General features: G+C 41.6%; 2 protein-coding genes, 1 long non-coding RNA gene and 2 pseudogenes across 3 annotated transcripts; 2 read left to right on the top strand and 3 right to left on the bottom strand.

The window, feature by feature from the left end:
• The first annotated feature begins 17145 nt into the window (after positions 1-17145).
• On the top strand, positions 17146-17764 carry LOC125396495 (prefoldin subunit 2 pseudogene; annotated as a pseudogene).
• A 4795-nt stretch (positions 17765-22559) lies between these two features.
• Positions 22560-24931, bottom strand: LOC148120721 (uncharacterized). The gene is made up of 2 exons (XR_015739159.1): positions 24185-24931; positions 22560-23194 (listed from the first exon to the last, which is right to left on the bottom strand). It is a non-coding gene; the product is annotated as an uncharacterized LOC148120721 (long non-coding RNA).
• Positions 24932-29007: 4076 nt separating this feature from the next.
• Ptprj (protein tyrosine phosphatase receptor type J) lies at positions 29008-194002 on the top strand. Its single transcript, XM_087910890.1, has 24 exons — positions 29008-29103; positions 29677-30363; positions 149650-149674; positions 154150-154413; positions 155796-156032; positions 156998-157213; positions 160887-161153; positions 162268-162522; positions 165573-165839; positions 166751-167020; positions 168049-168339; positions 170718-170849; positions 172474-172684; positions 172794-172918; positions 173920-174007; positions 175843-175884; positions 176796-176883; positions 177956-178046; positions 181034-181107; positions 181196-181330; positions 183420-183539; positions 186861-187021; positions 187656-187791; positions 190342-194002. Exons 1-24 carry the CDS (start codon positions 29008-29010, stop codon positions 190498-190500), a joined length of 4437 nt encoding a protein of 1478 aa, XP_087767016.1. The 3' UTR covers positions 190501-194002.
• A 33342-nt stretch (positions 194003-227344) lies between these two features.
• LOC148120722 (uncharacterized) lies at positions 227345-273914 on the bottom strand. Its single transcript, XM_087911395.1, has 17 exons — positions 272756-273914; positions 266393-266486; positions 265126-265181; positions 263298-263361; positions 262414-262585; positions 260723-260771; positions 260255-260327; positions 256709-256898; positions 254493-254673; positions 247534-247583; positions 246783-246900; positions 243681-243793; positions 241768-241894; positions 233734-233948; positions 231873-232014; positions 230173-230218; positions 227345-227670 (listed from the first exon to the last, which is right to left on the bottom strand). Exons 2-17 carry the CDS (start codon positions 266475-266477, stop codon positions 227642-227644), a joined length of 1710 nt encoding a protein of 569 aa, XP_087767521.1. The 5' UTR covers positions 266478-266486; positions 272756-273914; the 3' UTR covers positions 227345-227641.
• LOC148120723 (endothelial differentiation-related factor 1 pseudogene) lies at positions 239145-240068 on the bottom strand (annotated as a pseudogene).
• Positions 273915-288358: the final 14444 nt, after the last annotated feature.

Here is a 288358-nt window from a genome sequence, read left to right on the forward strand (position 1 = left end):
GTGGCGCACGCCTTTAATCCCAGCATTGGAAGGCTAAGGCAGGTGGATCTCTGTGAGTTCGAGAAACTCTCTCTCATACCACGTTGTAGTTCACATTTTCTTGCTGGGAATCGATGATCTTAAAAAAGGACGAGGAAACCTGTGAGGAACCGTTCTTTTTCTCATTTATTGTTGCAGAAATGATTTCACTGGCCTGGGTAAAGTCAGGTACCAGAGTTCTGCTTCCAGTTGCCAGCGGACTTTCCAAGTCTTGGAGGAAAACCCTGGGTGTGGCAGAAGGAGGGAGAGTGAGTCAAGCCTTGGCTGACTTCCTGCTGAGTCACAGCTACTGGGCTGAGGAGGGAGGCCAGTGGGGCCCAGTCCACATCTTCTCATAGTAGCAAGTTCTTCTCTTTGCAGGAGACGCATGTTGACAGGCTTTAACTGCACACCAACAGTGAATGAGCTAGCCTGACTTTTCTAACAGTTCTGTTGTGAAATTGAGGTTGGGCTCCACTTCTTAATGTGTCTTCACAGTCAGCAAGAGGGCACAATCATGGAAGTTGTTTTTCTGCCCAACCTAGAACTTCATTCTCCAATATGTCCTTGATGGACATATCCTGTCCCTTGTCAGTCAGCCCTTACCCCTTTGAGGATGAACTGTTCATAAACAGTCATGTGCTTATCCCGCAAGGACAAAAATGGGAGCTGCGGATAGCACCCTGGTCTCTTGACGCTCAGTGCAGACACACTCATAAACACAGCAAGCAGGGAAAGACCAAAGCATGCCAGACCTATAAAGTCTTCAAAATGCAGGTTCATAAGTAATAACCATAGCTAACACATATTGTGTGTTTCAACGGTGCCAGGCAATATTCTAAATGCTTAAAATGTATTGACATATTTGGTTTTGTTTTCACAGCCCTCTACCATGTTAGAAGGGCTGAACTTCCCATGTGGCAGATAAGGAAATGGAATTTACACTTGTCACAAGAAGAGCATGACTTTTTTTCTTTGTTCTGTCTTTCTTCTAAGCATACTTTCCCTAACACGCCCGACTTTCCCAACTCTCTTGGCTTCCTTACTCCTTCTCTAAAACCTCCCTGCCACCTGACTGTTAGCCACATGTTTGACCTTCATAGTGGGTTAAATGGCATGGCATCTCCCACCCACCCCTTCCCTCTTCTACTCTCCAGGCAGCTCTTGAGATTTGTAGCTTGACTGCCCTAAGGGTTTTTCTTTTCAACTTTAATAAAATTGTCCTTGAGCTTCCATTTGAGTCCATTCTTAAATTCTTTTATTAATAAGACTAAGAACCATAAAGGGACACATAATTTCCCCTTATCGTCTGATAACCATGAAGGGATATACCAAATTCCAGTAGTTTGTTAGTAATGGGAGGTACCACTGATTCTGTATTGATTTGCACATTCACATAAAAGTATGAAAAAAAACTGTTGTAAGTTTGATGAAATGTCTTAGAAATTAAAGGGTGCTCCCAACAGATATGTTTCCCTAGTGGACTTTTTTTTGTTATTTTTGAAATTGTGTTTTAATGACACAGTTTCTCCCTGCCCTTTCTTCTTTCCAAACTCTCTCACATATTCCTCTCTACTCTGGCTCAAACGCATGTCTTCTCTTTCATCAGTTGTTACCATATGCATGGATGTGTTTGCATATACACACGTAGTCCCAAATATAACCTGTGGAGTCAATATATGTTGCTTGTATGTATGTTTTCAGGGCTGACTGTGTGGTATTGGACAATCACTTGGGGTGCTCTTTCCTGGGGAGGCTCATCTCTCCTCTCAGCCTTCCTCAGTCGCCTATAGTTAGTTCTTTGTGTGGGGTTGAGGCTTTAGGGCTTTTCTCTGTGCTGTTTGTTATGTTTGCTGGTGCCCTTGTCCAGATCACATTTGGGCAGTCATGTTGGTAGGACTTTACGGGTATAGATTCTGATGAATCTACTTTTTAAACTCACATATGGCTTAAACCAAACTTGTTTGAGTATTCTAAGTCTTACATTTGTCTTTGTGTCGGTTCAGGTGTAGCTAGTGGCTGTAACAGAGAAGCCTGAAAACCTCGCCTTCTTGCTTGTATGAATTTCAAGTCAGGTTCCTTGTTGACAATAAGAGCTCTTTATAAAGATTCAGGCTCAGAGATCCTGAGGGTTTCAATAGGCCACTTTGGAAGTTGGCATAAGAATAGATGGTTCTAGGTTCTCTGGGTTTATGGATTGTAGGCTGGTTTTTCTTTGCTTTATACGAATACATATTGTTTTTTTCTTTCTGGGTCTGCGTTATCTCACTCAATATGATGTTTTCTAGATCCATCCATTTGCCTGCACAAACAAAGAGGACCTTAAGAGAGACATACATGGCTCTAAATAGGAAGGAGAAAAAGACAAAATCTCCTGAGTAAATTGGGAGCATGGGGATCATGGGAGAAGGTAGAAGGGGAGAGGGAAGGAAGAGAGGGGAGCAGAGAAAAATGTATTGTACAATAAAAACAATAAAAAAAATCAAAGAATAGAAAAACTTTACAAAAAAAATAGATGGTTCTGTGTCATACCTAGAAAAGGGGTGACCAGGACTGTCTTATATTCTCTGTGGAGTACAAGGTCACATCTAACTGCTAGGGAGCCTGGGAATATAGTCTAGCACAGTCATCAGTGAGAAAAGGATGGGTTTGGTAATGACTTCTATTCCAGCTTTTGTAGGAGAGGGGTTTGTTTTTGTTTCTAGTTTGTTTATTTATTTATTTAGTGTGTGTGTGTGTGTGTACACATTGTGTGTGTGTATACATTGTGTGTGCACCATTGCATGTATGTATAGGTCAGAGAACAACTTGTGGAAGTCAGTTCTCTCCTTACACCATTTGAATTCTAGGAATTGAACTCAGGTAGGTCACCAGGTTTAGCAGCAATCACCTTTATGGGTTGAACCATCTTACTTGCCCCATAAATGAAAATTAAGCACTGTAATGGGCACAGAGGATAAGTTAATTCATGCCACCCTCAAACACCATAGTGGATACTGTTCTCATTTTTAAGATAAAGAAATTGAGGTATAAGGAGATGAAAAGCTTGGCTCATAACTTCACAATCATAAAGCCAGTGTTAAGCTCTTGTTCACAGACACTTCCCATGACATGTGTTTGCATGTGTTACAAGAAGGTAAAGAAAGAGAAGCCATTGTGCCTTGTGTTTTTGGATGCTTCCTATGAGGGTGTCATTTGTCCTTTCTTCTCCTGTCCCTCCTCCTTCTCTCCCCTTCTTTGAGATAGGGTTTCACAATGTAGCCCTGGCTAGTCCAGACTGAAACTTGCTATGTAGACTAAGCTGGTCTTCCAGTTTGTAGTGATCCTCCTGCCACTGCTGGGATTGCAGGTGTGTATAGACGGAGACTGCCCATTGGTTTCCCTGTCGCCCAGACCCAAGTAATAGCACAGAAACTATATTAATGACAACACTGTTTGGTCAATAGCTTATGCATATTCCTAGCTAATCTAGCTACATCTTAAATTAACCCATTTCTATTAATCTGTGAATCACCATGAGGCTGTGGCCTACGGGTAAGGTTCTGACTAGCCGCTGGCATCTTTCTCCTTTGGCAGCTACATGGTGGCATCTCTCTGACTCTGCCTGTATTCTCTCTATGGCTCTGTTTAGATTTCCTGCCTGGCTTTACTCTACTAAGTAAGCCATTGGCCAAAACAACTTCTTTTAAAACCAATGGTAATAAAATATATTTATATTATCAGATGGGAATACCACATCAGGTGTGGGCCACCATACTTAGCTTTCATATCTTTTTGTCCAAGGCCAGTGATTTCACCAATTAACCAAGGAAAGGATCAGGCTGCAGCATTTGCCTTATAAGTGGCATTTTTTTTGCCTGTGTCTGGCTATGATGTATCTTCTGGGTACTTGACAATTGGTTAACAGTCATTTTGAAAACAGAGTCACAGCTGAGATGTAGAGATAGGCACTAATCCGATGTTTAAAAGTAAAACAACCAGCACAATGTGGAGATACTGACTGGACCCTTGTCTGAAAGACCAGCAGGAAGATATATTTTGGGAATGTTTACATATTTATATAATAGGCATAGGCAATGAACTTGATTATATTAAAGAACTATTGCAAATTCTGCAGGATATGGTAACAGTGCTGTGCTAAGTAGAAAAACGTATTTTCTTTTCTTGAGATAAGGTCTTGCAGCCAAGGCTGGCCTTGAACTTGCTGTGTAGCTGAGAATGACCTTGAATTCAGGATCCTACTGTTCCCCCCCCCACTTCCTGAATTCCAGGCTTATGCCACCTCACTTCACTAAAAACTGTGCATTTAAGGGTAAATGTTATGATGTTCACACTTGAATATAAAATCATCAGCAACAATAGCAACAGAAAAACAGATGAAGCAAACATGGTAACATGCTAGGAACTGTTAAAGGTAAGGTGTACACAGATGCTTATTATATTTTCCTGTGAAATGTTTCTTCTGAAGTAAACAGTGGGATATTTGGATATTTGTATTAAATATCACTATCTAATGTTTTTCTTGTCTTGGTTTGTTGATCAGTCAATTTATTACTGCCACCACTTGACTCAAAAAGTACAGGAAAATAGGACTTTGATAGTTTTTTTTATTTTTTATTGACTATAGATTTTTTATGCAATATATTCTGATTATGGATTCTCCTCCCCTTACTTTTTCCCATTCCTCCACACCTCCCCTCTCATTTTGATCCACATACTCTATTTTTTCTTTTTTATCCTTTTATTGAAAATAAATTTTCTCAGCTGGTCAGTGGTGGCACACGACTTTAATCCCAGTACTCGGTAAGTTGATTTCTGTGAATTCGAGTCCTGGTCTGCAGAGTGAGTTCCAGGACAGGCTCCAAAGCTACAGAGAAACCCTGTCTCGAAGCCCCCCCCCCCCAAATATTTTCTCACATAACATATTCCATTATGGTTTTCCTTCTCTCTACCCTTTCTAGTTCCTCCCACCTTCCCTGTCATTCTGATCCCCCTTCCTTCTTTCTGTCTCTCATTAGAAAACAAACAGGTTACTAAGGGATAATAGTGAAATATATTATAATGTAAAAACTAACACATTGGCACAGGACAAAGCAAACAGACAGAAAGCAAAGGCACAGGAATCAGATACGGATGCGGAGACTACCTGTTTGCAGTTTTAGGAACCCCATAAAGAGCTAAACTAGAAGTTACCATATATCCACAAATGCGAATGTAGGTTAAAAAGATAGTAAAAAGTAAGTATACATAAATAAAATAAAAAAAATAAGTACATGTTTAAAAAGGAAAAGCCCTGAGATGACATTGTAAGACAAGGAACTTCCACAGATGCTGTTGAGTGTGTTTCCTGTTGGCATTCACTGCCAGGCATGCAGCCTAGCCTTAAGAGTGGTGTGTTCCCCAGTGAGACTCAGAGAAAACTAAATTTTGATTTACAAGTGGTTATCATTTGGAGATTGCTTCTGGGTTACGGACGGGAGCATGTGTCCACTTCTTTCAGCTTTAGGACCCCAACTGGTGCAGATATGTGCAGGTCCTGTGAGTGTTGCCTCAGTCTCTGTGAGTTCATCTGAGCGTTGCTCTGGTTGATTCAGAGGGCCTTGTTCTCCTGGTGTCCTCCATCCCCTCTGGCTCTTACACTCTTTCTGATTCCTCTTCTGCAGGGTTCCCTGAGCCCTGACGGAAGGGATTTGATGGAGACATCCCATTTAGGGCTGAGTATTCCGTGGTCCCTCATTCTCCGGTAATATCTGGCTGTTGGTCTCTGTATTTTTTTTCTTTGCTGCAGGAAGTAGCTTCTGCAATAAGGGCTGAGCAAGGCACTGATCTGAGTATAGCAGAGGTCATTAGGAGTCATTTTATGGGTACATGTTTTTTTTTGTTTTTGTTTTTGTTGTTGTTGTTTTAGAATAGTAACACTTGGGTTTTCCTTGGATTCCTGGGCTATCTAATCTCAGGTTCTTCTTCACCCAAGTGTGTGGGGTGGGTTCCATCTCCTGGAACAGGCCTTAACTTGGTGGCTCCCGTAGGCCTTGTGCCACCACTGCACCAGCATGCCTTGCAGGCAGGGCATCATTGTAGATTAGAGCACTTATGGGTAGACTGGTGTTTATGTTTCTCCTTTGGTAGGGCACAGAGTGCCTTCCTGCACCAAAGACACTAGAACATAGAAGTTGGGAATAGATCTACCTCAAGACCCAGCTGTACTATGCTTGGGAATATACCCAAAGGATACTTCATCCTACAATTCTTGCTCAACCATGTTCATTGCTGCTCTATTCATAATAACCAGAAACTGGAAAAAACCTAGAAGTTCCTCAACAGATGTCGTGATAAATAAAATGTGGTGCATTTACACAAGAGAGTATTACTCAGCTGTCAAAAAAATAAAATTATGAAATTCACAGGAAAATGAATGGAACTAGAAAAAATCATTCTTGAGTGGGTAACCCAGACTCATAAGACAAATATGGAATGGTGTGGGAGATCCATAAAATCTGTGTGTTACTTTTCTTGGTTAATGAATAAAGAAACTGCCTTGGCCTTTTGTTAGGGCAGAACTTAGGTAGACAGGGAGATGGAACTGAATTCTGGGAGGAAGAAAGCAGAGTCAGAGAGACACCATGGAGCCCCCAGAGACAGACGCCGGGAATTTTACCCCGTAAGCCACAGCCATGTGGCGATACACAGATGAATAGAAATGGGTTAAATTATTATAAGAGTTAGCCAATAAGAAGCTAGAGCTAATGGGCAGTGTTTTAATTAATACAGTGTTTTAATTTAATTAAAGCAGTGTTTTAATTAATACAATTTCTGTGTGGTTATTTCGGTTCTGGGTGGTCGGGACAAACAAGCGGCCCCCGACCCTCCTCCTACAATGGAATGTGTTTGTTTATGTGTGGATATTAGTTGTTAAGTCAATGATAACCAAGCTACAGTCTGTGTAATCACAGAGGTTAAGTATAGAGTAAGGGACTAAGTAGGGACAAATAGATCTCCCTAGTGGTATGGAAACCTAATACAGTAGAAACTTGTTAATACATTCATACATACATACATACATACATACATACATACATATCTGACTGTCCTAGAACTTGCTCTGCAGATCAGTATAGTCTCAAACTCAGAGATCCACCTGCCTCTGTCTCTTGAGTGCTCAGATTAAAGGTATGCATCACCATGCCAACATTTTTTACTTTGTGGGTTTTTGTTTTGTTTTGTTTTGTTTTTGTTTTCCAAGATAAGTTTTCTTTGTAGCATTGGAATCTGTCCTGAAACTAGTTCTTGTAGACCAGGCTGGTCTAACTCACAGAGATCTTCCAGCCTCTGCTTCCCGAGTGCTGGGATTAAAGGTGTGCGCCACCACCACCCAGTTTGTATTGGGGATTGAGACCTTTGATGTAGAGAGATATTAATGAACAGTGTTATTGATTCCTAATTTGTTGCTGTTGTTGTTGTTGGTGGTGGTGGTAGTGGTGGAGTGTGTGTGTATGTTGGTTTTAGGGTGGAATGTCTTATTGTCTCCATCTATTATAATTGAAAGCTTTGCTGGGTATAGTAGTCTGGGCTGGCATCTGTGGTCTCTCAGAGTCTGTAGAACATCTCTCCGGGCCCTACTGGCTTTTAGAGTCTCCATTCAGAAGTCATTCTATCAGTCCGCCTTTATATGTTATTTGGCTTTTTCCCCCTTGAAGCTTTTAACATTCTTTTTCTTATGTTTAGTGTTTTGATTGTTTAAGAATTTCTTTTCAGGTCCAGCCTATTTTGTGTTCTGTAAGCTTCTTGTACCTTGTTAGGCAGCATTTTTTTTTTAATTTAGGGAAATTTTCTTCTATGATTTTGTTGAAAATACTTTTTGTGCATTCCACTTGGGTTTTTTTTCTTTCTTCTATTTTTTTTTTATTATTCCTAGATTTGGCCTTTTCATAGTGTTCTATACCATAGATGTTCTGTACCTGGAATTTTTTAGATTTAATGTTTTCTCTGACTGAGGTATCCATTTTTTCTTTAATATCTGAGATTCTCTCTTCCATTTCTTATATCCTGTTGGTGAGGCCTACCTTGAGGTTACCATTTGACTTCCTCAATTTTTTGTTTATAGATTTCTCTTAGTTGGGTTTTCCTTATTGCCTCTTTGTCTGGTTTCACATATTGAACTGTTTTATTCATTTCCTTCCACTTTTTCGTCCCAGCAGCAGTTTGTGTTTTTACAGATTTTCTTAGGAGGTTTATTCATTTTTCTCTTTAAGGACCTCTATGTATCATGAAGGGTACTTTAAAGCCTTCTTCTTGTGCTTCAGTTACATTGGAATACTCAGGGCCTGCAGTGGTAGGGTTGCTGGACTCTAGAGGAGACAGTGTCTTGACTGTTATTGTGTGTTTATACTAGTGTCTAGGCATCTGGGTTTGGGAAGATTGTAATTCTAGGTGCTGATGTCTTGTCTTATCTTTGTTAGGTGGGTGTTTTATTCTTTGTTTTCCTCTCTGGTTCTTAGAGAGTGTGGTGACTGTGTGTTGCCTGGTAGAACATCCTTCTGACATCCTGAAAGGTGTGGCCACTGGGAGTTTCAGCTGACACTTAGGGATAGAGATGGGGGTACTAGGAAGAGTCTGAGGGGGGTCCTTGAAGGGAGGAAAGCAGAGCTGCCATTTTGACTGAGGTCAGGTGACCTTACTGCCATCTTAACTGAGGTCAGGTGACTTTGCTGCCATCTTGACTGAGAACCTGGTCAGGAGACCAAGTTCTGCCCTCTTTACTGAGGTATTCCCTGCCTGGTTCTCCAGTGTTAGTTCTGTTACATGGGTGACTTTACTGCCATCTTAACTGAGAGCCAGGTCAGATGGCCAAGTCCCACCATCTTTACTGAAGTATACCCTGCTTGGTCCCCTGATTTACTTATGTTTTTGTCTCTAAATTCCTCTTGTTGACTCTGTTGCATGTGTGTTTTCTGCAGTGGCGTGCCTTAGGTAGGGCCCACCAAGAGCATCCACTTCACCCAATTCCTGTTCACTCTATGTGTGTGTGTGTGTGTGTGTGTGTGTGTGTGTGTGTGTGTGTATGTGTTCATACATGTAACTTAAATGCACCCATGTTTACTGTTAAATGTTATAATTGTCTGTTATTGTATCTCATTTCAAATAATAAGCCCCATGTTTTAAATTGGTATGTACTTTTAAGTCTCTTACAAAAATGCTTTATATTTAATCCAGCTCTGCTTTACCTGTTAAGTTGAATGCCAAGCTTGGACCCAGTTCTCCAGACAGATTCTATACTATAGCTGTACCTGATAAACAGCCCTCAATTGCTCAGAGATCTGGGGAATATGGCATTTAAATATTTATATTTAATTTAAATATTTATATTTTATAATTTATATTTACTCCAACTCTGCTTTACCTGTTAAGTTGAGAGCCAGTACAGTCAAGCTCAGACCCAGCCCTCCAGGCAGATTCTATACTGTAACTATACCTGATAAAGAGCCCTCAACTGCTTAGAAATCTGGGGAATATGGCATTTAAATTTAAATTTTAATTATTAAAAGGCTTTTCATAACAAAAAGAGACAGGTTGGCTCCTAGCATCAGCACTCTACTTTCTCCAAAGAAGACAGAAGACAAATGGGCATAGAACAACGTCCATCCACAATTCACTTCAACTGCCAAGTGCTGAACACTTGGCAAAACTGCCTTTCATCTAAACTGAAGATCTCCAGATGTGGACAGAATCACTGGAATCGACAGCCTGCTGCTCAGGTCAAGGTAGGCTTGTCTTCCTACAGATTTCTTAGCCCACAGTATCTTCTAGAGCCTTCTAGGCCCTGCGCTAAACAGCAAAAGGCAAATATGACCTTCAGTGAACATGGAGGACCCTAGGTGCCAACCAACTAAGTTCTCTGTCGTTTTTTAATCAGTAACTCAAGTAAAATTTTATCCTCAAAGATCTCTGATGCAGTTTGACAGTTGAGAGGTTTTGTCAGTTTAAAAGGACAACCTCACCAAACAAATTTCAGTAAATTACAAATACAAGTTATTAAGGTGTGAGAACAAGTGCACGCTACAGTCTTAAAGATACTTTTCATTATGCAAAAATATCTGTCATTCTGACATAAATATGCTACTGTTCATACAATGTATATGTCTAAATCTCCTGTTTTCACAAACCCAAAGAAGGGACCTGTGTGGTGGGTGAGAGACTCTGATGGGGCAGCCAGTCTCATGAGGAGAGGCAGACAGACAAGCATGGCGCAAGTCTCTGAAGGCGGTTGGTCCCAGGCAGGGAGCCATGTGGTGGGAGAGAGACAGAGACATGGGTGGGTTATGGAAGGGAAGGGGAGAGGGGTAAGGGAAAAAGGGAGAAGAACAGAGAGAAACAGAAAGAGAGAGAGAGAGAGAGAGAGAGAGAGAGAGAGAGAGAGAGAGAGAGAGAGAGAGAAGGAAGGGAAGGGGAGAAGTGGGGAGAGGCATAAGCTGCTTCTTCAAGAGGGAGATGGAAAAGGAAGGGACTCAGGCTGGAAGCTGAAGATCAACTTGCCTCTGCAGACAAGGGAGGGAGTGGGCATGGCTTGTCTCTTAAAGGGACAGGATAGATCAATATAATGGTGACACAGAGGAAGGAAAGGTCATAGCAGATGGTCTGCTACAGAGTTGGGGATGAGACTGAGGGATTGGACTTAGAGGAGAGGAGGAAGAAATGAAAATCTGCAGTTAGCTTGCCTGCTTCTCTGGCCTGAGTGCTAGATCCATACCCTTTCTGTCTCATGTCAGAAAACAAGGAGGCATCTAAGGAACAATGATAATAAAATAAAGCAAAGTCAAATCAAATCAAATCAAATATAACAAATATAACAAAAACAAGCAAATCAGAATAGGACAAAACAACCAAATAAGAAAAAGAGTCAAATAAAATGCACAAGAAACACATATAAATGTAGAAACACATGCATTTGCACACACAGAAATCTCATAAAAATCACAGAACCGGAAGCTGGGTGGTGGTGGTGCATTCCTTTAATCTCAACACTCAGGAGGCAGGGGCACACAGATCTCTGTGTGTCAAGGTCAACTTGGTCTACAAAGTGAGTTCCAGGACAACAAGTGCTACACAGAAAAACACTGTCTTGGAAAATCAACAAAACAAAACACCCCTTCCCCACAAAACTGGAAGCTATAATAACTAGACAAAGAATCTGTAAGGTTAAAGAACAAAATTCCCTTAAAATTATGAGACAAAAATCCTCCAAAGATGCCACTGAGTTTGTGTTGTGTTGGCCATCCACTGTCGGGCATGGACCTACTCTCATGGCTGGTTTGTTTCCCCAGTAAGACTGCCCTGGAGAAAATTTCATTTTCAAGTGGCTATCAATTGGAGGCTGCTCCAGGGTTAGGGATGGATGTCTGATACCTAGCACAGTGCTTTTAAATTAAAATTGTTTTTCTAATAAATTGAATTCCCAGCAATGTAGTGGCACTGGTAGGTCATCCTGGCTTTGCTTCACTTTGTCCTCAACTTGCTCTGTCTTACTCTGTCCCAGGCCACATTCTTGTCAGGCTTGTGGACCACCATGTAAGCCGGAGCCCAGCAGCTTCATGTCTCCCCCACCTGTGATTTGCTGCCACTGCCCTGCTGAAGCATTGGCTGCTGCAAGACACCAGCATTCAGAAATCATTTGGTTTGTTGATCGCTAACAGATTGGACTCTTGCTCCAACTGTAGAAGGAGCTGCGGGCCGCTTCCCACCGCCCGCCCTGCTAACTTTACCCAAAATAATTACACGGAAACTGTATTCTTTTAAACACTGCTTGGCCCATTATCTGTAGCCTCTTATTAGCTAACTCTTACATATTGATCTAACCCATTTCTAATAATATGTGTAGCACCACGAGGTGGTGGCTTACCAGGAGGATTCTAACCTGCAGCTGTCTCGGAGAGGCGAGTCATAGAGACAACCTGCCTCTGCTTTCTTTCTCCCACAATTCTATTCTGTCTACTCCACCCACCTAAGGGCTGGCCTATCAAAAAGGCCAAGGCAGTCTCTTTATTAACCAATAAAAGTAATATGACCCTTCTCCATCATTTCCCCTTTTTCTGTTTAAACAAAAAAGAAAGGCTTTCATTTTAACATAGTAAAATTGTATATAACATAACAGTTATCAAGCAAGAATTACAGTTATAATACTTATATCTACTTTATCTTTTATCATAACTAAAGAAAACTATAACTAATCGCTCTTCAACTCCATCAAAGACTCCAGAAGGATATAATATTACCTAAGCAAACAAGAAATAAGCAACTTCCAAACTCTAGAAATGACAGAGACATCTCGCTGCCTGTACAGTCATCCAAAGTTTCTCTGTATCGTTGGGACATCCATCTTCAGCCTTCAGGCCCATAGTTTCCAGCAGACTTTTCCATGAAATAGGAAACTTCAAAGACAGTTCAGTCACTATCTGCTGTGTCCTGCAGAATGTCTTGCAGACTCTTTCATGAATCAGGAACCCCGAAAGACCATCTCACCTTTAGGCAAGTTCAGCAGTCCTCTCTCTGCGGGTTCTTTGTGTCCAATTTATGCATCAGTCCAGGCAAGAGCAGTTTCTTGCCCAAATGGCTATCAAACTCCATAAGGGGCCTCTCCGATGCCCATCTTCCTCTTGAAGTAGATTGGTGCTGCCAGGAGCAGACGTGTCTCATTGTCATGAAGAGCCCTAAGTTATTAAAACATTAAATGCCATATTTTGAAGTCTTTGAAAGATATGAATACCTATCTAACTGAAATATATCTCTATATATCTAGAAAATCTAACTAACATGACTATAAGATTGACTATTATTGATAATTATCCATTAACAACCTATATTTCCTAATTATACATTACATTTTTAAATGAACTACACAATCACAATACCTTAATCAAGATCAGAAATACATATACATATAACAAAATTGACCTTAAATTCCATACCAATGCAAATTATTCATATCTATATCATATCCCCCTTTAAATGTAAAAGAAAATTTATAAACAATATTTGGAAATATGGGCGTTCTTTTTCTTTCTTGATGAGAAATGCCTGAGCTTGGGAGATAGTCCAGTTCAAACAGTTCTTTCCATTTGAGAATGAGGAATTGAGTTTGACTTCCAGGTTCTTTGTAAAAAGCTGGGTGTGATGCTTTATTGGTCATCTTAGTACCGGGGAAGTAGAGACAAAAAGATCCCTGACTTAGCCTAGCTTAAATGGAGAGCCCCCCAGGACCCAGGAAAGATGCTGGCTTAAAAAACAAAGCAGGTGGCTTCTGAGCTATGACACCCAAGGCTGACCTCTGGCACACACACATACACACACAGAGGCACATAAACATGCACTACACACATGCTTAAAGATACATACACATGCATATACAGATTTACACCCCCGAATGCACACATATACACATATACTCTCATACATACTGATATACAACACTCACACACATGCATATACAGACTCACATATCCCTCAAACACATAGACTCACACATGTACAGACACATGCACATAAACCCAAGTGCACGCACCTGAACACATACACATACTTTAACATTTTATTCTCTTTACTTACTATGATTCTCTTTACTTACAATGCCATAATTTTCTTATTTCTATATTGGATGTCCCTTAGGTTATTCCTAATTCATTATTATGCCAAACATCCTCATACATATATCTGCTTGTTCGCTTATCATTCATTCAACAGGTTTGTTTTGTTCTTTTTTTAAGTTGGGTCCCCCTTATCAGGTTCTTTTCTAGGAGCTAGAGAAACAGCAGTGGAGCCTGGTAGTAGAAGTATCATTATCACCAGCATCACCATCACCACCATTATTATTGTTTTTTCTTCTTTTTAAGGATGAGTATCACTGGGTAGTGATGGCACACACCTTTAATCCCAGCACTCAGGAGGCAGAAGCAGGGGATCTCTGTGAGTTTGAGGCCAGCCTGGTCTACAAAGTGAGTTCCAGGACAGTCAAGGCTACACAGAGAAACCCTGTCTCAAAAAACAAAAACAAACCCCAAAAACTAAAGATAACAACAACAACAAGATGGGTGTCATGCCTGCCATATTGCCAAGGCTAGTCTTTAACTTGAGATTCAGGTGATCCTTCTACTGCAGCCTTCCAAGTAGGTGTGGGTATCATGCCTGGATTTCCTCAGTGGCCCTTTCCTTTCCTTTCCTTTCCTTTCCTTTCCTTTCCTTTCCTTTCCTTTCCTTTCCTTTCCTTTCCTTTCCTTTCCTTCCCTTCCCTTCCCTTCCCTTCCCTTCCCTTCCCTTCCCTTCCCTTCCCTTCCCTTCCCTTCCCTTCCCTTCCTTCCCTTCCCTTCCCTTCCCTTCCCCTTTCCCCTTCCTTCCTTCCTTCCTTCCTTCCTTCCTTCCTTCCTTCCTTCCTTCCTTCCCTCCTTCCTTCCTTCTTTCCTCCTTTCCTTCCCTTCCCTTCCCTTCCCTTCCCTTCCCTTCCCTTCCCTTCCCTTCCCTTCCCTTCCCTTCCCTTCCTTTCCTTCCCTTCCCTTCCCTTCCCCTTTCCCCTTCCTTCCTTCCTTCCTTCCTTCCTTCCTTCCTTCCTTCCTTCCCTCCTTCCTTCCTTCTTTCCTCCTTTCCTTCCCTTCCCTTCCCTTCCCTTCCCTTCCCTTCCCTTCCCTTCCCTTCCCTTCCCTCCCCTCCCCTCCCCTCCCCTCCCCTCCCCTTCCCCTCCCCTCCCCTCCCCTCCCCTCCCTCCCTCCCTCCCTCCCTCCCTCCTTCCCCTCCCTCCCTTCCCTCCCCTCCCCTCCCCTCCCCTCCTCTCCTCTCCTCTCCTTTCCTTTCCTTTTCCAAGACAGGGTTTCTCTGTGCAGCCTTGGCTGTCCTGGGTCTCACTCTGTAGACCAGACTGGCCTTGAACTCACGGAGATCTGCCTGCCTCTGCCTCCCAAGTGCAGGGACTAAAGGCATGTACCAGCACTCCCAGCTTCATTGGCTTTTAATGTATATGAGTGACTGCCTCCAGAGGAAAGAGATGGGTTTCTATTCCCACCTGCAGAGTGTGAGTTTCCTATGGTCGCTGTGCAAACCATTGTCATTGAAGCCAGATCTAGGGGCCTCTGCAGCATGTTTTGCTGTGTATTGGGTATCCAGTCCCTACTCACTGTCTCCCCACCTGAGTTCTTCTCTTGGTCACACCCCTGCCTTTTGGTATCAGCTGTGCTGCCAGGCTCTGGCTCACTGATCCTGGCTTCCCCTTTGGCACTGATCAGCCTTTAATTTTGACATTCCCCGCAGATATTCTCTCCCTGGCTCTGGCCCCATGCAGTGCTCCTTACAGGGTCAGCACCACACACTGGCCTTCAGAACAAGAAGCTCGTAGGCTTCTGGGGCTCTGAGGCTGAAGGAAGGTTTTATCATTCCTTTGCCTCTCTCTTCCTCATTAATACCTCCAAGAACTAATGGGATTTTGTCAGCGGCTGTTCATTCATTCCTAGCTGCTCAGACCTGAAATAATCACACAGAGACTATATTATTTGCAATACTGTTTGGCCAATAGCCTAAGGATATTTCTAATTAGTTCTTATATCCTAAACTAACCCATCTCCATTAATCTGTGCATCACCATCAACCTACTGGCAAAGGTTTGGTGAGCTCCAGTGGAGGCATCTTTCTCCTGCGGCAGCTACACGGCTTCTCCCCAACTCCGCCTACTCTCTCTCTCTACATCTCTTTTTGGATTTTGCACCTGACTTTACTCTGTTAAGCCATTGACTGAAAGCAGCTTTATTCATTAACCAATAAAAGCAACACATATACAGAAGGACTTCCCACACCATTCCCCCTTTTCTGTTTAAAGAAAAAGAAAGGGTTTAACTTTAACATAGTAAAATTACATATAACAAAACAGATATCAAGCAAGAATTATAGTTACAATATTAAATCTATTTTATCTTTTATAATAACTAAGTAAAACTATAATTATAACTATCTATTCTTCAACTCCATCAAAGATCCCAGAAGGATATAATATTACCTAAGTTAACAGCACTGTAAGCAACTTCCAAAACTCTAGAATTGACAGAGACATCTTGCTGCCCAGACAGTCACCCAAAGTTCTTCTGTAACATTGGGGCATCCAATCTTCAGCCCACAGGTCCATAGACTCCAGTAGACTTTTCCAGGAAGCAGGAAATTTGAAGATCTGTTCTGCCTTGTAATGGCAAAGTCCATCAGTTGCTTTCTTCTGTGTCCTGCAGAATGTCTGGCAGACTCTTTCATGAAGCAGGAGCCCCAAAGGACCATCTCACCTTTAGGCAAGTTCAGCAGTCATTTTTCTGTGAGTCCTGCATGTTCAGTTCATACAGCATATAAAGCAGTCTAGGCAAGAGCAATTTTTTGCCTAAATGGCTAACCAACTCCATAAGGAGCCTCTTCAATGTCCATATTCCTCTTGAAGTAGATTGGTGCTGCCAGGAAAAGATGAGTCTCATTGTCATGAAAAATCCTAAGTTATTAAAACATTTTAAATGCCATATTCTGTAGGTTTTTGAAAGTTTTGGAGATTATCTATTATATATATATATATATATATTCTGACTACAAGGTTGACTATTATAGATGACTATCTAATAACCTGCATTTTTAAATTACACATTACATTTTTGAATGAGCTGTACAAACACAATACTTTAATCAAGAGCAGAAATATACATATAACAAAATTGACCTTAAATTTGTATCAACAAACCAAGATCCATACCAATGCAAAGTATTCATTTCTATAGCATATCCCCCTTTAAATGCAAAAAAAATTATAAACAATATTTGGGAATTTGGGCATAGTTCTCTGAACTACTTCCTGCTGTTTATTGGGCTGGTGTAGGAAGCCCCTTTGTATATGTGTTGCTTTTATTGGTTAATTAATAAAAAAATCTACATTGGTCTATGATAGGGCATAGTAGAGCTAGGTGGAAAAAACTAAACTGAATGCTGGGAGAAAGAAGGTGGAGTAAAGAGACACCATGTAGCCACCATTGGGAACAGACATGTCAGAACCTTGCTGGTAAGCCACAGCCACATGGTGGTACACAGATTAATATAAATGGGTTAAATTAAGATATAAGAGTTAGCCAAATGCAGGTGGTGAAGATGGCAGACAGCGGCAGTCGTGTGAGCAAGAGCAGCGGGAACAGCATGGGGAAGGGAGCAATGTCGGCAGAACAGGCAATTACTGGCTTTAATCGCCTTTGGCAGGAGCAGAGAGGCTTGGCATCCAAAGCAGCTGAGCTGGAGATGGAACTGAATGAGCACAGCCTAGTGATTGATACCCTGAAGGAAGTGGACGAAACCTGCAAGTGCTACCGAATGGTTGGAGGTGTGCTGGTGGAGTGGACAGTCAAAGAAGTGCTGCCTGCCTTGGAGGGTAACAAAGAGCAGATTCAGAAGATCATTGAGACACTGTCACAGCAGCTTCAGACAAAGGGGAAAGAACTCAGTGAATTTCTGGAAAAGTACAACATTCGTCTTATGGGGGAAGACGAGAAGCCAGCAGCCAGGGAGAACTCAGAAGGGACTGGGGTGAAGTCCAGCTCAGCAGGAGTGCTGGTCTCTTAGGAACTAAGTCCTCTGCATTTTTCACCCTGATACCCACTTCTAATTTCTTTTTATTGTTGTTGTTGTTGTTGTTATTATTATTATTTTCTCTGCTATTGTAATATTTTTTGTTAATTAAATGTTTTAGTCAGAAAAAAAAGAGTTAGCCAAATAAGAAGCTAGAGCTAATGGGCCAAGCAGTGATTTAATTAATACAGTTTCTGTGTGGGTATTTGGGGTCTGAGCTGCTAAGTAGTCAGGAAATGAACTAGCAGCCTTCCAACTACATTGGGTTAAGTAATTTTGGGGTTCACAGAGACCTTTTAGAGGGTCTTGGTTCATCAAACCACATTAGTCTGGAAGGAATCCACAGGTTCTCATCCTCTGTGGAAACAAAAGAAGAACCTCTTTTCTAAAGCAACCTATCTTTAGACCCAAATTTTGAAGTCAAGATACCTTTGAAATATATATATTGATTTTGCTTAGCAGCCTGTACAATGAAATGTCTCTCTGTACTTAGCTCAATCACAGTCAAAAAATTCAAAGAAAATACAATAATACCCAGACCCTCTGTGTATTTTCCATCTTTATGTGTTACTTTTCTTACCCTATTACTCCTTTAACCTATGACTGTCAGTACTCTGTCTTCCTAAAGACTTTGTTTCATTTTTCTAAACCATTTACTTCTTTTTATAACTCTCTATACTCTTTTTCTTCTCTCTTCCAAGCCTTCATACATTTTTAAACACACTGTGTCTAGTTTCATTTAGAGGTCTTTTATGTCTGAATCTGTCCTGTTGTGTATTGGTAATCCTTTTCTGACCGACCAGGACTGCCTCTTAAAATGTTAAGCAGCATTGTTAGGACTAATGCTTCTTTGCCTTTTGGTTCCTCCTAGTCCAACATGGCAGAGGTCTGGTCACTGCCTCTGAGACTGCCAGGTAGAAGCCACGCTCACCATCTCAACTCTAGTAAGCAGTTGGCCCATGCTGCCACCAAGCAGCATGCTGTCCGCAAACCCTATTCAAATGCTTGTCCTCCTGAAAGAGCCAGAGTTCATGCTGGTAGCACAAACCAGAAAGCTTCCATTTCATAAAGAAGCCACACGGTTTTTACTACACCTCTCTCAAAGGAGCTGCTGCATCCCTGCTTGCTGTGGGTCCATCAGGAAAAAAAATGTGGCTACCAAGAAACTGCATTAAATTGTTTTGTGTCTAGAATTTTTATCAAGATCTCTCGGTTTTACATGGATATTTGACCACGTTGACACTAATCTGTTGTCAGAGGCTGTTCATTCATTCCTGGCTGCTCAGACCCAAAATAATCACACAGAAATTATATTATTTGCAATACTGCTTGGCCAATAGCTAAGCGTCTTTCTAGCTAGATCTTTATCTTAAACTAACTCATCTCCATTAATCTGTGCATCACCACAAGGTCATGGCCTACTGGTGGAGATGTCTGTCTCCTGTGGCGGTTACATGGCTTCTCCCCAACTCTGCCTACTCTCTCTCTACATCCCTGTTTAGATTTCCTGCCTGGCTTTACTCTGTTAAGCCATTGGCTGAAAGCAGATTTATTCATTAACCAATAAAAGCAACATATATATAAAAGGACTTCCTACACCAACGGGGGGGGGGGTCTCCCTTGATCTACACACAGGAAGCTAGCCACGGCTGTCAGTAAACCTCAGCCCTTGGCCTAAGCCTTTTTCCAAACAGCGATGATTCTGGTTTCTGAGAATTCTTATATGTTTAGCAGCCATGTATTTGGATGGTGGAAATAGAGGGATCACAGAATCCTGTTCTGAGAGTCTGGGTACTAGAGGAGAACTTTGTTTCTGCATGTATGACAATAGTAGAGTAATGTTTGGGACATGTGTCCAGTTCAGTGTCACTTCTGGCTGTGCATCTGTTTCTAATAGAAATGATCTTTGGTGGCCATTTTTACATAGCATAACTCAGTCACATTGGTTAGACTAGAGACTGATAGGGCTAATCCCATTCCTTGAGTGAGATTTGAGATGGATTAGGAGATGCTGTAAGAACCAGAAACAGATTCAGGAAGCTAACTGGGAGATCATGTCTCGGAAATGAACACAAAGTAACAACAATAAACAGGTAGAGACAAATGGGTAGAATATAGAGTGATACAGAGAAGGAAGGCCTGCAAGCAGATATGCAGAGCCACAGTGGGACTGAACACTTGGTGGTTGGCCACAGGGAGGCCCTTTTGCCTCTATGCCTTGCTGTTCTAATAAGCAAGTCTCCCCACTTTTTGCTTGAACCTTTTTTGTGGCTTTCAAACAAGTATAGATTTTATTTTTGTTTTGTGTTTTTGTTTGTTTGTTTTGTTTTGTTTGTTTTTCAAGACAGGGTTTCTCTGTGTAATAGCCCTGGCTGTCCTGGAGCTTGTTCTCTAGACCAGGCTAGCCTCAAACTTACAGATGCCTTTGCCTCCTGAGTGCTGGGATCATGATGGCCCTTCTGGATATAGGTTTTGGGATAAGGAGTTAATGAGATCAGGTGAGCCTGGTACACAGTGGTCACCCTTTTCCTGTCTTTTGATTATAGTTTCATCCAGGCAGATGGACAGTCACTAAGTTGTTCTTTTTAGTTGAAATTCAGCCTTTCAAATTATTTTTGCTTAAGCCTGTTTTGGGAGTGCACACCTAGACTCCTAGCACCTGGAGGTGACAGGGGAGAATAAAGAGTTCAAGGTCATTCTCAGCTACAGAGTTTGAGGCTAGTCTGCAGGACAGTAGGGCTCATCTCCAAAAAGCACAAGAAGGGGTCAGCAAGGTGGATATCAGTGGATAAAGGAGCTTACCACCCAGACTGTTGGCCTGAGTTCATTCCCACTTACATGGTAGAAAGAGAGAACTGCCTCCCACAAGTTGTCCTATCTGTACATGTGCTGAGGCACAGCTGCCTCCTGCCTCCCATATATACCGAATACATAAATAAATGTGAAAAGCACAACTTCACAAACAGTGGCGTGGAATAGGTCAGTCAGCAAAGTGTTCACTATGCAAGCATGAAAATTTGAATTTGTGTAAAAAGTATGATATGATGGCACACATTTGTAATCCAAATCTGAGGTAGAGACCTGAAGATTCCTGGGGCTCACTGGCCAGCCAGTCTAGCCTACGTGGTGAGTCCTAGGCCACTAAGAGACTCTGTCTCAAAAAATCAGATCAATGACTCCTGAGAAAAAATGACATCTGAGATTGCCCTTTTGCCTCTACTGGAATACGCATTCATGTGCACATGCACCTGAACATGTATATACACCCATACACACACGAACATAAAACCTTCCAAGCTGGGCATTCAAGAGGATTGCCATGAGTTTGAAGCTGTCCTAGTGTATAGAATGAGTTCTAGGTCAGCCTGAGCTACAGAGAACCTGTCTCAAAACAAAACAACCACCCAAACAACTCCTGAAACCTCCAGAGAGAAATAACTCAGTATTTCCCAGAATGTGAGTGGGGGAGGTAACTGTACCAGTGCCACCTGTGTGGTGTGCTCCTCAGTGCGGGGCTCTGAGCTCACTGTCCACGGGGCATGTTAACTGAAGGGTCACAAGACCTAGGAGACACAGCCTAGGCATGGTGATGCCCTGCCACCAGTGGTAGCTCACAACTGTCTGTATACCTTTACACCAATGCACATAAACTCTAGTTAAAACATATATATCAAACCAACTATGTAGCTTGTTAAAGTGGATTTTGATAGATTTCTAGGACTTGTCCAAGCGTTGATCAGAGGCTCTATTCCTGCTCTCAGGACATCTCCACCTCTGCTTTCTGGGGGAAAGAACCAGTACTTTCAGGACTGGTTCTTGTGAGTGAAATAGATGTCACTCCAGGAGATAGCACTTGATTGCTGACTCGGTTTGTTTGAGTTTAGTCTGCTTTCTGTGGTCATGACAGTGAAATAATCAGCTTACAGGGAGGTCAGGCACATTTTGGCTTTCAGTTGCAGAGGTTCTAGTCTATAGTCACTTGGCCTTTTTGTTTTGGGCTTGTGGCAGGGCCAAGTAACATGATATGACTGAGTATGAGGTGAAGGAAACGTATTCATCTCATGGCATCAAAAATTTCAGTGTTCCCTTTGATGGCATGTCCCAGTGTCCTTACTCTAGTCACTAGGCTCCATCTTGTAAAGGTCTACATCTCTCAAGAACAACACAGGCTGGTGTGCAGTCATTTAGCCTTTGAAGAACATATAAGAGCCAAACCATAAGACCCTCTAAGCCTCTCTGTCCCTTTGCTGGAGCAATTGGCAATGTTCCAGATAATGACCGCCTGAGCAGGCGGGGCCTGAGCCGAGGGAGGATGACATGAAGAGTGACCCTCAGTCGACCCAAGGTGAACATGTCATCAAGATAAGACATTATGCTTATTGTCTTGAGATTTGGGAGGTTGTTTGTTGCTACAGTATAACTTAGCCCATCTTTACTGATTCTCCCCTGATCCCCCTCAAGACAGGATCTTATTGTGTATCCCTGGCTGGCTTGGAACTCACTTTGTAGACATGGCCGGCTTACAATTCTGAGAGATTCACTTGTCTCTGCCTCCTGAGTGCTGGGAGTTTGGGTGTGTACCATTTGTGATCAATATATAGCATTTGAACTAGGTCCATCTGGTCCAAAAGACACATTCTTCTTACCGTATTATCTGCTCCAGATCTTCCAAAAAAGAGATTTTAAGGTTTATGGTACTTACTTTATTCCAGGAAACATTATAAGTGCTTTAGCTATTTTAATGCAATTCTGAAGAAGAGGGATTATCAACACCAGCATCCTCACTGATAGATAAAGATATTGGAGCAAAGAATGTGCCAAGAATTACATGACTGAGTGTAACATGAGGGGGCCTGTTTGTTTGTGTTTCTGTCCTGCCCGGCCCCCCAGCTGTTTAGTCCCAGAGAAAAATCACACTGAGATCTCTATAAGTTATAATGCTGATTGGCCCATTAGGTCAGGCTTCTTACTGGCTAACTCTCACATCTCGATTAACCCATTTTTCTGATCTATGTTAGCCATGTGGCTCAGTACCTTTTTCAGTGGGGCAGCTCACATCCTGCTGCTTTGGTGATCTGGGCAGGAGTGGGAGGAATCAACTTTCTCCTCTCCAGAATTCTCCTGCTGTCCTTGCATCATTTCCACTTCCTGTCTGGTTTTCCTGCCTACACCTCCTGCCTGGCCAATCAGCGTTTTATTTAAAACATGATTGACAGAATACAGACAATTTTCCCGCACCACTTCCCCCTCTTTTTTTAAAAAAACAAAGGAAAATATCCATAGTCCATTTTTTGGGAATGTGGGCATAGTATTCCAGGCTACTTCCTGCTGGTTGGGGGCGCTGATAATCTTATGGGGGCCTAAAGAAAATTTAGAGTTATGATCAAGTCCTGACTGAAGTATCCTGTGAGTCTTGATCATCTCAGGCAGCAGTCTTGAATCTGTTCTGGATGTAGAACTCAGACATCTGGGCCATCTGTTCCTACTGGAGATTGCTCAGGTGGTCTCCCTTGGTCAAAGATGATTTTTCTTAACTCTGAATAAATCCAGAGCCTCTCGTTTTCTGTGGAAACAAAAGCAAAATCTCTTCTCCAAAGTAACATACCTTTTGACTTCAATTTTGAAGCCAAGGTATTTTCAAAATACCTATCTCGGATTAATTCTGCAGCATTTATAAGCAAATAAATTTTAGCAGCTGTTGTTCCTTCCTCAGCATTTAAACAATTCAAAGAGAGCATAATAGCATACAGTATTTTAACCTCTATTTCTTTTATTTTTACTTTTAACTTTTGGCTTTTTGAGACAGGTTCTCTACATATCTTTGTCCTGGAACTCCCTCTGTAGACCAAGTTATCCTTGAACTCCCAGAGATCCGTCTGTCTCTGCCTCCCCAGTGCTGGGATTAAAGGTGTGTACCACCACACCCAACTATTCTCTTTCTTTCTTTTTTATTTTAAGGCTTTAAACCTTTTTCCTTTCAAGCCTGCATATATTTTTAACACACTGTAAACCACTTAAAGGCTTTCTTACTCTTTGAATCTCTCTTTACTGTATATCTCTCTCTTTCTGACCATGTGGGTCTTTAATTTGCTAAGGAATATGGAGAAAACAAGTCAAAAGCTCTTAAGGCTTTACAAGGTACTTGCCAGGAAGCAAGCTGTAACATTGTTTCCATAGTCTGGACTGCCTGCTTGAAAGAGTCAGAGTTTTCCCTGGCAGGAAGGCCCAGAAAGCCAACATTTTAAAACAGCGCAGCTTTTTTCCTGCTACGGCTGAAAACCAAAATGCTTTACTCTAGTCTTTCCCAAGCTTTCTAAGGCTTTCTGTGGATGCAGTTATCCACGTGGGCGCCATTCTGTAACATGAGGGGGCCTGTTTGTTTGTGTTTCTGTCCTGCCCGGCCCCCCAGCTGTTTAGTCCCAGAGAAAAATCACACTGAGATCTCTCTAAGTTATAGTGCTGATTGGCCCATTAGGTCAGGCTACTTATTAGCTAACTCTCACATCTCGATTAACCCATTTTTCTGATCTATGTTAGCCATGTGGCTCAGTACCTTTTTCAGTGGGGCAGCTCATATCCTGCTACTTCGGTGGTCTGGGCAGGAGTGGGAGGAATCAACTTCCTCCTCTCCAGAATTCTCCTGCTGTCCTTGCATCATTTCCACTTCCTGTCTGGTTTTCCTGCCTACACCTCCTGCCTGGCCAATCAGCGTTTTATTTAAAAAATGATTGACAGAATACAGACAATTCTCCCGCACCAGACATGGCAGAATTTGAAATAAACAGCTGACTCTTTGCAAGAATTAATGCCTGTATCTACTGTATTTGGTTCCTAAAGGCAAAGTCTATATATCTATCTGTCAGTTTGTCTGTCTTTCTGTCTAATTATATAATTTATATGTATAATTGAGCTGTATTATACCTATCATCTCTCTATCTATTGTCTATCTATCTTTATTTTTTTTAGTTTGTAGGGTACTTCTCTATCAGTAATTATTGCAGATTATTTTTTATCCTGATTTTTGAGATCTAGATATCCTGCATATCTAGCACAATGTGATTATATTTTATTTTCAACTTGGAAAAAAGGGGAGTGGGAGACTTCTGGACCTGAACCCACTCACCTTTTCTAGTCTTTACATCTCTTAGGTCTTCCTTTGTTTGAGGGAATATTCCTCAAGTAAGTTCCTGCGCATTCCTCTGTCTGCCTGCTACTTCTGAGCATGTGTAGTCAGTTCTCAAGTTATCTTAGTGTGCTATTGCTGTGAAGAGGCACCATGACCACAGCAACTCTTATAAAGGAAAGCATTTAAAGTTTCAGGTTTAGTCTGTTGTTGTCAATGGCAGGAAGCATGGCAGCACACAGGCAAACATGGTAGCTGAGAGTTCTACATCCCGATCTGAAGGTAGCAGGAAGAAAAAGACATCATGGGCTTGGTGTGGGTTTTTGAAACCTCAAAGCCCCCCTCCCCACCCCCAGTGACACACTTCCTCCAACAAAGACACACCTTCTAATTATTTTAAAAAGTGAGATCCCTTGGTTGACGTGGGATCCCTCTCTGTATACTGTGAATATGTTTTATTACTATTGGTTAATAAAGAAGCTTCTTTGGCCCATGGTAGGGGAGAATATAGATAGGTGGGAAATTCAAACAGATACAAGGAGAAAGAAGGCGGAGTCGAGGGAGATGCCAGGAGCCACCAGAAAAGCAAGATGTGAGGTAACAAGCAATGAATCTCATGGTAAAATATAGTAGAAATAAGTTAATTTAAGTTGTAAGGGCTAGTTAATAATAAGCCTGAGCTAATAAGCCAAATAGTATGTAATATTAAGCATCTAATGGTTATTCTAAAAGTGACTGTGGGACCAGGCAAGACAAGAAACCTCCAGTAACACCTGGTATTCAAATCTATAGGGCCATTCTTACTCAAACCACCACACAAACCTTGGACAAAAAAGGTACTTGTCCTTTAGGCTCTGAGTTTTCTTGTTACTTCCTCTTTCTAGGAATACCAAAACCATGAACCTTGAGTCTCTCCTGCCAAAACATGAAGGTCCTGGGCTCAGTAGGAGCTTAAGGTGGGTCCTGCTAGCTTTGGAGGTGGACTGGGGGCAGAGAAGCAAGTGGGCTAATCATGGTGGGTATCTGTCATGGAAGTGCTAGGACCCTTGAAAGCAACAGCTGTCTCTCCAACACCCTTAGGGGGTTGCACTGAAAAGTATATCTCTTTGGAAGTCAAACTTTGTTTTTTATACCACACACACGCACACACACACGCACGCACGCACGCACGCACACACACACACACACACACGGAGGGGGAAGGTTGTGCTTGAGTAAAGAATTAGGAAAATGCTTAATGACGCAAACGCTTGAAGTCAGAGGTCATCAGGGCACTCTCAGGTTATAAGCCTGGGCAGGTGATTCAGGCTTTATTGAGGGAGGAACTGAGGTCTGATGGACAAACTGGCATTCTAACCACAGTCCAGTTGTTAGTCCATAGAAACATCCTGCTACTATTATGAAGATAAAGTGCTGCTTTTCCCCACCCCCTTTTTTTCCTCTTTTACAAAGATTTTTTTTTTTAAGTCTCCTTTCCCATTCAAGTTAGTGAGGCAGGAAGGTCTCAGGGCAGCCATGCCTGCAGCATTAGCTAATCAGAGTCTCAAGAAACATTCCATTCCGCTTAGGAGGGCCTTGGAGAATGGTTTGCTCATGGTGGCTTTTAAAGTACACAGAGGGTTGCCAGTCTGGATGGACTCCCTATGGGGCTGGTGAGCTGGTTTGAGGCTGGTGCCCAGCAGGCCTGCCTCCTGCTGGGAGGTAGACTTGCAGTAAAGACTTCTCTTCCTCTGCCCAGTTCTTGGTGTGTGTGTGTGTGTGTGTGTGTGTGTGTGTGTGTGTGTGTGTGTGTGTGTGTGTATGTGTGTGTGTGTGAAGTGGAGAGTCATGGATTCTGTCTCTTATTCTAAAATTGGTGGGAAAGCGAGGTTTGAGAATGTAATAAACAGTTACAGACAATGCATGAGCACTTGACGTCAACTCTTAGCTGCAAATATCAAGAGGTAAAGTACTATGGCAGAGTGCCAAGAAATGGTTTTAGTTCCTGGTTTTATCATATGCAGCTGCGTGGTAACCGAACTTCTATCTAGTTATCTATTATCAATCTATATATCTCTTTGTATATAATTATCAGAGACATGACATAGGTAACTTAATAGAATTGTCTAAGCATGTTTGACAGCAAGAATTGCCCAAATAGCTGGCTGAGAATATGGACTCCTGGTATCATCCTTTACAGTTTAAGGAAAGACCCAGGCACACCCACCCTGGGGCCCCACCATGACTCCTATCAGGCAACTTGGGGATGTAGCCCTTTTTTTTTTTTTTTTTTTTTTGGCATTTTTGTGTGCCTGTCCCTATATTCAATAGAAGTTTAACTTTTGTGTGGAGAATTGATAAAAAAAAAGGTCAAATATTATTATATTGTATATTCTTGAGGCAAATGTATATTGAGCTTTGTATAGTAGATTTATTCCTGAAAAGCTATTTTACAAATATAATCTTTGTGTGTGTGTGGTAAAGGTATATAATTCGTGTCTTATTTTGCTATTCAAAGGCACATACCTATTTTAAGTAAGTAAATATAACTGGAATGACTGCTATATGCAATGAATATAGTGATGGATAAGACACAGGTTCTGTCTTTGAGTGGCTTACTTAGACTCCGTGAGGAAGGCAATCAAATAAACGAGGGGATCTAGCTCAGTCTGTAGGGTGCTTGCCTAGCATGCATGAAGCTGTGGGCTCAATCCTCAGCACTGCATAGATGGTGTGTGGTGGTGCATGTCTATAATCCTAGCTAGCACTCAAGAGGTAGAGGGAGGAAAATCAGAAGTTCAAGGCCATCCTCAGGTATATATGGAGTTTAGGGACAGTTTGGGCTACAGGAGACCTTTTTACAAAACTAAACAACTCCACAAGCACAAAACTTTAGTTAAATAGAGTTAAGCATAGAAAGCTATGGTTCACTGAAGAAAAGTACAGACCACATAAACTGGAATATTCCAGCTGCTTAATAGACCAGTCATGTGAAATCCTTTTGTGGAGGGAATGATTTTGTTTCCTAGTTTGTCTTTGCAGAGAATCCATGTTCCCACCAGGTAACTACACATTTGCACAAAGATTCAGCACCTGCTGAGGGCAGAGCACTGAACAAGATGGTGTGGAGTAGATAGAGGAGATGAGATCCTGCCTACACAGAATTTACAACTATCACTGTTCAGGGTTCATTTCTCAGAGCATCAGTTCATTGCGATTCATTTATTATGCATAGATTAACTTCTCTGAAAAGGTTGTTCACTCTCAAGAGGTGACTACCTGTAAAGTGGGGGCATACATTTTACCCAGGAGGAAATCACAGTGCATGCGGGAGTTCACTCAGCTCTTTGAAGATTCAAGATGTGACTCAGTGGCAACTGAGATGGGTGTACAGAGACTGGGAGGATCAGGGATAGCACACAGACCTAGTATCACTAGAATTTCCTTTGCTCTGTGCACCATGGACATGAAGGCTTTTCTGTTTGTTTTTGAGACAGGCTCTCTCTATAATGTCGCCCTGGCTGTCCCAAAACTCATTGTGTAGACCAGGCCGACCTCAAATTTAGTTCCACCTGCCTCTGTCTCCTGAGTGTTGGAATTAAAAGTGTGAGTCCATCTGACACTAGTGCCTTTATTTATTTATGTATTTTGGTTTTTTGAGACAGGGTTTCTCTGTAACTTTCGAGTCTGTCCTGGAACTAGCTCTCAACTGGCCTCAAACTCACAGAGATCTGTCTGCCTCTGCCTCCCGAGTGCTGGGATTAAAGATGTGGGCCACCATTGCCAGGCTTAGCACCAGTGCTTTTAAAAGACACTTGTTTCTGCCCCAAGAAGGGTGAGACAGGGAGGAACATAATTCCTCCTGAGAGTGATAATCAGGTAAAATTTAATCAGATGCAACGCACAAAAGGACAGGTGCCGTCCACTTTCCTCTTTCACCTGTCTCTCTGTGTGGAGCTGTTTCCACTTTGCAGTTGGGACCCAAGGAATGCCGGGAGATAGACTGGACACCTGGTGGTCTACACTCCAGTTCTCCGACTAGACTCATTTTATTATCTCTGTCACTCAAGTTTCTCCAAATAGAATGCTCAGCCTCCTATTGCTGTTTCTTAGAAGGCCATGGTTGAAGCATCTGCACTCGCTCCCCCACCAAGTTGCTCCCACTTCCTGCCACACTGCTCCCCTCTATCTGCCTGGTGAAACCCAACACCCTTCAAAGCCCAGCTCAAGTGTCACCTCTTGTCTTGGTTGGAATCAACTGTTCGCTTGATAGCATGCCTTGGTTTGCTATTGCCTCATTACTTCTTGGTGCAGTCGATTGGGCTCTTCAGTTTCCTCTTGTGAACCTGGGCACAGTAGCAATATTCGTGGTACTCTGTAACTCCTTTCAGATCAGGTTTTGTGATGACAGCTGCTAGATGGGTTCATTTTGTATCCCACCCTCTTTGGGACTTTACCCATGATCTCATTAAATCGCTAACCAAGTCTCTGTAGACAGGTACCAGAAGTATCTTCATTGTATACAGGAGCAAAGGGTGGTCCAGAGAGGTGAAGCATCTCTCTCCAGGTCACACAACTAAGATTACAAAGCTAGTAGATATAGCACAGCTGGGCTTGCCATATGCCACAGCTGGGGCTTTAATCACTGTACCAGCTTCTGTGTCGGCCCAGTGTCTGGGGAGAGAACAGAATGCATGGTGTGCTTCCAATAGTTTCAGGGTTCACCCAGTACTTCTCCCAAAACCCAGCCACGGGCCAGGCTTCACCGGATTGCAGTCTAAAAGCAAGCATGGCTGTCACCTGGGCAAGAGGCACACTTAACCTGGGCCAAGGAGCGAGTCCTAGCCTGGGAACTCCGTAGTTACCCATAAGCTTTGGCTAGTGGCTCTGGAACTGTGGAGCAGCGTCCCGGGTCCCGAGTCCCAGGAATGTGGGAGGGCTAGGCGGGCAGGGAGGGGGCGCTTCCTCTGGCCGCTGGAGGGGAGACGCTAGAGCGTGTACCGGGCCCGCCACCGCCCACTCCCCGCCCGCCGCCAGCTCGCTGGGGGCGGGGGCCACGGCGAGAGGGCGGCGAGGGGCCGTGGAGCACGGCAGCCGTCCGGCTCGCCCAAGCTGGAGGAAGCGATGAATATTCAGAGGGGGAGGGGAGGAGAGGGGGCCGAGCGCTCGGCGCGGCTCCCTGCAGCCCAAGCCGCGTGACGCGCGGAGGAGGCAGAGGGAGCAGCCGGGGCCGCGGGAGCCGCGAGTCGGGCGCCACGCGCGGGGGGTGGGCATCGTTTGCTCCGCCCCGCGAAGCCCCGGAGTGTCTAGGGCCGCGGCTGCTCCGCGCCAGGCGCGCTAGGCTACGCCGTGTGGCCGCCGCCGCCGCCGCCGCTGCCATGTCCCCGGGGAAGCCCGGGGCGGGCGGAGCGGGGACTAGGCGGACTGGCTGGCGGAGAAGGAGGCGGAGGCGGCGGCTGGAGGCGGAGACGAGGACGCCCGGCTTCGGGCACACGGCGGGGCGCGTCCAGGGCACGTTCCAGGGTGCGCAGGGCATGAAGCCCGCGGCGCTGGAGACGCGGCCACCCCCGCGCTCACCCGGGCTCCGCTGGGCGCTGCTGCCGCTGCTGCTATTGCTACGCCTGGGCCAGGTAAGCCTTCGGGTGGGCCTGGGCGTGTAGTGGGAGGACGCGGGCCGGACTGGCATCTCCTGCACCTGCCCATGTGTCACCCGCTCGAGGATTAACCGGTAGGGTGTTGTGGATCGCGGTGCTGGGAGTCCTCCTCCTGGAGGGGGCTGGTGGGGTTCTTGGCCGGCCTCCCGCTCCCGCCACCGAGCCCCTTCCCCTGCTGCCGGGTGCCAGGGGGAGGGCGGGATCCTGGGCCCCCCGGGTGTCCCCGCGGTGCCCGGTGGACTCTCTGTGGAAGCCCCTGCGTGGGCTGCAGGCGGCAGTGGCCCGGCCTTTGCTAGAGCTGGTCACATCTGGCCAGCGCGGGGCCCAGCTCGCGCGCCCGAGGCGGCCGGAGGGGGCGTGTTTGCGGAGGGCTGTGGACGCGGAGCAGGGCCGGCCTGGCCGAACCGAGGCCGACCTCCGACCTGCCTTGGAGGGGCCAGAGGGCTTGGGCGGAAGGGCAGTGGCGGTGGCCCGGTGCTCGGGGACAGGGCCTGGCGCAGGGCAGCCTGGCGGTGGGCGAAGCGCGGGACCTCAGGGTGGAGGGCGCTGTTTGTGGTGCAAGTTCCTAGCCCTGCCAGGGTGGCCGCTCAAAGGCGTTTCTTGACGCTGCCGGCCTTGTTCTCATCATCACGCCGGAGATGGTACTGGCTTTTCTAGTTGTGTAACTTGCTTTGTGGGGGCTAGCTAACCCCCTACACTCTGAACTATTTTTTTTTTCCTCGTTTCACTCTTTCGATAATGTTGCGCCTGGAATATGGGATCTCTTCTTTCTGTGGTAATTCCATGGCGGGGTGGGGGGGGGTAGTGGTGCGGGGATGTGATGCAGGGTAGTTGGGGGATATTCCCATTTAGCAGATAGGGAACTGAGGAAGAGAAGTGAAAGAGTGGAATCACCCAGCGGGTGCTTCGGGAGCTGAGCAAGCGAGTTCTGCCTCACAGCCTTCTGGGAACTGGCTGTGGTCTTGAACTCTGCAGTGGAAAGTGACCTGAAGGATGCTCTTGTCTTGCGTTTTGCTAATGAAAATCTCACTAACTTTATAGATACCAGCTGCAACCAGACAGTGAAACACAAATTAAGTATTGACTGGGGATGGAACCAGGCTTCAAGGGAAAACTTTGCATGAACACATGCAGGATTGTCTGAGAGGAAACATACGCAGCAGAACAGGCAGGCAGAAGAACGGAGCCTGACTCTGGGGGCTGCCCTCACTCTCAGCAAGTCACTAATAGTTTCTAGCAGGATTTGCACAGGTCCCAAGGAGGTCTGGAAGGTGGCATGACCCCTAGCAAATAATTCTTTCCTGGAGTGGGTGTGAGATGAGTGCCAGTGTCTAATGAAGCATCAAAGTTGAATTTGCTCCCCTTTCCCCTTCCTTTCATCTTCAGTGAAAAGCCTCTGTAGAATGGAAATGGGGAGGGGGTCACGCCATTGCTTGGTAGAATTGTTTGTAGGGCTTCAATTGGATAGTGGCTGAAAGATTTTTGCAAACATCAGAAATTTACTTTTCAGATAATATTTTACCAGATGGAATTAGCATTAGGAACAGTGTGTATGGGCTGTCTTCATCCTGTCCCTGTAAGAAGTTCATGTGCAACAGCCTTTGAGATTAAAGAAAAAGAACTGATTTATACTTGAAGTGCTCCCCAGCCCTCCTTTCCCAGGAATTCAGGATGTAGAACAGGGTGACTTGAGCCTCATTGAGATTTGTTTGCCCCTGCCTCTTAGGGATCCCTGTCCTGATATTCTCTTATACTAAAGTTGATGCTATAGAAACATTTGATCTACACTTCCCTTTAAATTTGGTATATATGTTACTTTTGTTTCAACTATAGAAATTATAAGCTGTGCTTTGAATTAGCAAAAAGTATCTTGGGGAAATTTATTTCTTGCTCAGTCCTTCCTTGTGTTTCATTAGCATGTTGCTACTCTCTCCTTGCCTTGTATTTGGTTATTTCCTTCCTCTGTAGTTTGTTCTGTAGAAACTCAAGAGTACTGTCTTCATATTCTCGCTTTTGGATTTATTGCAAAATAGGAAATGTAAAAGGTTTTATGAAGAAGTACTCCGAAAGCTCACACTCAGCAGTCTCATTTTGATAGGGAATTGGTACCCTCCTTCTCTTGTGGTGTTGGGGTTGTGCTTGTATGTGCTCTGCCACTGAGTTGCATTTTCAGTTCCAAGTCAATGCCCTTTAGAACTGACGCAAAGACAGTGTCCTGGGCTGGGACGATGGGTCCTTGAGTCAGAGCTCTTGCTGCACAAGTGTGAGGACTTGAGTTCAAATTCTTGGCACTCTGAAATGTGGCTTGTGGTCATGTGTGCCAGGGACCCTCATACTGTGGGAAGTGGACACAAGTAGATTCAGTGGGGCTTGCTGGCTACCACCCTGTCTGATGGAGTGATTGATAGGTCAGAAGGCTCAGTGTGAGTACAGTGTATGCATCCATACGTGTGTGTATTACTCTGATAGACATATTCACAGTTATCCTCAGTCCCCATTTCTTTTAAAAAGATAAGCTTTTTTGAGACACATCATTTTCAGTATACCTATTGAAAAATATATATATGTACCCAGCCCCTCTCTGGTAGAACTCATTATACCGACTAGGTTGTCCTTGAACTCATAGAAATCCACCTGCCTCTGCCTCTCTAGTTTTGAGATTAAAGTTGTGCATCACCATGCTTGGTGTTACCTCCAGGCTTTGAAAGCAGCTCAAACTCCTCCACAGGTTGAGTGACAACCTGTGCCTAGTATTTTTGGCTGTGTTTTCATTGTGGGTGCAGTGCTGTATTGCTGTGTATGCCCCAGACTGCTTACAGATTGAGTTTAAAAGTCCTTTAGACCAGGCTTTCAACCATCTCCAGCTCCAGGGGCTCTGTCTGACTTTCCCTTTTGATATCCACGGGCACCCACACATACTGGCAGACAGTCCGATAGTTAGACACACATACACATCAATAAAATAAAAATAATAAATCTTTTAAAAGTCAGTCAGATTTGAGATATTTTTGAAATCATTTGTGTAGGAAATAAGAGGGAATATATTTGAAGACCTCTCTAATAGTTGATTGTTTTTATTCTTATTAAAGTGGAGGAAAAAAGAGAGATTGCAGAAAAGACGCAGCTTTTTTTTTGGAGACTAATGAGGACAGTGCGTGGAAACGGGAGAACGGAGATGCCAGAAGGCTCAGTACTTAGTAGGTCCAGAAAAGCCATTTTTGAAACCGGCGTTTCACTCCTCTCTCCAAAACAGGAAGAGCAGTCCAAGACTCTAGGGCGAGGACGTCCGTGGTGGTGCTATGTTAACCATCCCTTTCTGAGTGCATTTTTACACACAGTTTTGGTTTATGTATATGTTAGGCAATGTGGGAAAGTGAGCTCTCCTTTCCCTCTTGAGACATATAGTTCTGTTTCATAGAGCCCTGTTCGACAGCAGTCTACTTCAAAATAGTAGTACAGTATTAGTAGCAGCAGTAGTAATAATAATAATAATAATGGAAACAAAACAAAAACAACTGGTAGCCACTTGGTTGGTCTTCCAGGGTTCCCTTTTGTTTTGTCTTGTTTTCTTGCTTCCTGATGGATGATAAGTTTATATCTTTATGTATTGTGGCTAATCCACCAGCCTGGTTTCTTTCCTGCTTTAACCAGAGCACACACACTAAATATTTTGGCTCCTCTTAAAACTGTTTTTGAACTTCTCACAGGAGTGATTTTATTTTCCTCTTGCTTCAGAACAACAAAGGGAAACCCAAAGTCTGTTTTGTTTGCAGACAGTTTAAGGAAACTGAGCAAATTGGTTTATGGTTAGTCTGTGACTTTGGGCTCAATTCAAGTTCAGTCCCAGGACAAAGATGACCAGGAATAACCATACTTTCCTGAGCAGAGAGAATCCTGGCTCCAGAGTGAGCAATTTTGGTCAGCAAAGAGGTTATTTAGCTCCTAAAAGTAATGCTTGAGGCTGAGGCCGAGTTTCTGGATGGCTCTAACCTGACTTTTGCCAATGCATCATAAGTAATTGCTTCTTAGCTCATTCACTTCTTGGCCAGGGGAATTATTTTGAGTGCCGGATAAGATGCAATTTTCTGTGTATTTCCCTTCTAACATCATGCCCCCGATAATATTATAATTAATAGTTAGCATTAGGTGTGGCAGGTGCTGCGTTTGGGCATTTTTAATGCGTTATCTCATTTGACATTTCAGAAGTTCTGGTGGTGGCTGTTGCTCGTGTTCTTATTTTATTGTGAGAAAGCTGAAGCTCCCAGCTTCCAGAGTCCTAAGTAGAGCCAGGTCTGCATTGTCCCAGTTTACTGTCCTGTGCTGTGGAAAGCATGTGCCTTCAAGGTTTCCAGTACGGAACTGAGCACCTATGCCAGACTCCTGAGGCAAGAGACAGGCTTGTGGGCCCTCAGTCTTGATAGGGCTGAGAGTTATTTTGTATTCTTTGTGTTCCAAATCATGTCGAATTAACACCTTCAGGTCCTCTTGACTACTTGGGTTTCTTTGGAGTCTGAGTATGTATGCAAAGGCACCCCTGCCTTGGTGTGAACAAACTGAAATGGGTGAGCCTGGGTATGGGCTTCACTCTGCCACTCCGGAACTCTAGGCAAGCCAGTCACCAGTACAACTCTTCATTTCCTTATCTGGGAAGTGGAACTAATACTTCCTGCCTAGCTGGGTGGTGGAGGAGTCAAGTAAGATAGAAGGAAAGACTGTCAAGTAAAACCTAAAGCTGACCGTTTGCCGGCAGTGGCTGCTGCTGTTGTATGGGGGTGGTGGTGGTGCAGTATGGGAAGGGAAGAAAGGGGGCTTCAAGTCATTAGTTTCTAGAACAAATATTTGTCAAATGTTTCTGAAGAAGTTTTTTGTTTTTAATATGTTAGCAATTATTTTAGTTAGTGAAACAGTATTTGTAACTGTATCAAGCCCATGTTTCTAGTCAGACTAGGCTGCATATGGAGCTTAAATATAACAGTGAACCTGAGGAAGCAGTCTGAATAAATGATCATGTAAGTCTGAGGTGGTTTTTGTGAAATTACACAGGTGACAAATGCTTAATTTGGGGGCCAGTCCCTGAGTAAAGCATTCCTGGGGAAGAAGAGCCTGCTGTCTTATGAACTGTGAAGGTGGGAAATGGTTTCGCTTGCCATCAGGTATCTAGCCACAGTGGTGGTGCTGGCCCTGTGTTGTCCCGGTTTTCCTTCGGAGAAAGAACTGGCGCTGGATGGACCAGAGAGGGAATGGTGAGAAGGGGCAGAGAGTCACTGGGTGGAGGCCCCTGGAAGCGTCAGAAATCTCTGACCAGCAAAGTCTACAGTGGGTTTATCACCATGTAGTAGGGCTGGCTTTCCGGTGACTTTTCTAGTGACCCCTCAGAGGACAGGAGCTGTAGGAAACTTGTTATTACTTCCTTATTAGTGACAGCTGTAGCCATCCTATTGTCTCAGACTTTCCATGGCATGGAAATGCTGGGGTTGGTGGTATTGGTGGCAGGAGGGCATGCAGCCCCCACAGAAGATCTAATTTTAGACATGCAAATAATTTTCAGTTCCACTTTTCCTTCTTCCTCTTAGAGGGAAGCTGTCCTGCTGCCATTTCTGAGGCTTGGGCAGACAATGCCGTTATTATGTCACAAACTAGCTGCTTCTCCAGGGCAGGAGTGGGGTGCTTGTTTTTCTGGGTAGATGTGCCAGGGGCCAGCCCAGTATAATTTCATGCCTTCTAAGTAGCTGAGTAAATATTAAAAGTTAGCACTGCGTGGGCTTTAGAGCAATATTCTTTGTCATTTTTGGTGACAGGTAATAAGGCTCTTAGTAGAAGGGAAGAATCTCTTTCCTAAAGGAATGAGTACATGGGGGAATTTTTCGTCAAAATTTGAGAAGTTTTGTCGACCCTTTAGTAGGTTTTTGAAACCAGATCTCACGGTGCATCCTAGTGTGCGCAGTGTGAGGAGCCTTCCACCGCCCCTCTTGGTGCAGGCCTTTAGCGGAGGTTTATAGGTGCACACCACCATGCCCAGACTCTTTTCTTTTTCTGTTTTTCAGACAGGGTCTTACAATGTAGCCTTTATTAGCCTGGAATTTACTGTGTAACCAGGCTGGTCTTGAACTCATAAAGATATGTACACTTCTGCCTCCGTCGTGCTGGGAATTAAGGGTGCACCAGCCATCCTCGCACACCCAGCCATCCTCGCACACCCAGCCATCCTTGCACACCCAGCCATCCTCGCACACCCAGCCATCCTCGCACACCCAGCCATCCTCGCACACCCAGCCATCCTCGCACACCCAGCTTCAAGTGAACTCTTCAGAGTGGATTTTCCCCCTTTTTGTGGTGCTGGGGTGGAACCCAGGGCCTCTGGTGTATCGAGCAAGCACTCTCCTCTGAGCTACATCTCTAACCCTTGGACTCTTAAAAATCACCTCTGAAGCCCAGGTCAAAGAGCCTCCAGTGTAAGCCTGCGTATAGTGTCTGTGGTTTCTAAGGTTTCAGTTACCTGTGCTCAACTGAGGCTAGAAATAGTAAATAGAATATTTTAAGAGAACAACCACATTCACATAATTCTTGTTAGGATGTATTGTTATAACTTTCTATTTTTTATTAGTTGCTAATATCTTACTGCATCTATCTATAAATCAGATTTGATCATAGGTATGTCAGATAGGAAAGAACATTATATATAATACATGTGGAGGTCAGTGCTGTTCGTGGTTTGAGGCTTCTACTGGGAGTCTCGGAATGTCTCCTCCATGGTAACCTGGGACCACTATAAGCTTAGAAAACTATCAGTCCTTTTCAAAAATGAAGTTTTCTTTTTGAGGTGCAGTCTCACTGTGTAGCTCTGTCTGGCCTTGAATTCACAGATGTGTCCCTGCCTTAACTTCTGGAGCGCTGGGTTTAAAGGTGTGCACTACATGCCCGACCAGAGATGGATATTCTTGTAGGGAAAAAGTGGTTTCTTGTGACGAACAAAGTGTGGAGAGGCAGATTGATCAGAAGTTCTTCATCCTCAGCCAGATAGTGAGTTTGGGACTGGCTGAACTACATGCCCTGTCTCATGCTGACTTCTAGAAATTGCTTCATGGGCTGGAGATGCAGCTTAGTGCTAGGGCCTTTGCCTACCACAGCAGGTCCTGGGTTTGAGCCCCAGCATCTCCCTAAAACCACTACATTTTTTTAAAAATATTTATTTATTTATTTATTATGCATACAATATTCTGTCTGTGTGTATGCCTGCAGGCCAGAAGAGGGCACCAGACCTCATTACAGATGGTTGTGAGCCACCATGTGGTTGCCGGGAATTGAACTCAGGACCTTTGGAAGAGCAGGCAATGCTCTTAACCACTGAGCCATCTCTCCAGCCCCAAACCACTACATTTTTATTTAAGTGTGTACATGTGTTAGAGAGAGAGGGCATGAACGCGAGATGTGTATGTGTGTGTGGGTTTACCATGGAGCATATGTGACAGTTAGAATTGTTTCTTTCTCATATGAGTACTGGGGCTCAAACTCAGATCATCAGGCTTGGCGGCAAGTGCCTTTACCTACTGATCTGTCTTGCTGACCCATTAAAAACTACTTATAGGACATATTATGTTTATGTCATGCTCTGTACTTAACCTTTTACATTTATTCGGTTATTTTGACGATTCTGCTGTTTTTGTACCTGTATAAGCCCACTTTTCTGACTCACTGCCTGGTGTGCAGACCACGTGCCCCTGTTGTCACGGTCTGACTCCCCCTCACGGGCAGTTCTTCCTGGAATGCCCCTGATGTTTATCTCTTGTATCCTTCACAGCAAAACAAAACAAATTAGAAATTTTGGAAGCATGAGGTGGTTGTTAGGAATATTGCAGAGGTGGTAAATAGTTTGAAGTGTTGTCTGCTGGTACAGTTCTGGTACTAGGATTGCTGAGTTGGAAGAAGTGGACGTTCTTTTAAACTTAGAGCTGTTGAATGGATTTCTAAACTTTTGCCCAGTTGGACCCACACATGCAGGTTTGAAGAGGCTTGTTTCTCCATACCCTTGTCTTGGGTTGAGGAATGTTAAACTTCTAAGTATGCATAAGTCTGAGAAGTGAAAAATTTTATCATGAAAATAATTTGTAAGCCGGGTGGTGGTGGCGCACGCCTTTAATCCCAGCACTCAGGAGGCAGAGGCAGGTGGATCTCTGTGAGTTCGAGGCCAGCCTGGGCTACAGAGCGAGTTTCAGGACAGGCTCCAAAGCTGCAGCAGTGGTCACAGCAGTGCTACTCACTCGGGACTGTTGTGTAAGTGAGATCACAGTCTGCCTTGAAAATGGACAGAATTAGAAGAACAACATTTTACAAAATACTGAGGTGCTTACTCAAAACATAGATTCTAAAGTTAAAGGAAACATCATAATGATGGAACAAAATTATGCTGTAGAATCTTTTAATTTAGATTTAAGAGATTAAATTCAGCTAGGTGGTGGTGGCTCATGCTTTTAATCCCGGCATTGGGGAGGCAGAGGCAGGTGGATCTTTGTGAGTTTGAGGCCAGCCTGGTCTACAGAGTGAGTTCCAGAACAGCCAGGGCTACAAAACCAAACCAAAACATCAATAAAAAGAGATTAAATCTACCATAGATTGTGTGTGTTCTGTGCATATTCATATTCCCCATGAATGGATTAAAGTGTGAAGTGTGGAGTACTGAAGGTTGAGAGCGCCATTTAAATTATATTTCCCTTTTGATAAGTGTGTATATTTGAATTAATATGGGGTAAGTGACCTTGAGATATAATTAAGGAATGACCAATATGATCCTGGCTCAAAAGGGAACAGAGGGATATTGTGTCCATTAAAAAAACTAGGATTCCCTTTGCCTTGGTTTAAGCATTTCTCTTTACCTTGTGACTGGGCCAGTTCTAGCTGTGCCCACCTCCTGTCACTGGCTACGTTTTCTGTGGAGTCAAGAGGAGTTATTTTAAGCTACCAGTGAAAAGTGTAAAGGCATAATCCTTGGCTTTAACTGCTGGGAGATGGGTGGCCGTGACCGTCTACTCCAACTATACCACCTGTTTCCACAGAGGCCGCCAGGGTACAGTGCATTTCCTGTAGCCCGCTGGGGAGCCATCACTGTGTCATGGGGTCTTCTGAGCAGACTGCTGGCAGTTCTGTGTGCAGATTACTTGGGATATTGAGGGAGCTGCTGCCAAGAACTCAGTTCACAGCCTTTGGGGTCAGCTTCACTCTTCCTTCTAGCTGTGTGACATTGGGCTGTCTCCTCTAATGTTCAGCACCTCATCCATCCTTGGATATTCATTGCTGTTGGATTATTTTATTTTGCGGAGACATTATCATCACTTACTATTTAAAATTAAAAAAGAAAATTATAGTTTATAGGTGGTTTTATATACACCTGAACTCATTAAACCTAATAGCATTTCCTAGGTCACTGTGAAGAGACACCATGAGGACGACAACTCTTATAAAGGAAGACATTTAATTGGGGCTGACTTATAGTTCGGAGGTTCAGTCCATTATCATCATGGTGAGAAGCATGGCAGTATGCAGTCTGACATTGTGCTGGAGAGGAACTGAGGTGGCCACACTTGGCCTAGCTTGAGAGTCTGAGACCTCAAAGCCCGCCTCCACAGTGACACACTTCCTCTAAGTCACACATACTCCAACAGGGCCACACCTCCTAATAATGCCACTTCCTATGGGCCAAACACATGAGTCTGTGAAACACATGAGTCTGTGAGTCATTCCTGTTCAGACCACAACCACTCAGCATCTCTTTGAGTTTGCTACTGTTATTCTAGGTGTGTGTGTGGTTTGAAGCTAATTCCTTCCAGAACATGTATAGTGAAGTTTCAAAAACCATAGGCAGGCTGAGCATTTGGAGACAGCGGTAGGCTGAGTTTAGGACCAGCCTGGTCTACATAGTGAATTAACCAGGGCTTGCTTAGATCCGGACTTAACAAGACATAAGGACACAAAGGGTAAGGCCTGGTGATGTACTTCAGTAGTAGAACTTGCCCCACACGTGCCAGGCCCTGGCGTGGAAAAAAAGCATAGTGGCTGACACCTGTGCTCATCGCGCCTGGAAACTGAATCAGGAGTCAGCCTGGGCTACAGAGTGAGATACAGGCCTAATGCTCCTAGCCCCTAAAAAGAAAGAAGAAAACCAAAGGCAGTGTATTTAAAACTGAATATAAAAACGAATTTAATGAGTTTTAACCTTGAGTTTACTGGTAAGCACTGCATTGTGAAGCTGCTGCTGCAGGTGGTTGAAAGCATGCACACACATGCGCATATGTATGTGTACGTTGCTTGTAAAAAAATTTTGTTTAGCCATCAGTTCAGTTGTTTCCCAGAAAATTTCCAGATCTCCAAACCCAGCTGTTAGTGTGTGAACTGTGGGAGGTGCTCTGTGAGGGAAGGAGGTAGAGTGTGTTCCCAGTGAGGAACCTGTGTAAGGTTCTCATTTACTCGTATCATTGTTTCATGTGACGCTGGGGCAGGAAGGACTAAGTTCTAGAGAGGGGCTGAGGTAGGCTCAGGGTTGGGAGTCCCAGTAAAGCCTGTGTTTAGTGCTGCCAGAGAATATTGGAGGAAGACACCGTGGGTCAGTGTTGGCATTTTGGCAACTGTGTTTGGTAGAGAACTACAGTTCCTACTTGCTTCTTTGGTTTAAATTTTGTTTATCCCCTTTTTTTGATACCAAGGATCAAATCCAGGGCCTCACACATGCTGGGCTAGTGCTGGAACTGAGCAGCATCTTGAGAGCCTGTGACCAGCACTGTGTGGCTGAGGGTCTAGGAAGCTCCCACCATCCACTGGGTCTGCTTCCCTCAGCCACAGCCATCTAAATGTCTGGTGGCTGTTTAACCCCACTTCCCAAGTTGGTTCCAGTCACATGCTAGTTCATTTACTTGTAGATATTAAATTTTGTTATTTTTAATTTAATTTTTATCTTATATGTATGGATATTTTGTTTGCATGTATGTCTGAGCATCAAATGCATGCCTGCAGAGGCCAGCAGTGGGTGTTGGGTCTCCTGGAACTGGAGTTGTGGATGGTTTTATGAGCCACCATGTGGGTGCTGGGAATCAAACACAGGTTCTTTGAAAGAGCAGCCAGTGCTCTTGACTGCTGAGCCATCTCTTCAGCTCCTATGTTTTTATTTTTTTTAAAAAACCAGAATATAATTGGTACCATTGATATATTTGAGCAAAGTTTGCTTTTGTGGTTTTCTTCCTTATCCCAGTTCAGTTTTTTAAAATTTCACTTTTAATTTTTTGGTAAGGCAGTGGTGGTGCACACCTTTAATCACATCACTTGAGAGGCAGAGGCAGGCAGATCTCTGAGAACGAGTTCCAGGACAGCCAGGACCACACAGAGAAACTCTGTCTTGAAAGACATACATACACAGAATTGTTTTATTTGTTTTTTAATATGATAAGTAGAAAAAAAACAAAATCCGCTGCAGCTTTTGCTCTCCTCGTGTTAATCACAGCCCAGCTTTGCAGGGTGAGCTTTGTGTTTCCAGTGCACACCCTGCTTTACTCAGATGGAGTAACCTCCTAACCATAATGTGCTGTGACTTACGTTTTCCACCTTTTTTTAATTTTTAAAGCAATTAGAGCAGATGCCTCCTTAGGGGTACCCCATGAAGCCACAAGACAAACACAAGGCTTTTTCCGGAAGAGTCACTGCTACTGAGTGGAAAGCATTTTGGAAATCTTGTGAAAAAAAACATGACTATGTTATAGGGTAGATTCTAAATGTATGTGTGTGTGTGTGTGTGTGTGTGTGTGTGTGTGTGTGTAGCTGGAAGAGAAGCAAAGAAATGCTTCCTCTGCTGACCCTCAGGGACAAGTTCACAGCTGTTCTTTAGGGTGCTTTGTGCCGGCTTATGCAGTGTTGACTCTCCTTGCCAGGGAGTAGTCTTCTTGTGGATAACTTAGTGATTACATCTCGTTTATCTACTTAGTCCCTGTGATCGAGCATTCAGTTTGTTTCTGAGTACTTTTTGCCACGCAGAACATTACTCAGATAAACAGACCTCTGATACATAGTCACCACATACTATATTTGATAAGAAGTATTGTCAGCATTTTGTACATGTTGACTCATTTAATCCTTTATGTGGGCACAGAGTGGAAGCTGAGGCTCATATCTCCACTGTGACTTCTTTTAGGGCACAGAGGTGAGCTGGGCAGGGGCGTCTACATAGACTAGGGTCTGCCTGAGTCTCCTAGGAGGACAGCTGGGTTTAATGGTCATGCCACAGGTAGATGGTGAGCTCATGTTCAGTGCTCTAAGCACATGAAAGGAGAGACACGCTTCCCCAAACCACAGAAGACAAGGGTATCTTTGCTGTGGATTTTAGATCTTGGAGCTAGAAGCAGGTAAAGGCTGTCTCACTTTTGGGGACCTTGGTTCTGATCAAATGAATGGCATAGTGGCGTTGTGTATGATTCTCAGCCTTCCTGTTGTGAATGAACTTGAATTTTATAGAGCTTGAATGTCGACACAGACGACATGACTTCAGGATGTCCCAGAGGTACATGGGAGGAGCTTCAGTGCTGAGAGCAGCATGGATCCAGGCACACGTTTTTCTTGTAGCTATGTGACCTTGCCATTTGCTCAAATACTGTAACTCCCAGAACATGTGACTTCATTTGGAAAAGGTAGGAAGTAGCAGGCCACAGAGATATTAGGGTCAAACGAGAGGGTCATGCATGGTGCCTTCCTCTGAAGGCGAGGTCTTATATACGTACCTCTCCTTAGTCCTCTGTTGCACAACACCTAGGACTGTTGCACGACACAGAAGACTTGCTGAGGGCTGTCCTGCTCCCGAGGTGTGTTCAGCAACTTCTACCAGCCTTAGCACTTACTAGCTAGAGAGACTACCAGATCCTGCTGTGTGGGGAGCAGGTATTGGAGGTGGCCAGCGACAGGGCTGGGGAGCATGAGGTGACATGAGGGTGTGGGAGAGACTCAGCCTTCAACTTCTCCAGGAAGAGGCCCATGGGATGTTAGCTTAGGATTTTTTTTTTTTTTTTTGATTTTGGTTTTCTTTGGAGCAGGCTTTGTCCTTGCTCAGCCCTGTGGTTTAGGTGAGTGACAGTGGCTTCTTTTCCTTTAGCTCAGAGCTCCTTAACCTTAGCACTATTCCCACTTTGGGTTAGACAGTTTGTTTCAGAAGACTATCTCATGCAGCTAGGATAGGAGGTGGCATTTCAGGTTTCTGCCTTCTGGATGCTGGTAGTGTCCCTTCCTTAGTTGTGACAACTAACAGTGAATGTTTATAGAGATTATGGACAATGTCTGCTGAGGAGGGAGGGACCATCCTGGTGGAGAACTGTGTTCTGAAGTCCTGGTAAGATGGTCCTACTGGGGCATGTCTGTTTCTCCATTGCTGGAAGATCAACTTGCTTTCCCTCCAGTAGGACAACAGCCTAACTAGTAAGAGCTTATTCATGGGGCTTCCCCTCTGCACCACGCTCCTTCAAGGGAGTGTCTTGTAGTGAGTCCAGCGTGGGAGTCTTGGCACTTGGTGTTGGATGCTTCTACTCCATTTTCCCGTGTCTTCCCAGCCTCAATTTCCTCCTCTGCTAAGTGGGGATGACTGATACTTTCTCTACCTTGCTTGGGGTGGGTCAGGAAGCCTGTGTCAATATGATAGGATGTATTTGAGCTCTGCTGTGGGCAGCTGGGGGTGAAGGGGAGGCCCATAGTTACCAGGAGCTGTGAGGTCAGCAGTGCCAAGTTCCACACAGGAGATAGACGCTGTTAAAGGGAGATTCCATTACAAAGAACTTCATTGCCAAGTGTTCTCCACATCAGCTCCCTGTTCAGCTTTTAGAGTGTTTAGGGGCCTCAAAGCATAAAATAGGAGAGAATGCTTTCAAAGCCTGTGACACTGGAGGATGGCAGGAATGTGGCAGGAGGAGAACCCACTTAAAATGTGCTGCCTGCCAGCAAAGCTGGGTTGGCTTTCTGAGAACTCAGTGTTCACAGGATTTATCCAAGAGACTTCCTAGCTTAACACTGGACGGATTTGATCAGGGCACCACCCAGATTCCAGAAGACCGATCTGTGGTATCCACCTAACTGCCATGGGCTATGCTGGCTTCTTGTTTCTCTTTACTGTTATTGTGTCCATTTTAGAGATGAGGTGCCCAGAGGCGAAGGAGGTAGCCCAGAGCCAGCTTTAAGGCTCTTGTGTAATCTCTTCTTCTGTTACTTACTCATCAGTAGCAATTTAGCTTTCAAAGCCTAAATTTTCTCACGGGCCAAATGGGACTAAAAAACATCTCAGAGGATTGTGATCTACATTCCATGAGAAAACGTGTGAACCCCTAGCACACAGGAAAGTGTCCCATTAATGTCAGCTGTTCCCATTGTTGTTGTAAATACCAGCGATGGCAGAGGCACCTGCTTTGATGCAGGTTTCCAGGAACACAGTAAGGCTTTGCCTTGCCCTAATTCTATGTTCTATCTCAGGTCAGGTCATTAAATGTTGGAGGTGAAGCTGCCAAGGGGTGGGGTGGGGGTGGGTAAAGTGGAAAGGACAAAGAGCCCAAGATTCAGGAAATCAGGCAAAGCATGCCCTCCGGGATAGAACATGTGATCTCATGGTCTGATCAGCCTCACACGGGCTGAGCTCATTGCCAAGCAAGTGGGTAGTTAATGATTCCTAGTCAAAGAATGTCCGAGTTGGAAAAAAATCTTGGGAACATGAAGCTAGGGAAAACAGATGGTTCCTAGTTTGTGTCCATCTTGAAATGGTTGATAGTGATAGCTTGGCCCCTGAATAGAAGGGATTTTTAAACTCTCTGGGCTTTCCTGCTTCAGAACAAGAAAATGCTAGTATTGATTAGTCATGTCTGTTATGGCCACAGGGAAGGAACAGGGTGGCACTCCTGTTTGTTGAATTTGGTTATAGTTGATGTCCAAGACTTGCCCTCTAAATAGTCATCCACCAAATCACAAAATTGTAACTATCCTATTTTTTAAGGAATTGTCTGGGAATGTCCAGTTTATGTTGGGCACAGTGGCTTGTGCCTGTAATTCTAGGACTTGCAAAGTTGAGGCAGGAGAATTTTGAGTTTGAGGCTAATCTGGGCAATTAATAAAGCTGAGAAAATGTAGCGGGATAATGAGATAGAGGGGACTGAGTGGCAAAGAGCCAGGAGCTCTAAAGAAGAACACTGCAGCAAGTCACAGGTCCTGAGGGAGACAGGCCACTTCAGCCACAACTGAGCAGGCGATGGAAGTCCAAGGGAAGGAAGGACTGAGGCCTAGTTAGTACCTGATAAATGTGTGATGTTTAGTTCTGAGTCTCTCAAGTTGACCTTTGCTATGCTCCTATCTGAATCTTGTTTCTGAAAGAGATTTGGCCTCCATGACTCTCAGTCTCGATTACTTACTAATATCACATAAAGATTTTGAGAAACCCAGATATCCAGATTCAGTTGGGTTTTATATAGGGCATCAAAATGGAACCTTCTAGAACCCACATGGAGTCATAGTTAAGAAGAACCCACCAAAAGGGGCTCTGAAGTCTTGTCCACTCAGTAGTATAATTATAACATCTTAGGAATCCCCCCCCCCCCCCCCCAGTGTGGAACAGGGAATCTAGCTTAGTGGCCCAGTGCTTGAGGTCTTGGGCTCAATCTCCAGAACCTCAAATAAAGAAGTAAATAAATAAATAAAGAATGCATTTCCTTTAGGGAGAATGAGTTCCTCATTGCTAAAGACTGTGAAAGAAAGGTCACTTTCTCGAGGCTGAAATTCAAAAAACCAATCTCTCTCTCTCTCTCTCTCTCTCTCTCTCTCTCTCTCCCTCCCCCTCCCTCCCTCCCTCCCTCCCTCTCTCTCTCTCTCTTTCTCTCTCTCTCTCTCCCCCCCACCCCTTGCTGTTTGTTGTGTGTGCTATGGTGGCACCTGTGTGGAAGTCAGAGGATAACTTGTTGGAGTCTGTACTCTGCTACTGTGGATCTTGGGGATCAAACTCAGATTGTCAGGCTTGGCTGAAAGAGCCACTTCACTGGCTCACACCTGGCTTTCTTAAGAACGTGTATTCTGGGAATTAAATTTAGGCCTTCCTGCTCGCATACCATATCTCCCAGTCCCTGCCCATGATTCTAACAGCTGTAGTATACTGCAGAGTAGATGTGCTTGAATTTGCTTAACTTTCCCCTGTTGACAGTTAAGCAGCAGCCAAAATTTCACCATTTTTAGTAGTGCAGGGATGTAGAGCTTCAGGCCTTCTGGCCTTTCTTGTGAAGTAGAGATTACTCGGAATTAGTTTCCAGATATCTTCCTAAGATTTGACTCTACTCGCCAAACAGATTCCCAAGAGAGACACTTTGTTTACGTGACCGTCAGAGTACATGGGACTGCCTGTATCTGTGACGCCTACACTGGCACTGACTTTCAAATTTAACAATTTGAAAAAAAATTTAAATTTAATATTCACATATTCAGACATGCCAGCTGTGTGGTGACTGTTTCACATTATTTTCTGACCATGCATGACTCATATAGAACCAGTTTTTCTATTTTGTGTGATCTTTTTCTGGGGGAGGAGTAGATGAAGGATTCTGTTTTAATTTTCTAGCATGCATTTGTTGCATATGCATGTTTCTGCATACATGTATATTTGCCTGTATAGAGACACTTATTTTTTGAGACAGGGTCTTTTACTAAACTTGGAACTTGTTAGTTTTGCTAGATTAGCTATAAAACCCCTGGGTCAAATCTCTTCACCTCACAGCATTGGGATTACAGATGCATATTGCTACTCATGGGTTCTGGGATTTGAACTTTAACCTTTTCTTTCTTCTTGTTTTAAATGCTCATGGAAAATGTCTGTTTAAAAAAAAACAAAAGAATATGCTCTGCATTTGTCTGGGGCACCTAGAAAAGTTCTCAGTGAAATCAGAGTCAGATGGATCGAGGGCTTTTGTTTCCTGGCTGCAGAGTTCATCAGGTGTGCCCAGCTCATTTTCAGAATTTGGATGAGGGGCCCTGTTATGCAGCATCTAGCTTTCAAATGATGTGATTGGCCAGTGTCTGTTTTGGCCTCCCTGGCTGAATCTCCAGAGGACAGCCTCTACTCCCAGAGTGGAAGAGAATACTGAGGTCAGATTCCATCTTTGCCCTTCCTGTCTTCTGCACCTTCTTCCAGTACCAGCTTTAACTTTCCCACCTGTGAGGACATTGCGTTATCAAGGATTTAGCACGGAAAGTCCTGTGCACAGCTGTTGTTATTGACTTAACCTATGGCATGAGGAGTGGAAAAAGGGCTAGTTTGTATTCCTTTTCAGTAGCAGGTTCCAGTTTAGCTGGAGAGATAAACTGAGCTGGTACCAGACACCTTCAGCTCGGAGCTGGTGTGATCTCCAAGGGCACTGAGTCAAGAGTGGGTAAGTCAGTAGCGGTCATGGCTACCATTGCTGTTGCTCTGGGTGAATACTAGGAGCGCAGAGCTCATTTGGGGAACAGTACTTGGCAACGCTGGACTCAGGTATCAGGTACCTGTGTGATTTAGATTGCCTCACAGAGGCATCATGGGAGTGTTCTTTTTTATTATGTTGTACATAGTAGTCATTTGTTTTATTTTTAATGGCCATTGAAAATCTAGTTTCATCCATTTCTAATTCATGAACAATAAAAGTCAGCCTTTTGAAGTGTACAGTTGCATTTATTTTTTTATCATATTTAGGACTGTATAACCATCATCACTGCCAAATTGTGAAGTTTTCTCATTACCCTCAAGGAAATCCCTTCAGAGTCACTCCTGATTTCTTTCTCCTCTTCCCAGCTACTCATTTAGGTTTTCATTCTTCTGAGTGTGCCTAATCTGTATTTGTGTAAACAGAATTGATCCTTTTTAGAATTGGTGGATACTTGTTTTTGGCTATTTGGCTCTTAAAACTGAAACCATTGCGAACTCTTTTGCAAGTTTTTATTTCTTTTAAAAATCTTTTTGTGTACATTGTATGCTATGTGGTGTGTGTATATATGTGTGCATATGAACACATGAGTGTATGTTATAGCACATGTGTAGAGTCAGAGAACTTGTGGCGTTAGTCCTATCCTCTTGCACATTGTTTATATGTTTTTGAAGCTAGCTGGCCTGAGCGTGTCTGGCCATTCTCTGGTCTCTGCTTCCCATCTTGCTATAGGAACACTGGGATTATAGATCCATAAGACTGTGTCTGGCTTTATCTGGGTCCTGGGGATCTGAACTCAGTTCTTAATGCTTACATAGCAGGTGCTTTACTGGCTGAACCATCTCCCCAGCCCTAGATATAGATTTTCAGTATAGGAAGATTTAGGTTTGGAAAGTCAGAGAAAGCACCTGGGGCCTTTGTGCCCTGCCTACTTTTAAACGGCCTCCTGAGGCAGAGTCTGATCTTAACTTCTTTGCAGATGGGACCACTAAGCCTGTAGGAGGTTGCCTAACCTGCACAGTTAGAAAACAGCTGAAGCAGACCCTGCTTAACTAGTGGACTTTCCGTAGCTGCCCAACCCCAGGGGCCCAGAGAAGCCTGATGCCGAGCCAGCAAGTGGGCCAGGCATGCATGTGTTGTTAGGACTGGTTGTTGAGTAAGGAGAGGGAGGATTCCCCAGCATGACTTCCTGTGTAGTTGTGGCTGGACAAAGTACCCAACTTTAGAACCACGATAGAGGTTGTATTCTTAGGATAACCTTTGCAAATTGGATAATCCATCCTTTGAACATCACTTTTCCTCATCTGGAACCTGTGGTTTTTATCCTGGCTTCCTGTCAGCCCTGAGGCTGGCATGAATGAAGGAGTGGGAGAGGGAGGGAAGAAGGAGAGAGAGAGAGAGACAGAGGGTGGTGGTTGTGGTGGTGAAAGGCAGGTGGAAGAAAGGGCTGGGGAGGGAGGTGGAATAGGAACTTACAGGAACCTGCCAAGCTCAGTGGTGGTCCAGGGGGCAGGAGGGCAGCTAGGGAGGAATTGTAGCGGGTGTGGGCAGGTGGCCTGTTGGTTTGCGAAGCCATCCGGTGCCCACTTGGGGGTTCTGCAGTCTGCCAAGGCTCTTGCTAGTGAGCCTTTGTCTCTGAGAAGAGCACAGCCTTCAGTGCTGTCCACCTCCCCCATGGTGGCCTGACCTATCTGGGCTGCCTCTCTGTTCAGTGACTGACTTTGGCCTTTATCACTGACTTGCAGCTTCCCTGGATTTGCAAAAAACTTGTCAGAAAATAGAGACAGAAGTCTCTCCTTGGGGGGGTGTGTGTCGTGATGACTGGCTTTGTTCTGACTTCACTATTTTGCAGGTTGTTATGAATCAGTCACTTTTGTTGTTTTTTAAAGTATGATGAACACATTTGTCTTAATATGAAAAGCGAGAAAAATGTGATGCAAATTAGATGCTTTTTAAAACACAAAGGCGGAATTCTGGCCCTGCACCTGAATCAGAGTGCAATTGCTCTTTTGTGTTTTCCGAATTCCGCTCAGGGCCCCCACACCAGACAGAGGGGCCTTGATGATTTATCTTACAAATGTTGACCTTAGGACCTAGAGAGGCAAGTGACTTGCCTAAGGCCACAGGACTTCTCCAAGTGTGCTTTTTAGTCCTCCGCTTTCAGCCACTCATTCCTTCTTTTCTGTTCTCTCAGGTACTAAAGTTCTTATAGTATATGTACAGCTTGCTCAGGGAATATACTTACCTCTGACATGTTTTCGAGAGATGCTGAATTGAGCTCTGGAGTTGAATTCTGTTGTGTGCCATTCCTTTGGGGAGAAGATTGAAGGAGTCTGTTGAATTCTAAAGAGGGTACCATTCCCTTTCCAGCTTCAGACTGGCCATGCCAGTCTATGCTTTCAGCATAGAAATCAACTCAATCAGTGGATGAACTTTTGCTGGCAAAATGGGGAAGTTGAGTTTAGGAGGTAGATTAGGGAAGAAAAATAGTTCCTTCTATATTAAAATTTGCTGACATAATATTGAAAGTCATTGTCCTATTCATCCTTGGCCGAGATAGGTCACACCATGGGTGGTATCAGAGGTGCAGTGTTTCCCCCCTGTGAGGATAAATTGGGATGAGCTAGGATTGGTTTGCCAGTTAGAAAAGAAGCTGAGGTGGGAGTGTAGATTAGGGGTACAGAGCTTGCCTAACAGGCACGAAAACCTGACTTTCGTCCCCAGCACTTCAAAAACAAGACCAAAGCAAACAAACAAATGTTTCATGTAATGGAGTCAGCAGCACCCATAAAACAGGGGACTGATGCCCAGTTCTCACACCTCCCTTGAAGGACTGTTGAAAGACACAAGGATATGCTTATGAGAAATTTAAAGATGTTCACTAAAACATAAAGAAAATGATGAGACAGCGAACTTGACAATGTGTTTGGAATGCATATGTGATTATTGCTCTGGTGTGCACGCATTCTCCAGTATAGTGATTGGAGCAAGTGAGGCAGACCTGGTTGAGCCTGAACTTTACCACACAAACACTTATGGCAACTCCCAAGACCAGTGGTTCTCAACCTTTGGGTTGAGACCCCTTTGGAGGGGGGGGGGTCAAATGACCCTTTCACTGGGTCTCCTAAGACCCTTGGGAAACAGATATTTATATTACAATTCATAACAGTAGCAAAATTATAGCTTTAAGTAGCAACAAAAATGGTTGGGGCAGAGTCACCATAACATGAGGAACTGTATTAAAGGTTTTAGTAGGAGGGTTGAGAGCCACTGCACTCTATCTTCCCAAGGCTAGGCTTCTCATCTGTCAAATGAACATGGTGCCTTCTCCCTTTGATACATCTAGCCTTTCAGAGGAAGGGTTTTGTGACTACTCTGGGATCTAGTCACTGCACTGTAGCTCTGATCAGACCAGACTAAGTCCTGTCTGCTGCTCTAAACCTAGGAAGGCTCCCTTCTGGTTGTCACACACAAATTCCCATAAACATGCCACGAGGCTCACTACATTAGATTTTTCTTATCTTTCTTTTGCATTTACATTGCCCTATGCTTACTGTGTGTGTGTGTGTGTGTGTATGCACATATACTTTCTTAAAAAAATTTTTATGTGCATTGGTGCTTTGCCTGTATGTATGTCTGTGTGAGGGTTTCAGATCTTGAAGTTAGAGACAGTTGTGAGCTGCCATGTAGGTGCTGGAAATTGAACTCAGGTCCTCTGGAAGAGCAGTCAGTGCTCGTAACTGCTGGGCCATCTCTCCAGCCCCTGAACATGTGCTTTTTTTTTTTTTTTTAATACTAATTTAATCCTTGCTCCAAACTGATGAGGAATCCACACTTTAAAATTTCCCTTTGTGAATTGAGGAATCTGGCATGCTAAGCAAATTGCCAAAGGCCAAATAGTGACAGGGCTGGATTCTAACCCTTGGGGACCCAGGGTGGACAATATCAGAGCTGGGTTCTGACTCACAGGGTGGCCAGTGATTCTTTTCTTCATGTTCCTTTTCCTTTTGTTCCCCCTGTCCTCTAGGAAAGCAGAAAATATAGATTAAAAAATGTTAAATCTTAATTTTTTTCAGTGCTAGAGATTAAATATGGGATCTTGTACGTACACATGCTCTACTGCTAAGCCATGTCTCTAGTTTGCTTTTAAAATTAAGACTAAAGAGATGGTTCGCCAGTTAGAGAGCACTTGGCTGCTCTTGCAGAAGACCTGTGTTTAGTTCTCAGCACCCACATGGTGGCGCATAACCATCTGTAACTCTAGTTTCAGGGGATCCGAGTTTTGATCCCTGTGGGTACCAGGCATGTGTATGGTAAACATGAATACATGAACAAAAAGCACTCATGTACATAAAAAATAACACCCCTAAAAATTAAGACTTCATTAAAATGCTTTTAACTTTAAAATTTGAAATAATTTCTCAAATTTGCAAAAATAGCAGTTCCTAAATGACTTTTGTGTAACTTCCCCAAATTACACAATATGCAAAATAATCAAAACCAGGGTAGTATTGATGAAGTATAATAAACCCATCTATAGGACATATCCACTTTTCCAGTTGTCTTATCAATGGCCTTGTCTGAGATGTAGTGCAGGAGCTTACATCATGGTCATGCCCTTCAGTCTTCTGTCTGCACTGGATATGTCTGTTCAAGAAGGAGGAACACCAGCCATGGAAGTCCAACCTGCTGTGGGATTGGGGCACAGTGTCTGCTTGGGAATACAAATCTCCTATTTTTAAAATACTATTGACTCAACCCAGCAAAAACATTTGTGGGTGTGAGGAAATAGCTTAGTGGTTATGTACTTGCTTTGCAAGCATGAAGACTGGAAAACCCATGTAAATGCTTGGTGAGTGGAGGCCTGCCTATAATTCTAGCCTCAGAAGGCAGAAATAAGGGGATCTCCAGAACAGACTGAACATATCAGTGTGCTCTGGGTTTGATTAAGAGACCCTTTCTCAGTAAATAAGTTGGAAGAACAATTGAGGAGGATTCCTGATTTCAATCTCAGACCTCTCCATGTATTCACAGATGTGCACCCACAAGCACCTATAACCACACAGTGTGTGCAAATGTGTGAGCATGAACACATACATGAAAAAATGGAAAATGAAAAAAAAAACTTGTAGACTCTACTCAGCCTTTATTGGAGAAGTTGTCTTCTGGCCCCAACAATTTTACTGGATCAGTTGGAGTCAGTTGTCGGGGTCTGGTGCCAGTCCAGACCCTAAATTATTTCTCTGGACCAGAGGGGAGATGTGGGATTAAAGACACAACTCACATGGCTTTATCAGGAGGGAGATTTTCAGTGATCCCTCAAGAAATCCTAAATTCACATCCTGAAAATTCCTCTGTGTTTATTCTCCAAATAGCCTTATATTCCAAAGCATAAACTGAGGGGGAAATTCATTTGCATTCTGTTCCCTAGGTAACCAGGTGAATGGCTGTGGTTATGCTCACACATCTACCTATGCCAGCTCTGTCATGTAGGCTGAATTAGCATCTCTTTTTCAGGCACCCTCCGAGTTACAAAGAGGGGGAGCAGAACAGCATTAGCATGTCCTGACCCTTTGTTCGGGAGGTGACCACCTCCTGTGTGGCAGGTGCAAACTATGGCCTTGAAGTCTGGAAATATGGGCCAACAGTCAGCCTTTGTTGTTGTTGTTGTTGTTGTTCTGTTTGGTTTCTCTTTGTAACCCTGGCTGTCCTGGAACTGCCTCTGCTGACTAGACTGGCCTCGAACTCAGAGATCTGCCTGCCTCTGCCTCCCAAGTGCTGGGTTTAAAAGTGTGTGCACTCCCACCCCCTGCTTGAGTCAGTACTTATTTTTGTCTTTGGTTGGGCCCAGCTATGAAGTTCCCATGAAGAGCCTAGGATGGATGTCTGTTAATCTAACTGGTGCCCAGGTACCCTGCCAATTACTTCTTCATTTTCCTTCTGAGAAACATTCAAGGCAATTCGAAAGCTGTGTTGGGCTGTTTCATTTTACAGATGTGGAAACCAAGACTCGGGGAAGTCTAGTGATGACTGGGCTCACACTAGGATGGAGGGCCTCACGTTTGAACTTGAGTCTGAGACCCTGACAAGCCCCTCATTATTCTTTTTCCTATATGGGAAGGTGATAACTGATTTTAGGTTTTTTCTTAAATTTATTGTTTTGTGTGTGTGTGTGTGTTTGTGTGTGTGTTTGCTTTGCTCTCCTTTTTTCATCTTTATGTGAGTTCTGGGGATTGAATTCAGGTCATCAGATTTGCATTGTTAGGTAACAAGTGCCTTTATCTGCTGAGCCATTTTGCTGGGGTCCTTGATTTTAGTTAAGCACTGAAGGCAGTCTTGGTGGTACATGGCTATAACCTCAGCACTTGGGAGTCTGAGGCCAACCTGAACTGTATAGAGAGATGCTGTATTTCCAAAATAAAACAAAAACCCAGAAAAAGAAAGTGCAATTAGGAAGGTTTTAGGGCAGCTCAGCTGAAGTGACAGAGAACATTTGTCCCCTTCCATACGTGATTTGGGTGGCTCTGTGTGTGTTTCCCATGACTTCAGGAGGGGATCTTTAAGTATGGGCTTCTGTGGTTGCTGAGGTGCTAACTCCTGCCCTTTTTTTTTTTTCCTCTTTTCTCTTCTGTGAATACTTTCAAGAAGCACCTTCGCAGAACACTTTGTTTGTATCCATACTCACTAAATGGTGCTAATTGAATTAAGTCACAACTCCAAGGTCATGGTTTAGAGCTGGCATGTGGGAAGCTGTTTGCCCAGATGCTGAGCACTATGCCTACTGATCCAACAGGATTTCCGTGACTATGCCCTATGCTGTCCTCATCTAATACCAGGGAGTTGAAGCTGCAGGACAGTGCCCCTCCACGGTCAGCTCTCATAATCCAGAGGGCTTGTATGTGAAGGTCTGCAAGTGGTCACCTACTCATCTGCTCACAGCAGGGGTAGACTTTGAGGAAGGATGTTGTAGGCTGCAAAGACAGCACACTTAGATAACTTGTCTAAGTAGTGAGAGATAGGAGTTACTGTGGAGGAGTTCTTGGGAGGTGAGCCTGGAACCTTCCCTGGGGCCTGCAATGGAAGGTCAAGCTCCATATGAGTTCATCACATCTGCCTACAGGCTGCCTTCATTTCCTTCAAAACCATGGGCTGGACACGTAGAACTAGTGGTAGTAGTACCATGGATCTGGTTGCTATGTAGGATTGATTCTCCTTAGATAAGACTGCAAACCTAAGCCCTGTAGCATCCAGGGGTTAGAGGTAAAGGCTGAATTCTGATAAGAACTTGGGTAGTGCAGGAGCAAGGGCGGTTACTAAGTGTACCGCAGTGAGTGGGCCTGAGAACTCACAGGGCAACTAGGGAGGTGAGGCTCTGCCCCTCTCCCCAGTGTTTGGTAAGTACTTGTCAATCATTTCCTTCCTGGTAAAGGTCCATAGTGGGCCGAGGAGTAGCTCTGTACTTAGTGTGTATGCAGGTGCCATGCTCATCATTTGTGTGGCCTGAGTAGTGGCTGCAGTGGTGATGGGCAGCAGAGAGTATGGGCAGCTGTGTGGGTAAATAAGCTGTAACATAGGGAGAGAACCAGTTGCCAGGCACCTCTGGGCTTAGTAAACTAAACAGAACCATGTGACAGATCCCGTGGGCAGGAACTCTAAGACCGTGCACCCAGTACCTCCTGCCCTACCCACTTCAAAGAAAGTACCTTCCAACCAGGGGTGATCGGGCTCCCAGTATCTGAGATCTTGGCTTGTGAGTTGGGATGTTTCTTTTTTTTTTCCTTTTTTTTTTAGATCATAAACTGATTGGCCCATTAGCTCAGGCTACTTATTAGCTCTTTTATTTTTATTTTTTTTTAATTAAAAATTTCTACCTCCTCCCCTCCTCCCACTTCCCTCCCCTCCCCTCCTCCCACTCACCCTCCCTCTCTTTCTCCAGGCCAAAGAGCAGTCAGGGTTCCCTACCCTATGGGAAGTCCAAGGTCATCCCCGCTCCCCCCAGGTCCAGGAAGGTGAGCATCCAAACAGACAAGGCTCCCACAAAGCCCATCCATGCAGTAGAATCAAAGCCCAGCGCCATTGTCCTTGGCTTCTCAGTCAGCCTCCACTGTCAGCCACATTCAGAGAGTCCGGTTTGATCACGTGCTCCATGAGTCCCATTCCAACTGACCTTGGTGATCTCTCATTAGGTCTGTCCCACCATCTCAGTGGGTGGATGCACCCCTCGCGGTCCTGACTTCCTTGCTCATGTTCTCCTTCCTTCTGCTCCTTGTTAGGACCTTGGGAGCTCAGTCCAGTGCTCCAGTGTGGGTCTCTGTCTCTATCTCCATCCATCACCAGATGAAGCTTCCGTCTGGATGAAACTCCTCAGCACTGGAACAGGGATACCTTTCACAGCTGGGCAGATCACATCCTGCCTCTTCGGTGGTCTGCGCAGGGTTGGGATGTCTCTTCATATTCAAGTGACCTGGATCATGGGGCTGGGAGTTGACTTTGCTGTATTGGGCTAAGCCAGCAATGTTAAAGGGCAGCCTATTGTCCAGCTGTCCAGATGGACACTTAGGTTGGAAGGATTCCTTTCATTTGTGTCTCAGAGTTCATGGGGGCGGTTGTGGTGGTGGAGCGGCTGATGTAGGGAGGGGATTCTCTTTGTTCTTGTGCTGCTGTGTGATGGTTGTTGTCTTTGGGTAGGGGTTCCCTTCCCTCCTTAGGACTATTTAGAGTCCCCTGCAGTTGAAGAACTATTTGGATCTATCTCATTCTTTGAGGGAAAAGGAGTATTGTGGTCAGGGAAGATTGGAGAATCTTTGTCAAACAAAGTCGGAAATGTTTTCCTTGTGGGGCCTGTAAGACTCATTATGCTAATGACTTGGAGTTAAAAAACATGTCTCTATGCTTTTATCTTATTGTATTGTTCATGTTTCCAGGAACTGGAAATATATACTTCTCATTATACCAGTGCACCTGAAATAAAGTTAAATAAAGTTTAAAAAAAAGAATTTATAGTCCTCAAATATTTATTGAACATCCACTATGTGCTAATGACTGCTTTAGAGGCCTGGCTACTACAGTGATTAGTTGAGACCAATATCCTTGTCCTGGAGGAACTTACATTCACTCTAGTAGGAGGGGCAACCTACCATGTGTTCAGGAGTCCCCAGGTCTCTTGCTTGAGCCTCATATAACTTGGTGAAATACACGCACCATTTTAAAATCTTTTTAATTAAATGTTTGTGTGTGGGTATGTGCGCATGAGTCAAGGTGCCAGTGGAGGCCAGATGAGGGCATCAGATTCCCTGGAGCTGGAGTTACAGGTGGTTGTGAGCTGCCATGTGAGTGCTGGGAACTGAGATTGGATCCCTGCAAGACCACTATGCACTCTTAACTGTCAAAGCATCTTCCTAGCCGCACAGACACCGTTATAAAGCTTTGACAACAGACCCTGAGGAGTCTGGGCTTGTCTGTTTTGGCTGACTTATTCTTTTTGCCTTATGCAAAAATTGTTAGATTTGGTGATGAGACAACACTTTGGGGAGGCTGTAGGGTCTGGTGTAGGGATGTCACAGGCCATAATGCTATTAACCCACTGTGTCCCTTTATGAGGTCTGATGGAGAAGTTTCCCCAGACCCTGAATCAAGTGGAGAAAGCCATGTTTCTCCAGAACTACCAGGTTGTTTTCATGTTCCAGGAAGTAGTATCTTGTGATTGATCATGTTTCTCACTGACTGTGTTTATTAAGGACCTCAGAACTAGATTTGTTGCCCATCTTGACACTTCTGCAGGAAGAGAGCATATGGCACTCATGTCTAGGTGCTAATCCTCCCTCTGGCCTTATTATTTTCCCTGTCCCCATCTTCTTCTGGCTTAATTCCTTTGACTGTTTATTTGATTGTGTGTGTGTGTGTGTGTGTGTGAGAGAGAGAGAGAGAGAGAGAGAGAGAGAGAGAGAGAGAGAGAGTAGTTTGCACTACACACTGTAAATACTTGATAGAAAAGAGCTGAATCTATCTAAAGTTTAATGTAATGATAAGTTGATTAGAGTATAGGGAACTGGGTTCCAACAGAGCTAGCTGTCCAGGCTCTGTCCATTTCCCAGTCAGAAACTCCAGGTTCCTTTGTAGTGGGAGCTAGTCTGTTTGGCCTTTGCAGTTCTTTTTGTGGGTTCCAAAGGAAGCTGGTCTGGCTGTAGTGGAGGTCTTTAGTAGTTTAAATTGACCTGAATGTCACATGCATGCCTGGAAGGTGGCTCTGGGATGTAGCTTCTTTCTCAGTAAGGGCTGTTCAGCCTCAGCCAGGAAAGACACTGTGCTGGTTAATGTGTCAAAGTTGACACAGGCTATGGTCATCTGGGAAGAGAGAACTGTAAGATTCCCCCTTCATGCGAACTACAAGCTGTTAGATGAAGTAAGCCCTTTTCTTTCCAGGTTGCTTTTAGTCATGGCCTATCATAGCAATAGAAAGCAAACAGGGAAGACATGGTGACTTCTAACGATTGCTTGCAGGGCATCAGCCTCTATGTGGGGACCAGTACCATATGGCACTTCAGCTCTGTCCGTTCATAGTCCTCAGCAGCGCTGGTAGAGGGGTGGGGAACGAAGGTATTGATGAAGAAGCAGGCCTGGTATAGTGCCTCAGCACCTGGCAGTTGCTAAGCCAGGCAGCCCCAGTGAACCTTTAGAGAGGGGGGGGAAGAGGGAGAGAGGAGGAGAGAGAGAGAGAGAGAGAGAGAGAGAGAGAGAGAGAGAGAGAGAGAGAGAGAGAACATATAAGAAGCATGGGAAGAATTTATGACTTGGGAGTTAGATGAACTGCTGTCCCAAGTGCTGTCCACTTCTATGTGTGGGTCAGTGATGTCCCTCTCTAAAATAAAATGTGTGCTTGAATTCCTGCCCTGTCATTGTCCAAGCACTGCTGGGAGGAGTCCTGTTTACACACACTAAAGAAGGTAAAGCAGCTAGGTCTAGGTCAGAGACATTAGGTAGCAGAGCCATGGTTTTCCCAGGCAGCTGACCCTACTGTGTTGTTATATGGCCACATAGGAAACAACATGAGTCTGTTTTTTATGGTTATGTGTGTATAGTGGTCTAGTAGGGGCTCAGAGACTATAATGAGTCAGGAAGGGTTTGAGCACCTGGAACTTGGTTGGCCAAGAGCCTTGAGGTGCTGGATAGATCTCTGTGCTTTGCCACTGTAACACGGCAATATGATACGGTGTGCCTTGTGAGGGGAGTGGAATTGAGGATGCAGAGATACTTATGTGTTTCTCTGAAATACCTGTGATTTAGAGTTATAACCTAAAAATACACATAGTAACTGTTAAATTGGTTAGAATGGCCACATCATCTCCAATATACAGCATTAGCTTATCTCTGGGGGCAAGAACCTGAGTTTCTAGGTCCATTAAACAAACCACATGATCCTCAAAGTTCTTGTCTGTGAGAGAAATGCAGCCTTTTGGCCCTTAACTGGGTGCGTCTGCTTTGGCTGTGTGCACTAGAAAAGAGCACCTTATACAGCTGCCCAAGGCCCACCATCTACTTGTCGGCTATCTGTCCTGTGTAGGGACGGACAAGGGGCAGCTTAGTGTGTTGCAATTGATACACAGCTCTGGAAGGTGACACTAGGTTGTCAGGAAGCCAGAAGCCAGAACCACTGGATGTGGACTTTGGATATTGTTTTGAGATTGAGTCTCCTTCTGTAGACCAGGCTAGTCTAGAGTTTGTGGCAGTCCTGTCGCTACTTCCTGAGTGCTTTGATTACAGATGTCAGCCATCATTGCCTTCCACGCTGTGCAATTTTAAGAGTGTTTTCTATACTCTAAAGTGATTTAGAGCTGCATCCTGCTCCCTCCCCATACTGACAGGAACAAAACCAAAATGCATACAAATAGATAGATCTGCCATATTGGAGCAGAGAGATGAAAGTATGCAAGCATGAATGTGATTATAAAAATACTTTATATGTATTTATGTATTTATGTGGGTTTTGCCGAAGAGAGGGAAGAATAAAACTAGACATTAAAGCACCTGTAATTCTAAGTAGTCATATCAGTTAATGTGAAAATCCTTCCAGTCTTTTTTTTTTTTTTAATAAAAACAACACAAAACAAGTAACAACCCCAAATCAGGGGCTTGGTGTTCAGCCCAGGCTGGTTTCAAAGTTGTGATCCTTCTGCTTCAGGCTACTGAGGTGTAGGATTACAAGCTCCACTCAGTGCTGTAAGGAAGATAGTTGATTAGTGTGTTATGGAAGCTATTCTGCATTTTCCCCTTTTCAGCCAGTTTACCGAGAGTTTATTTAGTAGAGTCCTGCCTGACTCAGTGCTGAGCACAAGTCACACATCCAGGGTGCTGCCCTGTGGTGCGACCATCAGCCTGGGGGACCGTGAGAGGTAGGAAGCGCTGCTGAGGCTCTTTGATACAGTTGGGGGGGAAAATCTTAAAAATAAAGATACTAGGGCTGCTGAGATGGCTTAGTGGGTAAGGGTGCTTTCTGCCTAGTTAGTGACCTGAGCTCAGTCTCCTGAAAACAAACAACAAACATGGTGGAGGGAGAGAAGTGACTCCCGTAGTTGTCGTCTGACTGTCACGTGTGGGTAGCAGCAGCTAAGCAGAAATAACCATGTTGCCCTTGTAGGTTAGAAAGAGTGCAGGAGAAACAGGTTTAGTGAGAACAGGGCCCTGAGGCAGTGCCAGCCAGTGAGGGGCGGGTAATCCATGGGCATCTGAATGGTGGCTCCCTTTACTCTTGATGAGGTTTGGGTTTGAGTGTCAGCCTCTATTTTTAACTGTTTTTTTCCATTCCCTGGTACAGACTGACTAGTCTTTATTCATACAATTCGCAGGTGTCCTCTGAGCATGGAGCAGGGACTTTTCTTCTTCCCCCATCCCCCATGCCCTGGATGACTTACCATCCATGGGGCCAGGGGAGTCAGGTTACCTGGGAGGTGGAAGTGAGAAGGGGAGATGGGAGTGGGAAGGAGAGAGGAGAGAAGGCCCTGGGAGACTAGGTGTTACCCTGGTCCTGCATTGGGACAAGCTTTGGGTGGGAACACAGGGATGGTTGAGGAGAGCGAGGAGGGCCCTTCGCTTGTGTGATGGCATCAGAGGAACTGTCCTGCCTGCTTGTTCTCCCTCTTTCTGGGTATATGGCCATTCCTTTCGCTTCTTAATCTGTCTAGAACCTACCTGCTACCCTGTAACCCTAATTCCTTCCCTAAGCTGGAGAAGTCTGTTACAGAGTGACAAACCTCAGGAAGGGATTGTTTAGTAAACTCTTGCCCAATTCTAAAATAGAGTGACCAGGATTAAAGAATGAAACAAGGTTGCGATGGACATTTTGCCAGGGTGCGAACACTGTGTTTTATCTCTTCCCAAAGGTACATTTATTTACACCCCTCTCCCCCAGTATTGAATGTTATTAGAGTCATTCCCCTCTTACTCTTTTTTAGAGACAAGAGTCCTACTATGTAACCCTGGTTGACCTGAAACTAGATATGTACGCCAGGCTGGCCTTGAACTCACAGAGCTCTGCTGGCAGTAAAGGTGTGCACCACAGTGTCTGGCTCTTGCTTGTTTCTTAACAATTTGAGAAAAGTTAGCCTATGTACTGAGTTTCAGGTCAGCCAGGGCTACATAGAGAGAATCTGTCATAAAAAACAAAACAATACCAAACAAACAAACAAACAAAAAAATCAAGAAAGGAGGATTGAAAGTTTGAGGCCAGTTTAGGCAACATATCTGGGGGAAGAAAATAAAACAAAAATTAACTCAGTGTGTAAGCAAGCTCACACTGTACGCAGTTGGGAACTTGACATGGCTGTGCAGAGTCAGCGGCCTCTGTGTGAGTACACAGCAGTAGTACGGGGAGTGGGTGATGTGTGCAGCTAGGGACAGAAAAGGAACCGTAAATTTTGCAGGAAAGGTTTGTTTTGGTACTCTGTTACATTTGCTTTGCCTTACATACTGTTTAAAAGAGGGATTTTTTTTCTGTTAAAGGAAAAGGAACTGTGTATTTGAGATAAGGAATAAAATAAAGTGAAGTAAATAATTGAGTTTTGTGGCTATCAAAGGCACATTATTTCTGAGATCACCGTGTTTCTGCACTGCTCCAATATTTATATAGACATTAGAGAATACAGAGTCCGGACATGTCCCGAGATCTTGGTTGAATTTTCATTTATAACAGTGTTCTTTTTCCTTTGTTTCACTGAGCTGAGTTTAGTAATATTTCAGAAGGGTTCAGCCAGTAGCTCTCCAAAGACAATAAATACTGCTTTGTGGGAAGGTCTCCACCCAGTGCCTTACTTGGTGACCATTAAATGGCAGCCAAAAGGCAACACCCATTATGCAAATGTTGGGGTAGACAGATTTGAGTCAGTTCCTTAGCTTTTGGCGTGACACACCGTAGACTGGTGGTGGTGATGGATGGCGCTGACCTGGCAAGTGCAGATGTTTTGTTTCTTGCTCTTGTGAGGACTTCACTTGTCTTTCCATTACCTTGTTGGCATGCTCCATTCTCTTATAAAGTCATTTGGGGTTCCCAGGGTGGTGGGAATCCACAAAGCTCACATCTAGGTATTTGAGTTTTCAGTGCTTTGGGAGTCTTGTATACCTGCTTCCACAAAGCTCATATCTAGGTATTTGAGTTTTCAGTGCTTTGGGAGTCTTGTATACCTGCTTCCACAAAGCTCACATCTAGATGTGTTGTAACTGAACTTGGTGCTGTTGGCTGCAGAGCAAGTGCCCATGTTGCAGCTGATCATGTTTCAGTGCTGGATATGGGAGCAGCTGAGCAGGCACTGGTTTCACAATCTGAAAACTGCCCTGCAGATTTTCCCCACAATTGCCAGCTTCCAGCTTGGTGCTTACAGAAGCACCACTGAGCTATATCTTAGCTCCAGAGTCTTCTTGGTGTGGAGGTGTTTGAGCTCAGCGGTGTGGGGACAGTGAATCAAACAATGACAAACCAAGGGACTTGGCTAAGTCACCTGGTTTTATTTTGAATCACACATACCAGAGATGGGTGCAGAATGGCAGAATGATTCCCAATGGGCAGACTGTCTTCTGGTAACTTTTTTTTTTTTTTAAGTATGAGTAGGCATCTATTGTTCTGCGATGGGAGCTGAGGCTGGCCACAGCACAGAAGTGTTAATAAATGGTAAGGCTTTGTGCCTAGTCCCTTTCCAGAAACGTTCATGGGGGCCATTGGATGTAGAAATGAAGCTGACAGTGGGCACATCTGAAGAATGGATAAGGCTATATAAGGACTAGATGATAATATTTAGGCCACTGTTTGGATGAATGTGCACAGCTTACTCCACACCCCAGGCAGCTATCACTTGCTAAAGGAAGCCACAAAGGCCCTTTCCTGTGAGTCCGGCACGTTCAGCCTTCCTTTGAAATTCCAGTGTCCATTTGGTTTGGTTTTCAGTTTTACAATTCTTTGCTGAGTTTTCAAGTGAAATTCTTGAATAAATTTCACTTATCAAACAGTCTGAATCTATTTCTATTTCTGCCTGAAGGTAGCAAGTGTTGCCTTCCGTGAGATGACTTGAGAGCCCTGGCCACAGAGCCAGGCAGGCTGCTGAGCTCAGACACTTGCTCCCCTGTCCCTGTTGACATTGGCTGAGTTATCTAACCTTCCTGTGCCTCAGTTTCCTACTCTGTAAAATGGGGAGAGCAGAATGTCTGCCGTCAGGTTGTTGTGATGCGAGCGAAGAGGAGTTCAGGGCACATGGTAGGTTTTCTCCATGCACCGTAGGACAGTGAGAATAGCGCTGGTCCGCGAGTCTGCAGCCTGGCTTTGTCTGTCTTAGGTGTGTCTGTGGCCAGGCCTAAAATTCTGATTTCACTCCTGTAACATGGAATTTGACTTGAATGGTACTTTTCTTAGACTCCATAGTAATGGTAAATAAAGAGCCACGTGAGAGAAACTTCTAGACTTCTGTGCCTGCTATAATTAGAAGGTTTATTTTACTTAATGGATTTTGGCTAGAGAGGTAAAAAGTTCTTTCTCTTGTGTGTGTGTCTGTTTGTCTGTCTGTCTTCCTGTGTGCTATAGTAAAACAGAGTGTGGAGTGGAAGTGGCTTAGTAAGATGACCCAAGGACCCTGTGTGGAGATGATCCAGGAGGGTGTGGGTGCATCAAGGGGAGGCTGGTAGGTATGAGTTGGTAGGTGTTTCTTGGGGAGAGGAATAAGACCTAAGATCACATGATTTGGCTTACAGCTAAATATGGTATGGAAGAGAGTGGTGGCTGCTGCTAGCAGTTTGTGTGAAAGGTTAGGAGGTGATTTTCTCACTATAGAGACACAAATATCTCATATTAAGGTGTCAGGTTTTTCATTTGTATAAGGGGACCAGAGTTTCAGGGGAGAGATCAGAGTGGCGGGGAAGCACACAAAAACACAAAGAAAACTGAGAACGAAACTCAGCTTGCAGGCATTCTCCCCATTTGAACAGAACAGTCAGGTGGACGCATGGCCAGCAGTTCCTCTTGCTCCCCCCTTGCCCTTTCTTCCCTTTCCAGTCTTATAATCACTAGGACTACCCTCAAACCAGCTGCCCATTCACTCACTGACATTACTACACAGAAATGAGGAGTTGACTTGCCAAGTGGAAAACCACCCACAGGCTAAATTTGTGCCTTTGAGTCAGATTATTTCCTGGACTTTAGAACTTTGGACTCATTAAAGTGGAATTTGGCTTAGCTGGTTCAGTGGGCGAAGGCATTTGCCACCAAGCCTGAGTACTTAGGTTCGATCCCCAGGACCTACATGGTAGAAGGAGAGAACTGATTCCTGAAAGTTGTCCTCTGACCTCCCCATGCTGTGGTGCATGCACCCTTTGTCCACTGCAAAATAAATAAGTACAATAAAGTGGAATATGATATTCCTTACAGTGTTTTCAGTTGTGATGATCCTGTACATTTTTTGGTTACAACAAAAATTTTGGTCATTTGTACCCTTCTGGGTCACATCATATGTCCCAAAGGCTCCCCACCACCCTGACCCAGTGTGTATGTTTACATGTGTAAGTGCAGGTACATGTATACCACAGTGCCTTTGTGCAGCTCAGAGGACAACCTCAGGTGTCCGTCCTTGCCTTCCTCCTTGCTTGGCACAGCTTGCTGGCCTGAGAGTTTGGGGAGTGATATTTCTCTGCTTCTCTGTCTTTCCCACAGGAGTACAAGGATTATAGACATCCCTTGTGCACCCCCCTTTTTATGTGGGATTTGAGCTCAGATTGTCAGGTGTATGTGGCAAGCACTTTATACTCTAAGTCACCCCCCTGCCTGCCCCAAAGCCCTCTTTCAAACACAGGCCAACGGGTTCATTCAGCAGGCCTCCAACCCTAGCCTGCCCGTGATCCCATTCTTCCCACACCCTCATTACTGGCTTTCTGTGTCTAGGGTTTGCTGTTTTGTTCTCCAGTGAGGCTGTTTGCTCACTGCAGACAGGAGCCACAGTTACATTTTTTTATACCCTGTTCAACTTTTTCTTTAACTGGGCATCAGAGCGGTGAAGTCCGTTCTTGAATGTGTCACAAATGGCTGGTGCTAATAGGAGTAAGCATACTGTCCTTATTCCTTGTTGTGGAACGCTGTGCCTGCTGCCTGGAATCCTAGCCGTAAAGGATTGAACATTTGGTGACACAATGTGTGTGGAGGCTTCACGCATGAGCTGTGCTGTCATCTCCTGTATTCCATGTGGCATCTAAGCCTGGGCTACCTGCAGTTTTCTCAAGTCTGGCAGAACTTTCTCATTCAGCTGTTTTTTTGAGCCCTGCTAGGAAGGTCTGACACACAGTAGATAGCAGGAAGAGCCTGGTGTGCAGAGTCCTGCGATATGAAAAGGGTGAACAAGGATGTATTAGGTCTCTCCAAGGCTTGCTGCCCAGTCTCTCCTGGAGGGGCCTTCTGATTGCCCTTAGCAGTGCCATCTGGCAGGGCCTGAAGCTACGCAGAGGAAGTGGTGGGTGATAGGATCTGAAGGAGGCGTGGACACCCAGAACTGCGAGGATCAGAACTTTAGTGGGCTGATAATCTAAGCTAAATGTGGCAGGAGTTTGCAAATCTTTTAGAGTGTGGAAAGATGCCAAGTGACTAGTGGATATTGGTTCTCAATCTTGAATGTTCCAAAGAGATAGTGTAGTGCGGAATGGAGGGAACATCTGCCAGTTAACTTCTTTGTTGTTATAAAGAAGTTTAGCCCCAGAAAATCCAAGTTCTCAGTGTGATGTCTCTTGTTTCAAAACTGCTGATCAATTCAACCACATGCCTGCTGGCCTCTGAGCTGGGGATGGGACTTGTAAAGACTAGAAGTCATCTGCGAACGAACATGCGTGTGAGAAAGCCTTCTAAGTTCTACATCCTCCCCTGTGTTTCTAGTGTTACCTCCTCGTTCTTGTTGCAAGTTTGAATTTCCCTGCCTTAGAGTCTTAGGACTTCTTTGTTTTGTAGGACGCATATAATATGAGCGATACTTTGGCTTCACTGTGTGGCCTTGAGCTCCCACTCCAGTGTTTTCCCTAAAGTCTTTCCAGACATCCAAGGCTTCAGCTGCCGTAGACCAGTGGGTGTTCTGAGACATGTCCCATCTTCCTGGAACACACCCACCTCATTTTATGGAAATTCTCCCCTCAGCTCTGCCTTCAGAAGGCTCAACACAAAGGTACATTTTCTGAGAACCCAGCTGCCCTCTTCACTCAGTCTTGATTTTCCAAGGCACTTGCCTGCGTCTATAGCATAATACTTACATCATGGCTCTTCAGAGGCCCGAGGTCTTCCTAGCTGATATGGTGATCATGGAAGCTCACATCTCACTCATTACATGGCCCCTCAGAATTTGTTAATTGGCAATGAAATTTTTTTCATTATTTTATTTTTTTTTTAGTTAGATGCTTGATGTTGGGTAATAGAGGACTGACTCTCAAGAGGAAGCTGTGGAAGGTCTACGGAGGAGCATGAGCAAGGGGTGGTGTGAGGAGAAAGGTAGAGGGAATCTAACTTTGCTTCAGCCTATGGCAACAGTCAGCACTGCCCATCTCTCTACTGCGTGGCTCTTGTCACATCTCTGTTCTTAAGGGTCTGACAGCTGGGATTTTAGTTCTGTACTTGTCACCTATAGGGAACTGGAGGCAGGGACAGAACCAAGCAAACCGGTCTACCCTTGACTCAGCTGGAATGGGTTCCACAGATGTGTTAGGTTTCCTTCTAATTTCCACCAGTGTGTACACTCACCATGGTGGTGTCTGTATGCTTTCTAAGGTGGTGAGAGGGTAGGGCTAGCCTAGGCTTGAGCACCCCCAGAGGCAAAGAGAAGCAGCAGCATGTTGAAGCATGATTAATAAAAAGTCAGGGTCAGAAATTGGGGTTCATCCTGAAGATCCGAAAAGCAAAACAGCTGGCCAGTGGCTCTTACCTCAACCTCAGACCGAAATGGCGGTCCTGCCTCCAGGAATCTCAGAAGGAGACTGTGTCTGAGAGCTGTCTTCCCCCAGTTTATATTCCTCTCTAGGACTGGGATTAAGGGCATGTATCACTGTGATTAAAGGCATACACCACCCGATTTCTATGGCAACTCGTGTGCCTACTGGGATTACAGGTGTGTGTCATTATGGCTGCTGGGATTAAAGGTGTGTGTTACCATAACCTGGTCAGTAAGGCTGACCAGTGCGACTGTTCTACTCTCAGATCTTCAGGCAGTCTTTATTTATTAAAATACAGTTGAAATGCCACTACAGCATGTTATCACAAGGCCCCTGGTTGAGAACCTAGAAAATTAGATTCTAGCACTAGATCTATCTCTTCTAGCTGATGACTTTTAGTGAGACTCTCAGCTTAGGATTTATTTCCTCAACTGGCCTAGGTGATTGCTTGGATCCTTTTGGGCTCTGACGACACATGCATGACTCAGGATTAGGTTGTCATCACTGTAGGCTTGTAAACCCATGTTTGCAAACTCCGTTTCCTAGTATATAAAACATGTACCCACCCAAAAGTTAGCGTGAGATTTCAGGAACATGGTCAAATGTTGTAACATGAGGGGCTGGCTTGTTGGGGTTTCTATCCTGCCCAGTACCCCACGGCCGGCAAGTCCCAAAGAAAATCACACAAAGTCTACATTAGGTTATAAACTGATTGACCCATTAGCTCAGGCTTCTTGTTAACTCTTGTAGTTTATATTAACCCATTATTCTGATCTATGTTAGCCATATGGCTTGGTACCTTATCCAGCTGTCAGCTCACATGTTGCTTCTTCGGTGGTCTGGGCAGGAATGGAGGAATGGACTTCCTCCTTCCTAGCCTTCTCCTGTTCTCATCGCCCCGCCTATACTTCCTGTCTGGTTGACCCGCCTATACTTCCTGCCTGGCCAATCAGCGTTTTATTAAAATACATGACTGACAGAATACAGATAATTCTCCCACACCAAATGTAGGTGAGTTTCAGAATCCCTTTGAAATAGAAAGAGTTGAGAGAGGGTAAGATTTTTCATGGGCAAAAGTGTTCCCATGAAAGAACAGGCCATGAGGCAGCATGCACAGTGTAATCCTGATGCTGTTTCTATCAGGATTCCTGTTTCCTCAAGAACAAAACAGACCAGGTCAAGTTGTTGAGAATTTGGGACATAGGCTAAGTGTCCGCTGTAAGGCATAAGGAAGGTATTTCTTTTATGACCCTTCCAGGGGTCTTTGACTCTGGGGCTTTAGTGGATCTATTTTGGTAAGTGAATAAATGTCGGTGGTACTGGGTACTATTTTTATCTTCTTAGATCTGTTTGAAAGCCTGGCCCAGTTTCTTAAACTTTTTTTTAACTGTGTGTGTGTATATATCCCAGTTTTCCATGGAAAGGAAAAAACCATCATGTATTTTTTCACATCAGTCTCCAAAGTCAGTGTCTTGTAGGCTGCTGTCTTACTGATGATGACCTTTGACAAGCTGACTTCCCAAACTTTGTTTCTCCATCTGTAAAAATGGGGTGGGTGAGACCTATGCCCTGAGATTGTGGGAACTGACAAGTTTGCAGCTTTACTCACAAGACTTGTTGTGAGACAGGGTCTCACTGTCGCCTTGGCTGGCCTTGAACTCACAGATAACTAAAGCTCTCACCGTTTAGCTCTGCAGCTGGAAGGAAAAGGGTGCCCAGTGTCAGTAGACCTTCATAGCTGCCTGGGCTTCCCTGGGAGACACAGAGGAAACCTTCCTTTACTGAGTTATATGTGGTTTATTCATCCATTTTGTACTTCTGATAGTGGCGTGGATCCTGAGTCATGTCTTTCTTACAGTGCAGAAGCAGAACTGAAGTGTGGGTTCTGTCTCCTTAATGCACTGTCCTCTCTCAGGGTCCAGGCTGAGTCTGTGTACCTAGTGTGCCATTATCTAATTCATGAAAAGCTGGAAATCTGAACTGTTTTTTAGACCAGGAGGCTTCATATATCCCAGGCTCAGGTGAATTTGCTCTATAGCTCAGGTTGACCTTGAATTTCTGGTTCTTCTGCCTTTACCTCCCAGGTGCTCGAATTGTAGACTGTGCTGGGGGTTGACCCCAAAACTTCATGTATGCTAGGTAAACCCTCAGCAATTGTGTTACATCCCAAGCCTGAGATCTAGACTTTGAATGTAAAATATCTTAATTGTTTAAAGAGGCTTAGGTTTATTTTGTTTTAAACTATGGTGTGAGGGAACCGAACTCATTGTAAACCTGACTTAGCTCTGGGGTCCCTAATTCCTGGCCTGTGTTTAGTTTCATAGTGGAGAGGGAAGTTAAGCTATAAACAAGGACTCCAATGAGTGGAATTGAACTTAGAGCACAGTTTTTAATTATGAGTGATACTGATTTCATATCTCTCTCTGCGTTCATATGCTGATTCTGTGGCACAGGTACCATGGCTTTGAATGCTGATGGTGGGCCAGGCCCTCTGCTGGGAGCTGTACATGGTGTGTGGCTTGTGGTGGACACCACCTGCCTGTCAGCCTCTGAGTGTCTTCATTCATGGCTTAAGATGTGGGCTCATCTTCCTGGGCCAGGCGTGTTAATTGTGTATCATGATTTCACTGACTATTGGTCTAGTTACTTCCAGAGCAATAAAGAATTATTAATACATAAAGGGAAATATTAAATGATAAAACTAATGCACATATATACAATTTAAGGGGCTGGGGATGTAACTCAGTGACATAGCATTTGGTTATCAGCACAAGCACCTAGTTTGATTCTCATCAGCACATAATACATACACAAAATCAGAATAGACAGATGGAAGACAAAAGGGGATTACTTAGTCTCGTTCCCCTCTCTTCTTCCCAGTACTTTTAACAAAAACCTTATTCATATTATTACTTTTTTTTAATGTGGATAAAATGATTTGATACAAAGTCTCCCAACCCTGTGCACACACAAATCGTGTTTGTGGGACTTTCCTTTATTCGGGATTTCTGTAGTGATCCCTTTGTGATTGATGTGAAAGCATGGGAGTCAGATCTGTGAGGTTTGGGGAACTGACGGCTCCAGTGGGGAACACCTTAGCAAAGGAGAAAAGCTGGAGAGATGAGCGCTGCATTTCCAGCTTGAAGCTCTGCTTTGCTCTTTTCTCCTCCATGTGGTAGGTTGAAAATGCTTCCTGTAACCCCCTCCCCAACTCTCCTTCAATTTCATGAAAGTCCCTGTTGGGTTACTCATAGTAAGACTGGGGGTGGGGGACATTCTTCTCTTAACAAGGAAAGGGCACAGGGTCTCTTGGTTGCACCTTGTTTGGGGCCAGTGATAGAGGTGAGAATATAGGAAGTCCTGAACACTTAAAATGTAAAGCAGATTAATTTGCAGGAATGTTGGATTTTTATCTGGACAGATGTTTTGCTCTTTATAGAGTTGTTTGGAAGGAAGAGAAGGTGGGGGCAGGGTTTTGCTCATGGTTTAATCTTGCTTTGGCCTTAGGTGGGATTAGCTTTTTACCAATAAGCTTGGTTAATAGTAATTTAACAGACTTAAGTGATGGAAACTGACTTCCTTCTACTATCATGGAAGCAGCAGTTCAGGACTCTTGACAACCAAGGCTGTCATCTTCCACCTTGACACAGCTTTGTCACTTCTCAGTCTGGGCTGGCATCTGAGCTCCAGCTGTCATGTCTGAGTGTTGGCAGGAGGTCAGGCAGTTCCCCCTTACCAACCTTCCTGGAAGTCCCATGAAACATTTCTGCTGCGTCTTACTGGTCCTCCCAGAGTCAGTACACTCAGTTAGCAGCAAGGGAGGGTAGGAATACAGCCTTAGTCTACGGTGGGATGTCCAACATGAAAATCAAACCACCTTTCAACAAAGAGGAAGAAAAGAGATTTTGTAGGCAGCAAACTGTGTTTGCAAAATACAGCAGCAGGCATCAGAACTTGGATGCTGAAGTCCTTCCTCCTCTTCTGCCTGTTTCTAGCCCAAACCACCTAATTGTTCTGTAAAGTGATCATGACCTATCAGTTGCTTATTGTATTGACTTTGTGTATGGAAGTGGGGGGAGGGATGAAAGGCACCTAGAGAAGAGGAACCAAAGATAAACTAATGTTGGAGGAGGGCACCACTCATTGGTTGCCAGCCTCCCAGCCACAAAATAATCACACAGAAACTATATTATTTGCAGTACTGTTTGACCAATAGCTTAAGTGTATTTCTGGCTAATTCATATCCTAAACTAACCCATTTCTGTTAATCTGTGTTTCGCCTCATGGTTTACCGGCTTAAGTTTCAGCATGTCTGACTCTGGCGACTCCATGGCATCTCCCCAACTCTGTCTCCTTTCTCCCAGCAGAAGAACCTCCCACATCAAATTAACACAGAGTGAATTGTATGGAGTTGCAGATGAGCCAGGGACCTGGATGCCAAAAGACTTGGGTCAAGCTGGGGTCTTCACTGGAACCTGGTGAACTTTTGTCAATAAGACAGGGTATCAAACCACCTCTTAGGCCTGCTGTGTGACTTCACCAACTCAGTGTTGTGGAAGGCCCTGATAGGACATGTTGTCCAGATCATCGGTACTCTACTATATCCAAGTGCTTCCAGCAGATCTGTAAAACTCCCTGTGACATGGGATCTCCACCTGTGGGGTTGGGGCCGCATGATCTTTGGTGAAATGGAAGTTTTCTCGGTCCCCAGGTTCAGAATCCTGAACTCTTCTGTTTTTTAAAAATAAAATATTTATTTTTATTATTTTTAAAATTATGTCCATGTGTGTATCTGTGTGGGTGTCTTCACATGAGTGCAGTATTCACAGAGGCCAAGAAGAGACCTCCCCTGGAGCTGGAGTTGCAGGTGGTTGTGAACTGTCCAGTGTGGGTATTGAGGATTGAGCTTGGGTCCTCTGCAAGAGCAGCACTGGCTCTCCAGTTCTGCTTCTCACCAACTTTACAGACAACTTTGGTTTGAAAACATCAGTAAATGAAACATAGGTAGGAGAAGGAGCTGAGAGAAGCCGAGAAGCCTCACTTAAGTGTGATTACTGAGAGCTACAGGCGGTTGCTAAGCTGGACACCAACATTTAGACTTATCATTTCAGAAAAGAGAGCTCCTGGCTCAACAGGTGGAAGGAGGGAACCGATGTCTAAAACTCCTCCTCTGACCTTCACACATGCACATACATATAAATATACACACACATTGTTATCGTCAAATGACCATAAGTGTGGGACTCTCCATTTTGTTCCATTATCTGTCAGTGCCATACTGTCTTGATTATAGTAGCTTTATAATAAATCATAAAATCAGAAAAAGTACTTAATCCTTTCTCTTAGGCCTCAGATCCCGTATTATTTCTTTGATCCTCTCTTTGTTTACCCTGGCCTCAAAAAATTAATGAACTAACTGATTTATTCAACATATATGATTTATTTCACACTAACTTTATTCTGTGTACTGCATTGTGCTATGGATATTGAAAACTCAAACTGACCAGCTCCTGCCTCTCATCCTTGGTGGGGAGATAGATAAGGTATTAATAAAAGTGTAATGGTGGATAGACTTTGCAGCTGTGAAGAAAACTAACATAGGATAAAGGGATCTAGTATGAAGAGGGTGAGTAGGTCCATTTTTATATGCTGTTGGCCAAAGAGTTGTTTCTCAGGAGGTGGTGACATCAGTGGCTGCAGCGGCAGCAGAGAAGGTCTGAGGCAAGACCAGTTGGCTTGTCCATGGAATAGTAAACAGCAGATTGTAGGGATGTTGAATGGGTTGAAAGAGGACTTTTGAATTCTGGATGCCTATTGGCTATCTTCATGGAATTCTTATGCAATCTGGTGTGGCATGAGCCTGGCATTCAGGCAGGACATTGAGGTTGGAATTATAAACTTGGAGAGCGTTAACTGTGTGGAACCATGGAATGGGATGAGATTACCATATCAGAGAGGTGGTACTGGCCACCTGGTGTCCAGGCTGCCAGCATTATCTATGTCACTGACCTTGGACCTGAATCTCGGCAGAGTGACCAGTGATTAGTAGTTGAGTCCTTCCAGCATAGTTGTGGATTGGTGTGTAAATACCTTAGAAGGATGTGACAAGGAGCCGCAGCATGGCAGATAACCACAGATGTGTGAGCCTGTGCTGGAGATCTGGACCCATTGCTGTGGCCTTCAAGGACTTGAGGTTTTGAAGGAGGGAAAGGAGGGATGGTTTGGATCAGCAGTAGGGAAGGGCGGGGCAATACTATTCTACATTTCTGCAGACCAGACAGTGGTATTTGACTGTGGTAGCAGCTTAGTGTGATGCAGATGCTCTGCCTGCTAGCTGGCTTCTCTTCAAAGCACACTGGGGAACAACTTGTGAGTGCTTCAACTTTGAACCCCAGGGTGTTGATACAGCCATTTTTCCCTGGTGGAAAGCAACCTTCAAACTTGGCCTGAATAGAAATCTCCCCTTTCATGTCTGTCTCATCTTGGTGTGAATGTCCAGAAGAACTTGGCTGCATAGGCAGAGGCTGGGGCAGAAAAAGAACAAATGATGATTCATTCAGTGCTCCCCATTCAGTGCTGGGCTGTTTCCCCTCTTGGCCTGTAAGAAAGCAGGGTACTTAGGCCTTGATTTCACATCACCTTGATTCTGTTTTCCCTAAGTTTCTCTTAAAGATGAAATGACGCAGTGATAAAACCTAGTGGTAGGTGTTAGTGGGCTGTCACTACAGTTGCATTACTACTTTTGTTCCTTAGATCCCTTGCTGAGCCCCCCCCCTTTTTTTTTCCTGGAGCTCCATTGTAGACCAGGATGGCCTTGGATTTATGGAGATCCTTCTGCCTCTGCCTCCTGTTGGGGTTAAAGGGATTATCTTATTTTTATTTAAATAACATATATTAGAATAGTACCTGGCGTGTGATTATGTATACTACTGTGCAAACCAGGCACACATCACCATAGTGGCTCTAGGCAGTAGAAACTGCGAGTTTGCGCAGTTTACAGATGAAGAAACAGGGGCAGAGAGATTAAACACAGATCACCCAATTAGCAAGAGACAGAATGAGAGTTTGAACTGGGCTTTGGATCTATGCTCTTCAGCTTTATATTCTAATGCCTGCGAGTTTCTTTACTAATGAATAGTGATATGGGCCTGGGGATGTAGCAGTTGGTAGGGTGTTTGCCTCACATGCACAGAACCCTTGGATTCAATGCCTAGTAATACTTGAAGTGGCCACGGTGGTGGTGTAAGCCTGTGATCCCAGCACTTGGTAGGTAGAGGCAGGAGGATCAGAAGTTCAAGGTCACCCTGGCTAGAAAGCCTAAACTTTAAGCTAGAACTTGTCAACTGAGAACCTGTCTTTAAAAAGAATGACCGGGACCATAATAATAGTTGTTCTTTATATACTGTGCATTGTGTTGGATATTTCAGACCTATAGGGCATTAGATGTGTTTATATAGAAGACCATCAAGACTCAGAGCCCTTAAGTACTTTGTTTTGAGTCTAAAGCTAGTGGGTGGATGTGGGATTCAAACCTTACCTGCCTACCTTCTGAGCCCTGCAGAGCTGTTACACTTTCTTCCCAGACCACCTCATGTCCCACAGCTCCGAGTAGAGCCATAGGGGAGTAGTGACCACATTTCTCAGGCCTGACATGAGTCATCCAAGCAGCCCTCATTCTGTTTTGTGCCTGAGATTTCCCTAGAGCATTATAGATGTCCTCTTTCTGCACAGGGGTCGGGCAGATGGACAGACCAAGTGCCAGCGTTCAGTTTCTGGCTGGCATCAGGGCAGGGCAGGTTTCCTGTGAAGTGCCTGGGTGGTGTAAGCCCTCAGCAAGGGTGGGGGCCATCTGTGCGCTCTTGTAAAGGAAATCGTGGGTTTCTTTTCCTTTTCTCTTTTTTTCTTTCTTCACCCCCCCCCCCTTTTTGTTTATGGGAAAAGGAACCTTGCGTCTCAATTGAGTCTTTGTGGCATTGTATTACAGAGAGTCACAGAAAATGTTCTATGTAAATGACTATGTGCCCTGATTATAGAGCCTCAATAGGCACCATTGTGTCATATTGCTATTATTGTCGATTGCAGGATACTAAATGATATTCTCATCAGGCTGAAAACCTTCAGTGTTAGCAGTGAAACTCGGGGTTAATTATACTGCTCTGAATTAGAACATAGAATTAAGTTTCAGAGAGAAGGCTATTGCTCTTGCCCCTCTGTTGCTTCAGGGTTGTCACTAGGGAGTTTGATCAGAATATTTTTTAACCCATCTTCTAAATTTGTACTGTTGGCATTTTGCTCTCTTATGAGTTGCTACCCTTTTTAGTGCTGGGAAACACAGGACCAATTTATAGGACAGTTGGAGACTTGGTCTGTTTAATAGTGCATTCTTCTCAGTCGATAGCAGCATAAAAAATGGCACTGAGATTGAAGTCTGAGGGGAGTTCTTGGTTCTCTGGAGGGGCCTCTTTAATTTAGCTCTGTGTCTCCTGCCTTTGAATTATTGGCTCCTCTGATCCCGATTCACCTCTTTGAAGAAGTGACACACTGACCTACATCATGGCTGGAACAGATAGAAGAGCCTATCTCAGCTCTGCCTGGCTCAGCATTCCTAGCACACACCACCTTCCAGGGAGCTAAAGTAGGACCCAGACTGATGCTCTCGGGTTTTGTCTACTGACTTCTTTGCTTTGCTTTAATCGCAGAGTTTTGCTCTTTGAGGCAATCCTGGTGGTAAATGTAATACATCCCTTTCTCTCCTTTCTTTTGTTTATAAATTTCATATTACCAGTGTCATATCTGTGCAATATACTTCTCTCCTTTAATATCACCTGAATTTTAAATATAATTATCATCATGAAACCCTGCCCTGTGAAATAGTTCTCTTGCATGGAAGCTTTGCAGTTCACGTGTGTCACTGCTTAGCCATTCACCTGTGGGATTCCCCCTTTTGTTACTGCAAATTCCAATGCATCAGCAGTTGTAGCGGTCAGAGGACAGCCTTGAGTGTTGGGCCTCCCCTTCTACCTGGTTTGAGACAGTGCCAGGTGTGGTGGCCTGGGAGTTTCTGGAGATCTTCTTGCCTCAGCCTCCCTTTTTGTGGAGGAGGTGCTGGGATGATAGATACAAGATACCTGTCAGCTTTATGTGAGTTCTCCTCATGTTTGCATAGCAAATCATTCACCTGTTTAGAGACCTCCCTCCAGCCTGGAACTGAGGATTTAACCCCAAATCTGCTTGCCTTCAAATCCAGTGCTATCTCTTGTGGTATTTTATCTCCTGTCAGAGTTCCAGAATCTTCCTAGCAAAACCGGGTCATATTGCTCTTGATGAGTGAGCGCGTCTTACTTGGGAGGTTTGGGGCGGGTCGCCGCCGAAGTTCTCTTCTGTTTTCCACGGCCAGTTGTTCTCAAGGACAGGGCTAGATGAGGCTGTTCCTCACCTTACATGAGGACAGGAAGTCTTACATAGGATGCTTCAAGCATCCCATGTTAAAGGACTATCATAGTGTTTGGAAAAAATTACATCTAAGAGGAAATACAGACTGGGTGGTGGTGGCACATGCCTTTAATCCCAGTATTCTGGAGGCAGATGTCTGTGAGTTCAAGGCCAGACTAGTCTGCTGAACGAGTTCCAGGACAGACTCTAAAACTACATAAAGAAACCCTGTCTTGAAAAACAAAAACAAAACAAAACAAAACAACAACAACAACAACAAACCAACCAAACAAAAAGAACAAAATATGGTTGGAAGGCTGTCTCAAATTTGATGTTTATAATGTAACCTGTAGCATTACCGTCAAGAAGCATCAGTTACCAGTTATGGTCAATCAAATGACATATTTTCTATATTTATAGTATGTAAAATAGCCCTTCCTTCTCCCTCTCTCCCTCCTTCCCTCCTCTTCTTTTTTCTAGGGATGGAACTCAGGGACTCAAACATGCTAGGCAGACACTATCACCAAGTTACCTCCAGCTCATAGACTTCTACCATATAGTCTTGGCGGCCACAATAGTCTTTCTAAACTGTATTAGCTTAGAAATAGGTCAGCTGGGAAAAGCTCTGGAGTCCAGTGATTTCTAAAGCTCCTGACAGCACAGAGAGATGGTCCAGTTAGGAAGACTTGAGTTTGTTGAAGCCAGTGGGTGATGCAGAACACAGGCAGATGCCCAGTGGCCTAAGCAGCATGTGGAACGCAAGTCCTCACATGTTTCTTGAATGGCTGCATCCCTGCTGTTCCTGCACACTTCTCCTCTTCCTGGTCTCTGGGGATCTCTGCAGGCTGCTCTCTGTATCTGGCATGTGGAACCCTTTTCTGTTTGGCATGCCATGCCATTTTGACTTCATCTCTACAATGGAGGCTGCTGTGCCCCTAGGAAGTTTGTAGTGAACTCTGTTCATCATGCCCAAGATGGCACCCTCCTAGTGGCAGGAGAGCTCAACAGCAGTGTAGAGAGTGGAGATGCCAGTTTCTATGCAGTCAACTTTCCCCTCTATTTAGTTCTCTAGGAAGGACAGCCTTTTCATTTATTAAGTGACTCATAATAACCTTGAGTTTTGAGTACTTTCTTATACTAACTGCTTTTTCCCAATTCTTTACATCTACCAGGGAGTTAGGCAGATCAGATCCGTCCTGGGCCTGTCACTCGACTGTGCTGTGTTTTGTGTCTCTGTCTCCCAGCTAGATTACTTACCTCTTGAAGGCAGGCATCTTAACTTCTTCTCTTCTGTCTCTACCCCAGTGCCTTGTATATAGTAAGAGCTCAGTGAAAGATTGTGTGAAATAGTGAGTGTTTCTTTCAGGTTTGTGCCGTAACCACCACTTACTGAATGACTTAGTTTATCATTAATCCTCACGGTATGCCTAGATGCACACTGCTATTCCTAGTTATATCACAAAGATGAAAAGCTTGGGGTGCTCATCTGTTCCTGTGTACAGGCTCACGCGCATGCACACTCACTCTGGAGAGGTTTGGTTTGGATTTATATGAAGGCCAAGTAGGAAGTGTTTAGTGAATCAGTAATGATCTATCACTTTGAATATGTCAGGATGTTTTGAAGCTGTCAGGATTTGATGTCCTTATTGGACTGAGTTTCCTGTTTGTGAGAGATGGATGGGGCATTGTGACGATGGGGAATTATGTTATAAGGGCTTCTTCAGTGTCTTCTTGGTCATGTGAGTTTTATGTGCCCAGTAGGACATGACTGAGACTGAATAGAAGAAAACATCTCTCTTATGTTTTTCTCATGAATAGGACACTCTGTATTCTGAATCGTTGCTTACCAGGGCTGGCACATGATGTATTTTCGTAACATTGAACCAGTAGGCTTTCTCATTTTGGGGTGATCAAAGTAAAGATTTGTGTGTCATGGAAAGCACCATTCCCTTGTCTCAAGCATGAGAATGTTTGTTTTGAATTACAAGAGTAGTTTTTTTTTTCTGTTTTGTTTTTTTCTTTTTTTAATTGAAGAACAGGAGGATCTCAGCATGTAACCCTAGCTGGCTGGCTTAGAGCTCACTATGTAGACTAGGTTGGTCTAGAATTCATGGAGATCTGCTTGCTCCTGCAGGATTAAAAGTGTGTGTTACAATGCCTAGATAAGAGTGACCTTAACAAACTTAAGTAGAAATAAATATGTAAAGCCAGTGGTATGTCCTGGAGAGATCTGAGATATTCCATGCTGGGGATAGCGGCTGAGAACAATGGGGTTTAGAGAAATTTGAAAGGATAAATCTGTAACCCTGTGGTGTGTGTGTGTGTGTGTGTGTGTGTGTGTGTGTGTGTGTTATTGTGATGATGAGGCAGAAGAGAAGGGAGAGAAGGAAAAGGAGAGAGGTAGGGAGAGGTGAGGAGAGGGCTGGGTATGTTCAGAATAGAACAGAGCTTCCTAAAATGTAAGACTCATGCATAATACTTGCGTTGAGCCATGGAATCAGGTTCACCTTTGATCTGTTACTCTGTATGAAAAATCTTCTAAAAGAATATATGTGGTTGAGGGGCTTTCTTAGGAGAAAGAGCACACTCCTACAAAATAGGTCAGACCTGGAACCTGGTCCATACACAGACAGTGGTCTTCACAGCTTTTGATTATCTTCCTTTTAGGTAGGACTTTCTCTTTTGGCCCCCTATTTAGCAATGAGGTTACATTTAGTTAGCTTCCCCCACCCCCAGAGGCCACACCTCAGGCCGGAAAGACCCAGGAAGAGGCCTGTGGAGACTAGTGCCTCTTGGCTTTGAGGGTGGAGGGAGTTGGGAATCAACTTTAGTGCAGTCAAAAGCAGTAGCTTTTGTTTTTAGAAAATAAATTCAATGTTCAGTTAAGTAGAACAAGTACCACCTGTATGAGATGGTGGGTGTTCCCAGCAGAACAGGGAAGGAAATAGTTGAGGTTCTATTTTACCCTTTCTTGAGTTGTTCAACCCATTTATACCCCAGCAATAGGGATAGTTCAAGACTGGCGAGATCTGATGAGACAGGTCCTTGGGGACAAGGTGGGAATTCTTGGAGGGGTTCAGTTACAGTGGGCTAATGGCTTCTACTCATTAAGTACTGGCATCATACCCAATCCTGTGTCCTCCTGTGGGTGGAGGATAAGGACCTGGGGGCCTCGGAGTGTGAGCAACTCTGCCAATATCTTTCCATTTTTGAGTGGCTCTGAAGTCCATGCTGACTGGCTGGATAGTGGCAGCAAACCTTGATGTCTTGAGAAGGATCATTGTTCTCTGAAGAGAGGTGCAAACCCTCACCAGTGTTTTGACACTGGGAAATTCCAGTCCTAGGTGGTTAGTTTGCTCCGAGGATTTCTGTAGCACTAGATGGGTTTCTTCTTCCAAAGGAACTGGGCTTGAGGGAAGCCTGTCATAGGGTTGTAGAGTTTTGCCTCAGCCCTCAAAATCTTTCCTGAAATAGTGAGCTGTCCTTTGGCCTTCCACTTGTGTTTATTTCAAGATTTACCCCTCCCCTCCTCCATTCCATGGGTTCAAACTAGTTCTTTGCCCAGCTGGATGTAGGGTTGACTGCCTCAGTGGGTCCCACCTGGAAGGTGGGAGGTGTGTCCTCGAGTGAGGGCCACTGTACAGTTGGGCACATTCACAGCTGCTCTAAGATCAGATTTATTGGGTGGCAAAGGCCCAAGGAGGAATTGCAGTGTCTGGATCCAGGCTGCAACTGTGGGGTTGTAACCCATCTCCAATGCTGCTTGACTTGCTATGAAGGTGGACAGAAGACTAATTCAGCTAGATTTGAGGTTTCAAAAGAAGCCAGTGAGGAAACGGAGATGGTGCAAGATCATGAACTGGCGCCCCTTCTGCAACTCTGTCAAAACCGGGGTGTGGATACCAGGCCAAGTCATCATGACGTTAGTGAACAAACTCTGAGGTCGTGGAGTGGAAATGGTACACAGCCATGGTGAAACAGAAGTCTTCACAGCTGATGACGGTCTGTGTACAGCTCCCTTTGCCTTGCAGGGTCAGCCCGGACTGTGACCACATGTCTGGTACAGATGAGAGGCTTTGGGAGCTGTGCTCTTGCAGGCTTTGAACTTGCTTCTTTACTGAAGTGCCTTCTCTGCCCAGAAGGTGGCCCTGCACTGTGAACCGGTGCAGTGACCAGTGTATCTTCTGAGATGTAAGGTTTTCTAGCTTCTACTGCATGGAGCCTGGTAGCAAGCTTCTTTTTACTGCCTTCTGTCCAAGTAGAAACCTGGTGCTGCCTGCTCAAAATGGTCGCAGCTCGTAGAGATTTTTCTTAGGAGGTTTGAGTTTGTTCCCCTTTCCTTTGCTCTCCTCTTCTCTGCCTGATGGTGAAGGTGAGGATGTGCTGGAGCATCTGAGTTGGGTGACTCTGCTCTTTGAGTGTGGAACCCACTTCTTGGACTCTTGCTGTGCCCCTTTATCCTCATCAGCTCCTTTCTGCCGACCACAGCCCTGCTCTGCTCAGGAAGCACTGTGTGGAGGCCCAGGGCTGGCACGGCCCATCCAGTAGCTCATTTAATCCTCATGCTAAGAGAATTGAGTCAAGTCTCTGTTTTACAGTTGAGGAAGTGGATAATAGAGCTCTTTGTTCTAAGGGCCACTTGCATTCATACATTCCACAGGGAATTATTGAGTGTCTACTGTGTGTTGAACTCTGGCTTCAGTTTGGCCTTGGTGGACGAGAGTGACAGGCCCCCTGGTTTCAAAGAGCTGAGAATTTAGGGCTGAGGGCTGCCTTTGTGAGTCCTCAAGCACACTTTAAAAAAACTTGTACCTGGCCTGGTGGTGAAGCTTGTAGTCCCAGCTGCTCAGGATGCTGAGGCAGGAGGCTAGAAGACAAAGCAAGTTTAAGATTACCTAGACATTTTATCATGATCCTACCTCAAAAGAGAAAGCAAAGAAGGGACTGGGGTAATAATGGGACAGTTGTTCAGTTGGTGAAGTGCTTGCTTCCAAATATAAAGATTGGAAATTGCAATCAGGATCCTCAAGACAGACATGATGTTTCTATAACTCTAGTGCTGAGGGGTAGAGACAGGCAGATTCCTAGAGCTTGCTGGCCAACCAGTCTAGCCATTAGTGAGCTCCAGGTTTTGTGAGAGACCCTGTCTCAAACATTAAGGGGAAGATAGACTGGAGAAATGGTTTAGTGATTAAGATAACTTTCTACTCTTTTTTTTTTTAAAATTGATTTTTATTGAGCTTTACATTTTTCTCTGCTCCCCTCCCTGCCTCTCCACTACCCCCTTCAAACCTCCCCCAAGGTCCCCATGCTCCCAATTTACTCAGGGGATCTTGTCTTTTTCTACTTCCCATGTAGATTAGATCTATGTAAGTTTCTCTTAGTGTCCTCATTGTTGTCTAAGTTCTCTGTGATTGTGATTGTGGTTTGTAGGCTGGTATTCTTTGCTTTATGTTTAAAAACATGTGATAATTGTCTTTCTGTGTCTGGGCTACCTCACTCAAAATAATGTTTTCTATCTCTATCCATTTTCCTGCAAAATTCAAGATGTCGTTTTTTTTTTCTGCTGTGTAGTACTCCATTGTGTAAATGTACCACATTTTCCTTATCCATTCTTCGGTCGAGGGGCATTTAGGTTGTTTCCAGGTTCTGACTATGACAAACAAAGCTGCTATGAACATAGCTGAGCACATGTCCTTGTGACAAGATTGAGCATCCTTTGGGTATATACCCAAAAGTGGTATTACTGGGTCTGTAGGAAGGCTGTTTCCTAATTTTCTGAGAAATCGCCACACTAACATCCAAAGGGGTTGAATCAGCTTGCATTCCCACCAGCAATGAAGAAGTGTTCCCTTTTCCCCACAACCTCTTTAGCATAAGTTGTCATGAGTGTTTTTGATCTTGGTCATTCTTACAGGTGTGAGATGGAATCTCAGAGTTGTTTTGATTTGTATTTCTCTGATGACTAAGGATGTTGAACATTTCCTTAAGTGTCTTTCAGCTATTTTAGTTTTCTTTGTTGAGAGTTCTCTGTTTAGGTCTGTACTCTATTTTTCTATTGGATTATGTACTCTTTTGGTTACCAATTTCTTGAGTTCTTTGTATGTTTTGGAGATCAGACCTCTGTCTGATGTGGGGTTAGTGAAGATCTTTTCCCATTCTGTCGTTTTGTCTTGTTGATCACGTTCTTTGCTTTACAGAAACTTTTCAGTTTCAGGAGGTCCCATTTATTCATTGTTTCTCTCAGTGTCTGTGCTGCTGGGGTTATATTTAGGAAGTGGTCTCCTGTGCCAATGCGTTCAAGTGTATTTCCTACTTTCTCTTCTATGAGGTTCAGTGTGGTTGACTTTAATGTTGAGGTCTTTGATCCATTTGGACTTGAGTTTTGTGTATGGTGATAGATATGGGTCTATAGTCATTCTTTTACATGTTGATATCCAGTTTAACCACTTGTTAAACATGCTTTCTTTTTTCCATTTGATATTTTTTTTTTGCTTCTTTATCAAAAATTAGGTGTTCGAAGATGTGTGGATTGATATCTGGGTCTTCTATTCGGTTCCGTTGGTCCTCCTGTCCTTATGCCAATACCAGGCTGTTTTGAGTACTGTAGCTCTGTAGTAGAGTTTGAAGTCAGAGATTGAGATCTCAGAAGTTCTTTTATTGTACAGGATTGTTTTGGCTATCCTGGGATTTTTGCTTTCCCATATAAAGTTGGGTATTTTTCTTTTGAGGTCTATGAAGAATTTTGCTGGGATTCTGATGGGCATTGCATTCAATCTGTATATTGCTTTTGGTCACTTTCTACTCTTACAGAGGGCAGAGATCAGTTCTCAGAATATACATAGCAGCTGACAGTTACCTGTCCCTCCAGTTCTAGAGGTGCTGACACCCTCTTCTGCCCCCCATAGGCACTGTACACATATGGTGGTCATGTATACTGGCAGTCAGAATACACACATTGAAAAAAAATCTTATTAAAAAGTAGGGATTGACTGAGGAAGATACCTAATGTAGAGCTCTGGCATGCAGGACATGATCACAGCACACACACACACACACACACACACACACACACACACACCAGAAAGGAAGAAGAAAGGAAGAAAGAAGAAAGAGAGGAGGAAAGAAATTGTAGCTGTGGTAGTTTACGGTATCCCTTAGTAGTAGAGTGTTTGCCTAGCATGTGTGACACACTAGGCTTAATTTGCACCACCACAAACACAACTGTTCAACTTTGCTAACAAGCCAAATGGAAGCCCTATGTCTGAAGAGTCTGGGTTGTCTGTGGTTGGGAGTGGGGGTGGGAATCTCTGTCTGATGAAATGCGTTCAGCCATCTTTCATGCACATCCCAGTTGTGGCTGCTGTAAAATTTTATTAAACTTACAGGGAAAAGAAATACCTGGAACAGAAAATGAAAAGCAAAATCCCAAATAATCAATAAACAAGAGCCAGGTGAGACAGTACATAGATAGTAGTCTGATGCATGTCAAAACAACAAATGATGACCCTCCCTGAAAAAAACAAGTTAGAGACCCTGTCTCAAGGCAAAAAAGAAAAAAAAAAAAGAAAAAAAAAGGCAGAGGGAGACAGAGGATGCCTGATGTCTTGCTCTGGCTTCCTTATCCTTATGCACCCACATGAGCACAAATGTCTGCACATTCACACAGTTGATATTTTTGGTCTCTAAACAAAGTAAAAACAAACAAAAAAAATCATTGTCATCATCATCAACAACAGCAACAATCCCCGACAGCTCAATAAAGTCAGTCATTGCCTGGGCAATGTTAAAGGCTCTCCTCCCCAAAAGCATTCATTGCTTGTAGTAAACTTTCATTGATGAAAGTTTTCTTGACTTTCAGAGTCAAAAGTTTTATTTCAGAGTCCTTCATTTCGACAGGGCTCAAACGGTACTGGTAATGTGTAGCACTGGATAATGCTTTGTTGGGTGGTGGGATGCTCCTGAGAGCGTCCTAAGCCTCTGCCTAATGGATGTCAGGGCACCTCTTTTCTACCCTGCCCAATTACAATTAGCTGAGTGTTTGCAGACATTGCCAGATATTCGCAGTAGGCAAAATCTCACTCAGTTGAGTACCACTGAGTCATTGCAACCATACCAATCCCTACACTGGGATATATAGTGTAGTACATTTGATATGGAGACTGACTTAAGAAACTTGAGAGACCCTATTGCTTTAAGGCTCTATGAAGGCAGCTTGACTTAGACTTTTTGTGAGGTTGACCTTTTATAATAAAAATTAAATTGTAGCAGAACCTGCCTTTGGAGGCCTTATCTATGAGGTTCCCTACAAATATTTCCTTTCTGGAAGAAAAAAAAATCATAGCTTTAGATTTATTGAAGCTTTGTGAATAAAAGTGCTTTTTTGTTAAAGGGCCAACTAAAAACTAGAATGTCTTCCTTTGAGTCCCCTGACACTCAGGAACTGCGCAGCGAGCTGAGCATCCCTGTGCTTTCTGTAGTGAGTGCCCTGGCAAGCTTGCTTTTCTGCTTTCGTAGGCTCTGTAGTCAGGTGGCCTGAGTGTACATGCTTTTGTGGCATGTGCATAGACATATGTGTGAACTGGTTTTTGTACAGAACTGTTAAAGCCTGCTGTGTTTTATCAACTGTGGTTGCTTTCTAAATAGTCTGTTTTTATTGTTTTGGTGTGGTATGTGTGTATATGTGTGTGTGGCAAACAGGTTGATGTTGGGTGTCGTCTTGTGCTGCCCTCCACATTATTTGTCAAGACAGGTTTCTTTCAATGAATCTGCTGGATTAGGTGGCCAGCAAGCCCCAGGGATCCTCCTGTCTCTGCTATTTTTGTGTCGGATTACAGTCATATGGTGGTGTGCTGAGTTTAGGTCCTCATGCTGAGGCTGCAAGCACTTTGTAGACAGCTATCTTCCCAAGATTTCCTGTGCCCAGATGACCTTCAAACCATTCTCTAACAGACCTGCCTTTACCCATCGGTCTCTTTACAAAGTGCTGACATTTCCACTGTGCTCCACTGTGCCGAGTGACGTCATTTCTAAGAGCGGTTTTAGGCTCACAGCAGAATTAAGTAGAAGAAATTTCACATCTCCTCCTTGAACCTACACATTTACAGTTCCTCCGCATGGCTCCCCAGCTTACATTATGGCTCACGTCAGCAGTGTGCTTCCTGCGGCTTTGGACAGGGGCATGGTGGCCTGAGATGGTGAATTCTTTATCCTGAGTGACGTCAGGGCCCATGTTGGCTCTCATATCCATTTGTCAGAACGCCTCAGTGCTTGCTCTGTACCAGGCTGTATTTGAGCCTGTGAGCATTTATTTGGAAAGTTAATTAAACATCAGCGGATGTGATGGGATAAGATGATGGCATGTGCTGAGAAAATGTAATTTATGAAAGCTTCAGATGCAGCACTAAAAACGGAGAACTTACTGACTTTTGATGACAAGCTCATTTTTTGAATTTAGTGAAGCAGCACTCTCTCTGGTTAGGTCTGAACCAGGCTCTGCTGTGCTTCCTGCTGCAGTAAGCAGTCTTTTTAGAAGGCATCTTCTTGCTCTGACTTTTGGTATAGCTTGTGGGTATAGTCCTCCAGTGAGTCTTGGTAAGTCTAACACAGGGTTTTGCCAGTGGCTGTTCCTGTATTCCTGTGTTCTCATCAGTATACCACAACTGTCTAGGGAAATGGCCAGCTGACTGATGACATTTTTGATTCTGTGGTACTTGTTATCTTTATTCCCAGGGTTTAATAGGAATAGGTGCCATCCAGGGCTACATTTAGAAAGGCTGTTAACTGGGAAAAGTTAACTACTCAGCACAAAGTCACCTCAGGTAGGTGGTGGAACTGGGGTTCAGCCTTCACTTACCCCCAAGACCCTCATTACCCCCTAGGTCATTGTTGAAGATAAAGAACTTAGAAAACAAAGGAAGATGTTAGTGGAGAAATGAAAAGCCCCTAATCTACAATCTGCAGACGAACACTGTCCACATTTTTTGTTCTCTTTCTTAGAGCTTAACCCCTCAGCACATTACAGAAATGATCATATACTGTTTCTGAATTGATCGTATGGCACAAATCTTTTTCACTGGTACCCTATTATGAATTCCTTCTCCTATTATATCTCTTTTCTTATAAGCTGTTTTTAGTGGCTAACAGTCTAGAACATATGGTGAAATTTTTTGTTTACCTATCTCACTACTCTGCATTTTGTGATTTTCCTAAAAGGTTATGTGTGTGCATATGTGTGGGCATGTATGCACATATGTATGTACTGTGGTTGAGCATCAAGGCTCTGTAATGGGATGTTGTGATCCAAGCTAGAGCTGGAAGATTCTTACATTTGGTTTCTAGGTCAAGCTACTTGAGATTTTTTTTTTTTGATTTAGAGAAAGTTACTTAATTATATTCTTTCCACTCTCACAGCAGAAAGAAGTACAGAAAACTACTTTTTTCCTGATGGCTATGTTAACCTGTAAAAGTGGAAAATTGTGCTCCTTGTTTTCCTAGTGGCTTTCAGGGTATTGTTCCTGTTTGTGTGAGGCAGCCCCTGAGCGCAGCGCTTAGGGGACCCTTCTGCTCCTCATAGCAGCCCCGTGAGGACCACGTATAATCATTCTCATCTTACAGAGGAGAAGTTATTCCATAATAGGACTGGGATTCAAGGCCCAGCGCATGCCCATGGCGCTCTGTAAGTTTGTGCATGTTCTGCTCCGTTTATGGAGCAGTTCTATGTAGAGTTCTAACTGCAGGTGATTTTATACCTCATGGGGCATTTCATGCCGGGCGACCTCCTGAGGGTGCTATTGGACTGTGGTCAGTGATGCTGCTAAGAGTCCTACAGTGCATAGGACTTCTACAGTTGCGGGGTGAGAGACTCTATGGGAAGCAGGAGGCAGCCATATGGGAGTGGGAACAAGTATGCATGGGAGTGTGACCTCTTTTTAGTTTTATCATCTGGGACCAAGTAGCTAAAGTTTTTGAGGTTAGAGATTAGGAAATGCTTCTCTGGCATCATGAACATGCATTCTGGAGTTAGAATCCCCAGGTATGCATCCTTCCGTCCGCTCAGACTCTAGCATCATTTTCTTTTCTTCTAAGTAGAGAGATGATAGTCACACCATAAATACCATGGTGAGTGTGAGTAGGACATTGAGACTCAGGAGTCAGAGCCTTGAGGATGAACATGAGCACAATGGTGGACGACTTCAGTGACCATGCAGGTGGCAGGCTTTCTGTTTTGTTCCTTGAACATCAGTTGCTCTAACAAGCTGCACTTGAGAAATGACATTTTAGTGAGTCATCTCTGCCACACCTTATCTCAGGTGAAGAATGAGACTTGGAGATGCCAGGACCTGCCTGACTTTTGTCCCCCGAGTGTTTGCCCTCTCTGTGGGCTTGTGGCGTACACTGGACCTCCTGATGTTGCCTTGATGATGCCCTTTTATGAAGACTGTTGTGTGAGCGCTGAGTCAGACTGATTTTGATTCTGTGTTTTCATAGAGTCTGTTTCACACCAAAACAAGTTAATAACTCTGAATGTGAATGTCTTTACTGGTAAAATCAGATCACTTCTCATGTCTCATAAGGTGTTTGGGAGGATGAAATGAAGGGAGTAGGTCTATCTACTATCTGTCCATACCCCACTATGGACCTGGTACATGTAGGGACTCAACATACACCCTACTGAGGTGTGTTTTGAAGTAGTATGGATTATGTTTCTTCCTGGGTGATTGCCTGTGAGCAGGGAACAGTAATTTTGCATGTCTTTAAAGCTCCCAATCTCCTGCTGAGTTTCATGTTAACATACACTACTCTCCTGCTTGCTTTCTTATCCTCTATTCTTTTCCCTTCTACCTCTGCCAGTGTGATAATCACATCCTCCATAAAATATTTCGGATATGAATTCTGGTCTGGGGAGTCTCAAGGGCCGATGTTACGACTGACATGTGAAGAAGAACATCCCCCAAATTCAAAGTCTTCAGAAGGACCCATAGACACTCTACTTCAAGGAGGCCAGCTTCCCAGGCAGGCTGATACACAGTGCCTCTCTGCCATTCTACATGTAGATGGGGTCAGGAAAGCCAGGGGTGGTGAGTTCTGAGGGTATCATTCCACATTCAGGCTTCAGGGTCAGGTCTAGGAAACACCATCTTATCTCTGGCCCCTGCCATTGATTTGGGGATTTTTCAGGACTCTGCTTGGCTCAGCCCTGCTAATGCTGGAACTATCCAGCAGTGTTGAAAGTGTGCCAGGGCACTCTGATTCCATTCCAGGCTTTTCAAGGCTGTTTTTCCAGCTTGGTTACTCGCTGGCACACATAAGTCAATATACAAGGTGTTCTTGGAGACGCCAAAGTCTAATGGTGACTTTTGCTTCCTGGGATGTGTTCTGGGGAGGAAGTGGGTTTTCAGGTTGTGGTGGGAATAGGATGTGGTCTGTGTGATTGGTACTGCACACAGAGGATAAGGTTAACCAGGACTGGGGAGCTCCCCCACTTTGTACTTTTGGGCTGACATGCCTCAAAGGGAGCTTTGTGTGTTGGGGAGGTGCCCTCGATTCTGTGAGTATTTTTAACACTTGACTAGCAGGCAGAAGCACAAATATTCACTTTATTGTATATAATTAATTTATTTCTGCCTCAAATTTTGTAAGATGCAAGTTCAAATCATGACTTTGATGTTTCTTTGCTAGCTGTGTGAGCTCTTACCAATATACTGAGCATTGCTCTTTGAACTTCATGTTAAAAAAAACAGGGCAAAACTCATAGTTACAAGGTTTTAGTGAATTATTGCCTGTAAAGCAGTCAGTGTACAGGTCTTGCCACAGAGCAGTTTGGTAGTGGTAGCTTTTCTCCTAATAATTAGAGAGGCAGTGGGTATGGTGGTGACGGTGATAGCGCTGTTGATGACAGTTATCCAGCATGTTAGCTGTTCTTCGGAGTACTTTGTATCAATTAGCAATTTAATCCTCACAGTAACCCAAGGAAGTAAATGATGTCAGCACCCGGCTGATGAATAGAAACAGAACATGGCCTTTAAAATCAGTGTATCTGTGGCTGGCCCAGTTGCATGCCATCCCCTCATGGGGTTACCAACCATGAAGTATTTAACCATCAAATGAGACTCACAATACAGATCCTCCTTTACCATTAGCCTTCATTGTCCAGTGCTGTTTAATCGTAGGTGCTTAGACCTCATTTGCTGATTGGCTGACTAGGGAGATGATTATGAGGTTCCAGAGAGCTATACAAGTCAAGGAAGGTGTTATTTTCAGTGCTCTTGAGGGGTTTATTGCTGGAGTTTAAACAGTATCTCCCTCCTATTTCTCAACCACCTGACAGGCACAGTGTAAAAGAACGGAGAGACCAAAACACCATCTTTATTGCTGGTAGAGGCTCGAGTGGAGGATGTGGCTTAAATGTGGGCAGCATAGGCTTCATGGTATGAATCTGAGCCTCAGTACATTCACACACCAGTCATGGGCAGCCTGGGTGCCCAGGGACTTCCCTGTATGAGTGCTGGGACTGATGGTGGCAGTGACAGTCACAAGTAGACATTTACAAAGGAGATAACTCACTTTTGCTTTCTGAAAGAATGGAGCAGGGTGGGGCAGAGAGACACGTGAAAGCTGGGAAGTTTGTGGGAAAGTCATTCTATTTGGAAACCAGAAGATGCTAAATGTGTAAAGGGAGGTTCCTATTGGCCCCCTTGAGAACAGAAACAATCTGTATCTTTGGGTCCAGCTTGCTTTCCCTACCAGTTCTTGGCCATTCTGTTCTTCTAGTTGCTCATAATCAAAGCTTTGGATCTTCCTTGAGGTCTGTCATCTGAACCCTGTATCCAGCTCACCTGCCTGACTGTGGGCTTGACCTACAAAGCAAATACAGAATCTGACCACTTCTTATACCATTTGGCTACTGCTTACATCCAAATAACTCTAGAGGTGCCCCACTGCTCTCCTGCCATAGACCCTTTGTGTCTGTGTTTGTGATGCAACCAGAATGGCCCTTTTAAAGAACTGAAGCTGGATCACTCATATTCTTCCCTGATCTCTCCAGTGGAGAAAGACCGCATGAAGCCTGCTGCAGCCTGTCCCTGTCACCCTTGCTTCCTCCATTCTTCTCTTCTCTGAATGGTAGCCAGTGGCCCCAGTACTTCCTAGACTATGTGTCTTCTCAGTACCTCGGGACTGCTCAGAACATCCTCCCAAAGTACAGTTAATACTTAACTTGCAACAGTTTAATTTAGTTTTTTTTTCAGGAGGAGGGGCTTTAAGACAGGGTTTCTTGTAGCCCAAGCTGGCCTCGACCTTGCTGTGTCCTTGAACTTCTGATCCAGTTTCTAACTCCCCAGTGCTAGGATTACAAGCATGTGCTATTACATCTGGTTTCAATTTAGAATTAAGAAAAGTGATTTGTGTGAGCATTTTCATGAGCCATGATGCATGTGTAGAGTACAGCTTGTGACTGTTGATTTTGTCCTACTGTGTGGATCTTGGAACTGAGGCCATTAGGTTTGGTTGTGAGTGCTTAACCCACTGAGCCATCTCACCAGCTCCCAATTTAGAATGTTTTATGGTGTTGTTGCAGTGATACACATTCAGAGGAAACTGCACTTGTGGTTTGTGATTTGTGGCTCTTTCCCAGCTTAGCAGTATACAGTTGGAGACTTTTTTTGCTGGATAGGGTAGTGTCCCATAGTTCTCAGCAGTCCGAGAGCTAGTGAAGCCTTGTCTTAGGTGTTACCCACTGTGGTGGGACAGTTGTTTTAGTGCATTTCAACTTTAGATTGCAATGGGTTTGTTTGGACATAACCCATTGTAAGTGAAGGGGCAGCCATTTCCTGGCTGCCTTCCTCACTTTCTTATAGCTCCCTTGCATTCCTGATCTCTCCTTATCCTTGATCTGTTTTTCACCCAAAGCTCTGATCACCTCTGTTGTACAGTGCTGCCCCTTCCTAGGTGAGGAGACAGGTGTCTGCACAGGAGGTTAAGAGCAAGGCCCTGTGCTGGATATTGGAGATTGTGCTCTGTCTACATGGGCTGGAGCAAGAGTTCCCAGTGCCCTGTCTTCACAGGGTCTGCTTTTGGCGGTGTGTGTGTGTGTGTGTGTGTGTGTGTGTGTGTGTGTGTGTGTGTGATAAGGAGGCATCCAGTGGCATGGCTTTTCCTGTGCAATAGGTAGTTCCTGTTGATTACTTCCCTTTCAGAGGTCAGGCTGAGAAAGGACCAGTCATTAGTGTAAGGTTGCATTACTACACTACTGCATGTCTGCTGTGACTGCTCCTAGCCTAGAGTCTATGCTCCTATAAACTCTTAACCCTGCTCCTTCTGCCCCCTTGGCTCAAACCCTATTCTTATAAGGATAAGAATGTAGTTTGATTGGGGCTTTTTAAGGGACTTTGAGCATAGTTTATGAGGTATTTTGGAGATTGAGGGTCCTGAAAAAAGCCTGCTCTATGGTAGAATGTTTGAAGTATTGTATATAAGAATGATTGCCTCCTAAACAGCATGCTTTTTTTTTAAAAGCGGGGTGGGGGGGAAAGTTCATGTAACCCAGGCCAGCTTCACTGTTTACCTCAGAATGACCTTGAACTTCTAACCCTCCTGCCTCCACCTCTTAAGTGTTGGGAGTATAGACATTCACTACAATTTTCAGTTTTGTGGTGCTGAGGATTGGACCAGGACTTTGTGTCTGCCAGGGAAGCCCTTTGCCAGCTGAGCCGCAGCTCCCAGCACTCTATCGCTTTCAAGCATGAGGATATGCCAGGCCTGTGAAGTAGATTAAAAAAATATTTATTTATGTTTATATGTGTGTACCTGTGAGTTTGTGTCTGACGAGGCCACAGGAGGGCTTTGGATTCCCTACACAGTTGCGAAGCTCCTGATGCGGGTGCTGGGAACTGAACCCAAGAACCTGGGTCCTCGGGAAGAGCAGTTAGTGTGTTTAATTCCTCAGACATCTTTCCAGCTCCTATGAAATACATTTTTAAAAATGACTTATTTACTATTATTTTCTTTGTATGAGATTTTACCTGCGTGTGTATGCCTGGTACCTGTGGAGACCAGAAGAAGGTATCAGATCCCCTGGAACTGGGCTCTGCAGTTACTGAGAATTGCATTTAATGAAGCATTCGAGTGCAGTTTGGAATCATTGTGGAGAAGCCCCCTTTGAAGCCTGAAAGCAAGCTGTACTAGAACCCTTCCTTCTAAACCAAGACAGAGGTGCTGTCTCTCCACACCTTAGAGGAGCAAAAGCTATTTTTTTTTAAATTAATGTAATCCAAGCTCATGTTGCTACACAAGCAACAAAGTCAGTCAGGACATTTGAAGAGCCAACATTTGTTTTACCCACCCACAGACTTGGAAAGATGCAGAACTGGAGAAGTTGGAAGCCAGTGAGGTAATGCCAGCTTCCTTCCACTACAGTGACTCCTGTTAATTTTAGTAAGTCCGGAAGACACTCCTAGACTGATGGGTGTTTTAGTAGAACTAACACTTCAACAATTTCTTATAGAAAAAAAGGATTAAAAAAAAAAAAAGAGGCAGAGTCCCACTGCTCATTAGCAAGGGAAAACTGCTCCTGTCTCTCCCTCATTCCCTCTCTTTCAGGATGATATGCTGATGGGTTTTTGAAGTCTAGGTGCTCATGGCCCGGCTTAGAGCCTCCTGTCATCTCTGTGGCGGACGTCACTGGAACTCCAGTACCCGTCACTCTTGTCTCCCAGTCTCCTACTTCACTCAAACCTTTCTCTTAGTTTTCATTTGCACCAGGAGTGGCATGTGACCCTGTCCTGGCAAATGAATGAAGTTATGAGGACCATGTACAGGGGATGGCTCAGACGTGACAGCAGTGTGCAGTCTGGGTTTCGATGAGCTACTCCTGTTACCCGTACACTACTGTCCTTTCAGAGAGGGAGAAGTACCGAGAGGAACAGTGTAGCTGTGACAGGGTCTCACTTTGTAACCCTGACTGGTCTAGAACTCACAGAGATTGATCTGCCTCTGCCTCTACGCCTGACTTTGTTATAAGTACTTTTTGTTAATTTGTTGAATTGTTAGTTAACCTGGAAGATAGGTACAGTGACTGTCTCCAGTGGACAGACGAGAAAGCTAAGGCAGATGCAGTAGGCCAGTGCAGGGCAGTCTGGAGTCAGATGCATATGTACATATCATCACACTTCTCGCCAGGGTGCAAACCCAATCCTGAAGGGTGTGAGCAGGAAGAAGCCTTGAATGGCTACAGGGGTCCTGTATTATGAAATGCTGTTTGAGAAAACCAGTTTCTTTTCTTGTTACAAAGGGCCAAGATGTTCTGCACTGTGGACCTTTGGATATGCTCTTTTAGCCTTCCTTTATTTTGGTCTTTTCTTTTATAAAATGAAATTAATGGCACCAGCATATAAGTTTCTTAAAAACTGAATCACATGGAGTGCTGTTGTTATTATAGAATTCTCATCAATAATCCAGTGGCAGGCATTTCAGAATCTATTGATCTCCAGCTATATGTCAATCAATGTCAGCGAACTTGGAGACGGAAATAGCCTAATAAGGTCAGGCAAAGTGCTGCAGCGTGTGAAGAAAGAAGATAAACATGACTGATGACTGATTGGTCCGCAGGCAGCTTTGTTTCTGAAGCACTTTCTTAACATTTGCCTGCGTCATGTCCTCCTTGCCAGTAGGTCTGAAGTGGAGCCCGCGACACAGGTTTGTTTTTGTCAGCAACTGCTGACTGCAGGGGCACTGGGATTGGCCTGTGTGTGGGAACAAATGAGAATCTGCAGTTAAGAGAACTAACACCATTTTACAAAGTGCAGCTCAGGAGGGCGGGGTCCCGACCGTCCTGTGCACCCTCTGAAACAGCGGCTGGTGCACAGTGGGTGTTCAGAACATACTTGCTGAATGAAGGAAACTTGGCTTCTCTTGCTCACTTCCCACTGAAGTTCTGTTTCCACATACCCAGTGGCAGTGTCCAGGAAGGTGCCTTTTGCCAGCCACCTCCCTTCTGCTTCTGACGGAAGGACATTGTATGCTTTTAGCTACTTTTGCTCTGACAGATACACTTGGCTTCCCAACACAAAGCCAGAAGAGAAGTGAAGATGCTTAGCATCATTCAAAATGCTTGCCATTCCTCTCGATTTGCGAAATCATGAGCCAATTATTTCGAGTTCACATAAAGGTCAGACCTTGGTCTGCAGGAAGGAGGTTCCCCTGCCTCATGTGAGGGAAGCTTTTCCCTTCTGTTTATTTTACCCAGAGGCTTCTATTTCTGAAGCGAGAATCTGGTATTTGTTGGAGAAACTTCTCAGCTCCTGTGGATGTTTTTAAAGATAGGTTCATGCTTTGGCTTTAGTTTTCATCCTTAGTGATGCATACATACATACACACACACATACGTACATACACACACATGTACGCACATGCATGCATATACACTCATACATACACACAACTACATATACATACACATGTTTACACACATACATACACACATACACACACATATACACATACCCATTCATACATACATACACACATATATACACATACCCATTCACACATATATACACACATACATACATATACATGCACACATCCACACACATCCACACATACATACTTGCATACATACATCTGTACACACACACACACACACACACACACAGCCTGCTGCTTGTGTGTTGAATTTTCTATTCTGTGAAAGGCTAGCTCTTAAGTGGGTACTTGGCGCTCAGTTTCAGTTTGGAAGGCGTCTTTCAAACCATCTTCTTAGACTGGAAAGTTGGCTGGGCTCTTAAGAGTACATGGTGGCTTACATGTACTTACAACCTGAGGGCACCAGGTGTGCATATGGTACATTTATATATATGCAAACAAAACATTCATAAAATAAGTCATTAGACTTATTAGTAGATAAAACAGAATAAAACTATCTCAGGCCTCCCCTTTAAGTCACTTCCAGCTTGTGTGACCTGTTTTTTGCTCAAATGTTGAACTAGTATTCTCAAAGGACAGTGCTCTTCTTCCTTCCTCTCCATTCTTTGTTTCAGCCACTGTGGGGCACATTTGTCCTTTTCCTCTTGTATATAACTCTTTTTGGAGATTAAGGGAGGCAGTGAAAGCCGTGACTCCCACCTTGGTCCCTATTCCTCCCCGGGGAACCTGAGGTTTTTTTCTTATTAGTGTTGGCTCCCTCTCATTGTAGACGGTGAACAGGGACGGAACTTCTTGCAATCATAGGCCTGTTCCCTTACTCCCCAAGGTACATTGGTTATTTAGTCCTCCATGAACCCTGAGCCCTCAAAATGGCCTCTCAGGACTCCATGTTCTACTCTTTCTTCTTGTCTGCCTGATATCTGGGTCCTATCAGCTTGCCCTTCTGATACAGGTTTGTATCAGAAAACATCTAAAAGTCTGTCTGTCTGTCTCTGTCTCTCTTGTAATTATTTGTCATTTATTATACTTTAGAACCTTTTATAAGTGTCTTCTGAGTTGCTAGGATGTACCTGTAGACCTCATTACATGCTGTTATGACAAGGGTGTTTACCTGCACATGGCTCTGCACCTCGCCAACACTGGGATGACATAAGCGTGTGGCTGTACCTGACTTTGGTTTCAGCTGGGCAATCTGAATGCAGGTACCCTTGAATGCTTGTGTACTGAGTCCTCTCTCCAACCTCTGATGACACTTTTGATCCATGCTTTTGCTAAATGGGATTTACCTGGGCAATTGACCTCTAGAATCCTGTATTCTGTACCGTACTGATCTGATCATTCCTGCCATATATATGTTTCTAGAAAAACAAAACTAGAAAACAATATGCATTGCAGAGAAAAGAAGGAAGTGAGAATGCCTGCTTCTCTAATGCTGAGAGGGCCTCATTACTAACAAGGGAGGTCCCTGCCATCTCTTCAATTCTATGCACAGGGTCTCTCCATTGCCCTGGAGCTGATGGGGTGGGGTCTCAGGAGCTAGGTCTGTGAGAGGAGAATAGGTGCAAGGGATGGGTCTGGATTTGAACTCAGAGTTCACTGTACTGTAACCTCCTCTTGAGGAGCTAGATGTAGGCTAGTTTCATGGGGATTCTCCATCCTGTTGTTGACAGGTGGTCTTCTGAATAGTTGTAAACACCTTGCAGGGTCACAGTGAAATGTGACTAAATACATCACAATTAAATGACTTTCATTGGGCATCTGCCAGAGCCACAATGAAAAGGGGAATTTACACAAAAAAAGAAGAATGCAGATCTTCAGTTTTAGTTTGGGCTGTCTGAAACTTGTAGTGGGGCTATAGAAGAGAGGGAAGTAGAGGGACTCTCTTTTTGCTGTCCCCTCTGTCCTCTCAGAGACCTTAGATTACCAGAGTAGAAGTCTCCTGGAAAGGAGACCCTTCCTTTGATGATACCCCTAGAGCAATTAACAGAACCTCCAGCTTGGAAGCTGTCTCCCTGGCCTGCAGGAGATACCATTCTGCAAACATGGTGGGAAGGAAAGAAAGACAGTGCTGTGGTTTTGCCAATGGTGGCGCTGGCCATAACCAGCGAGTGCCTGAAGTGTGTGCTCTGCAGCTCCCTAGGCTGTGCCTGTCAGACATGGTTGCTCTCTCTCTAGCCCATTGTCCAGGAAGAAAGTTTCAGCTTAGATCCGGTGACCCTTCAGTGTCTGAATTTATGTGGAGATGAAAAGGGAAGGGTTTCTTCTAAGGGGAGAGTCCTCTTTGTTCTAGATCTGACTGGCCAAGCCAGAGCAAAGGGAAACCACAAGGAAAAACCAAACCCAAGAAGCAGTAAGAACAGAGCTTCCCAGGCATGTATTGATGGTTTTCTTAGGGAAGAGTCCTTTTATTCACTTTTAAAGACCAGTCCAAAAAGTATAATTCTTCTAGTTTCCATCTAGGTAAGCAGGAAAGTGAGAGAAGTAGGAGAGGCGTGTGAAGTGAGAACATGTAGCCAGGTACAGATAGGGCAGGAAGAACTGAAAAGGAGAAGCAAGCCTTCAGGTGCCTCTGCAACCCAGGGACCTCTGCACATACTGAGTTTCTAAGGATGCTTAAGGTCATGATGTGGGAGTCCCCTTTGTATGCTGTCAATACCATTGGTTAATAAAGAATCTGCTTTGGGCCTATTGCAGGGCAGAATAGGGCAAGGTGGAAACTCGGCGCTGATAGAGGAGGAGAGAGTAGGTGGAGTCAAAGAAATGCCATGTAGTCACTGGAGGAGGAAGACTTCTGCTCACCAGTACCAGTAAACTGTGAGCCTCATGGTAAAACATAAAATAATAGAAATGGGTTAATTTAAAATGTAAGAGCTAGCTAGAAATATGCTTAAGCTATTGTTTAAACAGTATTGCAATTAGTATAGTTTCTGTGTGATTCTTTTGGGTTTGGGCAGCCAGGAACAAACAAGTGGTCTCTACCTACAAGGTCTGAAACGCTACTGGCCTGGAAAACATTAGTCCAGCTCAGTGTGAGCAGTCTGCTAAGAACTGACTGGCAGAATACCCAGTGTCAGAAGACAAGCCAGCACCATGCACCCAGCTCTCTATCACTTACTCCTCATTTGGAGAGGAGGCATGGCTAAAGTAGCCTTGTTGTCAGTGACTGTGTTGATTGGCTCACTGTTAGTTGAACAGATGGTCTTTAGGCATCAGGAACTTTTTAAATATAGGCAATACAGGCTAACCACTGCTCAGGTTCTGCAAACAGGTGAGACATAGATGGGAGGGCTGGAAAAATGGTTTATTGGTTAAGAGTAATGATGGATTAATAAAGATTAATTTGGTTCCTATCAGTTACCTGCAGTAACTCCAAGTTCTAATTCTCCAGTAACTCTGGGAAATCTGACATTCTTTTATACATTCTTTGGGTACCCACACACATGTGTAAACACACACACACATATACATAAAAATTAAAAAAATCTTAAAAAGACTTGAATGGACCTTGTTCAGATGAAATTTGAACTTCAGTAGGATGAGAATCCATGTCGTCTGTATTTGTATTAGAATTTCTCACATAGAGGAAATTGCCTTGCATTGGATCCAGTGTGTCCCTTCTTGAGAAATATTAAGTCGCCTTTCCCTCTAATCCTCGTTTGACTCACGTGTGAAATGAAGGACAAGAAAACTCTTTCCTCCCAACTTTTTTCTGAAAATTCTGCCTTGCAAAGTCTGGTGGTTTTTGACAGCCGCTATTCTTTTTTTTTTTTTAAGTATTTACTCATTTATTATGCATACAATATCTGCCTACGTGTATGCCTGCAGGCCAGAGGGCACCAGATCTCATTACAGATGGTTGTGAGCCACCATATGGTTGCTGGGAATGGTCTTAACCACTGAGCCATCTCTCCAGCCCCCGACAGCCGCTATTCTTATGTAGGCTCCTTTACACTCCAGATCAGCCCATGGAGCGGGGAGACTCTCAGATCAGCTTTGAAGAGAAAATGATCTTTGAACTCAGTTCTGGGATCAGCCTTTCTGGTACAAAGGAGGTGACTGTTGAGACTAAGATGTGCATCTATTTTCACCTTTTGGCAATTCTAGTCGATTGTGATAGCGAGTGTGCTGATCGGAAATTTATGTTATTTGAGCGGAATGCTTGTCTGATGATGATGGAAGTGCACCTAGACAGTATAGTACTTACTTTGACTGGAGCTAAGTTGATGTTCAAGGACATAGATGGTAGAAGTGTATCTGAAGTAGATGATTTTGCATCTCAGTTTTTACGTATTTTCAGATCAAAGTGAAGTGGCAGGATGAGGTTCAGGTAAAATCACAAGAGAAGAAATAATTTGTTGAATCATCTCAGAGTATACAAACAATTTTTGTCTACCACATTGGGGAGCGCACACCTCTTAGCTAGCTTTCCGTCCACTAAGTCATTTTTAGGGGGTTCCAAAAGTGCTGTATATTATATTTGATTGAGCATCAGATAAATATTTACAGTTGGCATAGAATGGAAAATCCATATTCTTATACATTGGATCCCTATTTTCATGGTAAGGAATGATACTAGGGGAGCCTAGCTTATCGATTGAGCCATGAATTTGGGCAGTGAACTCAGGCTCTCTCCAGATTGTGGGTGGAGCAGCTCTGTGGTTTGTTTTTCTCTCATAGCTCTCCTCTCTTTTGGTAGGTATACTTTAACTCACTCCACTGATATGTTTGAATGATGGATTCGCCATTATGGGCATTTTGATTTTGCTATGGCAGATGATCTGATTTTAAGCAGAATTCTACTGCTAAGAGTTTCTGTTCTGTGCATTATTCTTTGTGGAAAATGTCTTAATTGGGATTATTGAGTATATGTCTTATTATTTACCCTCTGGCAATTTATCAGCAGCAGTGAGTATCATTTATTGTTATTGTTGGGAAAGGCAGAACTTCCTTATTTTCTTTAATTAGAAGTGACTTTGACATTTTCAAATGTAGAAGGAAATCTGGTAGTTTGATGTTATATGATAGGGCCTCGCTGGTTGGAATGTCATGTGGCTGCTCTCACTGCAATTGCTGTAGACGTATATCAGTGATTTCTGAGTGCTAGAGAGGTCTGATTTTCCTGGGATTGTGTAATTATTGACTCACTAGAACTGCACTGCACTGCACACAAGTTAAAAGAAGGGATAAATATCATCTCTCTCATCTGCCTTTCATTGTAGGGAACCTTTTACAAGGTCCAGAACAGACTTAATGGCTCATAATAATAATCAATAATAACAACCATCATCACTTAATTGCTTTATTGTTAGGAACAACAAACAACTAGATCCTTGACACATTACTTAGTTTTTCAGTCATCCCAATGAAGAGTCCTGTGTCCTATAGATTGGTATTCCCCAGAATCATGCACCATAGTAACCACCAAGGTGCTGTCTGCCAGGTGCCTTGTCACAGTGACAAGCAGCTGACTCAGAGAACACAACTCCATAGATTTGCTGGAGAGGAGACAGAGTGGGGAGTTTAAATGCAGAATTGTTTCATTCAAAAGCCACTGTTTTTTTTAATTCATTCACTATTTTTTTATTGGTGTGTATGTGTGTGTGTGTACATGCATATGTACATGTTGGATGCAAGTGGAGGAGTGCCTTTCTCAGTTGATTCTCTACATCATCAACATTATTATTGCTATTGTTATTGTTACTGTGAGACAGGAGCTCACCAATTTGGTTAGACTAAGTGGCTGCCAGCTCCAGTTGCCGCTGGTCTCTGCCTCCTCCATGCTAGCTGAGGTGTGCTATTGTGCTTGGTTTTTCTGTGAGTGCTGGAGATGTGAAATCAGGTTCCCATGTATGCATGGCAAATACTTACCCACCAAGCTTTCCTCCCCTCCTGTGGTTGGTTTCTTGACTTTTTCTGATCTGCGTTGCAGAAAGTGTTGATTATGTCGCTACTGATGCTTGAGATGATTTGAGGCGCTAAGTTGATGAATATCTACTTTATTATATACTTGGGGTGTAGAGATTTGTTTTATGGTTATTCTAAATCCCATTAAATTGGTAATGAAAATCAAACCATCACACCTCCCCAGCAATGCCAACCATTCTCCATGCGTCTTGATCATTTCTGCCCTATTTTGGCCCTAATTCCAGTACTCTGGAGGCTGAAGAGGCAACCCAGCTTCATGAGGGGGATCCCACCTGAGGTCATTCTCTTCTTGGCATCTTTGGAAATGGTGCTTCTATGATGGACACCTTCTTAAGCAAGCCTTGCAGGGCAATCCACCTACCCACTCATTATTCAATCTTGGTTTTCTTATCTGTAAGATGAAGAGATGATGTGTATAAAGAACATACATTTACATGTATGTAAAGTACATAACTGTAGTGAGGAGCTGCGGGCAGGCCTGCTTTTCATCCCACCCGGCTCCTGCATGGCTAGCTTAGTCCCAAAAATAACAACACATAAGTTGTATTCATTTAAATACTGCCTGGCCCATTATCTCTAGAGAATTAGTTACTGGCTAACTCTCACATCTTGATTAACCCATTTCTAATAATCTGTATCACACCACGAGGTGTGGCTTACCGGGAAAGATTCAGCATGTCTGACCTGGTGGCTGGCTCCATGGCGTCTGCCTCACTTCCCTTCTTCCCAGCATTCTATTCTGTTTACTCCGCCTACCTAATTTTCTGTCCTATCAAAGGGCCAAGGCAGTCTCTTTATTGATCAATGAAAATAACACAATAGACAGATAACCCTCCTCCATCATTTCCCCTTTTTCTGTTTAAACAAAAAAGAAAGGCTTTCATTTTAACATAGTAAAATTACACATAACAAAACAGTTATCAAGCAAGAATTACAGTCACAATATTTATAACTATATCTTTATCATAATAATGGAAAACTATAACTATGACTATCCATTCTTCAACTCCAAAGACTCCAGAAGGATATATTACCTAAGTAAACAAGAAGTAAGCAACTTCCAAAACTCTAGAAATGACAGAGACATCTCGCTGCCTGGACAGTCACCCAAAGTTCCTCTGTATCGTTGGGGCATCCATTTTCGGCCTTCAGGCCCATAATATCCAGAGACATTTCCATGAAGCAGGAAATTTCAAAGACAGTTCAGTCACTATCTGTTGTGTCCTGCAGAATGTCTCGCAGACTCTTTCATGAATCAAGAACCTCGAAAGATCATCTCACCTTTAGGCAAGTTCAGCAGTCCTCTCTCTGGGGGTTCTCTGTGTCCAGTTTATACAACAGTCCAGGCAAGAGCAGTTTCTTGCCCAAATGGCTAACCAACCCCATAAGGAGCCTCTTCGATGCCCATCTTCCTCTTAAAGTAGATTGGTGCTGCCAGGAGCAGACATGTCTCATTGTCATGAAAAGTCCTAAGTTATTAAAACATTAAATGCCATGTTCTGTAGTCTTTGAAAGATATGAAGAATGCATATCTGAAATATATCTATGCACATCTAGATAATCAAACTAACATTACTACAAGCTTGACTATTATCAATGATTATCCATTAACAACCTATATTTTTAATTATACATTGCATTTTTAAATGAACTATACAATCACAATACATCAATCAAGATCAGAAATATATATACATATAACAAAATTGACCTTAAAATCCATACCAATGAAATTATTCATATCTATATCATATCCCCCTTTAAATGTAAAAGAACATTTATGAACAATATTTGGGAATATGGACGTAGTTATTTCTCTCCAAACTTCTTCCTGCTGTATAGGGGCGCTGTTAATCAGGTCTTTCATGGTATAACCTGTCTGCCAGGTTCATCTCAGTCGGCAGTTGAGTGAAGAAATTTTTTGAGGGTGTTCACAGAAACCTTTCAGGAGGGCGTGGTCTATCATACCATATTGGGATAGAAGCAATCCACAGGGTCTCATCCTCTGTGAAAACAAAAGAAGAACCTCCTTTCCAAAGTATCAAATCCTTAGATCCAAATTCAGAAGTCAAGGTATTTTCAACATATCTATCTTGGATTAGTTCAGCAGCATTTATAAACAAATATCTTTTAGCAGCTGTTGCTCCTTCCTCAGCATTCAAACAATTCAAAGAGAGCATAATAACATACAGTATCAAGATTCTCTGTGTATTTTTCATCTTTATGCAGCTTTATTTTTAACCTCTATTTCTTTTATTTTTACTTTTACTTTTTGACACAGGTTCTCTGTATATCTTTGTCCTGGAATAACTCTGTAGACCAGGCTGTCCTTGAACTCACAGAGATCCACTTGTCTCTGCCTCCCAAGTGTTGGGCTCAAAGGTGTATGCTACCACACCTTGAACTCACAGAGATCTGTCTGTCTCTGCCTCCCAGGCACTGAATTAAAGGTGTGTACTACCACACCTTGAGGTCACAGAGGTCAGTCTACCTCTGCCTCCCTTGTGTTGGGATTAAAGGTGTATATCACCACACCCAACTACTCTCTTTCTTCCTTTTTTTACCCTAAGAACTTTAACCTTTAGCCTACATATATTTTTAACTCATAGTAAACCATTTAGAGGTTTTCCTTCCTCTTTGACTCTTTTTTTTTACTGTATATCTCTTTTTCTGACCACATAAGTCTAAAACCGTGGCTTTGATGGCTAGACCCAGTCCATTTCTTAGCTTTCCAGACACATGGTAGAGGTACCAGCCAGAGCTGTGTTCACTGCCACAACTCTATGGCGTTTCAAGGTCCTTGTCAGCAAGCAAGCTGCAGCATTCTGCTCACAGACCACTCTCAGTCAGACTGCCAGCCTGAAAGAGTCAGAGTTTGCCCTGGCAGGACGGCCCAGAAAGCTGGCATTTTAAAGCAGCACAGCTTTTTTCCTGCTATGGCTGAAAACCGAAAAGCGTGCATTCAGCTTTTCATCAACGTTTAAGTGTTTCGTGGCAGGACCTCTTAAAAGAGCCACAAAGTTTTGCAGCTAAAGCTGAGTCAGGAAGCCTCTCTTAGATGAAAGCCTTGCTTGCCTCTAGCAAGCAGAGCAGACCCGAGAAATTGCTGCCACCAAGAAAACATGCTTTACTCCATTCTTTCCCAAACTTTCTCAGGCTTTCTGTGGATGCAGTTATCCACGTGGGCGCCATCTGTAGTGAGGAGCTGTGGGCAGGCCTGCTTTTCATCCCACCCGGCTCCTGCATGGCTAGCTTAGTCCCAAAAATAACAACACATAAGTTGTATTCATTTAAATACTGCCTGGCCCATTATCTCTAGAGAATTAGTTACTGGCTAACTCTCACATCTTGATTAACCCATTTCTAATAATCTGTATCACACCACGAGGTGTGGCTTACCGGGAAAGATTCAGCATGTCTGACCTGGTGGCTGGCTCCATGGCGTCTGCCTCACTTCCCTTCTTCCCAGCATTCTATTCTGTTTACTCCGCCTACCTAATTTTCTGTCCTATCAAAGGGCCAAGGCAGTCTCTTTATTGATCAATGAAAATAACACAATAGACAGATAACCCTCCTCCATCACATAACAATGCTTACTTTTTGCCTTTGTGAGAATGAGTCATATTCTTTGGTCATGGAGGTAATGGCAGCTCTTGCTGCCTTCTCCTTTTCTAGGGTCTCATTTTATAGCTTTGGTGGCCTTGAACTTTCTATGTGGAACAGGCTTGTCCTTGAACTCACAGAGATCTATCTGCCTCTGCCTCTCAAATGCTGACATTAAAGATGTGTACCTGGTATCCATGTCTTCTTAATTTTGAGTGAATCACTGTAACCTAAACATGTCCAGAATTTTTTGCCTCATAGTGAAAAGATCCTTTCCCAATTTCCCCTTCATATAAGAATTTCCTTCCAAATTGGGGCAGGGGAAGGGATGGTCCATTTTTTTTTTTTTTTTTTACTTTTTAGTTTTTTTTTTTGTTTTTTCCTCCCTTACATGATGGAAAAAATAATTTTTTAAAATAAATTATGTCCAGGGACTAGAGAGAGGGCTCAGTGGGTAAAGTGCTTGCTGTGCAAGCGTCAGGACCTCGTTCAGATCCCAGCATCACTGTCGGGGGTGGGGGCAGGCAGCCAAGTGAGGCAGTGTGTGCCTGAAATCCCAGCTCTTCAAGGTGGAGACAGAAGGATCCAAGGACTGTATGACTAGCCAGCTGAGTTCCAGGTTCAATGAGAAACTCTGTCCTAAAAAATAGTGTGGAAGGTAATAAGAGGAAGACACAGATGTTAAGCCCTGGCCTCCGTATGCACCCTTGATGTCTGAACACAGGAATACATAGATGTTAACCTTTGGCCTCCATATGCACCCTTGATGCCTGAACACAGGAATACACACATAACATACACACACAGATTAGGTGGAGATCAATAGAAGATACCCAACACTGACTCCAGGCTTCCATGTTCATGTGCACATGTCTCACAGACATGGGCATATGTGTAAACCTCTCACTCATACAAGTTAAAAAGATAACATTATGTTCATGTGATTTATAAAAGCCAACCTATATAATTGTACATGTCTAAAAGTTTTTTCTTGCATTTATTGTTGTCTCATTTATTTTTGCAAATAGATATATTTTCAAATTTTTAGTTTTTGAGACAGAATCTTATGTAGGTTAGACTGACCTCAAATTTATGGTTAACTAAGTATGATCTTGAGCTCCTGGTTCTCCTGCATCTGCTAAGGTGCTGGGCTTGCCTTTGTTTCTCACCATACCCCGTTCATGCTCTGAAAAATTTCAGGATGTTAGTGTTACATATTTTGGGTTTTTGAAGTTTATTTTATTTATGTTCTGTGTCCTATGCCTTATTTGTAGGCTTGTTTTGATCTCAGTGACCCTCTTGTTCCCACCTCTCTGATGCTGAGTTTACAGGCACATGTTATAACCTGGGTAGAATATTTAAGATAGCTTAAGGAGTTTTCATATATTTCATGTGACAAAATTATACTTATGATATTAAATTCTATTGAAATCCATTAGATAATTTTTTTCTAAGAATTAAAAAACTTTATAAAAACGTGTAAGGTACTTTATGACCTTAAATATCTTCATTGTTCTGTGTTCTAAGTTTTTTCTCCCTCCAGAAATAATGATTTCAGCTGTCTTCTCTATTAGCACGTTGGAACATTGGATTAATTTGTGCATGGATATATTTATATCCTTTTACTTAATAAGAATAAGAAATTTCGTGCCTCAAATTCTAATTACCCAGCATAAGACCTAAGTTAATATACACTTTAGATTCTAGGCAATACATGATGTAAACTGGTATCATTTTGGTAGGATGAATGCCTACCCATTCCCCATTCTGCGATCCTGGCATTGTATGCAGACTTTGTGAGTCTTAGTCTAAAATTAATTCAACCTTATTTTTCTTGTAATTAAGAGGGGAGATGGTAAAGTTGGTGTGAAAAAATTCGATTATTGCATCATAGAGTTTTGGGTGAATCCATGGGGTTCAGTGTCAGCGTGACTGTCATGGAGACCGTGAAGCTTAGCCCTGAGACCACTCTCTGTTGTTTCATGCCTTTTGACTTTCATGTTTGTTGTTCTCTAACGTGCAGTGTGTCATTGTTTTTAAGGTTCTTGGGAGTTATTTCAGTACTTGCTGAAATAGTTGAAGAGGATATGGAGTGTCACCAGCTAAGGGGGAGGAGTCAGAGTAGGTGCTGCATGTTCAGAAGTTCAGTGGCGGTGCGGTGAGGGAGGAGTGATGGCTGCCAGTCCCTTGGTTAAGTTGAGGTTTCCTCTGCAAATAGAGGCGTAAATTCCCAGCTGCCCTGACTTAAATAATCACACAGGAACTAAATTAATTACAATACTGTTTGGCTGATGTCTCAGGCATATTTCTAGCTAGCTCTTACACCTTAAATTAACCCATTTTTATTATTTTATACTTGACCACGAGGCTCATGGTTTGTTACCTCTTGCCTCTTGGGCAGCTAGCTACATGGTGTTTGCCTCCTCCTGCCTCCTTCGATAGCTCCATGGCGTCTCTCTAACTCCATCTACTCTCTCTCTCTCTTCCAATCTGGTTATGTTCTGCCCTGCCATAGGCCAAAGAAGCTTCTTTATTAACCAATGGTAATAAAACACATTTACAGCATACAGAGGGGAATCCCACATCATAGAGGAGCCAGTGAGTATTCCATATGGGGTATTAGCTTCAGAAGAACACAGAAAATAACTGAGAACTTAAATTTCCAACATTTTGTTGGTCGGTGTTGTACAACAAGCAGTGATATTTGTTGTGATTTTCTATTTTTTAACAACTCCCTTTCCTTTTTTTCTCTTTTTCATCCACCTCCTTTATTTTTTTTTTTTCTTGACAGTAACAGGACGGTACCCCTGGTTGTCCTGGACCTATATAGCCTTGAATTCTCCTGTCTCTGCCTCCAGAATGCTGAGATTAGAGGTGTTTGCTGCCATGCTCAGCTTCTCTTCTAGTTGTCTGCCTGGCCTGGAACTCATTGTATAACGCAAGCTACCCTTTACGCTTTGGCAATCCTTCAATGTGTGACTACTCACCCCTCTCCAAGATGGACTTTTCTTTGTGTATCAGCCTTGACTTTCCTGGAATTCACTTTGTAGACCAGGCTGGCCTCGAACTCACTGAGACCCACTTTCCTCTGCCTCCCGAGTTCTGGGATTAAAGGCATGTGCCACTACGTCTGTTCATACTGTAGCTTCTTGATGTTTCCCCACAGTTTTGATGTAGGGTTGTGTTCTTTACCTGCTCTGAAACCGTTGGTGGCGTTTTGTATCTTGTGCCTTGATCCCCCTTTCTGCCTTCACACCCCTCAACAGTCGTGTTGAGCTAACCAGCTCCTAGTTTTCCCTCTGAGAAAACGTGGAATGCTCTCCCTTCCAAGCTGTAGCTTCTAAAAGTCTGGTTATCCAGTCTACATTTTGAAGTCTGCATTTTGAAGGACCTCTTGTCCATGAAACCTTCTAAGGTCTGTCCCCTGCCCACATCCAGGTATATTTTTATTGACTCTGCCCTGTGGGAAGAGCATAGAGACTTGATGTGGTTCAGATTCTGCCATCTGCTTATTAGCTAAGGAATGATATGGGTTTGTGTATCATGTTCTCAGAGCCTCATGAAATGAGACAGTAGATTACTAACTTACGCAGAGATGCTAGAGATGGTGTCGATGTCATACCTGCACAGGGGATTATTGCTCACACCTGTAGAGGACTTGACTGTAGTGGATTCTTGCTCAGTGTTGACATCTGACATCTGACCTCTTCTCTCCCCCTAATGGGGATTTCACTTTTGCTGTTATGTTACGGTTTGTCCTTTCTCTGTTTCTCTAGAAAGCATAGTGCTTTGAGCACAAATAAAGTTTTGCTGATAGTGAATCAAGCTGGCCTGGAGTTAACCATGATAAAGGGTAAAATGGGTCTTCTTCCCCCTTTCATGCTTGTGTATCGTCATCTTCCTCATCTTTTAACTTCCATTTTAACTTTTAGCATTGACAAAGCAGCAGACTCACTTCAAAGAGTTGATTTCAAAGTCTCTTTGGCACAGAAATGCTGGCCACTGAAGCCTGTAGGAGTTGGCATCAATGGAGGACCCTGTGGTGGTTGCGTTTAAGAGTTTTCCTTGGAGTTCTCTTTTTAAAGTCCTAAAGGAAGGAGGGGAGGATTACAGAAACATCTGCCTCTTTATAAAACTTAAATATAAACTATTGAAATGCCAGAAAAAATTATTTTTTTTAAAAGAAAGTGATTTTATAAATGGAAGAAAAAACCATTTCTTTTTTCTTTAAAAAAAATTGCTTGCTCTTCCATGTTCTAATTATAGCACTTAGTATGGAATCACAGCTGTAACTTGAGTGCAGCATTTTTCAAAATGAGTCAAGTGGAGTTAGGTAGCAGAAAACAGGACGGGTGAGCCCTGTGCCCAGATCTCATTTGAGCTGTGGTATGGACTGAAGGAGAGATTGGGAGATGAAACACCCATGATCCTCATGGGTCCTTGGTTGATCTTGTATGTTGATCTTTGAGGCTGGGGAGTGATTCTTTCTGAACGAGCCATAGATCCCTCCCAGTTTTTACGGTTATCCCGAAACATATTTCTTAGAGACCTATTGTGACCTGTTTGTTGCTCCTCATGTTATAGAGCATGCCACATAGTTGTCATCTTGCCAGCTGTCCAGGCACATATCCCCTGGCCCACTCCATGCCTGTGTACAGACCTCTTCATTTGCTTCCAAACACAGACTGCTGGTAGCCTATGGATTCTTATTCAGCATTCAGGTTACAGGGTTAAACCCTTATGGAGGCATTCCCTCAGTTAATTGCTTTGTAAATAGCAATGAACTATTTATAATCCGGTAAGCAAGCATTATAACTAATCTATTCTTATGTAGCTTTTGAAGTTAGCTCCATTTGGGAAATAACCAGGCTAGCTGAAAGATAAAACAATTATATTTTTATTTGTTATAAGGGGAAAACTCAAGAAACAGGAATGAGAAATCCAAGCTCAGCTGTGCTATGTGGAAACCACACAGAGAGAGCGCCTGGGCCACACACCGCTTTTTTTTTTTCCTTCCGGGTCCCAGAAAGCCACACCCTAACTTGGTCCCACCTCTTAAAGATAATTGGTTGACAAAGATTCCCCACCATGTAGTTATCTGTTTTTCGCTGTATAGCAGATTTTAAGTTCCTTGGTAGCTGAGTGGCCTAGAGTGCTATAGGAATCGAGATTGTGTTGGGGTTGGGGGGAGCAGGGAATACTTTTAAGGATGAGTTCTGGGTCAAGTTTGCAATGACACATACAGTAGAATTGAAGATCATAGGCTTCGGTGGTTCTTGTGTCCTGGAGCACCAGAGACAGGAAGAAAAAGGCAGGATTCTAGTGGATGTTTTAGTGGGAGGAGCAGGATGGATTTAACAGGGAGTGAAGGAGTTTAGGAACAAGGGACAAAGGTGTAGATTAGGGAGCAGCATACGTTCCACCTCTTACAGTAATTATTATATTTATTTGTATGTGTGTGTGCTTGTGTGTGCCCTTATGTGTGGAAGTCAGAGGTCAACCTGAGGGAGATTTTGAAGAGGAAGCCTCTTGTGTAGGTGAGAACATGAAGGCTTGAGACTATATTTTCTTAAAGAAATTACATTTAGAGTGTGTATGTCTGTGTCTGTGTGTGTGTGTGTGTCTTTCCGTGTGTGTTAGGAGGTCAGAGGACATTTCGTAGGAATCAGTTCTCTGCTACCACGTGGATCCTGGGTATTAAATCCAAGCCCTCAGGTTCGGTGGCAAGCTCCTTCACCTAAACCATGTCACTAGCGCTTCTTTTCCATTTTCGTGAAGCCCTCAACTGAAAGTGGTTTCTGCATTTTTTAAATGGTTGAAATAAGACCCAAAGACTGTATATTGTGGCATATCAAATTATATGAAATTCAAACATCACTGTCCATAAGGTTTTATTGGAACACAGCCATAGTTACTCATTTGATTTGTCTGTGGCCTGTGGCCTGCAGAGGTTGAAGTATTGACTGGCTCTTTGTCCAACCAGTTGTTGACTCCTGGTCTTGACATTTATGGTGAGCGAGAGTATGGACAGGCAGGGAGTAACAGGCAGAGCCAAAGGACGTTTTAGAAGAAATGCATGATGTGAGTTTTTTCTTCTCTTGTCTTGATGTTGGTATTCTAGTGGCTCAATGCTAGAGTGTGGCATGTGATCTCTCAGAGAAACCCCATTACCTGTCTGGTTCAGAGTCAGATGCCCATCTCATGACAAAGATGCAGAACCGCTAGCTGACTGCCGGCAAAGAGTGAAACTCAGAGGCAATGTCCATCCGAGGGAGGTTGGGGTGGGTAGCTGTCTTCTGTCTAGGAGTCTGGAAGAGACTTCCACCCAGCTGTGCCTTCTCAAGGGTGTGTTTGTCATGACCTAAGAAGTTGGAGCTCGCTGTTTCTGGCTGGAGTTAATTCTTCCCTGCCTTTGGGAATGACTTAGCCCTGAGTGGGGAGAAGGCTCCCTCACCTCCCGCATGCCTGCCTCTTTGGGTCACTATCTCTGAATTCCTTCTGAAAAGATACAAAGATGAAGCAAGGGTGTAATGGGAGTCCATGGGGACAGTGAAGCATCAGGAGGCCTGTCTCCAGTCAGGGCAAGACATGACTGTCACAAAGTGTGAGTGTCCTGAGCAAGCATCTCCGGTGCCATGGGTCTGAGGGAAGTGTCCTGCCAGTGCACAGCTTCAGCTCCTACAGTCTTTAGAGAAGATGGAACCGTGAGAAGAACTCTCAGAGAGGCAGCTCTTGTGTGGGGAGAGGCTAGAGGCTTGAGATGGGTACACTTGCTGATACTAACACCTGTTTGGATTTGCCTTCAGCCTTTTGTTATTATTTATTTTCTTAACAAATTACATTGCACCTGTGAGTGTGTGTGTGTGTGTGTGTGTGTGTGTGTGTGTGTGTGTGTGCGTGTGCATGTGTGTGTATTTTGCTGGGAATCAAATTGAGGACCTTACTCATACTAGGCAAGCATTCTACCGTTGTGGCATGTGATCAGCGGAGCCCTGCTCTGGTTTTCTGTGCATCCATAAACATGTGTGAGTGTTGGTGAGGAAACAGGAGGGCACTAGGTTAGGTGAGCACAGGTTGGGTCTGGCTTTGACTGAGCCAAAGGCAATGCTAAAAGCCAGCCAAGCTAAGAAATGATGCTCTTGATCTCAGCTCCATGGTTCCTTTTTTTGGTAAAGCTGCTCTGTAGGCAACTTAATCTCTCCCACTGTTGAGGCCTGGTGATCTTTAGCACTCACCACTGTGTTACCTGCCTGAGGTGTTAAGCAAGTGACATTTATTTTTGTATGTCTGCTTTATTATGTGGAAGACATGCAGCAGCTGTTGGATGAATGAATGAATGTGGGGATGAATGCGAACCCAGATTGCCAGTGATTCTCAGACTATATTCTGCAAGAGGAGCTTGTTAAAGATTCACTCCTCTGACTCCGAGATGGGACCCTTGCATCTGACTGTCCATGCCCAGGTGTGTTTCTGGATGCAGTGGTCTGGAAACCATACTTACAGCAACTCTGGCACAGGTACCAAGCCTTCTGGAATAAAGACAGAAACAGAACATTAAAAAATAGCTCTCCATTCATCTTCCCATGCTCAGTGGCCAAGGGCTCCCTCCTGCTACTGTCAGGTCCGGATGTGGGCCAGTTTTCAGCTCAGGGAAAATGAACGGTGTCTTCTCCAAGGTGTCCAGAACACTCTGAGTCAGTGGAATGCACCAACCAGTCAGGCAGAGGGGAACTTCCACTTCTTTTTAACCTTGGTGGGAACTGAGTTGGCACAGTGAATGGGGAGGAGAGGAAGTGCCATGTGGGGCTTGGAGTTGGCCAAGGTTTGTGCTTTGGGTGACTGCTCAGGTCGTTGCTATATATGCACCCATCCTCTCTAAATAGTTACTTTTCCTAATGGCTTATACGTTGTTGGTAATCACAGATACGTGGCTGCCGTTCAGGAGGCTCCTGGATGGCAGGGTGGGGTGGGCTGCTGTCAGGGCTTCCAGGAAAAGATGCGCATTGGCTTCTGTCACACCACCCACTCACTGGGAGATTTGGAAGGTGTGGCTTCTGGGCCCTGGGCTCACTTTTCCATCTGTAAAATAGGTGGTACAAAGAGGCAGAGCAATAAAGTTCGTTCTTCTGAAGGAGATTTTTTTGTTTGTTTGTTTTTGTTCTTGTTTTTTTTTTTTTTTTTTTTTTCGAGACAGGTTTCTCTGTAGCTTTGGAGTCTGTCCTGAAACTAGCTCTTGTAGACCAGGCTGGTCTCGAACTCACAGAGATCCGCCTGCCTCTGCCTCCTGAGTGCTGGGTTAAAGGCGTGTGCCACCACTGCCTGGCCTAGGCCCGGGTCCTGACTGAGCCCAGGGCTGTGTCATTGGTCAGATGCTGTTGATGAACTCTTTCAGGGCACACTTGGTTCAGATATGGGAGTTGTCTCCCCAGAACAGCAACACTAGAAACTGAGTTCTTGGTATTTTAACTCCTTACGACTTTGACCTTCCAGCCCCGCTGGGGGGGGGTGTCTCCTTAAATAATTACAGAGCTCAGAGTGCCAAACTGCAGCAACTGCCACGTGCCAGTCCCAGCCCTCTCTTTGCTCCTTTATGGGCTTGACCTGATGTGTAAGGAAGGGTGTGTGAGAAGCAAGGGTTTTGGAAGAACAAACTACCTTTGTTTTCAGCATTTCCTCCTCCTTCCTTCTCTTCCTTGTCCTCTTGTGTACTGCTGAGGATTGAAACTGAACCCAGACCAGATATACTTAGCAAGAGCTCTGTCTTGAGCTACCATACATTTCTTTTGTTCTTTTAGAGTCTTAATCTGTAGCGGAGGCTGGCCTTGAACCCGTGATCCTCCTGCCTCAGCCTCCCAGTTGCTGGGATTCCAGGCTAACCTATTAAGAAATGAACTTAAGAAAGTTCATTCAGGTTTAGTTTCCTCTGTAAAGCAGGAAAACAATAACCACCATTGTTTTGTATCTACCACGAGTGCATGTGAGCCTGCTGTGCAGTGCATGTCTGGGTGAAAGGAGAGGGTGCGCTTGGCCCAGAGGAGACTCTGAGGTTTTACCCCTCCAGAGAAACTGGGCCCGAGTGCAGGCTCAGCAGTGAGCTGCACCCCTTCTAGAGGCAGGTCATCCTGATCTACCCCATGTCCAGAGTATTTTGGTATTACAAAGACAAACCCAATTTTATTGTAAAACTGTTGAATTAGCAAAGCTCAGGCTGAGCTGGTTTCCCAGGAAATACCCCGCTCTCCTGTGTGCAAATGTGTAGTAACAGTGCTTCTTTTTTTTTTTTTTTCACTCAGCACCTGATGTGGAAGAGCACATTTACTCATTGGTTTGTGTGCAGTTAGCCTCTGTATGACAATGCTTTGCTCTGGTCACTGTTGCATTCCTAGCACCTGGCATGTAGTGGCATCTTGGTGGGATGAATTAATGAATGGGAAACTTGGGAATGGGAATGGGTTCCTGAGACCCTTTTGGGAGCCTGCAAGAGCCTAAGTATTTCAGAATGATACTAATCTGCTTTTTGCTTCTTCTCCTTCTCTCTGTGTAAATCTCAGTGAACTGGTATTTTTCAAGTAACCAATGCTTGATGACAACGCTGTGTAGGGTAAAGAACCATTTCAAAGTGCAACTGGTTCACTATAAAAATAAGCAATTTAAATTTATTAATGTCACCAAACTCAAAGTGCAGTAGATACAGCGAATGGTGAATTTACCTATGCAAAACCCATAGACACAGTTTGGTTTTCACAACACAGCTAATGGTTTACTTGTTGAGTTACAGTGTAGCATCAAGAAAAACAACCTGTATTTACCAAATAGCCCACAGAGGCCCTCCTCTTCACCAACTGTGTGTGTGAACCCAGGGTTGGCTCATATTTTTACCCCCCAACTGGGTTGTAACAGTGAATGAAGAGGCAGATATGAAAACCTGGCTATTCCTTGAGTATAAACAAGATACAAAAGAGATTTGCAAAAATCTAATGTTGCCATTATGTGCTTTTTTGGTATTGAAAAATATAACGTTTAGTAAGACAATTATTTATGCTAACATGGTAAGTTTATTTACAAGCAAAAGCTTTTGGAGACCTAACCATTTTCCTAAACATCATGAGGTTCCCAGGCTAAAGTGTTTAAGATATACTAGTGGGGACAAGAACAAGGATTGTGGAGGGAACTGCACTGATACTGTAGATGGTAGACGATTCTTTTCTATGTGGGTACTGATTTTGTTTTCTCTTATTCCCGGCATCCCTATGTTGGGAGATATCTGATCTCTCTGCCTTTCTAGTCTTGTAGGTTTGGGCAAGTGCTGTCTCCATGTTTGCTGAAAGTCAGGGCAACAGCCTGGGGCAGGGGCAGTGATGGTTTCTGCCATCTCTAATGTCTTCACATTGGAGCGTTGGAACCTTCACCTCCTACCTCTGCTTGCCCCTCTGACAGGGATCTGGGATGACCGAGACAGAGCAGGGTTCAGGGAAAGGGAAGTGTGGAAGCTAAATGAGGATTGCCTGGAATGGCAGCTTCTTGGAGACCTTGGCATTTGGCTAATGGGTAAACTGAGGTTCTGTCTTTGAGACCTAAGGCAGTGACTGGTGAAAGTTCGTATGTTCATTCTGGGCCAAGGCATTTTTAACTTGTATAGCATAGGGTGGCAGCAATGACTTTACACTTAGGTCTTTGGCTTTGGGCCGCTTGCTTCCCCTGACTGACTAGTTGGTCTGCAAGATGACACTGTGTGTTTATTTTAGTTTGTCCTTTGTAACTTCCTCTGCTCTTTGCAGAGCAATGGAGCTTTAAAAAGACTGTATGTGTGTTTCTTCACACTGAGCCATGGCATATGCTGAAATCTGTTTTATTTCTAACCTGGAACCATTTCAGTATTATTGTGTTCCTGGCAATTTTGCAAACCTTTGATAGAAAATGGTGAGGAGTTGGGTTGGGAGAATTAAATGGGCCAATTCCTGCAGTGCACTGAGCACCATTATTAATTATCATTACTATTATTAATTAATACTATGATTTTTGTATTATTCTGATGATTAATGCTGTTCCTATAAAACAATACTGATAGGTGATTGTACAACTCATTTTACATAAGTTCATCCTCCAGCTAAAATGGAATGTGCTCTTCCTGTGTACATTTGTGAGTATTACAATGTGTTGTAGCCACTGTCATGCTGCTGTGAAGAGACATTATGACCAAGGCAGCTCTTATGAAGGAAAGCACTTAAAGGGCTTGCTTATAGTTACAGAGACTTAGTGAGTTATCATCATGGCAGGGAGCATGGCAGCAGACATGACACTGGAGCAGTAGCTGAGGCTACATACTGGCGTCTGCAGACAGACAGAGAGAGAGATGCACACACCCGTACACAGAGGGAAAGGGAGAGACAGAGGTGGACTGGGACTGGCTTGGGCTTTGGAAACCTCAAAGTTCACCCCCCAGTGACACTACCTCTCACAAGGCCACACTGCTTAATCCTTTTAATTCTTTTAAATAGTGCCACTCCCTGGTAACTAAACATTCAACTATATGAGAATATAGGGGCCATTCTTTTCAAACCACTCACCATGGTTAGAAACCCATGTGACAAGAGCTCCCAAACACTGATCTGAGACTGCTGCATAGCTTGTGAAAAGTTTTCAATATTCAGGAGGTGGAGGCAGGTGAATTTTTTGCCAGTGAGACCCTGTCATGGAGCGGGACATGGACAGACACAGACAGACAGAGACACACTGACTGTAATTCTCAGGAAGGTAAATGCTGTGGTTCAAAGGACTGTCTTTTAGTCAGAATATGGCCTTCTGCTAGTAGAATGTGGACATTCCAGTGGATGGTCCCATTCTCCTGGGTTATTTGGACAACACAAATTGGATTTTGGGGGTTATTAAAAGCCCCCAGAGGATATAAAGTTGGGAGGGGTGGACCTGAGGAGGGGGAGTTACAGGGAGAAGTGGGGAATCAATATGATCAAAATACCTTTTATGAAATTGGCAAAGAATTAGTAAAACATATTAAGAAAGAATGTGGCCTTTCTGTATTTGTAAGGGGCAGGTGTTTACTTTTTATTGCATAAGAATATTAATAGCTTCTCTTTGTGACCCCTGTGTCAGCCCTTACCATTTTGGTTTGTGTAATGTCTGAAATAACCTTTGTCTGGGAAATCCAGAACCCTGGCCTAAAACTATAAAATGTCAGAACTAGCTGGGCCCCAAGGAATTAGGAAGCTGAGAACACACAGAAGATGTGCGACTTGTATAAGCTTGCCTACTATATCCACAGCAAGTCATGCTCAGATCCCAGGTAGGACACTTATAAGCACTGGTTTTGAGTCAGCCATACCTGTGTTCAGATTAGTGTTTATTAGGTGAAACTGCTGTACTTATCTGAGAGGTTTCACACTGTGATTTAATGAGATTATTTGGATCAGGAAAAATTTTGGCTCCAGAGCAAAGGAGACTCTCTTTTTCTTCCTCCTCCTTCTCATTAATATATAAGTCAGTGAGGGATTTCAGCAGAAGCGCATTCTTTAGCAAAGTTTCTACATCTATTACTTAATGTTCTGAATAACCTCCACTGTTGCCCGTGCGGTTTCTCAGCTCTCAGCTGATGATCTTGCACTTTTTCTGTTCAGTGGTTTCAGAGATCTAAATTGCCTTTTCCAGCTGTTCCAATCTCTATTCCCAGGCACATGTCTTAGAAGGGGAGGATAAAAAACTGCTTGGGGCTGAAGAGAGAGCTCAGTGGTTAAGAGCACATGAGCACATATTACTCTTCCAGAGGATCTGAGTTCAGTGCATAGCATCTGCATTGGATGCTTCATAACCACATTTAAATCTAGCTCTAGGGGATCCAATACCCTCTTCAGCTTTCCATGGACATCTGTACACACATCTGTCTGTCTGCCTGCCTGCCCCTCTGCCTTGCAAATAAAAATATATGTTAACGGCAAAGGCCTTGCCCATAGTCAGTCTCTGCCCTTTCTTAAGAAGACCTTTTTCTCTTTCAGGACCCAAAATTATTAACAATGATAGCATCCAGTTATAGCATTTTCTTCCTCATCTGAGACTTGAGCAGAAGCCTTTTAATAGAATTTAGATAGTTGTGGCTATGGTGCACAAATTACCATGACATACTGTCAGCTTTTGAGACATCCCATCTCCCTCTTGAAACTGTGTATAACCAACATGAATGATTTTTGTGGGCTGTGCTGTGGTCCTTAACTACATTGTGCAGTAAGTCTCTCCTGGAGACTTAAATCTGCTCACAGATGATGCATGATGATTTGGCACATGGCCCCAGATCTGTCTGACTTGATACCATAGAATTATCTTGAGACCCAGGCATGGTGATGTGTGAAAATGCCCACATTTGTTTTTGCAAACCAGTGTGTGGTCATCACCACTGGGATGCCCAACTATGATCAGATCCCAAGGCCTGTCTCTACATGCTATTGCCATTAAAGTATGTTTTTGTGTGTTCTTCAGGATGGATGAATTAGGCACTCAGTATGGGCCTGTGTGTATGCCAGCATGTTTCTTTTCTCCTGCTTAAGGTGAAGGGAGGAAATAGCATGTGGGTTCTGTGCTAAGGCATGTTGGGCTTGGCTCCTGGGAATATTAGCAAACAGTTTCCATCCAGGCTTATCTAACCCTGAGGGAAACAGATGTTGCACTGCCTTGAGTCAAGTTGGGTGGCATGCTTTGCTTTAGTCTTTTGGGAAGAATTCATCATCTTTCATTTATTCAGGTAACTTATTTTTTGTGTTACCCCATCCTTGGTCAGGGGATTGTGTGGCAGGGAAGGATGTCTACTATCTTTTATTTTTAAGATAGTATGTTGCAGGAGGAATGGCGGGCTGCGTTCCCGCCATCCGGCTAGCTTTACTCGAAATAATTACACGGAAACTGTATTCATTTAAACACTGCCTGGCCCATTAATTATAACCTCTTATTGGCTAGCTCTTACGTATTGATTCAACCCATTTCTGTTAATGCGTATTGCCACTTGACTGTGGCTTACTGGGACGAGTCTAACCAGCGTCCATCTCAGAGAGCAGAGCTATGGCGTCTGCCTGCCTCTGCTTTCTTTCTCCCACAATTCTGTTCTGTCTTCCCCGCTTACCTATGTTCTTGTAGCATGAGGGCCGGGCTTGTTGGGGTTTCTGTCCTGCCCGGTACCCCACAGCCGACAAGTCCCAGAGACTCAACCACACAGAGATCTCTATAAGTTATAAAGCTGATTGGCCCATTAGGTCAGGCTTCTTATTAGTCCTTGTAACTTATATTAATCCATTATCATTATCTATGTTAGCCATATGGCTTGGTACCTTTTCCAGCTGTCAGCTCACATGTTGCTTCTTCAGTGATCTGGGCAGGAATGGAAGAGGGAGCTTCCTCCTTCCTAGCCTTCTCCTGTTCTCATCGCCCCGCCTCTACTTCCTGTCTGGTTGACCCGCCTATACTTCCTGCCTGGCCAATCAGCGTTTTATTAAAATACATGATTGACAGAATACAGATAATTCTCCTGTACCATGTTCTGACCTATCAGGCCAAGCAGTTTCTTTATTAATTAACCAATGAAAGCAACAGAAATACAGAAGACCCACCTACATCAATAGTATCTCTCTATTGTAGCCCTGGCTTCCTTTTAACTCTCCATGCAGACCAAGTTGGCCTCAAACTTATAGAGGCTTGCCTCTGCCTCCTGAGTGCTGGAATTAAAGATGTGCTCCACAAAGCCTGCCATATCTACTATCTTGAAGAACACTGGAATATTTTATTTAAACTATTTATATCCAAATGTGAGTTACATGGAATTAAATAAAATATCATTTTTTTTGGTTTTAATTGTAAAAGGAAGCCATGCCCTGTGTCAACAACACCTGTAACCACTTAGAGATACCATTGGAAATGATTTGGCAACATCTTTTTATTTTTTATTTTTTATTGTTTTTGAGAGTTTCTCTGTAGCCCAGACTTACCTCAAGCTCATGGTAATCCATCTGTTTTTAGCTTCCCAAATTCTGTGACTACCGGTGTCATCACTGCTGTGGAATGTCCTCTGAACCTAACAACTATTACCATTTTCATCAGAAGAAGTCATGACTACTCTAGTTGACATTCCTTCATAGGAGGCATTCTAGCCCCTCCTCCTGCACCTTTCTGTTAGCTGTATTTTGCATGTAGGACTAGAGCAGTGGCTCTCAACCTCCCTAATGCTATGACCCTTTAATACAGTTCCTTATGTTGCAGTGACCTCCCAAGCCATAAATTATTTTTGTGTTGCTTCATGACTGTAATTTGCTACTTTTGTGAATCATAATGTAAATATCTGATATGCATCCCCTGTGAAAGGGTCATTTGACCCCTTAAAGGTGTCAATGTAGTGAGGGCTCGGGCAGGCCTGCTTTTCGCCTCACCCGGCTCCTGCATGGCTAGCTTAGTCCCAGAAATAATAACACATAAGTTGTATTCATTTAAATACTGCCTGGCCCATTATCTCTAGAGAATTAGTTACTGGCTAACTCTCACATCTTGATTAACCCATTTCTAATAATCTGTATCACACCACGAGGTGTGGCTTACCGGGAAAGATTCAGCATGTCTGACCTGGTGGCTGGCTCCATGGCGTCTGCCTCATTGCCCTCTTCCCAGCATTCTGTTCTGTTTACTCCGCCTACCTAATTTTCTGTCCTATCAAAGGGCCAAGGCAGTCTCTTTATTGACCAATGAAAATAACACAATAGACAGATAACCCTCCTCCATCATGTCAAGACCCACGGGTTGAAAATTGTTGGGCAAGACTGTGTGAGTGTATAGAATGTGGAAGGTTAACTGAAGTAGAGCCATCCATGCAAGCATGAGGAAGTCTTCCTTTATTCTGGGGTGAGAGACTTTTTGGTAGTGTCTCTATATTAGACTTACTCTAACCCCAGGAAACTACACATTGGACTTTGGTGAAATTGTACTTTGGTTTGTCATTGAAATCATATCTAGAGTAGGAACCCCCCAGGAAAAGTGTGTGTTAATTTAGTATATTCTTGTATGTGGGCACATGGACATGTACATGCTATTACATGCTTGTTTGAGGTTAGAGGACACTTCTACTTGAGGATTGATCTCAGGTCTTCTGATTTGGGAGCAGACAGCTTTAGCAACTGACTGTCTTACTGGCCTCAACTCAGCTAAACTGTGTTAATAATTTAGTTAATGCCATGTTAGCTGTGTGTGAACTTTTAAATGGAGATGATGCATGCCATTGTAAGGATCATGGGATGTAGAGAGTGTTGTATGCTGCTCCCCTCACCGCCGCTGCTATTCACAGGCCATGGGAGGATTTTTATGGCAGATGTTGGGTGAGTGAGCTCGAAGGCAGATGGCCCTGCCCAGGGTCTTCAGCTAGCTAGTGAGTAACAATGCCTTCTTGCTTTCCTCACCCATACTCTGGATAGCTGTAGCGTTCCCCAGAAAAATGTGAGGGTTTAGTGAACAGTCTACCCCAGACTCTGTAGAACACGGTTACCTTAACACATTAGCTGTTATCACTCAAGAGAAATGTGAGAAAACACATTTTTCAACAAAGCAGCCATCCTATCCTGACTCTGTACCCCATCAAGGGCACAATTTAATTTCCAGTGAGCTGCGAGGTTCCCCATGGCTTGGGAGCAGCTGCTCTCCTTCTCCCCCCAGGACAGATGTAGCATTTATCTGCTTCAGGCTCACCCTCACAGACCTTGTGTCTTCTTTCTTCCTGGTGTACTCTTTTTTCTCCTTCAACCACTTATGACCTCAGCTTCAGAGGGATGAAAGGGTGGTCTCTTTTTCCCAGACTCTTGGTTCACAAGGGCCTTTCTTCAAGCTCCCAGGACCTAACAAGAACTGGCTGGTTGTTCATTTCTGCCTTGTCTCCTGGTGTTGTGCTCCTGGCCAGAGCTGAGGCCAGTGGTTCTCCTCGTTTGTGCACAGGTTGGCCTGTGTGTCCACTGTGCTTCCAGAGACGTGAGTGCACTGGACTATTCTGAGAGCCTGTGGGTTCCAAGTGGTACAAATACGACTTCCCTTGTCTTGAGGTTTCCTCCTGGAACTGTCACCTGTCAGTCACCTGATCTAGTTTGCCTGGGCATGTGGCCAGTGATCTCCATGTATGAATCATTCAGGCCAAGTCCTGATTCTGCTCTTGTGGCTTCCAGCAATTTAGGAAAACTGCAGGGTCTGTCCTATTCCAGCAGGCAAACATCTGGTGGTGGTGGGGCTTCTGCAGCCTGGGATTCTACAACACTGAGTTCCAGAGAGTGCTGAGAGGGCACTGGCTTGTCTGAGTGGGGGCCTTAGGGGAGGGTCATGGCTCAAGGAGGAGGGTTGTATCAGGAATGTTGACACCTCAGAGCTGCAGGCAGGGTCATGACCTTGGTCTGTTTTTTTGTGTGTGTGTGTGTGTGTGTGTGTACCTCATACTCCCCATTGGTAAAATGGAGCCAGAAGCATCCCCTATTCCCTAGAAAGGCTACTGTGATTTCTTACGAGGTTGACACAAGGCTCCTGGCATACAAGACGAGCTTTCAGATTGCTATTCTCTTAGCAATGCCACTGTCATTAAGGTGTAAATTTGCATGTTTTGATCATCCTAGTGAGGAGTTAACTGTGCAAATGTGCTCATACAGTAAAATTCTTTACACACTTGTGGGTAGTAGTGGTGTTGGGAAAAGCCACACACCCATTTGTTCTCATGTGGCCTTCTTCATAAAGACAAGTCTGGACCGGTCCCCTTTAAGGGAAAACAGAGTTGTTTGTGTCACAACTTTCCCTTTGGGCTCCAACTGTGACCTTTTTGTGCCTTCAAGTGATTGAAAAATTCCTCAAGGTCATTTGCTTTCTCACGATTTGGGTCAGACAGGGCTGAGTGAACCAGGGCGAGTGAGGTCTTCTGATCTGAATTCTTAGCAGTTAGATCCTTTTCTTCAGCCAGAGAACAGACAGCCTAAAACTTGTTTTCATGGGCAGCTTTGCTGAGCGCTGGACTGCAGCCTGGAGCATTGTTCTGCGGGCAGCATTAAACCTCCCAGTCATCCTGTAGGTTGTAGTTTCTGAGTACATACGTTGATATTTCTGGGTGGATCCTGATCAGAAATCAGGTGCTATTGTGGATCAACGAGTTGGTTGTCAGACTTCAGTGTATGTGCAGCTGAAGCGAGCTTGTTATTTGTCAAACTGATGAAGGCAGTTCCAGACAACTGTCTTTATGTGGACTTCTGCAGAGTACATGGTCATATCTGAAGATTGTTTGAGGTGTGCAGAGCAGCATATAACATCTGTTAGGGTGTGTAAACAGTTTTGAGAAAGTAAGAGACAGGAATGAGAAAACAGCAATGGTACAAGGTAGCGCGGGTTTGCAGGCAAATAGAAACATCCTTCCTCTGACGGCGTTTAGATCTGCTGTGGTAGTGCGGTGGTGGCCTTTCATCCCAGCCACCTGATACACCATGTCACTTTATGACCTAGCCTAGCCACCAGCCAACCAGCCACCTCTCCCCGATTTTTCTGATTCTTTTTGCCTCTTTCCGTCTCTCTGTCTCATCACAGTCCTCTAGTGTCTAGGTTCTGGGCACTTTCCAGCTCCCATTCCACACATAAGCTTGTGGGCCTTTTATAAATTTATCCTTTATCCTTCTCGTTAAGGATATGGTGCTGACCATTTGAAGAGAGTCTTGGATTTGCTTAGCTTTGACAAGCCAACCATTTTTGAGTGGCAAATGATGGAAGGTATCTCTCATGATTAATGATAACTCACTTTTCTGTAGCTACATTGCAGGCTGGAAACTGGTTTTCTAGAAACTGAGGACTAGTATATTTTTGGAGAAAGCAACTGGTTTAGGCTGTTCGTGGATGCCCCTGGGACAATTGATAAGGATCTGCGTTAACTGACAGAACATGTTACCATGAACATAGGCATCCAGTCCCTAGCCCACAGGTATTTATTTGGCACTGTATTTGCTTTCTTATGTGACAATGCCTGTCAAAAGCAATGGAAGGAAGGAAGGAAGGGTCTCTGTGGTCTCATAGTGTAGAGGTTTACAGTTTCTCACAAGCATAGTGGCAGAAGCAACTGAGAACATTGTATTCTCAGATAGGAAAAAGAGAGATGGAAGATGCTACTCAGCTTGCTGTCTCCTTTTTATCCAGCCTGGGACCCAAGTCCATAGAATGGTACAGCCTACATTCTGAGTAGGTCTTAGGTAACAAGCCAGCCTAGAAAGCACTCACAGACATGCCCAAAGGCTTGTCTCCTAGGTTGTTCTAGGTCCTGTCAGGTCATAACCATGACAGGTGCATACTGTATGCTAGGCACGCTCAAGGGAGCGGAGGTTCAATAAGATATATTCCTTGCCTTACTGTATACCTGGGGAAACAAGGTCAATACTAAACAGATATTTATAGGTAGACAGAGAGAGCACTAACCAAGAGGGAGGAGGTTCTGGCAGGGCTGCTCTGGGCAAGACACCTGACTTCCCTAGCTGCTCCTCCGTAGAAGCAGAGCGGTACTTGGTTTTTGCTTTTCTTCCTGAGAAATGATCTGACAAACTGACATTCTGTCAAGTGTCAGCTGTGTGGTGATGACAAGAGCGGATTGTGTTCATGGTTCACAAATTTATGTTGTGTAATATTTGATAATTAGAAAAAAGTGTTAACAATACAGTAACAAAGTAAGTAGATGCCCTAGTGATTTCAGATCACCACTGTGCTGGGGTTCATCATGTCTGCACATTAAGTTGTTTTTAGCATATCTGTACGTATCTCTAGGCAGCATGTTAATTAACTTTGCTTATTAAAGCAGAATTTCACATAGTTTTCTGTGGTGTGCTTTCAACACCCAGTCTCAGTTTTCTGATATTCAGTTTGTGTAGTAGCAGTGTATTCATCTCCAATGGTGTAAACCATCAATTGGTATGAGAATTCTTGCACTTTAGCAAATTTTCTGAGAAATGTGGGATTTTTCTCATTTTTTTTGCCTGTTGGATAAAGAGATATATATTACTCTACAAGTCTCTTTACACACAGATTCCATTGTGTGTATGTATGTGGGGTGTGGAGCATCTAAAATCTCAATAACTTCAAACAGTGTGTGCATATTCTGACTATAAATCCCGTGCTCTACTTAGCACTGTAAATGTGCTCATTCTGCCTACTGCAAGCTTGGATGCATTGGTCCACATGTCTCCATGCCTCACACTACCTCCTCTAGAAGCTGCTGTTCTACTCTGTGAATTTTACTTGTTTTTTATTATACTTTGTGTGTGATGTGCATGTGCGTGTGTGAATGTTCGTAAGTGTGTGGGCACATGTACATGTGTGGCTGGAGGCCAGAAGTTGACTTTGAGTTTCTTTCTTCACTGATCTCCTTCTGGTATACTGAGGCAGGATTTTTCGCCTGACCCAAAAGATGCCCCTGAAACATCTCCTTGCCTTTTGACTTGTTTTTAGATTCCATATGCAGCCAAACAGTCACTGCACAGTGATAGCTGTGGTCCTGGAACACAGTACAGGTAGTCTTACATTGGCTAAGTGACCTTTTCTGAATCTTGTGTTTGCTGTGTTCCTTGTATTGAGAGGCCACATTAAGTGTGACCTATTCCATCTACATTTGTATAAGGACACTTTTTGGTGTTTGTACAACAGTGAAATTGCATAACAGCATTGCCCTCAGAATGTATCCTCATTTTTAAGAATCAGATGACACAGAGTGGGATTAATATTTGTTTTTCTGCCAGACTTGTTTCATTTAACATACTGTCTTCAAGTTCCATCTGTGTTGTTACAAGTAACCAGCTCTCCTTCTTAAAGGCTCACTAATCTTAATCTCTTTCTTGCCATTTATTCTCTGTTTCTTTATTCATTTATTCACTGACCAGTGCTTGGATTATTTCCTCCTATCTTGGTTGTTGTGAACAGTGCTGCAGTGTGAGTTTGCCATTACTGAATAAGGAGGTTACGTTATCGTCTGAGTTCAAGAGTCTTCTCACATGAATGCGCTGAGTAGGACCTTTTCTGTACCTTCCAGATAATCTTAAAGGTTTTTCTTTTTTCCCCCAATGCTGTGATTAGTAGTATATATTTTGTTTTTAAACCAATGTGTTCCTGAGGTTCTGTGAGTCTGTTGCCCTTGTACATTGCTAGATTTCTCTTTATTAATGTAATTCTGGAAGTTTCACATCTGTGATAATGAAAATGATGGATTCATAACTTTCCTTTAATCTCTTGTACTTTCTTTGGTATGGAGGTTATATTATATATACTCTAAAGAATGGGGAAAATTCATATCTAAATATGCAAGCAGAGTGGGTTGTAGATTAGAGTATGCATGAATAGAGAATTTTTTCAAGGAAATATTTTGTGATTGTTTCAGGAACTCTATTAAATCTTTGATTTGATTCTTTATATATTTTTATTATGTAAAACTTTTAATGTTGGCAGCCTTCTGTGCTTTCCTTTTCCCTGCCAGCACCACTTCTCTTTATGCCCTCTTCAGGAGTAGAACCTTTGCTAGTCAATAGACCTTGTGAAATTGTTAAGTTTTCATCATTTACAGTTGCACATTTATGTGAAGGAGAATTTTATTGATCTTGTGTAACCAAATGAGATACAGAAACAGGCGGAATGTATTGTCCCATATTTAGTGTTTTCTAGTGAGGATGCTCTGAAACAAAATACTACAGATTTGTAGTTTTATGGGCTAAGTTGGTAGTTCTTTTGGAAAAAGTATTTGCTTTGCAAACCTGAGAACTGGGTGTCTTTGACACCCAGTTAAAAATCCAGGTATGGTGGCATACACTTGTGATCCCATCACTAGGGAGGCAGAGCCTGGGGCTCCATCGTAGTTAGTTTTGCCTACCTGGTGAGAGACCCATTCTTAGAAAACAAGGTGTGCTGAATGTGGGAGAGCATGATTTTTAACCACAGTGCTTGGGAGGCAGAGGCAGATGGAGCTCTGTGAGTTTGAGGCCAGCCTGATCTCTGTAGCAATTTCCAGACAAACCAGGACTACACAGTGAGATACTGTCTCAAAACAAAACCAAGAGAAAAACAAACAATCCCAAGGTGGATGTTGACTGAGGAATATCACCTGTTACAAAATAAACAAGGAGTTCAAATTAAGATTTACTAATTTTGGTACCCAGTCCTCTAATCTTGTTTGGGTTTTAGTATACACTTTCTCAAGAGGATTTTGCCATTCTGAAGTGGAAACGGGAAGCCACTGGTTGCCCTGGCTGTCTGTGGTAGAGTGCTCTTTGTTTATGTGCAGGCCTTAGACAGATACATGACTGTGGTTGGAGAAAGCCCAGCAGTAACTGTTGTCCTTGCCCTTGTCCATGCCGAGCAGGTGGGCCCTTGGCTCCTGCGTCAGATAGATAGATGCCTGCAGTAGAAGAGCTGTTAATAGCGTTCTCTGTCTTAATCCTTTTAATCCCATTTATATTTCAGAGTCTGCAGGTCCGCAGGATGTCAGAAGCCACACTGTGAACAGGGAAATTTTTCTTTGAACAGCAGGAACCGAGTTAAAAAAAATCTCTAATATTTAGTTTTATTTAGTTTGTTAAAACTTGTAAGAGTAGGAAATTTCTTCAGATTTCTGAGTGTAACTATTCTTGCTGGGGTTTCTTACTGTTTCGAACAAACATCAACAATCAATAGCAAGCTTAGTCATAGTGAGATATCTGTGGTATCTGTGGCTTCCTGAGTGGGGAAATAACTGGGCTCAGCAGTACCCTGTCCCTTGTCGACCCCGGGGGGAATTCAGACCTTGAGCTGTTCCTGATGAAACATTAGCTTTTTGTTGAACTTGTCAGCTGAATCTTTTTATTAATGGGACCTGACTATTTCTTTGTAGATTTAATATAAAAAATTTTGTGGAATTCTGGTATAAATTCAGGAAGGTTTAGACCCTGGCTGTCTTGAGATCTGTCAAATCTGGGACAGGGTAGGTGTTTCCCTCCCTCCCTGCATTTACTACAGTGCATGTGTGTGTTGGGAAGCGCATGTGGCCAGTAAGGAGCCTTTTTTTTTTTTTTTTCTTTTTTCCCCCCTGTGGAAGTTCTTTGTCATCCAACTGGTCCCAAATGCTAGATTTTGGATTAGACTTTGTGTCAACTTTAGGGTAGTGAGAAGATGGATGCCCAGGGACATGTTGTCTTCAACTTCCTGGCCTTCCTCTTCCAAGATTTGGCCTTTATTGGGCAGAGATGGGTCTTGTCTGGAGGGCAACCCTGACTGCCATTTGAATCCTTGCGAGCCCTGGGGTGTGAGGTTGACAGGGAGGAGTGGGCAAGCCGTTGTGGGAGAGAAGGCTGGGAGCTCCTGGAGGAGCATTTAGGAGGAATCAGTTGTGCCTTTAAAAAATCTTACCCATTTTGGACTTGTCTGTGGATGCAATTAACAAGATCACAGGACCGTTTCTGATTCCTGATTCTGTGCAGTGTCTATTCAGAAAAAATAGAAAACAGTCAACTGGGACAGGGGATTATTTGAGCACACACAGAGTCCTGTTGTCTCAGCAGCATGCTCCCAGACAATCTGCCTTTTAGTGAAGTTTAAACCCATGAAAGGAGATAAAAAGTGTTTTATTAGATGGTGAAGAAAGATGGACTGGACTTGGGAATTTTAGCTTTTTTCTTTGTTAATACAGATGTTGGAAGAGGGGGACTCTCTGTAATACAATTTATTTGTACAATGTAGTAATTATTGCTAATAGTTAATAATTACCTTCGGCAATTATTACTAGTAGTTAATAATTATCTTTGGTTAGGTAAAATGTGTGTGTGTGCGCGCATGAGAGAGAGAGAGAGAGAGAGAGAGAGAGAGAGAGAGAGAATACACATGCAAATGATTGTGAGCTTTTGCTGGGCTGCCTTTTGTTCAAGGCTAAATATTGCTGCTTTTGAAGAAAGGGTAAGCCTTCCTGGAGCCTGCTAGCATGTATGAAGAGTCTGCTTAGGTTCTAGCTTGACATGGATGTGGGCATTCAGGCCGGAGTGTTCCTCTGAATATGCACAGACTTTTCAGGAGCACTGGGGACTCACCTGGTGTTATGTAGCCCATGAGAGTCAGGGCAAAGATACCCAACAGTGACTTCCATGACCGTTCCTTTTTCCTGTAAAATCCTGACTCATTCAATTTGGCATAATTCATTGAAGTTTATAAAATAGGTAGGTATACATCCATTATGCCTTGTTAAGTGTTGATTTTGTTTCCTGAAAGCACACAAAGCAAACCAGAAGGTCCATGAACGTGGCCAGTGATGTGCTGTGTGGACAGGTAGTCCAGTCACAGACAGGAAGAGGATTTACTGCATGCTGAGTGGTAGAGAATGGGTCTTTTTGACCTTGTGATGGTAATGTTTCAAGTTCTTGTCAGGGAAGAAAAATCAGTCTTGGTCCCAATTCCATGCAGGTCTATGGGATTATATCTTAAACTGTGTTGGCTTACTGGGTTTGTTGAAGGGGAAACTCGGGGAGGTGCTCAGGAGTAGACTGGATAACTGATGGAAGCACACCCTTCGGCCTTCCTCCTTCACGACTGGCCTGGTTGGGGCTGGGGAGATGGCTCAGAAGTTATGAGCACTTGCCACTCTTGAGGAGAACGTGGATTCAATCTCCAGAATTCACACAGCGGCTCACAATTGTCTGTAACTCCAGCTATAGGGATCTGATGCCTTCTTTTGGAACTAGTCATTTACATACACATAGGCAAACACTCATACACATAAAACCAAAACCAAGACTAGCCTGATTGAGGGTCTTTGGGAGTCTATTGGGCAAACTCAGCCTGCATTCCAGAGAACTAGGTTCTTCTTTTGTTTTCAAACCATTAAAAAGTGTTTTCAGTTTATTCTATTTGAGTTATCCTCAAGTCATAGCAAGTTCTAGCTCAGCCTTTTGGGTTGGTCAGATCATCCTGGGGGTGTCTGAGTTGTAACTGTTTCAGGTCCCAGGGGCTTTCCTCAGTGCATCACTCTTTCTCAGGCTGCATTTGCCACAGATGGTTTTGTTACTTTCCACAGTCAGAGTCTCACTAAGTGAGCTAGACTGATTGGCCAGTGAGACCAGGTGTCTGTCTGTCTATCTCCTCAGGACTAGAGCGGCTGAGATTGCCCATGGTGCTGCAGTGAACAGTTTTTACGTGGGTTCTGAGGATCTGAACTCAGGTCCTCTCATACTTTCATGGTGTTAGAAACAAACAGCCGGGCGGTAGTGGTGCACGCCTTTAATCCCAGCACTTGGGAGGCAGAAGCAGGTGGGTCTCTGAGTTTAGGCCAGCCTGGTCTACAGAGCCAGTTCCAGGACAAGCTCCAAAGCTACACAGAGAAACCCTGTCTCGAAAAACAGAAACATAAAACAAAACAAAACAACTTCAATGTCACACAAAGGATTACATAAGCAAAGAAAAAAAAAATCCCGGCACTGCACTACAACCCAAACTTAAGGTGCTCATCAGGACGGAAATGCAGCTGGTTTTTACTTTAACACAGGTGGTGATTCTGTCCTTTCCTTATTGACTGGTGTCTAACCTCACAGTCTTTTTTGATTGGCTAGTTTTAAAAGAATCCTGCAAAGGAAATGAAGGAAAGGGTGGTTGGCTGCTTTAGGCCTTCAGATTACCGGGTGTGTGTGTGTGTGTGTGTGTGTGTGTGTGTGTGTGTGTGTGTGTGTGTGAGTAGCTGTAGGGGATACCTTGTGTAAGCAAAAGGTTTCATTACCAGGTAGGGTAGATTAAAAGATTTACATAAAAGTTTTACAAGGTTGGGAGAGATTTATAGAATATTGCCCTTGGCAGGCTAGCTGCCTTTGATAGGAAGGAAAAAATAAACATTTCACACAATGGCAATCACTTGTAGCCTCACCCTCTCCCACGTGCCCCCCCCACTTCCTGTACTTCCTGTACTCCTTGCTGCCTACCCATCCCTCCCTTCCTCCCTCCCTCCCTCCCTCCCTCTCTTCCTCCCTCCCTCCTCCTCCTCCACCCCCCCTCCTCCTCCCTCCCTCCCTCCTTTCCCCTCTGCCTCACCCTCTCCCAAGCACCCCTCCCCCACTTCCCGTACTTCCTTGCTGCCCCCACCCTCTCCCAAGCACACACCTCCCACTTTCTGCACTTTCTTGTGTCCCCCCCCCCCATCATTTTTCTTGACTTAATTGCTCTCTTCTTTCCTGTTGCCAAGGTCCCATCCAATTCTGGTGCCAGAACCCTTTCTCCACTTTATTTTTTACCCCACCTTCCTCCTTACTGTCCATTCACCAGTCTGCCAGCCAGTGCAGGTTCTGTGCTAGATGTGAATAACTGCATCTCCACCAAGAAGATTCCAACCAGAAGGTCAGTGGCAGTACTTGGTGGTGAGGGCTAAGTGCCAGGGGCTGGTGTATGCAGGAAAGGTTCTCTTGTATGGAACAGTGAGCCAGGCTTGAGGAGAGGAGAGAGCAGAATCTCCCACTCTCTAGGCAGCAGGGCTAGTTGGAGCCAGAGTTGGGCCTGACATCTGTATTACTGAGGAATTTGAGGAACGTGCATAGTGGAAGGGGGCATGTGATGTGTGAGCTCTTCATTTTATGACTCACTTTCCTCTAAAGAGACACTGATTCCATCTGTTGATAGGGAAAAGCATGCTGAAAAGTTCAGAGGACCAAGTAGAGACAGTGGAAGAGTGTAAAACACTGGATTCCACCTGAGGCAAGGAAAGAGATACCAAAATAACCATGCATTTCTCTGTTTCTTTCACTGGTCTTTAAGCAGTTTGGGACTAGGAAACCTTTACTGTGTCCTTTGTGTCAAGGACCTTGCAGGTGATGAACAAATATGTTTTAGACTCAGGTGTTAGACCTGCCTGGGCCTCTGTTTCCTCAACCTATAAACACGGGCAGGCTGGGCTAGGCTTGATTCTTCAGTATGGCTGATCACATTCATCACTGAGGTTGCCTTTAAGGCCCTGAAGTTTACACATGCCTAGTTCAGCTTTACATCATGGAAGGCCAGATCATCTTTGTCCTAGGGCTTGGAGAGTCAGAGCAGAATGAGTATGTCTCAGGAGAGACAGTGAGTGAGGCACTGGGAGTTTGTTCTAGAACCAGGAGTATGCTGTGTGTTGTTCAGGATGCTGTGGGGCTGTTGTGAGTTAGCAGCTATATAGATTCCCCCCACCCCCTTGATTATCAGCATTGATCTCTACTGACACTAGAGGCTCATTTCAAGTTATTTTATCTCCTAAATGCCCTGTATTTATTAAGAAAGATGTTGGTTTCTATCTCTTATCAGACACTTGGAACCTAGACCAGTCTTGAGAGATTCTGAGTGCTTTTTAAAAACTGAACTGATTGAAATGTAGCCCAGAGTAAAGGGACAGGGACAATGGTAATAGCATTCATTGTTTCTTGATTGTGCCTTGTGCTCCATGGCATCCCATGGAACTCTTTCAAGTGTTTGAGGAGGCTTTGTGTAGACATGATCCCTGATTTCACCTGAGAAGGTTGAGCTCAGTGTAGGTAATAATTGTTAGAACCAGGATGTGGAGCTCGAACCTGGCTACAGGGCCCATATTCTGCACTGCCACAAGATTTTCCTTGTGGTTCTGTCTGGAGCAAACATGGAATTTAGGGCAGGGCCAACTCCACTGTAGACACTGCTTGTTTTTGTATGACCCATGAGCTAAGTAAGAATAGCTTCTATGTTTTTAAGTAATTGAGAGAAAAAGCAAAGAAAAAAATTCATAATATAAAAGTATATGAAACCCATGTAGTTGTAAATAAAACTTTATTAGAATACTGTCATGGTGTCTGACTTCACACTATACCTAGACAAGACTTGTGTATCCTGCAGAACATAAAATAGTTAATGCCTGGCCTTTCATAGAAGCTGAGCCTCTGATTCATGGTATTCATGAGACTTAATGACATGTTAAGAGTAATCAGTCACCTCCTTGTGCTCTACCAGCTTCCCAGTTGTCTATTCTTTGAAGATTTAGGTCTCATTCTTGTTTGGTTGTTTGAATGTCATAGTATCCTCTCCGAGTCACGTGTGTCACATGATGTGACTTGCTAAGGTGTCTTTTTACCAAAAGCTCAGTCTCTTGGAGAGCTGATGGGTTTTCTCTTGAAACCTTATGCTGGGCAATGGTTGTACTTATACTTAGGCTGTTGTTACATGCTCATTGGAGGATATGTGGCATTCCTGTGTTGTCCAGATGTTTGGATGATACAGGTTTTCACTGAAATGAAAGGCTGTAGGCAGTAAAATTGAGAAGTGACCTTTTACCACACCTGGCATTTATGAGACTGTTCTGTCACACGGTTAAGAGGGGGACTCAAGATAGCTGGTTCTTAGTCAGAACTGACAAATAACATCTAGATATGAAGAGTGGGGCTGATGGTTGTTGAGAGAGGGTGACCCTTTGTCCGGGCCGTCTGGCTAGCTTACACCTGAAATAATCACACAGAAACTGTATTCATTTAAACACTGCCTGGCCCATTAGTTCTAACATCTTATTGGCTAATTCTTACATCTCAATTTAGCCCATTTCTCTTAATCTGTGTATCACCACGAGGTTGTGGCCAGCCTGGGAAAGATTCAGCATGTCTGACCTAGTGTCTCCAGAAAACTATAACTATAACTACTACAACTATAACTATAACTATAGCTATCTATGTATTCTTCAACTCCATCAAAAGACTCCAGAAGGATATATTACCTAAGTAAACAAGAAATAAACAACTTCCAAAACTCTAGAAATGACAGAGACATATCGCTGCCTGTACAGTCACCCAAAGTTCTTCTGTAGGGTTGGGGCATCCATCTTTGGCCTACAGGCCCATAGTATCCAGCAGACATTTCCATGAAGCACAAAATTTTAAAGACAGTTTAGTCACTTTCTTCTGTGTTCTGCAGAATGTCTCGCAGGACATTTTTCTTTCATGAAACAGGATCATCTCATCTTTAGGCAAGTTCAGCAGTCCTCTCTCTGCGGTTTCTTCATTCCAGTTTATGAATCAGTCCAGGCAAGAGCAGATTCTTGCCCAAATGGCTAACCAACTCCATAAGGAGCCTCTTCGATGCCCATCTTCCTCTTGAAGTAGATGGTGCTACCAGGAGCAGACGTGTCTCATTGTCATGAAAAGCCCTAAGTTATTAAAACATTTAAAATGCTATATTCTATAGTCTTTGAAAGATATGAATAACACCTATCCATTTGAAATGCACATCTAGAAAATCTAACTAACATGACTACAAACTTGACTATTATAGGTGATTATCTATTAACCTATATTTCTTAATTATACATTACATTTTAAATGAACTACACAATCACAATACCTTAATCAAGAGCAGAAATACACATATAACAAGACTGACCTTAAATTTATATCAATAAAGCAAAATCCATACCAATGCAAATTATTCATATCTATATCAGATGGTGGCTTTGCAAAAAGGTGGGCTGAGGCAGGGTAGCCTGGTTGGGGACTCAGTGTCATTGTGGCTGTGATGGGCAATAGGAGAACTTCGATAACTAGTTTGTCTGAAGATTTTTAGCTCAAGTTCTTTCAGGAAATGAACTCAAGACTCTAATTTTCTGTCTTTGCTGTTCAGTCTTTTGCAGTGACAAAATCACCACATAGGTCTTACTTTTTCTTTGTCGTTCTCACACAAGGTCTCCATGTGTAGCCAAGTCTAGCCTTGATCTCAAGATCCCCCTGCCTCAGGCTCCTGATTGCTGCTATTATAGGTTTGTGCCACCATTCCTGGCCAACATTTTCTTAGTCTTATAAGATGTCCCTTCCCTTGTCTACTTCATCCTTTCTGAGGCCCTGTTGGTGGCAGTAATTATAACAGTTAATATTTATAGTATATTCCATGGATATGAATGCTTCATGTAGATCATATCACTTAGTAATTACCCTGTGAGGTAAATAATGTTCATACCATTAAAAATGTTTTAGATTTCTTTGTTTGTTCCAGGCTTAACAACAAAATTAGAAGTTACAGAGCTATCTCACATCTCCCTAGCTGGTTTCTTAAAGTAGTGAAAATTAGCAAGTGTAAACAAATGGAGTTTGAAATACTCCTTTTTCAGACTTACTAATACTTTTCCTTGCCCTTGCTATAGCTAGATACCATTATTGGTAATTGTTGACTTGAGGTGTGTCTTCTTAATTCCTGTACAGTGCCTGGGTGACACCCTCTTACAGGGCCCAAGGAGTTTGCTGTCATTCAGAGAGTCCTGCCATGTTGGCACAGCTGCTTAATATTTGTCAAGCCTGCTGAATAATAAGTCTTTTTTTATTTTGAGACTATGTAGCCCAAATTGCCCTCAAACTCATGACCCTCCAACCTCAGCCTCCCAAACACTGGGATCACAGGTGTGTATTATTGAGCCAAGCACCAACTTTGGAGAGTAGGTGATAATTTGTAAGTAATTTTAGTATTTCCTCCTGCTGCAACAGAATACCAGAGACTGGGAAATAAAAAAAACAAAAGATTTTATTTTTGGTTCATGTTCTGTCTATTTAGAATTGGGTGTCTGTATGTGGTGAGGGAGCCATGTTGCCTCAAGTGATGGCAGGAATTGAAGGACAAAGAGATGTGTTGGGTTCATGTTGGGGAACCCTGCTTCATGACAGCATCAGCTTTTGCGGTAACAATCAATCCAATCCTGGCTTCAGCAGTCGTCTTCTCAGGAGAGCTGGGGCTTCTGCTTGACTTCAGCTCCTGACACTGGCTCATCTCCGCCTTGAGTCTGAACAGCAGTTTTGGTGGAGATGCACCACACTCAAATCACACGAGATAGAAAAGATTGTGGGCCTCTGCTGACTCAAGTGTTGGTGCCAGTGTTCAGACACAGGCTGGATGCCAAGGTTCTATTGATCTCCATGGGGGACACCCATGGGGAGATTGTTAGTATATGACAACTGCTAATCCGTGCACCTGCAGTGACTTCAGAATAGTTCTGGGAAAGCAAATAGGCTTGTTGACTCTGCTGCCCACACTGTGTCCTCTGTGACAGGATCAGCCCTGGAGGATTTTGGACAGAGTGGACTGTGAGAGACTGTCCCCTGAGCACTTGGTTGTGGCCAGTCAGAGGCAGAGTTCATAAACTTGGAACCTAGACCTGGATATTCTTTCCTCATTTGGGAAAAAGGGGTAGGGAGATGGAGAAGGGGACTCAGGAAGTCATAGCACGAAGCTGACAGGGCTGTGGCAGCCGGCCCTGAGTACCTCAGGCCCTAGTGAACAGTATCTCTTGGCTTCTTTTATCCGGATTTTAGGGCAGATGGGTAGTTCTAGAGGGGATTGTTTGGACTCAGGGAGTGGGTTTAGTATTCCAGCTTGAGGGTTTGGAGTCCAGTCTTCATCTGGAAACAGCAGCTCTTCACTCAATATTTTGCTCCCTTGCTGGTGGTGGGGGTGTTTGTGAGTGGAGTTGTAGCACAGGTAGGGAACAGTGTATATTCTCAGCGTGGGCATTACTGACAAGTGACATTGCCCAGAAAGCTCTTCCTCAGAGAAGAATTTGGAAAGTAAACAGTTCATTGGTGGTCATAACCCTTGTACTCTGGTTGCAAAGCACATGACTGTCAAAGGCTACACACACTCAGATGTCTTCACGCAGTTAGAAACATAAATAAATGAAATAGGTGAAAGCATGAAAAGTCATAGAGCCTCTCCCAGTCCTTTGTATGCTCACACTTAATAGAGAAACCAGCTGTGTGGGTGCCATGTTGCTTGGCAACTGCCTCTCGTCCTCAGCATTGGGATGACAGCACTGCCAGTGGCCATTTTTGCTTAACCCTCACCCCCACAGAGAGGGTCACCCAGATCTGTATGTGGCCAGATGAGAAAGCATTTTTATTTTTAGATGCTGAACACCATAATTAAAAAAAGAACAATGCCAATTCTCCCTGTTCTTAAAGATTTTAAGAAATATCCTAGAAAACTGGGCATGCTAGTTCATGCTGATAACCCATCACACATTTGGGGTCATCTTGGGCTACAAATGGTTCACGGTTTGTCATACAAACAAATGAACAAAACATTGTCGGCCAAATAAAAGATACTACTAGATTCAACAATGAAGCCTTGATTTAGCACCCCGATTTATCATATGATAAATGGATAAAGGGACAAAGAGCTGGGATCTTAACCTCTCTGCAGATGGAAACTGAGCCCTTCCAAGTGGTTTGGGGATCTGTGCTCAGTGTCAAAGCCTGTATTGCCTGCATTACTCTCTATGGTACAGTTGATGAGCCGGTCAGGGCCTGGAGATTAAAAGAACACACAAGAGACACGGGTCATTCATGAGAAAAGAATGCCTAATGTCGTTTATTATAAATTTAGAAAAAAAAACGTATATACCTTGCTGCTGTACAATAGACTTCCCCCCAGGCAGGTGGGAAATTGCCAAGTTCAAGATGGAGTAAACAATGGCCCTATAGCTAACCACCAGGGGGGCAGAGGGAGCACAGGAACAAACAGGATGTTTAGCTGGAAAATGCAACAAAACATCTGGCCAGAAACTGTTCTCAAGATGAACCCCGGGAAGAGGGGTAGACCCCTGCGCCCTTTTTATATAAATTATACGACTAGGCCTGCCTTGGGTGGCATTGGATGTCAGGCAACACCCCTTACCTGTCATGGGAAAGCGTCCAGGTCAAAACACATTTCCTATCTTAGGTGGGGCAGCCCCCTAAAACCCTTTTCCGTCATTGGCTCACTAGTCACCTGTCACCAAGTTCAGCCAGATTTGCTCTGAAAGATCCTCAGGGGCAATAACTAAGAGAACTTGTCGAATGGCAATATCAACCTGAGCTTGTCTCTGACTCTGGCACCATGAAAACATGAAGATGATGCTCCATCACATATAAGCACTCCTAAGGAGGCTGTGCCTGCTCGATCCTTAATGAGTCTGCCCATAAATTAGAGCCCTTTAAGTAAGCTGATGGGAGGAACCCTGGTATAGTTAACTAGAATAATCTCAAGAGCCAATTTGTAAATTGTGCACTCCAGGGTTCATAAATAACAGCATCAAACATTTTCACTGTATCTATTAAGTTTTAACCAAGCAGTGGTCTTTAACCAAAACCAATTGCAAATTTAACTGCAATATTCATTTTGAGTGGCCAAGGCATTTACAACCTGTCCTATAAGGTATTGTGCTAGTAGAAGCAACTGGCTGACTAATGGTAAATCCAGCAGGCAAAGTCGCTGTGGCAGCCACAACAATGGCCGCCATAATGGCTGTTGTAATGCCAAAATCTCTTTTTGTTCGATGCAGGATGATTGGTAGAGGAACAATCCTTGACACTCAGACCACCACAGCCAGCTCCTCAGAACCCCAGCAACTCTTTAGTTGACAAATCTGCTCAGAACATTTTAAAACTCCAGAAATATTAGCAGGATGATAAAGTACAATTTTTTGCTTTATGGGATTTAAGAGTCCAGAGGGAGGTGGTAATGCACTCAGTCCAAAGTATGGAAAGACTCCAATCGTAACTTAAGGGCCCAGATCAGTAGCGACTGACTAGAGCTGGGCAAATTCTGCTAACAGAAGTATCTACAACTGAGGAATTTTCAAAATTTCTGTGATAATATTTTGACTGGTATCCAAAGGCACAATGGGTTTACCTGTGCTGAAATTGGTAGAAGGGAAATAAGGCCACACAGGGCTATCCAATCCCATTGGCATCAGAGACAGAGGATTGTTTACCGGGGTCCATCTGATCTCTTGGCTCTGTCCCATCCTCAGGCTTCTGGACAGGAAAATCCATAGCACGCACCAGGCATCCTGTGGGAAAATACAAACCACCCCTCTCCCCCACACCAGTACTGAATCTGGACCACACTAAGTACCACCTGCTAGATCCTTCCATTTAACATGAGGCATCCCCGAAGAAATTGGCCGCTGGTCAGCAGCGGTACGAGATTGAACATTAACAGTCAAAAAGTTTAAAATGTATAAAATAAAAGATAAATGGTCTTTGGTGGTGGAACCATATTCCCCCTTTTTTGTTTTATGCAAATAGGCTTTGAGCATACGATGTGCATGTTCCATTATAGCTTTTTATTGAGGATTATAAGGTATTTCTATTTTATGAGAAATAGAGAACTCAGAGCAAAATTTAGCAAAGCCAATGCTGGTGTAGGCTGGTCTGTTGTCAGTTTTCACAGTTTTTGGAACTCCCATGTAGGCGAAAGCCTGGACATAGAGACTTTTAACATCCCATGATTTTTCTCCTGTATGGGCTGAGACAAAAATAAGATGAGAATATGTATCCATGGTTCCGTGACCATATTGCATATGCCCAAAAGAAGGAACATGGGTAACATCCATTTGCCATAAGGAGCAAGCCCACAAGGATTAACTCCCAAATAGGGAACAGTTAAAAGTTCTGTACACAGAGAGCATTTTTTTAAACAGTATCAGTGGCCTGCTCTCTAGATATCTTAAAATGAAATCTTAAAGACCCAGCATTGAAATAAAAACAATTATGAGCCTTTTCTGCAGCTTCATAAGATTCTTGACTAACTGCACAAATTTGGCGAGTAAGCTGATCAGCCAATGCATTCTGCTCGCTCAAGAGACCAGGAAGGTTAGTATGAGCCTGCAAATGCCCTACGTAAATGGGAACAGATCGGATCCAAAAGCAATGTTTGAATAGCCAATAACTGCATCTGAACTTGAGATACAGAGGTAATATAAGCTGCAGTTTCTAAAGGTGCAAGAATTTTGCTTACATATTGACTGTCAGTAAAAAAAGATTAAATGGAATATCAGGATATTTCTCTAGGACCATTTGTACAGCAATCAATTCAGTCACCTGAGCAGAGTTAGCATCAACAGGCTGAATATCAAAATCAGGAGAGGAGGCCACCATAGCTCTCCCAGTGGAAGACCCATCAGTAAACACATTCCGAGCCTCTGTCAGAGGTTGTAAAGAAATAACTTTAGGGAAGTATACCGGATGATTTTTGAAAAAGGTGACCAACTTATCAGAAGGATAATGATTATCATACCTGCAGGGATTAGTACATAAGAACAAGACTCATTCTTCAGCAAAATTTTGCAGCCAAGTTATTTCTGCCTGGGTATATGGTATAATAGTCTTATCAGGTAACATTCCAAAGGTTTGCAAACTAGGTTGATATCCTTTCTGAATAACATGCATAGCAGATAGAAAGGAGATAACAATTTTTGCAGATGACACATGTTTATGTACCTGTAGGATGGGTCCTTGCTGCCAAAAATCTACTGTAGGACTATGCTGACAGGGAAGAATTATCAACAGCAGCGGCTGACTATAGTCAATATAACGAATATGAGCAGAGGCAAGCTTTTCTTCAATTAAAACCCTGCCTTGCCTGAGGTGTCAATTTACTGAAGGAGGTTGGATCTGAATTCCCCTGCAGGATGTCAAAAAGTGGTTTTAAGACTCCCATAGGAATTCCCAGACTGGGCCGGATCCAATTGAGGTCTCCAAGCAATTTTTGAAAATCATTCAAAGTGTGTAGTTTATCTAAGTGAAGAGTAACTTTCTGTGGTTTTACTCCTGTCTGCAACAGCTGATGCCCCAAGTATTGATACGGAAATTGTTGTTGTACCTTTTCGGAGGCAATCATCAACCCCGCATGTGCTAGGCATTCTTGCAAGTCAGCAAAAGCCTCAAGGACTATATCTGGGTCTTGTCCAGCTAATAGGATATCATCCATATAATGAACGATAAACAGTTGAGAACACTTATGCCTTATCGGGGCAATAACCTGGGTCACAAATATTTGGCAGATGATAGGACTATTGGCCATACCCTGGGATAATGTTACTTGTTGGTAGTGTCTACATAGTTCCTTGAAATTTATAGATGGTACACCGAAAGCAAATTTATCAGAATCTTTTAGATGCAATGGAATGGTGAAAAAACAATCCTTCAGGTCAATAACTAAAAGATGGTTTCCTACAGGAATACCCACAGGCTGAGGCAACCCAGAATGAGTTGCCCCCATTATTTCCATACAATCATTTACTGCTATAAGATCTTGCAGCAGCCTCCATTTACCAGACTTTTTCTTAATAACAAAGATAGGAATATTCCAGGGAGAAGTGGAAGGTAGTATGCATCCTGCCTCTAGCTGTTCCTGGGAACAGACCAGGGAATGAGCAGCCTGTAATTTTTCTTTACTTAGGGACCATTGCTCTAACCATACAGGTTTTTCAGTTTTTCATTTTATGGGAATGCTTTCTGGCTGCTCTGCAATGGCCCCTAAGAAAAGTTTCCCAACCCTGCATGCTGTCCAGGTGTCTGTTGTATAATTTTCTTGTCTTGTAACATTTGTGGGTCTCCCTGCAGATCTTTGCCCAACCCCCACCCAGGAACAAAGTCCTGGTCTGTTAACATGCACTGCACAGGTTCCGTGGTCAGGATTGCTCCCATAGTTTGCAAAACATCTCTTCCACACAAATTGAGAGGAAGGTGCTTCAGGACAAATGGTTAAAAAATGCCCTTATGGCCTTCTTCATCCTCTCAATCTAAATATTGGGTACTGCACTCTGGAGAACTGGCCGTTCCTATACCCTGTAACGTAGAGGCCAGGCTTCAGGCCAGTGTTTTTTAGCAATCCCAGAAGAATCAGCCCCTGTATCTGGAAGGCCTTGTAACCTTTTCCCTTTAATTGTTAATGTAAGTGTAGGGCGGTTCTCTAAACTAGAAACCCAAAATGCTCCAGGGAATCTTGTGGAGCCAAACCCCTTGTCCCCTCTTTCTTGTTTAGTAGGGCAAAAGCACGGGTTAAGCTATTCTAGCTCCTTGAGGGTGGGCAAACACCTGGATCCTTCCTAGGCTGACTGACCTTCCCTTTACCTGCTGGGCAATTCCTTTAGAAATGTCCAGTTGAAAACAAGTCCTTGATCTAGCTTCACCTTGACTCCCCCTCTTTTAATACTTTTTTAAAACATGCTCTCAGTCAGGAATATTAAAGTCCCCTGCTTGTAGAAACAGGGACTATACTCTCTCAAAAAAATTAGGCAATAAACTAACTTACACAAAAGAAAACTGTCCTAATGAACTCTTGTGCTGTCTTAGTTTTAATACCGGTGCCTTGCTTGCCTTGCCTTTCTAAAAGAACTATCAATTGGCCCGTCAATACTGCATTACTAGCACCCATTTTCAGTTCACCCTCACCATCAATTTCTTACCTGCTGGCCAGCATTCCAAGGGCCATCTCTCAGGGGTATTCTACTTCTTGGTCTCTGATGGATCTCCAACTGTAATGCCTGTGTTACTCTCTACGGTACAGTTTACGCTACTGTACTGTGTGCTGCTGTACCATTCGTGAGCTGGGCAATGACCTGGAGATAAAGAACACACAAGGGACAGGGATCATTCGTGAGGAGAGAATGCTGAATGCCATTTATTCAAGTTTAGGAAAACCCTTATATTCCTAACTGCTGCACAATGGAATTACCCCCAGGCAGGTGGGAAATTACTAAGCCTAAAACAATGGCCCTATTGTAATGGATTAATTAAAAATGCTGCAGGATCCTCTAGTGGTTACAGCATTCCATGAGACCATGAAGCAGGTCCCCAAGCAGCCAGTCCTAGCAGCACATGAGACCACGCCACAGGTCTCTCCAAGGTGGCTGGTTCCCAGTGGTGGGTGAGAGACAGATGGATAGGCACGCCATGCAGAGTGAGGTTGGATATTTATTTAGTGGATTATGGAGGGGGAAAGAAGAAGGAGAGAAGAGGAGAGAGAGAGAGAGAGAGAGAGAGAGAGAGAGAGAGAGAGAGACTGAAGCTGCCTCTTCGAAAAGGAAAAGGAAGAGACTCAGGCTATAAGGAGGAAGGAAGATCTGCCTGCCTCAGTGGATGAGGGAGGGAGTGGGCGTGGCTTGTCTCTTTAAAGAGATAGGACAGACCATTACACCTATAGCTAACCACCAGGGGGTCAGAGGGAGCACAGGAACAAACAGGATGTTTAGCCAGAAATTGCCAATAGATGTCTGGCCAGAAACTGTCCTCAAGATGAACATTGAGAGGAGAGGCGGGGTAGACCTGTAGGCCCTACAAATGCCATGCGGTATGGTGGGGCTGCTAAAGTATATGGGCTCTACTCTCTACTTTCATAAAGTTCACAGAGAGGTAAGCCACCAGGTTTCAGCTTATGTTCCCTGTAGTCCATTTAAAGGTTCTATAAATGTGTGTATTTCATTAAAAGAGAATTCCTCAGACCACGCTCTCCAAATTTGAGAGTGTTTGAGATTGTAATGAAAACATTTGCTCAAGTTTCTATTGCATTAAATTTTAAATTAAAGCTGTCTCATCTTGTGAAACAAGCGGCACTCTTCCCTTGGCTATCCTGGACGGGCCATCCTCCTGCCTCTGCATCCTGGGTGTTGATATGTGGAATGTGAATACAGTAGAGATCATCAGTGGCTTCACCTGGTTGCACATACTTACTCTAAAAGTACAAAAGTCACTTGAGGTTGCTGTTTTCATCTAGTATGCATAGATACTTATATGACCTTACATATAGATATGAAATGTAGAATTATGTTCTTACATGTTATTCGTAAGTTTCTTTCTTGGGGGTAAAATCTTCAGCTCTGCTAAGAATACTTATAGAAACTTCTGGCCCAGGATTTCCAAAGCCACAGCCAGCTCTGCCTCCCTGCGGTAGATCTTCTGACTGCCTTCCTCTGCCCATGGCGGAGGTCATCATGCCTTCAGCTGCCTCCAGAGCAGAGCTAAGGCTGCTGGACTTTTCAACTGGGTGGTGCCCATCCCATCCACTGAACCCCTGAAGGTTTACCTTGAATCTTCAGGGTGTGGATCTATGGGTGTTGCTGACAGGCTCAAATTAAGAGTCATTTATTTGCGATGAGGTGGAGTAAGCCAGCCTGTGCTCATCTTGCTGTGATTGATCATTAGCCACGTTGTCGGCTGTCTGCTCAGGTCCTGTCTTAGGCTCCAAGATGGAATTTAATGCCAGGTATTGAGACAGGTCCTCCAAGTAATACCTCCCTCTGGGGCATTTTCAGCCATGGTGCTTTTTGTCTGTGTTTGACAGGAGGTCCTGCCAGTGTACCCTTTTCATAAGTCAATGATTTGCCTTTCTGTGGCCTGTATTTCAGGGAGCTGCTGGGTAATATTCACAAGGAGATAAACTATATCTAGGAAGAATGGTGGCCATTCAGAATTGGACTTAGTTTGCTCCAAACCCTATAAAATGCTGTTTGATTTTAAACATTTCTTGAAGTGTTCACATATTGGTTAATTATGCCAGTAAGTAAAAGTAACTATTGTAGTATGGTGTGTGGGCTTGGCTTTAGAAGGATAAGGAGTCTGTTGTTACCATTGTGTAATTAGTTCAGTCCTCATTACTCACCCTGGAATGCTTACTGTGTAGACTAGAAAACCTGCAGCTTTGTCACTTGCTAAAATTCAGGCTGTTCTGTGTTTCTGCTTCTTTTGCAAAAGCTGCTTCATTCAGTCAGTTCCAACAAGCTGAAACAGCCTGTCTATCCCTCAGGCAGGCCAGGCTTAGCAAGGCCTGGCATTGGTGACCGTGGGTTCTCGGAATCTATTGAGACCTACCAGTAGACGAGGCAGGCTGCTCAGTGCTTTCTGGACTTAAGGCCACGGGTTTCAGGGTCAGGCAGACCTTAAATCTTAAACTGTAAGTTGTATAGTTATCGGAACTGGAGCTTAATTTTTCCCAGGTGTGGTGTCAACATCTATAAGATGGGGGTACACATAGCTTATGGTTTCTGGAAGTTTTAAATTAGATGATCAGTGTAACACCTGCAGCTCGGTGAGAGGCTAGGAGAGTCATCAAGATTACAGCAGTGCAGTCTCAGGTCACATTTTCACAAGTTATGTCCATCTCCTGACTCCTTCTTTTGCCATCCACATTCCCTCGGTCCTTGAGCAAGGTTTACCTGCTCGCCTAGACCCCTTACCTTGTCCTCTTGCTCTGCATTCTCTTTGGGGGTTTTTCCCAAAGAGATCTTAGTGGGTCTGGACCACCATAAGAGCGCCCTCTGTCTTTTTTGACCTGCACCATGCCAAGGCTTGAGGCAGTGTGTTGAGTGGAATGGACTAAAAGGTTCTTAGGGATCATTGGGGTTTGGTGAGGAGGAAGGGTGTTAGGACTGGAATCAAGGAACTTTACCGTATTTGAATCTTGAGAGAACACAGATAAGGGATGTATATTGAAGATGCCCTTCCATTATTTTATAATAGGTGAAATGAATGACTTTGTGAGGCCCTCAAGCCTCACCTGACCTTTTTAGAAGACAGGGTCTCACTATGTAGACCAGGCTGGCCTTGAACACACAGACATCATCTCCCTCAGTCTTCCCAACTGCTGTGATGCGTCAGTCCCCCTCTCCATTCCCTGCTTGAACTGAACTTCTTGACCACTCTTGGCTCTCACCCACCAGATTGACAGGCCTGCGCTGCCTTCTCCATGCCCACCTGCCTAAACCCCAAGAGGAGCTGACCTCTGTGTTCTATGCCAGGGGTGCCCTTGACCTCCACCTCCCTGTTTGGATAGCCCAGTGGGCACTTCAGCCAGAGACGGAAGAGGCAGCCCCCTAAGCTTTTCTCCTCTTTGGAGTTGTGCTGCTGCAGGATGCCTGTTGCTTTCCTGTTGCTTTCCCACAGCAACATCCACAGCCTTTTAAGACCCCCTTGCTTGCCCTGGCTGAGCATGTCGCCTGTCTCTTCTGGACTTTTGGCAGATACTGCACATTTTAAGAAGAGAGACCTTGAAGGTCTCTTTATTTTCACACTGATGAAGGTCCTGACACACAGGTTAAGAAAGGAAGGTGTCAGCAAGGTAAATAAGTGAGAGAATCGGGTCAGGTTTCATTCACCTTCAGTGTTCACAAAAGGCCCCACCTTAGGCATTGGTCTGTTTTATGTTCCAAATAGAGGATTCTGCACAGAGTCACAGCCATAATCTTACAGAACAGAAACAAAAAGAGCACAGCAGATAATCACCCGTTCTGGTTCTTGTTAGTTTTATGTGTATGGATGATGTTTTGGGATCTTTAGAGAAAGGTTTGAGCCTTGCAGACCTATGATGCAGCTGTCTCTGCTCTGCAGGACCTCAGGTTGTGAGAACAGAATACATCACAGAAGTGGGGAGGTGAGAATCATGGGTGTGGAGACAGCCTTAGGTGATCCAGGAAGAAGGGTGTAATTGTGTGTGTGCATGTGTGTACCTGCACATGTGCATGAGCGCGTGCACACACACACACACACACACACACACACACACACACACACACACACATGCATTCAGGGCTTTCAAAGTTTATAGCCTGAGAGATAGGGCAACTGGGCAGTCATATGAGAGAGAGGGGAAAAGAGTCTGTTTTAGTGTGTGGTGCTTTCATGCAAATTTGGGAAGAATTTGCAAGTTTTAGGTTCATGCTCCAAGCGCAGTCTCTGCGAACTATTTGTAGAGCAGGAAGAATTCAGTTCCTTCCTTTCCTCTTTCTTCTCCTCATTCTTTTCTTTTTTTCTCCAGGAAGCTCCCTCTCTCTTCTCCCTTGAGTAAGGTGGGGAGCGGCCAAGACTATACAGTCCTGCTGCATACTATCTATAAAAAATGAGAAAAACTTCCACACTAAGAGGGACTATTTGGAAGTGCACTTCAGCTGTGTGTAGTGCACTCACCCTCTTGTGCAGCTCTTATCTCTTGTCGGTTCTCCACACTTGGAATTCCCACAAAGAAACCCCCAGGTTGAGCTTCCCTTTCCAGCTCCTGTGACCCCTTGCCTGTGTTCCGCTTCTGTGGATATTTTATATAAGTGAACTCGTACACTATGTGGGCTTGTGTGTCTGGCCTCTGTCATCATTTTAAGATCCAGCCATGTATCAGGAGTCAGTACCCATTCCTCTTTGTGGACCAGTGATTCTTCTGTTGTATGGCTGTGCTGTGGCCAGTGGTTCCACTTGCACTTTTGGTTGTGTAGATAGTACTTCTGCAACACCTTCATCTGCTCTCTGGTGACCCTTAAGCCCTAAGTCCTAGGTTGAACTCCCTGGGAAAGGAAGGGCTGGGGGAGGGGGAAGCTCCCAGTAGAAGGGAGCATGCCCGTGAAGTTTGCCCCTTATCTGTTCACACCTCAGGGCCTGCTTTCTGCCCAGAGGGAAGCAGCATGTCTTTCAGGCTCTCTTTTGTCTCCCTGAGCTGGGACAGGGCTAGTATCTGTAATCTTGGCTTGTGTAACCTGAACCACAGAATCCTTATATGTGGGTGGAGATTCTTATTTTTGTTGCCACCACAGCTACTTGGGCAGGCTGAGGACTCCGAAGGGGCCTGAGGAATGCTTACTTTTCCCTGTGGGGTGGAAACTGATGTGGGGCTGACTGAGGGAGAAGAGCCTCGGCTCCTCCACTAGGAACAGCAGGAGCTGTGGGCCTCACCATGTCCAGACACTTTTTTCTACAGGTAACTTTGGTCTGCTGTTTTTGAGCCTGGGAATGTCAGTCTTCTATTATCTCAGCACCAGGCATAACCCGGCTTTTACTTCCTTCTGGAAGGATGACCTTTCTGTTGCTGGCATTTTAAAAGTATGTGTGAAGTGCCCACCTGGCCAGGTGTCTTGCAGATGATATTTACAAGTGTCTTCTTATCTCGTGTGTGGAAGAAGCTGGGGTGTGACTGGCCTGAACTGGGGTCCTGGCTGTGCACAGCATTGACCTGAACTGATCCTAGGAGAAGAGTAATGGGCCTTTCAGGATTTTTACTGTACAGTTGAAGGTTGAGGCAAATGTCAGTTTACCTCACTCTGTTGTGTGAAGAAGTGTGACTTTGCTATAGCAGACAGTGCAAAAGCAGGTAGCTGAGTGGTAAGTATTGGTGTAGTGGCACAGGGAGAGCAGAAACCCGGCCCAGCCTACCTCAGCACCAGGCACAGAGCATGCTCACTCTGCTTGTCTGTCTGTCTCTCCCTCCTTCCTTCCTTTCTTTCTTTTTATTATTATTTTTATTAAGATTAGAAAGGAACATGCTGATGTAATATCATTAATATAATTAATTTTTAAACCTTCACTGATTCCTAGTGTATTTCTCCTCACTTTAGGTGGCAGAGTTGGTGGTTATACACAGGTCCTCTGTAATTGAGCACCAGACTTCAAATCCAGGCCCTGACACTCACCTTTTTACTAATGAGTTGTTTGGAGCATTGAGTAATGTTGGAGAGCCGTTTAGAACATATCCAGTAGTCAGCACTTTGTGACTTGAACACACAGGGACTCAGCTGTCATTCCTTTTTCTTCAACATGTGATTTTACCTGTGCCAGTGACTTAAGGTACATAAGACCCAGACCTAGAAATTCCACACCCTGCTTTTGCATACATCCTTGTTTGACATCCCCTATCACATTGCTCCCAGGTCAGGTCTACCATTTGTCTGTCCCCGTAAGGCGCAGCTGCCTCTGTCCTTTTCTCTGGGATAACAAGGCTGTTGGCTGTAGCCCTGAAATTTCAGAGGAGGGCTTTGTAGGTGCTTCATGTTGGCATGTTGTGATAGTGCTCTCTGTATCAAGTTACTTTTAGACTTATCTTATTTCCCTTGCTTTCCAGCAAACAGTTGAAGGGCAGGATACAGGTCTTGGATGATTTCAGGTGGTCCTAAGATGAATGAATTCCAGGAGGGGCAAAAGCGTATAGATACCAAGGAGAAATGCACCATGGGCAGGTGCCAGGACTTGACCTTCCTAATGCGTGGAGGTTTTGTAGTTAAAGATTGTTTTTAAGTACTGGGCAAAATATGCTTGCTTTACTGTGCTAGCCATGAACTCCTCTATTTTCCTTCCTCTCCTGGAATCCATCACAGATACGTTGATTGACATATTGCGTGACTTGAGGGGCAGGAACTTGAAAGACAAGGCAGCGGGAAGTTTTGGGGGACCTTGGGAATGCCTTTCCTCCTCCTCAGCTTGCATGTTCTTTCCTGTGTTCAGCACCTGCAATATGAACTGTGTTCCTGCTCATGTGGAGGAGACAGTGGCGATGGAGGATGAGGGTGCTGAGTTTTCCTGTGGTTACTGAAGAGACTTCTGAATGGGTGACATCTTAGGCAGACCCTAGGAAAGAAGAAAGAAAGTTTTGTTGGCAGTGTGCTTTTGCAAGAGGGAATAAATATGTAAAGGTTCTAAGGAGGAAATTAGTTTCAAGAATGTGAATGTCACCAAGAGTAGAGAGCTTGCTGGGTAGTTAAGGCAGACTTTAATTCTAAGGATGGTGGTAAGTTGCAGGACATTTCTCTTCTTTTATTATTTTCTTTTTCACAATCACCATTCTTTGGAAATTTCAATTTCCAAAAGCATGTATTTAAGAAACAATGAAACATACAACTGCAAATTACATTATATGTTGGGGAAATGATTTATGACATGGATGATAATGAATATCACTAAAGGGACTTTCTCTACCCCAAATGGAAGATTGACGTCAACTAAATCGTATTTCACTCTTTCTCAAAGCGGCATACCAGATGATTTAAAAAAAAAAAAAAAAAGATTGTCCTCAACTGACAGACTGAAGAAGGTGAAGGATCGAAGTCCACTGACTTTCCACTTCCAGCTTTACCCAGTCCTCTGGCCCTGGACTTGGTTGTGGGAAGAGCCTTTGGGCCCCATTTCCATTTGTTCTGGCTCAGACAAACTTGGCTTGTCTTTTGTGTCTGCCTCAGTTCATCTCACAGAGGCAGGAGGGAGCACTGGCTTTTGGAGCCCTGAGAAACACTGGGTTTATGAAGTCAGCAGCCTCATGGCCTCCATAAAACCCGGTTAATCCTGCGTCATTGGCTTGAGCTCTCCCTGTCTTTAAAGTCCCAGACACTCTGACCAGCCACCATCCTTCCACATATTCAAAGCCCACTCCCATTAACAGGTCCCCAGCTGCTCTGTTTCTGATTTGCATTTCCATGGCTGAGTGAATCTGCTGACTTCCTTTTTCTCTTCCATTACAGGTCCTGTGCACAGGTGCAGGTGCGGGTGAGTACCTCACTCCTTCCCATTCTTGTGCTGTTTGCTATTGTCCCCTAGTGGTCATAATGCTACATTAGTGGCAAATGTGGGGGACGAATCACAGAAAACTGTGTTAAAATCCACTTACTTTCTGTTTTTGCTTAGAAGCCACGTGAAAGTAGAAGCAGCAAGTGAAAAGAGTTCCTTAAACCACAGCTATAAAAGCTCTGTGTTTTCTAAGCTATGTTCCAACTCCTTGGGAGACTTTGTTCGGCCGGAGGTCTCTTGAGCTGGAGAGTTTGAGAGAAGCCTGGAGGACACAGTGAAACCACGTTCATAAAAAATTGGGCTTTCTATGATTTTCTTTTGCCAGTCTATCCCCATGGATGAGAGAAATGAATTAAAATTGCAGTAGTTATTTTTCTATTGCATGTGCTGTTATTCTGCAAGCACTTCTTTTGTGTTACTGTTTTACTACCTTTAATATATGGTGTTGTGGAATTTTAAAATCTCTTCAGAAGCAGAGACAGCCTCCTCTGGTTTTGAGTATCAGCCTGGGGATGGGGCTGTAGCCCACGGCTGGGTACTTTTTCAGCATGTATGGAGTTCAGGGCTCCATCCTTAGAACAGTTAAGTAGAACAGAATCCCTTCCCCGAGTCCCAGTGTGGTGTGGAGGACCAAGCTCCAGCCATGGCTAGGTGCTTTCTTTGCTTGCTCTATAGGAAGACAAGATAAATATGATGCTTTTCTGATGATCTAGTAATGATGGTTTTTATAGCTAAATGCATCCATCTGAAAGCGGTTCTGGGATCAAATCATTACTGTTGGGGTTGGAAAGATGGTTAAGAAACTGTCTGCTCTTCCAGAGGACCTGGGTTCAATTCCCAGCACCCACATGAACCTCATAACTGCCTGTAATTTCAGTTTCAAGGAATCTGACAACTTCACACAGACATATATGTAGGCAAAACAAGAATGCACATGAAATTAAAGTAAATAAATTATTTTAAAAAAGACCTTACTGTTTCTGTAGAAGGATAATAGTAGTTAGTATTATAAAAATACATATTCTTTTGGAAAAAATTGGTAGCTTTTGTTTGTCTCTAAAATTCAGGAACATTCTTTCACCTTTTACTGGGAAAAAATAATCCTAGATCCTAGGGTTCATTGAGATAAAATGATCAGATTGCTCTCAGCGCTACGCAGAGTGAACCTTCTACTAAGGCGAATCTTCGCTAACAGTAGGAATTATGCAGAGGTTTTACAAATAATGGGGAACCCACACAGGAGGCATCTTTTCCGTGAATCAGTCTATAGATAAGCTAGTAGGGAGCTGGAGCCACTGGTCTGTAGAATCTGACCCTCCAATGCAGCCCAGCTTAGAGGGTGGAGTGCAGGGAGCAATCCCCAGAGCTATTCCAAGCCAGATGTCTTTCCCTGGGTCCACCGAAGGGCTCTGTGTTAGTCTGCTAGGGCTGCCATCATGATCACTGTACATATTTTATTTTCTTATAATTGAGGAGTTTCTCTTTGCACACAGGCAGCTGCTTTCTCCTGTGTCATCATGGGACTCCTCCAGTCCCTGTGCCTGTATACTAATGTGCTCTTCTTAAAAGTTTAGCAAGCTTTCTTGTCGGACTGTCTTTGGATCACCAGCCTGCAAATAATGACCTGAAGACTTATTATTAATTATGAAAGCTTGGCCTTAGCTTAGACTTTTTCCCAACCAGCTCTTATAACTTAATTAACCTTTTTCTTTCTTTCTTTCTTTCTTTCTTTCTTTCTTTCTTTCTTTCTTTCTTTCTTTCTCTCTCTCTCTCTCTCTCTCTCTCTCTCTCTCTCTCTCTCTCTTTCTCTCTTTCTTTCTTTAAATCTATGTTCTGCCACATGGCTTGGTTACCTCTTGTTAGTGTTGCACATTTGACTGAGTCTGCTGCTGGCGAAGTCTCCCATCTGACATCTGAGGAGAAGTCTCCTCCTCGTCCTCGTCCTCGCTCTCTCCCTCCCTCCTTCCCTCCCTGGAAGTCCTGCTTATTTTCTCCGGCCTAGCTACTGACCATTCAGCTTTTTATTAAACCTACCAGAAGGCGCCTTAGGCAGAGACACATCTTCACAGTGCATACAAATATTTTGTAACATATGAGGGCATCCGTTTTATTGCAAGAGGCCACACCCTTATGACCTGTCTTGAACTTAACCCCTTGATACACACTGTCTTGCAAGCACACACATATTTGGAGGCACTGATGTTTAATATTTTAATGTATGGTTTTTGGGGATGATACAGTTTAGCCCATAACATACAAGATTTAGGCTCAGCCTCCAGAATTGATTTCTGGATTAAGGTTGTAGACCCGACCCATCTGTAGAGTCGCTGTGACAGGCAGCAGGGTGAGTAATTGAGAAGATGTTTTCACCACATTCAGAAGATATAGTTGGGATTTATAGTGTTGTGAAAAGACATCATGACCACAGCAATTCTTACAAAGGAAACATTTAAGTGAGGGGCTGCCTTACAGTTCAAAGGTTCCGTCCATTACCATCATTACAGGGAGCATGGTAGCGTGCAGGAAGACATGGTGCTGGCTACATTTTGACTAGAAGGCAGTAGTAGAAAGCTGACTGACTGTCACACTGAGTTGAACTTGAGAAAAAGACCTCAAGGTCCACCCCCACAGCGACACACTTCCTCCTACAAGACCGCACCTGCTCCAACAAGGCTGCACCTCCTAATAGTGCTGCTTCCTTTGGGGGACATTTTCTTTCAAACCACCACAGAGGATGTAATGGTTGTGTAACCCCAGCTTGACTACGCACACTCCTGAAGTAAGGATGAAGGACTGAGTTCCAATTATAGTGTGTACCAAGGAGACCTAAGAGACACATCCAGGTATTTTCTCCATTGACTGCAAATACACAGTTTTCTACACTAGAGATTGAGCACTGTCTGGGATAGACCTATGCTAGGCTACAAAATATATCTTACAAGTTTAAGAATTCTGAGAGCTCTGCAAGTATTTTTCAAAATCAAGGAAAACTAGAAATAAGTTAATAAGGACTTTGGGAACTTTATAGATGTTTGGAAATTAGCAACACACGTTCAGATAAGCAACAGTGCAAGAAAAAAGGAATTAAAACATTTGAGAAAAAATGGAAAGACTATATTTCAAAACACACAGGATATGACAAAAACATGTCCTAAGAGGGAGGTTTATATTAATGAATGGTTTTGTTAATTCCTCCATAAAAGATTAGAAACCCAATTCAGCAACACATTGAAGACTGTTCATTGTGATCAAGTGAGATTCATCCCAGGGATTTAAGAATGGTTCAGCATATGCAAGCAGTGTACCTGATATGTTGGATTAATAGAATAGACAAAAGCCACAGTATTATTTCAATAAATGGAGAGGAAACATTTAGCAAAATTTGAAAAAGCTGTACTTTCTACCCCATGACTATTGAAATGTAGACATCTATTTCCCCATGTTGCTCAGATTCTCTGTATGAAGGAAAACAATTCGGTTCTTAGCATGTCTTTTTGCTACTGAAAATGGCGCTGTAGCTGTGCTCTTGCAGGTGAGCTGAGAAAGTGGGCTGATAGCGTGTCCGGGAATTGCTGCCGAGTGCTGCCGATTTACTTCCTCCTCTGCTGTAGTTGTTGCCACTTGGTTCTCATCCCCATTATCATTGATTGCAGTGGCAGCACCCAGTGCTAATGTGAACTTTGTAGAGAAAACTCATGCCTGAAGGGGCCTCAGAAGATTATCCCTCCAGTGTTTCATTTCTCTTTCTCTTCCTGTCCTTTCTATAAACTGGATAACTTTGCACCTGCCCCGAGGTGAGGCACACCATCCCACTCATGCTGAGGTGTTACCTGTGGTTTCCCCAACACCTTAAGATTGAGGCTTTACCTTGTGTTTTGCTGTTCCTGGGCACTGTTCTTCAATCTTGGACTTAACCAGGGTGCATGCACTTGATAGTGTTACTGTGAGTAACCATGTGGCTTCCATTGGTTTGGGATTTGCAAACCTGGCATTGGACCGAGGATGGAACTGATAGCCTGAGAGTTGAGATGACTTTGAATAGAATTATATGACCAGGGGCTTTAATGTCTTGTCTGTTTTGTCATGGTGGCTTACTAACCCTTCAGAGTTAAGATGGAGTAGTTTTAAGAGGATCACTCCAAGTCACTCAGTTAGTTGGTAGAATAGGCAGTTTCCCAGACTCATTTTGCATCTTAGATCTCTCTGTCTCAGCTAATGTCAAAATTTAAATCTATGTTAAACTCATAGCCAACGTGGCTAGTTTCTATTTGTTTTGTCTTCAGTTTAGGGACATATTCTCGTGCATGAGCACATGTGTACTTAGATGTATTTTATTTCAAAGAGGCAATGAAGAGAAATAAAATTGAATTCTGAAAGGTAGACATACAAGGTAGGCTTTATTCTTATATTTATTACATGTAATTAATCTCTCTCTCTCTTCTATATTTAATTAGCTCCGAGCCCTGTGTTTGGCATTGAAGCTGTTTCCAGTCCAACCAGCGTGGAATTAACATGGAAGCACAACGATTCAGCGGTTTCAGAGTACACTTACAGAATAGAGAATAAGATGGAAAAGAATCTGACGTTTACTACTGATAAAAACCCAACGTCATATAACATCACAGGCTTAAGTCCAGCTACTTCCTATACATTCTCCATCACTCCAGTAGCAGCCAATCAGACCTTTGGAGACCCCACGGACAAAAATGTCACAACAGGTAAGGGACAAGGAACATAGCTGGTGGCTATACTAGCAGTAACATGGGAAGGGGAGGAAAATGTCTTTATTCACGTTAGAGTCCTCAGGAAAGGGTTCTGTGGACGAGATCACATCAGACCCTGTGTGTGACAAACATTATTTTGTCCTCATAAATCCTGAGACTGAAGGTGAGAACTGTGGTGTGGAGGAGTCAAGTTTCTTCTAAGGTTCCTTAATACAGGATAGTAAGCAACTGAATTGGAACCCGGAGAGCCTGATTCTAGCTGTCAGAGTACCATGGGATCCAGACAGCCACCAACATAATTAAATTGTCTAGTTTATTGGTGTTTAATTCTTTAATAATAAAAGACAGAGAATGGAGGTTGTAGCTCAGTGGTATTAGTGTTTGGATCCTTGGCACCCACGTGGTACGTGCTGGGTGGGCACGGAGGCCACCATGTCATCCCCTACAACACCAAGCAGCCCACAGTGACCTGATTTAGAAATCTTTGCATCTGAGATATCTAATGTGAGAGGTCAGATAAAAAACTGATCAGTCACCTCATGCCACAGCTGGAAGCTGCCTTAGCAGTGCTTGGGCCGGATCTTCGCAGTCAGCCCCCTGAGACCTCAGGCAGGGCACTTCTCTTTAACACCATCACTTTTGCCTTATCTGCTTCTCTGCATTCTGGTCTCTCCACCAAGCACAGCAGCAGTGTGTGCTCTTGAGCACGGCGTCCTGCCCCTCTTCTGTCGCTAAGTAAAGGGAGCAGTGCCGGGTGTCAGGGGACGCTTCTAGTTCTGGTGCTCATGAGGCAGTGGTGAGAAGGCTGTTGCACATTTAAGCCCAACTTGGGCTACATGGTGAAACCAACTAATCAAGGAATAAAATAGTCGCAAAAACTGAAGGGGGTGTGTGTCCCTTATGGTGAAATGGTTTAATTCATGTTCCCATTCAGTAAATAAGGTGATGGGAGGGACTGGGCAAGTCTTTTAGAAAATTTCCTTGGCTTTGAATGTCTCCTGGGTTAGAATATCTGGGCATTATAAAATCATATTGTTTGCATTATTTTGAGCTGAGACATCTAGATTTTGAAACAGTTATTTTATATGCTTTATTTTTAGTGTCTAAAATAAATACAGTTAAATGCCACTGTGTGGGAGAGTATTTTAAAGAATTTCAAGTTCCTATTGGAGTTAATCTTGAGCAGTAACACAGAACATAAGCAGTTTTGATTTTAAGGTTTATTCCTTCTCATCTTTTCAGATAGTGTTTGTCCCCTGCCCCTGTGATGTCGTGGGAACGTTTAGACTATGGGTCACTTTGAAGTGTCACCGACGTAAGGAAAGATGATTGCAGATACCGCTTCCACTAATACCAACTTTGTGTTTTTGAAACAGAACCTTTGCCGGTGACTGATCTCCGAGTTGCCTTCATGGGTGTGACACAGGCCCTTCTCACCTGGAGCAACACAAGTGGCTCTGCCTCCTACCGGATGCTTCTTAAAAGCTTTGGAAACTCCCCAGAGTTGACTCCATATCCATCCATCAATATTTCAATATATGGGCTGGGGGCCCATAGTTTCTGTCCTTTCCCAGAATCAAAGGAGACACAGAATGACTTACAGGTTACAGAAGGTGTGTTACAAAATTGTGCATCAGGTTCTGATTTTATCATTGACTGGATTTTAAAGCATATTGTTCATGTTTTTGTGTAGGGTCTTAGAATCACTGGAGGGCTGTAGTCTGAGCTCATACATTTATGAAGAAGGAAGAGGGCTCATGTTTTACATGTGAACATGGGGCTCAGTATGGTGGTGGGGCTGGAAACTTTTGGATTTTGGAATTCAGGAAAGTAGGTAGTTCTTTTCAATTTTTCTTCAGGTGAACAGATGCCAAGTGCTAACCTAAGGATGGTCAAAGCAGTTTCTTCACCGAGAAGAGGGAGCTTTAGGAGGCAAACAGTAGATGTTCTTTGTAGTTTCTTTGGAGGAGTTATTTGTAGAGTTTGTAATATTCCTAGTGGATTCCTCAGTAACTGTGAAATGAGGAGGGACGGAGACTCAATCTCCATTTTGCATCAAGGAAACAGAGATACAAATTGGGGATTAGGGTCAGAAACCAGATGTTAAATGCTAGGAATGAAAGATAATTTATGGCCCTGACAGGTTGTCAAGCCTTCAGAAGATGCACCCCTCTCATCTCTCCTCCTGCTTTGGTCTATGTGCCAGGTTGCTTTTCAGGGTCATGAGCTTTTCCCGTTTCATCCTCTGCTGTCCTCGCCACCCTCTCGGGTGTGGTCCTGGCGTGGCCTGTGGTAGCAAAGGCAGAGTTATGGAGTGGTCTGTGAAAACCATGTCCCAAAGAGAGGAGAATGGACCAGCTTACCAGAGTTCAAAGAAAGATACAAAATATCCATGGTGTTTCTGGGGTAATGGTTCTTTTCAGGGAATTGGATCTTTCTCAGGAGGAGGCAGAGAGCAGATATTTATGGAATACCAACTGTGGGCTTGTTAGATGTGTCATCCTAAGGAATGGGGTGGTGAAAGGTGGGGGGTGTATTCTCTTCTTGTTAATGTCTTTGCCTTCTGTGTTTGAAACAGATACCAATGGTAGCGAGAGAAGCCCAGTGGCCAACCTATCCCAACTCCACAGGAGCTTTCTCGACTCCGTAGACCCACCTTCTGTTCAGGGTCCCTCCCTCCTAGAGGTCTTGCTCACTGGGCTAAGGCCGGACACTGACTACAGTGCCGTCGTTTATTCTCAAGCAGCAGATGGCACAGAAGGACAGCCTGGGAATGAAGAAGTGTTTACAACAAGTAGGTTGGATTTTGCAAAATGGCTTCAGCCTGAGCCTCTCACAAAAAGTTTTATCTTGTGCAGTTCCCTCTCTCTGGATTATTTCTCTTAGCAGTTAGTTCTGTTATTAGCAGGATCTTTCTGAGAGAGATTTTTGGATAGGTCCCATGCACTGAGTTTCTACTTACCTCTGTGGCCATGACGTATCTGTTGTGAAACTTAGTAAAGCATTGAGCAGGGGTGTAGATGCGGGATGCCGCCTCACCTCTGTATCTGTGGATTAGCCAGAGAACTTCTGTTTGGGCCTGCCTTTGGGATTCATATTGAACTTCCTGTCGAGACACCTGCTGGCCTTCACATCGCTATCATTAGCTGTGATTCATAGGCACTCCCGCTCCTGAGTTCAGTATTTGGAAGCTTTTGCAATTGGTACTGATGATGGAATAAGGAGATGTATGGTTCCTGGTCTTGGAGGTTTTTCATATAGATGGGGGTTTAAGATAAACATGCATGGAAACACCTGCCTGTGGACCCTTTGAGCTCAGGAACAAGCCGCAGCTCTCAGGGACTTGGTGTGCACTGACTTGCGGTGTCTTAGCAGAATATATTTTGAAAGGTCAGCAGACTTAAGTGGGTGAGGATAAAGGCTGGAAGAGCAAGGAAAGAAGGCAAGCTGGCATCCAGGAAGTGCGGGGCCACCCTAGATGAATTCTAAGTCCCCAGTTAAATGTTGTGTATCTGTTTGATAAGTGGCTGTGCTGGGTGAGGAAGATATTGACCACCAAGAATGTTGGGTGCTGCTTTGAAAGGGAGTGGGGCTGCTGCACAGGTGGTGCATGGCTACTGCCCATTCTGCTGTCCTCTAAATGCTGAGGACATTGGGAGACAAGAACACGGTTTTAACATTCAGTCCTGAGGGAGGGTCTCTTACAGGGAGGATGGTAGGTCTTGGATAAATGGAGGCGGGGTAGATGGGGAGCTGGGGAGCTGGGGAGTTTGGGAGAAGGACTCTTCAGTTGAAATGTCCTGATCAGAAATACAGATGACAGACCCGGGACATGAAGGCAGAAGGCAGGGGAATAGTGGGAGTGGTGATGGCAAGGCTACTCACCCAATGGGGTCTGTTAGATTTATGACTCTGTTTTAAAAACTGTTAAAATATTTATAAAGGATAGCCCTGGATCACAAGCCCCCTCTCCTGTGGGGGCAACTGGGTAAGATAGTGTCCAGAAGAATGGCTGTATGAACAGCAGCAGATAGCGTAGAGCAGCAAGAAGCACTAGATAGGATCCAGCCAGGAGGGCCAACCTGGAGCCCAGCTGTTGGCAAATGAGGACTAGAGCCTGGGATGAGGGGATGCAGGGAAAGGAGGAGACATCTTGAAGATCCTGGTCATTCTTGAAGGTTTAGTGTAGCTCTTAGGAAGATACTACATGTATATCTTGAGAATTCTCTCCTTTTTAGTGAGTAGAGAGGGGAGAAAGAAGCAGCATACTTTGGAATATTTGCAAGCAATGCCTGGTGAGATTGTGTGATGTGTCCAGGGTTAGAAAATGTAGAGGAGACGTTGGTTAGAAGCTGTGCCTATAAGGAATGCAGCTTCCCCTGGCATCCATGCTGAAGCAGGAGCAACTTGTGTCTTTTTTTCTTCCTCTTCTGGAAGTGATAACATTTTGGTGGGGAAGAAAGAGGCTGCCCTGGATCAGCTGCTTAACTTCGGTCCGCAGTGGTCTAGTGACAGTGACTCATTGAGACTCAGTATGAGGAAGACTGGCTAAAGAGACTGGGTTGCCCAGAGATGCTTTTACTGGTGATAGGCTGTCCTACACATGAGAAGCTTGGTCCATATCTAGTCCTTGTGTCCTTTACTAGGCCTCCTGAGCTGGGTTCCTCCAGAGGAAGGGACGTCTGTCCAACTTGCTGAGAGGCGTCATGTAGTCAGGTTCCGAATGTCTGCTTTTAAAAGTACTTTGAGAAAAACTGAAATTACTGTGTTTGTATTGTAGATTGTTGGTTTGGATGCATACATATCCTGGGTTATAGTGAACTGTCCCACAATTTGATAAATATGGAAGCTATGTGGTCTTTATACGGTGTTTGAGTTTTGTACATGTATGTCAGTTTGTTCTGGTTGATGTGACAAATTACCACAGACTGGACAGCTTATATGACAGACGTTTACATTTTACAGTTCTGGGGGATTGAAGTGTGAAGTCAACTGCTAGAGATAATTGGTCTTCAGCTGTGGGCCTCCTTCCAAGCTTCCGACCTTTTCCCTAATGTCACAGTACAGACGAGCTGCTTTTAGACCTCTTAATGATGGCACTGGCCCTATTCATGATGTTCTACCCACCCTTCTCAAAGCCCACCTTGGAATGGCATCAACCCAGCAGTTAGAATTTTTAACAGGTGATAGGGGTGGGGATATATACTAATCTCTAACACATGTGTACATTCACATGTGTGCACACACATCATCTGATATTGTTCACGTGACTGGTTAAGTGGGTCAGGATTAAGGAAACTATCAGAGTATATTTAGGACTCAAACAAGCGGCTGATGGAAAACTACCGTCAGAGCTGGAGTGAGGGAGCAGATAGTTTTTCTGGAGCCTGGTGAAAGAAGGAACTGTGGGATGTAAGACCGATTATTCTCGTCAGCCAACTCTCAGGATCCTGCCTATCTCATTCATTAGTGGAGAGTGTTCATAGGCCATGTGGTAGGTCTCCAGTGATGCCATATGTAGGGTGTAGTCTCCTGAGGCACAGGACAGGCAGAAGAAAGGCAGGATGGGCTGGGAGAGTGGATAACTGGATGTAACAAGTCTTTTTCTGTCTTGCGAGCCAACTCCCAAATAATGACACAGAGACTCATTAATTATGAAAGCTTGACCTTAGCTTAGGCTTGTTTCTAACTAGCTCTTATAACAGCCCATTTTTATTACTTTACATGCTGCCACATGTCTCATGGCTTTTACCTCTCTTGAATGTCCTGCTTCCTTTCCATCTCCTCTGCCATCTCCCCCACACCTAGATTTATCTCTTCTTTTTTCTCTGCCCCAAAGTTCCACCTAACCTCTTCCTGCCTAGCTTTTGGCCAGTCAGCTCCTTATTAAACCAAGCAGAAGACACTTTGGCAAAGTCACATCTTTACAGTGTACAAAGAGATTATTTCACAGTAACTGGATGACATCTGGTTCTCACGTTGTCTTTTTGTAAGGTTAGGGTGGGTAACTGTCACAGAGGAGAAAGCAGCTCAGTGGCTTTTCTAAAGTCTACTGACTGGTAGAGCCCAGATAGCCTTTGAATCTAGTGTGCTCCCTGTAATTTATGATGAATAGTGTCTGTTCTTGGGTGAATGTGTACTTCAGGAATTTTCTGGCTCATCCTCCCCCATCTCCCAGGCAGCACATGTGAAAGTTCATACTATTGTTTGATCTGGAATCTTAGTATCTTTCAAGGTCTGCTCACAAACTGAATCCAGAGCATCTGTGAGGTGGCCAGGCTGTGTATTCTTCACTGATACCCAACTTTGGTGAGACCCACATACATTTCTGGTCATGGTGAGGTGATGATGAGGGTGACCAATCCCTAAATGTGTTCTGCAGGACCCGTGACAGGTCCCGATTGATACTCTCTTCTCATTCTGACTTGGCCATTCTGATTATTTTTACTCCTCTTGTGTCTTCAAAGATTCCAGCCAGGTTTTTGACATCAGAGCTGTGAACATCAGTGCCACAAATATGACCCTGACCTGGAAGATCAAGTATAATGATGGGTTATCTTTTCCTTACACCTACAAGATACATGTGGCTGGGGAGACTAATTCTCTCAATCAAACTGTCAACAAGACTGAGGCCGTCATCCATGGACTCAGCTCGAGCACCTTATACAACATCACAGTACGTCCTTTCCTGGGTCACATCGAGGGCACACCAGGCTTCCTCCAAGTATATACTTGTAAGTTCACTCCTTGGTATCTGGTCTGGTTTGCTTTTCTGTTGTGGTAGTGGTAAACTCTGTGACCAGAGAAACTTGGGGGGAAGAAACAGTTCACTTCAGGTTACATGGCTAGGTAGCAAGCAATCCATTCCTTAGGGAAGTCAAGGCAGAGCTGAAGCACAAGCCATGGAGGAATGTGGCTGCTTTCAGACTGCTCAGCTGGTTTTCTTCAACAACCCACGCCCATCTTCCCAAATACAGCACACCTACAGTGTGCTGGGCCTGCCCACATCAATCATCAATCAAGACCATTTTTTGCAGATGTGGCCATAGGCCAGTCTGGGCAATTATACAACTGAGGTTTCATTTTCTCAGGTGACTCTAGGTTCTGTCAAGTTAACATTAAAAACTAGCTAGCACTCTATAGCTTACCTACCTGTGGTTTGTTGTGTGCCTGGTCTCAGTACAAGGCGAGGAATGCTGAGCACTGCCTATGGCGCCACAGGGCCTCATTTGCCCTTCAGGGTGTGAGATGTAATAACAGTGATCATTGATTGGCCCTAATCATTTGCTCAGTGATGCTTTTGCACTGTGTCACTGAGAGCTTGGACATCCTTGTGGTATGGTTGGTGTTAGTCTTACTTTATGGAAGTGGAAGCCATGATCGAGATAATGTGTTCTGGCATCTCAGCAGGGACCTGACAGAGGTGAGATTAGACCTTTTGGAGTAACATGTTCAAGATAAAGTAGCCAGCCATGGCCAGCACTCATCCTCAGAGCTTGGGAATCCTTACCTCCTGTCACTGTCTGTGGGTGACTGACATGGTATCTACATTCTGTGTGGCCAAGTGATCTTTCTTTAGCCAGAAGCACCAGTTTTTGAAGGGACTTTATACTGCAGTTGGTGCTCCAGGAAAAGCGAAAGGGAGAACAGGTCAGTTTCTTATGAGGGTTGGCTGCTCTGTCCTCTGGAGACAGACTTTATACTTTTGTTTTTGTAGTCCAAGCTGGTCTTGAACTCGAGATCTTCCTGTCTTATGGTCTCAAGTGCTGGTATTGTGGGCAGTGCCACTTCTGTACCATGCCTGGAGATGGAGGTTCTTCATCTAACCTTCCTCACTGTCTTCCATAGCCCCTGGTCCGGTTTCTGACTTCCAAGTGACAAATGTCAGCATAAGGGAAATTGGTTTGACTTGGAGAAGCAAAGACTCACAGTCATTTAGGATCCTTACCATGCAGGAGGGAGGTGAGAAGATTGAAAATTATACAACTGGAAATAGCTTTACCATCGAAAAATTAAAGCCTGGAACCAATTATCATTTTGAAATATTTCCACGAGGACCAGATGGGACTGAAGGGCCATCCAGAACAGTTGGTGTCAGAACTGGTAAGCATCCTGATATTGATGTTTCTTACAGGAAGCCAGCATAATTTATAGATGTCTTGTTTTCAAAATATATTTTTCTTTTTATGTAAATGAATTTTAAAACATTTCATGACTGTGGTGATAGCAGCAATACAAAAATAAAGTGACGAAGAATCATATGTAAACCTATCAGTTAGGTGCCACACTGTATTGTGAAGGTCAGAGGGTAACTTCCAGGAGTTGGTTTTCTTCTACTCTGGGTTCTGGGACTTGAACTCAGGTTGTCAGACTTGTGTGGCAAGTGCTTTTACTCACTGAGCCATCTGACCAGCATCTCACCCCTTTTTGAGATAGGGTCTTATGTGGTTTTCTGACTTACTATGCGACTGAGATTGGTCTTGAACTCCACCTCACAAATGCTGAGATTAGAGTCACATGCTACCATAGCCAGCTCCCTGACACTATTTTAAGATGTACACAAACATACATATTTATCCTTTATAAACCTTGCTGTCTTGGCTCATGTGTGGTTTTATAATCTGCTTTCTCCTCACTTAATCTGTGAATTATGACTATTTTCCCTGTTATTGTTATTTATTGAAACAAGGTTTCACTGTGTAGCTCTGGCTGGGCTGGACCTCCTTGTCTCTGTAGACCAGGCTGACTTTGCATTTACAGAGATCAGCCTGCTTCTCAAGTGTTAGATTAAAGGCATGTGCCAATATGTCTGGCAATGTTTATTTTATGGCGTAATTTAAAATCAGCCTTGTATTTGTGTGTGGTTAGTGGTAGGTTCCTTGGAATAGGTGGCAAGAGTCCCAGACACTTAGAGTAACTGTCCGTTATTGAACCGCTGTCGTCCTTACTCGGGGTGTAGTTGAACAGCGTTAAAGGCAATCTAGAAAAAGGGAAACAAATGTTTCCTGATCTAGTTTTCTACTTTTCGGTATCTCTCAGGAAGAATTGAAAGCAGGATCTCAGATAGCTGTTTGTTTATCATTGTTCACTCACAGAAACCCAGAGATAGAAACCACCCAGTACCCACTGGCACACAGATAGACAAAATACGACTTTGTTTTTACATAATAGAATATCATTCTGCCTTTGGGAGTGAATCTTCATGTATGCTGCAACATAGATGTATCTTGTAAATATTAGTGTAACATGAGGTCCTGCTTGTTGGGGTTTTCTGTCCTGCCCAGTTCCCCACAGCCGACAAGCCCCAAAGAAAATCACACAGAGATCTCTATAAGTTAGGCTTCTTATTAGTTCTTGTAACTTATATTAACCCATTATTCTGATCTATGTTTGCCATATGGCTCAGTACCTTTTCCAGCTGGCAGATCACATCCTGCTTCTTCATTGATCTGTCTGGACTGGGAGGAATCAGCTTCCTCCTTCCCAGAATTCTCCTGTTCTCATTGCATCACTTCTACTTCCTGTCTGGTTTTCCTACCTATACTTCCTGCCTGGCCAATCAGCGTTTATTTAAAACATGATTGACAGATTACAGACAATTCTCCTACATATTAGAAGTGAAATAAGTCACACAAAGAATACTTTACAAAGTGAAATAAGTCACACAGAGAAAGATAATTTTGTTATTACATTTAATGACCGGATCTTAATGTGCAGCCCTAGCTGGCCTACAATGTGTTATACAGAATAGATTGTCTCAAACTTACAGAGATCCTCCTGCCTTTGTCTCCTGCATGCTGGGGTTAAAGGTATGTGTCATCACACCCCTAAAAGGCAGGTACTTATGCTTCAGTTTGTACACAGGGTCTAGAATAGGCAGGTTCAGAGAGAGAGAGAGAGGAACTCGGGTAGAGGGAATGGGATGGTAGGGCAAAGTAGGTACAGATTTTATGTTGAAAAATGATGAAAACATTTTGAGTGTGATAATGGTAATGTTTATGCAATACTAGGAATATATTTAGCACTGCCAAAATGCACATTGACAGATGGTTAATGATAAATAATATGCTGTGTTATTTACCATGCTAAAGGGAAGGAGCATATGTAACTCTTAACCACTCTCATATGATTGAATTTCTTTTCTGTCTGTGTGCACAGCCATACCTTTTGTCCACATCGTCATAATTTTACAACTGATTTTATTTTTTATTTGAACGTTTTGCTCTGGGTGTATATATACTATATAGTATATACTATACTCCCCATAGCTAGCATGGCCTTCCTGCTTTTAGAGAAAGGTTCCATCATGTAAGCATGTTATTACTTTATAGTTCTTCCTTTGTTTTCCTCCTTAGTGTGCCGGGCGGCTCATATGAGCACACTCTTTTGAGTAAGTGGCAAAGAGCAAGCAAACCAACACTTATTTAGACAGAGTCATGCTATGGAGCTCAAACTGACCTTGAACTTGAAATCCTCCTGCCTCAGCTTTGTAGATATTATTGAGATGATAGGAGTGCATCACACTCAATTTCAAACACACTTTTTTCTTTTCTTTTCTTTTTTTTTTTGAAATAGGGTTTTTCTGTAGCTTTGGAGCCTGTCCTGGAACTCACTGCATAGACCAGACCAGGCTGGCTTTGAACTCACAGAGATCTGCCTGCCTCTGCCTTCCGAGTTCTTGGATTAAAGGCGTGCATCACCACCACCCATCTTCAGACACACTCTTTATTGAGATACAATATAGGTATAAAAAGTGTACCCATTCACAGTACATAGCTTGACAAAGTATCACAGGTCAAACACACCAGAATCCCTTAGACCTGGAGAAATGGCTGTTAAGAGCACTGAATGATCTCCCAGAGGATTTGGGTTTGGCTCCTAGAACCCACATGCATGCTCACAGCCACCTTTAACTCCAGTTCAGGGGATCCAGTCCCCCTCTTCTGGCGTTGATGGGTACCAGGCACACAGTTTGACATTTGTGAACTCACTATTTTTTTTTTTTAAGTAGGGTTTCACTCTAGCCCTGACCTCTAGTACACTGGACCTGAACTCATTGGAGAGTTGGCTAACAAAAAGTTGGTTATTTGACAGACACTTTGAGATGAAGCTAGAATCATGATTATATAGTTTTCTTTCTTTTCTCTGACTAGACCGCAGTGCTGTGATCGACATCCGAGTGATCAGTGTTGGCACCAGTGAGATGCAGCTGGAGTGGGGGAACACAGACGGTACTTCTGGGTATAACTACCACATAGTTCTGGTGTCTGAACACAGCCCCCACGAGACCAACAAGACCACCGTTTCTCAGAAAGCCGTCACACTAAAGGGCCTCACCCCAGGCACCTTATATAATGTCACAATCTCTCCAGAATTGGAGCAGGTCCAAGGTGACTCCAGCTCTATTGCCCAGTACACACGTGAGTCTTGTGGGGACTGGGGGTGGACAGAGGGAGTGCTTTTTCTGTCTCTCATGTGGAGGAAGTACAGTAATGGATGGAGAAGGGGCGGATTATGCCTCTGGGTTTTAGACTGGTGTGAGAGTTGTTTAATTTAAAAACATCAGTTTCAACAAAGGCTCCTCAGCTCTTGTGAGCACTGTGGCTGGAGCCATGTGAACACAGAACTGTTCTCTGGAAGCATCATATGAGAACGGAGAATGTTGTAGGGCCGGCTACTCCTCAGAAACATTTTAGGGAGCCGCTGTCCTGCCGGCACGGAAGAACCCCTCACATGAGGGTCTCGTCTTGTGACCGTGAAAGAGAGGGACTTCCCTAGCATTCAGATGGGATAGATGGTGGAAGTGTTATCTTATCATATGCTTTACCTTCTTCATTGGTCAGATTCCAAAAGGAGGTTGGAAATTCTATTGCTTCTCTCCCTCACTTCCCACCTCTCTCTGTGAAGTAAAATATTGGAATATACATGCTAAGTTTAAAAGAAGCTGAACATTTTAAATTTTTTTCAGATTTTAACATATATTAAATTTATTATTATTATTATTATTATTATTATTATTTTGGTTTTTCAAGACAGGGTTTCTCTGTGAAACAGTCCTGGCTGTCCTGGAATTCACTCTGTGGACCAGGCTGGCCTCAAACTCACAGAGACCCACCTGCCTCTTCCTCCCAAGTGCTGTGCCAACACCTAATATGAATATTTAATATGCATATTTTATGACTGTCTTTTTGGGTAATTATCTTTTGAAGCAATGCATATTAATTATATTAACTCTTTCTTGAAAAAAGGCAGGCAGCTTTTGGATTTAGCAAATAAAATATATCAAATTCAAAGTGGTTCATTTTATTTGTTTATTTAATTTTAAACCAAGGGCCCAGCAATGTGTCTGACATTGAAGTAAGCACCAACGCCACTGTGGCAGTCATCTGGTGGAAGTATCTGGACCCAGCCCCTGCTAAGTTTTCCTACTGCCTTATCTTGAAGGCTGGAGATGACAGCAATGTAACTAAGATGGTCATACACACTGGAATCACTTCTGTGACAATCGCTGACTTAATCCCTGGCTCCTCTTACGAAGTGGAGATCTTTGCAAAAATTGGGAATGTTACAGCATCACCTGGCCGGAGGTTGTTCTGTATGGGTGAGTAGTCCCATGTTCCTAATGGTTCCTGTTTTTCTCTTTGTTTTGCTCACTTTCAGGAAGCTTTTCCCAGCCTGTGGGTTACTGTGCCTGCAGTGGGCAACCGTGGCATGGAGCACTGCAAGACAGCATGTGTGTGTGTGTGTGTGTGTGTGTGTGTGTGTGTGTGTGTGTGTGTATGTGTAACACATGGATGCTGTTACCATTGCTTCGTTCAGCATGTGTTTATTGAGCACTTGCTATGTTAGAGAGGTTCCTCCATTTCTGTAATATTTATCCTGGTGAATAGAACAGATAATAAATAAAATGAACAGGTAGTTAGGTGATGATTATGGCTAAAGAGGAAAAAGGAAAACTTAGGGAAGGGGGAATGTATTCTTATTAAGGTGTCATGTGAGATGCCTCATGAAAAGGTTAAATGGAAAGGTGACTGAGCAAAGACCTGAGGGAGTAAAGAGCCAAATACATGAATATCACAGGGTTTTGACCCCTGCATTATGGGCAGGGGAGCAGCCAGTGAGAGGCCCTGAGGCTGAAGACAACAGTGAGGGCCAGGAGGCATCAGAGCTTGATGCTTGGCCTCTAAATTTTCCTATGATGTGGTTAAATACTTCTGTGGCTTTAAGTGACCCTTGTTCAGTTAGATACATCCCACCTGATCTACTTGCTTGCTTGGTGGTTTGAGTAGTGTCTCTGGGGCTTCCTACAATTTCAGCCTTAAGCAAGAGAAAACCCCATATGAACAAGTATGGCTGGGATGGATGGAACTGAATGTGGTTCTTCTAGAAGAGCAGCAAGCATTCCACCTGCTAAGCCATCTCTCCAGCCTCTTCTAAGAATGCTGCATGGTGACTGACACTAATGTTTCCTTTAATCCTCAGACAGTCTGCACTGAACCCCAGAGCAATAAGGTCACATGGTCTGCTATCGCTTAGTCCACTCAACTATCTCCTTGCTATCTCCTTTTGTGCTGGGCCAGGTCCTCTGCTTCCCGTGAGCCTCACCTTGCTCTGTATTTTGCTTTGTAGAACCTGCACCAGTGGCCTTCTTCCACTGTGAGATGGTCCCTAAGGAGCCATTTCTGGTCCTGAAGTGGCCCTGCCCCCCTGGCGTGAATAAAGGCTTCAAGATAGGGGTCAGGAATGACACTTGGAACTATACGGCACTCCTGGAAAATTGCACTTCAGAAAATGACACAGAATGCAAGAAAAAAGTACCAGATTTGACGTTTTCTACCTCGTACAACATTAGCATTGTCACCTTGTCTTGTGAAAAGATGGCACTCCCCACCCAGAGCACCTGCACCACTAGCATCACAGGTATTGTATTGCAGCCCAAAAATCCATTTAGGATGTTTACATTCCCTTAAAGTATTTTTTACCAGCGGACTGTTTACCTTGTTCTGCAGAAATCCAACCGGAAACTGCAGAGTAAGAGATATGTGTTCTACATCCTGAGTGATTCTGTGTTCTGCGACCTTACAGAATAGCTTGTTGCCATGTTTCATTTTGTCTTCCTTTCCTCTCTTCCTCTCTCCTCTCTTCCTCTCTCCTCTCCTCTCCTCTCCTCTCCTCTCCTCTCCTCTCCTCTCCTCTCCTCTCCTCTCCTCTCCTCTCCTCTCCTCTCCTCCCCTCCCCTCCCCTCCCCTCCCCTCCCCTCCCCTCCCCTCCCCTCCCCTCCCCTCCCCTCCCCTCCCCTCCCCTCCCCTCCCCTCCCCTCCCCTCCCCTCCCCTCCACCTCTCTTATAGTATGGAGTTCCCTTATTGCATTTAAGAAAGGCATTTTTAATAGAACTGTTCAAATATATACTAAGTCCAGACAATAGGATGAAACTCATGTCTTGTTGGGACACTTGCCAGCATTCAGCCACTCTCAGCACATTTATGCCCCTGCCTTCCTTCTAAGCTGTTATTGGAAGGGTGACTCCGAAACCTGATTTGACCATTGGTTGTGTTTGTAAATATTACACATGGATCACTTCAAGATAAGGACTTTCTTCTTTTCTTTCAAATGTAGCCATACTACTATGACAACTCTGCTTATGGGAGAAGACTTAGAAAGCAACCCCGTTATTGTGCATGTGGTCAGGGTCTGCTGACAAGAGCCTCACTTGCTCTGGGGAAGAAAAGACCGTGCGCTCTGCAGGGCTCTCCTCACTGAACCCTTCATATGCATTTCTCTCCTTTCTCCCTTCTCCCCCACCCCTCTGTTCGGAAAGAATTGATTTTATTTTATCTATCCATTGCTCCTGTCTCTGCCTAATTTGTGTTTTAGTTCAACTAGTGGAGTGGTGGTGTTCTATCTTCTTTTGTGGTTTTTGACTTAGATAAATTCTTCAAGGCTTAAGGATATTTCTTCTAATTTCTAAAGAACTAGTGGTTGTTCTAAAAGGGCCTCTTACTTTAGGGACCCGACTTGGAAAGTGGTTGAGGTGTTTTATAGACAGAGGCTCAGAATAGATAGGTGGACCCTGGCTTGAGTTCAATTTGTCCTTTTTACCAGTCACGTGATCTTTAGAAAAGGTAATTAACCTTGCAAATCGTCTCAGTTGTAAAAAGGAGAAACAGTACTTACCTTCCAGGACTGCTGTACTGCATATTACACATGGAAGACCACACACATGGCTGCTCAGGTTGTGTACTAAACAGTCTCACGAAAACAGCATGCATGGGGCTCCCTAAAGCTGTGCAGCACACCATGGTACCCGCCTGTGCACTCTACTTCGGCTTTGTACACCATAGTGGGCACAGTGAACATTTCATTTCCCCCTTTCAGCATCTCTTTTCATGTTGCCATCTCTGTATGAACTGCTGAAGAATAGAGACCATGGCTGAGTCTCACTTGTCATAGAGCATAGAAGCTCATCAGAACTAGACACCTCTGGTTTGGGGCTGTAGTTCAGTTGGTAGAGCACTTGCTTAGGTCAGACATGAAGTTTGAGTTCAGTCTCTGACACTACATAAACTGCATGTGGTAGCACATACCTATAATCCCAACACATGGCAGGTAGAGTCAGGAAGCTCAAAAGTTCGATGTCATCCTTGGTTATTATAGGGAGTTCAAAGGTAGCATAAGCTATATAAAAATTAAACATAAAAGGGGAAAATAAGATGAACAAATATGATCATATATTATTTTATTCAGCGATTCTCAGTTTTTTAAAACTGGTATCTTGCTTTTACAGATGAATATTTATAAATTTATGTATTTAATACCAGTTAAATTCAAAATTGCATTTTCTCTCGATTGGGAAGTATTGGAGAAAAGGAGAGTTGGGGTGAAAGTCTTTGCCGGGTTTGTTGCTTAGTTCCTGTGTGCTGAGGGTAAGGGATGTGTGTGTGTCATGGGGTTGGGCAGGTAAGTTTAGTATTCCAGAGGAGGAAAGAGAAGGAATGAGTTTCTGGAGTTGTGGAAAAGCTGCCGTAGTGTGCTGCTGCCAGTCTTGAGGTGGGAAGTGTGATATCCCTTCTGACATCTAAATTCTGGGAGAGCTGATGGTAAATGTGGGGGCATCTATGGAGTCACTGTCATTGGGCTTGTTCAGAATCCAGGTATCTGCACAGAACCTATTCCCTTCCTGCCGCCTACCCTCTCTGCATACAGCTTCCGGGACAGGGGCGGGTCTTGGAGAGAGCATTTGAGCACATTTTCTCCTTTGATTTTAAATGTTGGGTGAGTCTTCTGTTTTATATTTTAGACCCACCTCCTCCAGATGAATCCCCTAATATTACATCTGTCAGTCACAATTCAGTAAAAGTTAAGTTCAGTGGTTTTGACGCCAGCCATGGACCTATCAAAGCCTATGCTGTCATTCTCACCACTGCAGAAGGTAAGGAGGGGCCAATGTGGGTTAACTTGTGTGACAGAACCATCCTGATTACTTTCTTATTGTTGTGATAAAACACCACGACCCAATCAACTTATGAAAGAAAGTGTTCAATGGGTTTATGGTTTCAGAGGGCCAGAGTCCGTGACGGTAGAGTAAATGCGCAGTGACAGGAGCATCTGAGAGCTTACATCTTGATCCACAAGTAAAGCAGGCGTGGGGGTTTCGGAAACCTCAAAGCTCACTCCTAATGACAGACCTCCTCCAACAAAGCTATATGTCCTAATTATTCCCAAACAGTTCCACCAGCTGGGGACCCAGTGTTCCAGTGTTTGAGCCTGGAGGGGCTGAGTTGAACCACCACTGTGAGCAATGCTGTAACCCACAGGCACATTAGTGACATAAATAAATTGTGTCTCTGTACTGTAGCCTGTACTGCAGACTCACAGGGAGGCTGGCTGTTTGCTTGGTGCTGTAAATGATCAGATAGCAAGTATTTTAAGTTTTCATGGCCTTGCAGCCTCTGTCACAACTATCTAACATCTTTGTAATGGTGTGAAACCATGTATGGAAAATTTATGAGGGTGAGGGTGCCCATCCCCACAGCTGTTTACACACAGGTAGTGGCTAGATTTGGCCCATAGGCTCTCACTAGTCAATTTAGGATGATTTTCTCTTGAAAGCAAGTACAAAAAGATTGCACTTGCTAGTGGACTCTGTGAAGGGCACCAACTGGATGGGAGGGGAGGTGAACTAGGATGATTTTTCTGTGCCAGTTAGAATGGTGTCTCTGATAGCTGTGTGGGAGTGTTTTACCAAAACCAGGGCTAGGGAGATAGCTCAGTTGATAAAGTACTTGCCTTGCACAGACCCTGAGTTCAGTCCTTGGGAGCTACATTACAGAAAGGGCATTGTGATATGCCCTTGTAATCCTGGAGCTGGGGAGGCAGAGACAGGAGGATCCCTGAGCTCCCAGGTCAGCCAGCTTAGCCTGGAATGAAGTTCCAGGCTAGAGAGAAATCCTGAGTCACAAAAGGTAGGAGGTGCCTGAGGAATGATAGCTGAGGTTGTCCTCTGACTTCCACACACACACACAGACATACATGCATACAAAGTAGCTCACACACATGTACCTGCATCCTGATGAATACATATAAACAAAATGTGGAGATCACTTTCTCTGACTTTTAAAATGTTGAGTCTGTTTTTAACCCCTTTGTCATTGAATGTGTTTTCAACCAATTTCAAACTCAGACCCATGTTGAATGAAAAAGATCCTGTTACATGCTGCCCAGGCCACTCAACACCAGCAGTTCTTGGGCCAGGAGATCAGGGCTAGGAATCCAGCCCCCAGCATGTGCAGTGTGGCTTTGGTCAGGTTTCTGCTAGCTCTCTGCTCTTTGTTTTTCTTGCTTGAGAATAGGGATCATATGCTTTTGTGGGAGACTCACGATGAAGGAATGAGGTGATATAAGCCAAATACTAAGGATTCACCTGCTCCTAGAACTGTTTGAGAGACGGGCTGCTGGCATCGTTACTCAGCACCTGTGTTGTTCCGGAGGGTTTTTTTTTTTTAAACACTTTTGTCTTGCTGCTGTCATTCATGATTTGCCTCTTTGTTCCTTAGCTGGCCAGCCTTCTGCAGATGTTTTGAAGTACACATATGGAGATTTCAAAAAGGGGGCCTCGGATACTTATGTGACATACCTCATAAGAGTAGAAGAGAAGGGACGCTCTCTGGGCTTGTCTGATGTCTTGAAATATGAAATCAATGTGGGGAACCAATCCACCACCTTCGGCTATTACAACGGAAGGCTGGAGCCTCTGGGTTCCTACCGGTAATATGAGTCCTTGCTGTTGGGTGCTGAGCCTCATGAATTTAAGATTCTACATACTAAGGTGGTAGAAACATCTCAGTTTCCTTATTTTCTCCATTGTCCCCCATAGGGTGTGTGTTGCTGGCTTCACCAATATTACTTACAACCTTCAGAATGGTGGACTCATCAATGGGAATGAGAGCTATGTTTCTTTCAGTCAATATTCGGATGCTGTGTTCCTGCCTCAAGATCCAGGTAGAGGGAGACAAAAGCCCTAACATCAATGCAGTGGGTTTTCCACCTTGTGTCTGCAGAAGCCTATTGTCTCCGTAGGCACCTATAAAGGTGGAGGTGGCTGGTTTTCTCCTCTCAGAAACTGACATATCCCTTGGCCTTTGGGCTAGCTTAGCTCCCCACTCTGCTATCCTTAAAAGAGGTGCTCCCCACTTCTTCTCTAAAACCAGCCACACTTCTAATCTGCAGATTACTTAGTCCTTTGCTTTCTAAGAGTCACTTGTGGGCCCATGTGCCAACAAACATGTTCAGTTTAAAGAGTCCTTGAATGTTCATATTAGAAGGTACCATAGCAGTTGTCTTATCTTACGTCTGTGTAGAAATAAGGCTCCTAAGGCCCAGTGTTGCACAGTGACTTAAATGTAAGCCTGAAGTTCTAGCCTTAGACTCCTTGTAAAGTGCTCGTTCTATCCAGTATCACAGACCTAGATATATGGGAATTTCAGGGATCAAGGTGAGGGTCCCCTCTTCTGTCAGTATGGAGAAACAATGACTTACTGGTCTGTTCATTTGTTTGTCATAACTGATGAGTAGAACAGATAGCCCAGAAGCAAAATTCAGGGATTCCCTTTAAACAGCCCATATAAATGGCAGGGGTAGGGGTGGGAGGGGGGAGGGGGAAGGGCTTCCATGCTGTGTGTGTGTGTTATTGTAGGTACTTCTGCTCATAAGCAATGGGAAAAAACACTGATCTCTCTCAGGTCACTAAATTTGCAGCTGAACTGAGACCAGCCAGGGGTTGTGATATTCTCAGGACCATCCTGATAATGGTGGGCTCAGGGTGAAGAAACAAGTTCTTGAAAGCTGGTTGTAATTTTATGTCTAAAGACATTTACTTTCCCCCTATGTGCACCACACTCCCTTTCTCCCTGAATCCTGTGTGGGTCCTGGGCTGGTTGTTGGTGTAGCACATGGCCCTTCATGAATGCCAATTGAAACGCCTCTTGTTGGGCCTTCCCCAGGTGTCATCTGTGGAGCAGTGTTCGGGTGTATCCTTGGTGCCCTGGCCATTGTGGCTGTGGGGGGCTTCATCTTCTGGAGAAAGAAAAGGTGATACTGCTTATTTAGTTGGCGTGTGCTGTTGTTTAAGAAAACCTTTTATTGTAAGGCATTGGAACCATTTGTAAAATCGGGAGGAACAATTGAAAGTTCTTGCCATCTGGCCAGACTTACTTCCTTTCTGACTCCAGTTGGGTGATTTGATTCTGAACCTCACCCCAACCACATCAGACCTACCTACTGTGTGGGATGCTGTGCGGGATGCTGTGCGGGATGCTGCTCTCAGGCCGGGATCCTAGGAATGTGTTAAGAATTTCATATGATTTTAGAGTTGACCAAGTTTGAACTTAAGTTCCACTCTGACTAGCTGTTGGAAGTGGCTTAGCCTTAACCTCTTCCTCTGTGGTATGGGAATGAGTGCTGAGGAGGGTTGACAAATGTCTTACTCCATTGTTTTCTACCACCACCCTGTGATGTAGTTAGTTAGTGGTACGGCAGTTTCATTTTGGGTGCCCTCTACCTCATGGACTTCCCAAGACTCTAACAGGCAAGTCTTAAAAGCCCTTCTAGGGTTGCAGAATCAGTATTGGAAGCACCAAAGAAGAACTTGAACTTGGTCTTTGGACTTTCTCTTGCCTGACTGTGGGAATCCTGTGTTGGAATTCACTTCTTGCCAGGTGCTTCTAGCTAGAAACTCCCACCTTGGATTTGGCTTTTTCAACATCATCCTCCTGTTTTTGTTTTTTTTTTCCCTTTTCCTGAAACAGTCTATTAAAATATCTTGGGATATTTCAAATGTAACAGAGGTAGCCTTGGATTCCTCGTCCTTCCACCTCTGCCGAGTGTGCTACCCAAGCCTATTCCAAAAAAACAGTAGTTGCTTTATCTCCCCCTCAATAAATCACACAGTGTCCCTTCTCTTCATATCACTTAAATCTTTTTTACTCTACTAAAAAATGAATCAGAACCTAGCTCAAAAGCTGGAATGTCAACAGTCAAGTCAATAGGGCACAGGGAGTGAGGTCCTAGTAAGAAGCTGATGGGAAGAGTTGGTCTGAACCACACAGTGGAACCTGTCTCAAAACCTGTAAACCACCACCAAACTCAAAACTCAAACCCATGGTGGTAAAGAAAATACCCACAAGAAAAGCAAAGAAATTCGGTAACCCATAATTACAACAAACCTGCTCTTACCATTTTCATGTGATTATGATGCTCACCCCAGTCGAGTCCTTTTAGATACATTAATAAGACATGATGGAGGGCTTCATTTCAGTATCATTTTAAGTAGCTGCCTGGTATTTGCCATCATTTATTTATCCATTTTACTGGATATTGTAATACTTTTGACTACAGTTACATGTCCTTGTACCTAACCTTTGGGCATGCTCACGATTATTTCCCTGGCTAAATTCCAAATAGAACATTTACTGGGTAAGTGGGCATACTTTTTTCCCTCCGATTTCGGTACATGCTGCTCAATTGCAGTTTGTTTCAGCACCAGGTGGAGCTGAGTCAACAGTGCAGGTGCTCACAGTGGCAGCTTTGGATTTGACTTCCTTTCAGGGCTTTCCCCCTCTTTGCATTAATTTACACACACTCTCACACACGAAAATTTCTAAAAATTGCTTGAATAGATTTTTGATTCTTTTCAATAAAAAGAAAGAGTAAGTGTACTGATTTTTAGTTTACATTCCCTGCTTGGTCTGTTAGGTTGAGTATCAGAGAACAGGTTTCTGTTGGCGGTTATGGACTGGTGAGCAGGCTTCCATTTACCTGAACTACTGCCTGAGAAGAAGGTATCCATGGATGTGTGAAAGGTGACAGAGCAGGCAGGATGAAGGTCTTTGTCTGTCTAATGGGCCTTTTTTTCCCTTTCAAAATAGGAAAGATGCCAAGAATAATGAAGTGTCATTTTCTCAAATTAAGTAAGTCTGAGTTACAAATTTATTTTAAGATTCTCAGTCTCCCAGTCTGTTCAGTGACTATCTAGAGCATTTTTTTTTTTGATAGAAATAGCTGGCATTTTTTCCTGATTGACAGGTTGGCCATAATCTTCTGGAATTTCTTGCTGTTTTCTGCAAGGATTCTTTGTTTTATTGTCCTCCTGAAGTTACTTTTATTTTTGTTTCCCCATATGCTCTTCAGTTTTATTAACAAATAGGATTCTCTGTGTGTATCTGGTGTACCTGTGTGTGTAGGTATGCATCCCCACAGGTGCTCAGAGGCCAGAAGGGGGTGGCTCTGTCACTACTTGCTGAGTTCCCTGGAGACAGCGTTCTTGCTAAGAAGCAGCAGTCCTCTGCCATCCTCCTGTCTACCCAAGTTCAGCACTGGGGTTATAGGTGCATGTGGCCATGCTGGTGTTTTTATTTGGGTGCTGAGGACTTGAGTAGCAAGCACTCTGACCCACTAAACTATCTCCACAGCACCCGCACAAGGTAATTGCTATATTTTACAAAAGTGAGTGGATTATCAAGAGCCAAGCAAAAACAGTTATTTCAAGTCACAGATATTGTCAGTTATAGGATAGGGCTGCTTTTCTGATTTGCATCTCAATGGTTTTTAAAATAACATTGCATTGATCTCCAACCCATACCTCTCACTGTGTCTGGCTTTGTTCTTTTGAGTTGATGCTTACTTACTTCTAAAATGAGTACATCTAATTGATTTCCCCCTTTTTTCCTTTCCATGATGAAGACCTAAAAAGTGAGTAGCTTCATTTTTATATCTTTCATTTTGATATTCTTTCATTTATATTTTATATTTTGAGTTTGAACTTAACTGAATGAAAAATAAGCAAAAATGAAAACCCCAAGAAGTTGTTTTGTTTTCCTAGATCCAAGTTAATTCGAGTGGAGAATTTTGAGGCCTACTTTAAGAAACAGCAAGCTGACTCCAACTGTGGGTTTGCAGAGGAATACGAGGCACGTGGTCACAAACTGTTTTGCATTGTGGTAAAACTTTGGGTGAGAGGCAGCCTAGAGGGGAGAGAAGATTATGCCTGTTCCTCTGGGGCACCCTGCTGTTGGCTAGAAAGCTCACACAGACCTTCATTTTTGGTGGAATATGTGTTTAATCTTGTGGCTACCTGAAGATTGTCCAGAGAGAGACAGAAATGGGGAATTCAAGCTAGAGGACCATTAACTAGGGTCATTAATAAGCTACACGAGCAATGGAAAAGCCAAATGGGCCATTCGGAGGTCTGGGGCTTGGCAGACTCTGCTACTTTCTGTCCCCCAGACTGGCCAGGAACCGTCCTTACTCAGAAGTGCTCCCTGGTGCAGATTCTACTTTTGGACTCCTAGAGTCCTGCCCACAACTCCGACACAGTCCGTCCTCCCCCGTCACTCGGGTCCCACAGGCCTCAGGTTCTCTGTGTATTGATTGTCTTTATGCTGCCTAGTTCCCTCTGTAGTCTGCATGCCTCACTCTGCCTTGTCAGGCTGGTGACTCCTGACTGTCCAGCCCCAGAAGTCGAGAATCCTCTTTCTCCTTGCATTTCCATCTCTGATTTAGTTTAAGTGCTGCCCTATCAAGTACCATAAACAGGGGAACTAAGGACAAATATCCATCTCACTGTTCAGGAAACAAGAGGCTCAAAATCACAGTGTCGGCAGGGCCTGCACCCCCTTAACCTCCAGGGGAGATCCTGCCCTGGTTCTCTCAGTTTCTGGAAGGCCCCATTGTCTCTTGGTTTGGGGGAAGCATGGCTTCCATTTCCGTCACCCACTACCATCACTACCATATTGTGTTTCCTCTTGTGTGTCTGTGTCCCATATTATAACAACATTGTCCATGTTAGGTTAAGGACCCACTGTATTCCAGTGTGACTTCATTTTGATTTCTTGCTTCTTCCATGGCCTACTCATAGGTGTTGGAGGTTAGATGCTCAATGTCTCTTTGCACTTAGCAGTAGTCAATCCATTCTGCCTCTGCATTCCTAATTTTTTCTACCCTGTGCCTGATTAAATATATAACTCACTTATTTGTTTTCAGGATCTGAAGCTGATTGGAGTAAGTCTACCTAAATACACAGCTGAGGTAGCTGAGAACAGGGGGAAGAATCGCTATAACAATGTCCTGCCTTGTGAGTGATTTTATTCCTGTCTTCCCTTTGTCACTGGCCATCTCTTGAACAGTAGAGATATGGGGAATCAATAGTACCCACTTGCTGTTTTTACCACCATTCAGTACCAGATAGTCCCACAACCATTTACCTAGAATGAGCTAAGTACTCTATGAAGAGATATTACATTTAATTTAATCCTTACAACCACAGTTTGTAGAGTAGGTGGTGGAATATTTATTTCACAAGTGAAGAAAATAAACCTCCATGTTAGGTGACTTATTCAGAGTTGCATTCCTCTCATGTTCAGTTTGTTTTGTTCTGAAAGGGGCAACAGGAAAGCAGGTACAGGGTCACACTCTCTCCTTACCCAGATCTTTGATTAGATGATAGATAGATAGATAGATAGATAGATAGATAGATAGATAGATAGATAGACAGACAGACAGATAGATGGATGGATAGGCATGTTCCACAGCTAAATGATAGATAGATAGACAGACAGAAGGACGCGCAGATGTACATATGGACAGATGGGTAAAATTCTAAATTTGGAGTTGCGGAGATGGCTCTATCAGTAAAGTTCTTGCCGTCTAGACGTGAGGTCCTGAGTTCAACACCCCAGTGCCCACAGTGCACACCTATAATCCCTGCACTGCCGAGGGAGAAGAAGCCCTTTCCTGCTTTTGAGAGTTGCCTGTGTCTGTACTTGTGCTGATTGGTTTTGACTTAACCTAGAATCACTTAGGAAGGAGAGTCTTAGTGAGGAATTGCTTAGGTTAGCCCATGTTTGGGGGGCATTTTGATTGATAATTGGTAATTGACCTAGCCTATTGTGGGCAATACCATTGTGTAGGCAGGAGGTTTTGAATGGTCTAAGAAAGGAGAAATCTTGCTGAGAGAGCAAGCAAGCAAAGGTTCATTTCTTCTCTCTCTGCTCTTGCCTGTGGACATGATACTTTAAGTTCTTGCCTTAACTTCGTCAAGATTGATGTGATCTGGAATTGTAAGCTGTGCAAACTCCCTCTCTTATATTGCTTTTAGTCAGGGTGTTTATCACAGCAAAAGAAATGAAACCAGAATAGCAATTACCCAACAAAGTGAGAACAAACTGAAGAATAGAGAAGGGTTAGTAATGTGAACTCTACTATAGGAAGTCTGTTGGTGTGAGAGTTAGCACACAGAAAGGAGTATCAGGGGGTCTGAACCATGCTCTGTCTGGTGCTTGGCTTTGTGGGTGGCTTTTGCACCAAGCCATTTAATGATTTCATTGTTTTAATTTGAAGTCATGCTTTTCTATTAGCTTGTATTTTAAACTCAGTGTCTTTTAAGTCGTCGGTTCTTTTTCCATTTCTTCCCTCATACTTGTCAGTGGGTCTTGGCCTTGAATGGAAAGAAGTGCTTTTGTAGCCATGCTGGGGGAGCTGCTATGCCTCTACCCTCCTGAGACTAACTCAAAACTCTGGCCTGCCATTGGAGAGCTTTGGATCTGGAGTGAGGGCTGGGGTTTGATGTCTGGGTGGTGTTTCTATTGAGAAAACCTTTCTTGACACACACATCACTACTGGGTTTACTATTACTGTGCTACTCTGTCCCAGGAGGGTCAGGCAGTGGAATCCGGTGGGGACAGGGAGCTGTCCTTGATACCCATGACTTATCCTGACATTTGGAATTCCTCAGTTATTATCACCTCTGGCATTATTATCATGGGCAAGTTTGTGTGTATGCTTTTTAAATGAGAATGATATTGAGAAAATGTGTGAAGTTGGTATTTTAGACCTCTCCATTCATAGTAGTTTTATGCATTCAGTTTAGTTTTAAATTTAGAGGGGTTTGTGTGTGCATGTGAGTGTGTGTATATGTGTGTGTGTACACATTGAGGCCAGAGGTTGACACTGGGTTGTCTTCCTCAATTGCTCTGCCTTTTTTTTTTAATTGAAAATACTTTTTAAATACAATATATTCTGATTATAGTTTTCTATCCCTCATCTCTCCCCAGATCCTCAACATCTCCCCACCCATCCATTTTTGAGACAGGGGTCATTATTTATCCTGGATCTTGTTCATTCACTTAGATTAGCTGGCCATGGAGCTCCAAGGAGCCTGTTTCTTTTTCTCTAGTGCAGGGATTATAGGTGTGCAGTGTGGGCACTAGGGTGTTGATGATGGAGGTTACTGATGGGCACTAGGGTGATGATGATGGTATGTTACTTCAAATTTAGAATTTTATCCTGCCTGTCCACCCATCCATCTATCCATCCATCCATCTTTAATTTATTGATTGTTTATATGTACAGGTGTGCACGTGCCATGATGTGTGTGGATGTCAGAGAGCGACCCATGGGAGTCAGATCTTTCCCTCCATGTGGCCTTGGGGATCAAACTCAGGTCATCAGGCTTGGCAGCAAGCCCCTTTAAATGCCTGATCTATCGGATGTCTTTTCTGACATACTAGAATAGGCTCTGAGTTCAAATTCTGTCTGTTGTTTCCCCACATAGAAGGACTTGGAAATGTCCCTTCATCTCTGAGACTCCTGATTTCTTTATCTTGAAAGCTTATGAGGTGGTTTTGAGATGTGGATAGGGTTACCCAGCACCTGTCCTGCTCAGAGCAGACCCCCAAGGCTGCTGGGAAGGTGGTAAGAATGTAGACCTTGCTGCCAGGCTGCCTAGGTCATCCTAGCTCTCACGCTCAGGCTGTTACACAGCGTCTCTGCGCTGCAGTCACAGACTCCGCAGGGACAATGAAGTGTGAAGCAGTGTGTCCGCCAAGGGCTGCCAGTTGGTACTTCTAAAAATTCCCTGTGTGGGGCAGGAAACCCTGACTGCCCTAAGGGACGAAGAGGGAGGAGGAGAGGGAGTGGGGGGAGTGGGAGGGTGTTGGGAAGAGGGGCGGAAATGGAAACTTTTATAATTTAATAAAATTTACTTTTAAAAAAAATTCCCTGTGTGCAGCTTTCCTGAAACTTGGCTTAGAATGAGGCTCTTTCTTTCTTTTAATGCTACAGATGATATTTCCCGAGTCAGACTTTCAGTGCAGACCCATTCGACGGATGACTACATCAATGCCAACTATGTGCCTGTAAGTGCTGGCTGCTCTGCCCGGTGACTCCTCTGAATCAGAGCATTTCTTTCTGTGTCTTGAATGATGACTGAGCTTTCTATTCTAGGGCTATCATTCCAAGAAAGATTTCATTGCCACACAAGGACCTTTACCCAACACTTTGAAAGATTTTTGGCGTATGGTTTGGGAGAAAAACGTATATGCCATTGTTATGTTGACCAAATGTGTGGAACAAGGAAGGGTAAGTATCTTTTGAAAAAAATATATAAATTAATTATTGTTGTCGAGTGTATTTTAAAATCCATTTGTTTTTTAAAAGAACACTCTTCCCTTTGTTAACACCTTTGTTCTTAGAAAATATGTTCTGTATTTTTAGCTTTCAGAGAGGTTTTACAAAAGTCTTGAAAATACATTCTACAGTGTTCCCCTGTGAGCTCATATTAATGTCTGTGATTGTATCTGTGCTGGAGTTAGTGAGTGGATGGAACTGGGTTAGTGGACACGGTGGGCTTGGAACCAGGTATCCGAGACCATACAGCTTGGCTCCTGTAAAGCCTGCCTCCCCTGTCTCTAAGCAACCAGCTCCTAAATCTCTGATTCTCAAACTTAGTTTTTGACACATTAAACAAAATTTCAGACTTATGCCCGGGCAAGTCCCAGCAACCCTCTCTCTTCCTGTGTGGTCTAGAACCCTCCTGTTATTTCTGTCACAGATATGATCTCTTCTAGGGATAAAGTCTCATGTTTCCCTAAATAGAGATGAGTTGAAAAACATGCTAAATTAAAAAATTGTGTACCTGAAAAATGAAAATTAATGTTACTTCATGGAGGGTTATTAATTGCAATTCTGTTTAGTGTTGGGATTGCCCGGGGCCGTGGCTTCCCTCAGCACATGCTATGTGTTTAGTGTTGGGATTGCCCGGGGCCGTGGCCTCCCTCAGCACATGCTATGCTCTCTGTGCTCTGTGTTCTGTTTGTTTGTTTGTTTCTGAGACAGGGCTTCACTCTTAGCCCAGGCTGGACTTGAACTTCATTCTCCTAATGGCTGGAATAAGGTATTTTCTTTCTTTCTTTTCTTTCTTTCTTCCTTTTTCTTACTTCCTTTCTTTCTTTTTTTTAAATTAATTAATTTATTTATTTAAAATTTCCACCTCCTCCCATCCTCCCATTTCCCTCCCACTCCCCCCACTCCCTCTCCCCCTCGCTCTCCAGTCCTAAGAGAAGTCAGGGTGACCTGCCTTGTGGGAAGTCCAAGCCCCCCCTCCATCCTAGGAAGGTATGCATCCAAACAGACTAGGCTCCCAAAAAGCCAGTACATGCAGTAGAATCAAAATCTAGTGTCATTATCATTGGCTTCTCAGTCCGCCCTCATTGTCAGCCACATTTAGAGAGTTCGGTTTGATCTCATGCTCGTTCAGACCCAGTCCAGCTAGCCTTGGTGAGCTCCCATTACATCAGTTCCACATTCTCCGTAGGTGGACACACCCCTTGCGGTCCTGCCTTCCTTTCTTATATTCTCCTTCCTTCTGCTCTTCATCTGCACTTTGGGAGCTTGGTCCAGTGCTCCAATGTGGGTCTCTGTCTCTGTCTCCATCCCTTGCCAGATGAAGGTTCTATGGTGATATGCAAGATAATCCCTCCCTCCCTCCCTCCCTCCCTCCCTCCTTTCTTTCTTTCTTTCTTTCTTTCCTTCTTTCTTTCTTTCTTTCTTTCTTTCTTTCTTTCTTTCTTTCTTTTTCTTTCTTTCTTGTGGTTTCTTTTCTTGAGGAGTGAGAATTAGCACCTGAGTCATCTGCAGGGTGTTTCTCTCTCAGCCCTCCTTGTTGAGAGTGGAGTCTGACAGCTCAATGCTATGGCTGCTGGTGGCCAGGTGTTCAACGTGAATGGTGCTGTCCTAGGTGGTAACTGGAACTTGTTAGACATAATTCCTTAAAATTGATTCTTATTATGTTCTGTGTATGATGTGTATATGTGTGTTGGAGAGTGGACACGCCACAGCAAATATGTGGTCAAAGGTCACCACAGATTTGATCACATATGTGATGTTTCTGGAAATGAGATCTGAGTCCCAGATGCAGGCCTCCAGGCTTGTGCAGCAAGTGCTTTTTGCTGCTGAACCATCTCACAAACAGGATTCATTTTTCTTAAAGATTCATTTATATTATTTGGAATTATTGGTACAGGTGCAAATATGTGTTTGGGTCAAACAGAACCAGCTGAGGAACTAAACAGTCCCAATGTCAGCCTCATGACTTGCTCTTCCTCGTGAAACTTTGATGATGATGGGGGTGTGATTCCTGTGTTTTCATACAACCAATCCTGTGTTCTAGACCAAATGTGAAGAATACTGGCCTTCCAAGCAGGCTCAGGACTATGGGGACATAACTGTGGCAATGACCTCAGAGGTTGTTCTTCCGGAATGGACCGTCAGAGATTTCGTGGTAAAAAATGTAAGTCAAGATTGATCTGAGAAAATTATTGGATATGAATTTGGAAATGGTATATATGTTGAAAATAACTAATATTTGATGAATGAGAAAGTGTTTTTGCTTCTTCTTCTTTACAGAATTAAAATGCCCATAACAACATGCTCTCTGAGGAGCCCTAGCTTCATTATTTTGAGGGGACTTTTGTGTCTTTCCTGACTAAATGAGTCTTATGAGCATGGCTGTGTCAGTGATATGCTTTGGGGTGGGTGCTTGCTGCTAGGAATAGTTCTTACTAATTCCAAGGTTCAGATTCTGGGGCAAATGCACTGTCCTCCCTTCCCTCCAAAAGTTAAAAAAACAAATCCGCTTAAATCATAAGACATTCTAGGAACTGAATTTATTTTTCTTTTTTAAAGAGTGTTTGAAAGTAGAGAAAGTGCTCTGAGTCAACAAAGATATCTACTTTAGAGCTTAACATATTAGGGCTCTGAAAGTGTTCATCCCTTTTAATCTGATCGGCTCAAATTTGAGTCACTGACATAAAGAAATAACGTGAAATTCAGGCATGGACTCATTAGTTACAGATGAGCATTGTTTATTAGTTTACTAGTTATTATTATTGATTATTAGTCACAATCTCAGTATTGTTTATTTTTAGAATGTTATTTATAAGGAGTAGCTCCTTTAGGAAATGAGTAAGCTTTGTGTTTATTTTCATTTCTCTTGGGTATATGTCCAGTGTCTGCTATTTTATTATTACATGTTCTTTGATAATTTCATACATAGTTGCAGTACATTTAGATCATACCCACCTCATCAGCATTATTTGTGGTGGTTGAACAATTTGGAAACCACATACATAGCTTTTGGAGAATGGATAACTAAACTCTGATTTATGTGCATACTGTTAACACCATCCAGCTTTTAGAGATACTATATATGTAGGTGACATACAGCCAGGCTTTTACCCCTGCTGCTTTGTTCAGCTGTGAATTCAGCCAACCTGGGATTGAATAAACATAGTGTTTGTATTTAACATGTTCAATCAGGTCCATCATTCCCTAAGCCATACAGTATAATAACTATTTAAATTAAAATGTGCTAGGTAATACAGTTTAGAAATGATCTAAAGTATAGTCACATGTTGAATGGCAGGGGTGTATTCTAGGGAATGTGTCTGTGTGAACATCATGGACTGTACTTAACCCTGGATAGTATAGCCTACTATGCACTTAGGCTGTATAGTGTATATGACTGTGTGTGCAGGTTGCATACACACATGGTTGTATTACTTTGAGAACCTGAACATTCACAGACTTTCCTGGGATCAATCCACATGGATCCCGAGGAATGACTGTAATTACCATGAGGAGATGTGAAAAACTAGTGTCAGTGGTTCATACTAGGAGACAGTATTTTAAGACAGAGACAGAGTTTTAAGGTAGTGTCTTACTAGGTAGCCAAGGCTGGCCTTAAATTCATGAACCTCTGCCTCAATCTCAGTACTGGAAGTATAGGTTTATGTTGCCATACTTAGCTTGGGGCAACATATATATTAAAAGAATATATATATATATATATATACTTTTATATTTTTATTATGTGTATGTATACATACACATACACACGATGCATAAAAGAAATGCCTAGAAGTAGATTCAGTGGTGTTGTATTTTAACAGGGGCTGATATATTGGGTCCTAGTTTGTAGGAATGAACCTTAAAGATTCCTGAAGATATAGGTAAGGCAAAGTATATGAAATACTACTTCTTACTAGTTACTGATTCTCAAAGACTCTGGTCACAGGAATTATTTCAGGTCCTTCTTTGGAGATGTTGAGCACATAATAGCCTGACCACCTCAGTAAGTAAGGTCACAGTGAGTGAGGAACCTTTGAAGTATGTCGTGCTTGTTTCTGCAGCCTTTGCCCATTTAAGTTGACTGACGTATCTGTTATCCACATTTGCTTCTGCTTAGGGTTCACTGGGGAATTGTGCATAGAGTTGGCAAAAATGATTAAAGAAAATACTGTTGCTCTCATTGTGTTTATATCAAGGAAACTACAGATTCTAGAGATTTCATGCTTCCCACTGAAGTCTTTTCTTATTTTAGGACCCAGTACAGGCTTTCACATGGCATTTTCTACAATAGTGTTTTGTAATTTTGTGAAATGCATACATACATTTCCTTCTATATATGAGAGCATTACAGACAGAGCTCTGTTGTTTTGACTACCACCCCTAGTCTGAGTCCCTCGCCCCTGCCCCCTGCTCCTGCCCCTCTGCAGAACTGCTCCCAAGAACTTCTACTTTCCACTGTTTTTTGTATCTCCTCTCTTTCCTGCTCCTTGCAGCTGGTTTCTTTTCTCAGTAAACCCTTATGATAACATTTATGATGCTGGTTATCTGTGGTGAGGTTTCCCAGGGTCCTCTCCCCTATTTCTCAATCTTTGAATAATATAAATTTATTGATTTTATAATGAATGAACGTTAAAAATTAGCTTCAGTGATGGAGATGCCCAGTGCCCAGCTGTGGGGGACATATGTAAGGTCTGACAGACAAATGAGTATAGTTGAATCAAGGACAGGAAGGGACAGGACTGGCCCCAGAGGCAGATCTTTGATAATTCCAGGCACATGCTTGGTCTAAAGTAGAATACAAACTGGTGTAATTGTTAGATTTGTTAAAATACTGTCTCCTGCCTGCCAGATGTTGAAATGGCAGACTGTGAGTTTGTGTGTGTGTGTGTGTGTGTGTGTGTGTGTGTGTGTGTTCCTTTTGTAGACCCCTTTAGTTCTAAATATTTGCTCAGTGTTTCCTGGTTGTATTACACAGATTATCTGGAAAGCCCAGGATTTACCAGGTGTCTCTTGCCCAGCATGTGCTCACCTCCTGACCATACTTAGGGAAATGATTTTGGGATTTAAGGGAAATGTCATTTCCAAGTGGACTGAAGAATGGGGCTCATCCAGGAGGAGCATGTGTGTGGGTATGGGGCTCTTACTGACTGTTAGCTGAGAACAGAAGTGATATAAACTCAAAATTGAGCTGGATGTCTTTGTTCCATGTGGGGTGACTATCAGGGGCTCACCCCCATTTTTTCTGAACCTCCGCTGCATGTCTTTAGTGGGACATATGAGGCCCTTCCTTCCTGGCTGTGTTATGAAGATTTGGTAATGGGGATAACCAAATTGAAATTGGTTATTGGAACCATTCCTGCCTGGCTGCCTGTTGTTCTGCTTGTGTGATACAGTTCACCGGCACTGCTTGACTTCTCTCATTGTTGTGTATTGCTGGGTACCCTTACTGTCTAGATCTCTAACCCATTTTGTTGGCTTCTAGATGCAGACAAGTGAGAGTCATCCTATGCGACAGTTCCATTTCACCTCCTGGCCTGACCATGGTGTTCCTGACACCACTGACCTGCTCATCAACTTTCGTTACTTGGTCCGAGACTACATGAAGCAGATTCCTCCTGAATCACCAATCCTGGTGCACTGCAGGTATACCTAGTTGGCAGCTCATGTATGTGTGACAACTTAAAATGTAATGGTATTTATGAGCAACACCCCTCAAAGCAACACCCAAGAGGAAATGCGATAGATAGTTGGAAACTCAAGGATAGTCTGCAAGAGGGTACCAGGAACTTAGTCCCTGAGCCATGAGACTGTATGTAAAAAGGAGTTAGCAAGCTATATAGCCTGTGGGCCAGACAGGGTTAGCAACTTGTTTTTATATATAAAACCTCATTGGAACATAGTCATGCCCACTGATTTACATATCATTTGCATTGCTTTTATACTGCAGTGGCATGGTCTGCTGAGCTGAAGATATTTGCCATCTGGTCATTTACAGAAAGTGCACACAGTCCTACAATAGGGCTTCATAAATAAGTGTAACTTTTTGTCCTAGGCTTTAGGACCATTGAGTATCATGGAGTATGAGATGGTTTAGCAAGGTGTTTTGTTTGTGACATTTAACTCAAGTGAGTTCCCCAACTTGCTTGAAGATGCAGTTGAGCAACAAAGTTTGTGTTAGCTTCAAACAGTGATAATGGAGATTTGGGTACTGGTGGGAGAACTGAGAGATCCATGGTGAAGGCAACTGGTAATGATGACTCATGTCTCTGTTTTCTAGTGCTGGAGTCGGAAGGACGGGCACGTTCATTGCTATCGATCGTCTGATCTATCAGATAGAGAATGAGAACACCGTGGATGTGTATGGTATTGTCTATGATCTTCGGATGCACAGGCCTCTGATGGTACAGACAGAGGTGAGGCCCCATCTGCAGTCTCTGAAACATCAAATGGAGTCACATGTTGGGCTTGAAGCATTGGACTTTTCTAGATATTTTTGACTCTTGGTTGTATATTTCTTTGCAGGTTCTAATCTAAATTGTAATTAAATCACCTGACACAGTAGCACCAGTGGGAGCACACGTGACAGTAGCACCAGTGGGAGCACATGTGACACAGTAGCACCAGTGGGAGCACATGTGACACAGTAGCACCAGTGGGAGCAAACATGATACAGTAGCACCAGTGGGACCACACGTGACAGTAGCACCAGTGGGACCACACGTGACAGTAGCACCAGTGGGAGCAAACATGACACAGTAGCACCAGTGAGAGCAAACGTGACACAGTAACACCAGTGGGAGCAAATGTGACACAGTAGCACCAGTGGGAGCAAACATGACACAGTAGCACCAGTGGGAGCACACGTGACACAGTAGCACCAGTGGGAGCACACGTGACAGTAGCACCAGTGGGAGCACACGTGACACAGTAGCACCAGTGGGAGTACACGTGACACAGTAGCACCAGTGGGAGCACACGTGACACAGTAGCACCAGTGGGAGCACACATGACAGTAGCACTAGTGGGAGCACACGTGACACAGTAGCACCAGTGGGAGCACACGTGACACAGTAGCACCAGTGGGACCACACATGCAGATAGAGAGTCTTTACTGCTTCTGACTTTTGAAACAGTCTTCTTAAAGATAAAGAGATTGCTTATTTTTATTATGTGTATGTGGGTGATTTGCTTGTATGTATTTCTGTGTATCATATGCTGTTAGAGGCCAGGAGAGAACTTTGAGTTCCCTGAAAATGGAGCTATAGGTAGTTGGGAGCTGCCATATGGGTGGTGGGAATCAAACCCTTGTCTTCTTCAAGACTTCTGTGGTGATCTTAACTGCTGAGCCATCTCTCCAGTCCTCAAATAAGTCTTTTGGCTTGGTTTCCAGACTTTAGATTTGTAAGACTGATAGTTTTTAGTCTTTGTTTCTAATAAGATCTGGCCATCTTTAAGCTACCACACTTAATGGTAGGAAATAGCACATTGCCCCTGAAGCACAAGTGCAGCAACCCTTGAACAGCCTTGAATGTTAAAGATTCTCAGAGCTCTAGCAAGGTGGCCGAGCAGTGTGAGGGTGCATGTTCTCTGGGATGTGTGTAAAGCTGCTGGATTTACTCTTCTTGGTGTCCTTGGTAAGCTCATATCTGAGGCACGTTCTCATCACAGTGTGGTGGGGAGGAGCTTCCTCAGAGGTGGATATTCCTGGACCAGGATGAGAGCAGAGTAGTCATTTTGTTTCAGGCTGTTACCCTGTACCAATTTAGAAACTTATGAATATGTGCTGTGTTTGAGTCTAGTAGGGAGTGTTCTAGAGGTCTGGATACATTGTGTGCTTTTGGATGAGTTGCATGATTGTGAGAGAAAGAATGAAATTTTGCTTCTGTGTTAGATTTTCATTTTTCTGCTATAGTTTTTAAAGAATTAGAATAGAAATCTTACTATCTGTCTGCAGAGTCTTCTCTCATCTCTCTTTTTCCATTTTTGTGTACTTGTGTGTGCATGCATGCATGTGTGTATAATTGTCTTAGATTACTTTTCCACCTTATTCAGTGATCGAGGGTCTCACAATCAACCCAGAGCATGAAAATATGGCTGATTTAGTTAGCTGTCTTGCTCTGGGGTCACATTCTTTTTCTGAGGCCACACCCACTCAACATTTCCATGGGTTTTTTGGATCTGCCATTTAATCCTGCTGCTGCATGGCAAATGTTTTAACCACAATCCACCCCTCCAGCACCCGATCTCTTTCTCATATTTCAAAAATAACATATGAAAAATTAGCATTGTAGGACTACACAGAATACATTTCCCCTCTCTTTTATTTCTCTAACCCACTTCCTACAGGAAGACTATATTCACCTTTAGATTGTGCTTTGGTTTGAATCCCCACAAACCAATTGGGTTTGAGCCCCAATTGGTGGTGCCGCTTTGAAAGGCTGTGGAACCTTCAGGAAGTAGAGCCTTGCTGATGGAAGGGTCACTAGAGGTGGGCCTTAATGTTTTGTATCTGGGCACCATTTCCTGTCTGCCTTCTGCTTCCTGGTTGTGAATGCAGTGTAAGTGACCAGCTTACGGTGCTCCTGCTGCCATCCTCCCCCTATCATGATGGGTTGTGTCCCTTCTTAGGCTGGGAGCCAGAAGAAACCCTTCTTCCCTTAAATTGCTTCTTGTCAGGTAATTGGTAATAGTAGCAGCAGGTCACACCTGACACAGCAGGTGCTGCAGGACTCTGTATGCTGTGAATATGTGCACACATACATATGTGGAATATTTATTTGGAAATCGGATGATGTTTTACATATAATGCTTCCTTATGAGGTTTTCTCTTACAGTACCTGGTTATGTTTCTTGTCTTTAAACAGCTACCTCTAGATTCTGAACTTGCTGTGCTGAAGTTTATTTTGCCATGGTTTGGGAGATAGCAATACTTATCGGTTCTCTCTCCTTGTCTTTCCTCCCAGGACCAGTATGTGTTCCTCAATCAGTGTGTTTTGGATATTATCAGAGCCCAGAAAGACTCAAAAGTTGATCTCATCTATCAGAACACAACAGCAATGACAATCTATGAAAACCTCGAGCCAGTGAGCATGTTTGGAAAGACTAACGGTTACATCGCCTAGTTCCAAAGCAAACCCTTTCTGAAGTTAACCAGACCGTCACACCCACAGTGAAGGAAAATGCCCTGATGTGGACATGTATTTATATGTCTCATTTCTCAGTTCTTTGTTCTGTTCTGTTAGAACTAACTACCTTGGAGGGCATGAGGCTGTGTGTGTAAAACATGGCAGACAGGGAGTTAGGGCTGTCAGGGGCTGTGGGACAGGTGATACATCAATCAGCTGCATTCCTGATTATCCATGGGTTGGGTTCACTTTTTTCCCCTTGAGAATTGTGGAAAAACCAGGAAAAGTGAGCTACAATTTTATTTTTCTTTTCCAAATAGATTTGTGTTCTCTCTCTCTCTCTCTCTCTCTCTCTCTCTCTCTCTCTCTCTCATTTTTTTAGGACTTTTCTATGATTCACATGCTAAAGCCGGGATTATGTTGGGTTGGATATATTTTAAGTATCAGAGGTCTATTTTTACCTGCTGTATCTTGGAATCTAGCTGATGGAAATACATGACTGTGGGTGTTTATCATGCAGAGAGGGGCACGTGGTGCCTTTTCTGCATGGGCTTCTATTTGAACATGTGCCTTTTTTGAATTATGCTTCCACAGGCAAAACTCAGTAGATATCTCTATTTTTATATTGAATCTCATAATTGGAGAATACAGAATATTTAAATGGTAAGTTAGTATCAGAGGTTTGCCTTCTCAGTAACATTCCTGTTCTCATTTGATTAGAGGAGGCTTTCTCTGTGACCCATTTTTTGCATAGATTTGTGCTCCATTGTTTTTCTTTTTTTCCCTCCCAGTTTTCTTCAAAGACTTCTGTTGGTGACATTTTTATCCCATTGCTTGGTTGAGAATAGAAATTTAAAATATCACCACGATACTCTCTGTGGGGTGGGGTGGTGTGGGGGTGGGAGAAAGAAATTGTCATACCATGGCATACACCCCTTCCCATCCCGTCTTCTACTTTCTCTCATTTCTGTCTTTGGTAAGAAGGATTATTTAAAGGTGCAATATGTGACTTAGTGGTTCACGATGCTCTGGGTTTTTAGTAATGTTTTACTCAGGTTGGCATTTTACGTGTGTCTGTGTTTGTGTGTGTGTATGTGTGTGTGTGTGTGTATGTGTGTGTGTGTGTTTTATAGCATAGTGATCTGTGAACATTTCAGTGTGAACTCAGATTAACCCCTTTTCCCCCGAAGTCCACTGGCTTTAGACTCTATCTGCAGTGACACACATCAGTATCTACTGTATATATAAATACTAAACTCTTACACCAGTCATTCCTATGAATTGAGGTGTACAAAGTTTGATTTGTATCAAAGATGTAATTATTATTTTTAAAACCTCTTTTCACTACACTGCTGCTGTAATTACTTTGAATTTTAAAGAAAATGTAGATTCTTTGTTTGCTTCAGGTGTGTATTCACCAAGAATTTTAGAATTTATGAGGATTATTTTATTGGTACATAATCTGTAAACTTCTCAAGGCATTAACATGACAAGATTTGTGTCTTTTATTTTATCTTGTGGCTCAGGTTATATTTGAGGAAGTTTCTCTAGTAGACAGTGAAGTATATAAGGTCTTATGAAGGAATCACCAAGTCCCTGGAGCCCTGGGGCTGTTTTCCACAGGGACACATTCTGCTGTACGTTTGGGACAATGGTCTCCTGTTGAAGATGAGAGTGGGGTCTTCTCCAAGGTCCTGGTCACTGTAGGCCCTGGGGTAGCCTTCTGGTATTCTGTACCCTGCACTTCACTCACCAGCACTTTGATGACTGTGTGTACATGATCATGAGTATTTGAGGGTCATAGAGGGTGAACCATGGTGCGCTTAAAACCCTTGGTGTGGTCAGAATTGTAGTGCTATATGTGTTCTGGCCCCCTTTCCTTCAAGGTACTGAGAGGATTGAAAGGAAGGCTCAGAATGTCGTCATATTTGGGGGGAGAATTTTGCTTCTCAAATGGAAACTGCACTTTTTGCTAATACCTTTGCATTTTGATGTCCATTTACTGTCAGGCCTTTCAAGGAAAGAACTGGCCAGGGCAGGTTGGGCCCCTTGACTCCACCTCACCAGGGAGTTTGACATTGCAATTGTGAATCAGGGAAGCCATGCTGTCCCAAGGTATGAAGGAGTGAAGCTGAATGTGGACTTATTATCCCCAAATCCCATTTAATCTGACCCCTAGCATGCGCTGACTCTGGGGTGCTATACAGATGGACCTGTCTGGTGATATTTCTGTGCACCATCACCCGGCCTGCTCATTGTGTTAGGAGCCACTGTAATGAATAGCAGGGGGTCAAATCTCGTGCAGTGCCTGAACCTTGCCTCGACTGCCATCGGAAAGGCAGAGGAAAGGACTTGCCCCTAGCCAAGTCCTGTAAAAGATTGGAGTCTCTTAAAAAATGAAAGCAACATAATTATAAACATATTGTATAAAAATGCAAAACACAGAAATCTTCTCTGCTTCTGCCTGTATGAGTCTGGAAAGTCCTTAGGCACCAGCCCCAGCAAGCCACTCACATGTCATTCCCAGGCCCAGGAAAAAGGATAGTTGGCAGAGAGATGGGGAGTTCCAAATAGGCAGGTTACACGAAGGTCACCATGCCATTTCACATCCAGAGGAGGGCTTTGTGGTGGGGTTGGCCTGGCACAGTCAATGGAAAGGGAAGATTAGCATGTTGGTAAGAAGACGGCATGACAGAAGCTGAGGCTGGTCAGAGGTGAGGGGAGGGTACTTCTCTCTGTATGCCCCAAGCTCTCAATGGAACTGGGAACCAAAATTTGAAGAGTGGCAAAATTGAAATGATGTAGCTCCCTGCTCAGATGTATTGACTCCACAGAGCAAAGCAGCTGGTGTAGGACTCACCATCAGTGAAAGGGCTACAGACTGGTGGCTAGCTGCTGTGGAGGATGTGCGCTATTGATGTCTTCTAAGACAGAGACTTTTCCTCCAGAGCTGAATCTAGTGACAATGGGCACCAGAAGGACATTTGGTGTCTGTTCTCTGAGGCCACTTTGTGATCTCCAGGTAGACTTTGGCATGTGGACCCTCTGGATTTGTGCTTTGTGAAAGTTGGAGGCTCTGGGGGGTGGGAGTGGGGAGGAGGTAGGGAAGGGTCAACTATGCAGTCATACTCGCTTTTCTGGGATGGAGAAGCCCAGTCTTTTGTAATGCTTGATTGTGCTTTGTGCTTGTTGAGCTAAACAAGCCTGCTGACAGAAGTTGATTCACCTCAAAACAAAGTCAGAATTCTGTGTTTTCAGACTACCATGTAGCAACTGTGTGTTTAACGACTAGCGTTTTCTTCCTGGGGCACAGAAATGTTGATGCGGACTTTAAACCGCACTTTTCTTGTAACTATTGTGGAATGATGCACATTTCTATGTCTGTTATACTTGGCCAGAGTATTGCTGTTGGTTACTTTTTTTTTAAAGGAAAAAAAATGGCCTGAAAAATCTTTTTTAAAGACTTACAAATACCAAATATAAATATGTCAACACATTATGTCTTTTGAGTCTTTCTTTCCTTTATCCCCACCCCACTTATTCTATGTCTCTACCAAGTATCAAGCACTTTACTGATTTGTTATATTCGACCAGCGCATTCCTAACAAAATCATATTGCCACTGGAATTTTTCGTATTGTTTTCTAGGGTCATTGTTTCAGATACCACAGATGGTGGTTTAAGCCAAAAGAATCATCTTTTTACAGTTCTAAAACCTAGAGGTCAGAGGTCCAAGGATGGCAGGTTCTCGTCTGGTCTCTCTGCCCACATGTAATCTTTCCCCTAGGCTAGCCTTCTCTCTGCCCACATATGATCTTTTTTTTATACAGTCTGAGGATTCTAGTGGTACTGCTTAGGGCCTTTCCACACTATCTTGTCTTACCTTAATTCCTCCTTAGATCTCTTCTTCAAATAGAGTCACATTTTGAGGTCCTATGGGTTTATACTTCAAGATAGGAGAGTTAGAAGATGTGGCTGTGTGGGTGTTCAGGCCTAACGGTGTGACTCTCAGTTTGGTAGGAGTATGCTCACCTTAGAGGGTCTTTTGTTGAGGTGTTTAGGAAATTTCATAATTATTGGAATTTGGTGACAGGTTGTTATGGCAGCTGGTTATTAACCCTCCTCATGCTGCGACCTTTTAATAAATTCCTCATGTAATGATGCCCCACCCATAAAATTATTTTTGTTGCTACTTTTTTACTATAATGTTATGAATTGTAATGTGAATGTTAGTGTTTTTCTGTTGATCTTAGGCCATAGTAGTGGCCTAAGGATCATTCGACCTCCGAGGAGTTATGACCCACAAGTTGAGAACCATTGTGATTTCATCTTTTGTGTCCCTTGATAAAACAATATTTTTGTTGTTGTTGTTTTCGAGACTGGAGCTCATGTAGCCCAGACTGAATTTAAACTCCTTATGACCTTGAATTTCTAACCCTTTTGCCTCCATTTTATGAGTCCTGGGAATAAGCATATATCATCATTCCCAGCACATTTTTGAGTCATTTAACGTGAAATAAAATTTGCATGTGATTTCTTTTAGTATGTCCAAGTTGACTGACTCAAGGTTCCTTTTTTCATAACTTTTCTGATTAGGCAGAAAAGCACAAACCTGGGACCGCTGGTAATGTAGTTACCCAAACAGCCTCAGTCTCTGGCTGAGGCTACAGTGTTTGGCTTCTGATATACTGGATATATGGTGATACAAGAGTCATACCAGTCCAAACACTGAGCAGTCAGGGCTTTTCCTCCACCTAAATGCACCTCAAACCTAAACTGAAGGAGTCAAGACCACAGAACTTTTTTCTTAGTCAGTATTAGGTGGCAGAGAGCTGAGTTTGTCACGAGAGTGAAGAGTACAGAACTGTTTTATTGAAGACGTGGGTCTGCGCAGAAGGGCATGGGTTGACTTCTTGCCAAAGCCAAACAAGTTTAGATCCAAGCTAAGTGGGAATCCTGCCTTGATCCCCGATGCTATCGGACCATCAACTCTCTGACCTGGTACTTACTTGAGGTAATTTTGTTGTTTATCAGTGTCATCACAAAATGTCTGATTGGAAGCAGCTTCAGAGGAGAAGGCTTTGTTTTAGCTGACAGTCATCATGGCAGTAGTAGTCTAGAACCAAAGCATGAGCAGGAAGTAGGGCCAGGTTATAGGCAACCACTTCTTCCAAAAGGTTACCTTACCAAACAAGAACCATCAGCTGGTGTGCTGGTGTGCTCAAACACACGAGTTATGAGAGACATTTCACATTCAAGCAACAATATTCAGTAAGAGAAAAAAAGATGGCAAAACTTTGGCATATTGTAATTTGATGTGGTAACATGATAAGGTACTTTATGTGCCTAGAATGCAGTGGTGGCTATTCAACTTCAGTTTTATGTCTGTTATGATGGCAGTGAGTTGTACATTTGTGGACAAGCCACACATCTCTTGTGTGGAATTTGACTTATGAACAAGACAGAAAATTAAAGAGAATTCAGCATGAATATGCTGACACACTGTGGCTAGAACAAGTCAGCTTTGAATTAAGGGGTCAAAAAGGGTAGAAGAGTAGAAAGAAGGAAGGGTGTAGCTGAGATTCCGAAGCAGAAGACGATTTGGCGATCTGAAGAGTAGTTGGGAAACTAAGCTTTCTGGAAATTAGCTGGTAAGGAAGCACTGCTTACTCAGTCATGAGTAAGGAGACAGGGAGTTGATCTGTGTGCGGCAGGAGCCATCAGAGTTTTAAGCTGCATAGAGTCATGTTTGTTCTGGTCACTGTATATATACTGAGCTTCATGGGAGGCTGTTCTGGTCTGGCTTAGCTATGGTCTAGGAGATAATGATATGTACATGTGTCCCCCGCCTCCACACATTGGAAGCCTTTGGAGTAGGGACTTTTGGGAGGTGATTCTCTGAGGAGGGTGGAACTACCTAACAAGTTTGGACTGCTTGAGACCCTCCCTCTTTTAATGAAAATAAATTCTCTCATAAAATACAGCCCAACCATAGTTTCCCCTCCCTCCACTCCTCCTAGCAGCCTCCCTCCACCTCCCCTCTGCCTCAAATCCACTTTCCTTCTGTTTCCTCTTCAAAAAAGAGCAGGCCTCCAAGAGACAACAGCCAAACAGAACCAAACAAGAAACAGTAAGACAAAGCAAAAGCCTTCATATGGAGGCGGACAAGGCAATGGGTAGGAAAGAGAGTCCACAGAGTAGGCAGGGGAGTCAGAGATGCATCTGCTCCCACTGTTAGGAGTCTTATGAAAATACCAAGCCAATGGCCATATAATATGCAGAGAACCTTGTGCAGACCCCTGAAGGCCCCCTGCTTGTCATTTCAGATTCTGCGAGCTCTCATGAACCCTACTTAGTTGATTCAGTGGGCCGTGTTCTCCATCGCCTCTGAATCCTACAGTCTTTCCCCCCTGTCTTCTGTGAAGTTCACTGAGTCTCCAAGTGGAGGGTCTTGATAGAGACTTCAATTTAGATTCTCTCTCTGAATTATGCCTGGCTGTGGGATTTTGTACCTACTCCCATCTGCTTCTGGTGGAAGCCTCTCTAATGACTACTGGACAAACCACATATCAATGACCATAGCAGAATATCATTAAAAGTAATTTCATTTCATTGATTTTTTTCCAGTTGTATTAGGTTCTACCCAGTCTTTGGTTTCTGACCATCCAGGCAGTATATAGGCTATGGGCTCCCTTTAATGGCATGTGCCTTAAGTTAAACCAAACATTGGCCACTCCCACAAGTTCTGCACATCTTGCAGGCAGGACAGATTATATAGGTGGAGGGTTTTGTGACTGGGTTGGTGTCTAGGCTTCTCTCTGTATTCTGCAGAGTACCTTCTTGTGCCAGAGAGACTAGAAAGTAGGGGCGAAGTCTCCAAGTGTACATCAGCTTGACCTCCACATCACTGAGCTCTGTGGAAGTTGTCCTTGGCAATTGGGCTCCACTATCAGTTTTCAGAGAGTGACCTTCTGTCCTAGCATCAGCCTGTATTGTATAGGGATCTCTATGGGACCTCCTCCACCAACAACACAGATGAATGTTGAGAAATGCAAATCAAAACTATGTTGAGATTACATCTTATCTCTGTCAGAATGGATAAGATCAATAATACAAGTGACAGCTCATCCTGGAGAGGATATGGAGCAAGGGGAACACTCTCCATTGCTGGTGGGAGTACAGATTAGTTCAACCACTATGGAAATAAATATGATGGTTCCTCTGAAAATTTGGAATCAATCTACCTCAGGACCCACTCCAAAGGACGCTCAAGCATTCCACAAGGACACATGCTCAACTATGTTCTTAGCAGTTTTATTCTTAATAACCAGAAACTGGAAATAACCTTGATGTCCTTGAACAGAAGAATGGATAAAGAAAATGTGGTGCATTTACACAAATGGATGCAACTATAAAAAAAAAATCATCCTGGATGAGGTAACCCAGACATGAAATAAAAGTACGGTATGTACTCACTCAGAAGTGGATACTAGCTGTTAAGTAAATGACAATCAAGGAGAGCTATAGGGGAGAATCATGAATTTCCCTGGGAGGGAAATAGAATAGAAAATACGGGTGGACTGGGGATGGGGGGGGATGGTAGTGGGAGGGATCAGGTGGCAAAGAAGGGATGTGTGGGGAGAGAATGTGTGGAATTTGGGGGCATTTGAGGGATGATGTGGAAATGTAGAACAATGGAAACTTCCTGGAGTTTATGAGGGTGTAGTAATGGAGGCAGTCTGAACCTGCCATCTTTTCTAGGCAGGCAAGGCTTCAAGTGGTGGGGACCACATGTTAGGCTTTTATGATAGTTGACAACTGGAGAAATCCTGCTGAAGGCCACAGTTTTAGATCTTGCCACTAGATGGAGCCAGAGCACTAGGCTGAAGAAACAATTGTACAGTGTAAGGCAGGAAAACAACCAAGAATCCCCCAAATCAACAAGGAAGTGCTTTTTGCCAGCAGTTGGTAACCTTTCCAACCCCGCTTATCGCATAATATATTCATGGCAAAAAATTTAAGAAATTCAAAAGGGAAAACAAGAATGAAGGCTGTCCCCAGAGACTTTGCTACCTAGTATTAATTCTCACCGCAAGAGTCCCATCCCACACCTTGACAAGGTTGTTGTGGCCTAAAGAATGGTGGTGGTGCCTCAAGTCTGGGATCAGGCCAGTGGGAGTGGGATGACTGAGATGGAGGAAGGGTGGATATGGGAGCAGGGAAGAAGATATCTTAATTAAGGGAGCCATTTTAGGGTTGGCAAGAGACTTGGCTCTAGAGGGGTTCCCAGGTGTCTATGGGGATGTCCCCAGCTAGGTCCTTGGTCAGTAGAGGATAGAGTGCCTGAACTGGTCTTGTCCCATAGTCACACTGATGAATGTCTTGAATATCACCAAAAAAAAAATCTTCATGTGGCAATGGATGGAGATAGAGACAGAGACCCACAATGAAGCACTGGACTGAGCTCCCAAGGTCCAGTTGAAGAGCAGAAGGAGGGAGAAGATGAGCAAGGAAGTCAAGACCGCGAGGGGTTGGTCCACCCACTGAGATAGTGTGCCTGATTTAATGGGAGCTCACCAAAGCCAGCTGGGACTGAACGAGCATGTGATTAAACCGGATTCTCTGAATGTGGCTGACAATGGGGGCTGACTGAGAAGCCAGTGATAATGGCACTGGGATTTGTCTCTACTGCATGTACTCGCCTTTTGGGATCCAAGTTTGTTTGGATGCACACCTTCCTAGGCCTGGATGGATTGCCTTGGACTTCCCACAGGGCAGGGTACTCTGCTCTCTCTTCGGACTGGAGGTTGAGGGTGAGTAGGGGAGCAGGAAGGAAATGGGAGGAGGGGAGGAAGTGGAAATTTTGAATGGTATCATTTATAAAGCAATAAAAATTTAAAAAGTATCTTGTAAATATAAGTTGTTAGGGATCCATGCAGTATTGCAAGCACAGCAGTTTGAAGCATTTTTGATGAAATAGGATCTTCATTATTTCATTCTGGGCCTTTAGGACGCTACTAAGAGTAATATTTAGATTTGACAAATCATGAGTTAGTTCGAGCAACAAAATGGAAACATTTGATTGGCTGTCTTTTATCCCGAAAACTCAAAGTATTTCACATGGGTGGCAGTGTGTTGGTCAGATTAATCATGTCTTGGGCAGAATGAATAAATATGTCTGAGATGACTAAACAGGAGCGATATCTTACTGTTTCTGTTGTTTTGGATGGTCATGACACAGCATATAATGTGAGCTGCAGTTTCCTGATTGGGAGGAACGAGGACCACAAGCATGAGTTTTTCACCCCAGCTGGTACTGCATACTAGTGACCAGCCAGCCCAGAAGATCCTTCACCATCTGAAATTATTGGAATTGTTACCATTAATTTCTTAGTCAGCCTCACTGTGTAGAGAGAGGCATAAAGCTAAAATCTGTCACATTTTCAAGTTAATCAGATTAGCTGGCAAATAATGAGATTTGGTCCTACAGAAAAGCTGTTGTCTATCATTAAAAATCCAGTGTATAGATAATTATAGCTTATTAGTTAATTTTCTCATAACTTTCTCTTTTATCCTTAGGAAATTTTGTAAGGAAATTATCATTGACTTCCTTTTTCATAGATGAACACACCATCCAAATGGGTGAAAGGTTTGTTTTTCTATTTCCTAACAAATTATTGAGCTAGTGATGTTTAATTAGACAAGAAAGCTATCTGAGGAAAAGTCAGAGAGAAACTTGAATTTCTTGGAAGTCAGTCTTTGATAATGCATTGCTCTTTCTCTGGAATAGCTTTGATGCTTCTAAATAGAAAGCCCTACAAGGAGAACTCATCAGAGGAATCAGAGCATATACTTCCAAATCAAGTAAGAGCAGCGCTCACCATAGAAAAACATGCCTGGTTGTCACCAGCTCAAAATGGGAGATAGACATGCCACCTTTTATAATACAATGTGGGGAGTTATAGGCAGTGCTATTTTATGAAATGATTGAAATGACTTTTATCTACTGTAAATGTATTCTGGAACTTTTACTGTTTTATTTGGACCTGCTACTAATACTTTCTTGGAAGAAGTGTACAAAAATTTGTAATGTATAAAACTCCCATATGACTAAAGTCTTCCCAAACTGAAAAGGGAACATGCTAAAATCTCAGAAGTTTACAATTCCTATCTCAAAACCAAACTTTTTTTATACAATATATTTTAATAATGCTCTTTCCCCTCCCCTAACTCTTCCCAGATCTTCCCTACCTCCTGACCCACCTAACTTTATGTTTTTTCTCTCAAAAGTAAAAAAACAACCCCCCAAACTAAATACTACCCACAAAACACAAAAGTAAAAATCAAAACAAATAAGCAAAAGGCCAATAAAACAAAAATATGCCCAACCAAAACCAAATCAAAACAAAAAACATATCTCTTTCCCCCCTAAAACATGGAGTTTGTTTGGTGTTGGCCAAATACTCCTGGACTTGGGGTCTACTCTGAGGTGTGGTCAATATACCCAATGACTTTCAAGTGGAGAAAAACCTTTATTAGCAGTATCCATTGCAGTTAGCTTCTTGGTTAGGGTTGAGAACTAGTGTCTGTTTTCTCTTCTCGGTGCTGGTATTTTGTCTGACTTGAATCTGTGAAGGCCCTCTGCATGCTCTTACAGTCTTTGAGTTCATATTTGCATCAGTCCTTTGTGTCTAGAAAACACTGTATCCTTGGAGTCTTCCATCCCCTCTGGCTGTTACAATCTTCCCACATCCTCTAGGGGCTGGCTTTGATGAAGATATCCCATTTAGAATTGTGTGCTCCAAAGTCTTTGTATTTTTCTGCCAGTTGCCTCAAGTGAAGATTTGAGCTATTGTGTTCCTGTTGGCTCTGAATCCACACTGGGCCTCTGCTAGGATTTTCTCTGTTCTGCCCTTGATCCTTTTCAGGATAATGGAGGAGAAGATCTTGCTGCTATGGCACAACAAACTAATGCCCCTGTAATTTGAGCAATCTGGCTTGTCCTTGTGTGGGGAAATTGTGACTGAGTGCTTCCATTCTGTGGGAATCATTTCATGTTTCTATATCTCTTTGTAGAGTCTGAGAAGCACTTTGGCCCCTGAGCCTATTGGAGCCACCTCCAGCTCCTCCACCATGATGTCATCCACTCCTGGGGTCTTCTGTATTTTACTCTTTTGATAGCTTCCATTGTCTCACTCCTATCAATATTTAATATTTCCTCATTGTCTCTGGTGTTCGAGTGGCTGCTGAAGTGTTTCTTGTTGTAGTCTACATTGACAGCATTAGGGTCATTGTATAGGATGTCAAAGTATTGTCTCTATCTTGACTTTATTTCCCCTGGTTCTGTTAATAAATGACCTTACTCATCTTTTATCACCTGAATCTGAGGAGTGTATTTGGCAGTTATCCAGATGATAGCTTTGTAGACAAGATGTTTTATTATGGAGTCTAGTCTCATTGGCCTCTTTGCATATACCTTGTACATACAGCTCTCTAATGCGTGGAACAATCCAACACCAGTTAGGTTTTAAAGGGGTATTTGTTTTGGGGGGTAAAACTTACAAAACACCAACCATCAGGAAAGGAGCCTCGTCGCTGGAGCAGGAGCCAGAACCAAGCGCTGGAACCAAGAGAGTGCAAGCCGAGGCTTGCCGCTCTTTTTTAAAGAGAAATATACCATACCCCAGTGGGCTGGTATTTCAGCGACTATTGGCTGAAGGAGCGGGAGGTGCTCCCGCAGCACCTCCCTCTTTTGTTTAAGAGAGTTCTAAACCTATTACAAAATTATATACAATAAGAACAAATATCCTATCCTAACTAGCCCAAGTCTCGCATAATAAATAACCTGGCCAAGTCATGAGAGGAAAGTAGCTACAATTATCTAGTTTTCAACCCCATAGAAGATTTGAGAAGGGAAATAATGTTACCTGAGTAATTGGAAGTGCAATCAAACAACTTCCATAACATGCAACAAATCACAGAGACAACTGGCTTCCTGGGCAATCACCAAAGTCGTCATGTTTGCAGCGTTGAAGCAACCAACTTTGACTAAGGCCTAGAATAACTGACAGATTATTTTTAACAGGCAAGAGATTTTTCAAAACCATCTTACCCTGTCTTGGCATGATTTGACAGTTCTGCTTATCCATTTCCAGATTTTATCCATTTCCGGGTTTTACCAAGCAAGAGATTTTTCAAAACCGTCTTACCCTGTCTTGGCAAGATTTGACAGTTCTGCTTATCTATTTCCGGATATTGTGTATTTGTCAGTAGTTGAGGTACGGGCAGTTCCTTGCCCAGAGGCCGGTTTTGTCAAGAAGACAAGCTCCAAGTGGAGTGTCTTTGGTGCTCAACAATCTCTCGGGAATAGGTCGGTGTTGCCAGGAGTGATTGTGTCTCACTACACAGAACTCTAAGATTAAATTAAATGCCATTTTCTACAGCTCTTCGAAAAGGTTGAAGACTATTTATACAGAATATAATCTCTATGTATCTAAAGAACCTGATTAGTCTAACCATAAATATGACAGACATAGATGACTATTGATCTACAATTCTTAACACCTTTCTAACTTAAAGACTGAAAGATCCCCAATTCGAATGTCCTCCCTTTGGGGACCCTGACGCCCAAGAACCAAGATCAGTCCGCACTGGATGCAAAAGCAAGAGGTATTTTTATTTGTTCACATGGGCACCCATGGACGCTGCAGCTTTCGGGTGACTGAGCATGTCGGGCTAAATTTGGGGCTGATTATATAGCAAGAAGCGAGCTTACAGAAGCGGATGCATTCTCAATGGTAATTTCAGATGACTATGGGAAGCAGCAGAAGCAGATGCATTCTCAATGGTTATTACAGATAAAATGGTGGGGTCAGGTCAGGGACGGGTTGTCTATTCATCTTGAATACATGGGAATAAGTTAAGGCAGCCCACTCTGGGCTTTCTGCTCCCTTTCTGTCTTCCTATCTGCCGAAAGCTGACCTCCAGGTATCTGACTACAGATATCCTGTTTTCTCATCATCAGGGACCCATCTGGTCTCAGGGTGACAGATATCCTGTTTTCTCATCATAAGGGTCCCATCATAAGGGACCCATCTGGTCTCAGGGTGATTATACTGGCCTGGGAAAAGCTTGGCCTGGTTTGGACTATAGTCGCAACAGAAATTCCTTGGAGCAGGCGGGGGTAGCTGCAAGGGCAGATGAGCGGGGGTCTTCTCAAGACTAAGAGAATAAACAACTGTGCAATAAATAAGGACAATGACCTCCAAATGTAAACAATGAATATCAATACATAAACAATATATAAGTATCCTAATCAGAGGTAGAAATGTACACCGCAATATATGTATATCAATACAATATATATATCAATACATAAAAATGTTTTAAACAGAGGTAGAAGCATGCAAGCATACAATATTCAATATAGTTTAACTTTGTATCCATATTAAAAAAATCTATGCCAATGTAATTATCTATAAACAATAACTCACAAATACCATTGTTATTTATACAATTTTCCCTCTTTTTTTTCAAAAAGATCCCCAAGCTTATAAAATTCCTTTCCCAACCCTCAACCATATACTTATTATAATTAATTCCTAAATATTGTCCCTAAACCTGAGGACAAACTTTGCTGGAAGAGGGGACATCGTCCTCTAGAATTAGTTCCAGCTGTCATGGGAGTGATGTTCTTTCTGAGGATTCTGTGAAAGTAAAATGATGGTTAAATTTCAAGATCAATGTCTTTTAAAATTGCAAACAGTCTCTGAGTATTTTTTGTGGAGGTCTGGCCAGAATGTTGTACAAGATGTGCACCATTTCAGCTAACCAAGTTGGAATTATATGTGCAGCTGATACCCGAAACAGGACGTGTAGTAGCACTATCAGTATCATGACGTCATATCAATTGAGTGGAGTTGTTGTTATGGGCAGAGGAAGTCCAGACTGTAGAGGGCCCATATGTTGAATTACCTTGTTGACAGCCCTTAGATCTGTCACCATTCTCCATTTGCCAGATTTCTTTTTTAAAACAAACACAGGAGAATTCCAAGGACTAGTGAACTCCTCAATATGTTGAGCATCCAATTGCTCCTGTACCAATTGTTCTAAAGCCTGCAATTTATCTTCAGATAAAGGCCAATGTTTAACCCATATTGACTTCTCAGTTAGCCATTTTAAAGGTAGGGCTGTTGGTACCTCTAAAGGTTTGTTAGTTGCTTTATGTTCTTGTACAGCCTGAATGGCTGGTGGCCTTTGTGCTTAGTACTTTATTACATCCTTCCCAGAATTATGAGTTCCTGAGGCTGAAGGAATGTTAATCTGAGTATCCAATTGTTGTAGCAGGTCACAGTCCCATAAATTTATTGCAATATCAGCTACATATGGCCTTAACTTTCATCTTTGACCTTCTGGCCCAATACAGTCAACCCATCTCGTGCTTTGTTTAACTCGAGATATGGTTCCAATTTATAGTAATTGAACATCTGCCTCTTGAAGAGGCCAATTTGGATGCCAAGATTCTGTAGTGATGATACTCACATCTGCTTCTGTGTCTATTAAGCCAACAATCACAATTCCATTTATATGTACTCTCAGCTTTGGTCTCTGATCATTTATAGAAATTTGCCAAAATATACGTTTCTTATTTCCTAATTGAATTTCTGACCTATTCTCCAAATTTGCATCATTTAGAACTGTAGGGCCCTGTCTTCCCTGTTCCTCGAGGCCAAAACACAGTATGCAAGAATTGTTTACGCTAACCAGCTTAGCTTCCCCTGCTCATTCTGGCAGCCGGAGGGAATTAGTTAAAAGCCTTGTTTCTGTCATTGCTATGATAATTTCACCTGCTAAGAAGGTCCTCACAGGCGCCCTAAATCTCCTCCCATCTGTCTGTCAGGGTTCCCAGCTCGTTACCCCCTGCATGGAGGCTCAGGCCACTGGTGCCAAGCAGTCAACACCCCTCTTCGAACTCCCAGGTGGGAGAGGGCTCTCGTCCTCTTGCCTCCAAGTATATAAGCCTATGTGTGCTAAATAAAGATTGACATTTACCCTTTGGGCAAATGACCCAATCTGTGTGTGTGTGTGTCCGTTCAACTCCTAGGATAATGATCCAGACTCGTGTCAACCTGGAACAGGAAGCGTGCCCTGTGCCAGGAGAGTGAGGTTTCACAGAAAAGCGCGGGACATAGAACCATATGATCTTGTGCAGAAGCTTCTAGAGTTTTTAATTTTCCAGGTGTGACATGTCCTCCATGGCTACTGGGAATGACTGGGCCACCTTTGGCTTGGGGGCCTGCGAGAGGCCCCTCAGGGAGTTTCCCAATGGTATCGGGTTGCCTTGTCTGTCTTTTGTTGATCTGCATTCTTTCGTCCAATGTTGTCCTTTACCACACTTCCTACATATACCTGAAGGCCAAGGTTTTCTATTCCTGCCATTCCCAAGTGAAGTGTTATTCCTACAAATACCTTGCCTGCAATCCCTTTTTAGATGTCCAAATTTACCACAATTAAAACATTTGGCAGGCTGATGTCTCCTCATTGCTTTGGAAATCGCTTCTCCTACCCAAGATTCGTCATTGTAATTAAAGTTCTGAAAATTCATGGTATGCTGGATCCATTCATCCATAGGTGCTGGTCTAGACCTTAAAGACCCAATTATCTTTTTGAAGTCTAAGTTTGCAGTCTAAGTTTGCATTTTCAAAAGCCAGCGATTCAAGAATTAGTCATCTATCTTCTGGATCTGTTACTTCTGTTTTCAGAGCCTTAATTAATCTTTGCAAACAGTCAGTATAGGGTTCTCCCTGTCCCTGCCTAACCCTAGTATATGACTCTACCTTTCTTCCTGGCTCTGGTAATCTATCCCAGGCATTTAAAGCTGCCTTGTGGCATAGAGACAATACTTCATCATCATAAAGAGCTTGGACCTGTGGATCAGCGTAAGCTCCTACACCAAGACTTTGATCCTGTGAAACCTCCACACCTTTTGCTCTTCCTTGCTGTTCCATATGTTTGGATTCTTCACTGAAATAAACTCCAAACATCAAGGAAGTTCCAATTTCGAGGGCTGCTGAAGCTAACTGTGAGAATTCGTGGGGGCTTTGACATGAGAAGCCCAAGTCCTTATCAGTTCCTTAACAAATGTAGAGTGCAAGCCATAATTAACAACGGCTTGCTTAATTTCCTTTAGGTCATTCATTCCTACTGGCATCCATCTAGCTTCTTTAGCTCCCTTTGAGCCTTTTGAAGTTGATGCTTTGTCAGAATCAATTACAGGGTATGTTGCTAAAACTCTGGGTAAGCCAGTCCTAACAGGTGGTGGTGGCATTGTATCCTGCCCTTGTATCTTCTCACTCGGTTCATCAGTTCCAATAATTTTTTCAATCATTTCAAATCTTTGTATCATTGTCTCTCTTAAATCCTGAATCTCCTTACCTGCATGTGTTTCTAGTGATTTCACTAAGGTATCAATTTTTTAGTCCCCATTTTGATTCCAAGGTCTTAATGTATTCTTTTAAAGATAATATCTCCTCCTTGAACTGCCCCTGGATATCATGCAAGTTGCCATCCTGGAGGTATATTCTGTCTGTTACCTTATCAAGACTTTGTAATAACTTCTCAAAGTCAAAGTCAACAGCATGGACTCTTTCAGGTAAGTTCCTAGTATCCTTAGATAAGGAGTCAATTTTGTCTATCATGGTATTAATCCTATTAATTAATGCCACATACTTCCACAATGATATAACATTAAGAAGGAAACTAAAATCTTTTAACCAGTAAATCGAGACACCTCTATTGGCCTATAGTGGCAGCAAAAGCCACGGCTAGAGTCCCACTAAAAAAGAAACCTGCCATTTCACCTGTCAGCTACCAGATGGCGATGTCTCCGAGTTGTGACTGGAACCACTGCAGGCTCACAACAAATCCTGTTTTAAAATCTGCTCTGTTATTTGTTTAAAAATTGGGGAAAATGAGTCAATTGAGAGGTCAGATGTACACAGAGAGAAAATCCAGAGGCCAGGCACAGAGCACAAAAAGTCAGAGACCTTCTAGTGGTCAATAAACAAGGCAGCCTGGCCTACCCCGGCTGGACTCTCCTTACCTGCCGCTCTGTTCAACCCGATGCAGAGGGTCGTGACACAGTCACTGCTCTTTTGCTAAAGAGGCTGAGTGCTGTGGGCCCCGTGTCCATGTGCTGAGATTAAGGGTCAAGCTGCTTGCAGTACTCCCAATCAGTTATGGCAGATGGCGGGGATTTCAAACAGCGTTGCTGGGACTTCAAAGGGAGCTTGCACTGCGAGCTCTGTGACTCACGTTGCATGGGAAAATTTAAAAATCCACTCAGAACAGATCAAATTAGGCCAGCAGAGACGGTCCAAACCTGTGTATCCCAGGTGGCATGGAGGTTACAACTGAGGGAGGATTGTGCCCAGCCAAGCTGACCAAGCTGGGCTAGCTTCAGGCAGCCAAGCCAGAGGCAGGCAGCTGAGCTGGGGGATGGGGGGGGGTGGTTCAAAAACCAAATGCTGGGCACCAGATAATGCATGAAACAATCCCACACCAGTTAGATTTTAAAGGGATATTTGTTTCGGGGAGTAAAACTTACAAAACACCAACCATCAGGAAAGGAGCCTAGTCGCTGGAGCAGGAGCCGGAATCAAGCACCGGAACCAAGAGAGTGTGAGCTGAGGCTTGCCACTCTTTTTTAAAGAGAAATATACCACACCCCAGTGGGCTAGTATTTCAGCGGCTATTGGCTGAAGGAGCTGAAGGCGCTCCCGCAGCAGCTCTCTATACTTCTTTGTTCTTCTTTTAACCTCCCTGAACAGATAGTTGCAGTGTTTTGATGCCTGCAGACTGCCTCTTCATTTGCTTTTTAGTTTCCTTCTTTCTTCCTACCAGGTTGATCATCTCTGCAGTAAGCCATTCTACTGGTGTTGCCCTTTTTGCATAACCAAGCATCTCCTTTGAAGTCCTGTGTATACCTCTTTTGATTTTCTCCCATTCACTTTCTGTATTTGTAAAGGGTTGTTTAATGATTTTCCTCATCTTTTTTCAGCAGTTCTCTTATACTCTCTTTGTACAGCTGGGTTCACCAGTTGTTTAGATCGATCTTCAGGTTCGTCTTGCCTGGTATTTCTCTCCTAAGTTTCAGTTCAATGTTGACCATAATAAGTTGGTGATCTACCCCTAAGTTAGCACTAGGAAATGATTGACTGTTTTGGATGCTAGATATAAGTTTCCTGCTGACCAAAATGTAGTCAATTTGGCTGGATGTGCATTCGTCAGGAGATTCCCATATCCAACATCTTGATGGTTTGGCCAGCTTGAATTTTGTGTTGGATTTGTACATACATAGCAGAGGTCAAGCAGTCTTTCCCCTCTATCATTCCTTTGTCCGAGTCCATATGTTCCCATGACTCTATAGTTCATTCTTTCTCTGAATCCCTCTCGTGCACTGAAGTCACCCATAACAATTAGTATGTCATTCTTTTCCACCCTGCTGACCTCACTCTGTAGATCTGTGTAGAAACTGTTTATGACATCCTTTTCTGCTTCTGCTGTTTGTCATACCTGTATGATAGTTACTGGATGTGTCATTGTCTGACATCTGATTGATATAATACGGACATTTACAGGTATGTAAATATGAAGAATTTGGAAAAAACTTACATGTCTGTTACATTGAATTCAGGAAGGCATTCAATAGCATTTAGAGGAAAGGACTTTGGGAAACAATGAGGTTCTACAAGTACCCAGAGAAAATTATAAGATTACTAGAAAATGCCTATAAAGATACCTTTGCATCAGTCAGTTTGAGGAGAAATAAGTGATCAGTTTTAGACAATCATAGGAGTGTTGCAGGGATGTGTCCTTTCACTACTGCTCTTTAATATATTCCTGGAATTGATAACAGCATGAGCCCTGGAGGATGAGGAGATAAGTGTGAAGATAGGTGGTGTGTTTCATTGACGACACAGTACTACTTCTGGAAGTCCAAATGAGCTATGGGCTCATAGAGTGGTGGGAGTAAGTGAAAATTTGGGTATGAAAGTAAACATTTAGCAGACTGAGATAAAACACTTGGGAAGGGGGCACAAGGATTTTAACATTGTCATAAAGAATCAGAACTTTATGCAAACAGTCAACTTTGTCTGTCTGGGAGAAAACTTCAGTTCAAAGGAGGAAACTATTTCAGATGTCAGGAGGTGGGTAGGAATAATGAGGGCTGTATTCCGGGCACTAGGAAAGGGTTAGTCAACAAGAGACATAACAACAGAAAATTACAAGTGTATGAGAGGTTTGTCTTGAGCTGTCTTCTTTACAACTCTGAAATCTGGACAGTGAAATGCTCCTCAATACAGTAGCAGAATGAATTTGAGATGGCATACCTCAAAAGAATTCTAGGTGTAACTGTTCAAAGCTTTGTTAGAAGTAAAAGGAGTGATCCCTTACATTCTATATGCTTACTTTAAAAGATAATCACATTGCTTTGAAAGGGCATTTAGCTTCTTAATAGAATTGTGAGTTTCCCTCAAGAAACATATGAAGCTTTATGAGAAAGAAAATGTTACTTTCCGTTTTCTATTCACTGTTACTACCTTTATAAGCTGATGCAGGTGACGGGGAAAAAGGGAAGGCCAGGTGCAGTGGTGTACATTTGTAATCGTGACACTCCTGCAGGTGAGTGGGAGAAAGGGAAGGCTAGGATCAGTGGTGCACATCTGTAATCCTGACACTCCTGCAAGTGAGATGGAGTCAGGGAAGGCAAGGTGCACTGGTGCACATATGTAATGCAAACACTCCTGCAGGTGAGAGGAAGAAAGGGAAGGCAAGGTGCAGTGGTGCACATCTGTAAACCTGTCACTCGTGCAGGTAGATGGAAAAAGGGAAGGCCACGTGCAGTGGTGCTCATCTGTAATCCCGACACTCTGCTGGTGAGATGGAGACAGGAAATTCCAGGTGCAGTGTTGCACATCTGTAATCCTGAAACTCCTGTAGGTGAGTCAGAAAAAAAGAAGGCCTGGGGGAATGGTGCATATCTGTAAACCAGATACTACACATGTGACAGATACTGCACATTTCAGACGTTAGGTTTGGGTGGTTTATTATTTGTCTTATTGCATTCTGGTTAAGTGTGATATTAAAGAAACTAAAGAAAATAAGGGAAGGATGGGGAGAGCTTGGGGGAATGGGGTGGTTGGGATGAAGGAAGGGTGGATATGGGAGCAGGGAAGTATATATCTTAATTAAGGGAGCCATTTTAGGGATGGCAAGAGACTTGACTCTAGAGGGGTTCCCAGGTGTCCAAGGAGATGTCCCCAGCTTGTTCCTTGGGCAGCTGAGGAGAGGGCACCTGAACTGGCCCTATCCTATAGCCACACTGATGAATCTTGCATATCACCATAGAACCTTCATCTGGCGATGGATGGAGATAGAGACAGAGACCCACATTGGAGCACTGGACTGGGCTCCCAAGGTCCAAATGAGGAGCAGAAGGAAGGAGAGCTTGAGCAAGGAAGTCAGGACCACGAGGGGTGCGCCCACCCACTAAGACGATGGGGCTGATCTCATGGGAGCTCACCAAGGCCAGCTGGACTGGACTGATGGAGCTTGAGATCAAACCGGACTCTCTGAATGTGGCTGACAATGAGGACTGACTGAGAAGCCAAGGACAATGGCACTGGGTTTTGATTCTACTGCATGTACTGGCTTTGTGGGAGTCTGGTTTGTTTGGATGCTCACCTTCCTAGACCTGGTTGGAGCGGGGAGGACCTTGGACTTCCCACAGGGCAGGGAAAACAGACTACTCTTTGGCCTGGAGAGGGAGGGAAAGGGGAAGTGGAGGGAGGGGGAGGGAAATGGGAGGAGGGGAGGAGCTGGAAATTTTTAATAAAAAGAAAATAAATAAACTGAAAAAAGAAAATAAGGAATTGCATTTTAATAATTAAATGGAATCATTTATTTTACAACCTGACCTAGTTTTCCCCCTCTCTTCTAATCCCATTCCCTTTCTTCATCTTTCTTTTCCTTCAGAATCCTCTCCTTCTCTGTTTCTGTTTAGAAAAGAGCAGACATAATATCGGTGTCAACAAAGAATAGCATATTAACTAAAAAATACAGAGGTAAAGGTTTGAAAGGATATTATCATTCCAGTGAAAACAATGACGGAAAAAATATATAAATCAATGTTGAACATGCTGTCTGAAGGATAGAAAGCATTCTCTAAGCAAGGGAGAAAGTCATGGTCTTGTGGGGCATTTAGATTGCTGAATACATTCATGGAATCAAAGATATAAGTTTAATGAAACACTCTGAAACATTTGAACCATTCTGGAAAGTGTACTGTATATTCTGATGTGATTAACTTTGAAATACACTTACAGAAAATAATTATAAAATATTAATTTTGTGATACCTATGTAAGCTACTGTCATAAATCTTTCTTCCCTCTATTCAAAATTTAGTACATTTATGTATTTTTAATCCAATGATGTGAGAAGTTAGATAATTCATGTTTAAAAATAACATAAAACCTACATTTAATAATGAAACATGATTATATAAAGAAAATATGGGATGAACATTCACATACATCAAGAACCTTTGCATGTGAATGTGAACTGTCATTCACAAATGTATTTTACCATTGCTCTAAAATTTCATGGATTTTATATTCAATGGTCATCATCAAGAACTTGTATAAAACAAATCATTAAAATGTGTTACTTTAAAACATGCCAAGTTCTTCTGTATTCTCTATTCATATTAACTTTATCAGCTACCTGTACGATGCATGACCTACATTCCTAAGCCACAGACTAATGTGGAACAATGACGGACTGCTGTTCCCACCAACTCTACTGTTACCTCCTACTTCTAATTATGTGGACACAATGAATCCGCCTTTGTGCTCAGTGCAGTCTCTGAACTTCCCTTACCATTTTTGTATCAATCCTTAGCTAATTTTTCTACATCTTTTTCTTTTAGAAATTGTCTGTCTTTCCAAAATAATCTCCATGTGTATAATCCAAAATCTTGTATTTTATACATTTTATGGATTTTTAATATGTTTTTCCACCAGTTGTATTTAAGAATTAAAAGTGTAAAATTTTGGAATAACACACAAATGCATATCTAGTACACTAAGAACTGTAAAACATTATAATGTTTCTCATTTGGATTTCATGTCTTAAAATTTAGTAGCATACATCATTGAGAAGTTCTATCACCTTTAGCTGAGAAATGATTATGAATAGTTTTCAATATTGAAATAACTTCAAAATATAAATTCCAGTTTTATGAGAAGAAACTGACATGCTATAAATGAAATCAATACAATGTATTTTGATCTTTTCTAGTCATTTCAAGTATGGAACTCTGTCTTTTCGTGAAGAAAAAAAATTATTTGGCTTGCGCTATAGTGTTAGTCCTCAGAAGCATGTTCTGATAGATATCTTTTCTCAAAATAGTGACCATTCAGTGATGGGTCTAATTTGAGGCCAATGCCAGGAGAGGGAGCCCGTTCTGAACATTGCCTGGATGACCAGGCATAAGACACTAGCTAGCACAGAGACCTGTGAAAGAAAAAAATCAATGAGATTATTAATAATGATATCCTTAGTCACTCATAAATCAGTGCTTACCTGAATTGCCATCAAAGAGGCTACTGCTGGGGGCTGCTGTGAGCAGAGAAAGAGACCCATAGCCAAACCCTGGGTGGAGAGTAACATTTCCTTAAGTACAGTTGCTACATTTTTCTTTTGTTTTCTTTCTTCCTTTTTTTTTTTTTTTTTGGTTTGTTTTTTGAGACAGGGTTTCTCTGTAGCTTTGGAACCTCCCCTGGAACTAGTTCTTCTATGCCAGACTGGCCTTGAACTCACAGAGATCCACCTGCCTCTGCCGACCAAGTGCTGAAATTAAAGAAAAGTGCCAGCACCGCCAGGCTCAGTTCCTACATTTTCTTCCCCATTTTGTCATTTAATCTCAGGATCTCAAACTGCAAATAAAAAAAAGTCCAATGTGAGTCATTCAAAGATGCTCAAGGATACTTTGTGAAAATTAGTGTCAATAATAAGGTTTATATAGCTTCTGAATACCATTCGAGCAAATATCTGTTTACTATTTTTATAATAAATATTAGACACAGCTAGAAGGCAAATATTCAAGAAATTAAGAAATACTAAGTTTGTATTAAAATCACAAATAATGAAGTTTTTTATTCCATGTGTCCTTCTTTGGCAATTAAAAATATTGTGTCAAAGGCTGACGAGGTGGCTCTAAATATATTAATTTCCTTTGGTAGAAGATAATCAAATATGTTCACTATTTCACATCTATTATGGTCTCATGACCTCTGACTTTGTATTCTGGTCATGGACATCCAGAGAAAATATACTTATAGACAGAAGAGAAGTGAGGGTGCATAGTTGAATAAGCAGTCCCACCTCAGTGTTTCTAAGCCTTTGTTACATTATTTATATAATTAAGAATATGAAATATTAATGCAAAAAATTAAATAAATATGCAAGTTGTGCTATATAGTATTTGATATCCAAGAAACATCCAATGATAGTAAATATTTGAAGATATTTAAACATTTGTAATTACTTGTATGCAGGCATGCCTGTTTTCTTGTGGGGGGTATATGTTCATGTTTGTGCAGGCACTTGAATAGGCCAAAAGCGAATGTCAGGTGTCCTGAAGAGAGAGTTACAAGGAGTTTTGAGTCACACAGCATTGTGCTGGAAAATGAACTTTGGTCCTCTTAAAGAGTAGAATATACTCTTAACTGTGGGTCTCTTCAACCTTTGTCATAATATATTTTCAAAGAGGGACACATGAAATAAGCAACTTTATTATATGTGATATTTAATATAAATGTAGTATTTCTCAATTTCCTGTGAAGGAGAGTGAGTGTAATTACAAAGTAAAACCAATTTTATGAATTTATGTTTAAATACCATTATACCAATACTAGGCAAATAGGAGACTATTAAAGTAGGTGAATGAAACCAGTCTCTGAAAGACAGCAATCACATTTGCTCTAATTTGAGGATCTAAGATTTAATGTAAGTACAAGTAATCATGTAGGTATGTATTACGTGGAATTAGAAGTGAACTTGATTGGAAACCAAAGGAAGTCACAGGAGGGGCCAGAAAGTTTGAAGTGAAGTGTGCATGGGTAATACATGAGAGAATTTTTAGGTTCAAACATTTCAGATACCTACATTATGTCTTTTAGAACCAGTAACTAAACTTATTTACATATATATGTGATGTATATATACATGTATGATATAAAATATATATGCGGCGGCAGGGGCCTGGCGAGGAGGAGCTCAGACTTTCCCTGACCCCATAGACTCCCAGGTCACCCTGCAGTGCTGGCTCCACCCTGCTAAGCTCTCCCGCCTGCCATCCCAGCTTCCATCCAGAGGGCCATCAGAGGGGTGAGTTTGCTTCTGGCCCACGGTGGCAGGGGCCCAGCAAGGAGGAGCTCGGACTTTCCCCGACCCATAGACTCCCAGGTCACCCTGCAGTGCTGGCTCCACTCTGCTAAGATCTCCCGCCTGCCATCCCAGCTTCCACCCAGCAGAGGGCCATCGGGAGGGCTTCCATCCAGGGAACCTGACCTGGTAACAGAAGATCCAATAGAGAGCATTTGAAGGAAGAGATGGGCAGACGCCAAGGCAAGATCTCGTCCAATAATCTGAAAAACAACATGAAAACAACAGATCCCAACGACTCTACAATAGAAGGACTTGAACACCTTAATCCAGAAGAAGTGGAAAAAAGTGCCATTATGAAAGCAATAGAGTCCCTTAAACAGGATATGAAAAACTCCCTTAAAGAATTGGATGAGATGTATAACAAAAAGTTTGAATAAATAAGTAAATCCGTGAATGATACCCTGAGAAACCAAGAAAAAACAATCAAACAGGTAAAAGAAACAGTTCAAGAATTGAAAACTGAAATGGAGGCAATGAAGAAAACACAAACCGAGAACCGGCTGGATATGGAAAACCTAGATAAACGAACAGAGACTACAGAATCAAGCATAGCCAATAGAATACAAGAGATAGAAGAACGAATCTCAGATTCTGAAGATACCATAGAGAAAATAAATGCTCTGGTCAAAGAAAACGGCAAATCCAACAAATTCTCTTCACAATACATTCAAGAAATCTGGGACACAATAAAAAAAACCAAATCTAAGAATAATAGGGATTGAAGAAGGGCAAGAACTGCAGATCAAAGGCCCAGAAAATATATTCAACAAAATTATAGAAGAAAACTTTCCCAATCTAAAGAACGATATTCCTATGAAGGTTCAAGAAGCATACAGAACACCGAATAGACTGGATCAAAAAAAAAAAATCCCCTCGCCATATAATAATCAAAACACAAAACATTCAGATTAAAGAAAGAATATTAAGAGCTGCAAAGGAAAAAGGTCAAGTAACTTATAAAGGTAAACCTATCAGGCTCACACCGGACTTCTGTATGGAAACCATGAAAGCCAGAAGATCCTGGATAGAGGTACTGCAGAAACTAAGAGACCATGGATGCAAACCCAGACTACTATATCCAGCCAAGCTATCATTCACTATCAACAGAGAAAACAAAATATTCAAGGATAAAAATAAATTTAAACAATTCGTAGCCACAAATCCAGCCTTACAGAAAGTAATAGAAGGAAAATCACAACCCAAGGAATCCAACATTGCCATCACTGCTTACAATAACCCAGACATCTAGCGACCCTTCACAACCACAACTCAAAGAAGAGAAACACACAAACTCTACTACACACACACACACACACACAAAATAATAACCGGAATCAACAACCACTGGTCATTAATATCACTTAATATTAATGGACTCAACTCACCTATAAAAAGGCACAGACTAAGAGATTGGATACGAAAACAGGATCCAACATTCTGCTGTTTACAAGAAACACACCTCAACCACAAAGATAGACATCTACTCAGAGTAAAGGGTTGGGAAAAGGTTTTCCAAGCAAACGGACCTAAGAAACAAGCGGGCGTGACCATTCTAATATCTAACAAAATTGACTTCAAACTAAAATCAATCAGAAGAGATGGAGATGGACATTTCATACTCATAACAGGAACAATTCATCAGGAGGAAGTCTCAATCCTGAATATCTATGCCCCCAATATAAAAGCACCCACTTATGTAAAAGAAAAACTTTTAGAACTCAAGGCAGTCATCAAACCACACACACTAATAGTAGGAGACTTCAACACACCTCTCTCACCAATGGACAGGTAAATCAAACAGTAACTCAAGAGAAATAAGAGAATTACTAGAGGTAATGAATCAAATGGACTTAACAGATATCTATAGAACATTCCACCCAAAAAGGAAAGAATATACCTTCTTCTCTGCAGCTCATGGAACTTTCTCGAAAACTGACCACATACTCGGTAACAAAGCAAACTTCCACAGATACAAAAAAATAATAGTAACCACCTGTGTCTTGTCGGATCACCACAGAATAAAAGTAGAATTCAATAACAATTCAAACACCAGAAAGCCTACAAATGCGTGGAAATTGAGCAGTCAACTACTGAATCATCCCTGGGTCAAGGAAGAAATAAAGAAAGAAATTAAAGTCTTCCTTGAATTTAATGAGAATAAAGACACAACATACTCAAACCTATGGGACACAATGAAAGCAGTGCTAAGAGGAAAGTTCATAGCACTAAGTGCACAATTGAAGAACACGGAGAAAGCACATATTGGAGACTTAATAGCACACCTGAAAGCACTGGAAAAAAAAGAAGCAGACTCTCCCAGGAGGAGTAGAAGACTGGAAATAATCAAACTGAGGGCTGAAATCAACAAAATAGAAACACAGAAAACAATCCAAAAAATCAACGAAACAAAAAGTTGGTTCTTGGAGAAAATCAACAAGATTGACAAACCCCTATCCAAACTAATCAAACGGCAGAGAGAGAACACTCAAATTAATAAGAACAGAAATGAAAAGGGGGACATAACAACAGACACAGAGGAAATTCAGAGAATCATTAGATCTTACTACGAAAGTTTATATGGAATTTTGGAAATTCCAACATTTCCAAAGTTGGAAAATGTACAAGAAATGGATTGGTTTTTAGATAAATACCATTTTCCAAAGTTAAATCAAGACCAGGTGAACAATCTAAATAGGCCTGTTAGTCGCGAAGAATTAGAAGCTGTTATCAAAAACCTTCCGACCAAAAAAAAGCCCAGGGCCAGATGGTTTCAATGCGGAATTCTACCAGATCTTCCAAGAAGAGCTGATACTTATACTCCTTAAGGTATTTCAGAATGTAGAAACAGAAGAGTCATTACCAGCCTTTTTTTATGAAGCTACAGTTACCCTGATACCAAAACTACATAAAGACACAACCAAGAAAGAGAATTACAGGCCAATCTCACTCATGAACATTGACGTAAAAATTCTCAACAAAATCCTGGCAAACCGAATCCAAGAACACCTTAGAAAAATTATCCATTATGATCAAGTAGGCTTCATTCCAGAGATGCAGGGCTGGTTCAACATACGCAAATCTATTAATGTAATCCATCATATAAATAAACTGAAAGAAAAAAAACCATATGATCATCTCGTTAGATGCTGAAAAAGCATTTGACAAAATCCAACATCCCTTTATGATAAAAGTGTTGAAGAGATTGGGGATACAAGGATCATACCTAAATATAATAAAAGCTATTTACAGCAAGCCGACAGCTAACATCAAACTGAATGGAGAGAAACTCAAAGCTGTAGTAGGGAATTGCGGGCAGGCCTGCTTTTCATCCTGCCCGGCTCCCGCATGGCTAGCTTAGTCCCAGAAATAACAACACACAAATTGTATTCATTTAAGCACTGCCTGGCCCATTATCTCTACAGAGTTAGTTACTGACTAACTCTCATATCTTGATATTAACCCATTTCTAATAATCTGTATCACACCATGAGGTGTGGTTTACCGGGAAAGATTCAGCATGTCTGACCTGGTGGCTGGCTCCATGGCGTCTGGCTCATAGCCCTCTTCCCAGCATTTTGTTCTGTTTACTCCGCCTACCTAATTTTCTGTCCTATCAAGGGGCCAAGGCAGTCTCTTTATTGACCAATGAAAATAACACAATAGACAGATAACCCTCCTCCATCATTTCCCCTTTTTCTGTTTAAACAAAAAAGAAAAGCTTTCATTTTAACATAGTAAAATTACATATAACAAAACAGTTATCAAGCAAGAATTACAGTCACAATATTTATAACTATATCTTTATCATAATAATGGAAAACTACAACTACGACTATCCATTCTTTAACTCCATCAAAGACTCCAGAAGGATATATTACCTAAGTAAACAAGAAGTAAGCAACTTCCAAAACTCTAGAAATGACAGAGACATCTCGCTGCCTGGACAGTCACCTAAAGTTCCTCTGTATCATTGGGGCACCCATCTTCGGCCTTCAGGCCCATAATATTCAGAGACATTTCCATGAAGCAGGAAATTTCAAAGGCAATTCAGTCACTATCTGCTGTGTCCTGCAGAATGTCTCGCAGACTCTTTCATGAATCAGGAATCCCGAAAGATCATCTCACCTTTAGGCAAGTTCAGCAGTCCTCTCTCTGCGGGTTCTCTGTGTCCAGTTTATATAACAGTCCAGGCAAGAGCAGTTTCTTGCCTAAAATGGCTATCAAACTCCATAAGGAGCCTCTTTGATGCCCATCTTCCTCTTGAAGTAGATTGGTGCTGCCAGGAGCAGATGTGTCTCATTGTCATGAAAAGTCCTAAGTTATTAAAACATTAAATGCCATGTCCTGTAGTCTTTGAAAGATATGAATGTCTATCTGAAATATATCTATGCACTTCTAGAAAACCAGACTAACATTACTATAAGCTTGACTATTATCGATGATTATCCATTAACAACCTATATTTTTAATTATACATTGCATTTTTATATGAACTACACAATCAAAATCAGAAATATATACACATATAACAAAATTGACCTTAAAATCCATACCAATGCAAATTATTCATATCTATATCATATCCCCCTTTAAATGTAAAAGAACATTTATAAGCAATATTTGGGAATATGGACATAGTTATTTCTCTCCAAACTTCTTCCTGCTGTATAGGGGCGCTGTTAATCAGGTCTTTCATGGTAAAACCTGTCTGCCAGGTTCATCTCAGTTGGCAGTTGAGTGAAGTAATTTCTTGAGGGTGTTCACAGCAACCTTTCAGGAGGACGTGGTCTATCATACCATATTTGGATAGAAGCAATCCACAGGGTCTCATCCTCTGTGAAAACAAAAGAAGAACCTCCTTTCCAAAGTATCATATCCTTAGATCCAAATTCTGAAGTCAAGGTATTTTCAAAATATCTATCTTGGATTAGTTCAGCAGCATTTATAAACAAAAGTCTTTTATCAGCTGTTGCTCCTTCCTCAGCATTCAAACAATTCAAAGAGAGCATAATAGCATACAGTATCAAGATTCTCTGTATATTTTCCATCTTTATTTTAACCTCTATTTCTTCTATTTTTACTTTTACTTTTTGAGACAAGTTCTCTGTATATCTTTGTCCTGGAATAACTCTGTAGACCAGGCTGTCCTTGAACTCACAGAGATCCTCCTGTCTCTGCCTCCCCAGTGCCGGGATTAAAGGTGTATGCTACCACAGCTTGAACTCACAGAGATCTGTCTGTCCCTGACTCCCAGGCATTGGGATTTAAGGTGTGTACCACCACACCCAACTACTCTCTTTCTTCCTTTTTTTACATTAAGAACTTTAACTTTTAGCCTGCACATATTTTTAACACACTGTAAACCATTTAGAGGTTTTCTTCAACTTCGAATCTTTCTTTTACTATATATCTCTCTTTTTCTGACTACAGGAGTCTTTAAAGAGAGGATGAAAACCGTGGCTTTGACAGCTAAATCCTCGTGGCTAAGGTACCAGCCAGAGCTGTGTTCACTGCCACAACTCTATGGCGCTTCAAGGTCCTTGCCAGCAAGCTGCAGCATTCTGCTCACAGACCACACTCAGTCAGACTGCCTGCCTGAAAGAGTCAGAGTTTGCCCTGGCAGGACAGCCCAGAAAACCGGCATTTTAAAACAGCGCAGCGTTTTTCCTGCTACGACTGAAAACCGAAAAGCATGCGTTCAGCTTTTCATCAATACCATTTAAGTGTTTGGCGGCAGGACCTCTTAATGAGCTACAAAGTTTTGCAGCTAAAGCTGAGTCAGGAAGCCTCTCTTAAATGAGAGCATTGCTTGCCTCTAGCAAGCAGAGCAGACCTGAGAAATTGCTGCCACCAAGAAAACATGCTTCACTCTATTCTTTCCCAAACTTTCTCAAGCTTTCTGTGGATTCAGTTATCCACGTTGGCGCCATCTGTAGTGAGGGGCTGCAGGGCAGGCCTGCTTTTCATCCTGCCCGGCTCCTGCATGGCTAGCTTAGTCCCAGAAATAACAACACACATTGTATTCATTTAAGCACTGCCTGGCCCATTATCTCTAGAGAGTTAATTACTGACTAACTCTCATATCTTGATATTAACCCATTTCTAATAATCTGTATAGCCCCACGAGGTGTGGTTTACCGGGAAAGATTCAGCATGTCTGACCTGGTGGCTGGCTCCATGGCGTCTGGCTCATAGCCCTCTTCCCAGCATTTTGTTCTGTTTACTCAGCCTACCTAATTTTCTGTCCTATCAAGGGGCCAAGGCAGTCTCTTTATTGACCAATGAAAATAACACAATAAACAGATAACCCTCCTCCATCACAAAGCCATTCCATTGAAATCAGGAACAAGACAAGGCTGTCCACTCTCCCCATACCTCTTCAATATAGTGCTAGAAGTTCTAGCAATAGCAATACGACAACATAAGGGGATCAAGGGGATTCGAATTGGAAAGGAAGAAGTTAAACTCTCGTTATTTGCAGACGATATGATAGTATACATGAGCGACCCCAAAAACTCTACCAAAGAACTCCTACAGTTGATAAACACCTTTAGTAATGTGGCAGGATACAAGATCAACTCCAAAAAATCGGTTGCCCTCCTATACACAAAGGATAAAGAAGCAGAGAGGGAAATCAGAGAAACTTCACTTTTCACGATAGCCACAAATAGCATAATATATCTTGGGATAACTCTGACCAAGGAAGCGAAAGATCTATTTGATAAGAACTTTAAGTCTTTGAAGAAAGAAATTGAGGAGGATACCAGAAAATGGAAAGACCTCCCCTGCTCTTGAATTGGGAGGATCAACATAGTAAAAATAGCAATTCTACCCAGAGCAATCTATAGATTCAATGCAATCCCCATCAAAATCCCATCAAACTTCTTCACAGACCTTGAGAGAATAATAATTAATTTTATATGGCAAAACAAAAAACCCAGGATAGCCAAAACAATCTTATATAATAAAGGAACTTCTGGAGGTATAACCATCCCTGACTTCAAACTCTATTTCACAGCTACAGTATTGAAAATAGCTTGGTACTGGCATAAGAACAGAGAGGTTGACCTATGGAATTGAATAGAAGACCCAGATATTAACCCACAAACATATGAACACTTGATTTTCGACAAGGGGGCTAAAGGTATGCAATGGAAGAAGGAAAGCATCTTTAACAAATGGTGCTGGCATAACTGGATGTCAACCTGTAGAAGAATGAAAGTAGATCCATATCTATCACCATGCACAAAAATCAAGTCCAAATGGATTAAAGACCTCAACATTAATCTGACCACTTTGAACCAGATAGAAGAGAAAGTGGGAAGTAGTCTACAAGACATAGGCACAGGAGACCACTTCCTAGGTAGAACCCCATTAGCACAGACAATAAGTGAATCAATGAATAAATGGGATCTCCTGAAACTGAGAAGCTTCTGTAAAGCAAAGGACACTGTCAGTAAGACAAAAGGCTACCTTTGGACTGGGAGAAGATCTTCACCAATCCCTCATCAGACAAAGGCCTGATCTCCAAAATATATAAAGAACTCAAGAAACTAGACACTAAAACTCCAATTAACCCAATTAAAAAATGAGGTGCTGATCTGAACAGAGAATTCTCAACAGAAGTACTGCGGATGGCCAAAAGACACTTAAGGTCATGCTCAACATCCTTAGCGATCAGGGAAATGCAAATCAAGACAACTATGAGATACCATTTTACACCAGTCAGATTAGCTAAAGTCAAAAACACCAATGATAGCCTATGCTGGAGAGGATGTGGAGAGAGGGGAACTCTCACCCGTTGTTGGTGGGAATGCAAACTTGTGCAGCCACTGTGGAAATCAGTGTGGCGGTTTCTCAGGAAACTGGGAGTCAACCTCCCTCAAGACCCAGCAATTCCACTCTCGGGAATATACCCAAGAGATGCCCTATCATACCACAAAAGCATTTGTTCTACTATGTTCATAGCACTATTAGTAATAGCCAGAACCTGGAAACAGCCTAGGTGCCCCTCAATAGAAGAATGGTTAAAAAAAGTTGTGGAACATATACACATTAGAGTTTTACTCAGCGGTAAAAAACAATGACATCTTGAATTTTGCATGCAAATGGATGGAAATAGAAAACGCTTTACTGAGTGAGGTAAGCCAGACCCAAAAAGAGGAATATGGTATGTATTCACTCATATCATAAGTGAATTCTAGCCATAATTAAAGGTCTTTGAGCCTATTATTCGTGATCCTAGAGAAGCTAAATAAGAAGGTGAACTTGAAGAAAATCATGTAGTTATCTGCCTGGAGATTGGAAATAGGCAAGAGTGCCAGAACCTTCCTCTGGCGATGGATGGAGATAGAGACAGAGACCCACATTGGAACACTGGACTTAAATCCCTAGGTCCCAACGAGTAGCAGAAGGAAAGAGAACGTGAGCAAAGAAGGCAAGATCAGAGGGAACCTTCACCCATTGATGGATGGAGATTGAGACAGAGACCCACATTGGAGCACCGGACTGAGTCCCCAAAGGTCCAAATGAGGAGCAGAAGGAGCGAGAACATGAACAAGAAAGGCAGGACCGTGAGGAGTGCAATCACCCACTGATACAAGGGGACTGATCTAATGAGAGTTCACCAGGGCCAGTTGGACTGGGAATGAACAAGCACATTATCCAACCAGATTCTCTGAATGTGGCCGGATTCTCTGAATGTGACTGGCCCGGAGTCTTTCTGAAAAGCCATTGACAATGACACTGGGACTTGTTTCCTCTGCATATACTGGATTTTTGGGATCCAGTCTGTTTGGATACTCACCTTCCTGGACCTGGAGGGAGAGGGGAGGAACTTGAACTTTCCACAGGGCAGGAAACCCTGACTGCTCTTAGGGATGGAGAGGGAGGAGGAGAGGGAGTGGGGGGAGTGGGAGGGTGTTGGGAGGAGTGGCGGAAATGGAAACTTTTATAATTTAATAAACTTTGAAAAAAATCATCACAAAAATATTAATATATATATAGGACTATATTAACTGTGGGTCTTTTCAACATGTATAATATATATATATTTATTAGGACTATAGTTTGAAACATCCGTTGTCAATTCCGTGGGAACCTTTTAATAAGAATTATATTCAGGAGTGGTTAGTTTTTCCTTTTTCACTTTTCCATATGCTATATTATTACTGTTATATTTGATCTTTACTTTATAATATGGATATACATTCACTAATGTAAAACTATTATGCCACAAATCCCTATTTAAAATTGATTTATGCATATGTTTGATTGTATGTACAAATAATTGAGTTTTGTAACATTTTGTGAATGGTAAAATCAAATATTAAATTATGATCATTTGGTTATCTGTGTAGCATGAAGAGTTATTTTATTGAGTCTGTGATACATTCTTAAACAGGAAACATTAAAATGAGAAATTTACTTTTTTATTTACCAATGCCTGTCAGCACAACATATTTTCTCTTCCTCTGGTGACACCTAAAATTCAGTTCTTTTGATAAAAATCCATATATATAGTTAAGATAAACCATTTAACATGATAATTGTGAGAAAAATATACTATCTATAAATATTGATAGGAAATATCTAAAATGTTGATACTAAAAGTTGTGTTTTAAAATCCTCAATAAAATTTTCACTTAATCAAAAACACTAAGTTTAAGTCAATTTATAATTTTTAAAATACTTTTAGTTACTTCAAATATACCTTAGGCAAAAATTAGAATGCATGAAGTTTATTGCATAAAAACATTTCAAAGATTTTTCAAAAACAAATAACACTCAGAAACAAAATTAGAATAAGCAATAAATAAATCCTTCCTAAACACTACTGCCTTTTTCATAACAAAATAGTAAATTAAATCAAGTCACTAAGCACATTCATTATTAAATTCTTGCTGCCTGTGAATTCAGGTTCTTTCTATAACATTTTTCGTCAACTATCCTGACACTTTCCTTCTGAATGTGATGTTTCCATCAAGTATATATTCTTCCTTGTTTTGTGTTTTATTCCCTTAAACAATGTGTTTCCTTGAGGTGCTGTCATTTCTCCTTTAGACTCTTTCGCTTCAGTAGTAGTCTGGAAGGGTTTTGAAATTAGATAGTACATGTATTGTAATCTAAATAGTCTATATTTTACTAGATATATACTTAAAATTTTGAGTAAAAAATGTAAAACCTTTGAGTTTTAAGGGAGTACATTTTTCAGACCTTTTAAAAACAACTGTGAGATTCCATCTTACACCTGTAAGAATGGCCAAGGTCAAAAACATTGATAACTTGTGCTGGAGAGGATGTGGGGTAAAGAGAACACTTCTACATTGCTGATGGGAGTGTTAGCTGCTACAGCCCCTTTAAATATCAGTATGGCGATTTCTCAGAAAATTAGGAAAAAAACCTTCCTTAACATCCAGCTTCCCAGTTTACCACGTTTGGGTTGTTGGACCCTAGCGTCCAAACACCGAGGAGGAGGAGTCACCCCAAGAGACCATCTCTCATATCACAGCTGATGTAAAAGCATGAGGATTTTATTAATTCTGTCATGACAGGGTCTTCCAGCAGTCGGGAGGCTGGAAGACACTGCATGTCTGGTACAGGCTATTTTTAAAGAGAAAAACCACAGAAGGAAAGGGTGTCTGGGGGTTGTTCTTTAACTATTATGATTGGCTTGTTCAAAAAGGCTATTAGCAATAATTGGCTGGAGAGTGGTTGCCAGATCAGATGAGGTAAGGGGAAACTTCTGAGGGTCACTTTGCCCCTTCCCAGGGACTATGTCAAAACATCAGTAACTGAGTTAACACCTAAAGGTTATCTTGCCCCTATTCAGGGAGATGGAAAGTTCCCAACATCTCAGTATGTGCATGCATAGCTGTTATGTCCTTGGTTCCCAGGGGAGGGGAAGTACTGAGAGTTGTCAGAAATGTCTTCAGAATTGTCTTAAAGTTCTACAGGGTATATATCCAAAGAATGCTCAATCATATCACAAGGGCATGTTCTCAATTATGTTCATAGTAGCATTGTTTGTCACAATCAGAACCTGGAAGCAACCTAAATGCCCCTAGACTGAAGAATGGATAAGGAAAACATGGTACATTTACACAACGAAGTACTACACAACAGAAAAAAATAAAGACATCTTGAAATTTGTAGGCAAATGGATGGAGCTAGAAAACATCATATTGAGTGTGGTAACCCAGATCCAGAAAGACAATTATCACATGTACTCACTCAAAAGTGGTTTTTAAACGTAAAGCAAAGAAAACAAGCCCACAAATCAAAATCTCAGAAAACCTAAACAACAAGAAGGACCCTAAGAGAGACATACATGGATCTAACCGACATGGAAAATAGTAAAAGACAAGATCTCCTGAGTAAATTGAGAGCATGTGGACCATGGGAGAGGGTTGAAGGGGAAGGGAGAAGCAGGGAGGGGAGAAGAGAAAAATGTATAAGTCAATAAAATCAATTAAACAAGACAAAGGAATAAAAAAATTCAGTCTATTTCTTTTTTTATTATTTTATTTTATTACTTAAAAAATACAAATCCAAATTCCCTCCTCCTCCTACTGCCTCCACACATCCTCCCACTTCAACCCCTTCAATCCTTACAGAGTGCAAGGCACCCTTCCTGTGACAAGTCAAAGACCCTCCCTCCTACATCTAGGTTGAGCAAGGTATACATCCAAAGAGAATAGGATCCCCATAAGCCAGTACATGCAGCAGAGACAACTCCCAGTGCCACTGTCAGTGGCTTCCAATCTGCTCCAGCTGTCAACCACATTCAGAGGGATTAGTCTGATCCCATGCCGTTCACTCCCAGTCCAGTTGGAGTTGGTGAGCTCCCATTAGCTCAGGCAAACTGTCTCAGTGGGTGAATCTCTCATGGTCTTGACCTCCTTGCCCATACTCTCATTCCTTTCACTCTTCAACTGAACCTTGGAGCTCAATCCAGTAGTCCAATGTGGGTCTCCACCTCTATTTCCATCTGTTGTTGGATGAAGGTTGTATGGTGATATTTAAGATAATCATCAGTCTGACTACACGGCAAGGCTATTTCGGGCACCCTCTCCTCTATTGCTTACAGAATTCCTAGGAATTCAGTCTATTTCTACAGTAACTGCAAATTCATGAAGTATTAGGATAGAACTGAATTGTTACAATAACTTTTGAAATGATTATCCGAGATGTTAGGATTTTATATAGATCAGGAGATGACGAGTATAAAATTTCAACTCATTAGTAAAATGTGGGATTTATTTATTTACTTATTTACTTATTTTTACCAAAGACAGACTACTGATTTCAAGCAGCTTGGAGACACGATCATGGAATATTTAATAAAGCATTTTATTTATAACTGAGTGTGCTATATTGAACATATACAGTTTTGGAAAACATTCCTTAAAATTCTTTTCAATTTTCAGAATATTGGCATGCCTACAATTCTTGCTTTACTCATATACATTTTATTCGTTTATTTATATAAAAATTTCCATAAGCCACATCTAATATATGATAGATAATAATCTCTCAATACTGAAATATAAAGTATAATCAGTAGATAATCCATTTTCTTATCTGCTATAGAAATTCCTCCAATAGTTTCAAATTGTTCATTATTTGTCAATAGAAACACGGTTGGGTGTCAGTTCCTACAAAGATAAAAAACAAAATATTTGTTAGACTCATTCAAGCACTTAAATTTAATATTCATTTACACCTAAGTTTCAATATCTTGAGTCCTTATTTTATATACTGTGTACACAACTCCTTAAAAAATCCCAATTACAAGTCTCTTTCCAAAAAACATCTTCACCCTACCCAATCTTGTTCTTTTAATCTCCCATTCTCTAATTAATTCACTTTCAGCTTGTACCATTGGGTTCAGTTTCTAAATACGTTCTGATCATTTTCTCATTGCAATACATAGAAGAAATCATTCAATCTCTTATTGAAACACCCAAAGAAATCTGTCCTATATTAAGAAATGTTAGAATAAACCTTGTGTATGCCTATTATGTTCATAGAGGCCCACTGAATGTCTTGATTTTAACATTTTACATCAAAACAACCATTTTTCCCCAGGATGTTAAATATAGGTTCATGGAGTGAATAGCATTTTGACTAGTCTTTAAGAATCTATAAAATCCTGAAATTCTTTGTGGTTTTGCTACTTTCACTTCAAAACACTAAATATTTGGTCAACAGAAGTAATATTTAGTAGGAAACAAATGGAAAGCAGGAAAGAGAATAATATTAGCAAAATTATTATAGAAAAAATAACAAATCCTAGAACAACCCACAAGGAACAGGCGAAGGGATATTATTTGAAGAAATATGAAATAGAAAACTCCATACATAGAGAAATTTATCAAAATACCCTCAAGCTTGAAGTAGTGTTACACACTTAATTATAGAATTCAAGATGAAGAGGCATGTGGACATCTGGGTGTTCATGGCCACCCCATTATACCAGAGCAGTCAGGAGCATTCTCCTCAAAAAAGTCCTTTATATAGATATTAAGTATAATAAATGCAGGGTCTAAAACATATTATTCATTTTCAGCATACTAATTCTTTTCATGAAGTAGTCTTATCTTACATATGTAAAGATTCTGGTTCAAAGACAAATGCAAGTGAAGTTTCCTCTAACACATCTGATGATTAAAGCAAAGTAATGTCTAAGTCTTGGGTTATAGTTGGTATTCAAAGGAAAAGTTGATACATGGGTTAAAAACATACTAAATCTGACTTTCTGAATTGCCCTCATATGGCCTGCATTTTGATCCCATTGCTATGGTAAATATACAAAAGAGAAAGGAGAATGGAACATGGAGTCAGATGGGCTCATAGTCAACTCATGTATCTCTTCCTTTCTACTTTGCAGAGAGCAAAAATGTGAGCATATTTCCACCTTGCCTGAAGGTCAAAGAGTTTCAACTTGTTCAAAGTTGTTGACAACAAGTGTGACTACACACCCTGACCTAAGTGTATTCTTTTGACATTATGATGACCCACACAGGTAGATCAATGGTCAGGATATTCAAGCAGACTTCTGCTCCTTCTTTTGAAATAGGAGGTTTGACCTTGGGAGTGGCTGCTTTCAGGATACCTGGCCTTGGGTGGGTTCATTGCCTAAACAACTAAACGTTAATGACTTGAAGTCTCTAAGCATTGAAGCAAGCAATTGCTTGAGTTGTTATTTGTATAATGTTAAAGCAGTCGTTTGTCTTCTTTCCCCAGTTGTGTTGGGGTGAAAAAGTGTATGGAAAATTAAACATTGGGATTTTAGTATTCACTGGAATGCCCTCCTGGTACTATTAATTTTCCTCGCATATACATGCCCTTTACTTCTCTTCTAATCTGCATGCCTCTACCCTGGTAAGTGGTAATTTTGTCCAAGCTGGTTTCCATCAATCATTTGTAATGATGGGCTGTTCAGAAAACAATGGATCATCAAACTCCCCAAATTATTGATTAATGATAACCACTTTAAATAAAAATTCAAAGTGTATTCACATTCACAGTCCTATTCAGCATCAAACAAACAAGACCTTTTCATTCATCTCTTGCCTATTCATATTATGTTAGTGATACTGTTTTAGTCACAGTAAAATTAGCCTAGGTCCATTAAGAAATAGCCTATAGAATCAGTGTGTGTGTGTGTGTGTGTGTGTCACAAAAGTCTCATTTGTCAGATATTGGGATAGACAATGATGACTGCTGCTTCCTGGCCCCATGTGATCAGGGCATTTTTCCATCCTTTTACTTTATCATTAAAGATAAGATGTATTTCATGCAAGTAACAAATAGATGGACTTTGTTCCTTGATCCATTAAGTTAGTCCATGTCTTTTGATTAGAGAATTGAGGCTATTAATATTTAAAATTATTATTAGAATTTCTTTGTGTTACTTGCAGGTATTGTGTTGCTGATTTTCAGTGTTGTTTATATTCTATGTAGTACCTTGTATTTAGTGATTATGTCTTTGTGTCTCTTTCCAAAAATTTTGAAAAGTTGTAGAAGAATAATAATGATGAAGTTGTGAATGTTTACACTAGTTAATATAACAAGATAAAGAGGTCAGTTACTATGTAAAATTTGTTTCATAAGTCTATTAACTTAAATTAAATACATGTATTTTGACAGCATACCTCTATTGCTTCTCCATTTATAATTAAATTGGGACTGTTGCTGCATCTGAAAAAAGTCAGATATTATTTAACCTCTATATTAATTAAAGATTTCTAGTTCATGGGCAGAAAATATTTTTGTAAATACAGACCACATCTTCAGTCCTCAACACCAAATCTGTTCTTTAAGTGATCACAAAATGAACCTAAAAGATCTATCTCCTCATCTCAGTTACATCACTTGTAATTGCAAAATAATAACTTCTAGTAGGGACAAAAGTATACAATGTCTCCTAGTATGTGGGGCACAATGTGGAACCTAAAAATAAGACTGAGTAAAATATGTATACTGCCAAGCTTAAAGTTGCTTAAAAAGTAAGCCAAAGCATGTCAATGTAGACCTAGAGTCCTGTGTAGGAATAATCATTTTTATTTATGCACCCATGGTGTGAAAGTCCTTCTGTATATGTTTTGCTTTTATTGGTTAATGAATGAAACTGTTTCAGTCAGTGGTTTAGCAGAACAGAGTCAGGCGGGAAAAATAAACTGAATGCTGGGAGAAAGAAAGCAGAGTCAATGAGAAGTCATGTAGCCCTGCCAGAGACAGATTTCAAGGAATGGGACTTTATCTGGTAAGTCACAGACATATGGCAATAGACGAATTAATGGAGGTGGATTAGTTTGGGATATAAGAGTTAGCCAAAAGTACGCTTAAGCTATTGGCCAAACAGTATTACAATTGGAATAGTTTTGTGTGTGATTATTTCATGTCTGGGCAGTCAGAAACAAACAAGTAGTTTCCCCCTACACACCAATCTATGTGTTTATCTGGTGTAGGTCTGTGTCAGGATGTACACATATACATGTCATGGAGCATTTGTCTATGTCAGCTGACAAATACTGAGACAACTTGTTCTCTCCTTTCACATGTGGGTTCTGGAAATTGAACTGAAGTTGTTAGGCTTCACAACAAACCCTTCTAAACACGGAGCCACCTTGTCTGTTCAGGAGTGATCATTTCCTAAAAGGCACTTTGCATTCAGATTTCAAATGAATTTCAAAAGAATAAATTCACTTACATACTTGTAAAATTTGTAAATGATGTCTCATAAAACTAAGAACACCAGGAACTTTCCAAGTTTATAAAATTTCTGGTTTTGTTTACTCTCTCTTTGCCCATGTAGTGTGTGTGTGTGTGTTTGATGGGGGTGTACTAATAACGTGTTGGAGAACACACTTGTGTTGGGAAAACTTACTTCCAGTATTTTTCTCTCTCTTTTCCACTTTGTGTTTTTGAAACAAGGGTCCACACTGAACCTAGAGCTCACACTTTATTCTAGACCAGCCTGACTGAGAACTATGGGATTCCCCTCTTCTCACCCACTCCCCATCACTACAGTGACAGTCACTATGCCAAGCTTTCAGGTGGATGCTGTGCTTCTGAACTCATGCCCGTGCAATGGCACAGTAGCACAGTTTCCCAGGGGAGGCCTCTCTCTAATCACTCTACTTTGTTTTTTTTATCATGTTTCACTCTGACCTTAACCTAGGAATTGTAGACTACAAAGTCTAGTAGTTAACAAAGTTGAAAACAAGAACTACACCAGAACTGTAAAACTGAAAGAATAACCGACCATGCCTAGGCAGGGTTCTAGGCCACTGGTTGATAGCTGAGAGTTTGAGGGCAATGCTGATATGTATTCTCTTGGAAGAAGACTTACTCTGGGTTCTGGGTTGCTATCAAAATAGCCAGCAGAAGAGCACCCGGTGAAAGGCCTTGAGTTTTGTGCATTTACTTCGGATCTGCTGGGCTGCATTTCCATGTGAAGTTTTGTTCTGCTTGTCTCCAAATTCTTGTTACTCCTGCAAAGATTGGAAAGGGTAAAGTCTAAAGCAGTCACTTCCTCCTGAATGTCTAGTAAGTTACTTGCATTTTAACAATACTGCCATGAGAATAAATGAAATTTTCATGGAATGGCACATTAATAGTAAAAGTGTCTGTGAGTTTTCCAGCTGTATGCATTTGTAGGCACACAATTTCTCCAAAGGCAGTTCACGTAATTGTAGAGGTATTCCAAATGAAATTAGATTTTTAAAGGAGGAGGGCTAGGTACAGCTATTAGAGGTGTGCAGCTTGACCAATAAAACTACTTCAATTAAGAGTGGACATATTTATAATATTCTTCACGATGTTATTGGACTATGCAGTAGGCTATATAAATAGTAAAATATGATACATATGATCCTGGATGTTCACTTTCTTGATTAGAGAGATTTATTACATGAAAATTTATTATAGTATTAGATTGTGATGCTTGATAAGCTAAAATGAAACATCTAGGAATATGTGGATTTCATTACTGTGGAATTTCTGTCCTCTTGACAAGATATGGCTTTTGTCCTCTAAACTTTTAGACATTGTAATTATCTGCAGAGAATTGTTAAGAACACTGGGCCTCTTATCTTTATATGGAATTGGGACTTCATGGGTCCGTACTTATCCATGAGGACATATAGACAACTAATTGTTGCACAAAAGGAAAGAATCTTCTTTTGTGTTTCCTTTAGCTCCCCGTCAGTTCTCCCTGTTCCTATGAGTAAGTGTTCACCCAAGTTCTTGTAACTTTCACTGATTCCACTCACTGCCATACAAAGCCAGGATGAACAGAGTGGTCTGTGTGTCAGCACTACAAGTGACAATCTTCATGCTTTCCATCAATGAGGTCAGTCATTTGCAGACCAGTTAGTGGATTTTACAAATATCATCTTTTGAAAACATGGGAAAATATTTGCCTTCCCCTTATGTGCACCTCATGTTAAGACATGAGTATTATAATTAAACATTTTGCATGGGGAATAATACATAACAAACTGCGGGAGAATGTGATAGTGGAACTGTTAATAATAATAATAATAATAAAAAAAAGACTCAAAGAAGCATAAGACATAGTTACGTCACCAAGGCAACACAGGTGGAAATTGTCTATATATTCTCCCAAAACCTTCACATCTAACAATTTTAAACCATTGTTTATAATCTAGGCTTTTCTCCTCATATTAATCTTTTCCTGTAGCACACTATGCATTTATGGAGACCATAGAAACTCAAAAGAATATTTTGTCTTCTGGCTCCCTCTAGTGGTAAGGTCAAGTTCACAGCAAAGAAAATTGTTTAGCGATTAACAGACTATGCCTGGGGAAGCAGAGGTGGTGGTACTTTTACCCTTGGCTTTAAGATACACTATCCTAAAGATAGTTCAACATTCCATATTTATTTTTATGGTAATGCTAACAGAAAGTTTTATGTAAATATTTCTTTCTTAATTAGATTGTTTCAAAACTACATAGCTGAAAATATATTTGATTTGACTAAGTATATCAAATTATCATGTATAATAAAAAGCAGAAAGCATCATAATCTTTTACCACGTAAAATTAACTTTCTGTAATATTATTTCCCAAAATTATATCAGCAAATTAATATTAATCTTATAAGAATTTCACAAATAGTATTTTGCTAAAATTACGTTTTAGACAAATTGCTGAACTATAAGGCTTTCTACATATATGTATGTTCCTTACTCGTTTAGGTAACACTGAAGTGATTTTCTGAAGCTTAATTCTTCTTGATAGAGGTATTTATATCGCTCCAGTTCCAATAAACTTACTGCTCTGCTAGCTTTCAGGTTAGAGAGCATAGATTTTAGGTATCTAACATTGGCTTCCATCGCATTTATTATTGAAGTTTTTCCGTTCTCTCTTAAGAATTCCGAATATGGTTTAGTTGTTGCTTGTGCCTGAAACATTAAATGCTGATATTAAAACCCTATTTTGTATGTCAAAATCAATTGTTTTTTGATTTTGTTCCTAGAAGCTAGCCACCTGTCATCACCCAGCTTTGTGATCTAGACAAGAGCAGAAATAACTGGAGGGGTTGGCGGGGGAGGGGAGCATGCACAGAAACAGAAGTGGTCCACACCCTGTACTCAGCAAAACCAACCTGGCTTGCAGTTTTTGCCTTTATATATCAACCTCAAATGAGGAATGGGAGCTCTCCTTACAGCACTGCATCACATGGGGGAACTCCCAGCTAGCTGACATAAGAATTAAACCTTGGTTTTGCATTCTGGACTTGACTGGATTCTGGTGGTCTCTCTGGGGGTCTCAACTTAAGAAAAACAGAATCTCAAGTCTTCATCCATATCAGCTGTATAAAATCAGCAAAGTTGGGCGGTGGTGGCGCATGCCATTAATCCCAGACTCAGAAGGCAGAGACAGACGAACTTCTGTGAGTTCGAGGCCAGCATGGTTTAAAGAACTAGTTCAAGGACAGCTAGGGCTGTAATATGGAGAAAGCTTGTCTCGAACCCCCCCACCTCCCCAAATCATCACAAAGATGGACTTGTTCAGTTGTTTGTGAGGCACAGGACATCAAACCCAGATCTTGCCATATGCTAGGTACATGCTCTAAGACAGGCGCTACATCGTCAGTATTAAAATGTGGTCTGTCCTGTATTTATAAAAGAAAGAGACATAAAGGGTACAAAGGCATTATTAGTGGAAACCCATGGACCACAAAGAAACTGGAAATTATAATGGTAATGAAACTTGGAGGAAGAGACTATTGCTACATATTAGGTCAATATTGGATTTACTTGATATATAAGCTAAAAAAATCTATGAATATCTAGTTTATATACTATCCACATAGAAACTGTCAAAAATGGGAGTGTAAATGACCTCTAATGAGATCAAATGTGGGTGTCACGGATTTTCTAATGGACCTCAGTGTCTTGACCTTAAAACATGGTCATCGTTGGACTGAATGGGAAGCCAAGATAATGAGTTCAGCATAAAAGGATTTCTAAAAGTTTCTTTTAGAATGACATGAATTCCAACACAATTCCGAGGAGATTTAAAGCTCTTAAGAGAAATGTGGCAGTTGCTTGCTCACTTGGTTGAAGGGAGACCAATACAAGTTTGCATAAATACATACAAACATACAAACACATATTTGTGTATAACAATAGCAGTAAAAAAGATGTTATCAACTTAAGGAGAAGATAGGAGGGGTTTGAGGTAGGGTTGCTAGGAAGGGAAGAAGGGATAAAAAAAGAGGTGAAGAGTAATGTAATTTATTTCATTTAAGATTATGTTCATTTGCTCAACTGTGTTCATACCAACATTATTCTTAATAGCCAGAACCTAGAAACAACATAGATGCCCATCAACTGAAGAGTGAATAAAGAAAATGCAGTACCTATACACAATGGAGTACTACTCAGCAGTAAAAAACAATAACATGTTGAAATTTGCATGCAAATGGATGGAACTAGAAAAAACCATCCTGAGTGAGGTAACTCAGACCCAGATAGAGAAACATTTTATGTACTCAGTCGTGTGTATTAGATGTATAGTATAACAAGTCTATAGTCCATGATCCCAAAGAAGCTAGGCAACAAGGAGAACCATAATACAGACAGATATGGACATTCCTAAGAAGGGGAAACAGACAGGACCTCCTGAGAAAATTAGGAGGGGGAGAAAAGAAAAGGTGGGCGGAGAGGGGGAGGAGAGAAGGGAAAGGGGAAGGAAAACATGAGGGAATGGGATGCCCAATAAGGGATAAAGACAGTGAGGGAGAGAAAGGAAAAAGATATCTTGATTGAGAGAGCCATTAAAGGGCTAGAGAGAAACCATAGTACTAAAGAAATTCTCAGGAATTCACAAAGATGACCCTAGCTAGGACTCTAGCAAAGTGGAGAGGACATCTAAATTGGCCTTCCCTTGTAATCAGACTGATGAATACCCTAATTGTCATCATAGAACCTTCAACTAGCAACTAATGGAAGCAGATACAGAAATCTACAGGGAAGCACCTCAGACCAGTCCACGAGAGGGTGGAGTGATAACATGAATAAAGGGGTTAAGAGCATAATGGTGATACCCATATAAACTGCTGACCTTAGCTAGTGAGGGCTCACTGACTCTGGACTGATAGTGGGTGAACCTGCATAGGACCAAATTAGGCCCACTGATTATGGGGGACAGTTGTGACAGTTGGGCAGTATGTGGGGTCACTATCAGTGGGAGCAGGATTTATCCCTAGTGCTTGAACTGGCATCTAGCATCACATTCTCTTTGGATGGATGCCTTGCTTAGCCTAGATACAGGGGTGAGGACCTTAGTCTTTCCTTGAAGTGAAATGTCAGACTTTATTGACCCCCACATGGGAAGCTTTACCCATTCTGAGGAGTGGATAGGAAGGTGGGGTGGGGAAATGTGAAGGAAGCAGCAGGAGGGAAGAGAGTGGGAACTGGGATAGTTATATAAAATAGGAAAAGATTGTATTATAAAATTCTTTATAAAAAGAATTCTTTTATTAAAAGAAAAGATTATGTTAAAAACAGAGAAAGACAAAAACTGTATTATTCAAAGAGGCACAGAACTTAAGATGCATAGCTAGAAACAGAATGAGAAAATGATTCAATTGCTCAAACACGGCCTATTTCTTAAGGAAAAGGTAGAGGATCTAGGGTATAGAAAAGAGACACAAAGAATGATTTCAGTATTGAGCACTAATTTCTCAGCGTTATCTTGCAAGTTGCACTGTTCCTTCTTGCTAGCCCCCTCTTACAGCCTCACACTGTTCATTTTGGAATGGTGGGGAGAACAAGTGAATGAACAGTTGGGCAGGTGAATTGGAAATGGCATCACTTCATATGGAGTCTCTATATGAAGGGAAATTATATATGAAGGTATGAAACTCTAATAACCATGACCTAGGTATCACATATGGTAAGGTGGTTTAAAATTTTACTTTTGTGTTGCATAAGGCAGATAAATGGTGTCCTTGGGGGCCAGTGAAGGTGTTGGATCTCCTGGAGTCAGAGGTGCAGGTACTGTTGAGTTATTTAAAGTATATTCTTGGAACTGAACTCATGTCTTCTGGAAGATGACTGAGCCAGCTCAGGTTTCTATAAGATCTTAGCATCAGGGCTAGAGAGATGGTTCAGCAGTTAATGAGCCTTGTAGCTGTTATTGATTAAAATAATTTAGTTTTCAACTGGGAAGACTATGAAACATGACTAGCGGTGTGGGTGGGTGGGTTTTTATTTATTTCTTTATTTATTTTGGTTTGTTGAGACAGGGTTTTTCTGTGTAACAGTTCTGGTTATTTTGGAACTTACTTTGTAGACTGGGCTGGCCTTAAACTCACTGAGGTCCAACTGATTCTGCTGGGTGTTAAAGACTTGTACCACCACTGTGCCTGGCTGTGGGTGTGTGTACTTTTAATTGTCTAATTTTCATTAGATAAGATGATATAATGTAGGCCAAACATCAAAAATGTGACAGTTAATACCAAGACAAAATTTCCATTTCACAGTACCAACTCCTTAAACTCACTGTGTTAGGCTTCCTGAGTCTTCTTATTCCCCCAGCCAATGTTGCTAGGCCTCCTTATTCCCAAGGGAAAGGTCAGTGCACTATTTGCTGATTCTAAAGGCCCACAACGTAAAACCATCAGAGGCGATAGGGAGTCAAGTCAAAGCAGGAACTCAGTTTATTACTGTGAGTGTCAGCTTATATAGGTTAAGTGACACTATGTGGTGTGTGGGTAACTCTGTCCAGTGAGAGACAGCCAAACCATCCCTCTGGCTGGAGTGGTATCTACCTTGTTTTGCTGTCTCAATCTCACTCAGACTCGAGCCAGGCTTTTCTCTGTCCTACAGGCCTCAAAGTACAGGTCTTGAACATGAGCCAGGCCGTTTTCTATCCTAAAGGCCTCAAGGTACAGTCCCTGAGATAATTTTGGCACAAATCAGAGGCTATGTTGTAAGATAACAAGGCACAGAAAGTCTACCCTTTCCAGTAGAGCTGTTTGGTCCCGTTGGGTTGGAAGCAACATCTACATACAGGACAGAGCACTGTTCCATTACTCTAAACGATTGCACACCCTCCCAAGTCTTAAACCTGTCCTACCTGAACAGGAGGAAATTGGAAACAATTTTTCATTCCTAGACTCTTCTCAATTAAGATATTGAGAAAAGAAAAAATATGTTGTCTATACAACTAAAGTTAAAACTAAAAAGACAAAGGTTGGAAAGATGGCTTAGGAGTTCAGAGTATTGGCTGCTTTTCCAAAAATCCTGATTTCATTCCTGGTGTCTGCATGGAGTCTCACAACCATCTCTAGTACTCAGACACATATGCAGACAAATCAATATACACAAATATCACAAATCAATCAATATACACAAATATACACAAATCAATCAATTTTTTTAAATAGTAAAACTAGACAGATTGGTTTTAATAGGAATTAGCAAACACCAAGTCCCACTGTAGAAGTTACTCTCCGTTAAAGAGAGTGCACTGTGCAGTAATATCAATTTAATGGTAGCACACGCTGTCTTTGAGAAACAGCAGAAAGCCAGGAGGAGAACACTGGAACTACTATGGAAAAAATTTATGCCCAGTTCCCTTCAGCTGCAATTCCTTATAATAAAGTAAGTTTGCCTCCAGAATAATATTTATAATTAGTACATGGAAAAGAATGGAAAGCATGATTTGAAGTACTACAGGAGAAAGCAGACAAAAAAACAAAATCCTGGAAATACTAGATAACAACCAAATTCAGATATCTAGTCTGCTTTTGGCAGTTAATTCAAAGAATGAACTAACTTTGAGTAAGGTTTGATAGATCTAATATTGTAATTTCAACTTCCATTTCTTCGTGAGATTTTAAAAAAGACAATTCTGGAATCATTATTAGTCTGCAAAATGGTAAATAAATGTAGTGTGTTTTCATCCTAAATTCATTAAATGCCATTTTTTTTTCACTTTGCAAGGTTTTGCTTTGACAGCAGGTGTGGGTTGAGAGGGCATACAGGCCTGTGTTCCCTTTGACTATGTGAGGAGACCCACGACAGTGCTGGTGGTCCTGGATCCAGAAGAGCTCAGCCAGAACCACTGTCTTCGAGGCTTTGTGCTCATATCGCCTTTGGCCCCTGCTCGATAGGCTTCCCGATGTCCTTCCCCTGGAGCTTGAGGCCGATGGCCTTCAATTTTGCCCAAAGCCTAGTTATTCGTAATGGCCCATCCACTTTCACAGTCTGAGATGACTTGTGGCTTTTCATTGATTTTCATGGCCAGGTCCTTCTGCTTCAGGCCCTTGCTCTGCAGGACCAACTGAATCACTTTGCCCACCTCCAAGGTCGCCCTGTCTTGATACAGTGTAGGTACCAAGGTCTTTTTCCCTTCTCCTTGGCCATTCGCAGGGCCGTGTGACCTCCCTGAAGAGGTCACTGGAGATTCTGTGCTCCCTGGAGATTCTGCACTAGCACTGGCTTGAGGGGATAGCTTAGGAAGAACCTGGCTTTCTTTGTTATGATGATTCCACCTGTAATCAAGGTTCTAGCAGTGGGCCCATAGCCTGCCCCTCCCAGCTGATTCTGCCTGAGGCGCTGGGGCCTTTAATCTCCTTCTCCTGCCCCTGATGGGAGGAGGCCTTGCCCTTTTGATCCCCCTTGCCCACTGGTATAAATACCCGACTTGAGTTTAATAAAGTGGCCATTTACTCTTGGTAAGTGAGCAGGTCTCTTTTGTGTGTGTCTGTTTTAAACCCTCAGGACAATCGTCCATTCTCGTGGGCCCGGTGCGCACCTGGATCGGGTGTGGGTATCCACAGGAAGGCAGGGTCCTACAATACAGCTCCTATGTCTCCCTGTCTTGTTTGGCTGTGTTCTTAAGTGGTAGAATACTGCTTGTTCTGGCCTGCAACCCATTTCTTGGACGTCTCTACATCTTCTTCTCATCTCCTGAGCTGCTAAAATGGCCTGCTTAGACTTGGTCTGTGCGACTGTGGAGCCCTTCTTGCACAGGACCAACACGATGGCCCCATTGATCTCAGCCATGGCCATTTCTAATTAAAATGATTTTATGCTAGTTCTGGCCAGGCTATGGTGGCACACGCCTTTAAGCCCTGGGGAGCACTAGGGAGGCAGAGGCAGAAGGATCTCTGTAATTTCAAGGTCAGCCTGGTCTATAAGATCTAGTTCCAGGACAGGTTCCAAAGCTACAGAGAAACCTTGTCTCAAAAAACAAAACAAAACAAAACAAAAAAACCAAAAATGGTATTATGCTAGTTCTTAATGTACATCATTAAACCATAACCCATATTAGCCTGAAATGCTTCACTTATTATGAAAATGTGCTTTGATTCTTTTATTTCAATTGCTGTTTTTTAATCATTTTCTTTCAGAAATTGCTTAAACACTGACAGACTTTTTAAATGGTATCTGGCTGAAATACTTTTTTGTTTGGAGTGATTGAAATATTTATTCTATAAATCCTGAATATATATATATATATATATATATATATATATATATATATATATATATATATATACATGCAATTATATGGATGTTTTAAACTAAAGGGAAATGAAACAGCAGGGAAGTTTCATTTCCAAGGATATACATTTGGTGCAACATAAATGGATAGTTTCAGTGTTATATGCAGGAACAAGACCGAAATGTGAACTCCAAGATCAGTTGTACTTTAACAGGAGAAGCCAGCTTCCGCAGACTAATCTTCCCTTTCCTATCTTGTAAACTATGTACATTTTAATGAGCTAATTAACCACAGCGTACCAGCTTGCAGACTGAATCAGCAGATTCTGTAACAAAGACAAGATGGAAACTGAAGTTCTGGAAGAGGGAGCAAAGACATCAATGAAGAAAAGAGCAATAATAGTTCATCCTTGTAAGTTCAACAGTAAACCATACCTTGATGTCAGCAATGCACAAGCAGGACAGGCTGAGATGGTCACTCTCATCAGCCTGTACTAGACCCTACTGGGGAAACAGCCTGCACTTGCAGCTCCTCAAAAGTTTATGCAGCGTTATCACGACTCAACATTTTACCAGTGGATATTCATCCAAGAGAAAGGAACACATGTGAATGTGTGCATTCATGTCTACACTGTAAGTGGAAACACCAACTAATGGATCAATAAATAGAATGCATGGTGTAGGAATACAAGACAACATCACCAGCTACAACAGGAATGAACTTTGGAAACCTCATGTTAGGTAAAAGAAGCCCATATAGAAAGAAGCCATTCATCTGTGATGCCAGAACAGGCAAATCTGAAGAGAAAACAGAGCTTGATGTCTCCCTAAGACTGGGCAGGGGAGGATTATATGATGGATGACAAGTACAGAATTTATTTTGAAACTAAATATGATTATAAAATTATTGTATGATAGAGAGACATACATACATTGAAAACATCTAATTTTACAATTGAAATGATTGCATTTCATGGATGATAATTGTGTATCATAAATTAACAAAAAATACCTTTTTGGTCATAACCTAGGCTCACGTATGGCTTGCCTTCAAACTCTGGTGAAGTATCAAGTTACAGAAGAATCAAAGGATATAGTTTCAATAGAAAAAGAAAAATATTTCCTTTGCTATCAAGTCTCTCACACTAACAAATGTATTTATTTCACTGCTCAAAGTACTGAAAGAATTATATTTTTATTTTTTTAAATATTTTCTCCAATTAAATGAATTCTGCTCCCAAAACTTATTAAGCCTTACCGAGAGCTGCGGCAGTGAATCTGCAGTGCTCATGCCGGATACGCAGGCTTCATAATTTCTGCAGATAGCACAGTCTTCAATTTTATGTGCCAGAGGTATCTTCTTAAAGGGCTTCCCAATAATGTGACTATGAAATAAATGAATGTACATTAGCAATAACTGCTTAATAATTGTTAAGGGTAAATACTTATAACACTATGTTTTATCATAAATAAAAATCTATAAATTGTTCTCCTCCTTTTCACTTTTTTCCTCAGATAATTCTAATAAATGATAATCAAATGTAGACAGCATGAAAGGAATTAGTGTATTTTGTGATCCATTTAAATAACAGGCATTACTATTTCCATCAGTTTGTGTACATAAGACATTAAGTCATTATCATTTGTCACCAGAGGACAGTTAAAAATGTGAAAAGGAAAAGAAAAATTATACAGAAATATTTGTCAAGAAATATGCTCATATATGCAATTTTGACTATAGTAGGCATGTCACCATAGATAATAAAGTAATTAAATTTGATAAAAACAGTGAAAATGTAAGGAGCGTACCACACACTATTGTTTGAAATAAATTTAATCATGACCATGTTCTTTTGAAAATATTTACTTTATAAAAAATACAAATCAATGATCAAACAGATTTTATACAGTTTGTTCACAGGGTAAACTATTCAGTTTACTTAGGAAAATAGAATGAAGAATACTAATACTCATATTTATAAATTATAATATAGGGATAAATATGTTTAAATAAAAGGTATGAAATTCCCAAAGAATAAAACTTGTTTAAATGTAAAAAAGAAAATAGGATGAGTAGTACACACATACACACAAACAATAATAATAGAAATCAAAGCTATTAATTTGAGAAACCATGGCGAGTATTTCCATGAAAGAGATTTAGAGGGAGGAAAGGAAAGGGAAACAACATAATTATATTTTAACTTTAAAAATAAGTTTGAAAATAAGAAGAAAAAAATGAAAGTGATGAAATTTATGAACAATATCAAAATAGCTCAGAATTAAACAATAATCATGTGTGGTTACTAGGAAATACAGTTGTCTAAATCATTTCATTTTTTTTTAGGGACTTGTATAACTATGGAGTTTTGAGCGTTCAAGGGATTCTGGAACTAATTCTCACCATGAAAAATACAGAGCTACACAAACATCTGAATCATCCCATACTCAACAATGGCTATTGCTTTCTTCAAGCTAACTAATATTTTTCTTAAAATATCAATATACAAATATATCCAAATCTTTGCTAACATATGTGCTTTTGCATGTAGGTATTGCCAGCAGTAGGGTGTTCATATCCATCATATATTCCACATGTTTTAAAAGGAAAGATGCAGAAAGTAAGTAAACTGAATTCAGATGATTGTGAGTTTTAGAAGATAAAGTCTATGTATAATTTTTTTTAATCCTCAAGACAATGAAATACAAAAAAGAAAGAGAAGTCATATAAAAAATAAATATTTGTGACAAAGTAGAATGCAGTTGATGCTTCATGCCAAAGGCAATGCTTCATTTGGTGTCAAAATTCTTGAAGAAAACACAGAATACATTTGTTATTTTGCTGTTCAGAAAAATTGCTTTCCTTTTTGAAACACAACACACATACACACACACATGCGCAGACACACACACAGACACACGCACACTAACAACATATATGGGTACATATTCAGTGTCTGGCAGGTTGAGGATGAAAGCTCAGAATTTGAAGCCAAGATGGCCTAACAATACAAAATACTGCCTCAAAAAAAGTTTCTGTATGAGTTTCTTTAGTAAATCTACAATATTGTCATTCAAATCCTAACAACTAAGTGTAAATTGAATTTTTATTTAGGTATTACAAGAATTAGAGTCAAATCACCGAAATTATCGGAAGGATTAGGAACTTACCCAGGTAGTTCTCCTATATCACTCTTTTGTTTGTTCTGCATCCCCAAACTAAGTTGCATGGGTTTTCTTAAGTCACTGAGTTCCCCGCTTAGTTCTTGCATATCATTTCCAGACTATTAAAAGACAGAATATAATTTTAAAATCCTAGAGACTCAGTCATCTTTCCTGAAATCTTAGTACTCATGTGTTTATGAGGGATGTGGATAGATAGGACTTGGGCTAAATTAGAAACTTGATGGAAACAGTAAAGAACACAAAATCACTTTCTTCAAAGCACTCAAATTGATTTATATGTACATTGTCTATTTTGTTAAATTGCCAACATTAATTTTATAAAGCTGCAAGGTTTTAGTAATAAGCATTACTGAAAATATTAAAGCAAAGTTTACCATTAGGGCGAACACATATCTCATAAGGAAACTATAGGTACTTTTTAACTACTAAGTTTATTATAAGAAACAATTTCTCCAGTTACCTAGAACTTTCATTAAGTAGGCTTTTCTCTGACCCTAATAAATACTTATAATCTAAAGTACTCTAAATATCCTTAACTTGTGAGTTGCAAGTGTTTTGCCAAACATCTGTCTCCAAAAATCATATTTACATTATGATTGATAGCAATAGCAAAATTACAGTTCTGACATAGCAACAAAATCATCTTATGGTTGGGGGTAACAAGAACATGAGGAAATTTCCTAAAGGATGTAAAGCACTAGGAAAGTAGGGAAGCATGATAAAACTCTAAGAAAGCTATAAGCCAATGTACATAGATTGAAATGGGTATTTTCTTAACAAGGATATGAGTATGCATTTAAGTTTTACTCAAAAGAAGACTTTGTATAATTTCCCCTGGGAGAAACAATGATAAACTATAGATAAGTAGTTGATTGTTTCAGTTATCCTTAACTCTTACTTCCTTTCCCTCTGCAAATAATGATTGCTTCCTATGAAAGCTGTCACCGTTAAATGGAATGTTGTTATTTAGTGTCCACTGTAAATAGGAAAATATGTGTCTTCATATACATCTCCAAGCAGGATTACCCAAATGATATCGCGTTAGGTGCTATTTGAAGCTATTTGTGTCATTTCTGCCTTCGCCATCATGGCACTCAAGGAAGGCACAATAGAGAGGTACATCACGGCACCCAAGGAAGACGCAATAGAGAGGTGCATCACAACATCCACGGAAGGCACAATAGAGAGGTACATCACGGCACCCAAGGAAGGCACAATAGAGAGGTACAAGTGACTTTCATTTTCAAAATTAACATTTTAATGTTAATGGAGCATTTTAAGGATGGAAATAGAAAACGCTTTACTGAATGAGGTAACCCAGACCCAAAAAGAGGAATATGGTATGTACTCACTCATAAGTGGTTTCTAGCTATAGTTAAAGGTCTTTGAGTCTAGAATTTGTGATCCTAGAGAAGCTAAATAAGAAGGTGAACCTGAAGAAAATCATATTGTTATCCCCATGGATAGTGGAACTAGGCAACATTGCCAGGTAAACTCGGGTGCATGGGGGGTGGGGGAGTGGTAGTAAGGGAAGATGTTCAGGGAGAGGGGAGAGGGGGAGGATTGGGGATGGCTTGGGGGAATGGGAGGGAGGGAGGGAGGATGGATGGCTGTGGGAGCAGGGAGGTTTATATCTCAGCTAAGGGAGCCATTTTAGGGTTTGCAGGAGACTTGATTCTGGAGGGGTTCCCAGTAAAAATTAAATAAAAAATAAAAAAAATAAAAAAATAATAATTAAAAAAAAAGAAAACGCTTTACTGAGTCAGGTAAGCCAGACCCAAAAAGAGGAATATGGTATGTATTCACTCATAAGTGAATTCTAGCCATAATTAAAGGTCTTTGAGCCTATTATTCGTGATCCTACAGAAGCTGGATAGGAGGGTGAACCTGAAGAAAATTCAGGTAATTTTCCTCCTGGAGATTGGAAATAGACAAGAGTCCCAGGTAACCTCGGGTGCTTGTGGGGGTGGGAGGGTTGCTGGAAGGGGAGAGGGTTAGAGAGAAGGGAGCTGGGGAGGAATGGGGAATGCTCGGGGGACTGGGAGTGGGGGAGGGAGGAAGGATAGATATGGGATCAGGGAAGAATATATCTCAACTAAGGGAGTCAGTTTAGGGTTTACTAGAGACTTGAATATAAATAGGATCCCAGGTCCAAGGAGAGATCCCCAGATTGTTCTCTGGATAGAGCAGAGGGTGCCTGAACTGGCCTTGGCCCATAACCATGCTGATGTATATTTTGCTTATCACCATAGATCCTTCATCTGGCGATGGATGGAGATGGAGATGGAGACCCACATTGGAACACTGGATTTAACTCCCTAGGTTCAAACGAGAAGCAGAAGGAAAGAGAACGTGAGCAAGTAAGACAAGATCAGAGGGAACCTTCATCCGACGAGGGATGGCGATACAGATGGAGACCCACATTGGAATACCGGACTGAGTCCCCAAAGGTCCGAACGAGGAGCAGTAGGAGGAAGAACGTGAGGAAGGAGATCGGGACCGCGAGGGGTGCGATCACCCACTGATACAAGGGGACTGATCTAATGAGAGTTCACCAAGGCCAGTTGTCTGGGACTGAGCGAGCATGTAATCCAGCCAGATTCTCTGATTGAGGTCGGATCCTCTGAATGTGGCTGGCCCGGAGTCTTTCTGAAAAGCCATCGACAATGACACTGGGACTTGTTTCCTCTGCATATACTGGATTTTTGGGATCCAGTCTGTTTGGATGCTCACCTTCCTGGACCTGGAGGGAGGGGGGAGGAGCTTGGACTGCCTGCAGGGTGGGAGACCCTGACTGCTATTGGGGATGGAGAGGGAGGAGGAGAGGGAGTGGGGGGAGTGGGAGGGTGTTGGGAGGAGGGGCGGAAATGGAAACCTTTGTATTTTAATAAACTTTGAGAAAAAAAAAGTAATGAAAGTGTAAAAGTAATGAGAAAAGAATTAAAGTGAAGGTATTAGAAGGCAGATTAAAACATTCTCTATGCACAAGATTGTTTAACATTAAAATATTTTTAGGGAGATATTTCATATGTTTCCTAAAGTATTTCTTTTCATTGCCAGAAAGGGATTAACATGAAACTGACATACCAAACTGGGACTGGGTTCCAGGCCTTGGTGTTTGTCTTGCTGATGTTTCTGCAGATGTTCTATTTTCTCCTTTTGGTTCTTCACTGTAGCCACTAATGAGGTATTTTCTAGTTCTAACCTAAAAATATTCAACTATATTTTCACACACCAATTTTAAATGCCATGTTATTTTTACTTTTTAAGTTTTAGATGTCATACATGTCAAACAATATGTTTCATTACAAGATTTTCACAGAAGTTTATTATTATACTTTATTCTTATTTGCCATTCAAAAACCATCTCCTTCCCCCCTTTCCCTAATCCTGTGTTAATTCCTTCTTATTTCCCATTAGAACTCTCTATTCCTTCTTTCAGTCCCTTTTCTAATTGCTCACACACTCATTCTTACACACACAAACCAACACATAACATTTGTATTCTCATATGAAACAGTGACTTTATAAAAGAAATATGTCAAATGTCCACGATGAAGAAATTGTACCACTTTTGAGCTTTTTATAAAAGAATAAACAAGATGTAGGTACATAAAAATTACATATTTTTATGGTTGGTACTATTCTGGAACTAATATTCCACATAGTATATCATGGATGCAGAGCCATAATACACTATTGAGTTACTTCCCAAACTCTGTGTTGTGAATTTTGAGAAACATTTAACAGTTTTACGGTGTTTTTATATTAACTGTAAGTTAATACAAGTTTCATATTATTTATTTTCTATATAAATATATGCCAATTTAAAGTTTACTTGTGTAGGTGATCTTCCATCCTCTGTACATATTCTTTTTCTTTTTGTAGCTGAATGAAAGATAAAAAATAATTTAATTAATACTTTGATACAAATTGAGCCATCAAATACTTTGATATAAACTGAGCTATCATCTATTTATGTGATGAGGCTTTTTATAAAAATAAGGGAAGACCCTTTTATACACATACTTTATGGATGTTTTGATGCTACCACTACAGGTTTAATTTAGTTGTTGCAACAGGATTTTCCCAACCCACAGAGCGGGAAGTAATATGGCCTCACTGTTCATAAAAATGAACTAATGCTGCCAAAGGACTACAGTTCCTTACATTTCTATTTCAGCTTTAATCAAATATTGAGGCTGACAAAAACGAAAGGGGAAAGGCCCTTGTGGCCTTTGTGATTTTGATTTACAAGGGTTACACAGTCATTTTAATTTAAAAAAATTGTATATATATATATATATATATATACACAAATACATACATATGACCAAAGCTATACCAGCAATGGTAAATATTGACATAATATTGTGTAATGTATGGGTGTATTTAGGTGGCAAGATCACAGTTGTAAATGAAGACTATCTGAAGTGTTCTTTGGGAGCTTTTGTCTTTTATTTTCTTTATATCAAGTATGGAACTGAAAAAGTAGGTGAGGCTGGTTGGTAAACTCTCAAGAGCAATCCGTTGCTGCCTCTCCAGAGCCGTGATCACAGCAGGCACCATCATGTCTGTTTTTAATGGGTACAGGGGACTGAACATAAGTCTTTCTGCCTGCTTGTAAACATTTTGTGCTGTCTTTCTAGTGCCTGACATGAGATTTCTTTGCAATAATTAGATATTTTATTGAAGGATGTGAGCGAGGTGTTTAAACACTGATGCCTGAATGTGAATGTGTGAGCCTTAATCCCATCTTCAATTACTACAAGATGTTCGTTCTGAAACAAGTTTAGGTCCTGTCTCAGGTTTTATTAATCAGTAAAATGCAAATGGTAACCATATCTACAGCTCTTCAGTATTGAGAAGTTTTACATGCAATACACACATTTTTATTTTCGTGTGATACAGTGACGGAATTCCTCTATCTAAGCAAACTGATTCATTCTTAATACCATTAGAATAGTGAGGAAGATACATGTCCAGCTCTGCATGCAACTTTCACTAATTCCACTAGCTGATGGAAGCTTCATTCCTTTATTTTCTAGTACATGTATCACAACATAGGGATCTAGGTATCAGCTATCCAAAATAAGTTTCCCTAAAAAAAAGCTGCATACTATGTCATTTATTAACTTGTGTGTAGATGGAATGACCTTCAGAGGTAGCTAAAGCCACTGATAGGAAAGCATTGCAAGCACACTACAAAACAAGTTTTTCTTGACTCTTTACATGAGAAAAATATGTGACTACCTTAATTATTTACTAGTTTACTTTGCACTCTTATTCTGTCATATCAGTTTTATTTTTATCATTTTGTATAATTTCTTTAATACAATATATTTCAATCATATTCTTTCCCCTTCCCCAAATAATCCCATATTACATCCTACTCTACTATTTACCCAACTTCATCTTTTCCTCATTCACTCAAAGCAAAGAACACAAGAAAAACTGCAGACAAAAGAAATGGAACTCAAAACAGATAAAGGAAAATAAAATCAATGTCAATGTGATGAAAAATACCAAACTAAAACAGAAAGTGAACACACACACACACACACACATAGAGTCCATTTTGTGTTGGCAACTTTGAACTTTGGTTGGGCATGTAGACTGTTTGATATACTCAGTGACATTCTACAGGAGAGAAATTATTTTCTCTTCCCAACTATGTGTCAATCATTAAAATCTTTTTGACGATGGTGAGAATGTGTGCTTCCATCTGTTAAGTGTCGGAATTTTTTTCTGGTTAGAACCTGAGCAGTCTTGTGCATGCAGTTACAGTCTCTGTGAGTTCATATGTGCATAACCTGTGTTCTGTCTGGAAAATATTGTAGTTTATCCACCACCTCATTCTGCCTCCTCTTCTGCATAGGTCCCCAGTGTTGGTGGAGGGGTTTGATGAAGACATCCCATTTATTGTAGCTAGAAGCATTTTCTGTCCCACTGGTTTCCCTGAACTATTATTTTTCTGCTTACCTGTTTCCAAAACCACTTATGAAATAACCACTGTGAGGTTTATTATTGTTACAATTGTCTGGCCCATGTCTTAGGCTTATTATTGGCTAGCTTTAACTATTAAATTATCCAGTTTTTGTTAAACTGTGAATTACCATGAAGCTGTTGCTTACCTGTGTGGCATGTTATTCCCTCAGCGGCTATATGGAGTCTCTTTCAACCCTGCCTATTCTTTCTCTCTCTGTTCGGATTTCCTACCTGCTTTTCTTCTTCTATGCCATTGACCAAAATATCTTTATTCATTAACCAAATAAAACAACACATATACAGATTGACATCCCACATCAGTTTATGACTGAGTGCCCTAAAACCTCATTCCCTGTATATTTTCCAGTTGGGGCTCTCTGTTAATTACCATGCACTGTGAAAAGAAGCTTCTTTGATGCTCTCCTTATCTTTAGATGCTATACTTCTTATGCACATACCCCCTACACCAAGCCCAATATATATTATTTAGAGGTGTATTCTGTACATTAGAAAGTATTAATGTTTTCTTTGTAATTTGTTTATTTCATTTTACATAATAATAACCAGTTCCATGCATTTTTCCTTGAAATGGTAGATCCTTGTATTTTACATCTGGATAAAGTTCCTGTGAACACCATACTGTTTTACTTGTCCATTCCTTTGTTGATGGATGTGTCGTCTTTGTTCATATCTTGGCAATTGTGAGTAGTACTGAAACAAAGATGGGTGTTCAGGTATTGCTAGGGAGTACTAACTTAGATGTCTTTGGAAATATGTCAAGGCTGAGTCATATTTTTCCCTTGTGGTTCTGGTTTTGAGAACTGAGCTGGATTTTTTTACTCATTTAGTATTAAAATTCCGAACTTCTTATATTTTCAGTAAACTATCTCCCTCTTATATATTTAGTTCACATTTTTTCTAGCTCATTTGTTGTTCCTGTATTCTGCTCCTTTGTGCTAATCCTGTTGTCAATTCTCTCTAACATTTTTTGACCTATTGGAATTGGGGCATTCAAAGCCCAGAGGTTCATATTTGACATTGTGGTGATCGGTCTGTTTAATTGATTCATTTACAGGGAGAGGAAAATGAAGAGATTTTCATTTCCCTTCATGCAGATGTCCACTTTATGCAGACAGAACATTGTGTTTGAAAACATCCGCCATCTCAAAAGCATGGTTGTGGGATCTCTCAGTTAAAACAACAAAAAGTCTAAACAGGTTGTTATAGTAAACACAGGGTTCTGTCTACCAGTTCTCTGTAGACAGAGACAGTTCTTTGTTTCATAGTACAATACACTAAAGTCATTGCCAAAGCAGTGTTGGAATTAATATAGTTTTTGTGTGATTTTTTTTCTGTCTGGGTGGCTGGAAAATGAACAAGTAATCTCCTTCTACAGTTCCGTGTCTCCTATTTGATTACACTTTTCTACATGTCTTTTTGTGTGACAATCACATCATTTTGTTACTATGTCCTTTATTATAATCTAAAACCAGATATATTTTTTCAAGCACTGATATTAATGCTTTGAATAACTTTGGGTATTTTGTGTTTCCATAAGAATTAGGGGATAAACAAACCTAGTAAATGTACTAAACAAAAAAAATCATTCTGGGTGAAATATCCCAGACCCAGAAGGACAAGTTATTGGTGTCTTGCACAGACATCATCTGAGAAGCTTCCTAGTGTGAAAAATGGGAACAAATGCAGAGAGTGACAGACATTAGAACAGACAGTCCTGAATGTGGTGTCTCCATCAGTTCTCTCCACTCAAGGTTCAGGAAATCCCATGGAAGAGAAAGAAAAAATGGTACAAGAGCCAAGAGGATGGAGGAAATAAAGAAAACAAGACCCTGTATATCAACTTGACCAAATCTCATATGAACTCACATAAACTGAGGCAGTATGGGCAAGGCCTGTCCACGTCCTCTGGTTATTTAATATGTCTTTCAGTGTTTTTATGAGATTCTTGAGTGTGTGAACAAATTGGTCTCTTGTTGTACGGAGGCCACTTGTTTGTTTCCAAATTCCCAGACTTGAAATAACTACTCAGAATCTATGTTAATTAAATAACTGCTTGGCTAATCACTTAATCTTGTGGCTAACTAGCTCTTATATTTTTAGTTAACCCATTCATATTTTATATTTTATGACAAGGTTCATGGCCTACTGGCAAGGTTCAAACCAATGGCTCATGTCTTTTTCCTCTGGCAGTTACATGGCCTCTCCTTGACTCTGTCTATTCCCTTTATATATATTTCTCTTCCAGCCTGGATATATTCTGTTAAGCCATTGGCAGAAAGCCGCTTTTTTATTCATTAACCAATAAAACCAACACATATACAGAAGAACTTCCCACATCATTTCCCCCTTTCTGTTTAAATAAAATGGAAGGTTTTAACTTCAACAGATTGGCACACCAATGTTATCTGAAAAGTTTGGAGCTGATCCCAGGCGCCCACCTTGGGTCTAGATGTGTATGAGCCCAATTGGCATCAGTAGGAAACAAGCTGAAACCATGTCCACAGCTCAGCACTCACCACCTGGGCAGGCAGCAGAATCAGGTTTGCTAGGCATACAAAAGCAAGAGAGTGTAGCAGATTCCCAATGCAATACACAGAGATATTTCCAGGCCATGCTATGTGTTGCATGGCAGATTTAGCTTTTACTCAGATAAACATGGTTTATATGTTGCACAGTGCTTCCCAGATGTGAGGTGGTGAGAATGGCTCCCACCATGCAGTATCAGAGGCATCAAACATGATTCTATTCCCACAGAAGATGAGAACCTGTGGATTCAATCCAAGCTAGTGTGGTTTGATTGACCAAGATCCCCCAAAATGTTTCTGTATACTCCCCCCAAAATTACTTTGCCAACAAAAAGCAGGAAACAGTTTGAAAAGAACTATGCCCAAATCCCCAAATATTGCTTATAAATGTTTGCTTACATTTAAAGGAGAATGTGTTATACAGATAAATACTTTACATTGGTATGGATCTTGGTTTATTGATACAAATTTTAGGTCAATTTTTATATGTATATTTCTGTTCTTGATTAAGTTATTGATTTGTACAGGTCACTTAATAATGTAATGTATAATTAAGGAATATAGGTTAATAAACATCTATAATAGTCTAGCTTGTAGTCATGTCTAGATATATAGAGATATACTTCAGTTAGATATTCTTCAAACCTTTCAAAGACTACAGAATATTGTAAAATGTTTTAAAAACTTAGACCTTTCATGACAATGAGACACATCTGCTCCTGGCGGCAATCAATCTACTTTAAGAGGATGATAGACACTGAAGGGGCTCCTTATGGCATTGGTTAGCCATTTGGGCAAGAAACTGGTTTTGCCTGTACTGCTTGATATTATGCTGTATAAACTGAACATGCAGGACCAATAGAAAAATGACTGCTGAACTTGCATAAATGTGAGATGATTCATCGGGGTTCCTGCTTCATGAACGATTCTGCTAGACATTCTGAAGAACACTGAAGAAAGTGACTGACAAACTGCCAGTACAGGCAGAAGTATGTTTAAAATTTCCTGGTTCATGAAAAAGTCTGCCTGATACTATACGTCAGTACTCTGAAGATAGGGGCTAGCAATGATACAGAAGAACTTTAAGTGACTGTCCAGGTAGCAAGATGTCTCTGTCAATTCTAGAGTTTTGGAAGTTTCTTACAATATATTTTCTGTTAACTTAGGTAATATTCTATCCTTTTGGAATCTTTGATGGAGTTGAATAGATATAATTATAGTTTTCCTTAGTTATGAAAAAAGATAAAGTATATGTAAATATTGTAGTTGTCATTCTTGCTTAATACTTGTTTTTTATATGTAATTTTACTACATTAATGTTAAAACCATTTTTATTTAGACAGAAAAGCAAAGGTGGGATTCCTTTCTGTATGTTGTGAATACCACTGGTTAATCAAGAATCTGACTTGTGTCTGAAAGGGCCGAATAGAAGTAGGCAGGGAAAACTAAATTGTATGCTGAGAAAAAGAAGGCAGACTTAGGAGAAGTCATGTAGTCCTGCCACAGACAAATGTCAGATGCAATATGAAACTTTATCCAGTAAGCCACAGCCATGTAGAGATACACAGATTAATGGAATGGGTTAAATTAAGATGTAAGAGCTAGCCAGTAAGATTTAGAGCTAATAGACCAAACAGTGATTTTAATAATATAGTTTGTGTGTGGTTATTTTGGGTCTGGGAAGCCAGAAACAAAGATACCAGCATGGTAGATTTCCCAAGGTTTTCTGTGTATATACTAATTGTTTGCTATAGATGGAGCAGAGGGCTGCGTTCCCACCTGGATCCCAGATAGCTTACCCCTAAAATAATTACATGGAAATTGTATTATTTTAAACACTGTCTGGCCCATTACCTCCAGCCTCTAATTGGCTAACTCTCACAGATTAATTAACCCATTTCTAATAATCTGTATATCACCACAAGGTCTTGGTTTACTGGGAAGGTTCTAACCCAATTCCATCTTAGAGAGGAAAGCCATGGCATCTGCCTGACTCTACTTTCTTTCTCCCAGCATTCTGTTCTGTCTACTCTACCTACCTATGTTCTGACCTATCAGGCCAAGCAGTTTTCTTTATTAATTAACTAATGAAAACAACAGATAGATAGAAGACCATCCTACATCAGTTTACATAGTGATGAAACTGACAAAGGAAATTTTTTTGTTTACATATCTGTTAAAAATTCAAATATTATTAAATCAAGGCATATTAACATATTAGTGGGCAAATGTTGCAATACTATTTTCCTTAAAGATTGATTACCTGCTTTAACACCACATCTCTTGTTTTCTGACATATTTCAAGTCCATGTGTCCATGTAACTTGTCTGTTGCATTGCTCACTTCTCTCAGTCATCTCTTCTTCCTCTCTCAGATCCTCTTCAGACTCATTATAATCACAAATTATTTTGCTTATCAATTTTACTTGCTCTTTTATGACTGATCTGTGGTTAAATAAGCTAATCTTAGAATTACTCTAGTCAGAAAACAAAATGTTCATTTTATAAATTGGATGCTCATAAGTTGCTTATAACATTTCCAAAAGTTTATACACTGAGTTTTCATTTTACTCTATATTCTAAACTTTAAAGAAAAATACACAACCTAATATCTATGAGCATGCTTTTCATGTATCCATTTTACACAATTTCTACTTACTTTGCTGTTATGTATTTTATGAACAATTTAAGAATTCATTTGGGTAATTTTAATAGCAAGTAATGGTGATCATAATAATAAACATCAATATGCTTTTAAAAGAAAATGGCTTAAATTACTCTTTTTTCTCTTTAAGTGATAGAATTTAATTGGTTAATTTAACCATTACTTGAATACGCCTAAACAGAGAGATGCCTACTACATGTAAGGTACTAAGTTTGATACAAAGCATCACCCAAAATATGTATTAAATTTGTTAACAGATTAAAATAATTACTAGTAATGATATGAACAAGAATGGGTCCCATAGGCTCATATACTTGAATGCAGTGGAATTGTTTGAGCATTAGAATGCTTAAGGGGTGGCCTTGTTCAAATTGGTTTGGCTTTACTGGAGGAAGTGTGTCACAGAGGGTAGGCTTTGAGGTTTCAAAAGCCCGTGCCAGACCCAGTTTTACTTTCTTTTTTCTGCCCCCAAAACAGGAAGTACAGTTCTCAGATACAGCTTTAGCATCTGTTTGCATGACACCATGCTCCCTGCCACCATGTTCCAAGCCATGATGATAATGGACTAAGACTTTGAAATGGTAAGCAAGCTCCTTTGGTCATGGTGTCTCTCATAGCAATAGAAAACCCAGGACACCACTTAATAAGAATTCATCTGGCGATGGATGGAGATAGAGACAGAGACCCACATTGGAACACTGGACTTAACTCCCTAGGTCCAAACGAGAAGCAGAAGGAAAGAGAACGTGAGCAAAGACGGCAAGATCAGAGGGAACCTTCACCCGTTGATGGATAGAGATTGAGACAGAGACCCACATTGGAGCACTGGACTGAGCCCCCAAGGTCTAAATGAGGAGCAGAAGGAGGGAGAACATGAACAAGAAAGGCAGGACCGTGAGGAGTGCGTTCACCCACTGATACTAGGGGACTGATCTAATGTGAGTTCACCAAGGCCAGTTGGACTGGGATTGAACGAGCACGTGATCCAACCAGATTCTCTGAATGTGGCTGGCACGGGGTCTTTCTGAAAAGCCATTGACAATGACACTGGGACTTGTTTCCTCTGCATATACTGGATTTTTGGGATCCAGTCTCTTTGGAAGCTCACCTTCCTAGACCTGGAGGGAGGGGGGAGGAACTTAAACTTCCCACAGGGCAGGAAACCCTGACTGCTCTTAGGGATGGAGAGGGAGGAGCAGAGAGAGTGGGGGAGAGTGTTGGGAGGAGGGGCGGAAATGGAAACTTTTATAAATTAATAAACTTTTATGAATTAAAAAAAAGAATGATCATAATTTTTCAGGAGAAAAATTCAAAAATATTAATCAAAATAATTTTGAGCTTCTAAGTATTTCAACAAATTTCTGCATGGGAAACATATTAATTATAAAAAGTTCGAAATAGTGGAAATTATTCACCTCAATTTTGTTTCTTATAGAAAAATTTATGATACATAACAAAATGCCACATAAAATCCTACTTATCTAATACAAATGTGTAATTGTGGTAGGCTGGCTCCATATACATATTGCATTGGTATTTTAAAAGGCGTATGAATTCAGTTATCAATGCATGAGACAAAGAAATTAAAAATATTAATGATTATTTAGTGGATTTAATATTTCTAAAAATTTCTTCTGCCCTTTAAAAATAGAAATTTTCTGTTGCAAAATGCCAAAAGGAAACTAAGAAATTGTCAAAATCCATTTACCATCACTATTGCAAAATGCCAAAAGGAAATTAAGAAATTTCCAAAATCTTTTGCCAGTCTTCAGTATAAATAGAGTAAGTGTACTACAAAGGACTATAGTGTTATACCTCAGAATACAATTTATTTCTTTCTTTCCTACAAGATTTTCCTCTAACCGTGAGTTTTCTTCTTTTGCTTTAGATAATTTCTTTTTCAATTTAGCTTTTTCAAAGAGTAGTTGAGCATAGGTTTCCTTAAGTTCTTCTAAATCTTTATATAAATCAAATGTAGGTGTACTTTTTAAGGAGCTCCCAGGATCTGTATGAAAAAGAAAACATAAAAATAAAATAAATAAGCACATTCTATGATAAAACAGCACTCATTATACTAAGTTCTGGAGAAGAAACAAACTAGATCTCTAACATTACTCAAAGTCTAGCAATAGAGCAGATAAATATCCATTATGACTCCTGATAAGCATTGTAATAAAGCTGAGTTTTCATATCAACTAACAGAATTAATGTGCACTGAGCCCCATCACTAATTCCAGGGGGAAAGAGGGCTGAATATGGAAACAAAAACGAGGGCATACTTACACAGCAAGTAAGACACATCTATGCCAATATAGAGAACATACTGAAGTTTGAGCAATGTATTTCTGTCTATGATAGAGAAAAATGGACCATTGCAGGTCAGGGAACAAAGAGAAAGAAATTATGCTCCCTGTCTATAGACTCAGCACATAGGAGGATAAGACTGAAACATTTTCAGTTTTCATTCTTCTGGAACTACATGGCATGGACATGTCACAAATGAAAAAAAAAACAAACTTCTGGGTTTGTGGTTAAAATTATTGCCAGGGCATTTTCCCAACTCTCCCACAGCCCTGGATACCATACCAAACATTTGCTCAGGCTCCCAGCTCTAAGACGATGAAGCTGATCATACATTAAAACTAATGAAGTTTTGGCCAAGGGAATTAAACTAACAGAGAAAAGAACAATGGAGAGAAAGAATTCTGCATATTTGCAAAGGGTCCTCAAATATTTAGCACAGAAATGACCACAAGTGTTCCTGGGTCTGAGGTGAAAGCACCTGAAATGTCCACATAAAGCTACAGCCATGTTCACATAGTAGCAGGAAGAATCCTATTTGCTGAGCTAGATAAGTTCATAATTTACAGGATATTTGGCAGATTTTGTAAGTTAGACAAGGAGACTGAGGACAGTGAAATTCAAACATAAATTTGAATTGACAGTTATAGCCTGAACTGGGTACAAGCCTCGGACAGACCATTACTGCAATCAGCTGTACTTTCTGATAAATTAACTATGTTCTGCATGAACATTAATCCTGTAAACCACAGGGGAACCTGTGGTGATCATAATTCAAAAATTAGTTCCATTAAATTCTCGTTGAATGTTATGTTGTAATGTAATGTTTGTGAGACTGTATGGTGCAGCTTCTGATATAACTAGGAGAATCAGTATCACAGCAAACAGCGTAATTATTTGACTCTTGAACCATTTCTGTCCCCTCTTTCTCAATTGTTCTATAGGTGTACCTTTTTGGACTAAGGTCTATAACTCTATATTTTAATTGGATGTATGCTGAGAGTCATTTCGTTATGAAAGCTGCTATATTAAACCAGCATGTATATTTTAAAAATATCTTGACCTCAAAATTTAAGTCAATAGATATATTACTTTGGACAAAATGTTTTGCCTTTGTTCCCACAGGGAATGAGAGACTGTGGGTTCTTTCTGTGTTAAGAAAAATATGATTTGATTGAGAATGACTCCCTGAAAAATCTCTGATGGAAACGAATGACACTGATGATCCAATGTTTTAGAGCACCTCTGTTGCATTTTCCTCTGTGTTCTACATGCAGAACAGCTTCAAGACTGCTGGCTGATATGATCTAGATTCACAGAGTACTCCAGTCAGGGCTGGACTAAAATTCTAAATTTTCATGGGGTCCCAAAAAGATTACCAGTGACACCAATAAGCAGAAAATAGTCTCAAAAACTACATCCACATTGCCTAAAATTGCTATAGATGTTTGTTATTCTTTAAGGGGTTGGTTACAGGTTGTTATTGGAAATTGAAAAAAACTGAACGGGATGGTATGGAAATTGTAGAATAAATGGGTAGATTACTGAATCTAATCCAAAAACAGCTATTAATCTTAAATATTTTGCATTGATATGGATTTTGACTTATTGATAAAATTTAAAGATAATTTCATTATACTGTATGTATATCACACTCTTGTTTAAAGTTTATGTTTATACATCTCATTTAAAAATGTAATATATAATTAAGAAATACAGGTTAATAGTAATCTATAATAGTCAAAATTATAGTCATGTCAGGCATGTTTGCAAGATCATACATAGATATGTTTAGATAGATGGTCTTAAAACATTTCAATGATATACATAATATGATATTTAATATGTTTAACAACTTAAGGATTTCATGACAGTGAGACACTTCTATATCTGGTAGCACCAATCTACTTCAGAGATAATGAGCATCAAAGAAACTCCATGTGGAGTTTGTTTTCTTTATGGCAAAATATATGATCAAAGAAACTGCCTTTACTCTAATTGATGACAGCTATTGTACAAACTGGACAAGCATAACAAAAAAAAGGAACTGCAAAACTTTACCAAGGTAGGATAGCCCTTTAGAATTTACTACTTCACAGGAAATTCTGTCAGATATACTAGGTCTGTGGGCCAAAGATACATGACTGAACATTACTGAAGAACTTTGGGTGATTGTTCAGGTAATGAGATGTCCCTGTTGTTAGGTAAATTTTCACCCTTCTGGGGTCTTTGATGGAGTTGAAGACTAAATAGTTATAATAGTTTTCCCTATTTATAATATAAAGTAACTTAAATTCAAAACTTTAGACTCACTAAGACAATACAGATAATAGAATATTTTCTCTAATTTGCAAAATACAAATATACTGGATACTCTAACTGTAATTCTTACTTGATAACTGTTTTTGTTATATAAAATTTTACTTTGTTAAAGGTAAAAATTTTAATTAGACAGAAAGGGGCAAGTGCTGTGAAATGATCCTCTTGTACATTATAAAGATTTATCACTCAAATTGGCTTTTAAAAACTCTTGATTTGCCAGTAGGCAGGCAGAAAGTAACCAAACTAAAGATATTGGGGTTAGGGAAGTTGGAGTCAGTAGTCACCAGCCTGGGATGAAGATAGAAGAGTGAAATGTTTCCTAATCTAGCACTTAGAAGTGACAGTTGATTTTTAAATGAGAGACAAGAAAAATCAAATTTCATTCTTTTAAATAAATATATAGAAGTACATAGACATGTGACAGAGATTTCAGAAGATTTGGTAGCAAGAAAGATGGTTCTAGATTTACTGCTGGTTTATGTGGAGATAATGGTAACAAGACTCAAAAGTGTGAAGGCACAGGGAATAATCAGAGTCAGTAAAGAGGAGGCATTGGTCATGCCCATAGCATCTGACAAAGAGTATACAGTGCTTTCATTTTAGGTTAGCTCAAGGATAATTCTTGTATGAAGAGCATGACGACTCAGCAGGGCTCCACAGGCAGTTCCAAGCAGTGTGTGTACATGTATTGCAATACATAAACAACTTTATATTCATGCAATGTTATTGGAAACTCACATTCTGCTGAACAGGATCCAATTATTTGAGTCAAGTCAATAAGATCATGTATGTCTTTTGCCGACTTTGGGACCTATAAGATAAACAATACTGTCTACAAAGGGGATAATTCATCATTTTTTTTATAATCAGAGAAAAACGCACCTCTTGAAATTACCAATTTGCAAGGCATTTTACAATAGCTACCTTCTTAAACATTCAAATATACTATATTTAAACAACAAAAAAGTTCTACAGATTTTACCCTTCTTTTTCAGACCCTTTTTCTGTCTTTTAGCCTTGCCTGGAACCTATAAATGAGTACAGGTTAGTCAGGATCTAATGGCAATCCTCCAGCTTTAGTCTCGTGACTGCTGAGACTCCAGGTAAGCGCTATTACAATCAGCATTACCTAATTTTTCAATTAAATATTGTTATAATTTTGTAATATATTCCTGTATTTCATAAATATATTGAACAAATTAATACCTGTTTAAACAGCACCTTAAATTTTTTCTTAGGTTTGCTCTTTTTGTCCCTACAATAGAAAACATATTTTTAGATAAAATTAACACATAAAAAACTAATATCTAAAATGATTAGGTATTCATAGAATATGCCTTATAACTGTTTATGCCAATTTGTAAAGTTTTTATATATATACATACACACTATCACATAATATCTTCTATAAGTACAATTTAGTAATAAATAGAATAGAAAATGGAAAATAATTTCAGTGTTAATACAATTAAAAAAAATAATTTTGATAAATTTTCTGACAGTCAAAACAAAGAAATCATAGTAGTATGTATACTATGGAATATGAATTACCACACCAAGTTTATTCTTATTTTATTTTTAATGATCTTATTTTTGAGTTTACATATGTACATCATTTAACCCTTCAATATCCTCTCAAATCCTCCCCTATGGCTCTTTTTGTATTGTTACAAATTCATTGCATCTTTTTTGTTATTGTTCATGCATATATATGCATTTATTTTTAATATATAATTTTTGAAAGATTGCATGGTATCATGGGAACTACTTATCAATGAGTTCCAGCTCAGACGCCTCTGGGTCCTGCATCTTGAAGTGCATGGTACCTTCAGCACTAGAAACTTACCTCTGGGCAGCAGCCAAATGCAATAGCACTAGTCATGTTAATATTTAAAAGACTAAGATTCCTTGGACAATTCTGATCAACACCTTAAAAGAGGACTTCTCATGCGTGATCTTGGGGGTTTTGTTAGGAATTCTTTGGCTCATGGAAGGTAATTATCATCTCAGATGAAAAAAGTTCATTTTAACTCTTTATATATTTATACACAAACTTATGTGTAATATAGTTTTTCAGATATATAGTTAATTCCTTATTATTTTTTTTAGAATCCTTACTGTTATTTTACTGCCGCTTTTCTTCTGCCGTATTTCTCTTTCCCTTCCTTAATTAGAGGTCCCCTCTTTCTCATTGTCCTGATCTGATATCTTATATTCCACTATTCTCTTCATTACTAATCCCCAATCCTCCTACACAGCTGACAGTCCTAATTTACTCTCAGGTTTCTGAAGTTACTCCAGGATACATACTTACACCTGAACCCCAGATGGGAGGGAACATACATGGGCCCTTAATCTGGAGACATCTCACCCTTAGGACAAGTATTCAGAAAAAATTTCCTTGTTTCTTGTGCATGCATCTACACACACATTCAAAGCCTGTATATTAAACATTCTTCAATTATGTTTAATATGTATCACATTTATGTGCATCTTGTCTAATTTACCTATGATATATTATCAGAGTGTTTATGGTTATGCTTAAAAACATTTTTTTCTATTCCAAAAGAGGCCATCCTCAAAGTGAAATTGTTAGATCAAAGTTGTGATATTTTTTAAATGAATCATTGTTACCATATTATGGCTTAAAACTGATATACATACTGGTTTCCAAATTTCTTTTGTCTCACATTTGACACCCAGGTTATAATATTTTAAACAAAATTCATCAATGTTAATGGTATACAATATTACCTAATGTTATTTGTCCTGGTTTGCTTGTTGGCTGTCCAAGATTATCCCTAGACAAACCTCATGTTGGACATGGACATTATCAAGAAGTAGAATTAATGTACAGGGCAGGAACAATACCTCAGTTCAGTTCTTCCTAGCCTTACCCATCATGTTTCTCTGTCTCCTCAACAGCAGGATGCAGTTTTCTACCTTCTACATACTTTTTTCTCAGTCGAATAAATCTGTTTGTAACAGGAGTAGTGGGTACACGAGAAGGAGCATCGGGAAGATCTGCTACTGCAAGAGAACTTGCTGCAGTAGTTACAGCAGGAATGCCTGGAAAAACAAAAGCAGCAGTTAGCAGTAGCTGCGGCGGCAGCAGCAGCAGCAACAAGAGACACAGCAGCATGAGTAGCAACCGCAGCAGCAGTAGCTGCAGCAACAGTAGAAGGGGCTGCAGCTTGTGTGATAAAAGGAGGAGCAACACAAGGAGCTACAGCAGCAGCAACAGAAACAACGAAGGCAGCTGCTGCAGCAGGACCAGTAGCAACAGCAACGGCAGCAACAGCAGAAGCAACAGGAGCAACAGTGGGAGCATCAGAACCAGCTGCTGCAGTAACAGCAGCAGCAACCACTGCTGCAACAGAAGCAGAATCAATACTAATAGAAGTAGAAGTCACAGAAGTAACAGTGGCAGTGGCAGTGGCAGTGGCAGCTGCGGCAGCAGCAACAGCAGCAGCGCCGGTGTCTGGAGCAGCCGGGGCCGCCGCAGCAGCAGCAGGAACAGCAGCTACAGTCGCAGTAGCCACAGGAACAGAAGAACTGTCAGGTGCAGCACCAGGAGCAACAGCAGCGAGAGCATTAATATTTTCAGCGGCAGAGGCAGCAGCTGCAACAGCAGGAGCAAGAGCAGCCATAATGGCAGCTACCGCAGCAGAGGCAGCAGTGTCTGCTGCAGTGGAAGTAGCGGCAGCAACAACTGCTACAGAAACAGTAGAAGCCACAATATTAGCAACAGAAACATCAGGAGTCGCAAATGCTTCTGTACCTTCAGAGGCGTGGACTGCATCTTCTCTTTCACTGCTTGTATGCACCTTCCTGTTGGCTGTAACCTTTAATTGAGAGTTGAATATCAAAGTTAACTATTTTTAATAATACAAAGCTGTTTTCTCCAATGGTCTTTATGAGTTGACTCTTGCATATTAAGAATTTACTTCATAAAATTTTTATGTACTCAGGTTGTCCTAAGAGGTCATGGAAAGTTTGGAGAATTCTGTCTCATTTATTTCTACGTGAAAAGATATTTTTTCTTTTATTTTTTAAATTTTTAAATGGGACACTCTTCATTTTGAGCTTTTTCTTTTATATATGCTTTTCTAACTCATATTTCTAATTTCTATATAGCTGTTATAAAAGAAACACTCTGCTAGTGACATATAGTATTGAAAGTCACTTTTAGAATTATGACTTTTGGTTCTTTGACAACATGGCGAGGGGAGGGGGGGCTCCTTATCCGCACTAAGATAGTTCTCACACAGCCTTTTGTGATCCTTCCTTTTTCTTGGGCAACTTAAATGTGAAGGTGTTCACAAAAATGAAACCAGGTTTGCCCAAAGAAAGGAACACAGTGGAACTTCAGAGCCCCTGAGTATGGTAACTTGAAATAATTGGAAAATGTAAGACGATTTCCAAATTTCACATTCATCCACCATAAAATTTGGCATCTATAAGAAATGTTATCACACGTCTTCAGATCCACTTATGAAATTCAGCAGCGTATCCACTTTTTTGAAACAGCGGAGTTGACAAAGTGGATGTCTTTGAGGAAAGTGTTGAACCTAACAAAATTTTACTCCTAAAAGTGTCTCTGAAATCCACAGGCAAAGACCAACTGGAGCTCATGGAATCCCAGAGAAGAGGAGGAGAAAGGACAGTAGGAGCCAGAGGGGTCAAGGACACCACAAGAACAACCACAGAATCAACTAACCTGGGATCCCAGGGGCTCAAAGATGGAATTGACCTAGGCACACTGCATATATTAAGTTGTGTACTTGATCCTCATGTGCAATCTCTAATAGTGGGATTAAGGGCTCTCTCTGACTCTTTTACTGGCTTTTGGGACTCTATTCCTCTGCCCAGCCTAAACACGTGGTGAGGGGGAGGATGGTGCTTAGTCTTACTGCAACTTGATATGCCATGTTTGTGGATATCAATGGGAGACCTGCCTTTTCCTGAACAGAAACAGGGTAGGAGTGGATTAGGAGATACAGGCAAAAGAAGAGGTAGTGAAGGGACTGGGAGGAGAGAAAGGAGAGAAAACTGTAGCCAGATTGCAAAATTAATTAATTAATTATAAAAAAGAATGCCTCTATATTTTTCACTGGCCTTAATTCAATATGTCTCACAACTCAGTTTTGGACTTATTAATTTATAAACATGATACACAGTAAAAAATGGTGAATTAAATCTATTTGATAACAATTACATGTTACCTACCTTAAGGTTTGTTGCTTCAAACCTAACATTGATTATAGATCTTCTAGAAGAAAACATTTGTCATTTAAGGGTATTTGTAGTAGAGTATGGGATTATTACCTATTTATTCAATAAAGAAGTTTAAAAACATCATGCTATTAGCTCTATGTACATTTTTTTGCAAATCTTTTTATTATATATACAATATTCTGAATACATGTATGCTTGGATCCCATGAGAGACCAGATCTCAGTACAGATGGTTGTGAGCCACCATGTTGTTGCTGTGAATTGAACTCAGGACCTCTGAAAGAGCAGTCAGTGCTCTTAACCTCTAAGCCATCTCTCCAGCCAGCTAAATTGTTTTTTTTAAAAAAAATTGTAATAATAGTATTTACATACCAACGGCTGCTTAGTTTTGTTGTCATCACACTTATCTTGATCATCTTCCAATACCACTGTTCATCACAAATAAATGTACTTAGTTATACCACAAACATTAAAAAAAACACAGATTGTATGTATAATGGCCAAAAAATCCACAATAAATACTATTTTTTTCATTTTCCCATTTGAGAATTTTTAATTCAGCTTATTTATCTTTAGCTGGAAACTTTAAGAGGTACTTAAACTTCAATATAATCCTTTGACAGATAACAAATATTTTTTAGTTTTTAGGCAAAAGACTTAGAAGGTTTAGTCACAATTGCATTCTGATCCTTAAGACACATACCAGGGCTCAGGTAGCTGATCTGACTCTGGGTATCTTAATGGCACTCCGAGCCATTAAGAGGGGGTGGCTTGTATCTGTGTTTTTGTAAGATATGAGTGTAGAAAGGTGATGACTTTAAGAGAAAAAGACAGGTATGAGAAGGAAAGGAGATGGACGGTAATAGAAAATATTATAGGTGTGACAATACAATCATAAAGAGTAGTTTTTTGTCAGGAAGACATGACTAAAACGAGCAGAGGGAAAATCACGGGATGGTGAGTAGGGCAATAAAATAATATAGAGGATGACTTATGTATGGAACTTCCTTAATAACAGAACTACTTTGCATAATACCTAAAATATTATTTAATAGTGTGAACTAATAAGTTAAAATTGTAAAACCTAGCAAGTCATGAATATAATAAAGATTTGTGTGTTACTTTCAAAGCATATACAATATACTGAAAATATTCTTTTTGGAAATAAAAGCTATCTAAATATGAGAGAAGAATGAGTAGTAATGGTATTAATAAAATAGCCGTGCTTCCAAAATAGATGTGTGTAACAATGAAGGAAACTGGAATTCATGGAATTTTCAAATGATATATTGAACAAAATTATCAATGAACAGTACAAAAAAATCTATACAAAGATTAGTATAATTCAATGACTGCATACTATCATTTTAATCTTCACTTCCCATATTATATCCAAATTCTTACTCCTCGAAATTACTCAGACAAAAATAATTTACCATGTAGTTCTTATGTAGCTCTCATCTTGAAAATCACAACCGAAATGTTACTGAAATTTCATTAGCTATATAGTGCAATACCACTGAATAAATCTTAACCAATGCTACCCAAGATGCAACTGCTGGGGTAGTAAAACATATTGTTCTCCCTGATTTTAATGAACCTTTATTTGAATGACTTACTGATTACATATAATTCTTACCTTCTTCTCCTTCATTAAGAAGATTTGTGAAACCTGGACCTAATCCCATTGATGAATTTGCAATAGGCCTGGACTGATGATCCATAATATTATCCTGGGAAATTCAATATAAATAGTGAATTCCATGAATAATCTCCGAGGATTTATAATACCATAAAAAGATTTCCTATTCTTTAAACCAAAAGAAATATGTTTTTCAACCTTAGGTCAATATAGGTATACAAAATGTTACAAAATAAAAATTAGAATAACTGTATGATAAGAACATCATTGTTCATATGTTCATGTCCTCAGTTAAAAATTTCCCAAGAAAGGAAATACATAGGCTAAAACTTAAATACAAATCTGAGAGGTTCTTAGTTAGGAACTGTCTTTCTAAATAGTTCTAAATTTCTAACAACCTAATATTTTTAAAATAAATTTCAAAATGGACTAGTCAATATAAAGGTATATACTTAAGAAAATTTCAATTTAGCTATGGTAAATTGTTTTACAAAAAATACCTAAGAAGTAACTCAAATTTTACATTGACTTACAGATAGTTGATTATTTTTATTCCTCTCAAGATAGTTTTGATTTTTCACTGATTTCCTTTGTAATTCAGCCCTTGTTGAGAATTTATGAATTTGAAAAAAAAACAGAAAACAAAATGGGGAATGATATTGGAAAGGAATCATTATATCCAAAGAATAATGTTTAAAATTTGTTATTATGGAAAAAAAATGTTGGTCTTTTTTACTTGAGTGCTCTATTGAGCTTAAGTTTCTACTCATATTTGAAGATATCATATTTGCAAGGATATCAATGATTTATATCACTAAAGGTTCTATACTGAAGATGCAAATATATATGTCAGATATTCATTCCATAGTACCTGCCATTTAGAGTATTGCACACAAAAACCTAAAAAATATAACACTCAACTATACGTTTATATCCCTAAATAAGACAGAATTCCATAGACCTAAAATGGTAAATTAATGTAGGATATCTATGAGGGAAAGGTTACTGGAATTTGAAAATACGATCAATTAACATATTGGTTGTGCTTTAGCCAGGCTGTATCATAAATATACATAATAATCATGTAAAAATAAAACTAAGTCAATGAGTAATTGAATCCAAGGTTATGATTCTACTGAGCATAATTAAGTTCAATAAGAAAGTGTAAAATTCTTAGACATGATGGAAAATTACGGCATAATATAATACACATAGAAGGCATGATGATGACAGTCCTAAGAGGACATGCAAATATTTGAGGGATCTCAACTAAATGAATTAATGATGTATCTTGAAGCCTATCTTAAACTTCAAGCAAGCAACACTCAAAAAGTTAAGAGAAGACAAAAAATAAGGGTTGAAATTAACAAAATAGAATCTAAAAATACAAAGAAATAACCTAGTTATTTGAAAAGAAAAACAAGCCCACCCTTTCGTCTGTGAGTTCCTTGGACAGCAAGAGGCCCTGCTCCTGTACCAAGAGATCCATCAGGAGGGGTAAGTGTGTGCCCGACTGGTTGGCTGGATGCCCGGGAAGCAGAGTACAGGTACTCTCTAATTCCCTAAACTTTCTGGCCATTCTGCGGGGCTTCTCCCTGGCTATTGTTTTTCTCCATTTAACCCATCCCAGCTTGCCCCGAAGCACCCTTTTCCATCTGCGGGGTCCTAGGATCCCCCAACTCAGCCTGTTTCAGGGCTGAGGGTCTGGGAACCCAGTGGTAAATGCTACTGGTGCAGGGGTTTCTTTGCTCCATACAACCCTGCACCTACCAACTTCACCCTTTTGTCTGAGAGGTCTTTGGCCAGCAAAAGGCCTGTTCTTGTACCAGAAGATCCATCCAGAGGGGTAAGTGTGTACCTGCCTCCCTGGCCGAATGCCCTGGGAATGGATTGCAGGTCCCATTCATTTCTTTAAATATTCTGGGCCATTCAGCAGGGTGTCTCCACTGCTATTGGCTTTTGCTATTTACCCCATCCCATCTAGCCACCAAGAACTCATATTCATCTATGGGATCCTTAGATCCACCACCACAACCTACTTCACTGGAAAGGATCTGAGAGCCAACTCCAGTGCTGAGGGTACCTAAGAGAGGGCAGACCAAGAAAAACCCCAAGTACACAGTTAGCCACAGCAAAGATCAGACCAAACTGCTAAGACTATCCTAACAGCATTTGAAAGAAGAGATGGGCAGGTGCCAATGCAAGAATTTCTCCAAAAACCTGAAAAGCAACATTACACCAGAATCCAGTGAACATACAAATGGAAGACCTGAACACCCTAATCCAAAAGAAGGAGAAGAGATCGACTTTAAACGTAACATTATGAAAGTGATAGAGCTCCTCAAACAGGATGTGAAAAATCTCCCTTAAAGAAATGGATGAGAAGACTAACAAAAAGTTAGAAGAAATGAATCAATCCCTCAAAGACACCCCAGAAAACCAAGAAAAAGCAATCAAACAGGTAATAGAAACAATTCAAGACTAGAAAACTGAAGTGGAGGTAATGAAGCAAACACAAACTGAGGGATAGATGGATATGGAAAATCTGGGTAAATGAATAGGAACTACAGAGACAAGTATAACCTACAGAATACAAAAAATAGAAGAAAGAATCTCAGATGCTGAATGTACTATAGAGGAAATAAACTCATTGATCAAAAAAAAGCAAATCCAACAAATTCTTAACACAAAACATCCAGGAAACCTGGGACACCATGAAAAGACCAAACCTAAGAATATTAGGGGTAGAAGAAGGAGAAGAATTACAACTCAAAGGCCCAGAAAATATATTCAACAAAATTATAGAAGGAAACTTTATTCTTCATAGGATACTCCTATGAAGGTACAAGAAGCATACAAAACACTGAATAGACTGAATAAAAAAAAACTTCCCCGACCATAAAATAATCAAAACACAAAACATACAGAATAAAGAAAGAATATCAAGAGCTGCAAAGGAAAAAGGTCAAGTAACATATAAAGCTAAACCTATCAGAATTACAGCTGACTTCTCTATGGAAACCATGAAAGCCAGAAGGTCTTAGATAGATGTGCTGTGGACACTAAGAGATCATGGATGCAAGCCCAGACTACTAAAACCAGCAAAGCCTTCTTTCACCATCGATGGAGAAAACAAGATATTCCATAACAAAAACAAATTTAAACAATATGTAGCCACAAACCCAGCCTTATAGAGAGTACTAGAAGGAAAACCACAAACCAAGGAAGCCAACAACACCAATAATAAAACAAACATTTAACAGCCCTTCACCAGCACAACTCAAGGAAGGGAAATACACAAACACTACCAACAACAAAAAAAATAACTGGAGTTAACAACCACTGGTCATTAATATCACTTAATATCAATGGACTCAATTCACCTATAAAAAAGCACAGGTTAAGAGAAAGGATACGAAAACAGGATCCAACATTTGGCTCCTTACAAGAAACACACCTCAACCACAAAGACAGACATCACCTTAGAGTTAAGATTTGGGAAAAGGTTTTTCAATCAAACAGACGTAAGAAACAAGCGGGTGTGGCTATAGCAATATCTAACAAAATTGACTTCAAACTAAAATCAATCAGAAGAGATGGAGTTGGACACTTTATACTCATAACAGGAACAATTCATCAGGATGAAGTCTCAATCCTTAATATCTATGCCCCTAATATAAAAGCACCCAAAAATGTAAAAGAACATTACTGGAAAAAAATAAACATTACTGGAACTCAAAGCACACATCAAACCTCACACCCTAATAGTAGGAAATTCCAACACCCATCTCCCACCAATGGACAGGTAAACAGAGAAATAAGAGAACTAACAGATTTAATGAATCAAATGAACTTAACTGACATCTATGGAACATTCCACCCCAATAGGAAAGAATATACTTTCTTCTCAGCATCTCATGGAAACTTCTAGAAAATTGATCACACAATTTTCTAACAAAGTAAACTTCCACATATACAAAAAAAATTTAGTAACCACCTGTGTCTTATTGGATCACCATGGAATAAAGTTAGAATTTAACAACAATTCTACCCACAGAAAGCCTACAAACTCATGGAAACTGAACAGTCAGCTACTGAACCATTCCTGGGTCAAGAAAGAAAGAAAGAAATTAAAGTCTTCCTTGAATTCAACGAAAATAAAGACACAACATACCCAAACCTATGGGACATATGAAAGCAGTATTAAGAGGAAAGTTCATAGCACTAAGTGCCCACATTAAAAAAAATGGAGAAAGCTCACATTAGAGACTAAACAGTTCAGTTGAAAGTGCTAGAAAAAAAAAGAAACAGACTCACCCACCCAGGAGGGGTAGAGGTCTGGAAATAATCAAGCTGAGGGCTGAAATCAACAAAATAGAAACACAGAAAACAATCCAAAGAATCAATGATACAAAGAGCTGGTTCTTTGAGAAAATCAACAAGATTGACAAGCCCCTATCCAAATTAATCAAAGGCAGAGAGAGAACATGCAAATCAACAAGATCAGAAATGAAAAAGGGGACATAACAACAGACACTGAAGCAATTCAGAGAATCATTAGGTAATACTACAAAAGCCTGTATGCCACAAAGTTAGAAAATGTAAAAGAAATGGACATTTTTTATATAAGTACCTAGTATCAAAATTAAATCAAGACCAGGTGAACAATTTAAATAAACCTATAAGTCATGTGGAAAAAGAAGCTGTCATAAAAAACACTCCCAACCAAAAGAAAAAAAAAGCCCAGGACAAAGAGCTGATATATATACTCCTTAATGTGTTTCACATAATAAAAACAGAAAAGTCATTTCCAAACTCTCTTTATGAAGCTACAGTTACCCTGATGCCAAAACCACACAAAGACCCAACCAATAAAGAGAATTACAGACCAATCTCACTCATGAACATCGATGAAAAAATTCTCAATAAAATACTGGCAAAATGAATCCAAGAACACATCTAAAAAATTATCCATTATGATAAAGTAAGCTTCATCCTAGAGATGCAGGGTGGTTCAACATATGAAAATTTATCAATGTAATCCATCATATAAATAAACTGAAAGAAAAGGGGGAGAAAGAAGGGAGAAGAGAAGAAATAGGTAGAACCTGGGGGAGGTGACGGGTTGAGATGAAGGAAGGGTGAATATAGAAGCAGATAAGAAGATATCTTAATTAAGGGAGCCATTTTAGGGTTGACAAGAGACTTGGCTCTAGAGGGGATCCCACGTGTCCATGGGGATGTCTTCAGCTAGGTCCTAGGGCAGCAGAAGAGAGGATACCTGAACTGACCTTGTCCCATAATCATACTGATGAATATCTCGAATATCCCCATACAACCTTCATCTGGTGATGGATGGAGATTGAGACAGAGACCCACATTAGAGTACTGGAGTGAGCTTCCAAGGTCCAGTTGAGGAGAAGAAGGAGGGAGAAGATGAGCAGAAAAAGGGAGGAAGTCAGAACCTTGAGGGGTTGAGACAGTATGCCTGATCTAATGGGAGCTCACCAAATTCAGCTGGACTGGGACTGAATGAGCATGTGCTCAAACTGGACTTTCTGAATGCGGCTGACAATGGGGGCTGACTGAGAAGCCATTGATAATGACATTGGGACTTGTTCCTACTGCATGTACCGGCTTTTTGAGATCCTAGTCTGTCTGGATGCATACCTTCCTAGACAAGGATAGAGAGGGGAGGGTCTTGGATTTCCCACAGGGAAGGGTATCCTGCTTTATCTCAAGACTGGAGGGGGAGGGAGGAGGGTGAGTAGGGGAGCGGGAGGGGAATGGGAGGAGGGGAGGAAGTTGAAATTTTTTAATGGAAAAATAAATCAATAAATTAAAAAAATAAAAAAGAAAATGGAATACATTTACACAATAGATTATTATTCAGCTATAAGATAAATAACGTCATAAAATTTGCATACAAATAGATGTCACTGAAAAAAATTATTCTGAGTGAGGTAACCCAGATCCAGAAAGACAAACACAGTATTGTACTCAATCATAAAGCAAAGGTTAACCAGATCACAATCCATAGTTCTAGATAAGGTAATAAAGCGGATCCTCACAGGGACAGGAGGACCGCCCTGGGAAGAGGAAATAGATGAAATTTTGTGGGCAAACAGGAGGCATGGGAAGGAATGTGAAGGAGAAGGGATAGTGTATGAGAACATGAGGTATAGGATGATCTAGTTGTGAGGGTATGGGGTGGGAAAGCAAGGAAAGAGATACCATGATAGAGGGAGCTTTATGGGCCTAAATAGAAACCTATTGCTGTGAAAACTCCTAGGAACTCACAAGGATGACCCCAGCAAAGACTCCCAGCAATAGTGGAAAGGGTGCCTAAAATGGTCTTACCCTATATTGAGATTGGTGACTACCGTAACTGTCATCATAGAACTTTCAACCAGTAACTGACAGAAGCAGATGCAGAGATCCACATCGAAGCACCAGGCTGAGCTATAGGGATCCCTTCAAAGAGAGGGAGGAGGGATCATATGAGCAAGGGAAATCAGTTCATGATGGGGGAAACTCACAGGGACAGTAAAGCCAAACTTGTCCTAGCTCAGAGACTCTAGATTGACACCTAGGGATCCTGCTTGAGACCGAACTAGTCCTTGTGCATGGGGACGAAAGTTTTGTAGCTTGGTCTGTTTGCGGGAGCCCTGATAATGGGACCAGAATCTATCACCAGTGCATGAGCTGACTTTCTGAAGCACAGTCAATATGGTAGGATGCTTTGCTCACCCTTGTTGTAATGGGTGGGGAGGGGTTTGGCTCTGCCTCAACTGAATGTTTTTAATTCTCCATGGGAGGCCTTACCTTTTCTGAGGAATGCACAGGGATGGGTTGGGGGGAAGTGGAGAGATAGGGAAGAAAGGGAGGGAGGTGGAACTGCCATTGATCTGTAAAATGAATGAAAAAATATAATAAAATATATTTTAAAAGAAGTATTTCAACTTCACGAAAAGTAAAGTGGAGTAGGCACTGGACTCTGGGAAGCATACTTTTGGAAATTAGACGTGGAGACCCGATTTTCCAATAAAGATAACCATTTTCTAAAAAAAAAGAAAAAAAAGAAAGAAAAGAAAAAAGAAAAAGAAAAACAAGACTGACTACTTTTAGCCAAACCACACAAAGTAAAGACAGAAAATTGAAATTTAATAAAAGTCAGAAACAAAAAATGGAAACATTATAGCAGGCATATAGAAATCTCAGATAATCACAAGACACATCAAGATCCACCAAACTGGAAAAACATAAAATAAACAGATGAATATATGTGACCTACTAAAGTTAAATAAAATGAAGCTAACAATTTAAATAGAATAACATAGAAACTTTAATTTAAAATCTGTCAACTTAAATACTTCCAAAACCATATAGTCCCAGCCAATAATTTTATTTGAACTTCAGAGAAACACCAGTACTCCTCAAAACATTCTGCAAAATGGAAAAAAATTCCAAATTATTTTTATAAAATCAGTATTGCTCCAATATCAAACCCAATTGGAGAACCACACTCACACTTGCCCCAAAAAAATTACAGGCCAATGCCAAAATATATTTGTTTGTATATCATATGATTCTATACATAAAGCCCAAAATACTCTACTAAAATCCTCTTACAGCAGATAGATATATTAATTTTACTAGCAATATACAAAATTAACATAAAAATCAGTAGATTTTTTTACACAATGACAAGCATACCAAGAAAGAAATAAGGGAATTAATTCCATTAACAACTACCTGAAAGAAAATAAAATATTCTATAATAGATATAATGAAGTGAATAAAGGGTAAAATAAAAATTTCAAGACACTGAAAAGAGAAACTGAAGAGGATATCAGAAGACTGATAAGATTTATATAATGAAAGTGACCATCATATAAAAAGAAATTTATATATTTAGTAGAATCCTCATCATAATTCCAATAAAATTCTTCATAGCAGTTGAGAAAATTAATCTTTATTTCTACACTGATTCACAGAACATCCAGGAGAGCTAAAATGATCCTAAACAATAAATAAATATCAGAAGGCATCGCCATTCTAGATTGCAAGTTATGCTACTGAGTTATAGTAATCAAAACAGTATGGCACTGGCATGTTGGTCAAAAAAACAGAATTGAGGAACAAGGTCTAAGCCCATGCTCCTACATTCATCTGTTTTTGATAAAGATCCCAATAACACACACTGGAAAAAAGGCAGCATCTTTGACAAGGAGTGCTGGTTAAATTTTATAGCTATATTTAGAAGAATGAAATGACATTCTTTTGTCTCAATCTGCCCAAACTTAACTGAAAATGGATCACAGACCACAGCTTAAAACCTGATACCCTGAATATGACAAGAGGAGAAAGTATGGAATATACTCAAACTCATTGACATACTTTCTGAATAGCACTGCTATAGCACAGGCTCTACCCCTAACAATTAACAAATGGAACTTAAATAAACTAAAATGCTGATGACATTGCATAACATTCCTTGCTCCTACCTGATGTTTTCATATTGGTTTATATGTCAGTATCCTGGAAGAAGCAACAGTATATGTGATATTGAATTGTGAGTGTGTTTGGCTGATAAAGATATGTATGATAAAGATATGTATGATAAATAAAAGAAGCTATGCCAGTATAAGACCCAGTCCTCCAATCATTCATGTCTTTCTGTAAGTGATGAAGACAAAAGAATAACACTCTTTTCCTACCTCTCAGCCAAGGTTCCATACCTCTAGATTATTCTTTGGAATTCCTGGGTAATAAGCCCTCCACCAGATAATCACATTTGAGCTTTCATCTTGAGAGTCTCAACTTAAAATTGAATGCAAACTTCACAAGATCAATACAGCATTAATAAGTTGCATTATTAATAGTTATACAACAATTGATTGCTGTATTATTAATCATTATATAACTAATAAGATGTATTCCTTACTAAATATTTCATGTGAAACTTTTGGCCTAGTAGAAATATTACTCCATCAATTTTAATAAAATTTCTTTGAACTGACTTGCTCGTAATATACTCTTTACCTTTCTGTCCTTCATTCAGAACATTCATGGATCCTGGAGTTAGTTGTACTGGCAAATGAGGATCAAATGAGCTCTAGCTTTAGTATTATTTTAATTCTTTAAGGTATTTTTTCTTGTTATTTGGTTATTTTTGTCAAAGAAAAGCACACAGTCATGTCTGTAATACTCATTGCTTTACTTTCTGACACTGCATCGATATTCCATATAGAAAAAAAATGAGTCAAGGCTAAAAAATGAGCAGAACTTGATCGTGAATACTGTGTCTGGTTTGATGGCAAGGATTTCTAAAAAAGCTGTTCTACTTCAAATGAATTAAATGGCTTTGATGGGGCCTCAAGCTCAGATCATTCAATTCTGACAAGATAGGTCTTTCACTCATTTTCTGCAAAGTCTAAGTTCAGTGTCAGATTCCTACATGGTGTGTTTTAGCTAGAGTCAGATCTATTATACTATAAAGTTGCTTATGCCAGTGCTATCATTTTGTTTTAATCTATTTGTTTTCTTTTAGTAAAATAAAAATTAAATCTGGATGCCTGTAAGGAGCAAAAGAACAGGACACATTTTTCATGGTCTCACATGTTTAAGAATATTCCCGGTGTTTCTATAATGTAAGAGGTAAAAAAGAAGTTACACACAGAGGATAGTGAGGAAAAATATTAGAAGCAAATATCAGAGAAATTTTAGTACTGATATGATGTAGATTTTAAGAAAATTCAATATTCATAAATAGTTAAATGTTTTAAAATCAAATTTAAATCTTAATACTATTCATGATAATACAGCCTAGAAGAAGACTTAATTTAACCTGTGGTACATTGTCTGTAAAATACATATTAAATGGAAATTTATATTTCACACTACATACAGATGACTGAGTACTCTCATTTCCATCGAGATTTTCAATGCTGTTGTCTGCTTTCATCTGTAAGTCCATTTCTGTTGGAATCAATCAACATTTATAAAGTTAAAGTAAACTAGGAGAACATCCTACAATAGAAGTCTTTTCAACCACAGATAAAACATTATTATGAAAATTACAAGCCAGGTGGTGGTGGCACACACCTTTAATCCCAGTACTCGGGAGGCAATAACAGATGGATCGCTGTGATTTTGAGCCCAGCCTGGTCTACAAGAAGTAGTTCCAGGACAGGCTTGATAGCTACAGTGAATCCCTGTCTTGAAAAACCAAAAAAAAAAAGAAAGAAAAAGAAAAAAATACATTTTTAATTTTCTTATTTTGAGGCTCAGTTAATGATATCCTTCCTATGGATATTTACTGATGTATATAAAAACCCACAATGAATAAGAACTTTCACACACAAGCTCCATAATAAAGCATTCCATTTTCAATCGTGCATATATAGTCAATGTTCACCTACATAGTCACATATCAACAAAAAAGAAAAACATATAACTAGTATTGTAGTAATAAGTCTGCTTGTTGGTTTCCCAGTTGCCCGGCAGCTCAGACCTAAAATAGTCACAGAAACTATATTATATAAATCACTTCTTGGCCCATTAGCTCTAGCTTTTTATTTGCTAACTCTTACATCTTAATTTAACCCATCTCAAATAATCTGTGCTTCACCACAAGGTTGTGGCAAAGTTTCAGTGTTTTCCTAACTCTGCCTACTTTCTCCCAGAATTCAATTTAGTTTTCCCTGCCTACCTAAGTTCTGCCCTTTCAACAGGCCAAGACTGTTTCTTTTTTCACCAATGGTATTCAAGGCATACCGAGGGGAATCCCACATCATAGTTCAACTAAAAGTAAATTGGAAAGATAATACTAAACATAAACTGACAAAAATGATAAATCAAATATAAGAATATGGCTTTAGTGATGGTTGTTAATATTTCTGAAAGAAAAAGGATATTTTATTAATCTTGGGCTTTCTTTCAGAGGTTAGAAAAAGACAAGAAACATGATTCATTATATTTCCATACACAAATCTCTTACATAGAGGACTCAATAAAAATTAAAAGGCAACAGATTTGGTAGACCAAAAATTAGAACACAAATCCCATGGAGTCAACTGAATGAATGGATTTTCATATGGAACACATATATACCTGAATACACAAGGTCTTTTTATATAACCAGTGTCCATAAAGACTCCTTATAGAAAAGAATTACTTGCCTCAGCCTTCCAGGAAACTGAATGCATAGGCACAGATGATGCACAAACATCATAAACATTTTTAAACTCTCAAATGTGATATCTCTCCTTACTTACCAAGTTCTGCCCTTTAATAATAAGAAATAATAATCATAAGAAACTATGTTTCCTAAATGGGAATACTTGCACATATAGAAAATGTTTAAATATCTTAGTTATGCCTAATATTTTAAAATTTTAAAACAGCAAGTTATTTTGAAATTATGATGAAGCCATTAAACAGACTAGAATCTGAAGGTGCCAGTCCTGATCAGTTCTCACTTCTTTGTCATATTCATATTTTAACCAAAATGACAGTGTATGGGAAAGCACAACACTATATGTGACATTAAATATTGCACATATGTGTTATAGAAATATTTATTCCTATTATTATATACTTAAGAATATTCTGTTAAGACATAGACTGTAGACTTCTATAACTTTCTACAAATAAAGATGAGAAGAATAGAACCCTGAGTTCTGTTTCCATTCTATTAATTCACAGCAAAGTTCACCCACATGTCAAAACTCTATTTCCTAAAAAAAAAGTCATTTTCACATATTGTACTTTAAATACTGGCTCCATATCTTTTCCTTTCTATCATTTTAATCTTCATTTCCCATCTCCTTTCCAAATACATGTATCTTGAAATTCTCAGTTAAAAAAATACTATCTACTTAGTTGTTTCATTGGGCCATGCTCTACTCGTGTACTTTATCTCTCTAATTCCTACAATCTTGCCTCTCAACCCCTACCCCTGCCTCTTCTACCAGGCTCCCTGGATTTCAAAGGAGAAGTACAAGGTAGAAAGACCTTATTTAGCCTCTCTGTTTGCATAATGCCTGACTGTGGGTCCTTGTACCTACTGCCATCTGCTGCTGGAGGAACCTACTTTGATGACAACTGAACAAGGTACTGATGTATCAGGTCTGTATGGGTCTACATGGGCTTGCATAGGTTTGCACCATATGATATGGTATTTAACCAATTACTTCAGAGAGATTGATGGACATCGAATAAACACATTATGAAATTTGCCTTCAATGTGACAAGCCTAATCATTTGGACAAGTAACTGCTCTTGCCTGGATTACTAGATGGTATGCTGAATAAACTGGACATGTAGGACTCATGGGAAAATGACTTCTGAACTTGTCTAAAGGTGAGACAAGTTTTCAGAGACAGGCTTTATGAAAGAGACTGCCAGACATTTTGAAGGATAAAGAAGAAGGTAACTGACAAACTCAGCCAGTACAAGGCAAAACAGATCTTAATATTTCATGGTTCATGGAAAAGTCTGTCAGATACTATAGGCTGAAGATGGATGCTCCAATGTTACAGAAGATCTTTGGGTGACTGTCCAGGCAGTGAGATGTCTATGGCATTTCTAGAAATGTGGAAGTTGCTTACAATGCACTTTCTGTTTACTTAAGTAACATGATATCCTTCTGGGGTCTTTTATGGAGTTGAAGACAGATGGTTATAGCTATAGTTTTCCTTAGTTATGATAAACTGTAGAATCACAAAAATTATTTTATCTGTAATTCTTGCTTGATACCTATTCTGTTATATATTATATAACTTTACTATACAAAAGATAAAATCTTCCTTTGTACTTAGACAGAATGAGAATATTATGTGGGAATTCCCACTGTATGCTGTGAATGTTTCATTACCATTGGTTAATAAAGAAGCTACTTGGTTTATGGCAGGGTAGAATAGACCTTGTTCTGGAAAATTAAACTGAATGTAGGGTGATTCAGAGAGGTCACATAGCTACCAAAGGAGAAGATGCTGAGAGGCAAGATTGTAGGAATAGGATATTTCAGTTCATCCTAGAAGGTGAGACAAAACATAGGAGCTACAAATAGCAGAGCTTCCTAAATATTTAAGTAAGAATTGACTCTGTGTAACTCTCCTTTGTTTTCTTTTAAAAGTAGGATTTAAAAGAATACCCATTGTTTTAAAATTTTAAGTTCAATTGGTAAAACATAATGTTAGGATGAAACTGAACTGAAATTATTTAAGAAACAAAAGTAACAAAATACACGGTGTTGAGAATTTAAACTGAGGGGAGGAATGGGGAAAGCTCGGTGGACCGGGATGGGGGGGGGAGGGAGGAAGGATGAATATGGGATCAGGGAAGAATATATTTCAACTAAGGGAGTCATATTAGGGTTTACAGTAGACTTGATTATATATGGGATCCCATGTCCAAGGAGAGATCCCCAGATTGTTCTCTGGACAGAGGAGAGGGTGCCTGAACCAGCCTTGGTCCATATCCATACTGATGAATATTTTGCTTATCACCATAGATCCTTCATCTGGCGATGGATGACGATACAGACGGAGACCCACATTGGAGCACCGGACTGAGCCCCCCAAGGACCAAATGAGGAGAAGAAGGACGAAGAAAATGAAAAAGGAAATAAGGACTGCGAGGGATGCTATCATCCACTGATACAAGGGGACGGATCTAATGAGAGCTTACCAAGGCCATTTGAACTGGGACTGAAAGAGGACTTGATCCAACCAGATTCTCTGAATGTGGCCGGATTCTCTGAATGTGGCTGGCCCTGAGTCTTTCTGAAAAGCCATTGTCAATGACACTGGGACTTGTTTCCTCTGCATATACTGGATTTTGGGGATCCAGCCTGTGTGGATACTCACCTTCCTGGACCTGGAGGGAGGGAGGAGGAACTTGAACTTCCCACAGGGCAGGAAACCCTGACTGCCCTTAGGGACGAAGAGGAAGGAGGAGAGGGAGTGGGGGTAGTGGGAGGGTGTTGGGAGGAGGGGCGGAAATGGAAACTTTTAAAATTTAATAAAATTACTTTAAAAAAATATTGAGAATGGAAAAAAAAGATCATGATTATAGGAAAAATGTTTTTAAACAAAAAAAGTCAAGGCAGGAAGGATAATTCAGTGACTGAAAACACTTCCTGCCCTTCAGACAACTCCAGGTCAATTCCCAGCACATAAATCAGGTGGCATATAATCAATTGTAAGTGTAGCTTCAGGGTTCTAATATACATACATCCACACACACACACACACACACACACACACACACACGTATATTAAATTGTTTACTAATAAAGAGTTGTTTAAATAAATGAAGGGATTAAAATTATTATTTTGTTTGAATAAATAGGATGAAAATATGTTATAATGCCAAAGTGACTTAAGAAGTGTATAACAATGCTTAGTAGAAGAGAAGCTACATTTTTATTGACTATCTAAACTACACCAGGCATTTATAAGCACATTTTCTTGCCCATACATATGTGAATAAATAGTGCCACTGTGACGCTATCTTCTCCTTAGTTGCTGGTCATCTGAGAAGTCAAAGAATCTAGTGAGGAACATATATGACAAACTTTTGTTTTTGTTCAGATTGTTTCCAAGCTATTGCTTTGGGGCAACACCCCCCAATTGCTCCATCGTCATAACTAACCTATCTGGATTTAGAATCCAAAATCCTCTTTGAATGCCATCATGATTTTATCAACCTCAGTATCACTTACATTAAGATCATCTTTGATTTCCTATTTATTATTCACGTAGACTTGTGTTTGCTACTGAGTTCTCTGTTCTAATATTTTCACAATGACCCTTATCTGGTATATTCAATACCTGTTAAACACAGTGTTTATCCTAATGACAAATATTCCATTGTTAAAATACTTATTTTCACAACTCAGAAATACCAACTAGAATTTTATTCTGAATTAGTTCTACAAATAAAAGTATATTTACTGTTGTGCATCTATATCACCTGTCTCCACTACAACACTAAATCCAGTATTATCATAGAATATAGTCTAACATAAATTGAAGAGACTATATTTCTGCTTTGCCTCACCCCAATGAAGATAAGTTGAATTGTTATTGTTTGAATCACTTTTCTTTATTGAAAGCAGGTGCTCAACTTGCTTTCTCCCTTTTCTTTCTTCATTCTGTACTAGAAACCCCTGAGATGATGCTCATGATGTTCATTCTGGTTCTGTACTACACAGTCAGTCTTCTCTGAAAGCATCCCCACAAATAATTCCAACCAAATACCACCAAGGGGATCTCAATTTCGTTAGAACTGACAATAACAACAACTACAGCTATTTGGGGCACTCAAATACCAAAAAGACAATCATGGAAAAAAGACTGGTCCTGAGAGACACTGACTTTCATAATATGATAATATGTAAGCATATATTTAAAATGGCTGATAAGTATTATTCTTTAATCTGAATGAGAATAGCAAGATGTTCTGGAAGGTTCAACAGTAGCACAAATATCCTGGGAGTAACCAGTAGCAAATAGCCTCCTACTTGGACTTAAAGCCCGCTCAACAGGCAGGGATCCATGTCTGGTACAATAAACTTATTTAACCAGCTGTGGCTGGTGAGGCTATGGAACCCAAAGGAGAATCACTGCCAATTTCCTAAACCAGTACAATCTCTAATTGCATTCTAGGGCTTATCCTTATAGCCAGAGACAAGTGTGGCTCTCACTAACATCAAAGCAACTTTTTTTTTTCGGCACCCAGTGACCATTAGAGAAAAGTACAACTGGTTCTCTCCCTAATTACTACATTTGGCACAAAACCTCTAGATCAATGCTTAGGGAACATTGTGGAAGAAGAAGCAGAAAGGACTGTGAGAGATGGAGGACCAGAATATTTGCTGTGAGAAATGCTCTCTTCTAAAAGTAAAAAAAAAGAATGAAAAATAAAAGAGGGCAGGAAGTGAAAGGAGTTAGAGTGAAGGTGTTGCTTTGGGAGAATTCGAGCAATAGTGAGGGTCAATATGGAAAAAAATTATTGTGTGAACTTTTCAAAAATTAAGAAAATGTTAAATTAGTAAAGATAATAATTAAATAAAATAAAATATATTAAGTTAGGATAGGATAATCTAAAATATGATTTCTTATTACTTGTGTCATGCAATTAAATAAGAATAAGCAGTATTGAACTAAACAACTGAAATATCTTCATACCAGTGGCTGTTTGTCTTCACTTTCACCTGAGAGAGTTTCCTTCAAAGATTGAATTTCCAAATCTGATTCTGTGGCACATATATTTATTAAGTTAAATTGTGAAAAATATATACAAAGACAATATTTTTATTATACTATATGTACGTAAATTCATTGATAAGAAATAATACATTTTTCAATCAATTTTAAATGGGGTCAGGTTAAAAAAATATATTGAAAGACCTACAGCAATTCTTTATTTTACTTTTGGTGGACAGCATCTTGCTCTCTTAATTGGCTAGTCAATTACTCCTGAGACAAATTCATCTCTGGCTGGGAAAATAAGCATTAATATTGAAAAGAAAGCAAACATCTTGAGTACTTTATTTAATATATATATACCTATATATATTAATATATATTTAATATAACCTCTAATAAAAAATTTACCTACTATGAAACAATAAATGTGAGTCAACCATTTTTCTTGTTGTATTGACAACAGGCATTTTCTTCTCAATGGAAGACTGGGTTGACTTAAAAACAAGATATTAAAATTTTGTATACTTCAGGCAATTGATAATTGAAAATAAAAGGCAAAATTATAGAAGTAATTACCTTCAAGTTAGAAAACATCTAAACTTGACCTACGAAACAAAAAGGAATAGTATCAGAATATAAAAACAGAATGTCAATCATATATTTACAGTAAGTTTGTGTGGCAAGATTATAAATGTCCATCAGCAATGAAAATTATCATCAAAAATGTAAACTGAAAATTCAGCAAAAAATATAACAGGAACACTGTACATATGAAACCAATCATCACATGTTTTAATTCATGATTTGATATTCCCAGCATGAACCCTAATGTCTTTATTACAGTGGTTCATTGCTTTGATATATCATGCTGGTCTTCCAAAGATATTATTTCCTAGACAATCACATTATCTAAATTGTACAATCTCTAGTTAAATCTAACGATATTTTATTCAAATTATTTCCATCCATCTGCCTAAGATCTATAAAACTTATTTGTATCACTTTGATGCTTGAAAGTAGCTTGAAAGAATTGATTGACTGTAGTTTGTCAAATCTCTGAGTTCCTCCTGCTTGCTAAAGTCTATGAAGAAAAAGTCTTTGTTTTTAGTGCACACTTAGGAGCCACACAAGGAAAATTCTCTGAAGTCCTCTGATCATACATACCCCTCAAGTTTCCTAGGGAACATCTCTTTTCTAATTGTACGAAGAATATGCTCTTCATAAAATTCTACTGATAAACAGCCTTGTTTATTTCTGTTTTCAGAAATATTTTAGTAAATACTATGAATAATTCACTCTTCCTTATTTGGCATCAGTATTTAAGGATCATAAAGTTAAAACCATGGGACCATGCACACACACACACACACACACACACACACACACACCACATATACACATGCTTTCATTTACCTCATAACACATGATTTTATTTATCTGTGGTTTACTTTGCCTAATGGCATAGTTAATGCCTTCCCAAAGTGATCAAGAATAGGAATTTTATAGTATTTCTTAGAAAAGTTAAGGTACTAAATACACATCTTATAATTATCCAATATTATATCACCATGCCATGTTTAAATTAAAAGCACTTTAAAGTTTTTGCTACCTTTTATACACATCTGCTTCATTTCCATGTATTTCATCTCTATAAAACTGTTTTGCTTATTCTTCATCCCACCTTTATTAATTTCTTTATGCATTATCACTTGTTGGTACTAAAATATTTTGTAATATGACAAAGCAATCCATTTTTGACACCTACTAATCTGATATATTAAACAAGATATTCAAATATTATTGAAGATATTTCTTATTGCATATTTAATGAATAATATTTGTTGCTTAGTAATGCTCCTTAGTCACTTGTTTTAAATCATTGTACCAATCTGTGAGTTTGTTTTTTTATATAACATTCCATTCCTATGTGTAATTTGTCTAATTGGATCTTTTTGACCCTGTTTATCTGAAGTCCCAGAAAAATTCCCATCGTCAATCTGTGGAAGATAGTCAGAGATAACGCTGTTAGCATTAGCATCAATTATGAGTTTCCCAAATGTCTTTTGGTTGTTACAAGATATTTAAAATTCCAATTTTAAAAGTACTTAGAATAGAAAATTAAGAAGAAATTTGTTTAAAGGAAAACATTGTGAGACAGTTTGTTATTACTCTCTGGATGAATACATGTTTTCAGGTCATAAGGCCAATGACTCTTGAACCTGGTCTCAAAAAAAATAAAAGAACTCAATGCTCACTCCTAGCCTCATCATGATCTCAAACTCCTTCAGTATTATCTACATAAAAATACTCTGCTTTTCATATGAACCCCATGAACTGATTTGTGTTTGCTACTTGGTCTTACATCCCTTCTCTGTTACATGTCCTCTCCTCTGGCATTTTCCATGTTTAATTGTAAAGAACATTATAAATGCTGATGGAAAACTAAACAAGGTTAAAATATTGGAGAATAAACCTTCTTGAAATTCAACTACAAATTACAATATTTACTTATAATATGTCAATTAGAAGTATTTAATAAACAGAACTCTACATACTGTTATACATCTATGTGAATGGTCTATACCAAGTTCTGGCACAATGTAATCTAATATATACTGAAAAGAGTAAACAATATTTCTCAGAATTTCTGTTTTTCCTCAATCAGATGAAGATAGGTTGGGCTGCTTTTGTTTGAATCCCCCTTGTCATTTGAAAGCTGATACCCAACATGCCTTCTCCCTTTCATTTTTTTCAGTCTACTGTGACATTCTCTGGGCAAGTGCTTCTGACATTCCCTTGGTTCTACACTACTCATTCAATTCCTTCCCAAAACACCTTCTCAGATAATTCAAACATAAGTCTTCAAGGGGATTCCAAATCCCATAGAGTTGATAGCTGCTGAGGCCACTCAAACCTTGAAAGCCTTATTGTAGGAAAAAGAATTACCCCGAGAGATAATGAGATTGATCCTATAACCTCATTCTCTCTCTCAATAGGGAGAATCAATAAGCTTTAGATGACAAGCAATAATTGTAACTTAATATTGATGTGCATGTTACCACATGTTTGAAATGACTGAGAATCAATCCTCTAGCATAAACTAAATGCTGTTGCCTTATTTACAATTGCAGCTATTTAGTTAGCAACATGAAATTTGATCATGCATTTTCATTTACAGGAATGATACATAGGAAAAAGCACAGGCTGTCTTTGTAACAATCTAATTTCATAACAATCTAAAGATAATATTTTACTATATACTAGTGTATATTTTATGAATATTCTGTTTTATAACTAGTTAAATATTTAATCAATAAAGATTATAATGGATATCCTAAAATTCCATTTTAACCCCATGTTATAAAACTTAATAAAAGCAATCAGTAGTAAACAAAAATAAATAAAATATCTTCATACCAAAGACTGATTATCTTCACTGTCATCTGAAATTGTTTCTTTTAGTTATTCAATTTCTAAGTCTTATTCTACAGACAAATATGATAATTTAAATTAACTTGTGAAGAACTATTATATTTCAAAAACACTTTTTTATAACAACATAAGTGTATACAGTTATTAATAATGTTTTAAATTAAGAATTTAAGCTAAGTATAATATTGATATGGATGTTTATAACTCATCCTATCTAACTAAATGAACAAACATACAGAAAAACATATCCCATAACAGCATTAAATTAATCATTTCATACTCTATAGTAACTTTTAATTTAAATTATTACATTTTAAGCAGTCTATTAATAAATTTCTGTCCAAGTATCTGATAATTTAACCTATCTTCTCCTCACATTTGAAAGATTTACATTTACTGGCATGAAAGTTTTACCCTTTAAGACTCACTTTGATGTTGAAAGACTTTCTTGATCTCGTCCTCTCTCTCTCGGTAAATAAGTAATTATTTTCTGTAATATGCCTAACTTTATTTATTTTTAATCCTTTCTAGAATTATATAATTTTTATATATTTCTTCCTCTTATTCCTGCACTAATGGTGTTTTAAATCATCTCTTTGCAAGCTGTTTCTCCTGTTTTTGCTAAATATTTATAACTGAATTGAAATGTTTTGACATTAAATGGCAAAGTAAATAAAATGTATTGGGTGGCTTGTAATAGTTAATATCTGATTTGGCAATTTAGTGTTGATGTTAGACAGATGAAAGACAGAAAAGCTGAGCATACGAAATATAAGAGGCAGGAAATGCAATGTGGTTTTATCTGGAACTGCTGTGCGGACAGCATAGACAGGTTTAGAGACAGTACCTTTCGTTGTTAACTAACAGTCATTTACTTCTGACAAATATCAATACCTAGCTAGAAACCCCCAGATATGTGAGATTATAGCAGTTATCACAGCCCCCAGGTCACCCAAAGAAGTTATAAGTAGTGCAATTAGCCTTATAATTCTTAAATACACAAAGTATACATGTAGATGTTTCAGGTACTGAAGAACTAAGTAGAAACATTAGCAAAGAATCTCACATTTTAAAATTTGTATCAAGTTCTTATAATGTCCCTCTTTAGGACATGTAAACTTTAGAAGTTACATTTCAACATTGACCTTATCACAATTTATATCAAGTGATAACATCAACACCACAGGGGGAAAAACACATTTAAATTCAGAAAGAATGCAAAAATTTCAAGATTTTTAACTGACCTTTATTAAAAATTATTTGTATCATATTATTTACCTATTATGAAGTTATGTGATTCTGCTGTCTTTTCTATGTCATTCATAATGAACACTTGCCCTTCACTGGATGACTGAGTTAATTTGAAAAGAGGTCATTAGGATCTTGTATTCGTCAGACAACGTATAAAAAACAATTACAGAAACAAACAAAAGTGAAGTAGTTACCTTCAAGGCAGGATACATTCAAACTTGTGCTTAAAAGTAAAAGCGAATATAATCAATGTGTTATAAACAAACCATCACTCATATATCTGTATTAAATTTAGAAGAAACTAAATTCTCATTTGCAAATTTCAGTTTCAAACATTTGGAGGTTGCTTTCCTATTCTGAACAACCATATGGCAGAAATATAGCAATGAAAACATACACCTGAAATCAAAGTAACATTTTATAAAAATCATAGTTGTACATGAAACAAATTATATCTTTAATGTTAGTTGTTAACTAAATGAGACTGATTTGGTATATTGTTTTACTCTGAAGAATTTCATGATATGAATAGCAAGTTCTAAATGTTAAGAAAAACAAGACAAATTCATAGGAGCATATTCCATGGGTATCATGTAGTGAGGGGCTGCGGGCAGGCCTGCTTTTCGCCTCACTCAGCTCCCGCACGGCTAGCTTAGTCCCAGAAATAACAACACACAAATTGTATTCATTTAAGCACTGCCTGGCCCATTATCTCTAGAGAGTTAGTTACTGACTAACTCTCATATCTTGATATTAACCCATTTCTAATAATCTGTAGCACCACGAGGTGGTGGCTTACCGGAAAAGATTCAGCATGTCTGACCTGGTGGCTGGCTCCATGGCTTCTGCCTCATAGCCCTCTTCCCAGCATTCTGTTCTGTTTACTCCGCCTACCTAATTTTCTGTCCTATCAAGGGGCCAAGGCAGTCTCTTTATTGACCAATGAAAATAACACAATAGACAGATAACCCTCCTCCATCAGTATCAAGTTTTATAAAAGATATGAAAGCAGAGATAAGAATACAATAGGTTGATAGGTAGCAACTTGTGGGAAGAGTAA

The sequence above is a fragment of the Myodes glareolus genome, chromosome 10 (assembly GCF_982192425.1).
Source record: "Myodes glareolus chromosome 10, mMyoGla1.1, whole genome shotgun sequence".
In the NCBI taxonomy this organism is placed as follows: Eukaryota; Metazoa; Chordata; class Mammalia; order Rodentia; family Cricetidae; genus Myodes; species Myodes glareolus.

Coding starts and splice junctions, on each gene's coding strand:
- Ptprj (XM_087910890.1), top strand. CDS start 29,008: ATGCCTTGGTTTGCTATTGCCTCATTACTTCTTGGTGCAGTCGATTGG. Junction 168,340..170,717: donor CTGCACCACTAGCATCACAG/GTATTGTATTGC, acceptor TTTATATTTTAG/ACCCACCTCCTCCAGATGAA. Junction 176,884..177,955: donor GGTTTGCAGAGGAATACGAG/GCACGTGGTCAC, acceptor ATTTGTTTTCAG/GATCTGAAGCTGATTGGAGT.
- LOC148120722 (XM_087911395.1), bottom strand. CDS start 266,477: ATGGATCATCAGTCCAGGCCTATTGCAAATTCATCAATGGGATTAGGT. Junction 263,362..265,125: donor ACAAAACTAAGCAGCCGTTG/GTATGTAAATAC, acceptor TCTCAATTAAAG/GTTACAGCCAACAGGAAGGT. Junction 254,674..256,708: donor GAAATAAATTGTATTCTGAG/GTATAACACTAT, acceptor ATTTAACCACAG/ATCAGTCATAAAAGAGCAAG.